This window comes from Eleginops maclovinus, chromosome 13 (genome assembly GCF_036324505.1).
Source record: "Eleginops maclovinus isolate JMC-PN-2008 ecotype Puerto Natales chromosome 13, JC_Emac_rtc_rv5, whole genome shotgun sequence".
NCBI classification, from domain to species: domain Eukaryota; kingdom Metazoa; phylum Chordata; class Actinopteri; order Perciformes; family Eleginopidae; genus Eleginops; species Eleginops maclovinus.
In genome coordinates this window covers 8,600,928-8,889,285 of record NC_086361.1, presented here as the reverse complement: position 1 = coordinate 8,889,285, position 288,358 = coordinate 8,600,928, and the positions used below count along the sequence as shown (strand labels likewise).

The 288,358-nt window shown below is 39.2% G+C and overlaps 17 protein-coding genes, 2 long non-coding RNA genes and 1 other non-coding gene across 42 annotated transcripts in view; 14 read left to right on the top strand and 6 right to left on the bottom strand.

Annotated features, from left to right (window-relative positions):
- The window catches only part of kiaa0319l (KIAA0319-like ortholog), a 23,105-nt gene extending 12,859 nt beyond the window's left edge, over positions 1–10,246 (top strand). For all 6 annotated transcript variants that reach the window (XM_063898563.1, XM_063898560.1, XM_063898561.1 and 3 more), the window contains 16 exons: positions 21–113; positions 252–384; positions 746–851; positions 1,005–1,127; positions 1,220–1,343; positions 2,493–2,625; positions 2,830–2,978; positions 4,173–4,324; positions 4,437–4,575; positions 4,930–5,089; positions 5,592–5,734; positions 6,371–6,493; positions 6,648–6,738; positions 6,879–6,970; positions 7,662–7,819; positions 7,970–10,246. In XM_063898563.1, coding sequence (XP_063754633.1) covers positions 21–113; positions 252–384; positions 746–851; positions 1,005–1,127; positions 1,220–1,343; positions 2,493–2,625; positions 2,830–2,978; positions 4,173–4,324; positions 4,437–4,575; positions 4,930–5,089; positions 5,592–5,734; positions 6,371–6,493; positions 6,648–6,738; positions 6,879–6,970; positions 7,662–7,819; positions 7,970–8,086 — 2,036 coding nt within the window. In that variant the 3' untranslated portion in view covers positions 8,087–10,246. The remainder of the gene's footprint in view (positions 1–20; positions 114–251; positions 385–745; positions 852–1,004; positions 1,128–1,219; positions 1,344–2,492; positions 2,626–2,829; positions 2,979–4,172; positions 4,325–4,436; positions 4,576–4,929; positions 5,090–5,591; positions 5,735–6,370; positions 6,494–6,647; positions 6,739–6,878; positions 6,971–7,661; positions 7,820–7,969) is intronic.
- A 535-nt stretch (positions 10,247–10,781) lies between these two features.
- Positions 10,782–22,955, top strand: cap1 (CAP, adenylate cyclase-associated protein 1 (yeast)). The gene is made up of 12 exons (XM_063898482.1): positions 10,782–10,943; positions 15,543–15,647; positions 16,199–16,299; positions 16,502–16,579; positions 17,245–17,388; positions 18,096–18,181; positions 18,780–18,885; positions 19,502–19,855; positions 20,271–20,394; positions 20,896–20,978; positions 21,144–21,287; positions 21,743–22,955. The coding sequence occupies exons 2-12, from the start codon at positions 15,545–15,547 to the stop codon at positions 21,824–21,826; spliced, it is 1,407 nt and encodes a 468-aa protein (XP_063754552.1). The 5' UTR covers positions 10,782–10,943; positions 15,543–15,544; the 3' UTR covers positions 21,827–22,955.
- LOC134875584 (small nucleolar RNA SNORA35) lies at positions 16,887–17,017 on the top strand. The gene has a single exon (XR_010167248.1). It is a non-coding gene; the product is annotated as a small nucleolar RNA SNORA35 (small nucleolar RNA).
- On the bottom strand, positions 22,953–28,757 carry ppt1 (palmitoyl-protein thioesterase 1 (ceroid-lipofuscinosis, neuronal 1, infantile)). 2 transcript variants are annotated; one of them, XM_063898487.1, is made up of 10 exons: positions 28,617–28,757; positions 27,825–27,946; positions 27,201–27,310; positions 26,249–26,376; positions 25,961–26,031; positions 25,067–25,169; positions 24,857–24,947; positions 24,349–24,447; positions 24,199–24,270; positions 22,953–23,416 (listed from the first exon to the last, which is right to left on the bottom strand). In XM_063898487.1, the coding sequence occupies exons 2-10, from the start codon at positions 27,937–27,939 to the stop codon at positions 23,294–23,296; spliced, it is 912 nt and encodes a 303-aa protein (XP_063754557.1). In that variant the 5' UTR covers positions 27,940–27,946; positions 28,617–28,757; the 3' UTR covers positions 22,953–23,293. The 2 variants fall into 2 exon arrangements, with proteins under 2 accessions (XP_063754557.1, XP_063754556.1); XM_063898486.1 differs by lacking the exon at positions 28,617–28,757 and adding an exon at positions 28,173–28,562.
- Positions 28,657–33,095, top strand: rragcb (Ras-related GTP binding Cb). Its single transcript, XM_063898483.1, has 7 exons — positions 28,657–29,204; positions 29,684–29,887; positions 29,973–30,172; positions 30,858–30,972; positions 31,050–31,192; positions 31,285–31,433; positions 32,180–33,095. Exons 1-7 carry the CDS (start codon positions 29,022–29,024, stop codon positions 32,317–32,319), a joined length of 1,134 nt encoding a protein of 377 aa, XP_063754553.1. The 5' UTR covers positions 28,657–29,021; the 3' UTR covers positions 32,320–33,095.
- A 2,145-nt stretch (positions 33,096–35,240) lies between these two features.
- fhl3b (four and a half LIM domains 3b) lies at positions 35,241–51,632 on the top strand. Of its 2 annotated transcripts, none has more exons than XM_063899893.1 (6): positions 35,241–35,415; positions 45,665–45,836; positions 47,892–48,066; positions 48,986–49,155; positions 49,676–49,862; positions 50,937–51,632. In XM_063899893.1, the coding sequence occupies exons 2-6, from the start codon at positions 45,681–45,683 to the stop codon at positions 51,086–51,088; spliced, it is 840 nt and encodes a 279-aa protein (XP_063755963.1). In that variant the 5' UTR covers positions 35,241–35,415; positions 45,665–45,680; the 3' UTR covers positions 51,089–51,632. The 2 variants fall into 2 exon arrangements, with proteins under 2 accessions (XP_063755963.1, XP_063755962.1); XM_063899892.1 differs by having other exon boundaries at positions 49,676–50,049.
- Positions 51,633–64,692: 13,060 nt separating this feature from the next.
- meaf6 (MYST/Esa1-associated factor 6) lies at positions 64,693–69,271 on the bottom strand. 2 transcript variants are annotated; one of them, XM_063899652.1, is made up of 8 exons: positions 69,095–69,271; positions 68,073–68,188; positions 67,694–67,781; positions 67,543–67,588; positions 67,247–67,439; positions 66,311–66,340; positions 65,785–65,818; positions 64,693–65,155 (listed from the first exon to the last, which is right to left on the bottom strand). In XM_063899652.1, exons 1-8 carry the CDS (start codon positions 69,182–69,184, stop codon positions 65,141–65,143), a joined length of 612 nt encoding a protein of 203 aa, XP_063755722.1. In that variant the 5' UTR covers positions 69,185–69,271; the 3' UTR covers positions 64,693–65,140. The 2 variants fall into 2 exon arrangements, with proteins under 2 accessions (XP_063755722.1, XP_063755723.1); XM_063899653.1 differs by lacking the exon at positions 66,311–66,340.
- stpg1 (sperm-tail PG-rich repeat containing 1) lies at positions 69,154–74,587 on the top strand. 2 transcript variants are annotated; one of them, XM_063899651.1, is made up of 8 exons: positions 69,154–69,396; positions 69,475–69,599; positions 69,677–69,778; positions 70,030–70,209; positions 70,289–70,397; positions 70,496–70,664; positions 70,762–70,952; positions 72,140–74,587. In XM_063899651.1, exons 1-8 carry the CDS (start codon positions 69,366–69,368, stop codon positions 72,211–72,213), a joined length of 981 nt encoding a protein of 326 aa, XP_063755721.1. In that variant the 5' UTR covers positions 69,154–69,365; the 3' UTR covers positions 72,214–74,587. The 2 variants fall into 2 exon arrangements, with proteins under 2 accessions (XP_063755721.1, XP_063755720.1); XM_063899650.1 differs by having other exon boundaries at positions 69,472–69,599.
- A 3,118-nt stretch (positions 74,588–77,705) lies between these two features.
- On the top strand, positions 77,706–114,498 carry LOC134875211 (MAP7 domain-containing protein 1-like). Of its 8 annotated transcripts, none has more exons than XM_063899681.1 (18): positions 77,706–78,080; positions 92,514–92,723; positions 95,415–95,483; positions 95,715–95,735; positions 98,022–98,185; positions 99,235–99,343; positions 100,565–100,669; positions 104,759–104,878; positions 105,485–105,606; positions 106,723–106,865; positions 107,684–107,922; positions 108,733–109,183; positions 109,582–109,741; positions 112,205–112,309; positions 112,419–112,469; positions 112,558–112,606; positions 112,699–113,007; positions 113,937–114,498. In XM_063899681.1, exons 1-17 carry the CDS (start codon positions 78,014–78,016, stop codon positions 112,992–112,994), a joined length of 2,481 nt encoding a protein of 826 aa, XP_063755751.1. In that variant the 5' UTR covers positions 77,706–78,013; the 3' UTR covers positions 112,995–113,007; positions 113,937–114,498. The 8 variants fall into 8 exon arrangements, with proteins under 8 accessions (XP_063755751.1, XP_063755750.1, XP_063755749.1 ...); XM_063899680.1 differs by having other exon boundaries at positions 112,696–113,007; XM_063899679.1 differs by having other exon boundaries at positions 112,558–112,612.
- A 5,853-nt stretch (positions 114,499–120,351) lies between these two features.
- Positions 120,352–137,122, top strand: thrap3b (thyroid hormone receptor associated protein 3b). The gene is made up of 11 exons (XM_063898736.1): positions 120,352–120,729; positions 123,708–123,862; positions 128,666–129,502; positions 130,105–130,725; positions 130,885–131,051; positions 131,196–131,307; positions 131,914–131,989; positions 132,580–132,755; positions 133,754–133,982; positions 134,409–134,558; positions 135,702–137,122. The coding sequence occupies exons 2-11, from the start codon at positions 123,741–123,743 to the stop codon at positions 135,927–135,929; spliced, it is 2,718 nt and encodes a 905-aa protein (XP_063754806.1). The 5' UTR covers positions 120,352–120,729; positions 123,708–123,740; the 3' UTR covers positions 135,930–137,122.
- A 1,570-nt stretch (positions 137,123–138,692) lies between these two features.
- eva1bb (eva-1 homolog Bb (C. elegans)) lies at positions 138,693–144,799 on the bottom strand. 6 transcript variants are annotated; one of them, XM_063898741.1, is made up of 4 exons: positions 144,314–144,799; positions 141,497–141,587; positions 140,459–140,599; positions 138,693–139,980 (listed from the first exon to the last, which is right to left on the bottom strand). In XM_063898741.1, the coding sequence occupies exons 3-4, from the start codon at positions 140,523–140,525 to the stop codon at positions 139,544–139,546; spliced, it is 504 nt and encodes a 167-aa protein (XP_063754811.1). In that variant the 5' UTR covers positions 140,526–140,599; positions 141,497–141,587; positions 144,314–144,799; the 3' UTR covers positions 138,693–139,543. The 6 variants fall into 6 exon arrangements, with proteins under 6 accessions (XP_063754811.1, XP_063754810.1, XP_063754809.1 ...); XM_063898740.1 differs by having other exon boundaries at positions 141,506–141,587; XM_063898739.1 differs by having other exon boundaries at positions 141,493–141,587; positions 144,318–144,799.
- A 2,076-nt stretch (positions 144,800–146,875) lies between these two features.
- Positions 146,876–149,286, bottom strand: lsm10 (LSM10, U7 small nuclear RNA associated). Its single transcript, XM_063900097.1, has 2 exons — positions 149,153–149,286; positions 146,876–148,203 (listed from the first exon to the last, which is right to left on the bottom strand). Exon 2 carries the CDS (start codon positions 148,163–148,165, stop codon positions 147,749–147,751), a length of 417 nt encoding a protein of 138 aa, XP_063756167.1. The 5' UTR covers positions 148,166–148,203; positions 149,153–149,286; the 3' UTR covers positions 146,876–147,748.
- On the top strand, positions 148,734–155,289 carry LOC134875488 (uncharacterized). Its single transcript, XR_010167205.1, has 3 exons — positions 148,734–148,782; positions 149,836–149,984; positions 154,730–155,289. It is a non-coding gene; the product is annotated as an uncharacterized LOC134875488 (long non-coding RNA).
- Positions 149,584–154,790, bottom strand: oscp1a (organic solute carrier partner 1a). Of its 2 annotated transcripts, none has more exons than XM_063900096.1 (11): positions 154,393–154,790; positions 154,203–154,232; positions 153,596–153,750; positions 152,995–153,162; positions 152,745–152,825; positions 152,544–152,647; positions 151,416–151,544; positions 151,268–151,322; positions 150,854–150,999; positions 150,713–150,773; positions 149,584–149,959 (listed from the first exon to the last, which is right to left on the bottom strand). In XM_063900096.1, exons 1-11 carry the CDS (start codon positions 154,397–154,399, stop codon positions 149,837–149,839), a joined length of 1,059 nt encoding a protein of 352 aa, XP_063756166.1. In that variant the 5' UTR covers positions 154,400–154,790; the 3' UTR covers positions 149,584–149,836. The 2 variants fall into 2 exon arrangements, with proteins under 2 accessions (XP_063756166.1, XP_063756165.1); XM_063900095.1 differs by having other exon boundaries at positions 154,427–154,790.
- Positions 155,290–155,781: 492 nt separating the features above from the next.
- LOC134875259 (mucin-2-like) lies at positions 155,782–160,332 on the top strand. Its single transcript, XM_063899745.1, has 2 exons — positions 155,782–155,816; positions 155,975–160,332. Exons 1-2 carry the CDS (start codon positions 155,782–155,784, stop codon positions 160,212–160,214), a joined length of 4,275 nt encoding a protein of 1,424 aa, XP_063755815.1. The 3' UTR covers positions 160,215–160,332.
- Positions 160,333–162,479: 2,147 nt separating this feature from the next.
- On the top strand, positions 162,480–172,925 carry zc3h12ab (zinc finger CCCH-type containing 12Ab). Its single transcript, XM_063900158.1, has 6 exons — positions 162,480–162,589; positions 164,489–165,030; positions 169,273–169,412; positions 170,365–170,599; positions 170,760–170,860; positions 170,995–172,925. Exons 2-6 carry the CDS (start codon positions 164,513–164,515, stop codon positions 171,897–171,899), a joined length of 1,899 nt encoding a protein of 632 aa, XP_063756228.1. The 5' UTR covers positions 162,480–162,589; positions 164,489–164,512; the 3' UTR covers positions 171,900–172,925.
- Positions 172,926–176,559: 3,634 nt separating this feature from the next.
- smim13 (small integral membrane protein 13) lies at positions 176,560–180,232 on the top strand. Its single transcript, XM_063900159.1, has 2 exons — positions 176,560–177,035; positions 179,066–180,232. The coding sequence occupies exons 1-2, from the start codon at positions 176,960–176,962 to the stop codon at positions 179,254–179,256; spliced, it is 267 nt and encodes an 88-aa protein (XP_063756229.1). The 5' UTR covers positions 176,560–176,959; the 3' UTR covers positions 179,257–180,232.
- An 831-nt stretch (positions 180,233–181,063) lies between these two features.
- On the top strand, positions 181,064–192,551 carry LOC134875436 (uncharacterized). Its single transcript, XR_010167192.1, has 3 exons — positions 181,064–181,416; positions 189,516–189,588; positions 192,382–192,551. It is a non-coding gene; the product is annotated as an uncharacterized LOC134875436 (long non-coding RNA).
- On the bottom strand, positions 187,589–217,329 carry nedd9 (neural precursor cell expressed, developmentally down-regulated 9). Its single transcript, XM_063900011.1, has 7 exons — positions 217,302–217,329; positions 202,793–203,206; positions 193,702–193,800; positions 192,371–192,496; positions 189,885–191,051; positions 189,459–189,548; positions 187,589–188,557 (listed from the first exon to the last, which is right to left on the bottom strand). The coding sequence occupies exons 2-7, from the start codon at positions 203,198–203,200 to the stop codon at positions 188,015–188,017; spliced, it is 2,433 nt and encodes an 810-aa protein (XP_063756081.1). The 5' UTR covers positions 203,201–203,206; positions 217,302–217,329; the 3' UTR covers positions 187,589–188,014.
- Positions 217,330–255,967: 38,638 nt separating this feature from the next.
- tmem170b (transmembrane protein 170B) lies at positions 255,968–270,337 on the top strand. The gene is made up of 3 exons (XM_063898424.1): positions 255,968–256,425; positions 263,338–263,508; positions 265,869–270,337. The coding sequence occupies exons 1-3, from the start codon at positions 256,257–256,259 to the stop codon at positions 265,997–265,999; spliced, it is 471 nt and encodes a 156-aa protein (XP_063754494.1). The 5' UTR covers positions 255,968–256,256; the 3' UTR covers positions 266,000–270,337.
- Positions 270,338–288,358: the final 18,021 nt, after the last annotated feature.

Here is a 288,358-nt window from a genome sequence, read left to right as displayed (position 1 = left end):
TCTTTCTTTCCACCTGACAGAGCCGCGGGTAAACAAGAGCCCTGTTGCCGTAGTTTCCCCAAAGTTCCAGGAGATCTCCTTGCCAACCAGCTCTACGGTTATAGACGGCAGCCGTGAGTGTCCCATGACGCACTGGGAGAGAGACCTTGTATTTAAAATACGTTACCTTTTCCTTTCATGATATAAAATGCATTAAACTGTCCCATTTCCCCTGTTCCATTCTTCCTCTATTTCCTCCCTGCTCCTCTCAGAGAGCACTGATGATGACAAGGTGGTGGCGTGGCACTGGGAAGAGGTTAAAGGGCCCCTGAGGGATGAGAAGGCCATTGCCAACACCCCCGTCCTCACCCTCACTGGCCTGGTGCCCGGGAACTACACATTCAAGTACAAATGCTCTTTATTTCAGTTGTATTTTTAGTTGAAGATGTTGCAAACTTCTTACTCAAACATTAACAATCAGTAATGATTCAGGGTTTTTAGAACTGGACCTATTGTCTCTCTTTATCTGTCATCATCAGTATAATATTAGAAATGCACTGATCAAAATTTCCTTGGCTGATTCTGTCATCCTTTGTAAATTTGATTTACTATGTGATATAAATGAGACTGATCTCTGAACCTGCTGTCAAATTGATTGGTGCATCTCTTATTTTATAGCTAGTTTTTAATTTAAGTCAGAGGTTTAATTGCTTTGATCGGTGCAGTACAGTTTGTATGTACTACCCTAATAAATGTCCTCTCTCAGTTTGACTGTGACAGACTCTGACGGAGCCAAGAACTGGACGCAGGCCACCCTTTTGGTCAACAAAGCCAAGGATTACCCGCCTGTGGCCAACGCCGGACCTAACCAGGTCTGAATTATTTTCTGTCATCTATTGTATGACTCTGTTTTTTAATGCTCCTAACCACCATCTTTGGAAATCATATGAATGTGTAATAGGTTACCTTGAGTTGCAAAATTCTCTCAGTAACTGAAAGCCTGTCTTTCCTCTTACTAAATTCAGGTCATCCAATTACCACGCAACGCCATAACCCTGTATGGCAACGAGAGCACGGACGACCATGACTCCCTGTCCTATGAGTGGTCCCTCAGCCCTGAGAGCAAAGACAAGGTGGTGGAGGTGCAGGTGAGATGCTCGAGGACTGTGTTTATCATAATTTCAAATGTTTCACTGGATAAGAGAATTATGACTAACGGTGGGCTGTCATGGTTCTGTAGGGTGTGCGGACGCCGATCTTGCAGCTGTCTGCTATGCAGGAGGGAGACTACACCTTCCAGCTGACTGTGACTGACTCCGCTGGACAGCAGGAAACTGCCCAGGTCACCGTCATCGTGCAGCCAGGTACACAGCGAAGTAAAATAGAAGTTCTGTTGGTGACACCTCAGCTCTTTTGAATAGTTCCTGCAATACTTGGTTAAGGAGCTGCTGAGGGCATTACATTCATCACCTAAAACTGTCACTCATTTCTTACATAATTTGATAGCCTTGGGTTTTTAAACCTCTCCTATCACTTATGCACCACTTGAACTACAAGGAAACGATTAGTTCAACATTTTAAATCCACTACATCTGTACTTTATATGCCCTGTGTTACCTTTGTTTGCCCTCACACTCTTCCACAGTTTATACTTAAACATACACCTGAAGTGTGAGGTGCATAACGAGCAACAGTATATAATATAGCTGTATTTTCCCTCGGCCTATAATGTGTGAAGCTCTTGTCAGTACCTAAGCTGCTGTTGAAACATTCTGTTTGCTTAACCTGCACGTGTACGTTCAACCTGATAAGCACCCGGTGTTAACTGTAGACTGCAAACATACACTGGCAAGACTCCCTGTAGAGTTCGAACTGGAGATATTATGTGAGCACACATCCATCTGCGAGGCCAGTCAAGGTCAACCATTTGAGGCATGCTATCTGAAAGAAACGGCAGTGTGTTAGTCAGAATTTGATATACGAGGTATTTCAGAGAAGCACTTCTTTGATAATGCACTTTTACACCTTACGCATCAGGTTGTCTTTTCTGTATCATAGTGGGCGGGGTTAATCGGCTGGTACTGTTTTTTATGTTTGGTTGGTGTTCTCTTCTCACTCATTCATTTTTTTATAAAGCACATTCACTTTATTAACAAAAAATGCTCTAGCTGTCAAACTATGATCAAACTATGAATTTGTCAGACCTTCCTGACACGTATCTTTATCTTTTCTTCTGGTCTTTCAACTGAACTATAATAAAGGCAACATAATCTTTAAAGAACAAAGAGAAAAAAATCCTAAGTGCAGAATTGCATAGTTTAAATGGATTTCAGTGCTACAGTACTGATAACATTTAATGATAGTTGGAAGAAAAGGTTCACATGGTTTTTCTTTTATGCTCAGACGACAGCCAGACACTTTTGACAGCCATCATCCCACTTACTGCTGTGTGTTTCTTGCTGTTTCTACAAAGGAGATGTATTTTTAGTTTCCTCTCCCTCTCAATCTTCCAGAAAACAATAAGCCTCCAGTAGCAGATGCCGGACCAGAGAAAGAGCTGACGCTCCCTGTGGATCGAACTACGCTGGATGGCGGTAAGAGCAGAGACGACCAGAAGATAGCCACCTTTCACTGGAAACAAACCAAGTGAGTCAAACACAGACATATCGTGACATATGACTGCAGGCTGTTTGTATTGGCTGCAGACAACTAGTTGACTTAATAACTTCAACATAAGTGGATAAAAGCGTCATTGCATAAACAGTTTAATTCAAATGTACAAGAGTTTGTGTATTGTTTAGTGTCAGGATATCCTCTTTGACCCTCTGTCTGGTTCTGTCCATCCTCCAGGGGTCCTGATGGTGTGAAGATCGAAAATGCAGACAGTGCTGTTGCCACGGTGACAGGTCTCGAGGTCGGCACATATGAGTTCACCCTGACCGTGACAGATGACAGGAATCTGCAGAGCAGCGACATCGTGACGGTGATCGTCAGAGAAGGTGTGTGTGTGTGTGTGTCATCCCTCTCTCATAAACTAATGTAGGAGTCAGACAGGTTAGGATTATAGATGAATTTTTAAGTATCATTCTGTTTTGAAGCAGAGTCCGTTCTGATCACGTAATTTGTTGTTTAGATTGTCATGGGAATTTATAACATAGTCATAATCAGTTATATTCTTGTCTATAGGCTTGTTGTTTTGACCATCTGTTGCTGACCCTGTGGTTTCTCCACGGTTGTTACGCACATATCTGATGTCACTGTGATTAGTTCCCATCTGCTAGTGTATTACCTGCTGTTCTGTCTTTCTGTATAAAGGACTTGTGTTTCCGTGTGTCAGACATTTGTGCAGACCATCTGTTGTGAAGCTGAAAGTGATGGATTCTGTTAAATCCTTTTGACTATATCAACAAAAAAAAAATAGCTCTGTTCTAACTTTTATATTTGTTCATTTCTTACCAGAAGGTGATTACTTTTGGAATTACCATGACTAAGATGAGTTAAAATACATGCCTGAGCATACTAACTCATTATTTTCTAATTGGTTTGTTAATTTTCAATCTCTTTTCGCTATATCCCTTTATAACATCCCCCAAAACATTTTCAGAAATACTGTATATCACATATATATAAACACATTACACATACAGTACAAAGTTATAAGCACACACACACACACACACACACACACACACACACACACACACACACACACACACACACACACACACGTGCACTATATACATTCTACAATAATCTATGTTGAATGTCTTAGTTTCCCTTGAGTCACAGTCTTAGGCCTTGTCATTATGTTGATCAGGTATTTTTCAAAACAGGGTTCTACCTTCTTAATTGTCAAAAATCAATATCAAGCACTGTTAACTGACCGTGTTGGACCACACTCACACTCTCTCACACACACATGTTCACACACACAGGTCTTGTCTCAAACCGTGGTGGCGTTGGCAGTGACTAATGTCGGTTGTGTTGGTTGTGCAACTCGCATCAAAACGAATTATCAAAGTATAAAACTTGAAACTGCAAAAATATGTACGCCATCTGCTGTTGTGCTGTGCCTGCATTTTTCTGCTTTGATAATTGTGGTGGCAGAGATATGTCTTTTGACTTTTAACAACTAACCCAACTCTCTGTGAATGCAGCCACCTCAGTGAATGAACATGTGTTTTTTCCACCAGAACTGGACCAGCCTCCAGTGGCTCATGTTGTGTCGAGTCCGACCATCACTCTGCCTGCCAGGACCGCCACTCTGGATGGATCCCACTCCACTGACGACAAAGGTGGAGTCAGCTACCTGTGGACCAGAGATGATAGCAGCCCTGCAGCCGGGGTAATGTAGTTCACAAAACTGAAGATAAATCCACCCTAAAAGAAAAAAAAGACATAATTAATCACAGTAAAAAGGAAACATTTGAACACTTCTTTGTTTTCTGTTCCAATAGGATGTACTGAACAGCTCTGACCTCCAGCCAGTGCTGTTTCTGGGGAACCTGGTGGAGGGGAAGTACAGCTTCACCCTGACTGTGACTGACAGTAAGGGACAGACCAGTACTGACAGCGGCACAGTGGTGGTTAAACCAGGTAAAGTGAACAGACCCAAAAACCTGTGGTTTTATTATAAATTATATATATATTTTTGTAGGCTCAAATGTGGGTTCATCTCCAAATTTTTCTCCATGAAACAATTGCGTGCAAATGTTACTGACACCGCAGGAAAATCAACAACTAACAGCAGCAGGTTGAGCAGGTCAGTGTGCAGGATACAGAGCACAGACACAGCCAGAAACTAATCCGTCTCTGTGCTCTGGCCTGTTTCCCAGGTGCAAAGTGTCACATGGGTCCTGCAATCAGTCTCCAGCATCATCCTCCCCCCTGTCTGTATTTCTACTGTGTTTTTAAGTTTGAATTCTCACCTTGTGTTTCTCTCTGTTTCAGACGTATGGGAGCGGGATCTGGTAGAGCTGGTGCTGGAGGTCTCTGTGTCGCAGGTCTCTCACCGTCAGCGCGACATGCTGCTGCGCCAGGTTGGAGTTTTACTGGGCGTGCTCGACAGTGACATCATTGTGCGACAGATCGGTGCGTTTAATGAGCACAGGTGAGTCCTACTGCACCATTAAGGCTTGCTTAAGGGAAATGGTATAACCTGGACCAGTTCCAGGCACTTATAACAACAATCTCAGCCTTTTAGCTGCAATCACTGTAAGCAGGATTCCTTTGGCCTAGAGAGTTTACTCTAAATTGCAACTGGTTAAACGACTGCTGGTTTCAGCTTTGTCCCTTTTTAGTGCTATGCCAATTTCTTAAATGTTTGTCTACATGAGTCACTTTTACTCAAGGGTAAATGGAAGCAAGCATTACCTGGAAGTAAAGAAAAAAGGACCCTTCAAGTTTTGTATCTGGTCTGAAATGCCTTCATTTTCTGACATGTTGTATGTCTGAATGTTTTTCATATATTCTGAAGATCACAATCTTTTCAAGCCTCTAAATAAAACACATAACCATAAAAAAGGCTGGAATGAGATGTTCTTGGTTTGGCTCGATTAGAGGTAATAACTTTATAACTGAGATTTAATTTTTTTCTCCTCCTGCCCCCTCAGTACTCGTTTGGTCTTCCTGGTGTCGGGCGGTCCAGGGCGCCCTCCTCTGTCAGGCCGCAGTGTTGCATTCAGCCTGCGCAACAAACTGCGCAAACAGAAGAATGACTTTCTCATCTACAAGGCCCGGCGGGTGGATACAGTTAGTGAGTACCCGAGAAATATAGATTCATAGATACAAACAACAAGGGCAATGGAGTCACAGATACTGTCCCTTTGAATCAGAATTAGGTGGTCATGTTGCTGGATATTAAAATAATAATAATAATAAATTTAAGGCTAAACAATGAAATAGTCAGTATATTCAAAGGTTTTAATGTCATGTACACAGCTACAGTGTAGTTGTAGCTCGGTCACACGTTCCTCAAACAACAGCAATATTAGTTAACAAGCAGTGTTACCCAGGATTTGCAGTTAGAATCATCTACAATGGGTCTTTGTTTTTTTTTAATGCATTTGAACACTTTATCACATGATTTTTACTTAATGGTCCTCCTCTTGAGGGATCACAGGCAGGTCATAGGACCAGGCTGCTTTGACCTTTGACCACTATTGACTCAGCTCCGATAATTTTCAGATAATGACGGTTATACATAGGACTCAAAGGTCAAAACTGTCAGATTTTTGAGCTGTTGGTTCATTTAGTTTCCATCTTGACTGAAATGTGTACGTTATCTTACTAAAAGCACCTAGTTATTGTTTATGTTCTTTGATATTTACATGCTATGTTGTTGCTCCTTTCATCTGCCGTACACTCTTTCTTTCTTTCACTCTGTCCTCAGTCTGCCAGCTGAACTGCTCGAGTCATGGCGAGTGTGACTCTTACACACGGAGCTGTGTCTGCCACCCTTTCTGGATGGAGAACTTCATCAGAGCTCAGCTTGGAGATGCAGAGAGTAATTGTGGTGAGAAGAGTTAAAAGTCATAGTTAGAAATCATATTTGATTATTTAAGTGCATAAGATGTAATATGACAGAAGCTCTTTTTGATATAATCTTCTTGAATGTTAATGTTCATCACATAGAAATACCCTACTTTACTAAATATTTTTGTTTTCAGAGTGGAGCGTACTCTATGTGACCATAGCGTCATTTATGATTGTGGTTGCTATAGCAACAATTATTTGGGGAATGGTGTGTTGCTGCAACAGGTGAGCACAATTTCGAAAATATCAAATATTATCACGATTACTACTACAGTAGATGCATCATTTCTGTTGGACTGTCGCGGTCGTATTCTCCCAATTTTCTGACTGCCAACTAATGATAATGTTCGTTTTTATCCTAAAAGGCGTAAAAGCAAAGTCCGTAGAAGCAAAAGCAAATATAAAATGCTAGAAGCTGATGAGCAAGACAGTCTGGAGCTACAACCACATAGAGCTGGTAAGACACAAACATTTTCCCCATCACCACCTATACTAAAGTTTACTGTCTTTTCCACTGATTCATGTTTTTACCTGAAAATCCCAGGTAAAGTCTCAAACAATTGTACACTCGCACAATTTAATGCTCACACTGCAAGTAATTGAACCTTTGATTTTAAGGATGTTAAGGCTGCATGTTTATTCTGAAATTAAATATTATACTTGCGATTTGAATAGGGTACTGCAAAGTTGAGCTTTGTTGAGCTGTAAACAAAATGATATGACTGTTTTCTTTGATGCAACCCATCAATGCTGATGTTAATAATGACATTCCTTTCTTTTCATGGGTTTTAAATGCCTCATCAGGCCATCTCCTGTTTTAGATCTTCCCTGAACTATGCGATAGCGAATGCTGACATACAGTTGACCGGATAGGACTTATCTATGTCATGACATCAAAATCAATTCTGATGCCTTCTAAACGGAGCCCTGACTGAGTAATTCCTGCTTCAAAGGCTGAGACCTAGGGTTGAGGTTATATTCATTAACCACTCTAATGTAAAAATATGAAATTGATTAGGTTTGTTCTGAATATCAGTTTTCTTTTCTTGGATTGTGTATAAGTTAAAATATTTTGCTCAGTTCATGTTTGACTACGCATTCATTTAACATCTTATCGTTTATTTCTGTCCACTCCTGCCTCCCACCAGCCCGCATGAAGCCGGTGACCGCTCCCACCTCCTCCGCCCTCATGCATTCAGACTCAGACCTGGACAGTGATGAAGGACAAGGCGGGCCGTGGACGGAGCAGGAGCGCGGGCATCTCCTGAGGCCCCAGAACGGCTCCCTGAGGAACGGGCAGGGGCCGGTAAGGGGCAAAAAGCAAAGGGATGAGCGGCTATAGCAAGAGAGGAGGGGGCTCGCTGCTGGCCTCACACACACAAACACACAAACACCTCCTCCAGCTGACACTCCCTCTGTTCCTCACTATTCCCGTTTCTCTTTTGTTGATCTTCAGCACAGAAACCTCGTACCTCTCATCCATGAAGAGAAACTGATTGATACGTGGATTAAGGAAGGGAACGAGATAACAGACGTGCTGGAAACATGTTATCCTACTGTCACAGAAACATAAACACCACTGTACTGACTCTTCCCTGATCCCACACTGAGCCACTATGGAGGAAAAACAAGCTGCCCTTGCTGAGAAAAAGGGTCGAGCACTGTGTTATGAATGGTGTAAAAATATAACACAGATTCCTATTATTGAACACAGAGACATGAAGAATGTACTGTAGCCCCTCTTACTAAAGGCACGCAAAGTTGCCTGAGTGACACTTGACTTCCTGGACAAAACAAAAGAAGCTTCAATGCCACGAAAACCAGCCACTTGACACGCTCACACCTTGCTTTGTGTAGACATGCATGTACGCACACAAAGAGGTCATTTTCACACTGTTCCAGGTCAACCTGATGCTACCAAACTGCCATGTTAAAAACCAACAATTAACTCTGCTCTGAAGATTTTTGTTAATGGCGACATGGTGAGCCCTTGGAAGGAAAAACACAACCAAAACAAGAGCTACCAACACAAATGGACCCTGTTCCATTTAAAAAACAAAACAAATGTGCATGAAGAGTGACTGCAGTTCTGGTACAATTTGATACTGGAATGATCGCCTGCACGTTTGTATGGGTGTATGTGTGGATTTTAGTCTGGCTGCTGTGTCAAACAATGTTTCTTTAGAGCCAATTGAATGTTTTTATTTCTGTTATCAACCCGTGGAAGGAAGAATTACAATGTTGCCAACATTGGTGACCAGATTCTGTAAAAATCAGCATCGTGCTTTTATTCTGAAGGTTTCTGTGTGGATGAAGTCGCTGGGACACACTGGATTAAACAATGTTAATGAGTTTGGTCTCGACGGAGATGATAACAAGGAGAAGTTCACAACACAACGAATGGGACTGCTTCCTTTCTCACCTCGACATTCATTAATGTAACGACTGCTTGAACCATGAAGACCACTGAGTTGTTTTTTCTCCTACAAACAATGTTCAGGCTGTGATTAGATGTCAATGCACTTTGATTTCATGTCTGTCACCTTTTTAATCTATTTTTTTCTCTTGGTTGAAAAGGGAGATTTGTGATGGTTAAAGTTGGAAAAGCTCAGGTTCAGAAGCACCTCAGTAAATGTGACACACCTGTAGGCTTGAAATGCAAAGGATGGTGTAAGTTAAATGTGTTGCAAAGTGAGACTTATGTTTTTATCCTTTAATGACATTTTGCAGATTCTGTGCCATCTTTTTGTGGCACCCATACGAGATGAGCACATTTTCTTTGGGCAAATATTAACTTAATTAAATTTGGGGATTATTGAAGTAACTCGGAACATACAGGAAAATCTGAATGGCAGAACATAGACCTTAAAACAAACAATCAATTTAATTTTATTTCGGATGAAAGTGAGTTATGTGTCCAGAATGACCTGAAACTGTTAAAAAAAGTCTTCCTACAAATAAAATGAGCAGGATGGTAATCTTTTTGTAAAAATACAACAGGAAGGCTGTTAGAACACAGAAGATCTATGCATCTATTTTTCTGTGGATCTATATTATCTGAAGACTTTTTGCACTAAGCAAAAACGTTAACCAAATGACTCTTCCCTTGCATGTGAAACTGGCCAGTAAGTCCACAAATGTTGTCACTTTTTTTGTTGAATGTTAAAAGAAGTACGCTTTTGCTTCATTTCAAATTCAGTACTCGATGTGAATTAAGCAATCGTTGAAACTTATTTATGAAAAAATGTCTATTTGGTACTCTTAAGAGATCATGTAGATATGCTGAATTTATCAGGGCTTCTTTTACTTATTTCTGTGAGGCAAATTAAAATCATAGTGTACTCAAGTGCCAACAATGTGAAAACGTGCAACACTTATTATTAATGTAAAGTATAAATCTTCCCAAGTTTTGCACATCATAAGAAATTGCTTTTGGATACATCCCCAAGATTTTATATTGATTCACTCTCATTTCTCTCACATACAACATTTGCTACTCACTTTTGGGATTTATAAAGTAAGTGAATTAACTTAACTCTGAGAGAGTCCACTGTGAAGACGGACAAAGAGAACGAGGATAAGCTGTTCAATGAAGGGAGTTTAATTCAAGATGTTTTAGTTTTGCTTTTAGTGAAGGATTTACCCCCTTCTTTACATTTATGTGACCACACCTGATGCAACTGGATAATCTGTAAATTAAAATAAAATGTTTCAGTTTGTTCTTGACTTTTAAGAGGCATATGTTCTTGTGTTTTTTTATTTGATTCTTTTATGAAAGCCTCTGGCACAAAGAGTTTTCCTAATTTCATCCTATTTGCTCTTTGAACTTAGTTTCCACTCCAAGCAACATGCAAATTATGACTTGTCACAAAACTCTGACTTCAGAATGAAGTTAATTTGTTTGCTATTGTGCACATCTGATTTTCATGGCAAATGCATCCTTCTTGTACTGTAACATTTTCAACATGGTATTGCATATAGGATGTTATTTACTGCAACTTAGCACCCCTACAGCCCAGCAAACATGTTGAAGCATGACAGGAGAATAGAAAGCATGCTCCATACAATATTAATGCAAACTACTTGGCTGCAGATGAATATACAGTATTTATGTGATTGCTTCTAAAGGCATTTTTAAGAAGAAGAAGAGCAATGATGTATTATCTCTGCTGTTAAGACTTCCGATATGTCATGAGAGGAAGGAAAGCAGTAGTTTTGTCTTTTTTTCGTGATATTGCTGCCCTCTGCCTCTCACACTCCTTATATGGGAAAGGAATTAGTTTCGCGAACAAGGGCGGAAACGCTGCGCGGTGACAGCTGGGTAAATTCAGCGACACACAGGAAGAAAAAGAAGAAGCACAGTCTGCTGCAAGCTGCAAGCTCCTAACGGTGACATAAAGGACCAAATCACTGCTTGACCCTTTTAGCAGGTAGGAAGGATGCAGTTGTTTTTTATGTGCGGTTCGCTGTAGTGTAAAACATAAAGATAAAGAGACACCAGCGACATGCCGCTCCCTTCTTACTGCTGCAGTGAATAATGGAGAAATTATTTATTGAAATCGGTGTGATGCTAACACACCCGGCTAGCCTAGGATGCTAATGCCTTTAGCCGGAAAATCTGACGCTTAGCCATTGCCTGACATACATACAGTTTCTGAATGTGCTAACATTGTTAACTTTTTAATTCTGTGATAAAACACGATGGCTCGGTAAAATGTGGAAACTTATTTTTTATGCAGACTGATTAGCTAACACAGGGAGGGGTGTGTGAGGGGGAAAAAATTCAGGAAATGCCGAAACAAGACAGCCTATAGTCCACAACAGGGAGGGAAAATAACGGACATCAATTGGGTTATAAAAGGGACACATCTAAACAATTAACTAAATGTATGTTATAGGTTTGTCAAACAAAGGGTTTGTTACTTTAGCTCTGTCATTGTGGCCGATGGTGTTTTGACACATTGAGTACGCCCTGCAGACCTGCTTCCTCATTGATGAAACTGCTCTCCAGAACAAGATAACGTTTATTTAGGAAAACATATGTTGACTGCTAAAACTCAAGTTGTCAAATGTTTGTTTTTCAACTCGTATTTAATTCAAGCTTGACTTGCAGGTGTAGGTAGACTACACTTGCCGGGGACACATTTCCACGCAACACCCACAGACTCTGCTAGCTAGCTTTAGCTTTAGCATCCCTGGCCGTCTGATAGACTGCAGAAATGTGGTCGCATTATGAATACAAATGACATGTTTATTTGTGTTATAAGTGACACAATCCATTGGTTTAGACTTTTTATCAGTTTCAAAAATCTCAGCAGTTTTAATGCAAATATTCAGCATTTGTTGTTTAATTAGGTATCCTTACAAAAACAAAAGAGGCCCAGAGTAGGCCTACAGGTGATCTGTGTGCATTCTTCAACATGAAGTGTGTTTCTTTCTTGTATTTGTATTTTTTCCTTATCAAAGGCCACATGGAGGACTTTGTTATTGTAACACAAGAGGAACACGTAATATCTATCATTCATTTCCAACCAAAATGAAAAGAGTTATGAGTCAATTACCTACAATCATCATTACATATTGAGAGGTAGAGTGGTAAAATATGGAATGCATGTTTTAACGCTAAACCCTCTCAATAAAGGGTAAAAAAAAAAGCCCCAAAACTCTATAAGCACAATAGAAATTGGGTAACTTTAAATGAAACAGGCAAACTAAGAGGAGTTATGAATACTGTATGTCAATCATATTCTTAATGACTGGATAGCATTGGTTATCTTGAAAGACATAATGTTTAGTGAACATTTTGGATGTCAACTAACAATGTAATTTGAATCTAATTGCATAGTTTTCACATATCTCTTCAAATTTTATTTTAAAGACTGATTTATGTTATCCTCATTACATTTAATCTGTTACTACCCAACCTTTGATTTTTTTGTGGGCCTTAAACAATTTAAAGATGATGTGTGTTTTTGCTGTATAGCAAAAGGACAGAAAAGGCTACACGCAGAAAATGTTCTTTGTCTGAACGTCTTTCCCCCAGGCCGAAGAACCCTCGCACAGGCCTAACCTACTTCACACGCCCTGAATGCTGATGGTGCTTTATGCACACACTTGTGCCATATGTCCTCATAAGTAGGTCTATGAAGACTGGATTTCTTATTGGAGGAACCTTTCCCTACAACATGAAACATGTATTACGAGATTTGTCTATAAAAAGGATAATTTCCCTTAGATTCTTAATATTCAGTTCCCTCCACCTCTGAAGTTGTGGTTAAGCTCCACGTTTGCCTTTTTATAGAACTTTAATCTAAGGAAAATGTTATGAAAGGCATGATTCCCTGACTTCACTCATTGCTATATCTCCCCCACGTCTCTGGAAAGTTCTTTCCTGACAGTTTAGATCCCTTGGTGGTCAGGACTTGGCTCACACATAGTATGTGGTCACTTTTCTTTAGTGCACTTCTGGATTCCAAACGTCTAAACTTGTGTAGCAGCAGCAGAACAAGTTTGTTATTGACTGTGATATAAAATTATTTTTTTCTATAGCAACTTATACATCCAGTTTCATGTTTGACTCCCACATACACCTTTTAGGGGCAACTCCCTTCCTGTATTGTCTGGTGAGTCATCTCTCAGCTGAGAGCAGGAAAGGTAACAGTTGGACTCTGGTATCTGCAGGTAAACTGTTGAAGCTGCTGTGACATTGAACTTTTAGGTCAAGGGTAGTATGAGTTTGTGTCCTACTATGATCTAATTTGATCGTCAGACCTTGTGAAGAAAATCATTTAAACTCTGAATGAGTGAGCTGAAGAAGGAAGTTTATGCATTCGAAATGTGGCTGTAAGAGTAGTGTTCTGTTGGCCATGAAGAGTAGTTTCTCTTTTCTAAAAATGTCTCCTACATTATCAGCTCATGTGTATTAGTAATGCTGCTGACATACTGCCATATTGCTATGACTTCACCCAAGAGCCTAAGGGCTGACACGTTTTACTAACTTTAGTAATATTTAACCTGCCTCAATATTACTGAAGGTGCTTTAAGGTACAGTTATACTGCTTCTAAAAATACGATTAATGACAGCAGTCGGAGCTTTGAGTCATGTAATAGATTATATATATTTTAACAACTTCACCAAAATGCCATGAATAAAAGCTTGATATTTGTTAAAGAGAAAGATAAATGTCCCAGTTTGGGATTAATAAAGTGGTCATCTTATTTTAAGTAAACAAACTAATGAATTTATCTGACCATTTTTGTACCCAAAACTGCATTGAATGTCTGGTATTGACACATTGAGCATTTTATTTAAAGGGATATAATAATCCATTTAGAGATAGATGTATGTCTTTCTACAAAAGCCTTGGTCAAATATTAAATATCTGAAAAGAGGAAGATGCACATGAACTCCCCTAAATAAAACCGTCTTACTAGCTATCAATGTAGAATACTTTTGTGCAGCCACTCTCTTACATATCCAAATTAAATTCTCCGGTACAACTTCATCCCCTCCTGTCTTAAGGGAAGTCTCTTCATGTGTGCCCATAGCATCACAGCCAAAATGTTAAGCGCTCTCTCAGTCATTACATATCTAAAAATTTAGTCTGGTCGCTGTGTAGTGAAAGTGACACTGCAGCAGCAGTTTTATCTCGGGTGGCCTTATTAATGAGAGTGGCTGTGGGCACCATTCACCGTCAGCCAGGTGTAAGTACCTGAGACTGGAGGCACTCTTGTCACACAGGCCGAGGCAGCGTCAGGTTACAGACATCTTATGTAATGTGAGTATTTCTCATTAGTTGTGTGTGTATAAGTATAGGATTATACTAGACTTGGATTGAAGTCGATTAATCATGTCCTTAAAGGGGTAAGATAGGATAATCGGTTTCAATGTTGGCACACATTCCCGCCTGTGTTGTTTATCTGAGTAAGTGCCAGGTTTTTCAGTGCTTCCTTAACTAGAACATTTTGCTACTGGCCTGACAGTGAAAAGGGTTTTTGAAACCGCTCTGCAGTTAACATATTTGGGATACAGGGCAAGCCTGCACTCTGCAGAAGTCCGCAGTGACTTGAAGTGATCCACATACCTTTACTCAGCAAGTCCTGACCTGCTTACGACACAACTGTTCTTCTTTTTCCTTATGCAACCACTTAAATGGTGGAATTCACTCTCCGTCTTAACGAGGTTAACACTTGTGGGTCTATTTATTCACTATAACCTGGTGTGCACAAAATAAGACTATTTTAGTTCCATGCAGTGTGTCAACCATGACTTTGCAGCATTATGACACACTGTGCAAGATGGTTTGGATGAATCATGATAAATCACAGTATTATTCTCAGGATGGAAAGCAGAGTGACTCTTATTTCTGCTACACAAACCAAATATTGCATCATGAATGTCTTTTTTTTGTCTTGCTTCCTGGTTCATTTTTGGCGGACACAGAAGTGGTCATTTTTTTAAACTGAAAGGGTTGGGCACAACACTAATAATATATATAACACGAAGAACATTTCTGGTTGCAACCCTAGAGTGAGCCATGAATGTTTCATTTACTATAATGCCGTGATTTGTAGAAGGAAAGAAGCACAAAACCTGTGCTATGTGCATGCGTTCAACTCGAAATATAAACTTTGATCTTGGACAGCATGATCTCAGTTTGCAGGCTTTCAAACAGCCTGTAGGCTTACCCCCATCAATACTCTTTGGATAAAATCAACCAAAGGATAAAGGTGCTCAGGATCCAGAGCACTGCTGTTTGTACTCCTACCAAAGCGCCAGACTTTAATTGCTGTAATAGCCTGCACCTTGTGTCCCAGGAGTAACTCAGTCCCCAATTAGAAGACTATTCGAACAGAAAGTACTCCTGTGACCCGAAGAATAAATAATACACATTGGGACAAACACAAAAAACAACATCATGTGGAGTCGGTGGTTACTATGCAAATGTTTCGTGGTGTAACCATGTACCAGTAAACAGTTTAGTTCCTGCTTCATTTCCTAAATTTGTTTTCCAACCCTTCCCTTGCAGGAATGGCTGAGTTGGCGAGTCTGGTGCAGCGGCTGGAGGTGGCGGTGGGTCGCCTGGAGTCCATGTCAGGCCCTGGAGGCAGCGGTGGAGCTTCTGCTGGTGGAGGTAAATGATCAAGGGCCATTATTAGGGAAAATTCAGCTCATACAAACTAAATCTGGAGCTTACTATTTGGTTTTAAGTTGTAATGAGTTTACATCTTTTATCAGCCATCAAGAGTTAAACAAATTTTGCCCACCATTATTCTTCAAGTAGATAAACAAGACTGCTGCTGCACGGAAGTAATTTGGTTTGGATGTCAACATTCATGCTGTGAGCTGTACACTCTTTCAGCAGGGAGTGATGCATCGTTTTAAACTGCAGGTCAAGTCATTGAAAAGTCTAATAACTCCCTCATAAAACGTGTATTAGGAGAAGGTTTTATGCTTCTAAATTACAAAATGTATTACAGATCTAATACCAAATTGTGTGTTGTAACCCCATATTAACGACTTATTCATTTTAGGGATATGTATCCCTGTATTGCAGCTGCAATAATGTATGCATTTTTTTGTCTATTCTTTTTGAAGAGTAGACAAAGTCTGTCTATTCTCATGCTGTTTTTATTTTTACAATATGTTTTAATGCCTTTGTATGCCTGTTTTCTCTCTCTGTAGCTGTATCAGCATATGTGGAGGCCTTTGATGTGATTGTCAGCGGCGCCTTGGCTCAATACCTCTCCCTCAGCCAGAAGATCGGAGGTGATGTCCAGAAACATGTAAGCTGCAGTTTACATGCAAAATAATATCAAAATGTGAAAATTCTGTTCTGTCACACCAAGTCATCTCCCTCTTGAGACACCCACCTAATCAATCAGTCTTTTTATTACATTTATATATTAAAGCAAAACTTGACGAGACTGGTGCAGAATATTAGTATGTGATGTTTAATAAAAATAAACGTCCTCTCTTCCCTTGCAGGCAGACATGATCAAGCAGGCGTTCTCCATTCAGAAACAACTGCTCCTAAAGGCCTCCTCCTCCCAGAAGCCCTCTGATGTGAGTTAAACACACTTCCTAATTGCTCGGTCACCTAATTGTCTCAGTTAACTAAACGGCATTGATTAATCCATTTCAACAAAATGAATAATTCATTACTTTTCGCCTTTTGTCTTTCATCCCTGGAGCCTCTTCACTCTTTTTGTCTTTCATGGCGTTATTCTCCTTATTTCCTGTCCCATTATATTTTATATACAAAATCGGTTAATATTGTTGGTGCAAACTGTTAACCAGAACCCGGCCATAGATATCCATAAGCTTAAGTTTTGATTTATAATTCAGAGTTGGATTTTCATGAAGTTAATGGCTGTGCTGCCAAGTGACTGGACTTCCTTTATCGTTGTCTTCCCAATCTCATTCCAGTGCCAGATCAACCTTGGTTTGCAGAAGGGTTTAGCTAGACCACTGGCTCCCCCCTTTCAAAGGCTGAGAACAAATATCTACTTTACAGCTACAGTTTCACTCTTATCACTGAGCATTGTTTGGCTGGTTTTAGCTCCATAATACACATGGTTTCTAGTGGAAAGATGTTCATCATGTAACTTACGGTAAAAAGAAAGTGTTTTTGTCGTTTGCAAAAAGTCTCCAAGTTCTGCTGAATCTAAAACTCCAGAAGTTTAAATTTGCTAAAAAGTTGTCCCTTCTTTTTTTTTTTTCCCGTTCAGGCACTTATGACCCCTCTCCTGCAGCCCATGTCCAAAATGATCCAGCAGGTGCAGGCGTTTCGCGAGCAGAACCGCACCTCGCCGCTCTTCAACCACCTCTCTGCCGTCAGCGAGAGCGTGCCTGCCCTCGGATGGGTCGCCATGGTGAGGCTGGGGAGGGGAGTGGTTAACTGTGTGTGTGTGGGTGTGTGGGTGTGGGGGCCGGAAACAAGCCACTCTTTCATTCTATCATCACTGTCTGCTGAGCCACAGTTTTTTGGCTGACAAAGCCACCAGCAACAGAGCTCCACTGTTGCAGCTCCGATGATGAACTCTTTGTTTGTGGTTTGCATGATTAATGCATCAGGATGTCAAAAACACATAATGGATGTATTTATTTATTTTTTAACTTGTAGTGTAAACTAAATGTAATACCTGCACTACTCGTTTTGAACTGCAGTAAGAAATTTAAAGTAAAATATTTTAATTTGGGGAAATGCATGTATTCGCTTTCTTGTTTAGAGTCTGCCACTTGGCAAGTGCCAGCAGTTGGTTAGCTTAGCATAAAGACTGCAAACTGAGGGAAACCGCTAGCCTGGCTCTGTCCAGAAACCTTCTCCAAACTTCCAGCAGAAAGCAAATAAGAGAATTCTCCAAAATCTCAAGTCACATGGTGCTTTGAGGTTTATTTTTGAATTTTGAAGAGAGGAGAGTACCATTTCTTTTTTTCCTGGTCAATAACTTAATTCTAAACTGCTATACTCGTCTAACTCTTGGCAAGAAAACAAATAAGCATATTACCATATACCATATTTCAAGCTCTTTTTGCACAGTGGCGCATTAGCTATACCTTCTTGCTCTTTGTGTCACAGGCTCCTAAGCCAGGCCCCTTTGTTAAAGAGATGCAGGATGCCGCCATGTTCTACACCAACCGTGTGCTCAAGGACTACAAGGAGAAGTAAGTGACTGCTGTCTACACACTCATTCAGGAAGTAATGTAAGAAAGTCAGGTGCTTCATTTTGGAATTGTTGTACCTTTCTTTAACAACGTCATACGTGTTTAAAACATCTGATCACCAAAAGGTTCATAAGAAGTTTCATAAGCAGCCGGGCCGTTTGCTCAACACATCTGTCGTCCGTCTTTTCCTTCCTCCAGGCTCTTTATTTTAAGTTCAATCTTACTGAGTCAGCGTTTCCACATAAAAAACGCTGACTCATGCTGCTACTAGACTTCCTGTATTCAGACCTTCAAAGCTTTTGTGTTTACGAGCAGAGTTACAGTCAAGTTAGACACAAGAAGTTAATGAGAGTCAAATCAGATGCACAGAAACGTGCCTCTGCAGAGTTGATGTATTCTAATTGTCAGTGTATATAGTATGCCATCTGTAACTGGCGGTTAATATTGGGCTGAATAGACTGCTGTATTTTGAGTTACTCTATCTCATTCAGATTTTCCTGTAAAAAGCAGAGAGCAGCAAAGAGTTTCAATAAATTGCTAGAGAGGGGATTAAAAGCAAACCTAAAATGCCCCGACTGTTTCCGTCTCTTCCTCACAGGGACAAGGTACATGTGGACTGGGTGAAGGCCTACCTCTCCATCTGGACTGAGCTGCAGAACTACATCAAACAGCACCACACCACCGGGCTGACCTGGAGCAAGAGCGTGAGTCTCTTCAGAGTAACACTTAAGAATCCTCTCCGGAATCAACGGACGAGTAAATAAAAATACCATTTCTATCAAGAGACTTACTCTCACTCACGGTAAAGTGCCAAAGTAACCATTTAAGAGCAGTTCTCAAGTGCACATGATCAAGCACATGTATGTTCTGAACAAGAAGAGACGAACGGAGACGGCAATTCAGCCTGCCAGATATATAATTCTCTTAAAAACATCCTAACGTTTTTTTTTTTGTGATATTGATGATCGTTTCTACCACTATACATTTAAAGGGGACCTATGTTGCTTATTTTCAGGTTCGAAATTGTATTTTGTGCCTCTACTGTGACATGCTTTAATGTTGATGACCAATCACAACAGAGCCGGCCAGCTAACCAATCAGAGCAGACTGGACTCTGGTTTCAGACAGAGGGTGAAAAGAGGCGCTGCAGCACAGGCAGTATGAGAAAAATAAAGAACGTTTTGAACATTAAAGCATGGAGACATGTCACAGTAGAGGCACAAAATACACAAGCACAATAGGGCCCCTGAATCATAAATCATCATGCTGTGACATTGCACGTCTTTATTTACAGTATTTCTGACTTCCTTTCCACCTCAGGGTCCTGTTGCCTCTGCAGCTGCCCCCAGTGCTCCTGCTGGAGGATGTGCTCCCCCGCCTCCCCCTGGACCTCCTCCTCCCCCCATGGACGTTAGCAGCTCCAGCGGCGGCGGCGATGGTGGTGCTGACACCCGCAACGCTCTGTTCGCCTCCCTCAACAAGGGAGCAGACATCACCAGTGGCCTGAAGCATGTGAGCGACAACGAGAAGACCCACAAGAACCCAAACCTGAGGGGGAACGCTCCAGTGCGTACCGGACCCAAACCTTTCACCTCAGCCAAACCTGCTGCGGCGCCCGCCCCAACCCGCACACAGCCCCCTGTGCTCGAGTTGGAGGGGAAGAAGTGGAAAGTGGTAAGTTGTTGGTTTGCTCTCCAGAAAATAATACCGAGAACATAAGAAATCACAGCCTCAGTAACTAATTGTAGCTTGAAATAAGTTACACCCCTATAAAGGGAGGACACAAAAAAGAAATTGGCCAGAGTAACCCTTTTTAAATACACCATCTGTATAAATTGAAATATAAATGTTATTTATTGCAGTACAATGTGTTTACTTTAACGTGTGTTTATATGTGCTTCTTTATTTGATTTGTGATTGATGAAGTAAAGACGTTTACGTAGCAGGCTATTACGCTACAAGAAGGAGCTTAATTCCTTTTTATAAAATACATACTTTTTTCATCTCTAGCCTTTAATATTGTTTGATCCACTCTTTAGCTCTATTTTCTTGTTCATTCTCTTTTTCTTTGTCTTGTTGCCCTCTGCAGGAGAACCAAGAGGGAGTGGAGGATCTGGTGATCAGCGACACGGAGCTCAAACAAGTCGTTTATGCTTACAAGTGTAACAAGAGCACCCTGCAGGTCAAGGGCAAAATTAACTCCATCACAGTAGGTAAGAACAAATCTGCGTTCTGACTGAAACTCACTCGTCAGAACCTTCCGAAATAAATCCGCTAGAGAAGAAATTGCCTAAGAATCTTGTTCTGCACACTTGTGGTTATTTACCAAAATGCTGACAAATGTAGGTGTCAACTTGTAGAATACAGCTTGTCCTCCAAAGACAACATCCATTATGGTTATACTCCACTTACACTAAAATAGTCCACCATCCTTTCATAAGAGATAAATGTCCTATATTAAGCTATATAAATAAACTTTGATTTATACAAGGTGTTAAGGGTTAGGAGGAAAAGCAACCCTTAAGTCTAATATTGTCCAGATGGTATTTTCTTTTAAATATAACAAACATGTCTTTAATGTCTGGAGGGAAGGCAGTAAAACATTGAAAAAGGCCACTGGGAAGATGGGTAGACGGGGTTGTACTTATTTACCACACATATAAATATATATTCTTGGATCTTCTCTTCTAAATATTTCTATTTGTCTCCATCAGACAACTGTAAGAAGCTGGGCCTGGTGTTCGATGATGTGGTGGGAATCGTAGAGATCATCAACTGCAGGGACGTCAAGGTCCAGGTGTGTTTAAAGTGTTATAACAAATTAGGGTTTAATTCTTGTTTCACACTGCTCAGTTAGTGACAGAAGTGCAGTGCAAACAACTGTGTTTCCCATCAGATACTGAGGACAACATGGCCTCATCAGCAGTTAATTTGTTTTGTTGCCTTTTTTTTACCCATCCAGGTCATGGGTAAGATCCCCACTATCTCCATCAACAAGACGGACGGTTGCCATGTCTACCTGAGCCAGGACTCTCTGGCCTGTGAGATTGTCAGCGCCAAGAGCTCAGAGATGAACATCCTGGTACCCAACAAAGATGGAGAATTTGTAAGTATCCTTCTTAGGATGAAAATTAAGAGGCATAGAGCTACATTTTTGACAAATAACTCATCAAAGAGCAACACTGCTGCACTGTCAGACATGATCCTTCATTAACATGAATAAGACAGTCGTTTACTTCAAATTATTCCCACATACACTACCTTCCTGCGGCCATAAATACTAACTAATGACGAATGTGTAATTATGTGTTCATCCGCAGCGGAAAATAGTCCCCCAAAAAATTATGCATTATTTCCTCCTGATTGAAAAACATTGTTTCCAAACTCAATGTCCAGATGTTATAGGAAATGAGCCTTAAACACTATTTAAAACTGTCACAAAGTGCCAAACAAAGGAAACAGACAAGTAAGAAATCTTGCCTGCCTCATTATTTCTGCATGGGTATAAAAAACAGCTTTTTAAAAATGTATACTTCATCATGACTTTTCTCTCTTCACTAGACGGAGCTCCCTGTTCCTGAGCAGTTCAAGACCGTCTGGGACGGCAAGAAGCTCGTTACCACATCAACAGAGATCGCCGGGTAGAGGGGGGCAGCATGCGATACGACCCCTTCACGGCACCATCCCCACCCCCTTTTTCTGCAAATGCCTTCCTGACTGATCGACCACCCCACCAGCTAACTCTCACACTGTAGACTGAGATTTGGACCTTGTTGTGTGTGTTATATCTCCCTCCCTTCTTTCCATTATCAGCCAATCACAGCTTAAGCTGTCCCTTCCAACAGCCAATGAGAGGAATGCTCACTTTTATCTGGAGCAAAATCCTCTTGCCAATCAGCAGGGAGCGGCTTGTTGTTTAAATTGGAGCACCTTTCAAAAACATTCATGAGTTTTGCCAATAGCTGCGACACTCTGTATGATATTTTGTATCTATCTGGATAATGCTAAGCTAAATTTAACATGTAGAATAGCCAACATGGGAACACAGATATGAATCACTCTGCAACAAAAGCAATCAGGCTCCACTAGCAGGATGCTTCAGGCTACTCTTCAGGGGGCTGCTGTTTCTTTTTAAACTTGATTCTGTTCCATTATATGCAATTCACCGGTGAAGCACTTGTCAAACTAAGAGGATAATGGCATCCATATCACCTCCGCTGATGTTGACTATAATACTAATAACATTCATAGTGGCTAATGTAAAAATAAAGTCGGCACTCTCAGAGCACAAATAGGAGTATTAACAAGGTGAGACTCGTCATCATGAAACTCATCTAGGTGATGTTGTAACAAGTAAAATAGCAGGAAAATTATCATTCCATGTGCTTTCCCTTAACCCACATAGGACATTCCTGTTATAAGAAAAAAAAAACATTCCATATAAAGGAGGCTTGTAAGAAAAAGTTTGTGATAAAGAGCAAAGAGATAAAAAGACATCGTAGTTGTTAAACGCTTCACCTCAGTTTCTAGATTTGAAATATCTGCTGAAATGTATTGATAATGATCAAAAAGTCTTATAATATAAGCCGAACATCGACGTCTCTCCACTCGCTCACGTCCGTGCTTTTTGGTTAAATGTTCAGCTCTTGAAGCTCTTTGCTGAATTTTCTTTTATATTGTCTCTTTGTTTTACCTCTTTCTTTTTTGGGTCCAAAAATCTAAATTCTGCTCATTAGTACTGGAGGTATCATTAAAAAAATGTTGCAATAAATAATGTGCTTTTGTTTTTATTGGATTAAACACATCGTCTGTACAGAGGCTGTTAGATGATGTACATTAGGCTCCTACAACTCATAAAAAACACAACATCTAGGAATCAAAACATGATCATCATAAAAGCTCACAGTGGAAATAATGCAATCACAAAACATTTCCTGAAGTTAACATAACAAATGCGACAAATAATCAGTGCAAAAGGAATGGATTATGGGAGTTCTGAATCCGTCAGAGTCAGTAAGCTGTTACTCTTAGCTTGCATTATATTGCTCTTATAACAGAATAGTTGTTGAAGTCTGATAATGTATTAACTCAGATAACTGACTGGAAGTGTTTTTACTGTAAATAAGGCAGCAGGTTTGCATTGAACCACTCTCTGGAGAACTGCAGGTGGTCTCCCTTGGTCGCAAGAAAATCCAGCTTTCCAGCTTTGTCCATGGCGGCCAGGCCCAGACGATCCTGCATGAGGACAAACATGATTCACCTTCAGGGACTCGACTAAAGGCAGTCCTCGTTGTAGGGCACCATGGCTGCAGTTTATTTTTTTCTCAAGAAAGATTCCTAGTTAAGGTAAATAACCTGGAAGTATCTTAGTGGAAGCTGTGATAGGAGCTATTTGAATCCTCTACATGCTAAGGAATCTTTTATTACATATCTAGTCGATAAAAAAGAAAGGAAATAATGCTTACTGCAAAGACATGCAAAACAAGAAAACATTATAACTGCCAAAATCCTAAATGCCCTAGGACTCTTTAAGTCTTTATGAACCTATCCTTCCCATCTTTCCTTGACCTTAGGACAATGTTCATCTTAATCGAGTAAAGGTAGTTCAGAAAAGAGAAGACTAAATGTTTTTTGACTTCTTTCGACCTCAGCCTATAGCTCTGTAACTTCAACACGTTTTTAACTGTGCAAGAAGAGTTGGGATGAAATGTACAACTGACTACGCAAAATCATTTTTAGTCAATAACCAGAAATATGAGAATAGTTTTGAAAAGGTTAAAAGACCAATTTATCTAAATCCAAGACTATTTCAAATGTCTGGCGGTTAAGTATTACATTTCTAAGTTTAGGGTTAACAACCGTTTTTACAAGCTGCTTTCCATGACACAAAAACTGTACTTAGTTTAATCTAGTTCAAATATCAATAATAAAAGACAGAAGAGAAGGGAACAAGTATCATGCTTCAGATTTATACGCTAAACAATAATGGAACCATCGACTGTATTTAATACACTCACCTCCGTGTAGAGAAGGCTCTCCTGAAGAGTTTCAGTCTCTTTGCTCTGTCCAGTTTTCAGGAAGCCGAACCACTACAGCATATCACAAGGTTTAGTGATGCTGCTGTTTTATATTTAGTGTGACAGACATATGGAGTGTGTGTTGGTTACCTCTGAATCGACGGGGTCCACCATGGTGTCTTGCAGGAACTTGACCATGACGAACTTCTCCAGCAGCTGGAGATTCTTCTTATACGTCTCATTGACAGCCTTCAGAGGAGAAGGAAGTGTGACATTACAAAACATACTGAGAAAGATGATTATGGACAGTTTAATCCAACAACATTACATTTGTTAATCAGCAACAGCAGCTTCAACTAAATAGTCTTCTTGCTTGTTCTGGTGCTTTTACAACATCTCAGTCTTAATACATCAATAAAGTCTGTCCGATTCTGCCAGTAACAGGACCTGTAGTTCCTCCTATTTTCTCAAACTAGTTATTTTAAACTATAACTAAACTTTTGTATTTTCCCACATTAGCTTCCATGCTGCTCTCACACTGTCTGAACTCATTGTGTTTTGCATGAATGTTGAATTTGCATTTGTTCCTCAGACTTCAGTCTGGCTGAAGTGCTACAGCTACAAATTGAAGTTATCTCTATAAATCTTTGATACTGACCCTCTCCTGATTGATGTCGGCCAGGAAGAGGCTGTGCTTCTTGTACAGGTCGTCATTCAGCGGGTCATGCCAGTACTGGGCCTGCACCAGGCTGATAACCACAAACACATCCGGTCAGTGATGGTGTTTACAGACAGCAGCACAATATCAAGGCTGCTAAACTCATCAGTGAGAGCTAGACAATCATTCAGAGAGGGATGGGGCACTCACTGTTTCTGAACCAAGTCAGTGTAAGCTCCGCTGTTCAGAGCTTTGCGTATCATGTCACAGATATAGGAGCTCTCTCCGGGACACCTAGGCAGCCCGTACACTCCTGAAGGGCGTAAACACGCAGCATTTTTGAACAGATGGTATTAACACTGGAGGATCTAAAAATAAAACATTGGTTTTCAACATGGATAAGTCCTTCCAGTGCTACTAAAAACTACTAAACTACATTAGGTAAAATCATGTGCTTTAATCAAAAGCTTAGTAAAGCAAATAAAGTGACCTTTGGGTTGAGAACTGCTGTTTTCAATATCAACAATGAACTTAAGCATTATTGGGTTAAAACAATCACTGCTAAACCACTTGACCACATTTTTTTATTTGAATGTTATTTGAAGATTTTCTTTTTTTTGCAAATGTAACTCACGTACAAGAAAATAGTTTCAATGTATACAGGTGGTGACTATTTACAGCAGCAGGACAATGTTTGCAGGATGAAAAATAAACAACAGTGACCACGATCATGGTAATGAAGGGACATGTAATCCAGTGTGACTCACTGGTGCCATTTTATAGTTTTGAAACAACAACGAAGCTCTTTGACAGGAGAAGAAAATGTATCTGACTTTGAAAACAGAGACGATACTACTAAGTCCACCTATGTATTGTTGATTTGCAAGTATAATAGAGATTTGGTAATATTACAAAGTACAAGAGCAATATTTTAGGGATTTTATAATCACGTCAAAGTGACTCTAAAATGTTATATAGATAACTATTCATTCACTGACTGTTTGATCAGTATACACAAAAATAAATACAAATGGTTTGTAGCGCCAGCTCTTCCAAGGGAAGTGAGCTAGTGTTTGTTTTTTTTTAATGACTGAATGATGTTACCTTGGTGCTGGCCACCGACAGAGATCAGGGTTTTCATTGGTGGAGAGGGACAGCGCTGAGCCACGGCTCTCCTACGAAAAGAGGAACCAGGAAGAATCAAAACCAAGCTACCTGATTCTCACATAAACAACAAAAACTATTCTCTATGATGTTGCTTTTAAAAATATATTTATTTTAATCATTCCGACTGCAGACAAGAAGGAAGCTACACACACAAACTGAGAATTAGCAACAATCCTACCACATTCACGTAAAAACCATCAAGAGTGCACAACAGCAGTTACGTACAGAAACTGCGCCCCCTGGGAGAAGCCCATGGCGTTGTATCCTCCCTTCAGCTGAGGGTCCTGGGCCAGCTGACTGCACGCCATGGACACCTGCTCATTCACATTCAGGAAAAATCCATTTTCTGTGTCCTGCAGGAGGAGGAATAGGAAAAGTTGAAAGCATGACAGGCAGATTAAGAAGAAGAGAACGAGCACCGTCCCAGAGGAGGAAAGCGGAGAGATTACTTCACGGTGTTTCAACAGATCAAAGCAGAGTCATGTGGGGTTTTCTATGAATATTAAAGCCAGAAAATGACACTGTGAAGTTGTAAAAGAGCTATTTTTCTGATGTAACCTGTGCCACTGGCAGTGCAAATATCTCAGGGTGGGAATCCTCACACATCATGTGGATGTATTCACACCATGAGTGTTCGATCCACACGTGATGGTTAATCACGTATTTATTGCATTCTTCTGTATGATTGTATTTGAAATGTTCTTTTATCATATATACTTGCACCTACAATGAAAAGCGTTGTAATTCTTAAAGCACCTTGTAATTATTATTATTATTAGCAGTAGTAGTAGTAGTAGTAGAAGAATTTCTTTTATTAGTATTCTATGTTCACATATATTTGTTTATACAAGAGAAATAAAGGACACTTTTTTATTTTATTAGAAAATGTATTTGTGGACCTTTACAGAAATGTAATATATTTCAGGGAGATATAAGACATTTTGAATTTACAAGTTTGGAGTTAGAAAACTATTAAGGAATCTATTGTTTAGCTAGAGAAACATAACAAAAATGCAATACTATATTATTTAACATGGAAAATTAGCTCCAACGAATTGACATAATGGAGAGAGATTCAACATGACATTTAATTTTATATTAAATGTTCCTTTATAAGAGGTTTGGTTCTGGACAAGGAATATGCTAATTTAAAAAAACTTTTCCTGTGTTCAAGTACCTCAACGACATTCTTCCCAATCATCAGTGAGAGCACGTAGATGCCAGAGATTTCCTCCTCGATCATCTTCTTTATGGAACCCATGCTGAGCGGGTTACAACAGCTGTCACCTGATGGGCACAGAAACGTTTCCTTTATTATCCTTTGAGCTATTTAGCTCACATTGACTCACTTTACAAAAATATCATCTGTTAGTTTGAATTTAAAAGTGTATGAGAAGTTGTGGTTTGGTTTTCTTTGCTTTCACTTGTCACAGTACTCCCCTGCAGTATTCATTTCCCTTTTGGTTGTGAAATACTGTAAGTCCGAGGCTCAATAAACTGATTGTCTACAAAGCAAGATAAAGGGGTTTTATTCCTTGAATAGCCTTAAGATTGTAACACAGAGGACACACTTAAATCAAAACTAAACATCTTGAAGCTTCAATAAAAAACTGGAACAAGCTGTTGACTTATATAAGAAGTTTAACTTAATTCTACATTAAAGGAAATAAAAGGGGGAAACTGGATGTTGAAGGGGTAAATAAAGAACTCAAATTATACCACAGGAAGGTTGATTAGACACCTCCTTAATGTAATTGTGTACTATTTCAGTGTAAGAATGGGCAGCAGCACCATCACTCACCCATTCCATGCCAAATCACCAGTGGTACGGTTCCATTGTCCGATTTATAAACTGGGATTCCGGCAACGAGCAGCACCGGAGCCACCAGGAGGAAACACAGGAGGGATGCTGTCATTCTGGAACTTTAAAAATAATCACATAATAAGTTTAAGTGTGCATTTGATGTTGTTCAATATGCCATAAATATGTCCCCTTTCCTAATGTTGTACTTCTTTATCAAAACATAACACCACAAGACAACAGACAATAATGGCTTATGATCAATGTTTCATTATTATTGAACACTTAGAAATACTTCCTTGTTTTTACATATTAAGGTAAACCTAAAATGATTCCTGCATTACTCACTTTTGAAGAGTTACTCCCAATTTAGGATGACTAATCATGGAGCTGGTGCTGCTGAAATGGTCTGTAGCAGTCAGGTGACAGTCCGAAACTAAGCTGACAGGAGCGTTTACTTTCACTTCATTATAACTGCACATGGACTGTTTCAGATCTATCAGCAAAACCCACACCGCTAAGACAGGGAATAAGACCTTGTAACGTACTTCTAAAACATAAAGACAGTTCAAATTACTTATGGGGCCAGTTAGCTTGGACAAGCTAACTTACTAATCAAAGACGTCAACATCAAATAAACCAATAAATGATTACAATTTTAAAAATTCAATAGCAGAATTTAAATATGCTGAATGATCAAAATTAACATAACGTTTAAAGCATGGAGCTGTAATGTTAAGAGCCTAATATAAGGTTTTAAAACACCCTAAATGTCTAAAAAACATTACTCACCGCTGGTGTGCTCTTCCTGCTTCTGTGTGTCACATGACTATGTTTAGGGAGAAGAGTCAATCAGATTCAAGGGGCGTCTAACATGTTTAACTTGTGACTAGCCTTTCTCTTTTTACTAATACTGCCTGTTTTGTAACCTTTCGTTACGCACATTTCTACCGATAATATGGTTATTTAACCTATTGGTAACTTTTATTTCAAACCCCGTGTGATTACGTGTCCGCCTGACTTGGCGTTTTTATAAAAACATCGCGCTGACAGCTGCTAGCTAATTAGCTGGCCATGCTAGTTCTTCTTGAAAATCAACAACATTCCTGTCCGGATTTATTAGCCGGTTAGCTAAAACTTAAACTAGGGACAGTACAACTATAGGAAGATAGAGTAGACACGGTTGTAGAGGACAGGATGTCTATTCAGTACGATGACCCCACGTTAGCGGGCAGTTATGATGTTGTGGGGTCGTTTCCCAAAAGTTTTGGGTACGGGGTGGAGGAGCAGGATCTGGAGGAGAGCTGCTCCACATCAGCTGACAAACCCAGGATTCTGCTGATGGGACTGAGACGCAGTGGAAAGTCATCTATTCAGAAGGTACTTTTATGGCACATTAAACACAAATGTCATTAATGTAGAAAGTGCAACAGTAAGTCAGTATGCCAACTGTCTTAAACTTCCAAAACAACTATTTGACAGCTATAGCAGGCAAATACTACAAATTAGGATTTCAAATACCAGACATAGGATACAAATGTATGATGCATTTTGGTAGGTTGAACAAGCTTCCAGTTTATTAGAGCCCCCTGGCCAGAAATAATGTACGTCATTCAATAAATCCCACAAGAAAGTAAAAAGTCAGAAACTTGGGGAACAGCAACTGTAGGACCCAGGATGGACAGACAAGGAAAGGGTGTTTGTGTACAGAGTAAACAGAAGTAGCATGTAGTTCAAAACCAATCATATTAACTTAATATCAAGGGCAATAAATTAAATCAGAAACATGTAGGCTTAAAAGAATTTAGGATGTTAATCAATAAACACATTAACCATGAATCCTCTTCTCCTCTGACCAGGTTGTTTTCCACAAGATGTCACCTAATGAGACGCTATTCCTCGAGAGCACCAACAAAATCTACAAGGACGACATCTCTAGTAGCTCTTTTGTCAACTTCCAGATCTGGGACTTTCCTGGCCAGGTGGACTTCTTGGACCCCACTTTTGACAGTGAGATGATCTTCAAGGGAACGGGCGCTTTGATATTTGTCATTGATGCTCAGGTGGGATGACAGAAGAGGACTTTGTAGGTTTCTAAAGGCTTCCTTTGTGACATGAATTAACACGTCTCTTTTTCGTTTTTGTCAGGATGACTACGTCGAGGCTCTCGAGCGGTTGCATCTTACCGTATCCAGAGCCTACAAGGTCAATCCAGACATCAACTTCGAGGTGTTCATCCATAAAGTTGACGGTCTGTCAGATGACCACAAGATAGAAACACAAAGGGACATTCATCAGAGGGCCAATGATGAGCTGGCAGATGCTAGCCTGGAGAAGCTCCACCTCAGGTGAGCTGCAAGATTTTGCTTCAGATCACTTCTAGAAAACAGCGATAACTTCTAGAAAATTATTATTTCTTGTTCATTCTTTACAATATTTGGCACTATCTGAATTTAAGTGCTTAAAGTTTCACTTTTTACTTACAATCATGTTTAAAAAATGTGTGTAATGTGAAAAATGTTGCTCATCTTGACGAACCCAAAGACAGTTATCAAGTGACTTCTCAGTTATGCATGTGTCTCCTTTTGCAAACTGTTCACTGTAAAGCATCATAAGTTTATGTTGAAAAAAAGATAGATAAGATCCTTTCTAAAATTCACAACATGTAAAATATCTTGCTACAATTCATAATTGACAGCATTCATTCTTCAGACAAAACAACATACTCACTGCAGTCAAAAACAGGTTGCTTCCTGCTTGCCACAGTCTAATTTCTTTAAACCTCATTTGAAACACCTCAGTAAAAGCTTAAAATTAGTCCAAATCACAGCTTTATATTGTAAATCTAATGCATTTATTTGACCCTTGTGGGACACTTGTTGGTAATGTCAGACAAGTGTTTCTTTTCTTTTCTATCTGTGGAGCCATTTGATTAGTTTGTTCTTAGGTCCTCACAGTGAGCAGAGATCTTTAGTGTTATAGTGTGAGAGCCGATCCTTGTTTGGTTAACCTCTCTCTTGTTTCCCTCCTCAGCCTATACTTAACCAGCATCTACGACCACTCCATATTCGAGGCCTTCAGTAAAGTCGTCCAGAAGCTCCTTCCTCAGTTACCAACACTGGAGAACCTTTTGAACATTTTCATATCCGTATGTTCACTTTTAATGCACTGAGTAACAGAACAAATGTTTCTACCGTCTCTTATTTACATCCTTCATGTTTACAGCATTCTGGGATCGAGAAAGCCTTCCTGTTTGACGTTGTAAGCAAGATTTACATCGCCACTGACAGCTCGCCCGTGGACATGCAGTCGTACGAACTCTGCTGCGATATGATCGATGTTGTCATTGATGTCTCCTGCATTTACGGGTGAGGAGATTTATATTGGTTTTAAGTGTTGGCACAGATTGTTTCCTTTCGACTTAAAGTTTAAAGGTGCCTTTCTTCCCCGTTGTTGGCAGGCTGATGCAGGATGGCAGCGGCTGCGCCTACGACAAGGAGTCTTTGGCTATCATCAGGCTGAACAACACCACCGTGCTTTATTTGAAAGAGGTCACAAAGTTCCTGGCTCTCGTCTGCATCCTCAGGGAGGAGAGCTTCGAAAGGAAAGGTGAGTGGTTTTAGCTGTTATAAACAGTTAGGTTGGCATCTGTCGACAGCGGTTTGCTTATACAGGATGTCCTGAGTGAGGGAATGAGGTGTGAAGCTGCCAGCTCACCGGTGTCTGAAGTTAAAACGAGGTTTTATTCGGCTGTTTTTAAATCAATTCTAAACTGACTCTGCACACATTAAAGCAGCGTTTTTCACACCCAAAATAGTCAACTTCTTTAAATTGGCCAGGTGTTTTTGAGTGAGTGATGAATATTTTGCTTTAAAAAGGAAGACTGACTGTAGGCTGTGAGATTTAGAACACAAATATTGTTGGCAGCACTGGTATATTCTTGTTTACCTGCAATTCAGTTTAACTTTTACTGGTGTGTAAATCGATTTACTCAAGTACGTGCTAAAGTTGAGATTTGAAGTACTTTCAAAAGACTATACTTATTACTACAATACAATTTTGTACAGCTAAAGATGATAAGTACTACATGTAGAAAATATAAGGCATTTTTGTAGGTTAAACTACAGTTTAAATATCTCAAATTTGCACCAATTACAACAGGAAAGCATATTAATTTCAATATCACAAACTCAAACCATTTTCCTATTATTATTGTTTTTCCTTTTTTAAGTGTGGGAGACAAAGCTTATATGTCTTTTTCAGAGAGTGTTTAACACAGTTTTTCAACGCTATGGTTGTAAAATGTCTTATAAAATTCAATTCAGCTTTATATGACGTATGTGTCCTCTTGGCAGGTCTGATCGAGTACAACTTTCACTGTTTCCGAAAAGCCATCCACGAGGTGTTTGAAGTCGGCAACGCGCCTCAAGACGCCCACTCGTCCGGTAACAACCTGACGAAGTACGCCGGCGCGCTCAACGGAAGTGCCGTTTAATACACAAAATGATAGATAAATTATGTGAAAGCACACATTACTCCTGAAAAACACGTGTTGCCTTATTGTGTGCAACAGACTGTGAGTCAGCTGAATAAGGAAAATAGACTAAATATGATCAAAGAAATATATGCTATTAGAAATATACGTGTTTTATGCCAAAAAAATACACACTTTTCTACTTTCTGCACATGTTTCGGTATCAAGATGTCAGCTATGTTTACCTAATGGCCAGTTACTTCTGTATACTCATAAAAAAACTCCTTAAGTGCTCATTGTCAATATGAGGGAAAAACTCCTTTGACAAGCTCTCAAACGCATTTCCTCCAACAAAACTTTACAGTCCAATCTTCTGTCATGTTCCTGCTTTATTTGGCTTTGAATTATAGGGTGCTGTGAAGGGATTTAATCCCTTGTATGAACAAAAGTCAGCACAGTGTTTGTGCTGCTGTGTTTTCTGTTGATAATGACTCATGTTCTCTGCTCAGGATCCCCTTAGCACTGTGCCAGTTTCACCATTAGAGCCTTGCTTTGATTCAACAGCGTGTTGGTCCTAATGGAGTCTGGAAATAAAGGATGATACTTTTCACTGGCACAAACCCTCCACCCCTGCTGGCCACTTGTTTTCTTAAGCTTGTGCTGAAGCTTTTGAACAAATTTACTCCACAGTTTTCTTTTCGATGCAAGCGTTGAATAATATTTTCAGAGATTGTTTTTTTATTACTGTACATAATTCTTTAATAAAATATGTTTCATATTTGATGAGTCAAACTTAACTGTGTCTTTGAGATTAACTTTTGTTATTATAATAACTTAAATGAATAAAGTTATTATAATCAAGAGATAATATATCATCATTTTGAGAAAACATAACAATGTATTACATACTTAGACATGAATATGACTGCTACTTTTTATTATTGTTTGACATATTTTCTATTCTTCACTATTCTACAATTATTTCTTAAGTATTTAACACAAAGACAGCATTATGGAAAACTATTTCACAATAAAGAAAAGTGTTAGGTGTTGTCTCGGGATTATACAGACTGTACAGATTTAACAAATAAAATAATTATAACATAAACAATCCAAATGAAAAGAATGATACCAAAAGATATACATATAAATCCATCACATGGGGTTTCTTCATCACTAAAATGTGAACTTATCTTAATAATAATAATAATAATACATTTTGTTTGTGTAGAACCATTTGGAACAGTGTTTATCAACAGGATATTCTAAATGACCCAATAACCGTACGATATAAAAGTTTATTGAAAGGTACATAAAGATTAAAAAAATACAATTAATTAAAAAGCTATTAAAACTTATGTAACAACACCATTGAAAATTAGACATACTGAGCAAGGTAGTAAAGCAAATAGTCATATCATGACATAATTATCATTTCTTTTAAATAACTTTCATCATTTTGAAGATTTCACAGATTGTGACTGTTGTAACTAGCAGATTTAAACAACAGGTGGCAGCATTTCCAAATGTAAATATTTGACCTTTCAGAAAGCTGTACAAGATTTCACTCCACTGCTCGAGCAAAAGTTCAAATACATAAATATTTGCTACAAATCCTCAACCATGAACTCTAACAGCCCAACATCAGCATCTGCAAATAGAAATGCCACACACATGTGTTTAAAGCCTCCATCATATACACATGCAGTGAATCCTGAGTTAATGGGTAGTGGCAGATTGGAGCCCCAGCTGAAGCCTCTAATCGTCCCCAGACCTCCTGCTCACCACTGTGGAAAATAAAGGTCAATGAGAGGGAAAATGATATCTTGATTTTTCTTTTTTCCAGGACCCTGCAGTTTGCTCCTGACCGCAACAGATTTCATAAGCCAGGAAAGAAACGTTAGACTTGAGGGTGAAAAACAATACAGAAAGTGTGCAGGGGTTAAAGCGACTGTTCAGTATCCTCCATGTGCAAAAAGGTTTTATAACTCCTCATGTTAAAGTTTCATAAGCCATTAAGACATTCTGTATAATTAATACACCTTAATATAGGCTAGTTGTAAACAGACACATTATATAGAGTATAGCCTACCTATAAAGTTAATGTTTATTTTTAGGATCACCACTCTCATAACAACTGAACCAACTTCATCTCACCCTGAAGAAAGCCAGAAAACTGCGAGAAGGTCAGTATGGGGACTTTGAGTTAAGATTTTTCTTCTCGAACTTCTATTTTTTAACTAAGAAAATGTGACCACCAAACATGACCATGTATAAACAGTAGATAAAACACTTAAAAATGTAAATAACTTTATAATAATTATTTTATCAATAAATTATAATGTGCATTGACATAAACGTATTATGTACTTTATAACACAGTTTATGATATATTATGAGTACAGCATCTGTGTTGTTTTTTTTATTCATTATTTATCTCTTAATACAAATACGGTTAAGCTATTTGATACAAAAAATCTCTAATAATCACATTCAATTAGACTACATTATCTATTAAGGGTAGGATACTGCTAACTTCCGAAATTCAAAGGGGTAAAGATAAGTAAGAAAAGTGAGAAAAGTGAAGGAAAGTATTTAAAACAATATTTTGCCAACTATATTTTCATATATTGATGATGGGCTAAATCATCAGATGACTTTTACTGTAGGAGTTTATGTGGGATTAAACTGCTGTAGAGCACATTAAATGGCTTATAGGTTACTATAAGGATTTTTCCTTTTAGAGAGATAATAAGGTGGTTTACGTCAGCAGCTGGGAGCCACATTTTTACTATGTATTTAAAATATTAAATGACATCCAAAGAAAACACAGTAAGTGTACCTTCTGTGAGGTTGAACTCCCCACAAGGTGAGCGAAAGGGAGGCAGACAGAGGGGGGAGGGCGGAGTTTGGGGAATGCTTTCCTTTTTACGCAGCAGATGCTTCAGTCAGTGGAAAGCCCGCAGTTTTCAACTCGCAGGAGTTTCTCGGAGGATTTAATTATCTGTCATTTTATCCAGCAGAGCAGCAGCAGCAGCAGCAGCAGCAGCAGCAGCAGCAGACACGATCCTGCAGAGACTCCTGAGAGAATCTCCAGAGGCACCGGTGCACACAGAGGTACGTTTACACTCGGGAGATTTAGAGGCAGGCTTTGCGAAGTGAAAGAGTAGATGATAAGTGAATTTAAAGAGTGTTTTGGTGATTTATGGTGCACTCATGAAGCCTTAAACTGCTCGCTGAGGAACAAACATGCTCACCTGTTTCTGTCGAGTTAAACACAGTGAGACTTTAATGAATGACTATAAACGGTAGCTCTCTCACTCTCTCTAAAGAGTAAAGTGTTTATAAATGAATGCTTTTGTCATAATTTAAATGAGACCACTTATTTTTTTAGAAAAGGGATGTTTATAAATGAATGCCTTTGTCATAATTTAAATGAGACCACTTATTTTTTTAGAAAAGTGATCCAGAGCATAACTTTACGCTTGATCAATTAATCAGCCAGATTTGTTTCTCGATTAATCAATTGATCAATTGGTCGGTAACATTTCTGTAATTGTGAAAAACGTCCATCCCAGTAGTAAAAGTTCTGAAGTGGCTGAAAATAGCATTTTCTAACATTATTGCATTAATAATTTATTTTTAATCGGTTTTCAAATGGTTATTTTTTCTGTAGATCGACTAATCACTGCAGATCTAGAAATACATTTTAAAAAAGCTATGTACTGAAAAGTGAAGAGCATGTATAACTGCAGGTTTGATTGCAAATTAAAAACTGAGAATCTCAACCATGTGTTTATATCACTATAATATTTAACACTTGCCAACACCAGTGGGATTCTTGAGAAATTGGCAGCCCCAAAAGTTGCTCTTATTAATGAAGAGAAATATGTATCATCGATAAAGTCATTATAAAGAATGAGTTAGTGAAAAATGCATCTTTCCAAGTCAAATATTTGACCCCCACTTCCAGGATGGACCAAAAAGGATGTTCTTTCTTTAGCGTGAGGAAACAGTGGATGTTATTGGGAGTTTGGGGCCTAAACAGGGTCCAAAGTGAGTATCTGATACTGTGAATAAGTGCAGTGGCCCCACCGTCCCATTTTTTCAAGTAGGATTTATGAGAAGAATAACAAGGAGACCTTTGAGGAAACGATCCCTTTTCATTTAATGTTCCTGGAATTGTCTTAGATGCAGAAGACAAGCTTAATATATGAGAACGCTTTTATCATTCAATGATTTTATTGAATTTATCTGAAGGCATGTTAACAACTCATTCAGCTTTAGTTAGTGATGTCATGTTTCCTTCAGATTACATATTTCTTCTGGAGACTCAGCAACCCCCCCTCCTCCTCTGGCCGCTCATAGTTTCCATCACCGCACACCATCCCCATACATACCGCCATCATGTTATAATCCATTTGGGTGAAATTAATACAATCATTGAAACAATGCAGCTCTCCAGGAACTCTTGTCTTTTTTTAGAAAACAGAGGGCGGAAGAAAAAATGCTTCTTTTTTTTAACTTCTTCTCAACCACAAGAGTTTGCCACGTTTTGGCCACAGTGGCATTCCTCTGAGATTCTTGCAATGGGCGAAGAAGGTTGTGCCTGTACACAATCACTGGAGACGAGCCAGACAGAAATAAAACAGAGAAGATTTCTGGATTGTAAAAGAGACTGACAGTCATAAAAACTCAGAAAGAGAGTCTCATCATGAGTCAGTCTCACTCACATATTCATGTCTTTTCCATTTCCCATTTCTGCTGTACAGCATGGGAAGAGTTTGAAATTAGCTCATCGCTTTAGGAAGATTGCAGTTTCAGGGGGTTTATTTGATAGAATATTTCTTTAAAATATTTCAAAGAAATAGAGCATAAAGTAGCCTATGAAGCTAAAGCTGAAGCTACAGAGGTGATTACCTTAGCTTAGCACAAAACAAGGCGAAAAGTCTAGGTATTGAAGAAATCTTAAGTCTAAATCTTACAAACAAATGTGTTTCATCGGTAGGCTATAGAAATATAAATAACAATTTGGGGTGTCATAGCTACCTCCTTAAACAATATTTTGGAAACAACTTTCAACTTTAGTTTGATGTAAATGTCTTTTTTTAAACACTAGCCTTTGTTGCTCCACCCTAAAATCATTCGCCTTTGCTGGAGAAAAAGTTTGATTTACCCAGCAGTCTTTGCTTTTTCTTGCTGATTTTGATAACAATTGCTCGTATAATGATATTCGATAATCAAAACCAACTCTCTGCCTGCCTTTACTCATGAGCAACAGACATGAAACAGAGACAGCCGGCAATTCTCTCAGAAAACAAACATCTGTTACCATTAACACCCAGCATTTTACCAATGCCAGCTGGCAGCTGATGGGAAATATGTTTACTTGTGTGTTTGTTTTGGAAGATAGTTGTCAGTATTTTAAGATCAGGCCGACTGTTTGCATAGGTCAATGTTCGCCTGCGAGTGTAATCCAAGGGCAACAACTACACTGCCAAAGTAACTTTAATGTACCTAATTTTAATAGACTCCATGGCTGCAATTGACTACAATCTTTTAATCTTTATTTCTACTTTTACTCTGGCGTCATTCATACAAAGATTCAGAGGTTTCACATGTATTTTTAGACACAATTATACTCGGTACTGGAAGGTAATGTTAGTTTAATCGGTCCTTACACATTCATGAGGATGAAACTTCTTGATCCTGGACATCCTTCTAGCACCAGCGTTGGGTGAAGTTTGTCCATTGATTCCCAAATTGTCTTTTCTCATATAATCATGTTAACTTCTCAACACTTGACTGTTATTAATAAGTAGTTCCCCTTCGAATATCCTGAATAAAGTAGTTTGGTACAAACAAATGGGGAAAATAGAACAGTGTTCAGTTCAGGAACACTTTCTTGACAGGCCAGCTGATCATACAAAGACATTAAAAGACAAATTGAGTCTCCTCTTTACTTTTGAAAATAAGTATTCTTCTACAGATAGGATTTGTATGGCACAAAGCTCAGTTGCTAGTAACCAATGAAACTGTTATACTTATAATGTTTTCCATTTGAAAAGAACAACAAAGAAAAATAATAAATGAATGTTTAGATGACCTTAGATGGTGATTTTCTGTAAAGGACATTCATATTTAGCTTAGGTTTGCCCGATTTCAAATATATCTTTCCAAAGAAACGTTTATAGAGCCATTGAAAAGACCTTTTAAAGGGTAAGACGAGCTTTAACTATGTAGTATTCAATAAGGAATCGGACAAAAGTTAAACAAGCCATGTTTTATTTCCCTTGTTTGTTTCTCAGTAGTCATCTTGCAGTCCCCATCCCGTAGGACTCAGCGTCAGGTCATGGTGTGATTTGCATGGTGGTGACTTGTTTACTTGTTGTCTGACTGAGATGTGTTTGTGAGTTTTGGGGACAGCAGCAGAGGTAAAGCTTCAGCTGCTGCCCACATTGTGTCACTTGATAAACAAACAGTCAGCAGGAGACTCATAAAACACCAGACACCTCTTAAAACCTGTTGAACCTTTCAACCTGTTTATGCATTAAATGGATATTGCCCTTACTCTTTTATAATGTGTGACAAATATATAAGGTGCTTCATCCTGTTATTTTGTAGGCTTATTGTACACGTTATCTGCCATTGGTATCTAATTAAAATGTATCAGATTATAGTTTATGTGTGAGAACATGTTCCTTTAAAAAGATGACATTAAGTTAAATTGAATCAAGCTAAAAGTTTGCTGACCTCACAATCTCAGTGTTTGAGAAGAATTCGTCCTGAGGGTATTTTTATCCAGAGATAACAATGGTGTTTTTGTTGGTATGTGTGCGTGTGAAGCTGAAAAAGGACATGTGGTTTACAGGACGTTTTATAAAACCCTATTTTTAAAAGCACTTTATTCCCTATGTTATTGTCTTAATATGACCGGCGTGTAATGGTTTTAGGAACAGATAGTTGGTGAAATGATCATGATAAAATGAAGCATTGGTAAACAGTTGCATCTTAACTTGCCCTTTTAAGGAGGCAACTTTTCATGTTGCAGAAACCAAAATAAGGTTTGCACATCTGCCGCTGCAGCATCTTAGAATACGTCATTGTTTACAACAAGCAATCCACCCTAATAGGATCTGTAATCAGAGACATCAAGATGTTCAATGTGTCCTCATGTTGATTTGTGTGCGTGCAGCTGAAATTAGCCTTGTGATCTGCAGGAACCGCACCACATTGAGCATCTTTGTACTGGTGATGAAAGGGAGCGCAGTCATCTGACAGCCACAAGAGACCAGCCTTGTGTTTCTTTTCTTTTTTTTCTGTATCAGTTTATAGCTGCAACTGTGAGGGTGTCACTTTCCCTCCAACGCTACGGGGGTCCACTTTTGTTGTCGTTTTCCACACAGTATTGTGCGGCTGTCAATATTCTCATTCACCTCCCCAAATCCAGGTTATGCAACCCAAGCAGTCACACAATGTGAGGACTGTTCTGAGGTCCAGAAGCCGTTAAAGTACCCTAATCCATTTCAGAAGGGAATAAACAGTGAAAGTGGGGTGGTAATTAAAAGGCAACTTTGTTACACGCTTTCCTGTTTTAAACTGAATGCTCACACATTGGGGTTATTTAATGGGTGTTACATTTAAAGAGAAAGCAGTGACTGTTTGTTAGAGCATTGAAAAAGCAAAACTAAATCTACAGTCACGCTAGAAGCCCCATAAGGCTATACTTATAGTTTATGGGCAACCAAATAGGAAATAGTTCAGCTTGTGAGTGGTATTTCCAACTCAGCGATATAAAGAATTTATGACAATGCGATGATGTCTCCGACTTTCTCAAAAGAACGGCAAAAATTTCAGCAAACCACTGTCAAAATGCCTAAAAATACTGCAAATCGTATTATTCTCTCTAATACAATCAATGTGAATCAAATAGGAGGTATGCAGTTTGTATCCGATTGCGCTTAATGCTACACAAATATTTTAAGTATAGCTAAAGCTCTGTAGGCAGTTCCTTTAAGGTCATGTGTTTATTTTCCTCTGAAATGCATTGTCATGTGTGAGCCTTTATATTATAATTACTTTGCTTGGTTTCTAAATGATGTCATGTCAGTGGAATTTTCCACATGGCTAGACACCCAAATTAGCAGATGTTTGCATGAACCAAATAGGAACCAATACGTGTTGACATATTTCACTCAAAGCCACGTTCTCTTTTTGATGGTGTCACTAGAAGAAAAGTATGAGAATCCCCAAACACATTAGGATACATTGTGCTGGGGCCATTAATGTCAATACAAAATGACATGATAATACATGAAACAGATGATGAGATATTTCAGAAGATCAAAGTTTCAATGGCATTTCCGTCCATAGAGCCACTAGCAACACACTTTTAAACTGATGCCTTCCTGTTGATACTGACCAAAACGTCTCTTTCTTGGTGCAATATTATATGTATATATATATATATATATATATATATACATATAATACTCACTTAAGAAAAGACAGAACGCTGTACAGGAAATGTTTCTTTTTCCAAAAAAGGCATTGAACCTGCTTTATAGTGCATGAATACGTATTTTGTGGCTTTGACAGGTTTACCGCTTACCTTCATTTTTTGTTCCACTGGATTTTATTACGTGTGACAGCGGTTTTCATCATGGAATAATCTGGTTTGTAAACCTCAGACATGAAATCCAAATTCCTCCAGGGGGAAAAATAAACACTCACACCCAGCACCAAGAACAGCAGCGTTTCTGGCTCCGGTCGTAAGAAAGTGTCCGGGTTGTAGGAGTGAAACAACAGCAGCGAGCCATGAAGGGACATGAGACAGGAGGCCTGGGAGACGGTTGCCATTTGGCTGCCACTACAAACGCTCAAAGCCAAAGACACTCTTATAAATCTCTCAGCGGGACAGACAGTGCATCAGGAGAAGAATTCAACTTGTCAACTCAACAAGGTGAATTGTGGGCTTAAATAGTTTCAGCTGCCGTGCAACTAAAGATTAAGTACTTAGGTAGGATGGATGAGTGTTTGGTTTAATGTCCCATGTTGAGAAGGAGAACAGGGGCGACAAGTATTCCTGGGTGTGATTCAAGAGGACACCTGTAGAGCAAAATGAAAACCTCCTTAACAAAGAGCTGACTGCATGTGAATCACTGTTTCAGACTGTTAATGTCACACAGTCTGGAGGACGTTATGATAAACAGACTCTTAGCAGATGTTCATTGGTTGTCAATTATGACCTTAAAGGGATAGTTTGGATCGTTTGAGGGGGGGTTATATGAGGTTCTTGTCCATAGTCTTCAACCTGCAGTAGATGATGGTTGGCAATCATCCATAAAAGCAAATAACCTAACTTCTGTGGACAGAGAACTCAACAAAACATATTTTAGTTACCCTGAAAAAGGCCTTATCAAAAAAGCAATCAATATCAGTTTGAGTGTTTGTAAAATGTTTTATATTTTCATTGCTTTACCTGTGCTTTCTTTAAAGCCACCAGACTTCATTGAAACAAGTTGTGATTTTCCTCGCAAAACACCTGAGCTTGATAGTCATTTGTTTGTGTTATTGTGTGACTTTGGTCAATCTAGACTAAACACCAGTCACACAATAACAACTTTAATCCCTTAATGGACCGAAATGTAGAAACAACATGTCTATTTGTGTACTTGACTAACAAACAGAATTATGTTAAAAAGTCAGTTTTTTGGTGCGTTTTGGGATTTGGAAAGAGTTCTCAGTCAGTTGCTCGCCCCAATGTTTTCTACAGTGTGATTCTTAGCATATTTGCTTATTTTATAGCTGACTATAAAGTTAGGCTGGACTTTACTATAGGAAGCATAAAATATTTGCTTCAACAGTAATGGATTGTAATGAGATGCTGTTATGTCTATTGGACGGCTAAAGGACAAGTTGATGACAGAAAAACAGCTGGAACCCACAAATGTGTTCGCAGATGTTGTGGCTCAGGAAGAGAAACATAAAGCTCAATACTGGGAAGACTATGTCCGGAAGGGAAGCCATTGTTCTATCAGTGCATTCAATGTAGACATGGACAGACGAGAATAGAAGCCCGAACCTCTTTAGACATTTTAGGAGGGAAGTGGGACTGATTTCCCCATCCAGACAGCAATTGGACAGAAAACAGACAGAGGATGTGGTGTTTTCTCTCCATTTGATTTGGTCCTCTTTGTTTTGTTGACCCAGCTTGATGCCCTGCAAGAGGAAGCAGCGCTGTTATCTGCAGGGAGAAGGGATGCAGGAGGGATGTCCTCTGTGTCGTGATAACATTGCAATGAGAGAAAAAGTCTCCCAACCGGCTGTGGTTCTGCCTCTGGCAATGACTGTAGGACATGAGCGAGAGCAGACCGTGTTTATCTTTTTATGTTTATCTGAAAATGCTGCATCATTGGTTATTAGAAACAAAATGTTTGATAGCCGACAGACATGAGGAATGTAAACTGCACTTTCACAGTGACTCCTTTAAGCAGACCAGATGCAAATACTCGGAGGTTATTGTCAATGTTGCAGGGAGAATTTAGATCCTTGAGGAAACGTGCCAATATGAAATTGCATTGAAAATGTAACCTCTGTGACTGATTAACCAATAAAGATTATACCTTTAGATTATTATTACTTTCATTCATTAAGGCATTGCAGTAACTGTCAATGTCTGGATCTGGAAACGTGTTTCTTTTCATTCTTACCAGCTTCATAACAGCACTATAAAATGTGTATTTCTGTGTAAAAAAAAGTGGTCGTCATTGGGTTTCACTGTGGTCTGGGTCCTCTCATCATTTTGCTGACGTCTTCCAGAGGGAGCTAGGACTAGGGGCGGGGGGGTATCGGCTCATTCCTCAATCCCTTCAGGGATTTTTCAAAGCCACACGGCTTCTCAACTGTACATTGTTGAACCCACCTCCTCATTTCTGACATTATAAAAAAATGTGAAAGCCATGCTGTGTCTAAAATAGGGGGAGAAATTATAAACAATTATCCTTTCCTAGTAAAATATTTAAGTGTCTGTCTTTGTGAATGTACCAGACATTGTGATCCAGAGCATGAACAAATACCCAAATTTAGAGACCTTATCCATAATCTAGATCCACACTGTATATACCTCTCAGAGCCATGCCTGGCCTGTCTGAACTGTTCCACAGGAGGGTACTTCTCCCATACTTAATTTCCTCGCTCATTTCCCTTCAATGCTGCAGAACATGGGGTCACATACCCTGCTAATGCCTCACTGTGTGCAGTCATCATGGTGAGATGATGTTATTGTCAGTGTTCCCAGACATATTTCCACCTGTCCTTCCTTTGCATAACAATCTCTGGATTCAATGATTTATTCAATAAGGGCTTCTTAAACTGAGGCTTAGAGACTCACTGTATTTAAACTGTACATCGAAACTTGTCCACACAGTTAAAACTGAAAAGTCCTAAAGGTTTTCTTTTATTTTTTATTATGATTATTTTCATTATCCTATCATATATTATAGACTTTATTTTCCATCTTACCCTCTTTCTCTCCGGCTTTTGATCTGCTTGGAGTTAAATTGAGGTACTTTTTTGAAGATCAATCATCTATAGTCATTGGGAATGTGTTTAGTGTCATAAACCCAGGCAAGCCTCAAGATCAATCATAAAAAGTTCCATAATGAGGCAATTGGGATTAAGGATGTAATTCACTCCTATTCAAAAGTTTTATGAGCAACTGAGGTCCAATTAAATATTTAAGTAGGACTTTTGGAGTAAATTAAAAGTACACTGCAAGATGTCGTATTTGTTTAAGAATATAACTGGTATTCTCTTAAGACAGTCGTTTTTTTTGTTCAATTAAGAAGTGAGATTTGTAGAGTACTATATGTGGTGTGAAAGTGTTGTGGTGAAAAACAAATGTAAAGTAGTCACCACCACCAAATGTTCACTGCTCTCATAGAATACACAGTATACTGTCCAGATCAGAATATTTAGTAACTCGCAGCAATAAAACATCCTAACAGCATTACAAGCGTGGTAATTTGTTACAGATCACAAGAGAAAGTTTTGCAGTTGTATAAACTAGAAAAGTATAAACTAGACAAACGAGCCCCTTAAACACTGGCCAAAAAAGATGAAAAAGCCCTCGAGAAACCTTTGTAATAGAGAAGGCTGTTTCAGTTCAGCTCTTAACAATTAATATTGTTTGGTTTCTCTTTCTCAATGCCAAACTGCCACAGGGGGTTTCGTACAAGAATGAGGAGGAAGGAGAAGCAGACATTATTAACTTTTAATCGTTAGCGGCTAGTGATCAAATAGGAGAAGCAGTTATATAATTAAATCCCTGTTTTACAATAAATGTTCTCTGTGTTACATGGTTCATTCAGCGTTTCTCTGCTTGCAAAAAAATGTTTTCTGGATGAGGAACATTTCTAAACGATGTTTAACTGTTAACTCCAGTATAATGTCACCAACAACCTCCTCCTCTTAGACTCTGGTCATTTGCAGTTACCAGGATCACGCCCCCCTGGCATTTACCTTTACTAGACTTTCAAGGACACAAAAGACAATCAAGAGACCAAACAACTACAAATACATGCAAAACATCTGCAAATAGACACAAAGAGACCACAAAGACAGTCATTGCAGCTATTAAACGGAGCAAAACAACAACAAAGTGACACAAAACAACAATACAGAGTCAAAATGTCTACAAACAAAGACCACTGACAAAAAAACAACATCATAAGGCCAAAACATTTTTTTTAAATTGACATTTAACAACCACAAAACAACACAACACCACAGAGAGATGTCTAAGGACTGCAAAGAGATACAAGCAATAGCAAAAAGACACTAAATTATTCTAAAATCTGTGTGCCCGTGTTTAGGAGGGGTAGTGGGGCCTTTGCATGTCTGTGCCCAGGGGCCCATTGTCTCATAGTCTTCCTAGGTCGAGGCATCCCACAGGGTTCAATACTTGGTCCCCTCCAGTTTATTGTCAAAGTAAATAGTGAATAGATTCTATCATGCCAAAAATCTGTGTTCAAGGACTCAAAAACTTCCCTTTTATAATCGCTTTTGACGTTTAATTATTTGATGTCCTGTAATATTCTGTGCCTTTATTGTGTTTTTAGTTTTCATGGATCTTTTCAAGTTGTGTAAAAAGTGTCTTTGAGCATTTTGTAACTCTTTTAAAGGTTTGTTCTTTTACTCCCATTTCTGTCTCTCCTGTTGGTCTTATTTCCCAGCTGTATATCCCAAAACTGTCTGCCTCCCTTCTTCCTGCTTTCTCTCTGTTTTACTAATCTCCCTTCTCCTCCTTCCTGCGCTGTCTTCTTGCTGATATCAAATACTAAACTGTGTCTGTGCATTCTCTCAGACAGGAGAAAGACATCATGAGCGACCGTTTCGACTGCAAAACATGCAACGAGTCCTTGTGCGGGCGAAAATACATCCAGGTGGAGGAGAAGCCCCACTGCATCCCCTGCTATGACCGCCTTTACGCCAAAACCTGCCAGGAGTGTAAAGAAGTTATCGGACATAATGCCAAGGTAAGCTCTACATGTACATTTACTCTATGGCTATATGTCACTTACTTTTTTACTTCTACTTCTACCTCTACTCAGCTTAATTCAATTGAAAACCACCTGTCATAAATCAAGACATAAATGCAATATATGAAATTATTTTATAAATTAGCAATTATTTTTTCTTTTTGATTAATTGTTAACTAATGGTCATTTTCTTAATCATCTGTTATTCTTCCGGTTTATTAAACATTTTCACTGTTTCCCCAGAGCCCTGGTGACGTGTTCAAATATATTATTTTGTTAGTTCAATGATCCAAAGACAATACATATTATATTTTTAATGATCTTAAACAGAAAAGGTGGCAAATGCTTATCCTTAACCAAAGAATATTTAGCATTTCTTTGGAAATGATGACGAATGAAACAAAATTAAAATGATGATTAAAACAACTTATATTTTTCATACTTTAGGAACAATAACACTTTTATGTAGGACTTTTTTTTACATTGCATTGTTGAAATTCTTACAGAGGATAATGATATGAGTACACTGATGTCTGCTTGCATTATGATAAATGTTCTAACTGATTTGACAAACAAGCTGGAGTTCCTGTAAAACATATCTCTACTTCCAGAACATCAAATTATCCATAATCTGTTTTGAAATTGTGAAAAGCCTTAGTTAGTGAAAATTAAAAACACTGAAGGTAAACCCACAGCTTGCATGAGGCCATCAGTGTGCTGTGAATTATGTGCTCCCTGTGAGGGACCAGCAGTAAATTACACTTCTGCTTTCTTTGGCTGTCCCTCCTATGCACGAGACACAACAACATCATCCTTCACCATTCGTCGTCCTTCTGCTTTAGTTGTTTCTCTAACTGTGAAACTCCACGCCTCAAAAATCAGTTTTTCACCCACTGTTCAGTGGAGCCATTCATCACAGAGCTTGCCTGAACTGTAGATGAACTGGAACACAAGCAGCTGTCGGAATTAAAAAAAAGACAAAGTGTGCTATTCTGAATATAACTAACAATGAAGAAAAGAGAATGCACAAAAAAACTTCTCTTATGCTCTTTCTCATACTCTACTGTTAACAGCAGGGTGTCATGGAAAGAAAGAAAGTTTAGGGTTGTACTCGTGTGGGAAAACATCCTAAAACACAAGTAACTTAGTCCTGTTGTTGATTGTGACCCCTGACCTCTATGCAGCAAACAATGGACTCACCGTATGAGGAACAATAACATATCAACTATTTTTTATTTACCTAGAGGTTAGGGTTAAATGTCAGATTCCCCATATTTTAACAGTTAAATAATGATCAGACATTCATTTATATTTGTCGTGTCTTATATACAGTATCAGACCGAAACCAACAACACAATAATCCTTCTCTCAATATCTGACTTTACTACAAGGTCATGCTACGAGATTAATGAAGAGACAAATCTATAGAAATGGGTCACAGACATAAATTGTAGTTTTTTAGCAAACAGGCTTAATTGTGCTTTTTTGTGTGTATAGCAAAGGAGTAGTTGATTGAGCAAGCACCGTTTTACTTCTTCAGATTACAACTTTTATTAAAAGAGCTGCTTTAATTGTACTTTAAAGCCATCAACTTCATCACAGATTACATTTTTAGCACATCCTAATGACACTCCAAACAAATTAATTGGACACACTTGTTTTGTTTTGTACACTCTTGTGATTCTTCTTTGTTTTATCCAGTCTGCCACATGTGTATGATTAATTTTGAGACTTCCATTCTGAATTCATAATGTAGTTTTATAATAGACTTTTTTCACCCTGTCCCCTACCAATTGGGCATTTTATATCCTGACTGGTTTTACTGGTTGCCCTGTTTGACTTTCATCTTATTTGGTTTTCTACGTATTCCTTTATTTTCATATTCCTGTGTTTTACTTAGCACAAATACTTTGTTGGTTTAGTTTTCTAATTTTATTTTTTGGCTGTTTATTATTTTATTTTTTATATATTTTTAAGTAAGATTTTCATTGTACGGTGTAACTGTCTGTTTTACTGTGCATATGACAATAAATATCTTGAATCTTCTTCCAGGAGCTCTTCTATGAGGACAGACATTACCACACTCACTGTTTCCGCTGTTTCCGCTGCGACCGCTCTCTGGCAGATGAGCCCTTCACGAGCCTGGAGGACGCGCTGGTGTGCAGCGACTGCTACTGCAACGAGTTTTCCTCCAAGTGTGTGTCCTGTGACAAGACAGTCATGCCAGGTAACAACAATAAAGACTTCTTATTCCCCCTATACCAAGTTCACAAACCTTCTCGGGGACACATCCTTAAGAAATTGCTCAAATAGTCAAAAAAGTTCACACCCTGTCTGTGCGGGGATAAAAAGGCTAATGACTTTTTGTTATCCAGGGTGTGACTGCTAAGATGTGACAGGATGATTGCTTCCTTGCTCGGCTGAAAATATCCCCAGCAGGGTTTTTTCAGCTCTGGCCTCTGTGACGACATCAGTACAGCACTGGTGTCGGATGACTGAAAATTACCCGGGGACTGTGGGTAGTGTGGGATATCATAAGTTACCAGTTCTTTTCTGAACTCAGCAGTGATTTCCTTCAGTTTCTGCTCAGCCTGGAATGCCTTTAAATTCTGCCCTGTTTTCCTAAAAGTGCAACCAAGTTCAAGTTTATATCACTGTCATTCCTTTGGGTTGCACTTCAGGTCCCAAAAGGTTGAAACAAGCCCCGTGATTAAATGAAACTCAGAGGCATGACTGGCTCCTGACTTCTATAAACCTCTGCAGTGAAGCATGTATTTCAAAGCAAAGAAAACAGCCACTTATGAAATGGTTAAACCTTGAAAATAAATAGCTTGAGAGCATTGCTTTGTTACAGCTTGTCAGATTGTTTTGATGCAAGATAAGCTGATGTAATTGTATGGTGCAGGAGGGCTGTGTAAAAACAGGTTGAGCCGTCACACTGAATCATCACTTTTTGTTCTCTCAGTGTGATGAATGCTATCAGATTTCATTCCAGTTTATAGTTACTTACAACAGTTGGTCAGAGATCAAAGGAATGTCCAAGTGACACACAATGGTTTGCAAATGTCAGGGAAGATGTCAGCACAGTTTTACAAACATCTCAATATTCATTCTCATCTGCTCCTTTGTTCTGTTTCCACTGACAGGGTCGAAGCTGTTGGAGTACGGCGGCTCCACGTGGCACGAGGACTGTTTTTTGTGTCACGGCTGCGAGAAGCCGATCGGTGCAGAGGCCTTCATCCCAGACAACAACAACTACTACTGTGTGCCGTGCTACGAGGGCAGGGTGGCTCCTCAGTGCAGCCACTGCAAAAAGGTGACACAGGATCTTTATTAATCTGTACATTACATCTCGTATAAATGATACAATCAAATCAACCAATGAGTGTTTCTCAGAGCTCAAGATGACAACTTCAAATGATTTGTTACTTAGACCATGTGACCAAAATTAAAGACACAAAACTTTGAGTTCATATTTCCACACATTACAATTAGGCATTGCTCAACTTTTGAAGAGTTTGCAAGTTTTTTTACAATATGAAACTAAACCATAATCTATCAGTGAATAGGCTGATGGCTACAACTATTTTATTTTGACTGATAAGATTTGTTTTACAAAAATGTAGTGTTTTTTTCACATTACAGGTGTCAGATTACAGGAGAAACATGAGTAAAAATCAGGGTCAAATGTACAAGAAGCATGAGCAGTGATAGGATTATATGATAGTGTTAGGACTTAATTAGTAGAAACCCAAAGGAAAACTCTATCATAGACACTAAAACACAATGTGTCACTGTAAAGAAGTTTCACATTTTACTCCTTCTGTGTACTTCAGGCTCTGACTAAAGGAGGGGTGACTTACAAGGACGAGGTGTGGCACAAAGAATGTTTTGTCTGCACGGGCTGCAAAGCTCCGCTGGCTGGCCAACCCTTCACCTCGCAGGGGGAGAGTCCATACTGTGTCAAGTGTTTCAGCAGCCTGTATGCCAAAAAGTGTGCTGGCTGCAACACGGCTATCACAGGTCAGTGGAGAATACAGAAACCCAGAGTTGTTCAAATAACAATTCAGGTGTATCCCTGGTTCAAGTCTGTCCTGGGTTGTTTGTCAACTCCTATATGTGTTCTACCTGTGATTCCTGTCCGCCCGACTATCTACTATCAACAACATGTCAGAAGAATTATCTTCAACAAGCAGGTGTAGGCGGTAAGGTGTGTTAAGTTTTAAACTTGGCAATAATACTGTACTTTCTCTGCGGTTTGCATATCTGCGTACACCTCCAGGTATTAGCAGTAAGTTACTAATGTTTTGATCCTTTGTTAGAAAGAGTGAACAGTATCATAAAAGCTTCGATCAGTTTTTCATATTTCCCATGAACCTTTCATATGTGTCCTATGGAATTCCACTTGAAATGGCAGACCCTTGTACTGACTACAAAATATAAATACATTGAGTAGATATTTCCAAACAAATTCTAATCATAAAGCAAAAACCTTGATTTAATTAAGTTTAAACATACAATGAGTGATTTTTCCTTCATGTTGAAGTCCAATATTGATTCTCTTTTAGCTCAGTTTTTGGTCTCCACCAGCTCCCACTGGAAATGTCCGTCTCTTTAGCTGCTAAATACTCCACCATGTTCACCATCTGGTTGCTAAATGCATTTGTTTGCTGTTCGGTGAGGAACAGGTAGCATACAGGGAATTTGAAGAGCTAATAAATTATAACCTCAAACTAGCTATAAAGCTAAAAAAAAAAAGAAAAGCTTTGTAGACTAGTATCCTTAAATGAAACCACTTAATGAACCAGTTCTGACAGGATTGTCTCATTTTCCCACTTCATTTTTTAAAATCACATATGAACTCTACACATGGCTTTAAGAGAAACAAGAACTTTGAATAGATATGTTGACCACAGCTATGAGGAGCAGCAGGTTGCCAGAACTGGCAGCGCTTTCTTATTGTTTTGGCCAACCTGTGATGTAATCTTGAATTAAGTTGTGTTATTTTCGTCATGCTGCAAGGCTGTTATTACATTTTCCACCCCCAGTCAAACATTCCTTCATTAGTTGTTCATGTGATGTATTTGTGTCTCTCAGGGTTTGGAGATGGGAAGTACGTTTCTTTTGAGGAACGGCAGTGGCACCAGCCGTGCTTCAAGTGTACGCGCTGCTCTGTATCGCTGGTGGGCTCCGGCTTCTTCCCGGACCGCGACCAGATCTTGTGTACAGACTGCAATAACGATGACTGACCGATACTAACCACACCCAGACACCAACCACGACTGAGAGGAGCAGCAAACCTTATAAACCTCGGCCGTGCACATGAACACAGCAATATTCCTAATTCACTCACATTGTAAAGCTGATACAAAGCTCAGTATTAACAACTCAATACTAACGACAGCCTTTAGCACATTGATATGTTTGTATAAATTCTGCAGAAATGTCCTGCGATGTATGTGTATGACTTTGTTTGTCATAATTTTATATTTCTCACACATGAAAGATAACGTAGAAACTATAAATGTATCATTTTAAATTAAACAGTTTTTATTTTAACAAATTTCTTCATCACTGCTAGACAAAAGCAAAATGTTAAACCTATGCTTGTATATCTACTTTTTACAGAATATTACAATTTATAAAACAGCCCTTGCTCTTCTCTATGTGCTGTAGTAAACGTATTTGTTGAAAATGATCTGTTTGAAGGAAACTTATATGTTTTGTATTCTTTCCAGCTTAAAACATTTTCTAATGGCGTACATGGAATAATAATAAATGTCAAAAAACAAAGTGTGTTGTACAAAAGCTAACTGTCTATATTACAATGCACAACATTTAGCCACTGCAAACTGCAGACAGTTGTACTTCCTGTTTCTCCAATTCACTCAGAAATGACATAACATTGGTTGAAGTAGCCTTCTGTTAAATTGACATTTATCTTGTGTAAGATTTGTACACTAGAGTGTTAAAAGTCAGTAGTCAGAAGTCTCTTTTGGGGTGTATCGAGGACCTCACACAACATACTTATTTAATGTGATGAGAACCCATCACATTATGTAAAACTGGTTGGAGCATTAGCCAATAGAAGAGCGAGTGTTACATAGGGATGCCATCATGTTATAGAAATAAACAAAGGAGTCCAATCGAGATGTTTCAGGTAGGGGGCAATGTGTGGGAAACTCCCTTTGTATGGAACTTTGGGATTTTAGCCTTTGGAGACTATTTACAGGCACAGAATCCAATTATACACTACAGGAAAGGCAAAACTCCAAAAAGCAAAAAAGGGCCCCGTTTACCAAAAATGGCTTTCTATGAGTAGTCCCATGCAGACTTTCCCTTACTATTACTTACATAATCTACATAAATATTTACAGTTCAGAACCTCTGTTCTGATCTGCTCTGATTGTGTTTATATGGAGTCTGTGCAAGGCTAGTGTCCATGTCAGGAGGAGAAGAGCACAAAACCAAGATGATGTAGTAAAGGCACACTGAAACGTTTCCATAAAAGTTATTTCAGCTTCTAGTTTATTAATGCTAACTGAAATACCTGGTTCCAGATCTTTTGAGCTTAAGGAAAATATTTTAATTAGATAGAACTAAAATAACTTTCTTATGGGAAGCAGCATTTTTTGTACAAATAATATTTTTGAACTTAACATTTTTATTTTGACAGAATAAAGAAAGTCCTGAAATGTCCACAACTCAAGTTAAATGTAACAGGTGTACTTGGAGTTCAGATGTTTCAAATAAAAGAAGGATATAACGTTAACAATAACAAAGTGACGGCTGCTAATGTGAATATATGGTCACCTCTCACTCCAGGAGCCCGGTACTCCCTCATTAACTGAGAAATGTAACCGTCCAGAAGTGATATACATTCCTGTTACTTCCTGCTTTTGATCATAATTTACGACTCATGTTAAAGTGTTGACTCGCTGCAACAAGCATGTTCTTTATGCCCCGTTAAGATCTTATCACAAGATCGACTCCAGATGAAAAATAAGAGCGCCATGTGGTGCTGATATTTGTTTGAACTTTTCCCATGACTCTTTCTGAGATATGTTTGACCTTGTTTGTGGGGATGTAGGCGAACAAGTCTTGTTTGGTCCCTGGAGGAGGAGGAGGAGGAGGAGGAGGAGGAGGAAGGATGGGGTTGAAGCTCCTCAGTGAATATTTAAGATTTCACGTCACCCCGCTCAGAGGCCGGGGACATAAACTCAGCTGGATCCTGCTGGTGGAGGCTGTTAAAGTAATTAGAAGACATTACTCTGACTCGGTGACCACAGAATAAGTAACCGGGGGGTGTTGTGCTGCATATTTCCTTAAGTCCTTAGATGACTGTGTGTACTATCGAGAAGAATTCAGTGTATGTGGGTTTCTGACATTTTTAAAAAGAGGGTCAGTTTAACTTAAACCAAAAATATGAAAAAAAGGCTTGGACCTCAGAGGTTCAGTTGACCAAAACACATTTGTCATTTAACCCACATGGTTTCTAGTCAGACAGATTATTTAGTTTTTACGCACACATCCATCTCTCATTCTGCCCTAATGGAAGTGGGTAGTTTATTAGGAGATAGTCCTGAGGAAAACTGATGACAGAGATTATAATGGTTTTTCATCTACATCTAAAGTATATCCTATATGTGTGCATGCTTCTATAGATTCAAAACAGTGTACCTTAAAAACAAAATAGTTTTAGCGACAAAATCCTTTACCAAGGTATATTTTATTTTATACTTCGCAATATCAATATTATTCCTGTTCAAAATGATTGAAAAATGTATGAAATTCTTGATGTTGAAAACTGCAGCTAGATTGCTTTTTCATAATATTGTAACAGTTCATCAGGTAACTGGATTAACCCAAATCACACATTTCTGTCTATTTATCTTACCACAGGGTCCAATTAGTATCTGTTTAAAACAAGTTTGTGATTTCCTTTAGCAAATGGCATCTGTCCATTTGATCTCTTAGCTGAACCAACATGGACTAGAGTCCTCGGAGAGCTCAGAGGAAGTCAAATTGGAACTTCTGTTACAACTGAGGATCACATGATAAGATTATCGGGAGATTGTTTTGCCAACTAACAGATATGATTACCAGAAAATAACGCCTGTTTTCTGTTAATGCGGTGAATAAAACCAAAAAATGGAGGACTACACCCAGCGGCTCAGTAAGAAATCCCACAGGATCATAATAGACGCCCATCACCTGAGCAACTAACTGTTTCCAACCACCAGACTCAGGGACAGTTTCATCCCACAGGCCATTACACTACTAAACACCTGACCCATTAAATGTGTTTTATGTCTTGTAGTTTCATTGTTGAGGAACCTGCAAGTTTTTCATTCATTACATACTACACCGTAGTTATAAATCAATATTGCCATATATTTACCCTGGTTATTGATTTATTTTGTATTTCTTATATATTTATTAGGTTTACATTTTGTTAACAAGAAACTCTTCAAAATGACAAATAATAAACATGTATTTTCAAACAAATATATCAAATTGGATAAATAAATGCCTACATTGCCTGTAATAGCACATTCCACATAATAATAATAATAAAGATAAAATATTTTTTAAAATCTATTGAAACATGGTATATATCCTATAGATCTCTTGAGTTTATATATAAAAAAAAAAAGTTTAAAGTCACTTTTTGAGAATCTTTGAGGCAAGTTTAACAGAAGAAATGAACAACCACAGTTTTTGGAACATACTCTGACTCAGTGGAGCAGCAACACCACAAGTAATGACAAATAACAACATAAGAAAAGCTTCATTTCCAGTAAAGGTCTGCAGGGTGGAAATTAAGTTGTATGCTTTACTCTTAGCTTTCTGCTGAAGGCATCATTATTTTAAGTTGTTTTTTCATAGCGCGGCTGACACTTGACTGAACTCACATGGTGGTTTTCAACAACACAACAACATCATTCATCACAATCGAGGAAGTTTCCCAGGAGACACTGACTCTGCTAAAATAACTTGTACGCTAAGAAGAGTGTGTGGCTGCAAATCTGATTCTTTTAAGCCTTAGACTTCAATTAACATCTTTCTTATTTGTTCAAAATGCCTAAGAAATTCAAACACCATGCAGCTGAGTCACTTTAAGTTTGACTGCAGGAATTCTATTTGGCTCCAAAAAACGTAATTAAAGTTTTGCCTTGGTCAATTATTTCCAGATAATTTCCAGGAGTGACAGGAAATGAAACAAAGATTTGCTGTTAACAGTTAAGTGGTGAAACACACATTGTACATCCATGCCTCATTACTCACACACCCCAAGGTTAAACGTGTGGAATGTATTATGGTGTGTGAGTTTCCAGCCAGATTGCATTACGTAATTGTCGATGCTGAATGTGACTTGTGAGTGAGTCATGGGCTGACATGTAACCTGGTCTCAATCACAGACTCTGCAGTATTTATGGGCTGGATGTCTGGGGGAGACATGGGAGGACACCAAGAAATAATACTGCTGGGAGAAGAATGTGCCGTATGTCTCAAGACCTGTGTGAATGCTCCATGTCATTAGTTATGAATCACAAACCCAGGTAAAGAGCAAAGGCCCCACTAAAACCTGTGGGAAAAAGCTGACATTCACCACTGTCTGTTGGTAATAAAGTAGTGAAAAGGGTATAGTACATATCCTACAGTGTAGTCACAACCACATTCATATATTTTTGCTGATTTTTTATTATTACAGTATTGGATTAACTTATTTTAATCTGTTTATTTGAATTATGCACACTTTTGAATGTCATAGCTTTGAGTTTTAGAGATGTTTTGATTTGATTTTCTATTGAAATAAATGGAATCATACTTTAATGTACTGCTTTTTCTATTCCTTTGCACAAGGAAGTATTGGGTTCAATGCATTCAGCATTCATTTCCATATCCATGACTTTAAAACATATTTTCTGTTTGTTTTGTCCCTGAAAAATCGGACTTTAGTGTTCATGTGCAGATAAATTAACTTTGACTCCGTTCTGCACAAGTAAAGCTTCGCCTGAACCTTAAACTAAAACATGTATGAATTAGTCTGCTCTCATGGAGGTCAAAGATCATCTCCAGGTTTGAATGTTCTTTACCTCATCAACTCACAAGTTAAATTCTCTCTCTGACATATTTTATTCTGCTGCACCCTCAGGTGGAGGATGAGTGCCACTACACACTGATGGAGGGCATCTCTAAACAGGGACCATTAGTTTGTGACCTTACTTAAATACTTTAAGAAGATGTTATAATTACAAGTCAGTGTCCACTTTGCTCCATTCTAAAATAGATAAACTTAATATATTTAATAAGATCTATGTTAAGTGCATGCAGTGAAGCTCATATGGTATCCAGAGATAAAAAGTATGTAGGTTGATAAAAGACATGATAAGATGTACCTTTATTAATCCCCATTGATATGCAGCCCCAAATCCCCTAAAATGTTTTTGTATATAAAAAATGAATTTCTCCCTCCTACATGAATGTATAGATTTGTTTGGGACTCACAGCCTACTGGCAACACGTACAATGTAGTTTAACTAGAGTGATAGTTGAACTGAAATATAAAAATGTATTACGTTACACCGAAAGTACTTTAAATCGACCATATTTGCAATATACACGTAATAAACTATGTTGTGGTAACCTGAGCCAATCTAAAATACCTATTAACAACAACAACAACACAATGTCTGTCAGTCAAAGTGTGTTATTTTTGGACGTAGGCTATATGTTTCACATTACTCCAACCTGCTGTCTGAGCGTAATGGCCTATCAGATTAACCACAACAACAACAGCAGGTAAAAGTGTCTCCATCCGTTTTAATAAAATAAGGGTTTTTTCATCTCAACGACGAGAGATATACCATTTATATATATACAGTGGGGCAAAAAAGTATTTAGTCAGCCACCAATTGTGCAAGTTCTCCCATTTAAAAAGATGAGAGAGGCCTGTAATTTTTATCATAGGTACACTTCAACTATGAGAGACAGAATGGGGGAAACAATCCAGGAAATCACATTGTAGGATTTTTAATGAATTAATTTTCTAATTATTGTGGAAAATAAGTATTTGGTCAATAACAAAAGTTCATCTCAATACTTTGTTATATACCCTTTGTTGGCAATGACAGAGGTCAAACGTTTTCTGTAAGTCTTCACAAGGTTTCCACACACTGTTGCTGGTATTTTGGCCCATTCCTCCATGCAGATCTCCTCTAAAGCAGTGATGTTTTGGGGCTGTCGCTGGGCAACACGGACTTTCAACTCCCTCCAAAGATTTTCTATGGGGTTGAGATCTGGAGACTGGCTAGGCCACTCCAGGACCTTGAAATGCTTCTTACGAAGCCACTCCTTCGTTGCCCTGGCGGTGTGTTTGGGATCATTGTCATGCTGAAAGACCCAGCCACGCTTCATCTTCAGTGCCCTTGCTGATGGAAGGAGGTTTTCACTCAAAATCTCACGATACATGGCCCCATTCATTCTTGCCTTTACACGGATCAGTCGTCCTGGTCCCTTTGCAGAAAAACAGCCCCAAAGCATGATGTTTCCACCCCCATGCTTCACAGTAGGTATGGTGTTCTTTGGATGCAACTCTGCATTCTTTCTCCTCCAAACACGACGAGTTGAGTTTTTACCAAAAAGTTCTATTTTGGTTTCATCTGACCATATGACATTCTCCCAATCCTCTTCTGGATCATCCAAATGCCCTCTAGCAAACTTCAGACGGGCCTGGACATGTACTGGCTTAAGCAGGGGGACACGTCTGGAACTGCAGGATTTAAGTCCCTGGCGGCGTAGTGTGTTACTGATGGTAGCCTCTGTTACTTTGGTCCCAGCTCTCTGCAGGTCATTCACTAGGTCCCCCCGTGTGGTTCTGGGATTTTTGCTCACCGTTCTTGTGATCATTTTGACCCCACGGGGTGAGATCTTGCGTGGAGCCCCAGATGGAGGGAGATTAGCAGTGGTCTTGTATGTCTTCCATTTTCTAATAATTGCTCCCACAGTTGATTTCTTCACACCAAGCTGCTTACCTATTGCAGATTCAGTTTTCCCAGCCTGGTGCAGGTCTACAATTTTGTCTCTGGTCTCCTTTGACAGCTCTTTGGTCTTGGCCATAGTGGAGTTTGGAGTATGAGTGTTTGAGGTTGTGGACAGGTGTCTTTTATACTGATAACGAGTTCAAAAAGGTGCCATTAATACAGGTAACGAGTGGAGGACAGAGGAGCCTCTTAAAGAAGAAGTTACAGGTCTGTGAGAGCCAGAAATCTTGCTTGTTTGTAGGTGACCAAATACTTATTTTACCGAAGAATTTACCAATTAATTCATTAAAAATCAGACAATGTGATTTCCTGGATTTTTTTTCTCATTCTGTCTCTCATAGTTGAGGTATACCTATGATAAAAATTACAGGCCTCTCTCATCTTTTTAAATGGGAGAACTTGCACAATTGGTGGCTGACTAAATACTTTTTTGCCCCACTGTATATGATAGGATGGATAATGTTGAATATGATATGCCTTCATGCGCTGAATTTCTTTCTGCTGCAAACATTGTGATTTATTTCTGAGCCACCACACTGAAATCTCCAGGCCTTTAATACCAGTTGGATATACAGATTTATTTGGACTTTTTTTTTGTCTGATTTTATTAGATGTTATGTTACAGAGGTTACATTTCACCGTGCGTAGGCTACGTAAGAAATTGTCGTAAAGGATTCCCTGGTTGCTATGGTTTCTGCGGTGCCTTATTAATGTAAGATCATCATTTAAACAAAAACAAAACCTGAAGACGGTCAAGAAAGGTGTTTTCTCAACTTTCACTCGGCGATTTGTCTCAGAGTATTGCTTCTGCTCCTAATTGTCAAGAGCTAAGGCCTCACAGAAACTTCTCGAAGCGAGAAAAGGGACTTTCAGCATGGAAAATGTGAGAATGGAAAAAATATATAGCTAAAATAGATTAAGATTGTGAATACTGTTAATTACTCCAAAGTACTAAACTTGGTACATAATTCCCAGAATATATGTGACATATTTTCTTATAGTATATCAAAAGATGCAATATTTAATATGTAATATACACCTGACATACAATACGAGTATCACAACATTCCCTGACATGAGGGAAAAAAGTTGGGTTTGTTACCTGACCTTTCTTAAAGAGGTTTTGAGACTTTTAGTCTTTCAATATTGTGTTTACGTGTTGGATATTCCTAAATAAATGTTGTCGAGCCAAAAAGTCTGCTTTGAAAAACTCTATCCTGCCTGTATTGTACTTGTATATCCTAACATAAGTGTGTGTTGTTGCAGTGTGATGTACCCCTCACAGGAAGGAGAGTCTCTTTACGCCAGACAGAGGGAGCCAGGAGGCCTACAGGCTGCAGACGGTGTCCAGGCTGCAGGGACAACCAGGTGACACAAATTGCACAGAACATAATCCTCAAGATCCTTTTATTATGACAAAGCAATTCCTCTGCAGAGTATCTGATGTAGATGTTCCTCTTTTGAAATTATAAAAGTATGTTTAAAATCTCAATTTTACTGGATCCTGACTTACTCTCGTGTTTTGCTGTCCTTTGCCAGGTGCCAGCTTCAACCCAAAAGCGCTGGCGCTCTCCTGCTGCTGCTGCTGCTGCAGACCTTCCCCAGAAAAGGGAGCAGACCTCTGGGGCCCTTCCTTCCAAACCTGCTAACTTGCCACCTGTTGCTATTGTGGTCCCCAGCCCCCAGACCTCCACTGCTCCACTGGACCACGACGCACCATGTGTATGTGTCAACATACACAACCGCTCAGTAGAAGAGTTCCAGCGCATCTACCATGGAGTTGTGGATGACATGCTGTGGTACGTTGTGTCAACACATATTAATTACATTTACCAAATCACTTAGAAATCCATCTCTTAGTTTTTGATTAATCAAAAAACTTATTTTATTTCCTCCCACTCCTCACAGGTTCTCAAGCGGCCGTCCTCGTCCATACGGACTAGATCTTGGGCGTCGTATTAAGCATGAGCTGTGGCAGCGACTGGACTGTCCCTTGTTCACAGAAACAGTCGGGGAAGACGGTCTGGTTCACGTTGATGTTTCCTACGGGGCCGGGGTCCATCCTCCGCTTTGCCAGGTGGACATTTTAGGGGAGCCAAAGCCCAGGGCGCTACCTGCAAAACGAGCTAAGAAATAAAAAATGCTCAAATACCATGACATGTGTATATCATACTGTTCTTAGAGGTTACGAGTTGTAGTGTTAAGATTTAAAGTTCAAGTTTGAAAGTTGAAGTATTGTTTTTAAGTATACAGTGAGTTTTTATGTTTTCATAATTATAAGGTTTGTAGTTTTAAGGTTTAAGTAAGGTTTAGTTTGTTTCTGTTTAAGTACTGGAATTTAAAGAGTCTTAGTTTAGGTTCTGTAGTTTTAGGATTAAGTATCCTAGTTCAAGCACCTCTGCCTCCACCTGCCGCCTCCACCCTGCAGCCTCCTCCTGCAGCCTCCGTCAGCAAATCTCTATCATGTTGCCATGTGGAGACCTCAGTGTAACAGCAAGGACCAGATACACACATGTAAATATAAGGCTTCAGTTTACATGCAGAAACATAGCAGTGTAATAATAACATGCCTGGACTGATTCAAACATGTCTCTGTTGCTTTATTGTTTTCTTCCTCTTCTCTCAGGTGTATACATACTTGTTGTGTAAGACAGAGCAAACACCCATCAACTGAAACCTGACTGATTGTGATGCTAAACTTCATCGACCAGAAGGAGCTCCTCTTTGTCACTCGCCTTTGAACGCAAGGTAGTTAATAAGGCTGATGTGTGTATATTTGTTAGTGCTATCTCAGTTAATCTTATCAAGCCTGTGGAAGTCTTTCAATAAAAACAGCGGTGAACATTTTATATGTAAGGTTGAATCTTTTTTCAGGAAAAGGAAACTCTTAGATGTTATAGGGATTGGTATCGGTAATTTAAAGTAGACTCTTGGTGTTAGGATTTTTGAAGGAGGTTTGGGCATGAATGCTATTTTAATGCAACACATTTTCTTAGTTTTTTTCTCCAAACTTAGTTGGACTTCCACATCTACCAGGACCTGATGCAGGGCCATGAAGAAGATTCCATCAACAGCTGTGAACCAGAGATGCTTCCTCCTCCTAACCCGGCTCCTCAACCAAACTGATTTATTAAATGTATATTGTATATTCATATATGTTTGTTTTTTATACAACCTGTTTCCTTATTCAGAATTATTTGATTGAGAATGTTTCGTGTTATGCTGTACGTATGTATCACATCTACACAAAATATAATCTTCTGATGCTGAAACTATAAAGAGAAGTAGTAAAACATTTTTAAAAATACAATACGTTGTGATATTTGTACCTTCTCTTTATCCATCCATCCATCCATCCATATTTTTTCTCTACCATTACATGTGTATTCATTAGCAGTGATTGCTCAACACTTGGAAACGGGAAGCACCGTCATGCAGCTGCAAGACCAACCAGGTAAAAGTGGTCACCTTAAATAATTATCTCACTAGCCCTCAGTTTCCTGTGAAACGGAGAATCACACGAATGGAAAGTGCCATCTGTGTTTCTATCTTTGTTGCCTCATTTCCAAAGAACACGCTCAAGACTTTTGGCCCAAACTGTTCAGTCGCTATAGCTTAACCTCATGGATCATCTAATGGATATCTATGTTAATGAAGAGGACCCATCAGCTTGTTCTGGCAAGAGGAAGAGTTTGTTAAAAAGTTCAGAAAGTATTTACGAAAACGTGTTGATTCACACTCTGGAGCCGCAAAGCACCGGACCTGCGCCCTCAGGTAATGAACATTGGCAAACAAGTTTTAGGATTATACCTGACCATAAAATGTGAAATGAAGCACAAAATAAGGGGAAAAAAAGTTACGGGACATTCTAAAATCCACTTTGACCTTCTTTTGTCACGCTTTATAGTCCTCAGCCAGGGGATAATCAGCTTAACGATATATTTAAAATAAAATGTTGACAGTTTCTGAGCTATAATGTTTGATGTTTTAGCAAAATAAGACTCATTAATTAACATTAATCACATAGTACATCTGGGGCTGGTGGTAATGTCCATTTGGGGGGCACCAGGAAATCAGGGAATGACCAAATATCGTTCAGTCAGTGTCCGGTGTCTCTCTTGTGGCAAAAACAATAAATTAGTTCATTTGGTTTAATTCCACACTGAGAAACAAACATTACAAACACTCACTTGTGCCTTCAGGCGCTGAAGAAAAGAAGGAGAGTTCCTGCAGAGTGTCAGGGTGTCTGGTTCTGCTGTGTCTTCTCCTGCTGACTGGACTCATAACTCTGGGTTGCCTGTGTGAGTACTTTGTTGGCACAATGATAAAAAACTGAGATGATAACAGTGGTGTACATCATATTTTTTATTTGTTTTTGTGTCAAACAGTCACCAAAAGCAACACTGAGTGGAAAATGGAGATGTTCATGTTACACAACATAACTGAACAGAGAGACCAGCTGAAGAGCAGCTACATCAACCTGACTGTGCAGCGAGACCAGCTGTATCAAACTGTTCTATACTTGTCCACCGTGGTAAATAATCCTCAGAGAAAGTCTGCAGCTTCACGTAACCATTATTCTTCGGACTAAGAAGCTTCAAATAGGACTGGCAAGTGAGGGATATTAATTAGCTTTATACACATGTTCACATATTGTTGTATTCAAAACATGTTAACAGACTTTAATGTCTAATAACCCTTTAAAGAAAGAAAGTCAAATGTAGATGCATTAAAGGTTCCCTATTAACCTCTTTTTCGACAATATTATATTTAAATATTATAGGTCTCAGATATTTACAAAACATGTCTCTGAAGGGTTTGGCTCTAAATACCAAACAGATCATTGTAGCATGCCATAAACCCCTCTGTTTCAGCCTCTTAAAGTCCTGATTCTGTGTCTGTAGCTTTAAATGCGTGCTGGCCACACCCCTCTGCGAGATGAGTGGTTTAAAAAACACAATGGCGCTGTGGTGTGTAACCTTGGTTGGTTATTGGCTAATGGTTGCACGAGCCAAAAACACATTGTGACATCACAAAGTGGCAAACGTCTGATCAGTTCATTTTTGGACAGTCTTTATATAGATGGATCAGGACAAGAAGAGAGGGAATCTTCTTTCCTGAGCTTTCCAAACCTCGTTATACATATTTATTTATGAATAAAAGGGATTAAAAAGAGGATTGCGCATAGTAAGTGACCTTTTAAGACCTTAAACATGTTTTGGGAAGTGAAACTACATACAGTATGTGAAAAAGAGAAAGGTTTCTGTGCCAGTCATGCAGAAAAAAATGACAATACAAACTCCAGCTAAATTGTTTAACTTTTTGAAGTCAACTCATTTCTAGTCAGCAAATGTAGGGCTGCTTTTGTTCTCAAATCCAACAACAAGTTGAGATCACATCAAAGCGAAAACTGTGCAGAAATAATCAACCATAGTTCATTCCAGTCGGTTGTTTGTGTATTGCGTTTAAGAATCCTGTAATGTGGATAAGTTTTGCACGTTTGTTTTGTTAGCCTTTAAGACAAACAGACTTAGGAGTGGGAGCTTGTTTTTGGTCACCAGAATTTTATTATTTATAACTTGGCTCTAGTTTGGGCTGGTAGTGGCTACTGTGGGTACTAATGTACAATAACATTGAAATGCAAGAGGTAGAATGAGGTAGAATGTCCGATGTTTAAAATGCATTACAAATCCTTTTTAATGTATCTGCAGGCAAAATGTTTGAAGTTATCTATGCTTTTACATGTATATTCATTCAGTGTTTTCAAAAATAAAAAAAAATCTTGAATATTTACATCAGTTTAAGCCTGGATCTTCTTTTAAGACACATTTGGTTGATGGTTCTAGTTCTAAGTCGATTAAATTAGAAGTTTTAGTAAACTGGTGAATATGTCATTATCATTCGAGATGACAGATAACGATGAGACACTAGTTTACATAATTTGAAAATACAAGTTCAATTGCTGCCTTAAAAACATGACTTATACAAACTGAAGATAAAATTGGTATAAATATCGGTAAAGTTAACTTTACTTGTGGTTGTGATTTAAGATGGTGTAGAATTTAAAGTTGATTTGACAAGATAATGAATGTTTTCTTGAATCGATAACATAACATTTTAAGTTTCTTCTCAACTCAAAAGTATGATGTTTTCATTATTTCAAAATCTTGTGTAGCTCAAGTTGGTGAGTGGAAACAAAGTGTATCTTGACATTGAGTTCACTCTTGTTTTTAAGGCAGCAATCGAAGTTATGTTTTGTTTTTAAGTTGAACCAACCAAGGCTTTTTTTTTTTTTTCCTCCAACATTTGTTGATCAAATTACTTAAAAAAACTTCTTCCCAGGTGTTTAAATCCATCCACTTGTTAAAACAGCCTTAGATATTTAGGGTTTCCACAGACAAATACTAGGCAACATCACGTAACACGATGCTGTCAATCAGCTTGTGCTCTGTTTAGTTAGGTTATTATTTACATACAACAAACTGGGAACTGTCAGAAGAGAATGTGCTTGCTATTTCCTAAATACGTAATGTAAACACTCATAATATTTTGACAATTCCCCAAAAATTATCCCATAGTTTTAACCTAACTCCAAAAATATATGTGGGAACTAATCCAGCTAGAGGTCAATGTTGAAGTTCCACAGGCCTGCGTCTGCCAGTGATTGACATAAAACAACAAAGACTAATGGTCCTTATTACAGCCAGCAAGCAATTGTGAGCCGATTCCCTACATCCAACAATAATCCTTTAACTGCTGTGATGGTTGACAGAAAGCACTGCCTTTTAATAAACATCCAAAACATATTCCCGTTACTGGTATTTTATTATTTTTTTGCAAAACAACCATGTAATAAAAGAATCTGGGGTATTCAAGGGCAATGTGATGATGTGATGCTTGAAAAAAAGCAAAAATAAAAATAAAAAAGCTTAACATTCCTACAATGGGAAATTAACTACATAATAAATACAATCTTTTTTCACACTATACAAAATGGTGCGTTACTGGAGGTGGGCCAAATACGGCCTCAAGTAACATGCAACACCATATTTCTACGTACTTGGGTTAAAACCAAAATGTAGATGACAGAAATGGGAGGGGGGGAATGTTTCAAGCAAAACACACAGACAGTACAGGCTGAAATATGACATCCGAGAAAAAAAAAAAGGCATACAAAGTTCATAAAGTCCAGAAATCTTGTGTTTCTCTACAGGTAACGTCCTCATGTGAGTCCACGTGTTCCAGTCATCTTTGCTAAGTTGAATAGTCCTACAAGGGGACAGAGGAGGAACAACAGAATTAAACGATAGAAATAAAGACAATTACAGCAGAAATAAGCCAATCACCAGAAAATTCATTACATTTTAAACCATTTTCATTTTTGAATTTCCATTCTAAGCAAAAATACTAAGTATTTGTGAAAAGAATTCATGCTTTTCTTTGTTGTACATTATAGTGAACTGAATATACTTTCACTTTGGACTCTTGGTTGGACAAAAATATAGACATTTATTTTTTGTCCGAAGACATCTTGGTCTGCATAATTATAATGAAATGTGTCAAATTATGATAACATTTTCTTTCTTTTTTAAAAATATTATGATATTGTGCAGACCAATCAATAAACCAAGAAAATGAGGAACGAGCAGCGTTGCACAGATGCTGTGAATGCAACTGCTATATATTTGTTAATCTTTTATAAAGATGATCCTGTTGTCTGTGTTGTTTAAAACATGTCACAATGGATACGTCCTCTTTTAACTGCAGACCAAATCCACCTTTGGATACAAATAAACAACTTGAACCTGAAGTGTAGCGCTTACAGAAACAAATGGATGGTTCCAACAAAAATAACACTATAATTACAAACATTAATTAAGCACAATAATGTAACTTACAGCTCTCGGTTTCTTGTTAACTTTCATGTCAAATCTGTAAAGAACACAAACAAAGGTAACATTAGATATTAACAGATCATAAACCTGCTCTTAAAAAGGGTATTATGGAGAAAAGCGGTATCTCTATAGTATCATGAAGAGCCCCGTAACAAGAACCCTAAATGATCATGTGTTTGTTCTAGTTTGTGTAGCATGCCCAGCATCTGACCACAGCAACCATGTTTTATTTAGTTGCTGGAATTTGGGAAGCACACTTGAAATTAATCTGGGGGTCAGGGAGATATGAAAGTATCCGGAAGACAAGCAAGAAGATCTAATGGAGATCAGAGTGCGGGATGTTGATATGCATTCAAATGATGAAGTGTTGGACATGCAGTATGGCTGAATAACTAGCAGGCTTAAACTCAAAGTCTAGGTCAACAGAAGCAGACTCAGAGCAGGGAAAACACAGGTAAAAGGTGAGGATGGGATTTGAAGCAGGCATGATTTAAACACCACAGGAGCAGGAAGTAAAATTCAGACTTACTCAAAGTCATAATCAAACATGGCAGAAGGACTGGGGGTTCAGCATTAGGGGAAGGAAGAGAGCAGCAATTGTTAGTTCACCAACCTGAGTCTAAAACCCTACGTCTATATAAAACTGCAGTCCAGACTTTACAGAGTGAGAGATACACTCCGTCACAGTGTGTTAGGGGGAGTACCTGCTGTGTTACTATGTGGTTATAACACGGAAGCCTTAAGTCAGGAAAAACATGTCAACATTAAACATGGACGTGAAAAAAAAAAAACGTTCATATGGTTCAGTTTGTTCACCCTGCAGTTCTCTTATAACATCAATTTAAGTCAGTGTTTGACTAATTGTTTGATCCTCAAATTATTTTTAAAGAATTAAAAGTTGTGAAGAAATAAAAACACCACATTTTCTAGTAAATTACAGTTAAGCAAGTATTTAATTTGAGGACTATAACTTTCTCTATTCCCAACATCAAACCTCCTTTTACTTTCTATGTGTCTAACGTTGTATCCAGGTTACTTTGCCAACAGCCCTAGTGTAAAAATACTTTTCCTTTAAAATAATAGTTTTCCAAAAGGCAAGTATCTTGTTATTAGAGTTTTATTCAGGCCACTATGCTTTGTTGATTTTTCACAAAATTCTATTTATTTATCTTCTAACATGTTGCATGTTGTAACACCAACAGATCTTTGAAGACTTTGTCCTTGTAGAAAAAAAGTAGGAGGAGAAATCCTACCTGACCTAATGCATGTAAACATGGATTTTACAGTACCACGTTTCCTTATTTCTGCCTGTAAACACATTTAAACTTCCTGTATTACAGGCTTCAAGTAACCAGCTTTCTTGTGTGCATATACGCAAACTGATGATACAGACTTCATGAAAGAAGTTGCATTTCAATAACCAGCACAATCGGAGAAAAAAAGAAGAGAGTCATATCTTTTGTACCTGTGTCTGTTTTTGTTCTTCCTTTTCTTGTGGCTCCCGTGATGGCTGCCTGAGGATGAGGAAGAGGCAGCTTTCTGAGGCTTTAGGTCTTGAAGCGTCGAGTCCACATCTTCTGTGTCCTCCTGGCTTGGCTCGTTCTCTTGATTCTGGAGATCTGGAGAGGCGTCGCTTTCCGTGCCGCTGCCTGCCTCACCTGGCGGGACCCAAACAATGACGAGAAATCGGTGTAACGGTGTATTGCAATGGAGCAACTATCCCAAAGATGCTTGGCTTGAACATTTTACAAAATAACTCACGTTTTTCATTCATGTGATCTGGTAGCCCACCAAGTGCACATACCGCCTGAAAATAAAAACAGGGAGTGCAGATGCGTTTTATTTTTTGTTGTGCGCAGCAAATGAGCAACTGATACATTTTGGGAAAAAGTAAAGGGAGAGAGGGACTTACTGCAACTGATGTGACAGATGACTTGCTGAATAAACGCTCTGCTTCCTTGAATTTCCTATTCCTTCTATCAGTCTTACTATTGGAGTTCCTGTTAAAATAACAGATATATGGTTAGAGGCTTATGATTAAATGTGATGACACATAGTTTCCACTATGCAACTGCTCAACAATTCCATGACTCTCCGATATATATTAAATCAAATACTTGTCTGGTTTCTTGTTATAGCAAAGTTTAAGAGTCTCGATTTTGTTTACATTTATAAGAAGTGGTTACACAAGCCCTGTATTTGTGTACAATGAAAAACTTGTGGTGCTTTTAACAGCAGTAATTACACACACTTGAAAATATCTATGCAGACAGTCCAAGAGTAAAACTTACTTTTGATTAGTGAGGTATCGGTCCCATCCTCTGATGATGTTGCCATACATCTGGGTGTCTTCTAGGTAGCTGCCTTCAAATGCATATATTTGTCTTTCCAAGTTCACTAGCGTCTCCTAAGGCATTGAAAAAAAAATAGATACAACCTTTAATACTATTCATTGGCCAAATATAATCGCTAGCCTTACTAACCATAGACGTTGTAACCTTAATACGACAATAAAGTTTACACCATTCAAACTGAGGTTACCTTCCTATGGGTTTAAGTGCATATTGATGTTTTGTAGACATCTAATAGTAAGAATGTATTCTACAGTATTGAGGTTAAGGTAAAGGAATACAGCGGCTGTTTCTCTTCTTAAAAAAAGACACTGGTTTAGATGAATGGCTGGTATGGATTTAATGATATCACTCCTGAAACATACCACATAGTAGTGCAGCCACGTCTAGTATTATTGCCCAGACAAATCTTACCTTAGGGTCAATAAAGCATATATTTTAATATCCTACGTTATATTTAATATAGATGAAGAAGACACAGTGGTGGACTATTTCATAGGGTGGCAGCAATTGAACATAACTGTTGCCGGCTGGCTACGGTAAATCACAAAGAAGAAGAAGAACTTAACGCGAGAACTGAGCCCACCGGGCGGCGGCTAAATTGTAGCTGTGCTAAGTAGTTAGCATACTGGCTGCAGCAATGCCTGTGAGCGGAAAAAATAGTATTTCTGAATAAAATGTAATCCAAACGCTAACAACACTTAGGTGGGTTTTTTTTATTAAACATTACAAGCATAGTCAACCTTAGATAGCAAAACGATAACTAGATAGCTAGTCAAAAAGGCAGGAGCTTCTAGCATAAGCCAACGTTAGCATCGGCTATAATTAGCTTAGCATTTAGCAGGGCCTCAGCTAGAACATACTGACATTTAAGTTACGATTAGCTGCAATTCTATATGGAAGAATAACAAACAAGTACGGCCACTTTAGTCTTTGACGAAATTTCTGCAACTTCAACTCACAGCGAGTTCTTGTTTCCTCTTCACCAGCTCGGCGAGCTCCCGGCGGGTGTCCGGGATCTGTGGTGGAGTCGCTTTCGCATGCATCGCCATGATGGATCGAGCTATCTGGAAACAAAACAGAGGCGGGCCGGTATAATGCGCCTGCTTGTCGACCTTGTTACCGACAGGTGGCGCTGAAGGACCGCGTCAGGACCATCCATCCACTTATGTTTACATCGCCATGACAACGCGATAAGATTTGCTGACTTTCTGCGTCTTGATAAACTGAACCATGGTCAAAATGGATCGAAGATTTGATAAAAGTGAGTCCAAGTGAGCAATTTATTTCATTTGAACTAACAAGCACAATATTCACAATTCATATTTTTATTTTAAAGCAGAAACGGTTCCAGCTTACACCGTTTCATCTCAATTACCAACAAAACACCCAAGAGTGGTGAAAGCAAATCAAGAAATTAAAGGATTTTCATCTCGAGCTAGGAGATTCCCTTCAAACAAATGTCTGGTAGGGACTCTCTCAACCATCACTTTAAATTATTGGATACTATATAAACAATATAAAAATTATGTCTGTGGTTTCAGAATGAAAGTCCAGGACCAGGCAGTTATGGACGTATTTCCAGCGCTGAAGTCCAAAGTCCCTCCTTCTCCAAGAAAGGCACCACAGGCTTTGTTGGATCCAAGGTCAGGTCCCCCAAAGTCATGTGCACTGGTATAGAAATACCAATTAAAAATAGCTAATATTTTATCCTTTCTGTTAATTATGTAAGTGTTATCTAATTAAACATACATTTCTGTAAATATTTCCCAACATCACAGTATTGTGATAAATAGATATTTTATGACCTTGAAAACCTAGTTTAAATTCTGCTGTTTGCCTGTGAATATACAATTTTCTAGTTGGACATTATTTGTTGTATCATGTTCTCCCATAGACTAACAGGGCTCCTGGTAACCAACCAAGATGCACCCCAGGTCCAAATGCCTACACCCTGCCCAGCTCCTTTGTAAACAAGAACAAATTCAATGTAGGAGTCTCCAGGGTGTTCAGGCTGCCCGTGGCAGTTCAGCTGGATAGTCCGAAGTACCCAACTCCTGCCCCGAATCAATATGACGTATGTGAATCATGCAAGGTGCTTTCAAAGAATGTGTTTTGCATCCTGTAGTTATCTTATATCTTTCATTTTGTGACAGGTCTGTTTTAGCAGCAGAGGGAGCTTCTCCTTAGGGATTGGCACATCAGCTTTCCTGTCCAAAACTAGACGTGACTCTTTTTACCTAAACAACGATTTGCCATCACCTTGTAATTACCCCTCAATTCTCTATGAAAGATCATGCATCATCTTTTTGTTCATGTTTCTATCTTAATATTATTTGTCTTACATCATACATTTGTTGAAGGCCACTATGAAGTAAGCAGCAATATAATCCAGCACAGCTCCAAAGCAGTCGTGTCCCCTTTCAAATCAAAAACTCAGAGAATCCCTCCTTCGGTTGACCACCATGTACCAGGCCCAGGAGCCTACAGCCCCCATCAGACCCCTGCACCGGTGAAGAAGACCACCTTGCCGTGAGTAAACAAACCATATTTATCTGACTGGTTATGTTGACTCTAGATATTTATTTTCAATAGTCTAACAACTGAATTCTGTGAACTATGTTTCAAGGAGAGGATATTATTTGGCAATATCAGCGCCTCCTCTGATTGTCCCGAAGGACCCACCCTTGCCAGGCCCGGGGCATTATGACATAAGGGATAAAAACAGCCTGTCTAAGCATCTCAAGCCAAGTGCAGTGTTTGCATCCAGAACTGAAAGGAAACTCCAAGACTCACAGGGCAGCGTGACACCAGGACCAGGTAATGTCTAAAAAGACAAACAAATCCACTAGATGAAACATAAACACATGCATGCATTTCACATGACATTTCAGTTGTTGGTAATGTGTACTTTTATTTCTTTAAATACCAACACACAAGCAGGTGATTTGAGGATATTTCCAGTGCATACAGATAATCTCTTGACTCACTAAAACCACCAGACCAAAAGACTCCAGCTTGTGGTATCTACCCAAATCATTTTATACATTTCATATACAATTGAAATATATGAAAATGTTGCTAATTTGTATGTCTTTAAATAAAAACACAGGTATAAGATTATAGGTTTGCTTTAAATGTGCATCCTCTCTCTTGGAGCAGTCGAAATTGAGTGTGGGAAATGTTGGATACTGCTGACTTAAGTATATGTAAATGAGGCAGGCTAAGGAAAGTAGGTGCACATACATATTTAATGACAACATTTCACCATAATGTTACTCTTAGAAGCTGCTGGATTTTTAACCATTTCTGTCTCACTTTTTAAGTCTCAATGTTTATCTAAATGAACTATAAGAACCTTGTTTTTCATAATTACTTGACTTAGTTGTTATATGGGTATTAAAGAAGCATTTGAATATGATGTTATAGTCGTGTATGTCATTATAATGGCATGGGAAAAATGTCTACATTATTTATTGGTCAAAATGTGTTGGTAAATAATTTACATTCCTGGGTTTTGACCCGCTGTCACCTATGATGTCAGAAGGTAATTGAGGGTTGACTGGAGTGAAGTTTTGTTGTTGTACTTTCATATGGGTAATTTATCTGCTATGATGGTACACGCATTGCTGCTGTTACACCACAAACCACACAGATTGGTTGCATTACTCTATCCCAACCAACGCCCTCCGAGTTATTTAAGTGTGATTTGTAACTGGGTTTTTGAAGGCAAACCCAAATTCTATATATGTTTTGTTCAACACTATTGTTAATGCAACTATTCCCATTAAATATTACCTATATTGTTTAAAGAAAATATTCAATGCATCCTTATTTAAAGCCAATAAGTGACCTGTGGGTACATTTTTCACTTTACATGCTGTCTATTTTTTAAAATAATTTTCTATAGAAAGACATGGATGTATTCTTAATTATATTATTGTAGTTGGTTGTGAGATTGCTAGTTTGAAAGCATTCATTTAAACTCTTTCTCTCCCTCTTTTCAGGTTTCTACAATCCCCAGATTTTGTCAAAGCAGTCCTTCTTTTACAACGACTCCAGAGTCTGGCTTCCTGTTTGAAACGTTCAAGGTCATCTATACTGCAGATATGTGCATTTCCCAGACACAAGAACTGTGATTATCTGTTTCAAAATGTTTCTAGGCAAGGTATGTGTCTCAAAGTATTTGTCGAGAAAAAAGCATGAAAATTAAATGTTTGCAACCATTTTAGTGTTTTTCCATGTTTAAGTATAACCAAGTAGGGGATATTTTTGAGGGTGAATCATATAATGTATCCATATCTGATGCTCCACTCTGGAGATGATATAGCAGTAAGTGCTGCTGCGGTCGCAGACAGCTGCTGGTCCAGCCAGTGGTACGCCTCAGTAACAGCTGAGAGCTTGAGATGACACCATTGTGCCAACTGCTCGTGGGCAGGCGAGGGGTGGAGAGTGACTGTATGTGAGCAATGTGGCTGAGCGGGCATGGGGAAGGGATGGTGTTCACCCAGAAAGACAAATGTACACATCCGTCATCAGCCTTCATCAGATGTTATATTGTCAGTTACTATACCACTTCTCTGACCCCACTTTGGGAATTGTTTTCTTGCAACAGCATACAAAACAAGTATTGCACATTATTAGAAATAAAAGAACATTATGAAATAAACAATTATACAATATAAACAAATCAAAATAGAAGATAAAACAGAACAAAAACAGTGAAAATATAAAAGTTGACCGTGAAGAAAAAATATGTAAACTATCTGACAAATCACTATTTGACGGGTTAAATTACAGCTAACACAATATAAAAGCAATATAATGAATATAAATAGAAAATGTACAGTGTGAAGTCCCGTTAACAAAAGACAAACTATGGAGCAGCGACTAATCAAGATTTCCATCAAAAAAATATTTCAATAGATGTGAAAGAGTTTGCTTGTTGTGATGAATCTGCAGGTAATATCATCTGAATCCGCAGTTCCTCTAGTTAAGAGTGAGGCTCTCGCATGGTTTCTGGCTGCATCTGACATTTGTTTAAGAAAAAAATAGCTACACACATTCACTGTACACTGCGTACTCAGGAAGTGGCGGAGACCAAAACCAGAGCAAAAAGAGAGTCAATATCTGATCGTTCATCAGGTGAAAACAAACACGATTCAAAATGAACGATAATGGTTCTCTCTTACTGCTGGATGAAAGAAACATTCACCATATCACTTCATACATCATGCCATGCTTATATACACATCACCTGCAATAACTGCTTTTTTATATATACACACACATTGTTTATATATATTAAAACGCAGTTAGTGCACCTTGTATGGCCGCCTTTGCCTTTGAATAAACGTGTGTGAATGCTGACTTTGAGTGGCATAGAAAAGTGTTCTATAAATGCAGTCCAATTTAAAAGAAAAAAAGAAATGGATTAGATAAAAACGGACAATTTTTGACTGTGATGATACTCCAGAGTGATTTTCTGTCCATACTGTATATATGTATAGTTGTTGAATCTAAGCCATACAGAAGTCCTTGCGTATCTGTATTTTTATCCGATATTAATATAGTACCTTTTTACAATGTAGGCCCTTTACTGTCATACAGTGCTCTCTGTTCTCTGGGAATGACAACCTAGTGCCAAAGAATTGTTATTTATACGTCAAGCTTTTTTCCATGTGCAAAGAATGGAAAACCCAGTGTCATCTGCTCAAAAGGAAATCAGTTGGGGATGTTTCCCCAGCTCTGCACTCGATAACCACACCAACTGCAGACATGTTTGACTCCCACACTGCAGCAGCTGTAGTTATATTCAGACTCTGACTTCAGCAGTGTGCTCTCCAAATATGTGTACTTGCCCTGTAAAACCAGCCATTGTGCACTTGGGTTTTTTTTACAATAAGAGGAGTATTTTATAACTCCCTTTTGTAGACAGAAATGTGCTCTCCCCCTCTGGTGCATAGCATAGGGAGGATCCAGATGAATGTTTAAAGTGTAACTGCAGGCTTTTTAGGTTAGTCGTTGCCTTTGTGGTTGTGTGTAGGAGGGGCAATTAACCGCATGCCTCTATGGGTTTATGGGAGGCTCTCTGAACCTCCCCATGTCTCACTCAGGTGCAGGCGAGTATGGACACGCACTCCGTCAAAGGAAGCCTCATTCAGAAAGTTCTTTGTTTCAGGAAACATTCACATATGCAGATGTATAACCTTTTCATCAGCCTCCACTGATTTAAAACCATATTCATAGAAGTGGTCTATACAGGTAAATTAGGTAAAATTACTCTCTAAATGATATCAATTAAGTCTGACAGATTAATAAAAGTAATTTGTATAGCTAAAGTGGCATTGCCTAGAGCCAAGAGCTACACTTGTCAATTTATGTCTGTTGCTTGGCAGTACTTCAGTGGTTTGCACGCACAATTGGTTCTATTGTGTTTTTACGAGTCTTCTATAAAACATTAAAGACATGGTGCATTTATTGAGTCATTTTTTTTAGCCATGCTAGTTGATTTTGGGATGACAATGATTGCCCAGCAACATTCACACTGCTGCAGTGTGGGGTAGATGTGACCTGAGGGGAACATAAAAGGTAGTCTGCTTATCATTTCACTGCAATCTGTGTCTGAATAACGTCACCAGTTCAACAAACAGTCCTTTCACTGATGAATGCTCTCTGATAACTTAGGTCATTTATTTATTTTGAGGTTATAGCCTTGAGAATTAAAACATCTGGCCCCCCTCTCTCTTCTGTAACACATGACTTACAGTAGTATGAAAACACCACAAGTTTACAGTGTGATCAGTCATGAAGTTCCCCTTAACTTTCTAGTAGTCGCAGACATTAAAGCATGTAAACAACATACACATATGAATCTGAAAATGAACATAATACGGCCCCTTTAAGAAGGAGACAAATGTCCTTATGTAGACAAACAAGATATGGAGGGTTTATTGAGCGCTTGCTGCCTTTTCTCAACCTCTGTATTACATTTCCCGCTCTTGCATTTCCAAATCCCGTAACAGCGTCAACAAATAATTTTAACCTCCAGGCTCCCTAACAGGCACCAACCATTCAGATTCACCTCCATTAGGCGAATGAAGCTGCTCTCTTCCCCTTTCATGTGTCGCAGGGAGGCCAGTGGGATTGATTGGCAGTATTTCAGCACATCACTGCTATTTGTTACCGCCATGTAGCAGGTGTGAATGTTGTACTTAAAAATAAAGGAAGGTGTTATTTGTTATATTTTAGAGTTTAAACTGGCAAAATTTCTATTTAGGCCAAACTATAAGGAAAACAAAAGAGGTCTCGTCTGCAATAACCGAAGAGTCCTGAGGTCTGTAAGTCTTTAGTGTCTTCACCAGCTAAGTGGGTCATGCATATTTTATCTCTCTGGTAAAGCTCACATACATTTGCCCTTTTAGCTTTAAGCATATTTCCAACTTCACGTTGTTTTCTGCGCTAAAGAGAAACATTACCGTTGGAGAATGTTTATTATGCTTTTAAACATAAATATTATAGTCAGTGTCCTGTCTGTCATGCAGATAAAAGAGGCGTGAGGAACACAGAAGACCTCATCTATAATTAATGTTTTCTTTTTATTTAAATGACCAAAAAAAATCTAACTGGGTGGCTAGACTATTTTTAAAATGCTTATTTAAATATGAATGAATGTCACTGCTCCTCCAACCTGCAAAGCCACTTTCATCTATGTCATATTAAAATTGACCCTCATTTTCAAATAAAAAGCATTGATGCAAACCTATAATATAATCCTATCTTCCCGGATTGAGCCAAAGTATTTCGATCACATACGTAACCCTGCAATAAAATAGTATTTTATACTGCTTTGGTGCCATATATATTTTTTACTGGGATAGGGGTTGTTTCTTTATTCACCCTCATACTGGCTTCTCTTTTAATCAGATAAGACATGGGCAGCAGACTTCCTCCAGGAAGACTGACCTCCTCTGTCTCCTGCAGTGGCAGTAAGGTCATGTCAACTGTTCATTAGTATGTCGTCCCCAATATGTCATGAGCAGCAAGGCAGATAATGCCTTAACACTTTTTATGCATGGGAAGATGATTCAAGCATGTAGAATGCAGCATTGTGTGCTTCTACAGTATACCCTTTGTATATCCCTATGTTTAGCAGGATTGTTCATATCTTCATTGGTACATTTATAAAGATACTTGAAGGTGATTGGGGACAATATAACATTTAATCATTCATTGCATTAAAAAAACATTGAAAAGTTGATCATGGTGAATTTTCATTTTTGACAATAGTAGATATCCTCAAAAAAGTGACTTGAAAAAGCTGTCAAGCCAGCTAACATAACAAATTATTCTGAACTAAAACATTTTGGAATTATTATGTAAGGAGGAATAGACTCACATAATGAAGCCAATACTTCGCTGAGATGTATTTTTCATATGTTAATAAGGCTTATTGCTTATTACTTACGCACACGTTTTTTCGCTGTTATGACAACTCACCTCTTTCCAGGCAGCGGTCTGCTTTCAGCTGCTGGAAATCATCTGATGGGTGAAACCATTAACGGGGTCGAAGAGGAGCCGTTTGTTCCATTGTTGGTGCTAAATCCCACGAAAAAAGCCTTCATAGCATAACATTTTTTTTGTGTGTTTGTGTTTCTTCGGTGGATTACTTGGTATTTTCATTTTACGCGTAAAAGGTTTGCTTCCATTGCAAAACAGTTGGTACAGTCCAGTTCTCCGGCATGCGGTTTTTTGCTTCGTTTGGTGGTGTCAAGCTGCAAAATGTGGCAAAAGACTTTAACCGGAAATGTTGCAATGTTCACTTCAAAGTAATGTACAGCCTATGACCGAAAAAAGTTGAGGTTTTCTTGTGCAAAAGATTGCTTAAAAAATACAACAACAGAAGAATAAAAACTGTAAAGCTTTTGAATTTGATAAGAACTAATACTAACATCAGTGCCTTACTAAAGATAAGATCATTTTATTAAATCAGTACACTAAAAATAGGAATGCAGACTATATTGAAACAGTAATATTGGAAATGAAATACAAAAAATATATATAATATTGTGAAATATGTTTTAAGTGAAGCCAATAAAACATTCTGTGATATTTCAACATTGCTTTTTTTGTTGTTTTATTTAATAATTTCTTTTGACTCATAATTTTAAGTAGTTGTCATGTATTTTAATAAAATTACATTGGGGCTGTTTCACTTCACTATGAAAAACATTCTCAGACGACACCTGCATTTTTGCATGAACAAGTATCAAATTATTGCTAATACTTTAATTAATCAGTTTATTTGTGTTATATATATAATATAATATAAATATAGTTTAGTTGTCACCTACATTGTAGCCTACAGTCCAAGTATTTAGAGAAGCCACAAAAAAGCTCAGGCTTCACCCTTTTAAATTATTAAGAGAATATCACATTTGAATTACTTTATTTAATAGAGTGATCTGGTATTTTTCAACCCATTTCATAACCATGTCCGAGTGGGATTTCTTATTCTGAAAAGAGCAACCAGAAGTGTCTGTCTCATCTTTTGTTACTTGACTGCGGCTCGAAGGACTCGCTGGAGCTTTTTTATTCCCTCACTGTAGATTTTCCACTAAAGATCCGCTGGACTGGACTGAGTGTCTTATTTAGATTTAATAGACACTGACAGCACTTTATTATAATTCAACATTTCAGGCTTTCCACACCATCTTGAGTCGGATCCTGTTTTTAATTCCACATTATTATTTTGGTGACTTTTTCTTCTAACTCGTTTGGATTTACAAAGGGCGTGTTTGGGGCGATTTGTACCGGGAGTTTCATCTCCTGTACTGGTGCGACTCTGAGGAATGACAGCAACTGGGAATCGCTCCGCTTGAATGGAAACAATGGATTATAAAGAGCTAGGACATCATTTCGAGGAGAAACTGACACTAACAGACAAATGTGAGTATATCCCAACACAAATAGGTCAAGAATGACGTTACTGTTAAGAGGGTGGTGGTGATGGTGATTACAAATGATTTATTTTCCTTAATCTTTTTATCCTACCAATTATATAAAAGTGTGTCGTATATTTTTTTGACCGGTCAGCCTTCCTGGGCAATGAACGTTTTCGATTCAACAGCTGAAACTTCCCATCAGATTCCTCCAACTACAATCTTTAGAGATTGGATGTTTTTTTTCCGTCCTGGCAACCCTTCTGCAATTCCCCTTTATTCACATGTGGGCTGTATTTGCCCAGCAAGAGCCCCTGGAAATGCTGCACCAAGCTGTGGTCTCCATTACCAAACACGTCAGTGGCGCACGGGGGGAAAAATGGCCCGCATGTACAATCAGGCAAGCTAGAGACACTGTGCCTAAAAACAATCACTGTTCCTCACACTGTCAGTGGGATACTAAACAGATCCCAGAATAACAGAAAAACTCTTCCTTTACCTTCTCAATCTCTTGCTCAAGAGCACTTCAGCAGCCTGATGCAGAGCTTTAACGTTTGCATGTCCACCTCATGGTTTCTCACACTGTCCATCGTTTTTGTAGGTGCTCCAGAAACCATAGAGAAAATGTAATTATAGTGAAACTTATATTATGAGCTGATAAGTATTAGTGAGTTTAATTTCCCCATTGTACGGTACATGCTTTATTCGTTTAATAATGTAAATATTACATGAATCAGACCAACAAACCCTGAAATGTGCATTCAAAACCATGAAAAACAAGGTGATAATGAATGCTTTTCAATCCAGCATCGTATATCTAGTGAATCACTTTTTTACATTTCTGGTTTATTTCCACTCTTGATCTGGCCCATGTGTTTGTCCTGTCTCATCTGTAAGGTTCATCATTATTATTGTGAACAATTTTCATCCCAGTTTCTCATAGTCATAGGGGAGGTCTTTGGAAAGCCTTGGATTTTGGACTGACACAACAACATTGTTTAGTTTTACATGATATAAACCGAGAAAAGCAGGAAATCTCCATATTTGAATGGAGGCTTAAACCCAATTGTGGATGACACAGTTATAAAAGCACCTCCATCACACATCTCCCCTTGACCTGTGAGCTGGTAGAAGGTGACTTTCGGTGCAGCCCTCCCCCCTTTACATGGAGGGAGGAGAGCGTCTGCTGCAGCTTTATATCTGCTAAGGGCGGCTGTCATGGTGCTGGCTCGCTGTAAGAGTGGGGGTCTGTATGTACATCAGCTGTAAATATTGCAAATATGTTCTGATGGATGGCGAAGCAAATTTATATTAATATCTAGCAGTGTAGGGAACAGTGCTTTGCTCAGGGACATCTCGTTAGCACTTGGTCTTTCGGGGACTTGAACCTGCGACCTTCCAGTAAACAAGCCAATATGACATACCCATTAGTAAGCGGGTCCTGTTCTGGACTAGGTTGCAGTCATGATCCTGGTATATTGCAAACATCCAGACTCATAATTAGTTCAAAGTGATTCTGAGCGATGGCACAAACATGGTGATTTGTGAATTTTCTTTCCATTTTTATGCCCTCATGATAACAAAGGAAAAAATAGTCATTGCTGCGTATTTGTATCTCATGGTAGAACAGGGATTCATTCAACATTCTGTCAACTAGATACTGCTTGTTTGGTGAGGATGTCGACATCCTGTGTTTTTGAGGCATGGTTTTCAAGTTTTGAAACTCTTTTTCGACCCTTATCATGAGACTATTTTGTTTATTGAAATACTCAACAAGCTCATATCGTTCTTGATCAAATCCTCCCATCAATAAGTGATCTGAGATGAAACACAAAGCATGTTTTGGTTGCAGGCCTTCAGGTGAGAGCTGCAGTGTGCAACAGGGTTTATCAACATGTGATGTTTTTAGGAATGCTAGATGCCGAAGAAAGCAGTGGCGTTACATAAACAGAAACAATCTTACTCTCTGACTCCTTCTGAGCTGTGAGTCTCATTGTTGAAAAAATAAAGAGGAAGATATTGACCCCAACAATGGTTTGCTTGTTTTTTCACAGCCTGCAGGCAGACTCATAATCCCGATATCAGAGTGATTTGTTAAGGTCTGAGCTTGAAGAGCTTGAAAATACCATACACAAATGCAAACACACACACTACCCTCCTAACCTCATATATCTCCTGTCATCCCTCACACCCCCTGAAACCAGTCAACCAGAGACTTTACACCACTTAATCAGAGTCTGTCTGCTGGTGTTTCAGAGTCAATGTTGTAGAATACAGTTTTATACAGAAACACAGCTAGCGGCTTCCTTTCTTACTAACTCTGCGAGTGCTAGAGTCAAACTCTCCAAGACATGACATGTTCAAAGAGCCTTTGTTTAGGTTTCACAGTAGGAGTGGTCCCGGCTTTTTGTGTGATGAAGACGGAAAACCTCTGTGCTTGTTTGTAAAAGGAGTTTAAATTGTACAGTTGTTATCTGCAGTGTCACTGTACTGGCTTTTCCAGCCCTGCAGTCAGAGTCAATGCTCCTCTGTGGAAGTAATCATGAGACGTGGACTCCCTTTGGCCCCGAGAGCTTCCGAGTCATGCTGACGTTATGTTCTTGGCAGTAATTCAACACTACAGCCAGGCTGGAAATGTAGATTTTGGCCCAGAAACCTTCCTTCCACTCGCTTTTGATTTGCCGTTATCATTAGCCCTCCTACTTAATTAAACTCAAAGAAGAAGTGACCTCTGCCTGGTTTTTAAGCCATTATATAGAGTTGTATTACTTACTTTTAGGGCTACAACTGACACATCTTTTCCTAATTGTCTTGCCTGTTTTATTTGGCCAAAACCAAATCAACAAATAATTAAAATCTTAGCAGATAAATCTTCTCTTGATATACTACTGGTTGTCTCATCATTATTTTCTACACTATGAGAGCGTTTTTAATATGTTTTTCCTGTTAGCATAGAAAGGCTAAAGCTAAAACATAAGACAAAACTCCTCTCAGCTCCTGCAGTCCGACAGGGCTTATGTTCCCACAGCTCTGACAACTGTCTCTTGTTTTTTGTGTCCTGGGGGCTCAAATGTCTGTACAAGAGGGTGGGTGGGTTGTGTGGATGAGATCAGCTAGAATGACTCTGAGAAACCAGACAGGGAGTCCAGGTTTAGGCAGGATTGTTTTGCTTTAAGTGGATCTTTGAAGAAGAAGAAGGGAGGAGGAGGAGGCCAGAGCTTTCTCCCTTCAACGCTCCACGTCAGCGGTCCTTGTGACCAGATGCTATAAATCACAGCCACTCGCACAGGAAAGGAGAGGAAATGCTCCATTCTGCTGCTTCTGAGTATAAAGAAGAAGGAGGATGTAGCTCGCTTGGCGCTTATGCACAGATTAGTCATGTTTCCCTGCATTTCCTGTGCTATAAAAAAGCTGAAATCATGAATGGGATGTTGATACATACTGAATAATAATCCTGTTTGCAACATAATCCTGTTAGCGAGAGCGGTGTGAGGCAGAGTTTAGTCATAAATGGAATTGTCATCACATCTTATTTAATAGATTAGAGTCATTGTAGTAACACCTACACACCTGTGACTCTTTTAGAGCAGTAATAAGAGATCAAACACACTCAGAATAAAAAAAACTAACATGTTAATGTTGAGTGTTATTTATGCCAAATTTTCCTATGATAGCAAGATGGTGTGAGCTTTCAGCTAAATTAATGTGTTTCCTGTCTTTAAAAAATATGCTCTAACTTAATATGACTCATTACAAGCTGCATGGTATACACTTCCTGTCCTCTAAAATGTTTTTTGTACTAATATGGCTAGTTTTAGCACAAGCAGAAAGACGAAAAAATGGCTTTGTTAGATGTAACTACAATGTGTTGCTGAGACGGTCCAATAAGACTCTTGAAGGTCTTGAACAAAGTGAATATTTTCCTGATTTGTCTCTCTGGGGCAAGATTATTTGTTCCTCTTCACTTTTCAGATTCAGACCTGCTGCTAGTGTCCTAAAGGGCCTGGTCAGGTGGTGAAACCTGATGTGACACGGATCAAGAAAACAGACTGTCGGTGTGACGTCTCCTTTCTGAACACCCTTTCTGCCTGTACATGTCCCCCATTACTCATGCTGCCTTGCAGTATGTACTATGTTTTTGTTTATGTGTTACTCCAACCTTAGGGGAATCACTAGCAGATGTACCCCACTTCCCCCCTTCTGCTTGTCTAGTGTATTTATGCTTGTATGTGTGTTTGTGTGTAGAGATACAAGCCAGGATGTAGTTACATTTGATGCTCGTGTCCACTTAAACTGACACACACTCACACACACATTTGACCCACCACACATCCTCTCAGTCACAGGACACAGGCTCTAATATTAGAGTGCAGTTGACGGCGGATGCATGCTGCTAACAGACATATTCATGCTGCAACCTCATTTTATCTGGAAGACAGAACAACAAAACTCAAAAAAATAATAAGTGTATGTTCATCCATCTCGACTTAAAACAAGTTTGACAATTGTGCATATTCCCATTTACCCGAGAAATTGTTCAGTTGTGTAAGGGTGCATTATGCTTCATGTGGTGTGTCAGATGTTTTCTTTCTTTGTTTTCAAACCCCTCCACGTGTTTGTCTGCTCTCCACAGAGATATTTTTCAACAATAGATAAGAAGGCAGTTCAAAATGCAGCGTCTCCTGCTGCACCAGTCAATTGATTACCTCTGCAATCTCTCCTTTTTCATTACCCAAACACGGGGTGCAGGTTGACCTAGCTAGCAGCTTGCTGTTGTTACCTTTAATGCCTTGATATGCAGAAAATATCAAGAAAAATGTCAGTACATTTTGGCTGCAGCTGGTCAGGTTTTACTTCTAGTCTTGCAGACTGTTACATACTGTCTATGTTGCCAAATGTTTCTCCTGTCTGACCTTGGGTAAATGTCATTACTATCCCTGATGATTGTTTCTCTCCAAAATGATTTAACTTCCAATGTTTATGAAGCAAAACACTACAGGGCAGATGCTGCAGCACCCTGTTCCTGATGCTTTAGTGAAGAGGTATTATCCTCATCTTCACGGCATTCATTTATTGAAAGACTTGATTATTGCAGGTCTATTATTTTATGACTGACATAAAAAGGAAAGGTCAAGCAGTCTATACTGGTTGCAAGAAGAGCAATTGATATACATCTCTTACACAAAAACACAAAAAAGAGGTTTATTTCTTATTTTTATACTTTTTTTATTCCTAACATTACACAATAATATTTAAAAGAAAAATGTATTTTGGAACTATATTTAAAACATTAGGCCTATATCATTCATCAGAATGATTTCCATTTTGTCAAAGAAAAGTATCTTTTGCATGTTGTCATTAATTAATTGAAACAATTCAGACATCTTACAAATCTTGCAAAAATAAAAAACTACCTCATTGAATTAATTTGATAAAGTGCCCGGTTCTAGCCTCAGCATACATGTGAGAATTCCTAGCCATTCATCATCCCCAAATCCTCATAAAGCTTTTAAACTTGCTAGTAGTATTATCTTCCCTTCCCAAGAAAAGTTATTCTGTGAAACTGCTTGTAAAAAATGTCAGGTAGAATAGATGTTGAGGATAATATTAAAAAATGTTGTAAACAAATTAATTTTTTCTAGCTGCCTTAAGTGTTTTTGTTGACTGGCTGTGATGCAGCACTAAAACCAGACCTCAGCTGAGATTAAATTTAGTTGCACATCACACCTCACCTCTCCGTGCTGCCAGGTCAACATTAGTCAGCCAGACTCAGTTATGCCCTACTTTCCAAAACAAGTGGGTAAGTATGGTGGGACAGCTTTAGTGCATTTACACTTCATCATTGATGTTTCTCTTTGAAGTTTCCTTTACAAAGACAATCAAGAGTTCTTTTTGGCAAGTTTGTTCTTGAAAAACTTCATAAATGATGTAGCACAAGGTAGACTTAGACCTGCATTACTATAATCTTTTTGGCCACTTGGGGCCACTGCAACAAACTGCGCACACAATATTGACAAATAACCGCCTGTACAGTTTTTTAAGTGAACATTTATTTTAAGAGTTGCATACTGTTGGTTTCCTTATGAATCTATGCCTAATATTCACTCACTTCTATCTTTTTGCTTAATGCTAACAAAGCTAGATGCTTACTTTGTCTGTATGTTAATCGTATATGGGTAGCGTAGTTGTTTTTCGCTGAAAATATCACCCAGGAACAGGCTTGTTGACAGCCAGAAGACTGAACCCAAACATTCAAGCTGCATGCCAGACACTCAAAACAGCAAAGTGAAAGACATTTCTTTAATCTTGCTAACAAACAGACGACCAAACCTAAAACACAACCTCCTTGCTGAAGGTAAAAAGAGTGAAATGTGAATGCCAGCCTTAGGTAGTAGATATTCTGTGTTCTATACATTTCATGATGTACCAAAGAGGTATTGCCCTAAAGCTAAACGTATATCTTTTTGTTTCTCGAATGCTTCCACTGTCACTCTTTAAGGTAGTAGCCGTTGTTCTGTTTGTTACCTTTGAATCTCGGAGAGTGATTGACTATGTAGGTCAGCTGTTATTCTTTCCTTTCCTGTGCGTTCAACATTAAGATGGTGTCTGTACTTATTTACATATACGCCTTGGTTATTGTTGCTAAGCTACAGAGATGATGACCGAATGGTGAGGTCATGGCTAGAGAAGTGACCTCCTTGACTACAGCTGCAGTCAAAACAAACCACGTCTGAGCTATTTCCTCTCTTCTGTCTCCAAGAAAAGATTTTCTCAGCACGCTGCAATATAAAAATGGTTCAGAGGTATTCCCTTTTCTCAGTCTGTCACCTTTGTCCTAATTTTTCAGTATCAACCCTGAGTCGGTGGATAGAGAAGCAGGAAACGGTTAATAATAGATGATACATATATGATTCATGCTTGGCTCTGTTGTACGTCTTTGTGACTGGGTAACCCACTTATCTGTGGTAAAAAGCATCTGGAGATCACTGCTTTCTGCAGTTCAGCTACTGCCACTCGCCATTCTGACTGAACCTATTTCAGCTTTCATGTTCATATGTAGTACTCATATTAACTTTTAATAGCATAGTCTTGTTTTCGCAGAGAGATTGAGATACAGAGTAAATGGTCCCTGATGTGGTGTCTGACTGTTTGCTGATATAAACCAGCATCTTGTGTCAGGATCAGTTCAAATGTTTGGTTGTTTGGAGGCAGGAAATAGGAGTTTATATCAAGAGACAGTTTGCCCAGGGTTTTGTCTAGAAAAATATAGTATGGCGACGACAACGTCACATCCTGCCAAAATTACGGTCACGCCCACATCCCGGCGGTTTCAGTGTAAGCCTGCTGCCTGCCAGAACAACTGGATATCCATCCCCTATTTATTTGGAGTTTCGTTAAAACAAAGCTGTGTCTCTTTTCTGGCATCACTTTAATATTTTACGGGGAACATCTGCATTTTAGTATGAAGGTGCACAGCGAATGTTAGATGGCGCAGTTACCCTGTTAACCGGTGTAGACAAAATCCTGATGAATATAGTTTGGGATTTATGTTGTGTGTGGGTTTCCTTAAATACAATAAGGGCGGTTAAAGTTTTGGATACAAAGGTAAATTATCATCTGAGTTGGCTGTTATTTTACCTTTAATATTTTCCCAACATTTGTGCAGTTGTTGGGAAGTCTCAGAGAATATTTTTCTGATCAACCTCTGTAGTTTTAAGCATTAGTTTGACATGTCTACTCATGCTTATTCATTTGTTTTTATGTCAGTACAATTGCTGGCTAGCTCACTACCTGTAAAACCACAGAGCCCCTCAAGGGTGTGAGAATGTTAATTTTATATTTTGTCAATTATAATATAGCCATAGTTGCATTAAATGATTCTTCAATTTTAATTCAGCTTTGGACCACAGGGAGGATGCATTATGTCATATTCAGCTGGGGAGTCAGCAGCCAAATATGTTATTTTGTTCAGCCAGACTCCAAAGAGAACATCCAACAGCTGACAGAGTGGTCTGTAATTGAACCCAAGCCTTAAAATTAAGGTTTCTCTTTTATTATCAGAAAAAAAGACACATTTCTTCTCCTGTGACAGTGATTAGTAGCTGTTTATTCTGGTAACCTCTCACGACATATGGGAAGAATCTGAGGGGTTCAAAGGTTTGTACAGCATTTGTTTTGTTAGGCCTGAAGTTTGTCTGTGCCTGCTCCGCGCGGCAGTTGTGTGCAGTTGACATTTTGTTTATTATACCATGCATGATTACATTTGGACAAGATGACCTTTTGTTTTATTGTTGCTTGTCATGAGATAGAGCTGGGGATTTTTCTTCTGGTACTTGATTTGTGTTTTCTTTTATATTCACACACACTCATTAGTTGAACCTATTCAGACATCCGAAATGAAGCCGTGCATTTGGGCTGTTTCTCTCAGCACCACCAGTGTCCCAGGAATGTTCTTCCTCTGCTTTTCCCTAAGGCGTGGATTCTTGTTGCCCAAGAGTGTTTCCTTTATTTTTGCAATGCACAGAGGAAGAGGTGGTGAAGTACTCCATGAAGTGTAGTGCACAGTTTGTAAGCAGTAACAATTCACTTCCAGCAGAAGTATTTGAAATGAGATGTTATGCCTCAAGATATCATTTTTTTTGTTTGGAATACTAAACATTCCTGGATTCACTTAATCTGATTTTTCTGCATTTTATGTAAGTGACATCTATCAGATAATGTCCTGTAGCTTTGACAACACATACAGTATGGAAATGCTTTGATTTGGAGGATGTTAATCCTTTGAGTCCACGGCACATGCACACAATGCAGACACATACAAAAGACACACATTTAGTGTTTAAACACGTGCAAGGGGAATGTGGATGCCAGGGATTCCTGAGGGTGTCCTGACCCAGATCCAACATGTCCCACTCATCACAAAGAATACACACACACACACACACACACACACACATACACACACACACACACACACACACACACACACACACACACACACACACACACACACACACACACACACACACACACACACACACACACACACACACACACACACATACACATAATCACTCTAACCCATGGCATTCCCATACTGGCTCCTTAATGAACATAACTCCAAACAATAGATCCCTGACCTGCTTCACACACATGAGGTTCTGGTCCCCTCCGCGTACTGATTCAAGAGATGGTTCCCTTCAAATATTTTTTGATCCACCCAACTCATGAATACATTTTTATAAATGATCTCTTAATATATTTTGTAGATGTCAAAAGTACTCTTCTTAAAACATACATGACACAAATGGTTCCAGTATACAAATGCACCCCCAGTTGCTCCAGGTTTTCCAGTTTGTTATGTTCACCGAGTTAATTATAATTCAGAGTTAATTCAGATTTTCTTCAGGACATTCTGTCTTTATTCCAATGTTGAAAAAAAGGTGTCACAAGGCAAAGAGGGTGACCAAGATGCTCAAATTGAACGGAAGGTTGATAAAGTATGTATGTGCCTTAATGACTAAATCATAAGGTTATTATCTGCTTTTTCCATATAAGCTGTTTTCTGAGCTAAATTAGACTTATTTTAACCACCCAAAATACTTTATAACTGTGTGTAAAAGCATTAAAAATGCATATGAGATTGTTCAACTGCATTGTGAGAAAAGGATAGAATGTCAAAGTTGAAGCGGTGCAGTGCAAAGAGAAAACTAGTGCTGGCCTACTGCCACCGTACAAGTCCAACGCCACCAAAATGTCCATCATGCGCTTTTTCGATCATGTATACCCATCTCACAAACTTACCCTGTTTATTGTGTACGTCTTCTTCATTCACAACCCATTTCCTCTTTGACAAATAACAAGGCAGGATCTACTGGAATTTCCTGGGACCATTCACATCAGAGGTTATGTTTTGTGTGCAATTTGTTTGTCTGTTTGTCAGGAGGATTATGGAAACACTGCTGGCCCGATTTCCATGCAACTTGGTTGACAGGTGTGGTCCAAGGTGTAACAGATAACCGACCAGTTAATCACATTAATGTTTGCTCTCCAATTGCTCTTCTAGTTCTATTTGTGATGCACTGCAATTACATTTTGAGAGGGTCCTGGAAACAGGTGCTACAGATGATGGATGTATATGAAGGTAGAAAACAGGGATCAGAAATAAAAAGCATGAAAACAAAGAATTAAACAAACACAAAGTAAACTCAAAGAACGCAGAGCGGTAGTCTTTCCATAATATTGCTGACAAACAAACAAACAAACCAACAAATAGTATTAAAAACATTACCTCAAAGTTAATCATAAGTATAAGCATCCGTAGCTTATTTCCTCAATTGTCTAAGAAAAAAACATATAATATCTAAGAGTTCACAGTTTTTTCCTGACCATCATTGTGTTGGCATCCAGTTTGGCAGGTTGTTAACTCTCCTTTGGACACCCTCCTCTATTTGATTCTGTTATTGATTAAAACAGTTTTTTCTATGCCAGATGGATTTGCAGTATAGCAGCCAAAATGTGGGCCAAGCACAAACAAAATTAAGTTTGCCTGCTCTGCGTGCTGTGAATCTGGTGTACCACATGCTGCAGTTTGTGGTCACTGCGCTGCCCCAAGGTGCCTCAACAGAAGCCAGCCCCTTTTATGGCCGACATTCTCAGTAGGTTGCTTATCGCTATTTATAAACCCAGAGTCTGTCACAGTGGCACAGAAACCTGAGATGGCTGTAGAGGGACCAGGAGCTCTGTAGGAGAGAGGGGGGCGAGTGGGGTGAACATCATGCTGAATTTGTGTTTCTGTGTCAAACGAAGCTTGTCACATGAATAGCTGATCATGTGCGATAAGATGACTTGAAGCTGACCATGTTGTTCTGCAAGGATGTATGTATTGTCATTGTTGTTGTAGGGACATCAATAAAACACGTGTTAGAATTAAGTGTCCATATATGAATTGAGATGTATTCACATACTATTGGAAGCAATTGTGAACATTTTACACAGATAATATGCATTGCCCTAGTCTTTGTTATCATTTTGTAAATACATTTCCTATAATGCTTTGGGGGATATAAACAGCAAGTATAATGTTGCCATGTATTCAGTGAGCTGCTGCTACCACTTGAGTCCTGTCTTTGCCAATAATTGGCTTCATCTAACAAATTGGCTCTACTGTATATAAAGTATCCCGAATTAGTGATTAGCATTCCCAGTTTGTCATGTACTCATAAAATTACAGACAATTATCACTGGATTATTTGAATACTGTAGAAAACTTTTTTAGCGGATTTATGGTTCCATATTCAAGATGGCTTTGGACACAGTTGTGTCCTCAGATGGTGTAAGGCACCCTTAATCTGGAGATATGACTGTAATTTCAGTGTGTTTTTTTAAGAGAACTTCAACATTACCTTAATTGCCTCCATGAGAACTGCAGAAACCATGGCAGAAACGGCAAGCCGGCTAACAGTAGCTAACATAATAACCTAACATTTGCCACCATAAGCTAACTGTCATACCAGACCAAGTCGCACTGCAAAGCCATTTAGTGTATTCATTTGAGCAAGGCTTGTTTTAACACAACTCTTATTATCAATCAAACTGCAACAAAACATAACAACCACACCCATGACGTGATTATGAAAATAACTAAATAGAGTAAACTCTGCAGCATAAACCTGTCTTATGAGACCTCTGTTCTGTAGTTTTCACTGTGCAAGTTGCCATCATAGTACCTGGTTTACAGAAGCCCTAGTAACCATGAGTATTTGGTGGTATTTCACTGCAGTCAAGATACAATACATCAACATGTATTTCCTTCATTTTTTACAAGCAATTACACCCCAAATAATTCAACATGTGAGTTAGACAACAGTCCTGCAACCATTTAATATTAATTTCTCTCTCCATATATGTAGGCCTATTGTGCATGGAGAGAGGAAAGGACATGATGATCTCGCAGTATACTGACTCACAAGTCTCGAAGTGTTGGTCACTTTGTATTTATTTCGCTGACAAAAATGTTTGAAATAAGAGTAAAGTAGTAAACAAATGGAGCTACATTCCCCCCATCACTACTAGGAACAATACGTTTATCGTCATTCAGTATATACAATATTAACGTTTAATTTATGAATCCATAAAAACATAATGCATCATGCTTCAGCGATGCATTGCTTAATCAACCAATACTGATTATCAAATAATTATAAAAGTATCTAAATATCACTATGGGTAGTATGGAGAACTAAAAAAAGTCTTAAACATTATACAAATCTGTAAAAAATAAATAAATATATATTTATATATATATATTTATTTATATTTATTTATATTTATTTATATATCTTTTTAAAGAAATTTGGCAGTGGCAGTAAAATCATAACCACTAAATAATATCATGTCCTGAACTGCCTGCAGACTATACACTATTTTTTCCCCCTAAAATATTTTGAATTCTAGGAATTAAAGTGTCTTTAGTCATGCTTATAATTCCTAATTCGGACTCGGTCTCTCTTACAGCCATGTAAGGAAGCTAAACTGAAAAAGAAATACAAAGGTCTACCACACTTTGAGAACGAGTAATCTTCTCAAGCGAGGAGGAGAACTGCAATCCTCTTTTTGCCAAATCCTAATCCTTTATTTAACATCAGGTAGAGACGGCGCCATCCTGCCAACATGATCCTGCCTATTTCTTTCTTAGTCTGTAATGTAAACACACAGGGGCTTCAATTCACTCCCTATCATTCCTCCATTAGTATTCTGTAGTGCAGGCTGTGCATTAGGCTCTGTGTTGAAGTACAGTGGGGGTGTCTGGAGAGGAGCCCAGTGTTAATCTGTGATTTATCTGGTTCGGTGAGCGTTTGGACGGGTCCGAGGAGAGCTTCACGCTCCATCTGCCCGTTGTTGGCTGCAGTGGAGATCTGGCCTGGAGCCTGCAGCCTCTCACCTTCCTACCTCACTGTCTCTGAACTCCTGTCTCATTATTTCTCCAGCTGTGGGCCTGACTGTTACTGTGTTTATCAGTCCTCCTTTTTTGTCTTTTCAAATCCTACGCTTTCCTTTTCCCCCTCCGTCATCTCTCATTGTGCCCCAGCTCCCCTTTCTCTATAAACCGCTCTTCTCACTCTCCACATGTCCTTTTAGAAGTGCACAAATTGTCCCTTCTTCTTCTTCTTCTTCTTCTTCTTCCTGCTCAGTAACCCTTCAATGCGTCACTGCTCTGTTTGTCACCAGCTTCTTCAGTGTGACAGCCACAGAGGGGTAAAGGAAGGGGGGGAGTGGAACAAGCAATAGCCTAGTACATGACAGTATGAGCTGGAGTGTGAAAACAGAGTCTGAGAAGGGATTAAAACAGGATGTGTTTTGTGGCTTTTTTTGCTGCCTCTTTGTCATGCTCTGTAAGGGTCAGAGGTCAAGAAGTCTGTCCTCGTGACCGGATTTGTGGGGAGGAAGTTTTCATAAGGAGGCCTTCATGTTATATAAAACATGACATTGAATGGAAAGCTGTGTACAGATTATTCTTATGATGGATTCATCTGTAGGTTCAATATTAACTTTAGATTTTAAATTACATTTTCGAGTCATGCAGTATACCAAACAAGGAAAAACCTCGAGAACAATCTTCAATTACATTTTGTGGTGAATCTCTCACTTTTCTTTTTTTACTTCATCTTTTAGTGTAAATATTCAAAATGCTTGCTGTGTCCCACCAACAGTCCAACACCTGAAAATGAACTGACAAAAATGTAAAAATAGGGAAAAGAAGCAAATAGTTATTTTAGAAGCAGAAATAAAAAGTTTTGAATAAATAATGACTTAAAACACTGTTTTATTGTGACCATTTTTGTTGATTTATTTTCAGCTTTACCAACCACGGACATGTTGTGCCCTACAGTGATGTCAGGGGATTTAGACTTCAGTTAAGGTGGCTCTGTGGGGATAATTATACCAATTGTCATTAATTATCCCTGTGATAACGACTGTGTAAGCATTAATCTTTTAGGGAAGCCGAAATAAACTTACACAACAACCTCTAGTGTTTTTCTTCTGCCCCCACAGGAAAAATCAATGTGTATACTAAAATATCCCGCCGTTTGGTTCAGGGAGTCTGTTGCTTTGGCTCCACTTAAAAAACAACTGAGATTTATTCACATGCTTCTGTCTCACCTACTGCTACCTAATTTGTAATGAGGTAAAGTGTTGCGTTAATAAAGTTGCAAACAGATTCTTATAGTGAAGGTGCGTCAGAAATGGATGTAGACAGACAGTCACTAGCATTCAATACACACTAGTGATGCTAAAAGATGTCCCAAAAAGCATCTGTGACAGCACAAAGGAAACCATGTACATGTGTTTTCATGGTGTTTTATGTTGTGTGTCAGATCATTTGTCAAAGCATCTTTGGTAACTCGTTTTAAGCAATCTGTGTTATTTTGTCCTCCAGCTCTTCCTCTGCAGACGGAGTCTCAGTCCATCCAGAATGGGGACAAGTCTCTGGAGAAGGACATCCTGACTTCTGATGACTCCGCCATCACAGACCTCTCTCCTAAATCAGACTCCAGCCCCAACACAGAGAGCCCCACCAACACAGATGCCTCCTGCAAGACAGATGTGGGGCCAACCACCCCGGGCAACAGCCCTCAGCCCAAGAAAGGTAGACATATGGAGGTTTTTGCTGATGAATACATTTCAAAAAACCCATAACAGTCAGTCCTGGGTAAGCTTGCAAAGTCAAAAACGGCAACATAGTAATAAGTTCAATCTAAAGCTTCTATTTAGGTTTTTGCTAATAGACTCCCTGTTAAAAAAAAGAGTCCCCCCTTTTTTGTGCATCAGGTAGAAGCAGTACAAATGTTGTTTTTTAAAGGCTTACAACATATTTTTAGGAAATTATCACCTCCTTATGATATTAATGTAACCTAAAATGTATTACTACACCTTTCATTTTAAGGTTTTTGAGCATTTATCCCATTTAGCCAGCAGAGCAAGATGATGTCAAGTGATGTCAGCTGCTGAGTTTATGGTAATAAAGTCTTTCTTAAATCCCACAGGTGTTGGATGGGTTTATGGTCAGGTCCCTGTAAGCTGGCCGGTCAAGTTCATCCACACCAAACTAGAAAAATAATTAGTTTTTGTATTGTAGCGGGAAATGACACAATAAACCCATCTGAATTGTGGACCAAGGAGAAGTATAGAGTATTATACAATGAAAAACACTCAGGTTATGTACAAGTACAAGACAAAAAGAAGAACAGAGAAGATTTGTGAATTTTTCACAAATATACAATGGACTGCTCTACTGTGCAGTGCTGGTACTTTTGTGTAGGCAGATGAGTGCAGTGATCAGATAGGATGCTGGGTTCCAGAGATAATTAGGTAATTAAGTCAGAGTGATGCAATAGGGGGACAATGGTGCACACTTGAATGGCTGTAAACCAGACACAATGCAAGGGTGGTCGCAAGTTGGTGTTATGGTTGCAATCACAAATGCTACAATTACAAGTGCTGAAACTGGAAAATAGCTGCAATTGCTTCTGTTACAAGCTAGTTATTTTTTTTACTGTATAAGTTGTTTGATTGCGGCTGAGGTGTAGAATGTGGAATCAGCATTTTCTCCTACAGCTGCTGGCCATCAGACTGCATCGGGCTGTTGGCTTCCTTGCTTTCTCATTTATTGAAAACCTGTTTTGTTGAAATCGCTCAACTGCTCCACATAAATATCACGAAAAAAAGTTGGAACAAACCCCCTAAAAAGATCCTGAATGTATGAAACTGTTGCTACTTTTCACTCTTTCTCGTCATAGAAGTTGCGTTGTACATTGAGTCGTCCTCACCAAACAGATGGTAGTGGCAGCGAGCCAAATCGGCCTTTGCTATGGGGGAGACTGGATGTAATGATGGTGAAGGTGGAGGGGAGACTCAAGCATTGATTGACATGTCAGTGGGTACGAGACCTCCAGACTGATGAGGTTTATTTATTCTCTGCACTTGATAGCGTCTGCATGTCAGTCAGACTGAAGTGCGCAGCCGAGAAAACTCTCTGAAAGGTGGAGAAGAAATTCAGGTTGCCATGGAGACACTGCTGAACTGCTGCAGGGCGCCGTGATTGGTTGAGAATACATACGCAGCATACATATTACATAGCGATGAGAACCACAAAAGAAGACGTGCACCCCGGCGGTCCTGGTTTCATCCGTGGCTTTTTCACAGCCAGTTTAAAGGCGGATAGAGATGCACAAATCCTCATGTTACACTGCTGCATCTTTTAAAGGCTATCAGATACATGCTGATTATCACTGCAGCAGAAAAACACATATATTCCCAGTTAGAGTGGACCTGATTTAGAGGATTAAAATCGTTCAACCTTGATACTGAATCAATGAAAGTAACAGTTTTTACTTCTATGATGACAAGTTTTAACGTTTTATTTCAAAAGGTTATATAGACATATCAAAAAGCAACATGTTAAAGACTTGTTTTAAACAGCAACATTCAATGGAAACCATCAAACCTTGGTGGGTGGTTCTCATGATGCTCACAGCTTTGAAAAATCTCACATATAACAGTCCAGAAAAAAGTGTTGTTGTTAATTGGATCTGCTTCGGCTGCTTTTTAACTAGGTTGTTTCTATTGTTTCATTAAAAACATTGTGTCGATTAATAGAAGGTAACAGTAAAGTCTCACAATTATGCCTTTCTGATGACATTTTTTAAATAGCAATGCTGTGGCAGCACATGTCTGTATCCCAGGTGTTCCTCTTTACTTACTCCAGAGGGATCCCAAGGCATTCTCGGGACAGATGGGATTTGTAATCCCCCTCAGCGTGTTCTGCGTTTGCCTTGGGTCGTCTCTGAGTTAGAGTAGTTCCATGGAAACCTTTTGAGGCAGGCATATCAAACGCATCCTAATTATATACTCCAAGCTCTTTCTAGACGTCTGAAGTAGTTCTCCTGAGCTCAACAGAGCACTTTATTGTCTCTGGGCGACCTGCTCAGCAGCAGACCGCAGACATACACAGTTAGCGACTAGCTAGTGCTAAAAGTGGAGCAATCAGCAGCTACAAAATCAGATATTTCAATCATGAGGTGGTGGAGACCAAACCCTGAGCTAAGAGACTCAGAAAATGAATATTGAACTCATACATTCATCTGAGGGAGAAACTTGAATTCAAACAAATAAAAAGGGTGCTCAGTAACTGCTTGATGTGCTGAAAAGCAACTGTTTCAGAGTTTGTAACTTAAATGTTCAGCTTTTTCTGCCCCTAAGTGACCAACATATAAATAGATTTTGAGGGTTTAAGATGTAAGATTTAAAAGAGAGGTTTATTTTTTCCTTTTCCCTGCAGATTCGATGAGCTCAGAGCAACGGCAGAAACTGGCCAAGGAGCGGAGAGAGGAAAGAGCCAGATATATTGGTAAGAAATACTTAAACTTTCCAATATTTAATATTTTTCTTTGAACAAATTAGATTACCTAAGAGACTCAGATTGCGATGCATGAAGCTGGAAATTGTAATTACCAACTTGATGCATGCACATCTTCTGTTCCCTATGTAGTATTAACATTTCTCTTTCCTCTGTCACTGTGCTCTGGTGTGATTGACAAGTATTGTCATCTCTTATTGTTTCTCCTTGAATGGCTTTCAGAACAGCAAACTCAGCTGCAAGGTAAGGGGCTTCACTAAAACCCGATGAAGCATTTTTGCTGTCATGCCATTTGGGAATAATCACAGTCATGACCGTTCTTCAGCCCTCCATGATTCAAATATGTTTTTGCATTTCTGTCATTGCGTGGACATTTTTGAACCCCCCAGCAGTTAGTAATGTTTCCGCTTATGTTTCATTTAAGTTTGAATTCATGTTCTTGTGCATTTCTGCCCAGCATGCGTGTCCCACACCTTCAATCATAGTTTTACTTTATGGCTGCAAAATTGAACTTTCCCTTCCTATGAAAATATAGGTCGAGCCCAAAAACCTTAAAGACTATATCTACTTTAAAACACAAGGCTTGTCCCTGTTGATGTAGGCAGCCAATCAGAGCAGAGCTTCTGGGGCGTTTCCCCTCAGAAACGTCCCACAGAGCCAAGGGCGTGATAAATGAGCAGTCATTACCATAAACTGAGAGCAGGCCTTTCAAAGGGATTAGATTTAATTACTACCTTCATTAGCATCAATAATGTGGTCTTGCTGCAGCACAGAAGAAAGGGAGTTCTGCCGCCTCTTTATCGATAATATCTGAGGTTTGCTCAGCGTCCGTTTAGTTTGCTGCAGTCTGCTTCTGTCTGTAATTATATGGTACAGCGTTGAGCCTTTTTGAAGTGGAGCATGCAATTTCTCTAGCCAAGGATGCACATAATTGCATGTAGTCTCAAAACATGTTGTTTAATATACATGTATCCCGTAAACAATAAAGTATTGGGCTTTTGTTATGTAACAGCAACTGTGTGCACTGAATAATTTTGCCTACTATTCAAAAGGGGAAAACGAAAAGCCATTCAATTATTATATCATCCTGCTGCACAGAACGCAGACATAATAGGATTTTTCAGAAATTGGATTCATGGAGGATGAAGAAAGCTTTCTCATTGCGGATGAGGCTTAGACTTGTGCGCCTCATTAGTGAAGATGAGCTACAGAATACTGAACTCAATACCAAAAACGTCTTTGCTTAACAACACTGCTACATCCTCGCAGTACTAAGTTCACTAAGACTTATATGTAATGCCTTCTAACTCCCAGCAATATAAGGTAATATTGAATCATGCCATGCTATTACTTTTGTTTTATCCAGCATGTAACCAACCTTCATCATCATCCAACCCTACACAGTGCCGACAATATGTTATATAAAGACAGTAGAGTATATGCAGGGAGTTTAATTCACAAGGATTGATTGCTGTTTAATTGTTCCTCCAATAAATGAACCAAGCAGCGTATGTGCAAAGATTAGCAGGCGTCTGCCGGAGGGAGCTGTAACACACAGCAGGACACTTCTGCTTATTTACTGTTATCAGGATTGTAGTGTAATGAACACAGTAGCTTCCATCTGCTTCAACCATTCAGTTCAAGATTCAAGAGATGGTTGAAACTCTTTTTTCCACTAGGTATAACTATACATACTGTATTCACATAGACTGTCATCAAATACATTCTTGTTGTTCCTTTAGCACATGGCTGTACTTAAGTCTCAGGTGAACCATGACTAAAAGAAACGTTTCAGTAGCTATTCAAGAGATTGCTGATGAATTTTGTTCTGATATTCAGGGTCTCCAGAAGCTGAATATCATGAGCCTAGCACTTCCCTGAATCTCCTGTAGCACCAACATTTTGATTCATCTAATTAAAATAACTCCACATTTACCAGACGGATTTTCACAAAAGTTGATAGAGACATTCATGGTTCTCAGAGAATGGATCTCCCAAATTTGTATCAGTTTTGTGGGTATAAATGACATTTCCAGACAAATACTGGATGGATTGCCATGAAATGTGTGTTAAACACCTATGTGTATGAACAAATATCTCCAAAACTAACATCATCCCATGAGCCACAGCTACAGCTACAGTTTGTGTTTTTTGCTCATTGGCAGCATGCTAAAAACACCAATGTAAAAATGATTAACAGTAAATTAACATCAGGATCATAACTTGCATCCTTCTGAGCATGCCTTAAAGAGCCACAAAGGCCATTCTAAACAGCAAATCAGAACCATACCATATAGAAAACATGTTTTATTATCAGCTTCTGTAGATTAAGAGATTGACATTACATAAAGAAATAGCAAAGGCTTTGCTTACAAATCACTTTTAGGATAACCTTCAAATTAAAAGAAAGAACTCAAATAGGATGTCCTCTTTATCAACCTTTTTTCCAACTTTCCCATATAGCTGTTTCTCTATCTCCTCTTAATTTCTGTCCAAATGTTAACCCCTCTCTATGTGGTCACCCTGCAGCTACAAAGAAGGCCCAGTGGCTGGAGAAAGAGGATAAGGCCCGACGTCTGAGGGAGAGCCAGCTGGAGGATCGCAGGAGAAAACTAGAGGAGCAGAGGCTGAAGACTGAGAAACGCAGAGCTCTGCTGGAGGAGAAACAGAGACAGAAACTAGAAAAGAACAAGGTGAGATAATGCAGCAGTTTGTGAGGCTCAAACCATTGGAACCATGATTTTACAATGGTACAATTATGAACAAATTCTTGGTTTTCCCCTTATTGCTATTTTTAAAGCTTGGTTAAAGCTTCTTTTAAAGTAATAACACTGAGTTACTATCGAACATATCTAACCATAAATATACCGTCAATTTCCCGGATGCTTGACCACTCATGTATTTCTCATTCTGATGACAGACCTGTGTATTTCATTGCAAGAGAGAGAGAAGGGAGCAGTGCTCTCCAAAGTATTTAGTGTTAATTGAAGTCGGGGTGGAAAATTCTAATCTAGGCCAGTATTTATTTAAGCTGAAAATTGGCTGTGTCCAGGATTTGGTCCAATCCTGAATGTCAGTTATAATGTCAAGTATTGGCAGCATACAGTTGTCTAGGGTTCATAACTGCAGATTTTGTTAGTGGTTGTAATTTGAATTAAAAATCTTTGTTATCATAAGTGGTTGCAAACTTTTTGGCCTCTTTTTGACCTCTTTAAAGAAACATCTTCCTGTGACTCCTCATCAAAACTTACATATGCTTATGATGAGTCGTGAGTATTTTCTTCCAAAAACGGTTATCTTCCCTTCTAATTGCAGATTTTAAGAAATTCTTAAAGGGGGTTATTTGTTACATGCGCTATATGAGAAAATCAATACCCCTCTTTTGTATGGAGTTACAGCTAGCATGCTATTAACCTAGCTTAGAATGAAGACTACTTGGAGTTGGAAACAGAGCATATTCTGTGCCAAACTTTGAACATCCACATACAAACGTTTCTAAAGCTTGTTATTGAACAAGGTATAGATATAGATTAGTTAAAATGTGTTTGTTCCAAAACCGAAATGTTAAGAAGTCAAATTATGAACTATATATTGGGCTACAACAGCAAAGCTAATCTAGCTAACTCCTTCGCTATTTTAAGATAGCTCTCAAACTTCGTCTTTTGTTATTGTTTTAAATTAGGTTTAGAGAATAAAATATTGTGCGTTAAAACTATTGTTTGTTACTTATTGTTCTCTCCAGGAGAGATATGAGTCTGCTATCAAGAGGTCGACTAAGAAGACGTGGGCCGAGATCCGTCAGCAGAGATGGTCCTGGGCGGGCGGACTCAACCAGACTTCCCGCAGAGAAAGTGAGTTTTAAATCAGCCATAATCACACAGACACTAAAACACAATTACAGGAATATATATAAAGGATGCATATCACATCCTCACTGTAACTCAAGCCTTCCTGTTGAGCACCGCTGCACAGACTGTGACTCACTCGTCCCACTGATGCAATGTAAGGAAATAACTTCTGAAGGGCTTGCTGTCATGAGGGCGGGACCAGAGGCAGATGACCCCACTGAGTAATTTAAACCTTTGTAATTCCTCAGTGAATGTGAATGGAACTAGGAAGCTGCCTTGAATTCATTAGAATAGCAGTGCGAAGAGTGTTTTCTCAGAGAGCTGTGAGTGTATTTCCCCTTTTCAAACATGTGACGAGATGGATCTGTGACACCGAGGCCAAGACAATTTTCTCTCATTAAAAGTGTGAAAGATAGTGAATGTGTGTGAGAAGTGTGTGTGTGAGATATTTAACGCAGATTATTTTTTTGTAGCTGAAAGAAAGGTGGATCTTTAATGGGGATTGGACTATAAAGGATTGGGATAAAAAGACACCCATAATAATTGATAATTGCTTGCGGTTAATTCTCTCTATGTAATCATCAATATCCTCACGAGTGACTTTTAAAACTTGGGTAGCTCAATAACATGGTAGAGAAATAAAAAAACAGCTTAATTTAAAGGAAAGAGGAATGGTCATGTAGGAATGAACCAAGTCCCAAAATGCTTGTTTGTTTTACCCTTAATTTATGCAGATGGAATGTTTGTTTTAGGATTATTTATGGTTCTTGATTTTCAGTGAAACGGTTGTTCTCTAAAAAAATATTACACAATTACACAAATATTTTTACACAAATATTATGTCAACAGAATTGGACGTATAGTGTTTTCACATTTACATTTTTTTATTTGAAGTATGACTAGTATAATGTTGTAAATCCCTTTTCTTTTGGCCAGGATAATCGTGACATGGAATATTCCTGTCGTCCCATGCCTTGTCTTAATGTGTTTTCTAACTATACCACACCCTTCCCACGCTTTCCTCAAATTTCCTCCCAATTTCCTCCCCAACGTTTGAATTCAGAATAATCTCCTCCTTAATGTTAATGAGAGCCTCACTAGGGAGAATTGTCCCTGATCTCCTGCTGATCCACTGCAAGGGGAGTCGGCAGCCCTCGGCTGGGTTCGCCTGCACTCCGCCCGCCTTGTGAACAGTTGTTGTCTGTTGCGTTCTCTCCGGTGCAGGCAGATGCTCGGCCTCCACGGTCAACTTGCCGAGACAGGTGGACCCTGTCATTAACAACAGGCTGTCCAAGTCCTCTGCCACGCTCTGGAACTCCCCCAACAGAAGTAAGGACGACCCGACGTCAATGTCCACCAGGCTTCCCTCCCTAATCATCCCCCCTTCACCTTCCCCACCTCCTCTCACCCTACTCTGGTTTTTGGTTTTCTTCTTTTATGATTATAACTGTCGTCTCTGGTGGCCTGCCTGCCTGCCTGTGCTTGGTGACTGGTCATTACTCCCTCCTGTTGTCACGCTCAAGGTCCCGTTTGCATCGTGATTTTTTGATTTCAGTTGGTGGTTGTTATTGATTTTGAGTCTCCTGCATTTTTGATCAACTTCCCTTTCACCTCGACATCACTGAGCCACATTTTTTGATTGTATTTTTTAAAAGTTTATAAGTTCACATCTTGTCTCGACACACTATTTATTGGTTGTCCCCTTCCAGTTTAATGTTGGTGGTTTGGTGTGTTGGTGGTATTGGTGGTGGATATTATCTTGGTGTGACTGTTGCAAATGCAAGTAGGGCAATCATGCACATGTATTGTATTATAATTTATGTGTTATTTCTTCTAAATGTATAGGGTCATTCCATTGAACATTTTATTAGTTACTGATACTGCTGGCTCCAAGACAAAAATAAATTGCTCATTTCTTTCCTATAACGTAAAAACATTTGTTGAACACAATCCTTCTTTATATAATTACAAGATTACTTTAATGTTGTTGTGACATTTTTCTTGTTATTACAAAAAAAATTAACATACATTTTCTTATCCAAGCATAGTAAGTTAGTGTTGATATAAGAAACATGTGTACAGCCATGCTAACAATGGCTCCTTAGCTTATTGCTAACATCAGCATGCTGACATACTAACAATAACAATGCAAACATGCTGATTGTCAGCAGCTATAATGTCTTAGTTTAGCATGTTAGCATGCTATTAGCATGTTAGCATGCTAATATTAGCCAAGAGTATATCACTTGTGCTGAACACCAGTCACTGTAAAGAAAAACATTTTTTTTCTTACCTTTGTCAAGTAGGTTATGTTTTGAGATTTGGTTTGTTTGTCTGTTTGTTGGGTTGATTAGTTTGTCAGCATTAGGAAAACCCCTTTAATATTTGAGCAGATAGAATCAGTATTTTTCACATGCAAATTGCCGTAATGGAGGTCTGCGCTCTCAAAGAGGAAATTGTTGTTACTTCTTTCAAAATGTACATGGTTTTTGCTCTTCGTTATAAGGTAATAATATTACATATCCGTCAAATGATTCAATTAAAAGTGAAAATACATTTTACACTTAACCATGAATGTAAACCTCATGCTTGATATAAGCTTGTGTTCACTTGATAAAAAGTGAATACAAGTAAAAAATGTCAAAACAGCATAAAAAATATCATGTTATGAGTTGATTTTATTTTGTTGTGGTGTCAGCAACATGATGCTCTAATATGACAAACATTTAAGATTAACTTGTTGTATCAAACTAATTTCATCAGACTCCTCTGAGTTGCCACATGAACATAAGCAGCAATGTCTTCATTTCAGATTGGTCTCGCCTCATAACATTGTGTCATTACTGATCGTATCACCCACAGTGCAATCAGCAGCTCTGCTCCCGGCTACCATTGCCATAATACAGATTCCGATTTCCTCCTCTGTAATCACTAATAATACAGATACTCGGATACTGCGGAAACAATTCCGGAGTAGAATCACATTTGAGTCAATGTCAGAGCTTGTGTCCCTGGCCTTAGGAGATGCTCAATGTGGTGCTTGTGCTGGTGGGGGGGTTATGTTTATAGATCTAGGCATCAATCTACCTCGCCGATCACCAGGCAGCAGCTCAGCCTCCTCTTGCCGCATTGGAGAAAAGGAAAAGATGCGGAGGAGGGGAAGACACTGTTGCCTAGCAACGGGAAGTAGTTAGGTTATCAGTTAGTCATAAAGCATGTGGGGAGAATGATCTATCCATCGTACAGCAGGGGTGACTGTTGCATAAGATAGAGCAGTATATGATATGAGGATTGCTTTTTGAATAGGCAATCCTTAAGATCCCACCTTAATCACTCATCGAGTGCCATAATACCGGGGTTGGTAGAAGAAACTTTTGTGGTTTTAATGAATAAGTCAGGCAATAATTTCATCATTCTGTGAGCAGTCGTGAACTGATTTTGTGCTGCACTGTGAAAGAAAGAAACAGCTTATTGGCAAACATGTGGCATCTCCTTTGATTACTTTATTATAGAACAGTTAACTGCTTTTATTGTGAAGCTGCAGCAGTATGAATATCATTATCATTATGTGATAGACAGTGGAAAACACATTTACTTTATACATTTAAAATCTAGAATATTAATGTCATACAAACCGCGCAAAAAAAAAAAAAACAGTCCTGGCAGCATTGCTTTTGTGATTGCACTATTACCATGTGTATGTGTTTACAGCTGTCAGGCAGGGTGGTAAACTACAATAACAGAGAAGAATCTGAAGTGCTAGACATAGTGGAGTTGTCATAAAAATACATCTTTGTAAAGCACGTTGTCAGTTTTTGTTATGAGAGACAGGAAAACCGGACTGTTTTCATAATACATTATGTCTCGTGTTCAGATGGAGCAATCTTTGTTCATCTGTATTTTGTCGTCTTCTGTGTGCTCACAGTGTTTCTTTGTTGTTGTCTGTATTAACGGAGCAGTACGGAACAGTAAATAAACAAAACCTATATGAAGTCACTTCATAGAGTCTTTGCCAAGTGATAGTGCTAAGCTAAGCTACATTTTTAAAATAAAGTAGAGATGAGGTAAAATAAATGGCATAAAATGGAAATGACACATTCAAATTTCTAAAGGTCTAAAATTGAAATTATTTTAAGAACAATGATTCCAACGTTTCTTCCTTAGTTTCAGTTGCTGTTTCAGAGATTTGAATGTCATCTATGTGCTATTTGGTTTAAAGAGTCTCTAAACCTGAACTATCACTCTCACTTTGCAAGTGTCTTGTGCTTAAACCAAATCATACAAAGGCAGTTTGTCTCACAAGACTCATTTGATTCTGCTGGAATCAACTTTATCCTTGGACATAAAGTTTGCTTCACTCATGAGTGAGTGACTTATTGGAGTGTGTGTTTTCACTCGTCATTACAACATGTGATTGTATCCTACTGCTGTGCGACGTCCTACATGCTGGGTGTACATCACATGACACTCGAAAACAGATAGATTCAGATGGTAAAATAACATAATGGGGCTAATGCTGAACTGACAGGAAGTTTGCACTGCATTGGGAGTGATTATGGTCAAATAAACAGGCCTGCTGGCTTTTGACATGACTTTTGAGTGTTAAGTTATGAAAATTAACTCTGGTTTTGATCTTTTGTGTGTCCTAATGTCTTGTACTGTGTGGCTAAATTTCAGTCATTCATCTTGTATGATTTCTCTGTTTGTGAGAGTCGATGATTGGCAGACTGGAGTTTCAGTTATAGGTTATTTCAGACTTTCTGATAACAGCACTCACCAAAATAATTGTTGAGATCTGGAAAAAACCTCCAAGTGGGAATAGATAATAAGAAATCATTTCAAAAGGGTTTGTTATTTCCTGTGTTATAAGTGAAAGACAATTAGCAATCGTACATTTTTCTTTGTGTTAAGTCTGATTAAGTGGTAGCTTGTATGTCTGTATTATTGTTCCCTTGGTAGCTCATTGGACAAATGTTTAGCTAGGCAACCCAGATCTTAATAGATCATTTTGTTAGTATAATTTTATCAATCTTTTTTAATGTGATTTCCTCAGACTTACCAATTTCATCTTCCTACTTTGGATAATTTCAGGTGATGAGGAATTCATGTTTCCAGCACCTCATGATTGTAGCGTAAACTCCACTCTGCACCAAACTGTGATGAGTGTGTGTGTGTGTGTGTGTGTGTGTGTGTGTGTGTGTGTGTGTGTGTGTGCGTGTGCGTGCGTGCGTGCGTGCGTGCGTGCGTTGTGTGAAGGAAGAAAGACAGGATGTGCTGCTGTGTCATAAGTCAGGAGCGGTACACCTACTGCAGAGTAAGTTTGGTCACCTGTGCAGCAGATAGGAGGGTGTATTGGTGGTGAGTACCTGTGTGTAGCTCCGTCAGTAACCCGACACTGACGGCGCCCTCTTGTGTCAGCCCGCAGCCTGCGTCTGAGCCCGTGGGAGAGCCGGATCGTGGAGCGGCTCATGACGCCGACGCTGTCCTTCCTGGCCCGCAGCCGCAGCGCCGCCACCCTCCTCAACAGCAGCGACTCTCGTGAGTGTGAAACCCCTTCTAAATGTTTGTAACCATTCTCCCTTCTCTCACTGTAGTGTGCAGGGAGGGAAGAATGATAAAACTGTAATGTTCACTAACATAAAACAAATAAAACATAATTGGCATATTTCAATGTTTTCAATTCCCTTTTACTCTTTATCTCTACGTATTCATCTTTGTATTTGTAAATATGTGGTAATATTTGATTTGATTGAAAATCAGTTAATCTGTCAATTATTGGTAAATAGATGGTAAATCCATTGAGTTGGTGCCTGAGGGCCCATGGTGTCTTTGCTTTGTTAAAGAATAAACTAAAATAGGCACAATTGGATAATAATAAAGTAATAGATGATTGAACCTTAAGTAAAATCAATAAAACAGCATTAAAAAACTATAAAATAAGTCATAGCCTGTTAAGATATACTTACCTTGTCCATCAGCTAAATTGAGTTAGTGTCTCTCAGCATGTTGTGAGGCTTTGTGTCATCACTCTGCATGGTGTATGTGTTTTTTGTCTGTGTCCGTGGGGCTGCTGATAATTGGCCCTGCTGCTGCTCTCTGCATGTTCACAAGTTACTTAGACTCTCATCACCATCTCCCATTCAGCCTCCGCCAGCCCGCTCAACGCCTCCCATCACCACCCGCACCAGAACGCCGAGCGCTGGAGGCTCTCCTCCGCCAGCACTCCGGACATCACCCAGCGCCAACGCCGGCGAAACTCCACACCGGTAAGCACACATAATGATTCTCATATAACCAAACCTTCTGTACATATATTTCCAGTTTTTGCAGTGGCTTAAATAAACATTGGATAAACATTTAACAGTTTGGTTTCGTGCTGTTATTCATCATCTTTCATGCTACACAAGCAGACATTGAACATCATCACTGAAAATAATAGAAATACAATGTCACATGTTTGATTAATTAAATATAATATAGAAACTTAGAAACAGTCACTCCTTTATCAACCATTTTTCCAATGAATGTAATGTGAAATGTGTCGTTTATGGTGACAAATTCTCAGAGAATTATGGCATTTGTGGACCTTTGGGCTCAGTGTTTTTGTTTTATTCACAAGGCTGCTGTTTTTATTACAAAAGTTCTAAAAACCCTGCAGACAGACTCAGTTGAACATAATAGAGGATTTAGCAGCTTAGGAGGCAAATATTTCTCTCAGGAGTTATTCAGGGCAAAAACAGAGCTAGAGTCAATACTGGACTTAAATCATGTTGAAAGACTCCAAATAATGATTATGCTGCTCTGTGTTTGCTGCAGTGACATGTTTGCAAATTCAGACAATATTATGTGTGAAAACCTGATTGTTGAAGTGCTTCTCCCATGGCATTCCAGTCAAAGTATGAGGACCAGAGATGACAGCCTTTTAACCATTTATTTCAAAGACTGCATCAAACAGTCACTTGGTGAGGAGAGCACATGTGAATCAGCATGCTGCTTCAGACACAGGAAAGAGACCAAGCAGGGCTGGTTCAGGCCTTAAATGGGTTCAGGTTTGTCCTCATAGGTGGAAGCTAAGCCCCGCTTCCCACAAAGCCATATAGGCAGTATGGTTTCAGCATTATGTAATAAATATAGTGTTTTACAGCTCTGTTAGAACAATCATTTTAATGAACCCTAAATTCCAAAAATGGGCAAAATATATACATTTTCAAGCCTAGTTTGAGGTCTGTTGTTTTTGCTTGTTTTTTATAATCCGATTTGTTTGATTTAGAATGTTAGAGCTTCCAAAACATTTTCATTTAGTGATACTGACATTTTACTAATCCTCTTTATCTGAAATATATTTTAAACAGTAACTTATTTGTGTTACGTCTGTCTTCAAGTTGGACAAAAAGAAGAAAGAGAAGAAAGACAAGGAGAGGGAAAATGAAAAGGAAAAGAGCTCTCTCACAAAAGACAAAGTGCCGAAGAAGAGACAGACGCCATCGCCCACCACAACCTCCCAGAGATCCAGGCCAGCGAGCAGGTATCACACAAACCGCTTTGTGCCAAACCCTTTGTTGTTGAATTAATATACGGTATATTGAGCAATGATCAGAAGCTTACTGTTTGTGTTGAGTTTGGCGTCAACATTTCTGTCTATTTTGATCATGCTAGCCCGTTCATTACGCTCAGATGCATACAGTGTAAGAAAGATGCAACCAATTTGTATGCCATTTATCTTTTATAAACACTACTATTTGCAGGATGGATAGCGATGACAGAGATTCAATTATTTTTTAATTTGACCCTCGGTGGAAAAAATGGTTGATGCAATAAAAATACAACGTAAATCAAATAATCTGCCTTTTGCATCACCACAACTACAGCTCTTACATCTTCCCTTTAGCATGAACATATCCCAGAAAGCTGCCTTTTGTTTTAAAATGAACATTGATTGGCTTTGTATATTATACAGGTTCTGGTTGTTGCATAATGCGACCCTAGAACATTTGCTTTTTAGCCTTATGACATAATGCTAGCCCTTGTGAAGCATTTATATTGCTTCCTGCCATGTCAGTTAAAGTCCAAGTTGCTATGACGTAACTCCTAAAAGCAGACAGAAATTGGTTTTCCTGACGGATGCACAGAGGGGGAAAAAGGATGGCTCCCTGCCTCCCCTCCTCTCAGGTTACTCTCCTCTGCAGCCGCAGAATCATGTTTCAGATGGAGACACTCATATCTTCCACATGACCTAGTTATGAGCTTTATGCAGTGCACTGGAACTTAGTTACCTTTTCCTTCACTGCGATGAACTGTCTTTCCTAGCTGATGTTTTACTTCCATCTCCTCTCTCCTCATCAGCACCCCGAAGCCCAAAACCAGACCTCCATCACCCGCCGCCCCCAAAAGTCGGCCCCTGTCCCCCATGGTGCCGGCAGCACCCTCTAAGTCCCCGACGGGCAAGAAGACCCCGCCACCTGGCACCAAGACCCGACCTAAACGGGCCCAGACGCCTGCCAGGGTGTCCCAGACGGTCACGGCAGTCACAGTGGAAACAAGCCAGGAACCCCAGAAGCCTGACACTCCAGAGGAGAAAAAGAGTGAGTGTGGTTACCATAGAGACCAAAGTTAGATTCAAGGTGACCTAGAGTTTTTGGCCGACATCCAAAATTTAACAAAACCTGTGATTACTGCAGAGTGTGTGCCAGGTTCTTACTGTACCTGTGGTCTGAGGGCATATTCTCAATTTTATTGAGACTTTTATTTGATCTTTTATAGCTGAAAATTTCAGCTCTGCAATGAGCACTGTGCAAAGAGATCATTTAGCCTCAAAGATGCAAAGTTGATTTATGAAAAAATTCTCTTTTGCTTTCCTCATGAAAATTAATTATTTTAGTGCATGAAATGGATTAACCAAAGTCCTAGGCTCACAAAATAGTGAAGTTTATGAATAAAACTGTAACTAAATGCATAATTTTCTTAAATTAAATTTAAATTTTTCAGTAGAGGAGGTTAGTCACTCTACTTTTGAGACAGAGGGAATGAGATAACATGGGAGAAATCACTTTGAGCTAGGTATATCCATCTTCATAGGATATCTTAAAATTAGATATCATTACAAAACCAAAACAAATATTGAGTGTACATAAGAAATACAACTTACACTCACCGTTACTGAGGTTGAACACTGTCAAACCACCAGCAGACTGCTTAAGCCACAGATCGAACATTTTCTCATTTTAAATGAAATACTCCACAGTTTGTACTCGGAAACATTGAAAACTGTTCACACCTCTCTCTGAAAACTCTTATATGAATTACAACTTAAAACTCTCTTGGTAAACCCGATGTTTTTTTCCTTGCTATTGTGTATTTAGAAACATAATCAGCTCCTCTCTCCTCTCTGACAGACACCAGTACTGTTCCTGCCATCGTGGTGTCCTCTGAACCAGTCACACCTCCTTCCTTCAGCCCTGCCGTGGCTTCAGAAGCTTCTCTACCTAATCCCAACGTAGAGGCTGCCCCAGCTGCTCCTCCTGCTGCAGCCCCTACCAGTAATCCTGCTCCTTCTGCAGCACCATCCACTACCCCAGCAGCCTCCACCAGTAATCCTGCCACTTCTGCAGCACCATCCCCTGCCCCTGCAGCCTCCACCATTAATCCTGCTCCTGCTGCAGCCCCTACCACAGCACCTGCTGCCCCTGTGGCCTCCACCACCCCGACTGCACCCACCAGCAGGCCGTCAGCCGGCACCAACAACCCGCAGGAGGCTGCTCGTGTCCTGGCAGAGAAACGCAGGCAAGCCCGAGAGCAACGGGAGAGGGACGAGCTGGAACGTGTGGAGCAGGAGAACAGGAACAGGTCGGCGTCAATGTCAATACAAAACACCGTGTTATTCATCAAATAATAAGGTTTATAGAGAGTATGATAGTGTGGTTAAGAATGTATGACTTTTCAGGGTATTATTTTGACAAAATAACAGGAACACCTTACAGCATGATGTAACCAAACACAAGGTCCTGCAATTGTATTTCATCACATTGTAAGGTTATTCTCCCTTCTTACCTTGGTGCAAAACTATATTTTGGCAGCGATTACATGGATGATTTGTATAATAACTGCTCCATCTTAAACCAAATAATGAAAATACAAACAAAACTAATGAGGATAATTCATGCATTTATTTATACATTCTCAAAAATGTGAAGGTTTATAACCCCACAAACCACTGATCTCTATTTAACACTTTCACTTTTTAGGATCCTGCGGGAGGAGGAAAGGAAGCACAGAGACGAGGAGGCTCGATTCATGGCAGAGCAGCAGCGCCTGAGGGACAACGCCCAGCGCGCCGAGGAGGAGAAGGAGGCGCAGGAGAAAGCCAAAGCTGAGCAGGAGGAGAATGAGAAGCAGCAAAGACAGGTCAGAGACTCAACGCTTGTTCTTGCCTTTTTTATTTACTTTAAAAAGGTGGTTGTCTTGGGCAACCACTTCCTTTGATTAAGTGACCATGTTGAAAGGAGGAGAGGGGATGACACTCGTCATGTGACCAGGTCCTCGGCATGGGGACCGGGTTACAGTACATGGGCCGCCAGTTCTAGCATCTGAGCTGTACGTTCTAAACTTTTTAAACAATTGTTGTCGGAAAACTACTTCAGTGGCTGCTCCAATTTGTTTCTCACAAGTCCAGGAGAAAGGGGAACAGGAGAGTGAAAGTTTAATCAAAGGTTTTATATCGCACCATTATAGATTTGATGCATGTCATCCAATCAAAAACTTCTTATAGTCTAAAATTGGGCTATTAGAAAACAAAGATTTATTTACGTAGCATTTTATTACTAAACTTTTGTATCCATGGGCACTTAAATCTGCCCACGGCAAGTTTATTTTAATAGCACATTTCAATAACAAGGTACTTCCGTGCTTTATAAAAAAACCTTACAAGTTTAGAAAAAGTGCAAACAAACATACACAAACACTCTTTAAAGAGCCAAGAAAAGGAAAAAAAAGACAGTTATAAAATACATTAATTCCGTGCTGTGAAAGATTTTTATAGGTATTTATTTTATTTAATAAAAGGCTTTAAACAGGAAAGTCTTCTGAGTGGGAGTTGCAGCAGACCTCTACTCTTCTGGGAGTTTGTTCCAAAAAATTAAGCATTAAAACAAAACACTTCTTTTCACTTAGTAATCAGACACACTGAACCCAACACTTCAGCATTGAGGCCCAGTATCACTTCCTGTTAACTCTAAATACTGTATGCATAGAAAAGCCTCTAATTTTCCATTAACCATTATGAATCCCTGCGATCCCCCACATCCAGTAAGCCCATTTTACCATCTGGGCAGATTAAAGCACTCGAGGATGCCTCAGCTGTCGAGGGGGTTAGATACTGTACGCCAGCCCAAACATCACTCGCCCCCTGACCGCTGACGGTCTGGCATCTGGGCAGATTAAAGCAGGAGAGAGAGTGCTGCTGTCACGGACTGTTCGTGAGCCGGTCCGAGGGCCCTTGTGTGCCCGGGCAGATGCCAGCTGGTGACCTCCATAATGGTGATGAGCAGAGGCTGAGGGGGGCATTGTGATCGAGGAGAATGTGACAGGCCTGTGTCTCTGTTGATAGTCGGATAAGCAGCGTCAGTGTGCCTCAAACACTCAGCCACGCTCCACTCCCCTTCTCCTCTTCAATCGGACCATTGTTCCACTCTGACAGCTCCACACTACAACGGCCTCATAATTTTGAGAGCTTGAGTATGGCACTCACTGTAAAGGAAACTGAAAATGAGCATGCATGGTTTAGATTTGTGTCGTTAAAAACGAAATTGCTGCAGTTTAAAGTCAGGGTGCAGCAGATTTAGGAAAAAACTGCCGTATGCAACAGCTGACAGATGTGAGTTATGCACACATCATTATTTCTGTTTTCGTTGCGCACTTCTGTTGGCTTGCTGTTGAATCTAAATACCCAGTGTGGCATGTAATGGAGGTACTTAGATAATATCAACTCAGGCCTGAGGGCTGCAGGACAGACTGAGTGTGTGCTGCCTCCTGCTGGTTAAAAGGGTTTTTCATTACACAACTCGAACAAAATAGAAACCACAGTGGTAGAGAAAGTACACATATCTTTAAATTATATAAGTGCACATTTTACGCTGTGAAAATAGTACAGTCAAAGTCTTGAATTCAAAAGCATATTTAATTAAAACAAGCAAGTATAATTAGCATTATGCACTTGTAGTGGAGCAAGAGGTCCAATATTTGCCTCTGATAACTTAAAATGGATATACTCAAGTAAAATACAGGTACTCGAACTTGTTCTTAAGTAATGTAGTTGACTTAGTATTATGTAACATTTCAGCACTGACTATGGCAGAAGGGATAAAACTCATTGTGAAGAAGTTAGAAGCTTCTAATCACTTCGGGAATGTCATTGGTCTGGCAAATAACAATAGAGTAAAACTGGTCTGTGGCCACCCTATAGTTAAAAAGAAAAGTATTACAGATACAACTTTAATTGATACTCAATATATATCTCAATCCACATAAATAATTAATGATATATCAGTCAAGCACACAAAGGATTTAAAACTATTAGCGAAAAATATTTCTTGCTGCAGGAAATGTAAAGGGGGAAATAGGACTACCTGCACATTTGCACTAAGCACGGTTTTTCAATTTAACTATCGTTAGACAATTGGGCGAGTGTCAATTGCTTTGTTTTTTTTCTCTGTATTCTCAGTTTACGCAAGGGTATCTGCGGTGTGTAACAGAACATGTTCATGAAATTCAATTGCTCCCAACTCTCTGGTGAAGCAGGTTTCAATAAAAAATGACAGACATCAGTTCATTTAAAGTCTTACGTGCAACATTTCTGTTTCCTTTCTCCAGAGAGAGGAGGCTGAAGCCAAGACCCGCGAGGAGGCCGAGCGTCAGCGCCTGGAGAGGGAGAAACACTTCCAGAAAGAAGAGCAGGAGCGACTGGAGAGGAAGAAGGTGAGGAGGAAAGGAGAAAAAATTACTTTTCAGAAAGTTAACACTAGCTTTTATGCCATTACTTCCTCCCTCTTAAAAAACAACTGACCTCTTTGTCTGATCTGCACAGCGCCTTGACGAGATCATGAAGAGGACTCGGAAAAGTGATGCAGGAGAGAAGGTCAGTGTGATGTCTCTTTTACAAAGAAGACACTAACATTCTTCTTGGCTTTTTAAAACAGATGTCTTTTTGTTCTTTATCTTCACAGAAGGAGGTCAAAGCTTCTCCACAGGTCAACGGACAGGTCACAGATCCCAGTAAGGGTAATTAAGTGTCACATCATCAAATTACAGAAATACAGTCTAAAAATCAAATTTATTTACTCATTATTCATATCTTTCTGCAGCAGCTGGGAACCTGCAGAGTCCCGGTGCAGCTGTCCTCAGCCCGGCTCAAAGTGCTCCCACTGCTGTTGTCAACGGCGTCCAGCCCGCCGCCCATCAGAACGGCCTCTCAGCTAATGGACAGGCGGCCGACTTTGAGCAGATCATCCAGCTGAACAACGGAGCTAACCCGACGCAGAGCGGGCTAGTGGGTGAGCCCATGCTGGCGTTTGAGGGCGGAGAGCCCTTCCTGATGAAAACAGGCCCCATGAAGCCTCAGCATGTCGCAGGTACAGTGAAGACTCAGCAGCTGAGACTGTGAGGATACAGCCAAGGTTTGTGTCCTGGTGCTGAATTCATCCCTACAAAGTATACAGTTAACTGTGTAGAAGGACATAATGACACGTTGAATCCTACATCAGTATGTCTTATATAGTAATAACATGAATCCTAATCACAGTTTATAGTAGTTAGAAAGTAAAAAAGTATATTACAGCCATCCTCAGGGGGAATTATTTCCTGGTGTTTGTTCAAGAGGATATTAAAGATGATTTCAAAATCGTGTTTGTTCACCTAATCTAATTTTGTGTAAGAAATAAGACTCAAGCCTGGGTGAAATTGACATTAGATAATATAGAACTTTTTCGACGTCAAATGAAATGCTCATGGAAGAGATAACACCAAGACAATAAATTCAATTAAATTCAATGTTAATTTAATTTAATGTTACAGTTATAAGAAATAATACTAACTCCAGTGTCTAATAGAATAACAATAAAAATAAAGGTAGTCTAATCAAATATCCCCCTTGGTAGAAAATAGAATATGCTTTTCAATACCAAATTGTATGATATGAGTATATAATAAATGGAAATCAGATAAGGAATTTTTGTTTTGATAATAATTTTTATTCATTTGCATGAAGTGGTAAATAATCAAGGTGGCATATAAATTCTTGAGGGATTCAAGATGTGGGGGTTTAGGGAACACTTTTTGATCATTAAAGCATGTAAATATGTCACAGTAGAGGCACAACATACAAATATGAAGCCGAAAGTGAGCATAATAGGCCCTCTTAAATGTATTCATGTTTATAGGTGTGTTCAAAAGTGTTTAGCTTAATGTGTGTGACCCCCAGGAAGAATAACCTATGCTAAAGCTAATGGAATGCTAATTGTGTAATATAGAAACAGTGCTTTTAAAGCCGACTGGAATAGGAATGTGAACTTTTCCCCTGTTTCCACTTGTGTCGTTCTCTCTGCAGAGGTCCTGTGAGTCCCCACACATCTCCATGGAGACGCGCCTTATGTCTCTGCTTGAGCTATGAGATTCATGCCATACCACAGCAGCTGATAGAAAAAAAAAAGTTGTGTGCCAAACAAACAATGAACTGCGCTGAATTCACATTTTACAGTATCTGCAGCAAGAGGACAAGAGGAGCTTCTCATCTGAAAATATAAAAACATGCAAGTATTCTCTGTCTTCACCGCGTTTTAATGTCAAATGTCACATGCAGAGTTTATGGTGCACCTTAAAGATGACAGACTGTGTAACAAATTTTAGAAAATACAGTATAAGACTCTGGAAATACATAATATTTGACAATGGTTGTTATTATTACCGTCGTTACGATACTGTTATTGTTATCTTAAGTTGAACAGTGTGTGCGTGTGTGTGTGTTTGTTGTTTTGTCTTGAATTACTGAGTTATTTAACATGGAGCATTGTAAGGACTGTCCACAGACAGTGTATGTAAATGTATAATGAGCCTGGCTGCCTAGGCCTCCTGTTACAGGGGATCTGTGAAATAAAGCTTTATGAAAGGGAGCGGGCTCCGTGTTTGTCTATCTGCATTTATATTGATTATTATTAAGAGAAGACATTAGATAACAAAATGTTCCAACGTCCTAATGGGGTATTGCAGATTTTGTACTAAAAAACAGTTTTTAGAGCTGCGAAAAGGGTGAAAATGGCTAAGGAGAATTTTGATTTTGTGAGGAAACAAGACATAATACAGATAAAAAACATGTTATTATACATCATTCATTAAACAAATTTAGAAGAAAATACAGGTACTTATGCTGAGTAGTTCTCTACTCTGCCACTGTCAACAGCATGTCAGTGAAATGCTGTCTTATATCAGTATTAGGTGCTGGTTGTTCATCTGCATTACTGACTAAGATGTTCAGAGGAACCAGAGGGTGGCAGCACTGAGGATTTCAGGGAAAGGTAAATGTTATTGCACCTATGAACCCTGCTACCAGACATTTTTAAAACCACTGTAGATAATCTGTTGCATCATGAGGGGTTGTACTGCTGGAATATATAAATATTTCAAAGGGTTCATACAGTTAGAAGATTTGACATGAATGAAAGAAAAGAACAATGCTTTGAGCAGCAGAGATCGATTCCTGACTTTTTAACTTGTAAACATAAAGCTTGAGAAACAGTGCATCCTACATCTCGCAATAAGATCTATCCATTAGATCGCCCTGACGCCTAATATTACAGCAAGATTTTTTTTTTCAGACTTGATAAGACAACGCCACGATATCAGAGGAAAATAACTTCTCATTATCCAATTGATGACTAAATATAACATTTAGTTTGTGAAATAAATTACGTTTTCTTGATTAAGACCATTAAACTCACTCAAAATGGCTTGTTTTAAATAGAAATCTGAATACAGTTCACAAGTTAATATTTATTAGTTTTATAATGGTATTGTTGTTATTATTCTTAAATGTTTTTCAAAACATACTGGGAAAATAAATTGAGAAATTAACAGACAACTTAGAGCCACTGCACTCAAAATTAATTATCTGAAAAGTCTGCACTTTTGGAAGTTTTTGTTGAATTATTATGAAGGACTTTCAATTTGATAAATCATACTTCCTGTAGTTATAAGAGATAGCTGGGTGCCCTAATTAAAATAACTAATATAATAAGAGATTTACTTTGAGCCACAAGGGACTGAAAATATCTGTGTTTCATTTATGAGACCTTCAACAGTGCAGGGTGACAAAATGTACTCTCTTGAAATTGGATTTTATGTATGAGAATCAAAATGGACTTTATTTCAACAGAGTGACTGTGTTCTGTGTTTGTTTGACTGTGGCTTTATGTGGCACAGAGCAGAGAACTGACCCCAGACAGCCAAGAGGTAAAGTCCAGCCCAGAGATCAAAAGACTGAGCATGAGATGTGCTCTCCATTTGCTATGATGTTCTCTAGCAATCAAATATTAGAAGCCTTGTGGCCGCTCTGGTTTTCTCTTCAGCTCTAGGTCGTCAAACAGTTTCTGTGCTGTAGCAGCCGGTCAGCTTGGGTCACAGGAGCGCTGACATATCGAATGTCTAACAAAATACACTGGAGCCTGTTTCAATGAAACCAAGCACAGATGTGATTCTGGACAGAAACCCGGAGGGGAGAACATGGTTACTATATCTGTTTGCTTCGGTTTGGATGGTGACTTTGCATTTAGAAAGCCTACTCACCAAACAATGCTGCAAATAAAAGAGTCCATGCTCTGAATAATGAGACCCCATTGACTTCTATTCCTCTGCAACTCATGGTTCTTTTCAGGTTGTGATTGCTTTGTGATTAGTGGGTACTTACATTCTAACACTGCATGTAAAACCAATTAATAGCTCAATGTTTACACAGTCTGGAGGAGAGGGTAATAGTTTGCGAAAAAAACGAAACAAATTAAATTTCTGAATTTAAGAGCTATAAACTTGGATACATTTGAAGTTTTAAGTGATAAACTTGCAAGTAAAAAAAATCAAAAGTTTTACTGTGATTGAAATAAAAAAGTCTAAAATATTGGTTATTGTTTGTTTTTGGGAAACCACATTGCAATACTTTTCAAAGTCAGATCAACCTCTTTCTTGTACATTTGTGGATTTCTTTGGGATACATTTATGAATATAATCTTGTAATACATTTTTTCTCTAAATAACCATCATCTAGTTTCCTGGCAAAACAGATTCAATTCTGCTTTCTCCAATTTCTAATCAGTTCATGTGGTTTATAGCCAATACAACATATAATCCAAATAATAAATGCATGCAAATTGGGATAATGCATCTAAGGCTACACTGAAAAAACTGAAACGTTGACTTTAATTAAATTTATAATGTCAACAGATTCCACATAACTTTATTAGGTTAGTTGAAAGCAAAAATATTAAGTTGAACCTATTTTTTTTTTGCTTTCAATTGACCTAATTACAGATTAAGTTTTTTTAAGTGTGGTTGTGTTGAAATTAAAAGCACACAAGTTATTTTTGTAAACAGTAATATTAATAGGAACACATTCATACAAAATAGGCTATATATCATAATGTATTGAGGCAAAGGTATGGCATCAATAATCCTTGGTTTCTATACCGGTTAGCCAGGTTTCAGTCTTCTGTATCTAATCTGTGATGAGTACTGTAACCTATTGTGAACCACACACTGTCTGGGTGGGACTAAAGTAAACAGAGAAGGCTAACTGACAGCTGCTAAGAATAAACACGGTTAGAAGTTCTGTATAGCTGCCGTAAATATATTCAGTTAGAAGCATGTTGTATTGTTTGTAACCCTGTAGGAGAGTAGGCTGGAGTTTACATTGTTTGAGGCTGTTATCTCATTTCCCACATTGACCCTGTTGGTGTAGAGATATCAACCTGTCAAAACAGCCTTTGTGTCTCTGTGAATGCCTGAGCCTGAAGTGTGGAACATAGCACAGGACTATTTATGTGCAATATATAAACATAAATATGCCATTATCAGTGCAATATTACCTGGCTGCTATATCTCCTTCAGGATGTGTATTTTGTAAATTGTGTGTTTTTCTATATCTTCTTTCTTTTGTAAAGCTGTCTTTGGCTCTGTTGCTGCTGTAGCAAATTTAAATTTCCCCTCTGTGGGACGAATAAAGGGATTCTGATTCTGACTACAGCAAAAAGCAACGGGGTACACATTTCAACCTGCCCATCCTTTACATGACAAAATGAATGAGAGCATTAAATGATGTTAAACCTTTAATCTATAGTCATCAAATATAACTTCTTTACTTTCTCTTAAATCAACTGTGGGCATGTTAATGGGAGCATACACACTGTAAGTCAGAAATGATCCCTTCAAACAACGCTTCCAGAGAGTCAACTATTTATATTCGAGATGTGATTTCACCAAGTGGTTGTCAGACAGTTGGGTTCTTAACCGCCATCCCTGAGGTTGCTTCTTCACTTGTTTCTACAAATGAGGAAGCAAGGAGACGTCTCACTCTTCTCTCCTCACTCTCACTCTCCCTAGCAAGGTGAGCCTCTCCTTTTCTCCCTTTTATATGTTTTGTGCAGCGATGTTTTTAGCATTGCTGAGCTCTACTTGCTCTATGAAAGTATTCTTTGTAATTTGAGATGTAGGCGTCAATGTATTTTGTTCTGTAAAGGATATGCAAACTTCAAACAAAGTAACAGAGGGTAGTAGACAAGAAGTACTGAAACGAGTGAGAATTAAAATAAGGGATTAAACTAATAAAATATGAATAAAACATAAAACAAGCCATAGTTGATTGTAACTAAGTAAATAAACTACAGTAGTGCTGGATTTAAATACAGTTTTCAGGTACATTTACTTGACTAATTATTTCCAAATAATAGAAAGGTAATATATTTCTTATAATGAAGTAAAAAGATGAAGAAACATTTACATCATGTTATAAAAACTGAATCATATACAATAACATTGTATTATAATACGATGAGAACTTTGATTTTTTAGTATTTTAATAAGATTTTGTTGATAATACTTCTCAAAATGTACTTAAATTACACTTAAAAATATATTTCTTGTCATTAAATCAAAATAATATTTTAGATTTCGGTTTCTTTTGATAATTTTTGATTCTCTTTGCTCTATTTTGAATGATGACACATCCTCCACAAGCTTCACTGTGTGGCCACAATCCCTTAATCTGAATGACTTTGATTTTCCTTTCATCCGTGACCTCACTGGGCAGAGTTGTCCTCTGCCCCTTGGAATTCAAAACTCCAGCGAGACCATTTACAGCTCGTAAAGTGAGTGACAGACAAGGAGCCATGTCTGCTCTCACATTGTGGCCAAAGGAGAGATTTGCAAGGTTAATTTTAACTTTGGAACAGCAAAGTGCCCAACACCTGTGCCGCAAAGGGAAAATGACAGTGAATAGGAACTGTTTGCATATCTTTGTCGAAGGTCAACGAGGAGTGACTTGATCACTGCGTGCCGTGAGGAGTTGTAAAAATTCAAACCAGGTCTATTACTCAGGCTATGGACTAGATGACAGGTTATTATCGTGCAGAACGAAGGACAGATAGTTGCTTTAAGGCTTAGCTGCTACTTCTGTCAGTGCTTGAACGGTGATGACAGCCTTCAGGGTTGTTATGCACCAATAACACAACTCAGTTGTTTTTGAATGGATGATTTGTAAAGATGATCTTTTTTCTGCAATTTTTGCAGTAAAAACATTAACTGAACTGTAGTTTAACTGAACTAAAAGAAACAACAACAAGGGAAATTAAAGACTGATCACATAAACACACAAACTAATAACATATTAGTAGCTAGTATAACCGAAGTCAGTGTTGCGTTCTGGAAAGGAAGATTGTTTGGAAACTGCAATCTTGTTGCTGAGGATTGATTTCCTCGTCACCATGTGGGATTAACAAGTTCCCAGGAGGTGAACAGATGGTGTGCAGACACACAACTACGATACAGTATGCAGGCAGGGAAGCCAGTGATTCAGTTTTGATCTGTATTTGAAATGCCTTACTTTCTTTATTTGAAGGAAAATATGACATACATTCACTGGCTTTGAGTAGACACTGAGATGTTGTTCAGAACACATAAAGACTTGACTAATTTCATCCAGGGGAAGGCCAGATTCTTACAATATGAAAGAAGTCTTTGTGTAGATCTATTATTTTATTTTCAACAAACTCTCACATCTTCAACAGAAAACAGGTCAGTGAGAAGAGACAGAATACAACTTCAGTAACCACTAAAGTGTGTTTGTGTTTGGCCCTAGGACGGATGGACCCTGAATGGGGTTTAGGATGGTATCTGTGTCTGTGATAGGAGGTGTTATGTGGCTTTTAGTCTGATAAAAATAGTGCACAGCATTAGAAACAACACAGACCCAAAGGACATAAATGTCAAGCTAAGGAGCAGCTGTTGGTTTGAGGATGGAAACCTGCAATGCAGCTTATATTTACTTTAAGCAGAGCTATGGGTTTAAATTTGCTTTTTAATTATACTTTAGGTTTAGTGTATATTGTTTCTAGTATAAAATATAAATCAGAAATGGGACTTACTTAATTACAAAAAACATGAGAAATGCATTTAGTAGAGCTCTTAAGGCATAGCAGAGGACCATAGTCAAATAGCTTTTTGGTTTAGTGTTTCAATAGTTTAAATTCATTCTTAGGATTCCTTTCAGCCCATATGCATAATTGATACAAAAATGTTGGCGACCATTACTATGGAGATTTACTCCTGTCCAAAATAAAATGTCACCTAATGTGAGTCCAACATAACATGTCAATCACATGTTTAACATCAATAAAAGAATAATTTCATTTTAAATTTAGGGTAATTTACGCCATATCCCCACGAGCATCACTTCACGTGACAGAAAGTCTCGCGTGATGTGAGAGTAGCGAAGATAGCATCGTGAGCTAACTGTGTCTGTTGATCGATAGCTTTCGTTAAATGTAAATGCTTTCAAAAATATAAATTTGGCAAAATTGATAGACACATAGAATCCTCCACATACATGTCTAATGTCGACTGACATGGAAGTACGAGCGCCTGGCCTCTTCTGAAGGCGCAATGCGTCTGTTTTGGTTGGCCTAGCAGTTTGTTACGGAACCTCTGCTAACAAGCTAGCCAGGTTGCTAACATCCGTTAAGTTGGTTCAGTAAAACCAGGAAGGACGGACCAGACGAGCAGCTCGGCCTCAAAGGTTACTCAACTTCTGCAGCATTTATTCATCAAAACGAGTTCGTACAGACTTGTTTGCACAGGAAAAGGTAAACGCAATTTAATTGTGTAGCTCAAATGATAGGTGAAGTCCGTATCTGCTTTTCTTACTGTAACGCTGGAGCTCTCAGTATCGATAGCTACACTCAGTTTTATCTGACTCTAGTATTGATTACACTGTTGTACGTTACGTTCAGTAAAGCTAACTTCATAATTTGTTTTGTGTCATTACATTATTAATGTCTGTTGTATCAGTGTATTTGTTGTTGGTGTGGTGGCACCTGTTCTCTGTGGTGCACAGGTATTATAGTATATGCACGCAGTAAACTAGCTAAATGTACAAACACAATTACCACACGAGCATTAAACCCAGTGGTGTATGTTGGTGACACACAGGCCCAGTGGGGGGAGAAGTTATCAGATCTAAAAGTATCATTACTACACTGTGAACCAATTACACGTTACAAGTAAAAGCATTGTGTCTTGACGTTACTGAAGTGAAAGTACAAATACTTTCATTTATATTGAAATTATAGGCTACTCAAAGTACCGAAAATAAAAGTGCCCATTAAACCTATAGGCCCATTTCAGAATACAGAAGCTTATTTTTTTTATCTCATTATTATTATTATTATTATTACTATACACCATTACTGATTTCTTGGTCAAATAGATGTTTTATTACTGGTGCTGTTTCGCTTATTGGTGCCTTATTTGTTATTGTTATTATTATTATTATTATTATTATTATTATTATTATTATTCGTTATTTTTTGAGGTAGTATTATATTACTGGATTTGATACAGTTGCAACTACTAAAGCTGGAGCTATTTTTTTTTAGCTTACTGCTGTCTAGTTGTAATCCATAATATCACACATCATTCATTATTGGTTTATACGTTTTGATGTTTTGAAATAAATGTAGCAAAATTCCTGAATGTAGTTGAATAGAAATGTAAATCAGCATGAACGTGTATTATTTAAGTGAAATTACGTCAAACTTTACTAAAGTGCAATACAAGTAAAGATCCTTGCACTATTGGTATTACAGTGTCTCATGCCTTTCTGGTTTTGCGAGTTTGAAAGCTATTGCCCTACCCGATTATAATGTGTTTGTCTTTGAATGGGCTTTGCATCACCTTGTCTTTAACTAGCAACCCACAACACCAGTCAGGTTACTTTTCGGGGTAAACCTTAAACAGCATTATTAACTGCATCCAAGCACCTATTACGTCTTTCATAATATGAGATAAGGCTACAGAAACAATTAGCAATCTAAACAACTGTTTTTTATTAGATGTTTATAGGGCGTACAACTGTGAAGATGGTGAAATACTCTCAGGGATGAAATGGAAAAGCCTGAAATTAGTTATGCTCACTTTCACTTCTGTTTTTCTTTGGATGTCAAGGGTAGAGCTAAGATTTGGTAGCATGCAGTAGATGGTGTGGAGAAAATCAACTCACTGATGCGCCTCTTTTGTAATTATCATTCAGGGCATGTCTGAAGAACAGAAGCATAGGTGATGCTAAGAATACAAACTCTGTCTGATACCAATAATGCTCATTATACAGTCTTTAGATTTTTTTAGGCTATTATTTACTTACACAGGTCTGCATAGGAAACCTGCCAGTTTCGAATGTCTGCCCTTCAATCCTAATGTTGACCTTACAATTAGAATAATACGGGTACAAGAAATCGGGTCTAAGAAAGGCAGGAAGCTTCCATTGGCCGTCCCACTTTACTCCCCTGGCCTGACAGAGCGCTGCTTCTGTTATGATCCCATTGTGAAATGGTCTCTAGTTTAAAAGAACAAACTAGTACATTTAAATTATATTTCAGCTGGAAAGCACTATGCAGATATCAAGTCTAATCAAAGATATTTATTCACGTAAAAAGGTCCAGTGTTGCCTCATTGGTAACACACGTGGCATCTTCAGTTGAGAATAATAACAAACAGGGGAACTAAAGAAGGCAGCGAGGATGCTTAGTAATTGTATTGAACGTTTGAGGTTCAGAACATGCGAGGAAACCCTACAACTTCATGTTTGGCATAGAGCAAATGTTGTCCGTTCAAACCTTAAAGAAACCGGCATCATACAACATTTGGTGAAAAGAAAATCTTGAATAAAATGCAAATGTTTCCGACTTAAATTAATCCCTTGGATTCTCACCCAGGTTGATGTTTCAAATCCAAGCGCCTCCTCTGATGCAGACGCATGACAAACACAAAGATGCACTGTAGACGTGTGGGCCTTCGTAATGTGAAATAAAAAGCTTAATGATGAAGGCTTGTGAAGCTGCTGCTGTCCATAGTACTGAAAACACTGCAGACAGACAATCACAACAATCCCAGACACAGGCCGAGTAATGTAAAAGCCATTCCCTAAAAAGCAAAAAACGTTATTTAATTTTTTTCAACAACCGTCTGGCCTTATCAGCATGAAGAAGTAACTGTCGTGGTCAAGCTGTTCCTTGACCCACTGCACTGAAGCAGCACTCCCTGCTCTGCAGGCCCTGCTGCTTTGTGAGACATTCTGATCTCCATTTTGTAGAAATATGCCAAAATAAAATGTTTAGGCCTGAAGCTAGACAGATGCTGCTCAAGTTCATTCTTTAATTTGACTTTGCAGAAACTAGGAAATGTATAAAGAAAACAAACATGCTCTGAAGCATCGGGTTGAAATAAGCAATGCCATGTTGCTCATTTTCAGTTACTGTTGGTTCATAAGTTAGCTTCAGGCGTAAGGTCACTGCACTGAAGTTTGGTTTGTTCCTCAGTGTTACATTTTAGATAAATGACTCACAGAATGAAGATAATCAGTTGTGAAATATTAAAAGAAAAACCTCAGTTGAAGAGTCTGGACACGTTTTGCTGCTTACAAAAATAGCAGTTTTTTATTGCATAGCTGTCCAATCGTGATGCATATGGAGGATGGGTTTTTTGAAGAGCATATTTGCCCAACATAACCTTTGATATGTGTTTTTTTCCTCTTGTACAACAGTAAAATTCACTTGTTTGTTTTTAGGAAAAGCTTATCTAAACGGTCCTAAGTGCAAAGATGTCAAAGGCTCCCGATTCTCCAGCTCGGTCCCGCTCCAGATCCAGGTCAAGATCCAGATCCTACTCAAGATCTCACTCCAGAAGCCGTTCCCGCTCCAGATCCAGAAAACGTCGCTATAGGTAAATCAAGATTCCTGTTTCTGATTCAAACGTACTTCACTTTTTTTGCTGTGCAACGCAGGTTTGCCTCATGGATTCTGAAATCTGTCAAGCATCTTTTGTACAGTTCCTAGAAAATAATGTAACAAGGATTGGTTGACACTAGATCTCAGAGGGTGTAAAACTCACTAAAATGCTTACAAAATATATTGTTTTCTGTGGGTTTAAAATACTTAGTGAAATTAATTCATTCCCCTATATGGTGCAAACATTTAGATGGGGTAATATCGCTGGAAGGATCTGGAAATTGTGGGTTTAGGTATCTTGAAAGTGCTTGAATTTATAGTCTTTACAGTTATACAAACCCTCAATGACTGTTAGTACTCATATGCCCCTTTTCCACCAAACCCGATCCGGTTCAAGATCCGATCTTTTGCTTTTCTCGCGCTTTTCTGGTTCTAGCCTGTAGCACCCCTTGTGTTTCCACTGCTCAGAGGCCGAGTGGAGCTCAAGTGGCTGCATCATTGCGTCATTGTTTGCGTCACACTAAGCCTGGTTAGTGTTGCCTGACTTTATAAAGTGTGTTTTTTACAAGTGTGTGCTCGCGTTGTAGTCACTTTGCTCAGCGCTGCTGCTTGTTACAACTTGTACTCGCTGTACTCGCCATGAACTGTTATTGCTCAGGTTAATCTCCCCCTCCAGAGTAAGCGTGACGTATTGGTTCGTCTTGGATCTTGCCATGCAGCCGAGTGGGGCCAGAAAGATCCGGTTTTTCGGCGCTTAAAGCCGGCGTCGCTGCAGTGGAAACACGAAAAAACTGATATTTATCGGCTCCAGCTCGGGCTCGGGCTCGGGCTCGGGCTCGGGGTTGGTGGAAAAACCGCAATAGACTTTCACTTGCTGCTTTGATGGCTATTTAATTCCCCCTAAACAGTGACACATTTATAGTTTCCTTCGTAGATTTGATGATATTATGTGTTTTTTGCTCTGTGATACCAGTCAGTGCTGTCAGGAAACACACACACAACCACTAGCTTAATACACTGCCGTTCTCATATCTGTTAGGCTTTGTTTGTAGTGCAGCACAAAGCAACTATGAAATGGATAGCTCATGTTTCAGTTGTGTGTTTACTCACCATTTGCTTCATGACAGCCATTTTACTTCAGTGATACAGCACTCCTGTGCCATTGCAGCTTAAGATCAAAGTGTTATTTTAAAATGTAGAAAAAACAAAATACAAATAATGTATCCCAAGTTTTCACAAGTAGAAATAAAGATGATGGGGAATACTATGTGAAAAAGTTTGTATGAAGCCTTGAGTGGCCTCTTGTACATATCAAATGTAACTAGAAGTTAGTTCCTTATTGCCCTCCTTTCACTAGGCCCCAAGTGTTCAAGGTTAGCTCTGAATTTGCATAAATGTTTTTCCTGTGTGGGTGACAGGCTGCAAAGACTCAAACTATTTGCATCAGCTTAAGTTCTTTCTTGTTAGGAGCCTCCAGTCATCTGGTGTATATTTGTGACCTGTTTAAATGTTGTTTCCTTATTTAAGTGAGGGAGTGCTTCCCACGCTTGTTCTTGTCAATTCATGTTGGTGTTTAGAGCTTGACGGTTAAAGCACTTTCACAGACAAAGAGTTGTTGAGTGGATGTTTTCCATTGAAGAGCAATGCTACACTGCATGTCAATGATTGTCAAAAGGAAAAAGTAGTAGAGAGCGAGTATTCTCGGTCTCAATGTATCTCCCTCCCCCTTCACTGCCACCTCCCTCTGTTGATTGAGCAGGTTGTGCCCTGTGGGTACTCTTTGTCCAACTCACACACACACTGTCCCGCCTGTGGGAATACGTTGTCTGTTGTTCAGGAGTGCTCTGCTCCAATGAAAAGGTGCAAAGGGTGAGTAGTTGTAGTTGGCTTGTAAACGTAATGCTTTTGCTACAGGACAGGTACCGTTTTAAAGGGATAGTTCAGATAGTTTGGAGTGGGGTGGTTTAAGGCCCTTGTTCATATTTACAGTAGATGACTGCGACACAGTCGTGTTTGGAGAAAAGCACGTAAGCAAAGCAATGTAAAACAATATTATTTTTGTATATACCTTAAGTATTCCTCACTGCAGACCTTTTTGAAGCTACCCGACTCCAGTGGTAATTTGTACTTCACAGAACACGCTAGTTGCAGGTCTACTGCTCATTTAGTATTTTTGGAATTGTTTGACTGTTGTGAAACCATTTTTGATTTTAAGTGGATCTATTTTCAGATGCATTGGTCAGGTGACTAAAATACATTAGATTTTGTGTGGCTTTTATTTGTAGTCTTTCACAAGTGAAGCTAAGTTTCAATGCTTTGAATGTATTCATTTTACACTTTAAAAAAAAATCTGGATGTGTACTTTGCTGCTGTTAAACTCCCATCTTCAGAGTATTTTGTCCATAGTGTTGCACCATGCTGTTTTTTATTAACTATTAATGGTGGAAAATGTAGACCTTTGTGTGGCTTGTATGAATATAATTGAAGTGTTTGTTGATCTACGCCTCTCTGAGTGACACATCGCTGTGCCTAGTGGAGTTATAGCTCGGTTATCTCTGAGAATACATCGCCCCCTGTTGACATCTAGGCAGAAGTAGATTTCAGTCTCTACTCAGGCTAACCATAAAAGAAAAGTTTGTCTGATATTTGTTCAATCTTTAAGCTTTCTACAATAAGATTTTTTTAGGAAACTGTCATAACTCTGGTCATATCTGCTTGATATCTGAATTATGAGTCTTGTGTTGTAAAACATTCAGTTGTTAGTAAATAAAATAAAATAGGGCTGCAACCAACCATTTTTTTCTATTAATTTCAGGATTAATTAATTATTTGATCACAGACGGCTGATGTGACTGATGTAGTGTTAATTACAGGAGAGGCAGGGACACAATATAACTGCATATTTACACATAACGCACATTAAATCAAGTCCTGTACTCTAATACAATGTGAGTCACAATTGCATGACATCTTAAGACACAGGGAGCATTTAGCTGCACAAATAATACTTTTACTATGTGAATGATAATTCTTCCATCCTTTTATTTCAGTGAGATTCTGAATTCAGACTTGTAGCTTGTAGCTGAGCATGTGCTGCTGACTTGCAAGATGTAAAATGGTGTTAGATTACAACACACACTTTGCCCTCAATTACAGTGGGGCAAAAAAGTATTTAGTCAGCCACCCATTGTGCAAGTTCTCCCATTTAAAAAGATGAGAGAGGCCTGTAATTTTTATCATAGGTATACCTCAACTATGAGAGACAAAATGAGAAAAAAAAATCCAGGAAATCACATTGTAGGATTTTTAAAGAATTAATTTTCAAATGATTGTGGAAAATAAGTATTTGGTCAATAACAAAAGTTCATCTCAATACTTTGTTATATACCCTTTGTTGGCAATGACAGAGGTCAAACGTTTTCTGTAAGTCTTCACAAGGTTTTCACACACTGTTGCTGGTATTTTGGCCCATTCCTCCATGCAGATCTCCTCTAAAGCAGTGATGTTTTGGGGCTGTCGCTGGGCAACACGGACTTTCAACTCCCTCCAAAGATTTTCTATGGGGTTGAGATCTGGAGACTGGCTAGGCCACTCCAGGACCTTGAAATGCTTCTTACGAAGCCACTCCTTCGTTGCCCTGGCGGTGTGTTTGGGATCATTGTCATGCTGAAAGACCCAGCCACGCTTCATCTTCAGTGCCCTTGCTGATGGAAGGAGGTTTTCACTCAAAATCTCACGATACATGGCCCCATTCATTCTTTCCTTTACACGGATCAGTCGTCCTGGTCCCTTTGCAGAAAAACAGCCCCAAAGCATGATGTTTCCACCCCCATGCTTCACAGTAGGTATGGTGTTCTTTGGATGCAACTCTGCATTCTTTTTCCTCCAAACACGACGAGTTGAGTTTTTACCGAAAAGTTCTATTTTGGTTTCATCTGACCATATGACATTCTCCCAATCCTCTTCTGGATCATCCAAATGCCCTCTAGCAAACTTCAGACAGGCCTGGACATGTACTGGCTTAAGCAGGGGGACACGTCTGGAACTGCAGGATTTAAGTCCCTGGCGGCGTAGTGTGTTACCGATGGTAGCCTCTGTTACTTTGGTCCCAGCTCTCTGCAGGTCATTCACTAGGTCCCCCCGTGTGGTTCTGGGATTTTTGCTCACCGTTCTTGTGATCATTTTGACCCCACGGGGTGAGATCTTGTGTGGAGCCCCAGATCGAGGGAGATTAGCAGTGGTCTTGTATGTCTTCTATTTTCTAATAATTGCTCCCACAGTTGATTTCTTCACACCAAGCTGCTTACCTATTGCTGATTCAGTTTTCCCAGCCTGGTGCAGGTCTAGAATTTTGTCTCTGGTCTCCTTTGACAGCTCTTTGGTCTTGGCCATAGTGGAGTTTGGAGTATGACTGTTTGAGGTTGTGGACAGGTGTCTTTTATACTGATAACGAGTTCAAAAAGGTGCCATTAATACAGGTAACGAGTGGAGGACAGAGGAGCCTCTTAAAGAAGAAGTTACAGGTCTGTGAGAGCCAGAAGTCTTGCTTGTTTGTAGGTGACCAAATACTTATTTTACCGAGGAGTTTACCAATTAATTCATTAAAAATCCTACAATGTGATTTCTGGATTTCTTTTTCTCATTCTGTCTCTCATAGTTGAGGTATACCTATGATAAAAATTACAGGCCTCTCTCATCTTTTTAAATGGGAGAACTTGCACAATTGGTGGCTGACTAAATACTTTTTTGCCCCACTGTATATATTTTTTTCTTCTTCTGTCTGCCCTCCTTCTTCCAGCTCCAGGTCTCGGTCCCGCTCCCGCTCTCACTCTCCGTCCTACAGAAACTACCCCAGCAGGGACTACCAGAACAACAGAGGGGGCTTCAGAGGCTACAACCGAGGCTACCGGAGGCCCTTCCACTACCGCGGCAGAAACCGAGGCTACTACCAACGCGGCGGCCATTACCAGAACAGGGGAGGTGGCGGCGGCGGCTATGGCTACAAGGCCAACTGGCAGGGTGGAGGTGGAGGAGGCGGCGGAGGCGGAGGCGGCGGGGGAGGTGGCGGAGGCGGCGGGGGAGGTGGAGGCTGGCACGATCGCCACCATGACCAGGACCACCACTCCCACAGTCCCAGGAGGGGGCGTTCACGCTCCCGCACACCCAAAAAGCGCTCAGGCAGCCGGAGTCGCTCCCACTACTCTGACCGCTCGTCTTCCAAAGGATCCCGGCACTCCAGGCGCTCCAGTTACTCCTCTCACTCACGGTCCTCGTCACCACGTCATCGCAGCAACAAGAGCAAGCACGGCTCCAAGGAAACCAAGGACAAGACAGAAAGTCACGCAGAGAAATCCGGCCAGGCAGCAGATGGCAGCGCCATCGAAAAGGTTTCTGGAGGGAAATGGATCGACTACGACCCCAGCCCTAAACGAAGCAGCCCAGAGACTAAAAAAGAAGATGCTCCCAGCAGCTCCGAGGGCAAAGGGCCTCTGTGGAAAACCGTCGGTAGTGTGACACCTCCAGCAAAGAGCCCCACAAAGTCGGGACAAACGGCCTCCTTCAGCGGCTTTGGGTTCTTCTCAAAGGAAGCAGACAAATCTGAAGATAAGACGGTGATCTCTGCTGCCTTCAAAAAGTATGTCTGTTACTTTCTTTCTAATTTGAATGTAATAAAATGTCCTTTTTCTCATTCTTCTAACAAATTATTTTCTTTCAAACATGTGTAGCCTTTATTAAAGGGCCCTGGAGGAATACATGTTAAAAAGGAAAACATAGGACTCAAGATATTAAGTTTTCTGTGCACTGACAGGAAGTTGTATGTATCACACTTACTTAGGCAGTGGTGGTGACGTGAGTATGATTGTTAATGTGAGTCCTGGTTTTTTACAGTTTCCTTAAGGCGTTGGCTTTTTTGTTTTTTGCTTTTCATTTCATATTGATCAAGGCAGAGCATTGGACAACCAGCTTGTAGTTTAAAAAAGGGCTACAGCCCTGGGATTAAACTGTTGAGACAGCACTTAATACTAAGAATAATGTCCAACATTTTTCCCAAAGAGGAGTTAACAATCCAATAATGTAGTCATAAATGTAGTTTGACCATGTTCTTATAAGCTTTCCCATCCCACAGTTTAGTTTTTCAGCTTGTGAGAATGTATTTCCCTCTGAATTTGTTTACCGCAATTTATTCGTGTACCTGGGGGTGACGGTAATAAAGCTGAGATTGGTTCTCTGTTTCAGGTTTTTGGCCGACAATAAAAACAAAAAGCTGGCTGCAGAAAAGGAGAACGGTCGTGATAAAGAGCAGAGCAACACAGACCGAGAACTAGAGAAAGGAAGTAAGTCCGGAGATCTTTTCAACATCTCGTCCGGTTCCTTAAGCGACTCCAAGGAAGACAAGACCCTACCTTTCTTCGACGCCGGAGAAGAGGAGTTCCTCAAGTCCCACGGGCTGAAAGACAGGGACATTGAGGATGACGGTGACGTCAAACCCACCCTCACAGCTCGGGACATTTTCGGCAAATGGGGGGGGGACGAGCCAAGCTACTCAACGTCCTACCCATCAGCCAAAGAGAAAAGCCGGAGAGATGCTGAAGACCCCGCAGATCACATGGAGGAGGAGATGTACAGAGGCCGCAAACACAGCTCCAAAAAAGAGGAGAAGGCCAAGAAGAAGGAGAAGAAAGAGAAAGAGAAGGAGAAGTCCAGAAGGAGTCCGTCCCCTCCTGCAGCGCCCAGAGAGAAGGAGCGGCCGCTGTTCCCCGGAGCTTTCCCTCTTCGGGGGGACTCACCTGTGCGTCGCATGTCTGCATCAAGGGACGACTTTGAACTCAAAATCGGTTCCATTGATGAAATGCCGAGGTATGTATAGTAGTACCGACGTATCTGATTTACACTGCAGTACAACTTTAAAATCTGACCGGGTCTTTTCCAACAAGGACTCAGCGAAAGATCGTCCTTGTAGCTTTTTCTCTCGTAAGGTAACACGATGTTCAATGTCGCTCACTTCTCTTTTCTCAGCTCTTCTATGTCTAAAGAGCGCGTCATGCCCAGAGAGATGTTGAAACCCACCAAGAAAGACACAGAGTTTCGTTCCATTTTCCAGCACGTTCAGTCAACACAGCTCCGCCGGAGCCCTTCTGAGCTGTTCGCTCAGCACATAGTCTCAATCGTGCATTACATCAAAGGTAAAGTATGACCTTTGCTGGCTTTGTCCCGCCTCCACAGAGTCAGGACAACAGGTGTGAGATCCACGGTACATTTCATTATGTCAGTTACTTTATGTTTTGCTGCTGTATCTGGAATAATAGTTTGTTGTTGTTTATTTGCAGCTCAACACTTCCAATCCTCAGATATGTCTTTAAGTGAGCGCTTTGCCATGTACCAAAGAAAAGCTGCAGAGGTAGAAATGATGAAGCCAAGGAAGAGCCCAGAAATCCACAGGTATACATAACATCTCACAATCTGAAGTATTGTACCTTTCTGTTAAAGCTCCATAAATGACCCACTGTGTGCAGGAATTCATACATAACAACCACAAATCCATTTATTTTGCTTCTAGAGAGCTATATGATTTGTTATCAGAGCTGATTATCATAAACCAGCCAACGTATTGTCTACAAACTATTAACTCTAAGTCATATGGATCGAATGGAGTTAAGTAAGCACATTTAATGTAAGAAAGAAGGTACCATCTTCTAAAAGATAATAATAAATTCCCCCCCCAAAAAAGATATATAGAATTTCCAAAATGTAATTACATTTTTTTTTCAAATGGGACATTTTGGGTATATTCAATATAAATATATATTTATGTATTTGTTTCTCTCATTTTCAGTGTTTACATTATTTGAGAATTGTACAAAATATTTTATATAAAATGGGTAAGTGAATTAATTCAGCCTTTTTCGGTCAGCATACATGTTGCTTTTGGTCCCTAAAGTAATAATACGTTTTGTGTTTTTGAGTTTACAGACTGAACATGAACTGTACATCTGCTGTGTTTATATCTTCACCCTCTGACATCGGGGCTCTTTCCTCCTCTCTCAGGAGAATCGATGTCTCCCCCAGTGTCTTTAAGAGGCACTCTCACGTGTTTGAGGATATGGAGGAGACGAGCTACAAGGTGACCCGCCATTTTGAAATTTGACGTATTTGGAACAAATTTGAGACGATCCTAAGCAGCAGTGTTCAGCTTTGTGCTTTTCTTTCAAAGGATGCATATTTCTAAATCAAAAGAGCCCAATTGTGTTTTGTAAGTGCCAAGCAAGCCCCCCCAGCCTATGAGATATGGTTATTGATTGGATATGTACGAACCCAAGCAAAGGCTAAAAGGAAGTGAATTAAGATCCTGAGTCCAAGCTTCTCAAGGGACGCTTATCAGTGCCTTTACCTTGTAAGTATTTTTCTCAAAAAGAAAAAAATCAAGCTACGAAAAATCTGTTCAATGTAATTTATTTTGATATGCTACATGCATGTTGCTGGCTTCCACAAATATGTTATATTTAATTGTAAAAAAACATTTTGTTTTGTCAGTATTCATATTTTGTCTTATCCACTAGAGGGAACACATCATAATATATGTTGAGCATCTTTATTGTATTATTTGTATTTATTTTTGTGTCACCTTTTACCAAACAGTTTTAAAGCACTTTGAATATCTCCATCATTATACAAACAGCCGGTTGAGTGGCTAATAAACCCATATTTCTGCAGGATCCAAGTAAAAAGTTCAAAGGCGACGTGATGGACCTCCGTCTGGATATTGAAAGACGTAAGAGGTTTGCGGGAAAGGAGTACAAGCGTGAAGGAGGCAGGAGCTCAGGAGGCTCCCGGGGGCCGAGCAGAGAGAGGTCCTCTGAGAAATCTGGGAAACACCACAAGAAATCCAAGTACGTGCACGCTGTGGTCTCAAATGTTCCAGCACCATGTTTGGAGGGGTGGTTCCCTTTGCTACAATGAATATGTTGCCATGTTGGAAGATTTAGAAGCAGACAAAAGTTAACAATTACACAATCATAGTTCCATTTTACCAACCAAGTGCATACGTCAGCACACTGTTTTGTGGTGCTTTCTACAGTCAGTTTCTTTATTCAATTAGATTTATTGAGATCACGAAAAGCAGGTAGGCCCTATGGATGACTTAACACATTGCTCTTCCTGTAACAATTCTGAAATGAAAAGGTTCTCCATGTTAAGCTTTGAGAATCCCAAACTGATATCGGTTTGTTGCCAAAAAGGTTTTCACCTACTTATTTCATTTAGTAGAATAACACATTTAGTAGGAACAAGTTCAAAATAAACACTTTAAAAATCCAGTTATTAATCATTAATAGAACATAAAACGTGCAAAATATTCCGTTATAAAACCGCTTTGTTTTTTTCAAATAAAAGGAGCTGTGTAGGGGTTACAGAATTGTGAAAAAATAATGACTAAAGGTTGTGTAAGTTTTTACAGTTTGAAGAATGCAAAGGCTTAATCTGAAGTAGCCGCAGGAAATTTTGAATTGGCATTAGCTGTCATCTCGGATAGAGAGTAAAGCTATGACCAAAAGGCTTTTCTTTCTTTAATATTGAAGTTCTATTATTTATTTGGCAGTGAAACAAATCTGTAAAACCTCCAAACTTAACGACACCATGACATGAATAAAACCTTCAATTCTCTGCCTGTGTGCTAAGGCATGGGAACTTTGTTTTTAGAAGTTATCATTTTTAATTTGTCGCTGGTCACCTTTCAGAAAGTGCTGAATCTGATTCTGATAGGCTAGTCATCTGTAGCTGTAACCTTAGTAACCACTCTCCAATCCAATCTGCTTTTTAAACTTTCGAACAGTTTCGATACATTTTGTGTCTGTAAACCCACTGTGACACATCAATCTTTTCTTCGCAGGAAGGGTAAGAAGAAGCGGGACCGCTCTCCATCCTCCTCTTCCTCCTCCTCCTCCGCCTCCCCTTATCCCCCAGCTTTCAGGGGTAAAGAGTTTGTGGGAGGGGAGGGGATGGAGCACTCAGAGGAGGGCTACGCTCACTCCCGGTATCCTCCGCGGGACTACGGCGTGGCCGGAGACCGGGGCCAGTACGAGGGCCACAACGCAGAGCGAGGCCGAGGCCGAGGATTCGTAAGTTCCTGTCTGAGCTTTGTTCCTCTCTTTGCTGTTGGTTGTTTTTCCACTGAGGGAAACTGACATCTCATCTTCTTGCAATTCTTTGTCCGAACGGCATCTCGGTAGACCTCACTCCTCTGCTCTGTTCCTTCCTCCTAATGCTAAGGAACGTAATGTGGATGATGATAATGATGATGACACTATCATACATATTCCATGCACTGCCTGATTTTTGTTAAGGTAATGTAGCGTAAAAATGTGGAACTTCACCCCATCACTAAACAAATGCCTGACAACCATTAATATCTCAGCGCTCCAGGGTCCATTACTTAACCCTAACTTTAATATCAGACATAACAATAAATATTCTTCCATCTTGTTGTAGAAAATGTGTTTGTCCCTTGACTGGGAGTTAAATCCACCTCGTTGTTTTGATTTCAGTTCCCCAGAGTGAGAGGGAGAGGGTGGAACAGGGGAAATTATCCAGGCAACAACAGCAATGGAAACCCCGCCCCTCAGAACCCTGCAGTGCGCCCTCCAGAGGAGGAGTGGGACCCTGAATACACTCCCAAGAGCAGGAAGTATTACCTGGTGAGCTGATAAATGATTTAGTGATGCACCTAAAAACATAGGGGCTTTTAACACCAAAGGCATCACAGTAGAATTAAATTAAATAATACCTTGATTTAAGACATGCAGCGGCTTCATGTTTCACCTCTGTTGTATTGGACTCGCCGGCTTACAGGGACAGAGCCCTTTTCAGTGTCTTTAGTAACTACTACCATCAAAGTCAACATGTTACCTGTGAAACGAGCCTATCATCCTCATTTTTTAGGGCCATATTCTGACAAATAAAAAACATCCATTTTTTTTTACCCCCCAAATATTAACATTTGATTTGACTCGGTCCATGGTTATAACCAAGCACACTCGTAAAAGTTCTTACACTTTGTTGGGGGAAAGTTTGTGCGGTCACAGAGCCTAGGCGTACAGGTGGTGTGGTTTACATCATGCAGACTCTTGCGTACTTGTGGTAGAGCACCTTACTTTACAAAAGGATGGAATGTTTTGTTTTCATGTATCATGGCATATTTTCAAAGAAAACATCACTGTGTTGCACCAAATACATTTGTATTCATTACGTTTTTATTTTGAATTGTAATTGTATTCATCTTACCATGATTGATTAGACGCTCTTTGACCAAATATGGATTATTTGAACAGCATATTATTGGAAGTTATCTGAAGAAGCAGCAAAAAACTGCTTGCTACCCTCTAAGCGACCAATGTGGACATCAATTTTACAAATGATTCCAGTATGAGACAAAGCACTGCAGTGTCTAGTCAGGTTGGGATATACTCCTTGTATATCTCGTGAGAGGGTGACATTTACATTCATGCAGTTGGCTAAATATTCAGCCATGCAGATCAAAATATATTTGTGATGCTTACACTAAGCTACCACACACAGCAAACTCTGACAACTATCCTCTAGCTCTCGATCACGTTTACAGTGCGGTCAATCAAGTCACCTCTCGCGAGATTTCAGAACCGTCAGTGAGACTTGGAGAGACATTAACAAACAGAAGGAAAAACATTTGAAATCATTGAAGGATAACTTTGTCAGACAGTCCAAGCCTGACATTCAAACATGGGAGAATAGTTTCTCTTTACTAACCCTGCTGTGTGACGGAGTTCTGATTGAGCTTTGACCATTCCTGTGTCCCCTTCCAGCATGACGACCGTGATGGCGAGAAAACCTGGGTGGAAACCCGTGGGAGAGGCCGGGGGGCCTTCCCGACACGCCGGGGACGCTTCGTCTACCGGAAGGGGGGCAGCAGCCCGAAGTGGACCCACGACATGTTCCAGGGCGGAGGGGAAAGGGCGGATCTAGCAGACGACGGCATGGAAGTCAGCCGTAAAGAAACCAAGACCGGAGACGCCTCGGCCCCGAAGCAGTAGAACCACTCGATCACCATCTGCTTATAAGTGTGAGGACGGTTACAGTGATGGTGAAGGGGATATTCCCCCCGAGCATCACCACATTTAATGATTAAAATATGTTAAGAGAGTTGAGCCTTCTAACAGTTAAAGTGAAGAATCGTTGTTATGAAGAGCAGCTTCATTTCAGAGCGTTATGTTTTTTAATGTAAAATGGGTTTGTTTCCGCAGCTGGTTTAGTTGTCTTTTTAAGGGAGAAAATACTGAGGCAAAAAAATATTCTCTGAAAACACGATAAAATAAAAAATGTGTGCCTTAGAAAATAAATATTATTTCTTGTGTAATCCAGCTATAAGAGGTAGCTGTCCATCAGTGTAGGAAGTTTATAGATGATTTCCATTTCATGTTGTTGGGGCTGTGATCAATCTTCGATGTTACTGCATGATTCATACCTCGCTCCTCGGGACCAACCAGAAGTGGGCTCAGGGCTCACCGTCAGCAAGTTTTCAGACAGGAAAAGTAAAATATCTTTAATGAACCCCTGAACGGTTGATGTTTGTCACTTATACTCTTTGAGCGTTTTCATATAGTGCCACTTTACCTGTATTTCTCATTAGGAAGCAAAGACATTTTTATGTGTGTGGTTCAGTATATTCTCATTTATTGTGGGTGTTTTCAGTCTAAAAAAAATATACAAATTGTAAAGAACATGTTCTGATTTTGGCTTTAGGCAGAAAAATATAAAGGTTTCGGGCTGTCAAGTTAATTTTAGTAAGTGGCTACATTTTTGTTTAGATTATTAATTAAAAAGAAATGTAATGACTTTAAAAAATGCTGTGTAGAATTATTAGACCTAAATTATTGTTATCCTAACATCTAAGGCAGATCAAATAAAACAGGAAATGTTCATTTTAAAAACAAAGACATCATTAAATTGTCTCTCAAAAAGAAAAAGAGCAGTTGAAGCTGATAAGGAAAGCGAAACCCCCAAAAGGCGTTGATGGAAGTGTATATTTTAAGAAGAGTTGCCGCAAACTAGCAGAACCCGTCCTCTGAATCTCACTGTGCTGCTTTCCACTGTACATGCTGCATGTACCAAACACAGCTGTAGGACTTTGTTTTTGTTCAATCTGAAGCCGAACACTTTTGTACTGTTCTCAAGAGCTTTGGAGTACTTTGTCTTTTCCTTTTCAATAAATCTTTCTTTGATTCAGGGCAACGCTGCGAGTGTGATACTTGGTGAGATCAACGGAGAGAAACATTTGAGTGTCACAGCCCACTCTGGTGTTTGGTTTGGGGTACCATACTCTCCTCAGCAGTATGCGTGAAACATTTAAAGTTTATTGCAGTATTAACACATTTTATTTATTAAAAATGTCTCACTATAAGATACAAGTAAGGGTTGTACATTTGTGACAAAATAACCATAGAGCATCTCAGGGCTAGAACTATAGATTATCTTCTTTAAAGATAAATGTCCCTTTTTTATTTTAGTCTTTGTGAACACAAAAAAAAGTGTAAAAGATAAAGCTACTGTACACTCTCATTATTAATGTTTTACCTTTTTATCCAGACAATCCTATCCCATCTTTCTTCTAACATGCATTGCCAGAGGGGGGAGACAAAAGCTCCACAGCCCTGCTCAAATGTATTATCCATGGCTTTAAGCATTGATTAAATTACATTTGTTTTAAACTTATATCCTAGAAATGTCAATGTCCTAGTTTCTGATTTTTGTTCTCCTGGAATGCCACCACAGACACGAGCCCTGCAAATGCAAAGGCTTTCATCAGTGGAGCAAAGGCTCAATCGCCAGTGTTACGTCACTCAGCTATAGTGACTTCCCAGGCATGTATTTAAATACAAATCTTCAAAATTAGTAGTTACACTTAAAAAAATGTATACCGCCTCTGTTTTCAGACACATCAGCTAATGAGCAAACCTATTCAAGGTGGAAAAACAAAGCTGTTAAGGAGTTGCGATAAACAAGTGTGAAAAAGCAATGTGTCCCAGATTGATCACACCATGAGTTGTGTCTCATTTAGTCTAATTTGAGAATTTCCCCCTCTGGAAATCCTTCAACAATCCCATTCAGTGAACCTTAACGCACACTGGTCACAAGCTGCTGTAGTCGTAGCATACTGAGCCTTTTCAGAGGCTGTGGAGGAAAATTCAGCCAACAGAAAATAGACTCGTCTCCAAGGGGGGGGCATCGCTGTGCATTGGTAATATCTAAAGTAAAGCTGAAGTGAATGGCTCTTTCATAGACGTGTTCGGCAGAGAGAGTTGCAGTGTTGGAGCTGACGCTGGGAGGAGGGGGTGGGAATTGTGGAAAAGGGGAACAGGAAGTGATGGGGTCAGAGACACAAGTCAATTTAAAGGCTGGGAAAAAGACTGCAGGGTCTCTTTCTGTGGGAAGCTCCTCTGCTAACATTTCCCCAGCATGAAGCCGTTTACTCCAGGGCTGCATTAATAATAACTTCCTTCTAATCTAGATTAAACACTTCTTCAATTAGAAATTGGGGTCATCACAATCTTACATATCCCTAAATAACGTGTTCAAATTGCTAAAATATGTGTCATTGACAAATACTGGATAAGTGATTGATTATTTAAGTCATTATTTTTTTACTTTCTTCAATATTTTTTATTGTAAATCGGGCTCATCGAACAATTTAAGAATAACAAAGGCGAGATGTTTACATCTCATTGTTGCCCAGAAAGCAAATGAATGTAATTGACGTACAAATAATCACACACAGAAATTGCTACTATAGATATATGTGCTGTTGTTGATTGAAAAAGTGGTGCAACTTTTAATTTTTCACATTGCAAAGATATGGTCAAATACAGATGAAGCCAAGTATGCTGCTAACAAAATCTGTTGATGTCACAGGAAATATTAAACTAAATATATGGAGAACAAACATTTTGAAAATGCAATTACAGAATGAGACTTAACGTGAATAAAAAGAGACACAATATACAAAATAATAAAGTAATTCACCTCATGCAATGAAACCCAGCTCAACATTATATCACATTATTATATCAATCAATTGTTATTTTATTCCAGCGTTCTTTTGTTGCCATACAAATATACAGGTATTTCTTAATTAATACAGATGAAATAACATTTCATAACAGAGAGCTGCATTTTAAAATAATATATAGGATTTTTAATGACATGAGTGCATATTTTACTTTATGATTTTCTAATCTTGTACTAGGGATTGTACGAATCTTATGGGGGGGGGGCGGAAAGGGTAAGTGCATTTCCTTTCTTTTCCTTTTTAGTTGTCTTAATTTTGTATTTTAATTAACTTGACATTGTTACACTTATTCAGAGCGCAACAGTTCTGTCTCAGTGAGTTTTGTTAATATTTACATTTGTGTTTCACATTAGAAGTTCAGTTAAGATTGAAAAGTTTGAATCTGTGGACAAGATATCCATTTTCTGTCAGTTTAGTGGATTGTTCCACCATTAATGACCCTGGGGAGGGCAAATATCATGTGCGCCATCCCATTCATTTGACAAAGTCTCTTATTTTAATTTTGAACATGGCCCGCCACAGAGATCTAAAAGTGTCCTCTGCCTTCTGCAGTCAGAGAGGATATCACAGTCAAAGTGTGTGTTAGTGGTAATGCACTCGTCCAATGGTCCCCGTCCCCGTGACCAGGATGTCCGGTTGTCCGTTCCTCCAGATCTCCCTGACTATTCGCTCCCTCTCCTCCAGGCGGCGCGCCTTCTCCAGCTCCTCTGCGGATGCAAACACGTTCACACTCCTCAGAGTCCCGTTAGACTGACTGCTGCCGTCACTCAGGGGCCCCAGTGTCACTTTAGGGATCTGCGTTGCCTCCTCATCTTCCTCATCAACGCCCCCCTCCTCATCCTCCTCATCCTCGTCTTCCTCTGCGCTGGACTCCTTCAGTTGCCTCCTCTCTGGGGAAGGGGGAGGCCTGCTGTGGCGGCGGGTCCTGCAGGCGATGGCGGTCACCAGGAGGCACAGCGCCATGAGGAGGCCGAAACACACGCCCATCATGAAGTAGAGGGCGAAGCTCTCCGGATTGGCTGAGAGAGAAGAGAAAAACAAGGAGCAACATGAGAGCATTTATTAAAGTGATGAAATCCAACTTATAATCACAAAGATCTCCATTTCGATCTCTTTGCTACCAACTACGGCAATACTTTAACATGCACTAAATGATCTTGTTGCCCTTTTCCCAAAAATAATAACCTAAGCTGTTAACATTGGTAATGACAGTATATATTCCATCAATATGCCCGATTACATGCATCCACTTCCACTTCCATCAAAGCAAAATGCTCCTGTTTGGGCATACAGGTGCTACTGTATGCCCAAACAGGAGCATCTTATTCCAACGTGGTAAAAAGGTTAGAAAAATATTGGAACCTATATTCTAAAATACTGGCACAATAACATTATTTTTTCCTTTATATTTCAAACGACCCCATAGATTCATGCCATGTGACATTGATGGAGCCCCGAGCCCTGGTTTGAAAACCACAGTATGATGACACTTCTTACCTTTGATGTGAGCGTAGGTGGCCATGCTGTTACTGAGCAGCTCCATGTCTTTCTGAATGGGCTCCATCCTGCTTCACTGAGGCTTCAAATCTTCATCAGGACTTTCTGTTTCACACTAAACTCCAGCACCAACCACAGACCCTGGCACAGAAAAAGGAGACAGTGAGTACTTATCACACGTATAAAATGATGTCACTTTTAAACCCCTTAAGGAAGCCTGTGCTCATTTAATGGCTTTCCCCTCTCATTACCTCTGTGATCTACAGCAGAGGTCAGAGGTCAGAAGAAAGGACATTGTGTTCCTTGTAAGTGTTTTACACTCAGCCTGCGGTGAGCACAGAAACATGAGGCCCTCTGTGTCTGATGGGGATGTTTATATTTATGACATCAGTGCCTGAGGAGGCTCTTTTCCGGAGTCTAGCACATGTTTTTTTTGTCATATTTTCCCACAGAAAAACAAGTCACATGACTTAGATACTCCCAGCTATTGACAATGTGTTATCGCAACAGAGGCATGTGATTCTTCTTGTTTATTTTGCATTTATTCTGAGATGTCTTGTCTCTTGTTCTAATGACAGGGAGGCACTTTTATGAAAGGTTTTTCTCCAGCAAATACAGTCTCTAAAGTCTCAATGTTTCATACTTTCAAGAAGGGTTTTTGTATGTTCATACCGACAGCACATAAAAAGCAACTTGCATACTAACATGCTAATGTTTTTGTGTTGTCAACACTTATTTTCAAAGGAAGCAGAGGAGCTGCCCACAGCTGCAAAAAATTAAAACTAATTGTAGATGCTGGTGAAACAGCCCAAAGGACATCTAAGAAAACAAAACGTTTTAAACAGTAGGGCATTTTAAACTCACAGTTATATTCGTATTGTCTGTTGTCTGTATTATTTATGTAGGCTTTCACCACCAGCAAGAAACATCATGATGACAATGCGTTCAGTTGATGTTATGGAGGTGTAATGATTACTATGTTAAACATCTGAGTCCAACTTGTCTGAGGTCAACGACATGTTTCGTAGCTATACCTACTGGACCAACCGTAAGTCTGGTGTCTTCACAGGGACTCAGGGAGGGTATGACACCATGGCCTTCAGACCTGCAAGATGCTCCACCAGCTCTCCTACCAAAGAGACACAAAGTCGGTATAGTTGGTAAGGCACTTTTGCTATTATGTCTTTTTTTGTTCATTCTATGTTGTTGAGGTGGTTTGTAGTCGTTCTCATTGTCTTTGTAGTAATTTAGTGTCTCCTTGTGTCGCTTTGTGTTTGTTTGAAATTGTCTTTGCAGTAATTTTAAGTGACTTTGGAAGAATGTTTTGTTTCTTTGTAGTGCAGTTGTTTTTGTATTGTTGTGGTTATTTTCATTGTCTAAGTTTGAATTTGTTGTATCTTTGTAGTCAGTTGAGTCTCTTCCTGGTTGTTGCATGTCTTTTTGAGTGACATTTTGACGGTGAAGGCCCAATCCCTCCATGGCTACATGAAAATGTAGGGTACTTGTTTCAGTCTTGGCCAATGCCATTCCTGGACCCAAACTGCTGGCTAGAATCAGTAACATGTCTTTGATACTTCAGATTAGTAGTGCCATTTTCCATTGGAAGGGCAAAACTGAAACTAAGTAATGGGCTACGAGTGACAGCCAACACCTGTTGCAAATGTCATTGTTCTGTTAAAATGCAATATCTTACTAGGATCCAAAGTTTCCTGACTTGAAATGCCCTAATAATAAGGTATCTTACTTGTAAAAAAACCCCAAATTTAACAGAAAATAAGTGCAATTACAATTATAGTAAAAAGAAGTTATACATTTAAAATACAAACATGTTTTTTTTTCTTATTTTCTCTTCAATAATCAATCCTTTGAGAGAAAGAGAGACACTGAGATTTATTTCAGGTTAAAATCAGACCGTAAAGATTGACGTAAACATGATGACTGATATTCCCACCCCCTCACATTCCCTTTCATTAAAACAACAATGTGCGTGGGAGCCAAATGTTTTTCTTTCTGGTGCTTTCTCTCCGGGGAGAAAACAAAATCATGCCCTGCTCCTATCGCTGCCACTCGGGGGGCTTGGGTAGCTCTCCCACCCTGATCTTTATCCCAGTGACTATTGGCAGTCCCTGTTCACTCTCAAAGGCTTTCTTTTTAATGTTTTAAGGAGTGCAATTACATCCGTAGTCTCTATGTTGGCCGCTGACTCATGGGAACCGGTGGGTCTCAACCAGCGCTGCCCTCTGTTTGCCATTTAACTCCCAGACAGAAGAAGGATGACTCCATCTGCACCCTCAATTTGCGGCCCCCAGACCTTAACAACTTAAGTGGGCAATTAAGTTTCCGCTTGCGCTAAGTCAAACATTGTTTTCTGGCCTTTACACCCAGCACTTCTACATGCCCACCGACCAGACTGTTGATCAAACATTTGTCACACTACAGATTTAATCTTTTTATCAAGTCAGGCTTTCTGTAATTTGAGTCTTTACAGGAGTAGTGTGGGGAGTTAGCAGCCTGTTAACTTAGCTTAAGCATAACTTCTGGGAAACAGCACTCTTAACAAAAGAAACTAAATCCACCTACAAGGCAATGGACCAACAAATATTTCAGCACTTACAGCGAAACGGCAAAATGTTGTCTCTACGCTTTGGTTTTGTACTGATTAAGCAAACAAGATATAGGATGTTAATCAGGGATCTTTAGAAGGTTTTTGTTGCCTTTGGAAGGACCCAGGCTATCTGCATCGCCCTTTTCCAAGTCTTTATGCTAAGCTAGGCTAACTAGTAGATTTATTAGAAATGATATTGATTTTCCCATCTTAATTTTGCTAAGGAAATTGCAACAATGTCATAGTGGAGAAATAATATTCATATTCAAATCAGAATCACCAGATTTTTTAGATTTTTTATATTTCCTTGATTTCAGTTCATTGACTTGTATTCTGTTTCAAGCCCCAGACTCTCTTTTCTGGAAACAACAAGTTGATTTATTTTGGAAAGAGGTTGAAAGGATCTGACTGATAAAGCAGATTATTACTTTTGGAAAGAGTAGTTCTGAAGTCAGCGATTTTTACAAAAACATCATTATGCCCTCTTAGCACTATCAAACTCTTCCCTGTTGTCCCACTTGCAGATTCACTCTAAACTAAATGTGTCCTTATGTGGAGCTCCACAGGATTTCCCCAAATGCCTGAAGCGGGCAGGTTGTGGTGTAGTCTGCCCAAGTTTAAAACACAAATACCACAGGGAGACAAATGTCCATTTTACACAGCCGCGGCAGTCTCGGGCAGACAGATTTAACACCTAAGATTTCCAGACAAGTCCAACAACTTCACATGCAAAGCCCGGCAGCTGAAGCTGTTTATGTAACCCTATAAAATGTACTTCCATTCAACCCTCCCACACTTCCTGCTTAGATAATCCTATTTAAGTCAAAAGATGAAATCTGAAACCATTGGATATGAGACTTGTTGTTTTACAGAAGTCCATAAAGTCCCTACAGTCTCTAAGACAGTCAAATTACTTTTATAAGCACAGTAGAAAGGGAATGAAAGTGTGCTTAAAACAGTGTTTGAATGCATAAAAAAGATGGGTTTTTTTCTTTTTTGTAGCTACTGGACCTATAAATGATTTTATGTTTATGGTCCGTGGTATTGTAAAGAACTTGGTGCAGGCCCTACTAATAAACAAGTTTGTTGCCTTGTTTATTGCCTGACAGCAAAGTCACTGCAGTATATTTGGGACAATCTTTTTTTAAAGATAAAAACGTTTAATATGAGATAGAATGAACAAAAATAATTGGATGAGTATGAACACTTTCGAAGAAAAAGAGTAAAAGATAAACATCTGAAGTTATCACTCACCTTGGTCCTGGATGGGAGCTGTCTGTGTGATTTACACAAAGTTTCCAACGGAAAAAGAATGAGTTTAGATCCAATTTTGACCTGGTGTGTCAGCCAACATGTAGATACAATCCCATCATTTGGATGGAGGAGCAGTGAGAGGATGTTGGTCACTCAGTGTGTGTGACAGAGGAGCTGATGTAGCTGCTTCAGAGGGAGCAGCCTTCCTCTATGATCCACTCCCTGCCATCCTTTGGAGGAGGACCAGCCAGAAACACTCCTCACATGTGTTGAGAAGGTGTTTCCTCTGAGGGATAAGTGAAACACATGCATGTACAAATGGCATCTGTCTGTAAAATTAAATCCACAAAAACCATATAAACCACTCTATAAAGTCCTCACTTTTATAGAAAAAAACCCTCTTTCTACTGGAGTTTTTCTGCCTCTGTGCAGATTTGAACCACACTACTGACCAGAGGGAGGTGATCTCTCCTCTGCTGGCCACGAACGCACCACAGTGAGGTCTGTTCACTGTTAAGCCAGGAGGGTGGGACAGGAAATAGCTGCAGGAATCGGCTGACACGGGCACAGGGCCGCGGTGCCTTTGGGGGTTTGTGGATTAATTGAGCTCTTTGTATTTACTCTTTGTCTTTAACTGAGTTTATTAACAGAACGGTGGAGCCAGCAGGTGCAGCTGGAAAGTAATAAAGGGGGAAAGTTGCACCTTTCTTATGTAGATGTCAAGTCAGTGTTAATGGTTAGTTTAGGAAATATATGCAATACATTCCTTCGTGTGTGGTTTACTGAATTAGAAGCTGAGCTCTTCTGCTTGAGAAACCGTGCTGGCAGTGCCTATGGACCAGGATGCATTGCACATGAGCTTTTTACATAAACTCTGGCTTGAATGACTGTTGCTGAATATCACTATAAAAACAATTCCCAAAACACTGTAAAGGATATCCATGTCTATTTAGTTATGCCATTTTTGCTTTTAGAAATGTGACTAGTTTGCAATATAAGCAAGAAGAATAAGTGTGGATGTGGAGAATAGAAATCCAGGAGGAGGCAGTTGGTTCTTCCTATTTGAATCCATGTATCTGTCATGTTGAATGACAGCTCTGGATCCAGCGAGTACAACAGATTTTGCAGCAGGAGAACTCAGTATAGCACCCATTGGAATGTTTTGCTTCAATTGACAACATTTACCATAAACAATGATTGGGTACACAATTTTGAATGGACTATTTCCATTTCATGCTAATGTTAGAAGAAGGACAGGAAGTAGTGGAAGAAATACTCATCTTTCTTGAGTAAAAGTAGCAGTGAAGAAATACTGTACTACTTATGCATCAACGTGTAAGTGTCACTTAAATGTTGCAGCTGGGTAATGTGATTTAAATTTTAATGTATGTATAGTATATCTCATTTTTCTTTATTTGTCACATCCCCTGACTGTCCTCTGGCCTCTTTGTTTCAGTAGTTCTTTGACCACCGTTGCAGTCTGTGACACTGGACTGGGCCTTGTTAAAGAATTGTTTGTGCGGTTGCGCCTCAGTAAAGTGCTATTCTGAGTTTAGTGAGTGTTGATGTGGCACTCGGTCATGTTTTTAGCCAAACAGTAAGCAGTCATTATGTGGGTTGCTGTCATTCACATGCTCTCAATGTCAGTCCTTAAAGCATTTAGGGGAAATATGTCCCTAAAAACTCACCGAGGCCACAGCTAAAACAATGATCCAACCGCTCGGGGACATTCCTGTGTGTAGATTTCTTAATATAGTGTTTGCTTGCCAATCCTATCTATCTACAAGTGCAGGGTTTATCGGCACCAGCTGCCTCCGCCTGTGTTATGTCAGGCCTGTCCTCTTCCTGACACTGTGTAGGAATAACATACCCCTTTGCAAATTCCTCAAATTCCCAATCGTATTTGTGCATCGGGAGAACACTGGGAGAGCAGTTTCCAAGGCGAAACACTCTCTTGCTTTCACTGCACTCTGCACGTTTTCATTGGCTAAACACAGAGTGGCATCCTGCCCAGTGCGGCTCCCAGTGACAGCTCCCTGATGCAGGCAGCAGAGATGTTTGTGAGGCGGAGGCTCTGGAAACATGCCTGCTTGTTTTTCCCTCCACCAGACTGGCATTGAATGGTGACTAATGTTTTCCTGCATGTGGGCAGTTATTAACGCTCTTCACAGACACACAGATGGGCTTTCTGGGGCTCGACAGAAAAAAGCTACCAAGTGTTTAAAGTTAGGTTTTCATTAACATCTAACAAAGCAACACAACATCCCACAATTAGCCAAATAGTTCAAAACCACATTTTGTTCATGAAATAACTCTTAATTTGAACACTAATCAAAACACAGCAAAACTGCCTCGATATAGAGATGTGAAGCCTGGTTTTTAAGTCTTTTATGGGACTGTTTATTGAATGTGTTTTTCTAAATGTTTTGTTCGTTTGATGTTTTTCTTAATTTGAAGGGAAGTCCGTTGTAAACTTTCCTGTCATATTTCTTAAGTTTCCATCATCTGGATTATATACAGTCTTACGTGTTTGCATAATAATTATGAAAACATTGTCATTTAATTTAAATAAACTATTTATGTGCTGAAACAGAAAAAACATGGTCATGGGCGAATGTGTTAATCACAAGCATCTTAAATCATTATTCCCGTCTGTACAACGAAAAAGTTATTTTTAAAAATACTGTAAATAAGACAGTTACAACCCCAAGTCCCAAAACACAGTGATAATATTCAACTTATTAGCCAATCCAGTAGTTCATAAAAAAGTACATGTTGTGTTAAGAGGCACATTCATCATCTTATTCCATTGATTAATCAATTGAAAGAAAATTTATCCACAAATATACACGTTTCAGTCATGTTTTAGAGCAAAAATACCCAAAGCATTTTCTTGTCAAAGCTTTCGTATCAGTCCAATCTCAATATATTTGTGTGTTGTTTGGATATAACAGGATATTAGTAGACGTCACTGAGCTCAAGATAATTATAACGTTATCACAGCTTTTGACATTTTGTGGAAAGAAACACAAATCAATTATCTAAAAAAATACCCTAGATATTAAATAATGAACCTAATTGTTGGTTGCAGTCTTAGAAAAACAGAGCCAGTATCATTCATGACTTATTGACTGATTTTTCAGCTTGTAACAAATCATCATTACAGGTGGGAGACCTTGAGTGTGCTCATTAAGTGTGAGTAGAGAGAGGTTTTTATCCCCAGTCAAGATTTTAGAAAGAAAAAGTGAAAGAATCCAAAACTGAAACAGATTCTTTTCCTTGCTCTTGTCGCTGCAATCACTTTATAAGCCTTCAGATGGAAAACTGCAGGATTGTGATGCTTGTCCTAAAATGGTTGTTGTCTCCCAGTGTTTTTGAAATAGTCTTGCACAACTCAAAAGTTTAGGTCCCTCTTTGAAAAAGAAAATGAGTTATTTTGCTTTCTTGGCGTACTCTTTTCTGCCTCTTCCCTGACTGCCAAAGTTGCGCACGCGGTGAATCTTGGCCAGATGGCTCTCGATGGTCTTCATTATGTCCACGTGGTCCGGGATGTGGACGTAGCGGACATTTCTGCCTGTGATAAACATGTCCTGCAGCTGGGTGGATTTACCCTGCCTGTCTTTATACGTCACATCGTCTAGACGTACGTTCATAAAGGCGTCCACGTTTACCACTCGGCCCCGTGCCGAACTCTCGTTCCTCAGCTCCACCGTGGTCACCTCGCCCTGCAGGCCCTGCAGCAGGACCACCATGCTGTTCTCTGCGATGGAGCGCTCCCGGATGGAGTTGAAGACTTCAGCTACAGGCGCCGAGCCCGACGGAGGGGAGTCACTCCTCTCTGACTCCATCAACTCTGATAAAGAGGATCTGCAAAGGGCAGGGACACCTACAGACAAGCAGAACATTAGCCAATAAAATTAGCTCTAAAACTGTGAATTGCATATTATTGTGTAACATGTTCTATTGCCGTTTGCCTGCAGTATGTGATGATTTGTAAGGTGTCATTGTGCTCACACTGTAAACTAAACCACTTTACCATGCTGTACAGAAAACTAACTGATTCTGAAAACTGATTTAATAAAGAAATACTGGGAAATAAGGAAATGGTCTGATCAAAATAATATATTTATTTTGATAACTGAAAAACTGAAGATGCAGATGTATTTTTCCTAATCAGTAAAAAGCTCGGAAACAGCCTCCATTTGTAGACTTTCTGTTAAGTATTAATACATATACATTTAAATTAAGGCCAGGAATTGGAAATGTTTACGTTAAAATGAATATTTATTCTCCTTCATTAACCACTTTGATAGCATTGATGCTAGATCTGTCTTTGTCCCATGTAGCCACAAACTCATCAAAAACACCTGCATTTAATGAAGCACTGATTAAGAGTCAATCACTCAATAACTGGAACACAAATACACGTATTAAGACTTATTGTGGAGCTTCAGGACAGAAGAAAGTAAGATATTATAACTCTTGAATATGAAATGTATACATGTGTTAAATAAGGTTTAAATAAGTGGCACGAATTGATATCGCTTTAACCACAAGCGCTGTCGTAATTGATACTCTATTTACTGGCTAATAACAGCCTTTTTTGGGAAATATTATTCTTAAAAAACGATCTTAATACCATTTTCAGTCTACAACGTATAACTTAATTTAATGGCCTCCACTCAATATAGGATTACACATTTGCTGGCAGAAAAACGACTGGAATGTGAGCATTTACTAGTGTTAGCTTTAGCAGCGATCTGAACAAGTACTACAGAGCTTCTTCAGGGCACATATTATATGTTATACTCCTAGATGATATTTGTTAGATTTACCTGGATTAGTCAAATCCTTATTTCACGTGAAAAACCCCCGTCAACAAACATGAAAACAAGTTGAGTTTTCCCGCAACATGTCCAAAGCAGGAAGCGCAGCGTGATGACGTTTCACATTACGTCGCAGATGTGCGTCAACATAAAACCACATCGCCCCCTGTAGGCTCTTTTAAATCAAACTTTTGCTCCATGAAACCAAATTATGAGTATTTTAATCTGTAAAAACGTTATTTCAATGTACATTGGTAATAACTCCACATATTTAAATACATGCTTTTTTTTATTATTCAAAAGGCAAAAAAAAAATCACCTAAATCTTCAGATCCCAAGGCAGTTTTATTAAAACACTTAAAATATGTAATCATCTCATTAATGACACATTTATTCTGACATTGTGTTAAATAACAGAAAACAAACACACAAACAACAATATTCAATAAATGCTTGATGGAAAACTCAATTATTATAAAGAAAAATATGTTTTACAATAGAACATGTATTTTTGCAATGGTGGTAGTGCTTGATAATTAAGTACAGTTAAATATAACTTAAGATGCTAGTCATTATAAAGGATTTCTGATTCATTTGATATATTCTTACTCTCTAATCTTGTTAAACAAACATGTCGAGATAAAGAGTGGGCAGTAGAGTTAAATTAAATCTTGTTGAAACTCCACATCAAGGTCAGAGGTCATCCATCATGGCCAGCAGGTCGTCTCCTTTACTGCTGCTCAGATTTAAAGGCGGATCTTCTTCTTCCGCAAACTGTCCGGCGATCCGAGCCAGTTCAGTCGTTACCTGTTCATCCTGATTCAAACAAATACACAAACAGGTAAATCTTTTACATATTTATATTCAATAAATGATGTCATCATCAGTAAGAAGATGTCAATTAATTGGTTAGCTACAGTTAAATCAGGAAACATGGACATAAATATCATAAAATGAATTTGTTAGTGATAAAAATTATATATATATATATATATATATAAATAAATAAAGGATTCTGTAAAAACATGACACTTCTTCATAATGGGTACGTTATTTTATTTTATTATATTGTATAATATGATTATACTTAATGCTATATTTATTTATTTTAAAATATCAAACATCTTACATCCATACGACCATTATGCTGTACTAAATAATTCTCTAGTATGTTAGTGTGATATACAGTCTTATCATTAATTCAAATGCAAACAATAACACTGAGTATCAGAACTCAATCATATGGTATACCACTGGCGTATACTGTTTACATTTATTACACCTTGCTGAATTTGCCTTATCATTTTATTATTAATTTCTCTTGACATTTTACATTTTTGAATTTTAATTTTAGTTAAATGTACCTAACCTCACATATAGTATTTATTGTATTACTTTTGCTATTCATCTGTAGTTGTTCCTGTCTTTTCTCACATTCATTACAATAAGCATCGTCCTAATAAGGTGAATGTAACTCATAACCTCTCTCAGGTTCAGCAGATGATTTACAGTAACACGTTATAAATAAAAGCTGGTTTGTTAACATTGTTGACTATAACATCTCCTTACCTGCATCGCTTGAATATTTATCACTTCAAACAAGGACTCCTCGGCTACGCCTGAAGTTCCTCTGTTAAACGACATTAGAGTCATATTTGAAACAGTTAATGTTAATTTAATAGCTGGGTATAAGTTCAGAAAAGCACTCACGCCTCTTCCTCCTCTTGGTCCGTGGGGAACATGTTTATCCAAAAGCCAGTTTCAGTTTTGGGAACCTTTTCGGCCTTCATGCTGCCCATCAGGCGAGCAAGCAGGTTCAACTCCTCTTTGGCCAGCAGGTTGGGAGTGTCGTCCATCTGCAGCCGATGGAGGGGTTTAGAGGAAGGTTATACATGAACAGAAAGAGAGTCTCAAGCCGGCTGGATACAATATTTGAAACCAAATCAAGAGCATACTGAGAGAATTATGCAGCGGTAAAATGACAACCTTTGACTGCTTGCTGCAGTGTTTATTAATGTTTGCAGAGAAAAAACACTATCCGGAGTTTTCTACTCTTCATTAAACATTGTGACCTCCCAAAAAGAAATGATTGTCGCTTCAAACCTTTAACACTGCTATTATTACCTTGACAGAGGTATCCTTAGATGTGTGCGTCTCCTCTGGATTGTTCACGGTGTACCTATTTTTATGTAACACAAGGACGAGTCATGTTCAAACCACTTGTATGTTATTTGCCATGTCATCTTAAGTACATGTGATGTACAGTTCATACATGTTCATGCCCAGTCTGATGACTCTGTCTCCATGCAGTTCAAAGCATCCCTCTTTCACAGAGCTGCTGTAACTTCCTTCTGAGGGGAACTCACTTCGTCTTATTTCTCTGCCCTTTCCATCAAACATCCTGTAACAGGAAGCAGATGATGACACCGTGGAATATTGAGATATTTGTCTTAAGCTGTCAGAGGAAATTTTCAAGTTAAGACATTTCAGCTTGTCAAAGGAGCCTTGAGACTTGCATCATATCGGCTACATGTGGTGCCACCATTGTAGGTGATTGGCTGAGTGGAAATGATATCTAACAACTATCCAAGAAAAATAATGTTGGGTAAAGGTATTTTACATTCCTTTGTAAAACAGTAAAATAATTCATCTTTACCGTCCAGTTATCCTGGCCTGTGTGAACACATATTAGCATGCACTCATTTATTTGCCACGTTACCTCCACACATAATTTTACACGTTTGTCAGATAAAACAAAGAATCTATCCATTAGAATGATTAAATAAAGTAAAATTACCATTCTAAGTAATTCAACTTTTTAACTTCTTTTAAAAGAACAATTTTAACTTTAGGGATCATTCTGTTGCTTTTTCTGAGAACAATTCTCTGCATTCTATAAGCTTACGGGTTTGAAATGTAATATGTAAGTAGTGAAGCTAAGTTCTGAAAGTTTTGCAACTTGTTACCATGTAGTACATGAGCAAAAGTCAGAGGATTACCATAGTCACTGGGAATCATCCTCTGGAGATGATGAATGCATGCCCCAAATTTCCTTGCAAATATTTTTTTTTATTCCCACCTTCATAAGACTACATAAAATCCTGATAGAAAAAATAAGATAAAAAAGGTGACATCATTTATAATATTCATGAGTTGTACTATTTGAATGCTAATAGATGCAAGGTAAAAAAGGGGTACAGGACTTTGGATCTTTTTACGTTATATGACAGCGCTGTGTCACCATTTTCCTATTATCGTTAATATCTTCATTAAACAAGGACCATGCATAAAATACATACATTTTAAAAAGAGAAGGCATGATGTATGTCACATTTGTTGTATAAAAGATAGTTCAACAGATTTCTAAAATCAGAAAACACACTGTTTGTCAGTGGCCTACCTAATGAGCCCTGGGACTTCTATCCCATGAGGCACTGGGCCTGATGTTGACAGTGCAAAACGTCCGTTGGGATTTTGGACTTGAATTTTGAGGAAAAGTGACACCTAAGAAGAGAAAATATAAAAACAACAACAATCAAAAAAAGGTTATATTTTAATTTGACACGTAAGGTGAAATGAAAAAGAGAAGGAGAACACTTACTCGAATATGCATGTCTTGAAAAAATATGAGCAGTGTTTGTCTAAGAAGCTGGAATTCACCTTCGGGTAGAGAAGAGTATACCTACAGTAAAGAAAAACAGGTCACACAGGATACAGCTGTTAAAAACCGACAGCTGGAATCCAGACAGTAAGCACATTCGTGTACAGACACTTACAAATACTGTACCCTGCAGCATAAAACTGTCAATATGATCATTAAAAGTTGATTTACATAACAGCTCCGAACATACCTCGATGATCTTCCTATGTGTCTCGTCCACTTGGTTCACTACCACAGGAGTGTCTTTTACAATTTCCCTGATGGTATCTATGTGATTGTAAGTGATGAGCAGCAGGTCTTTAGGCCTTGGACAAAGGAAGATTTGATATTTGAACGCCATGACCATCAGCTCGTAAAGCTACAGGAGGGAAAAAGGAAGAAGGTATAAACTTGAAAGACATGCCACCACTGCAATCAAACCAAATTCAAATCTAAAACTGACCATTTTTGACAACTTATTTTGAGGTTTGACTCTCTTGAAACCTTCATGTTACTTAAACCATTAAAACCCAGAGTATTTGACCTGATAAAACCGTGAAAATATAACGTTTATTTATACAAAACTTAGTTTGTTCATTGTTTTTGCCTTTTTTCAAAAAATTGCCTAACCTGGTTACCACTGAATAACAGTATGCTGTTGTGATGGAACTTTTTTCCAATGATGACAAAACTAAACTGCCTAGTATAGCATATTTTTTAATGACAATGTTTGAAATGTAATCTTATGTAATTAAATATCTTTCATTGGATAACTGACATAATGTCATAAACTCCTATTGTCTTGTACATACCCTGTCCATGCTGACCGGGTTCAGCCTCATGATGGAGGCGTGTGCTATACGAGTTAGTACTGTTTTCAGGGTTCGGTGAGAATACAGTTGCTGAGGTTTGAGAAGTTCATCCATGAAGTCTTTACTAAACATGGACCCCACAATGTCATTCATAACTGTGAGAGGGCAAGACACAGAAACATAAAGGTGGTTAATTCTGCCTTAACTTGTTATTTTTCTGAGACTTATCAGACAGTAGACCACTAGGCTGAAATATGGCCCCCTAACCAACTCTCCTACATAGGGGCAAGATACACATACTTAACATTTGTTTAGCCTCTTTTCATTGTTGTGTTTATCCATATAATATTACAATGACTGTTAAATTAGTAAGCAAAATAAGGTAAAGCTTGACATGTGACTCGCTATAGGCTATATCATTCTTAAATGGTCAACACTGCTAAAGGAGTTCTTTTCCTCTAGTAAGTTAATTCTACTTATAACACAATGTATCTACACCTTGGTATTGCTAGTTTTTCTTAGCCCAAGTCTCAATACGTTTTCACCAACACTGCAACAGGGGCACAAGGAGCTGACTAAACAATCATGTTAAATCTAGCATGAATACCTCTTTTTCTGTCATTTTCTGACCACACTCCTGCATCCAAGTTAGGTTTCCAGGTAAAAAAGAGAAAGAAAACAGACCTGTCATTTGAGATTGTGAGTCCATGTAAAGTAAATGCTGCACATGGTAAGTTTCCAAGCATCAGTTATACAGCTTGTCAAGAGGAGGGATGACTGGGAGATAAACACCTTACCTCCCATGCCTGTAATTTCTCAAGCTACCTCTACCTTTGTCTGAATTGTCCTCAGACGTGTTGAGAGCATTTAAGCGTTGGTCCAGTATGTAAAGCATCTCCCCACCAAGATTAATGAAAACCAGGGGAAGAGTTCTCATAGACATCCTGCAAAGACAAACAAGGGATTAACTCGTAGTCAAAAGCTGGTGCACAAGTACGTGTTGGAAGCAGGTGAGCCCTTCTCAGATCTAAAGCACTCCTGTCATTTAAAAGGCATTATCTGAGCCTTCCTGTTGTGAATCGCCACAACTAACAAATTGTCCAAGTTAAGTCTTTTCTGATCGTGCTTCTGCAGATAAACTGTCGCATTAAGATGCAACAGGTGGTGAGGAAGAGGATCAGCAGAGGCCGGACACAAGCTTATTGGCCAGGAAAAGGGTGACGTGGCAGCACAGCAAAACCAACTAAAGAAGGCAAATGACTGGGTATATGTTACACTTTTGTATAGGACGACATTGTGCTGTAGGAGTGTTGATGGTATAATGCAAACATAAAAGTAAAATTGTATGTTATTACACTTCATGGCCAAATGAATGCAGTAAAATGAACAGTACAAGTACACAGTATGTGGTTAGCATTTAAAGGAATAGTTTGACATTTTTGACAGCTTAGCTTGGCATAGACTCAAGTATTTTGTGCTGCATGGCAACCTCAAGGGATGACAAGGTTTCAGGAATTAACTGCGCCCAGTCAGAGGAAAGTCCCTTTTCTTACCTTTGTAAAAGTCCAGGCTACAGTTTTCCCTATTCTCATTAAGAAAGTGAATATGTGCTTTTCTGATACAATTGCGTAAAGATTTGTTCAAACTAACTGTAAATAAACAGCCCCTTACAAAAACTATCCAAATGTATGTCAACAAGGCTGGTATTGTATACTGATATTTGTTCCGATACAAGTCCATTTCTAAAATCCTTAGACAATTGTGTAGGTCATTAATGAATTGTACATGCAGTGTATAAAGGATATACTGTAGCTAAATTGACTTCACATTGAACCACAGTTTACTAACTGAACTGTTATGATATAATCTGTTCACCATTTTTATGTTGGCCTTTGTCTTTGTGTCTTTCTTTTTCTCTCCCTCCTATTCAAACTAAACGATTAGGGAGTAGAAAAATGCAAATAAAGGTTTATCTTTATGCTCACTGTTACAGCAGCTCCCTCACACTCAAACAGTTGAGTTTGTCACAGTCATCTCCACGGGTGGAAGCTTTTCTTGCGAAACATTTTGCATATTGACAATTTGGGAAAAATGTCTTGGAAAGAAAGCCAAATAACATCTGGGAAAGAAAACTAAACAAGCCCTGATCAAGCTCACCGGAATATCGATTAGCCAACAAACCAATAATGGAGATCCATCTTTACATCTGGTTACTCTCTATGTAAGTAGGATCTATATTTGATAATTTTGTCTAAATATTTTTGTCAAAAAATGTAGACTGTTTTTCAATTTTTATTTGCCTGTTGTTAAACAACTATATAAACTTTCTTCTGCTATTGAGATATTCCCACTAATGTAATAATGTCTTCTCCCCATCAGAATAACCGCCTCCTCAGGGACAGGTTTCAATGATAAAGGAAACCTAAATTCACAATTTTATAATCTGGACTGGATGAAGTCTATTCCTAACGAGACTCCAGTCTCTGCTATTTCAATTCCTGGAACACACAAAAGCATGCACCAATATGGACTACGTTCATGTCAAGTTTGGACCTTAAAAGACCAACTAAATGTGGGCATAAGATATTTTGATGTTCATGTTGATGTTTGGCCGCCTGATCGAAACATCCTTTATATTAAGGATGGAAACTGGAGGTTATGGAATACATTTGAAAAAGTTCTGACGGAGATGATAAAGTTCTTATCAGAGCATAGTGGTGAGACTGTGCTGTTGGAAGTGAAACTCCATCATTCTCACTTCTACAAATCAAAAGTTGAAGAACTGATGAAGAAAATGATTGAAAAGTTCCCAAATAAAATATTGACTACATGGAAGGTACCAAATATGCAACAGGCAAGAGGCAGGATTATTTTTCTCCAGAGTAACACATTTAATGATGGAACTGTAAACCATCAATCAAAGTTCTTTGAACATGAAAAGCTAAAGGAGGTTGATAATCTAATAAAGCACCACAAGGAAAACCTGTGTGGCAATTACATTCTACGGACACAACGTTCGGCAAACTGGTTAAAAATTAAAAAATTGGCTAAAGATATAAACAAGCAGCTTTATGACTTTGTGGTGGAACATAGTAAAAACTCCCCGAACCGAGGTTGCTTAGGTGTCATCAGCATGGACTTCCCGAGTGCCGATCTGGTTAAACTCATCACTCAGCTGAAACCTTGCAATTGTGGTAAAGGTGCAATAAAAGGACATGAGGGAAAGGGACCTCAAACGACCATCGAGCCACAAGAAGTAACGGACATAAAGACTTCATCTGAAGATCCAGACTTTGATACAGAACCTACAAGCCAATCTTTAACATCGAAGCATGCTACAGAAGCCGCTAAAACAACAACTCCACCAGAGCCCACAACACCTCCACCTGAGCCCACCACACCTCCACCAGAGCCAACAACACCTCCACCAGAGCCCACCACACCTCCACCAGAGCCCACAACCCCTCCACCAGAGCCCACAACACCTCCACCTGAGCCCACAACACCTCCACCAGAACCTACAACACCTCCACCAGAGCCCACAACACCTCCACCAGACCCCAATACCATTCCACCAGAGTCCACAACATCTCCACCAGAACCTAAAACACCTCCACCAGAGCCCACCACACCTCCACCAGAGCCAACAACACCTCCACTGGAGCCCACCACAACTCCATCAGAGCCCACCACACCTCCACCAGAGCCCACAACACCTCCACCAGAGCCCACCACACCTCCACCAGAGCCCACAACCCCTCCACCAGAGCCCACAACACCTCCACCTGAGCCCACAACACCTCCACCAGAACCTACAACACCCCCACCAGAGCCCACAACACCTCCACCAGAGCCCAATACCATTCCACCAGAGTCCATAACATCTCCACCAGAACCTACAACACCTCCACCAGAGCCCACCACACCTCCACCTGAGCCCACCACACCTCCACCAGAGCCAACAACACCTCCACTGGAGCTCACCACACCTCCATCAGAGCCCACCACACCTCCACCTAAGCCCACCACACCTCCACCAGAGCCCACCACACCTCGGCCAGAGCCGACAACACCTCCACCAGACCCCAATACCATTCCACCAGAGCCCACAACACCTCGACCTGAGCCCACAACCCCTCCACCAGAGCCCACCACACCTCCACTGGAGCCCACAACACCTCCACCTGAGCCCACAACACCTCCACCAGAACCTACAACACCTCCACCAGAGCCCACAACACCTCCACCTGAGCCCACAACACCTCCACCAGAGCCCACCACACCTCCACCAGAGCCAACAACACCTCCACTGGAGCCCACCACAACTCCATCAGAGCCCACCACACCTCCACCAGAGCCCACAACACCTCCACCAGAGCCCACCACACCTCCACCAGAGCCCACAACCCCTCCACCAGAGCCCACAACACCTCCACCTGAGCCCACAACACCTCCACCAGAACCTACAACACCTCCACCAGAGCCCACAACACCTCCACCAGAGCCCAATACCATTCCACCAGAGTCCATAACATCTCCACCAGAACCTACAACACCTCCACCAGAGCCCACCACACCTCCACCTGAGCCCACCACACCTCCACCAGAGCCAACAACACCTCCACTTGAGCTCACCACACCTCCATCAGAGCCCACCACACCTCCACCAGAGCTCACAACACCTCCATCAGAGCCCACAACACCTCCACCTGAGCCCACAACCCCTCCACCAGAGCCCACCACACCTCCACCAGAGCCCACCACACCTCCACTGGAGCCCACCACACCTCCATCAGAGCCCACCACACCTCCACCAGAGCCGACCACACCTCCTCCAGAGCCAACAACACCTCCACTGGAGCCCACCACACCTCCACTGGAGCCCACTACACCTCCACCAGAGCCCACCACACCTCCACTGGAGCCCACTACACCTCCATCAGAGCCCACCACACCTCCATCAGAGCCCACAACACCTCCACCAGAGCCCACCACACCTCCACCAGAGCCCACAACACCTCCACCTGAGCCAACAACACCTCCACCAGAACCTACAACACCTCCACCAGAGCTCACAACACCTCCACCAGAGCCCACAACACCTCGACCTGAGCCCACAACCCCTCCACCAGAGCCCACCACACCTCCACCAGAGCCCACCACACCTCCACTGGAGCCCACCACACCTCCATCAGAGCCCACCACACCTCCACCAGAGCCGACCACACCTCCACCAGAGCCAACAACACCTCCACTGGAGCCCACCACACCTCCACTGGAGCCCACCACACCTCCACCAGAGCCCACCACACCTCCATCAGAGCCCACCACACCTCCACCAGAGCCCACCACACCTCCACCAGAGCCCACAACACCTCCACCTGAGCCAACAACACCTCCACCAGAACCTACAACACCTCCACCAGAGCCCACAACACCTCCACCTGAGCCAACCACACCTCCACCAGAGCCCACCACACCTCCACCAGAACCAACAACAACTCCACCAGAGCCCACAACACCTCCACCAGAGCCCACAACACCTCCACCAGAGCCCACAACACCTCCAGCTGAGCCCACCACACCTCCACCAGAACCAACAACAACTCCACCAGAGCCCACAACACCTCCACCAGAGCCCACAACACCTCCACCAGAGCCCACCACACCTCCACCAGAGCCCACCACACCTCCACCTGAGCCCACAACACCTCCACCAGAGCCCACAGCACCTCCACCAGAGCCCACAACACCTCCAGCTGAGCACACAACACCTCCACCAGAGCCTACAACACTTCCACCAGAGCCCACCACACCTCCACCAGAACCAACAACACCTCCACCAGAGCCCACCACACCTCCACTAGAGCCAACAACACCTCCACCTGAGCCCACAACACCTCCAACAGAGCCCACAACACCTCCACCAGAGCCCACCACACCTCCACCAGAGCCAACAACACCTCCACTGGAGCCCACCACACCTCCACCAGAGCCAACAACACCTCCACTGGAGCCCACCACACCTCCATCAGAGCCCACCGCACCTCCACCAGAGCCCACAACAGCTCCACCAGAGCCTACCACACCTCCACCAGAGCCAACAACAACTCCACCAGAGCCCACCACACCTCCACCAGAGCCAACAACACCTCCACTGGAGCCCACCACACCTCCACCGGAGCCCACCACACCTCCACCAGAGCCCACCACACCTCCACCAGAGCCCACAACACCTCCACCGGAGCCAACAACACCTCCACTGGAGCCCACCACACCTCCATCAGAGCCCACCGCACCTCCACCAGAGCCCACAACAACTCCACCAGAGCCCACCACACCGCCACCAGAGCCCACCGCACCTCCACCAGAGCCCACCACACCTCCACCTGAGCCCACAACCACTCCACTAGAGCCCACAAAACATCCAAATGAGCCCACAACCACTCCACCAGGGCCCACAAAACCTCCACCAGAGCCCACAACACGTACACCAGAGCACAGATTACATCCTCTGCCTAATGTATTACCGGGGTCATATCCAGCTGTGGTCCCTAAAATCCCCCTTAAAATAGAACCCAAGACACAGTGGAGAAGGCGTAATTGTCATAGAGGGTAAATCGAGTGAAAACAATCACTACAGTAAATTATATTTTCTTCTAGAACTCTGTCCAGGAAGAGTGTGAAATTGGAGGGGTATTGAGGCTATGAGAATAAAACATTGAGTAAAAAGATTATTCTGACCATTTTGATTTATTTCTCAGATATTTAGTCATTTCATTGCTCAAATCATTTAAAATATTCATTGAAATCTTTGACAAAGTTCTCACCATTTTACTGTTCCACCTTAATGATATTACAGTAACATACAAAAATATATTTTTGAACAAAATGATGATCTAAATCCAAGCAACATGTCTTTCCTTGGAATCTTAATGTTTCTTCAGAATACTCATTGTTTAACGTATATATTTTTTTCCTCCATGCTGCATAAACATGTGTTGAACAGGGTGATTTAGAAAAAAACTCAAGCCGGCACTTGACATATATGTTTGGAAAATTCCTTTCAGGAAATATGTGAAACCCTTTTGTAGCATGAAGTATATCTTTCAAAAAAAATTGCTTTGTCCCGCTTTGGTGAAAACCATCAATCAAATGTGGTTTGTGAAGTTTCCTTCAGTAAAAAAATCTATTTAAAGGCCATATTTGTAAATGTATCTAACAAACAAATACATTGTAAAGTTTGGTCGAGGATTAAGCTACCCATCAGTGACAGAAACCACAATTATTATGGATCAAAGAAGTATTTAGATTTACAAGAGATCCTCATAAGTGAAAAGAGAAATCTAACAAATAGCACTGAACGCGTACTGAATTGAGTAACTGTTATAATTTTGAACATTTACTAGCCCTTTGGTTGGTGGTGTTGCACCCTGATTGAAATCTAAATTTAAGTTTTGTATCAAAATAAAATGCACTCCTAATTTGTAATGGCTCCTCAGTGTTATATTATCACATAATTATTTAATATACTGTTCTTATCCATAAGGAATCAATATGGAGCCAATGTAAGATACTTTTCAAGGAACTGGGTAGATTAATATTTTGATAATGCATCCTATACTGTAATATAAGCACATCATGTTTTTATGAAAAAAGTTAGTAAGAAATGCAGTAAGAAAAACACCTATTCGTCTCTAAGATGAAGTGAAGTGTAAAGTAGCATACAATGGAGACACTCAAGTAAAATACAAGTATGCCATACTTAGTTATTTGGGTTGATTTACTTAGTCACTTTCATAAAAATGTTCCAATATAATATAGATTATTCCAAAGTGAGACTCTGCGATGAGTCGGTTTGATGCTAATACTACTTTCCATTTTATGCTACACATGATTACCTCTACATTTAGTCAACTGTATTTATTTGATAACAGTCAATTACTTTAGCAGATTTAGATTAAAATAATCATCTATTGATTAAGGTTAATATTAATGATCAATTTATACTTTAAAAAAATATTATTATAGACCTGGCATAGTAGGCCTAGTTGTAATTAGCTTGATTTTTGTAGTACTTTAAATTTATATTTTAATACACCGTTTTGTAGGTACTTGCGGACGAGTTTAGGCTAATTCTACATCGTGGTATTGTCCATTTTACTTGCTATAGCTCATTTTATTTTCCCAATGTTCATAATGCATGTGTGTGTATTTGATAGTGAACTGCCCTCAGAAGCGGAGGTGGAAAGTTAAGTACATTTACTGAAATACTGTACTAAAGATTTTTTTTTAGATAGCTTGTGCTTTACTTAAGTATTTCAATCTAATGCTTCTTTGTAATTCTACTCCAGTACTTTTCAGAGGTAAATCTTGTACTTTAACCCCTTTACATTTATTTAATACCTTTAGTTACTTTACAGATTTGGATTCATTATGTGAAATATAATCAATTTAAATAAGACTTTAGTTTCACCTGGAGTAAATTCAAAAGCTACCCTGTTGTATACAATGTTATTAAAACTAGCTGCACATTTACCAGCTTTGATAACACTTTAATGCATTCATAATTATAATAAAAACATAGGCCTATCATATATTCTGAAAGGCATCAATCTGCACAATGATTACTTTTTCTTTTGGTACTTTAAGTATTTGATGCTAACTGCTAAATGCTTGATGCTTTTTCTTGAAACAGAGTAGTCCTACACTCTGGTACTTTTAATTTTATTCAAGCACAAATTCTGAGTACTTCTCCCACCTCTGCTCAGAGGCAGCAGGGTTATCTGTTTTTCTGGTGCTCATGTGACTCGCCCCAACCTGCGCTGTTGGCTCATGTGGAGAGAAGGGAAAACCCGACTTCCTTGTTACTGTCCCTCACCTCACAGAGAGAGAGGCGACTCGTCGACACGTTTGCCCAGCAGCCGCACACTCTTCACTAGGAAACTCAAGAGTCGGAGATACAAATTGAACTGCTCCTTTGTGGTGTTCAAGGTACGTTTAAGTCTCTCGTTTTTGCAAGGTTTGAACTTCAGGCAGGAACAGAAGCAGTGATTTTTTTTTACTAAGTTGTTGCCACAGTTTGACATTCTGTTGCCCTGTGTTTACAAGTACACACCACTCAAACAGAAGATTCATCAATGGTGGAAATATGTTTAGAACTAATTAGATGAACGATAATGACTCTGTTAAAAGTACTTTTCAACAAAATAACTATAGACATCAGGGAAGCCTTCTCGATGGAAGTCTTTAAAAAAAAGCTTAAAACATATTTGTACAATTTAGCCTTTAAGGAAGCTAACTCCTGCTCTCTTCTCAGTGCACATTTTGCGTTGTATTTGCACTATCCTTGTTTTAATGCACACTTTTATTGACTCGTACCTTCAATCTAAAAGTGTTGTCTATTATATGCTATTTTAAGTTTTTCATTTATGTCTTTTACTGGTAGCTGTATTCTATGTGAGTGTTTAAGAAAAGCTCAACTGTCTCCTGTGAAGCACTTTGAAATGCAATTCGTGTATGAAAGGTGCTATACAAATAAAGTGTATTATTCTTCTTCTTATTATTCTTATTATTATTCCTGCATTCAAAATCTTATTGAGGTAAAAGTAAAAACATGATAGCATCAATATACTTAAAGTAGGCCTGCCAAAAGTAGCCTACTCACTATACGGAAGGTCTCTTCGGAAATACAGTATGTATATCATATGATTGCATTATAAAGTAAGGCTAATTTTAACTGAGCCTACTTAACAAGACTGGTGTGAATTATGAAGTCTTATGTTGTGTTACCTTAATAATAAAAAAACATTACGTTTTATATGTTTTACACTGAATCAGTAAAGTTGAATACATGTTCCGGAGCAAAAAGTGCACATTTGAGTGCACTCAGTTGAAATGACATAGAATTAGAAAAAATTGCTTGATTACTTATACTGTATGATGTAAAGTGCAATAACCCCAAACATAAATATAAATATGTAGAGTACTTAAGTAAATCTATCTACTTAGTAACTTTTCGCCAATGAGTTTTACTGTAGTTTCAGATAGTTAGGGACTGACATCATAATCTGTGTTTATTTCCTCTATCAGTTCTTCATTTAACTTCTGTCAGTTGGGAGGATGATAATTAGTTTACACTCAAGCAAAGATATATTTCTCAGGATTGAAAGTTGATTATTTGTAGCTAGTTTGATAATCTTTTATTCATTTCAGACATTTATCAAACGCATAACCTGGTTTCAGCCTAGGAAATGTGAGAATGTAGTGCATTGTGAATCATTTTTGTATTTCTGATTCTGATTGGACAAAGTAGACATTTGAAGAGTGGAAAACTGTGATAAGGTTGTTTTATTTAGCCATTCAAAGTACCTAACAACGACTTGATTAATAAAAAAAGAAATATTCTAAATATAAACAACAGAACTTACATTTGAGAGGTTGAAGCTGTTCTTTAGTTTGCTTAAACAAAAAGAAATACTAACATAACTTATCGGCTATTTAACAATACCAGTACAGAAAAACTCTGGTGCAAGTAAAAGTCATACAATCAGAACCTTATTTATGTAAAAGCATCAAATCATACCCAAAGGACCAAAAATAAAAGTTACCTAAATTCAGAATATATTTTTTCATATACTGTAACTAGATTATACTTATTGATGCGTCAATGTGTTTAATACTTGTTAAAGCTGGTCCAGGGTGGGCTAGTTTTTATTTTCTACATTTCATCTGGTATTTGTTTTTTATATTTTGCATTAGTAATCTGAACATGCAAATTAACTAAAGTTGGGAAATAAAGGTAATGGAGTAAAAAGTTCACTTTAGCTTTACACATTGTATTGTAGTAGAAGTATCAGCACAGTATCTTATGATTTTTTTTTCTCCAAACAGGTGGAATGTGTGCAAGTTGAAGACATGAATGCTTATGTTGCTGTCTTCACATCTGGACCTCCATGGAGTAAAATCCCGAACATTACAAACCTCTCAGACTCTGGCACTTCTTCATGGACTTTACCTTCGCTCCTACCGGACCCAATATCCTCCCGTCCCTCCAGTGAGAGAATGCAGCCCAGCGAACCCTCTCACTCCCCAGGCCCCCAGCACCCGGACACCCAGCTGGACTTCTTCCACAAACTGGGGTACTCGACAGCTCAGGTTCAGGCCGTTCAGCAGAATTTTGGCCCCAACATGGACACAGACAAACTCCTGGGGGAGCTGGTGAAGATCAGTGCGAGTCAGGAGGCCAGTGGGGGGCGCAAGCAGGGGCCGGTGACCACAATGTCTGTACTGGTGCCCAGAGGGGAGCCTCAGCCTGCGGGGCCCGCTATGCTGCTTCCTCTCGCAGTGTCATCACCGCAGAATAGAGAGGAGAGCCCCGAAGAGGAAGACACTCTGAGACCCATTGTTATAGACGGGAGCAACGTTGCCATGAGGTGAGAACCCGGAAATTATGGATTATTCCAGTGACAAAATAATAAGACACTGTTTTTTTAATCCATGAAAGAATCCAAAAGTTCCCTGGTTATAGCTTCTTAAATGTGACAGAGTACATTTTTTAAACTACGTTTTCTAAATAGGTCTTACTCCTTTAATTCAGTCAACCTTATCCTGTCTTTTTTAAAAACATTTTAATATAATTTAAGTCTAGTACTGCATCCCTTAGTCAACTAATTCATTACTTGATCAACAGAATAATAATATCTTTTAAATGTAAAATTGGATAATTGCAGAAATGCTGATTTTTGCTCCTCAAATATTGAGATTTCCTGCTTTTATTTAATTTATATAATATTATGCTGATCTTTTTTAATTGAAAAAAGAGACATTTAAAGAAATCACAGTAGACTTGCTTTGCTTATTTTTGTATATATTTTATTACATAAACTTTTTTTTTTTAATCACAAAATGATTATATTTAACGCATCAACAGATACATAGATTAATATAAAGGTTATTAGTTGCAGCCTATAATTGTAAACTGAATTTCTTTGATAATATCACCTCAAGATTTTATTCTTAGGCTTTATAAACCATGCAAGCCATCGATCAAGAAAACCATTAAATTAAATGTAAAGTTAGTTTAATAAAAAACAGGTACAGGGGCGGTAAAGCACTTTTTTGTCTCAATTGAAGGAAAGCTTTTATGTAAGTGCTATACAATTCCTCCATAAAGCTATAGTTATTATCACATCTGTCCCCCAGCAGCTACATATATATAATATTTATGTCAACTTTAGTGTTCCTTTGGGGTCACACTGAGCAAATTCTTTCTTCTAGGCATCAATAGGAACCAGTCATTTAGATTTACCTCAAGTCACGCAATGATTCATTCATTTCTTTTTTTTTTGGATTACTCCCTCGTTATTGAAGTGATGAGTCTGATAGAAAACAAGGGGAGCTTCCAAACAGTGACTCACATCCATCGTTTTTATTTTGGTTATAAATAGTGCATTAACATAAACCGTAGTGGGAGGTTCATGTGATAAAGATTTGATAAACTGAGATATGCAGCTTCATGTGATCTTCCAGGAGTCCGTAGCAAAAAACTGCTAAATGAAAGCAGAATTTACTCAATTTGTTGAATAAGTTGTTCATGTTATTAGCAAAAATATTTACTATAAAATCTTCTAATGTTATTGAAATAAGAGAAGTAATACAAAATCTACAGCCATCCACACTTTGTGCTTGGTGCTAACGTCAGGGCTAAGAAAGGAGTTAACATGTATCTCTATTCAATTTCTTATAAAAATTGTTGTCAGGAACCTTATCCAAGTTTAACAATATTAAATTAACGAAACTTAAATACCTTCTTTTCTTTTGGATTATCTCAATACCAGGTAATGGGAACAAGTAAAAACTTTTGTTACACCAACCACTATTATTTTATGATAATTACTAATATTTCTTAGCATATCTGTAATCAAATTAGTTTTTTTTTTCTGTAGCTATAAAGGAACACATCTTTTTACCCTTTTTTGTATCCTAAGTATGTAACCCTCTTCTATTTTGTGGCCCAGGTCTGACTATTGAAAGCTTGCTAACATGTGATCAGTATAGCCTACTTGTTTAGCACGTTAGCATGCTCACATAAGATAAGATAAGAATTGCTTTATAAATCCCAGACTGGGACATTTTTGAAAACTGATTTTTTGTTTGGTGGCTATTTGCTAATAGCAAAACACAAGGTACACAAGGTACAGCTGAGGCTGACGTTGTTTTTTAGATATTTAGTCATAAACCAAAGTAAACCTTGGCGTGAGGGTGGCGGTAGATGAAAAGTCAGAAGATCACAAAAGTTGTTATATTTCATCCTGAGGGGTAAAGGAATGTTTGTACCAAATTCCATGGCAATCCATCCAACAGTTGTTTAACTCAAAACCAAAAAGTGAACCTCGTGTTGCTACTGGCAAAGATAACATAAACACAAATGATACCTTAGGAGTTCCTCATGAGTTATAGTACATGCTGACTGTTGTCTCTGTATTGCATTACGCATGGCCAAAGGGAATGTTAAAGGACTGTTTTTTACATATACCGTACAATACAAGCATCTAAATTACCGCGTCACGCTACAGTTGTCTTTCTATTTGTTTGGCATGTGTGCGCACAAGGGGCCTCACACATATTCTGAAAAACATTGGGTCATAAGAATTCCTTTGAAAATCTGTTACTCTTGTTATTTGCTTGGTGTTTCGGCACCACTTAGATTCATATTGCCAGTCATTCTGCGAACTGCCTCAGGGGTGTATACACAACCTTTTCCTTCATTCACCTCCTCATACCTCAACCTGCACATACAGTTTAAGGAACTACAGGTTATACACACTATATTTCTTCTTGTCCTCTCAGGGTATACACACCCTTCTTTTATTTTGCACTTTCAAACCAGGCACGCTTGTTCAGGTAAGTTGCCGGGAGGCTGCTCAATATGCAAATCACCGCAATATGACTGTGTTCTTGTTTCCTTAAAGACCAGCTCTGCTTATTGAGAAATACATAATTTCCACATGAACAGGCTCAACAGCATTTCACACCAGACTCTCCTGTCAGCTTTGTTTCCCCTCTTATTTGTCTTGGTTTTTATTATTTGACACATCAAACTCCCTTAAGTGCTCCCAACACTGACGCCTGTTGTGTTTTCACATCAGACTGGAAGTAAACGTGTGTACATACATTATATAGGATTTTAACTATTCTATAGGTAACAGTCTTATTTTATTTAGAACTGTTAGGGTGGCAAAGTCCATAAGGACTTGGCTTGGAAACTGGAATGTCACCAGTTCAAGTCCCCAAACCGAGGTGTGCCTCAACAAGGCACCGTTCCCTACACTGCTACCCGAGCGCCATACATAATGGCAGCCCACTGCTCCTAACACTAGAATAGGTCAAATGGAGAATGTAAATTTCCACTCTTTGGGACGAATAAGGGTTCCTTCTTCTTCTGGTATAGAGTTCAAAATACTACAGCTGCCGAAATAATTAAGAGACCACTCCAAATGTTTCTTAAATCTTTATGTCTACATGTATGGCAGCCATTCCACTGTCTGTTGAATTCCAACACAGAGAAACAGTCAGTAGTTTGTAGAAAAAAGAAAAGAAATTCAAATCAAAGACATACCTATAAATAATAAAACAAGAGAAAATGCTTAAGTGGTCTCTTAATTTCTTCTGCGGCTGTATATAAGCTTAATAACAAAACTGATTTTTTTTGTTAATTCTGCACTTTTATCACGAAATACCGGTCAACTTAAACTATTTGTTCTTGAAAAACAAGAAAGACTATATGAGAGTTGACTATATAACTCTTTCTAAACTACTCTGTATACTGTGTTTCAACATTTTGAAAAAATACACTCATTCACTTTCGTTCTTTGCTGGCCAGACGGACCCAAAAAGTACTGATTCATATAATCCCTGTTGAGCACCAGGTTTCTATTTTGTGTACACATTTAAAAATAGTGAGCCTCTGGGGATAGATTGAGTTATCTCTGAAGTAAGCCATGCTAGCTGTTTCACTCTTTTGTGGTCTTTGTGCTAAGCTAACCATTTAATGGCTCAAGCTTAATTTACAGATATGAGGCGAAATGAGTGGTAATGATATTCACCTTAAACTTTCTTCAGTAAAGCAAACTTAAATCTCAAACTACTTTTTTTAATCTAGCCAAAAGATTCAAAGTTGGGATCCAGTGTGTTACTTGGAAGATAAGAAGTCACTGCATTTATGCCAATGACAATCAAGTGATTGGTAAATTGACCATAAATCAATCTTTTAAAACAAAAATCAAGAAATGTGCTATCAAACAATACAAAGACATTACAATGGGCTTTGAGTACCTAGGTTGAATATTTATTAAACATTTTAAGACATATTATAGGACAAACTGTTAGTAGATCAAGAAAATATTTGGGAAATTGATACATTCAAAAATAAATTCTTTGCAGTCTTTTGAAGGTTTAATATCTAAAGTCAACCTGTTATGAAAAAGTCAGCTTGTTCTCTTGCAACTCTTTAATTTACACAACAAATAGAGGGGTTTTGATAAGAGCTGTGCTGTAGTTTGAACATCAAAGAGTGGTATCATCATATAAGACACTTCAGCCTTTGTTCTGAACAGGCTGGAAATCTGTTTAATTGTTAACGTGTGAATGCTTCCCATCCCTGTTCATTCCTTCAGCCACGGGAACAAGGAAGTGTTCTCCTGTCTGGGAATCCAGCTGGCTGTGGACTTTTTCATGGACAGAGGCCACACTGAAATCACAGTGTTTGTTCCCTCGTGGAGGAAGGAGCAGCCTCGGCCAGATGTTCCAATCACAGGTCAGACGACTGGAATTTATACCTGCTTTAAAGTTCCTACTTCCTCAAGGTTAATTGGTTATGCACTCGTATCATAAATAAAAGCAAAAATGTGCAACATTTACATTGTGCAGCTTTTCAAATTTGTAAATTTGCAGTTTTAATGTTTTATATCTATAAAAACGATTTATTAAAACTGCTAGTAAAATAAATCAAACATTTTAAATATTTCAACTTGTATCCTGGGAAGTTTTAAAGGCACTTCTTGTTTGGAGGAGCTAATTAGAATCATACATCCAAATAATTATTAGTTGTAGTCTCATTTGATGACTTTAATTGACTTTAAAGCAGAATTTAAAACTCATTTGAGTGAGCTACTGTATGTTGCTTACAATGGGGAAATACCCTTTGTAGGTTTGGTTTCTACCCGTTTGCCAGTAAATGATCATTATGTGTAATCAATGTAGATACAAACTCTAAAGATAAAAGTGCAGGGTTTTTCCGCTGGTTTGAGATACCAAAAGATAATCATTTGAACTGTCAGTCAATCGCACAGCTTTTGGTTACCCTACATCTGAAAGCCAGTACTGACACCGTTCTGTTTATATACTGATTGCTCATGCTGATAAAACATTTTTTGTTGCAGGATGTACTTTTGGGGCCCTTTGTTAATATTTAATCAGGTCAAATCTCTCTGCTGGGAAATAATTCAAATGAATATGCATCTGTTATGGAGATTGACCCTAGCATTTAGTAACCATTTTATGAACGGCAGTTTTAGGCACTCGCGTTCATTTTAGCGGCATTTAGAGTCATATTTTCTTCAAGGGTCGGTGATGACCAACAACAGAGCTAAAACACTAATACTAAAATAAAGTATTTGACAGCAATAGGACTCCAAATGAGTGAAACTGTTGTCTTTTAACTGGTGGATGTTTTCAGGTTTAACTGTGACTTTATGTTTTGTTTTCAGATCAGCACATTCTCCGAGACCTAGAGAAAAGGAAGATTGTGGTGTTCACGCCGTCGAGACGTGTTGCGGGCAAACGAGTGGTCTGTAATGACGACTGTTTTATCGTCAAGCTGGGCTACGAGTCTGATGGTGTCATTGTGTCCAACGACATGTACCGAGACCTTCAGGGAGAGAAGCCTGAGTGGAAACGCTTCATTGAGGAGAGGCTGCTCATGTATTCCTTTGTTAATAACAAGTAAGTTCTGCCTTTTATACACACTAAGTCCCCTCTCTGCTTTCATATTGAAGGTCAAAGGTACACATTTTGGCTGTAACTTTGATGTAAATGCAACTTAACTGGTTGGCGGAGGCAGTAGTGCTAGGTTTACTAATGTTTTAATTTCCCCCTCTCAAAGGTTTATGCCTCCTGATGATCCTCTGGGCCGCTACGGACCGACCCTTGAAAACTTTTTGCGGAGGTTTCCTAAGACTCAGAAAAAACAACCATGTCCTTATGGTGAGAGACATTCTACTGGCCTTGTTTGCCCGATGTCACAAATGCTTTTCTTTTCATAACTCATACAGCTGTCACAGTCAGTATTGTTTTAAAATAATCCGCAATACAAAATATTCTGTTTCATTTTTCCTCAGGAAAGAAGTGCACTTATGGGATTAAATGTAAGTTCCACCATCCAGAGCGATCAAAACAGTCCAACCGTTCTGTTGCCGATGAACTTCGGGTGAACGCTAAGCACCCCTCCACCGATCAGAAACAATCCTCCACTCGCTCCAGTCCTGTGCCGGGGCAGAGCCTCTCGCTGGTGGAGGATATGGCAAAGAAACTGACTTTGGGACCCGAGAGTGGTTCCCTAAAGAAAGATCATAAAAACGACCGGCTGAAGGCGAGTCACCGCTCCAGCAAGAGGGCCACATCTAAAAAGGAGAAGCGCTTGACTCCTGACCTCATATCAGTGCTGCAGAGTGGCTCTCGGGAGCAGCTGGACTCTGGTTTAGGTTCAATAGACAGTCAGCCAGTAGAGGCTCCTCAGAGTGTGTGTGATCACCAGTATGGGACGGCGTATGAGAGCCTTCAGCACACCCACAGTTTGAGACAACAGTACAGTGCTCCGTGCAGCTACTGCTCACATGGCCCTTCCTCTGGCGGCACAACGCCTGCTTTCCCGCACCAAAACCAGCATTACAGCATTCCTTACACGCATCAGTACCCAAGCTACAATGAATACCCAGTCAGCACGCCTGCGTACAGTAAACCGACAGATTTTCAGAATAGCAGAGCCCACAGCCGCCAGCAGCAGTTCTGGTCTGATCCAATAGGGGCTCATCGTCAGGTGGTCCAGCGCCTGCACAGGGAGAGCTCTCAGTGGGAGTCTCCTCCGGTGTCCAGAGCCAGCGGGCAGCAGAGGGAGGTTGTGCGAAAGAAGCTTCTTGCTATCTTCAGCGTGCACTTGGTAGATGCAGCCATGGATATGTTTCCTCAGCTGATGGATCCACAGATGCTGGTAGTTGAGATCCTGAAGCTGCAGAGTGAGAAATAGTTGCTGAGACGAGATCTAGGGATGGTGTGAACACATGTCTTTAAAGGCTGAAAAGTTAAACATAAGTTTGTGTATTTATGTATTGTGGTATCCACATTGCTGTATCCTTGAATGCCTTTTTTAACAAGGGTTTAGTCCAGGCATTAGTCCGAAGGTATTTCCTTCACTCTCTTGTGAACGTAAGAACCTTTTTAATGGTTTGAGGTCAGTATGAAACAGGCCAAAACGCAGACAAAAAAACTGTGTTTAAAAAAATACCTCTGTACAAGTGGACAAGTCCTGTATTTGAGTTGCTTTTTAAAGCTGTTGAATTGTAAGTAAAATAAGAGGCAGTATACTGTTGATACAAATTGTATCTTTATTTAAGAATCTTAAAGGGAAAAGTGGATTTTAATGCCGTTATATGGGATTTAAATCCACACCCTGTTGTGAATTCAGAATGTACTGTAATTGTGTGAACCTGTCATTCTTTCCGATATTACTGTCAAATTTTATTATGCTTATTTCTTTATTGTGTCATATTGGCAATATGCCTGTTATGTTTTTACGAGAGTTGGGCAATAATTCACATGGATCCCCATTCGGTAAAAGCTTCTTGTCGAATAAACCACGTGTTAGAGCAATTCTTAATATATTAACAATTATTCCCACTGAAAAATTAGATTTAAAACAGAAACTGGCTTTATAATGCTAAGTCTTTTTATTTTTTTCGCTTTGCTTTTTTTGTTTTTTTACTTTTTTCAAAATGTTCTACTCAAGTGCTACATCGCTGTCAGAATATTCATTTTGATAAAAATGTATTTTTTCTCTGACATAAATTATGTTCTTTTGTAACAATTGAGCTTTTTGGGATCAGAACGAAGATGAAAAGTAAGAAAGTAAGTAAAAATGAAGGGAACAGTCAAACAGAAAAGTCATCAATAGCATGACAAACTTGAATTGTTTTCGTTTTTATTAGGCGCAAAAGTAATGGATGACAGATATGAATAAACGTCAACATAATTAAATATCATGGTGAATTATGAATCGGATATAACCCCCAGGGTTTTCTACCGTGTGTGTGTGTTTACGTGCTGTGCAGTCCTTGACTCATTTCTTGTCAGCACGAGAAAACCTGTTCATCACACCCTCCACTTTCACTCAAACTTTGACAAGACTACTTGGATATGTTTCTTTTTCATACCAGACCCGTGTTATGTGCAACAATTAACAATTATTTCCTTATTAAAAGATTCCCTTTTATATAATTGTGACAAATAACATAAAGCCCAGGGTAACGTCTCTATTCCTATTACAAACATTTATTTTGGTTAAATGGTAAGGAATTGTTAGAAATGTATTGGTGTCATTATAGCAGACAATGACCAAATGTGTTCAGAACACTAGGTAAATTAAATCTTGAGTATTTGGGGTTTTTTGCACAGGTTTATCAGTAATTGTATAAACCTTATGAAGATAAGCTTATATATTTTTTACAATGTTGGAGACAATGTTCAGATTATTTAGAAGTGGAAAAAAAATCTGTTAATTGCTTTTGCTAACATTACACACAATGCAACTTGACACAGACAGTTTTGCTGGAGATTCAGTTGTGTTATGTTACCTCAGTTAATATTATTCTAATTAATGAGTGGTTTCAATTGTTATTATTAAGTGAGCTTTAATACACCTTGATATATTAATTGTGCAAGCCATAACCCCATTAAGTAAGTAAAAACAAACGATAAAGCAGGGTACATTTTAGGACGTGGCTACCCTTAGATTGACAGGTCACCACCATGGCGTCGTCCGGTTGCTCTCCCTCTGGAGCCACAAAAGGCTTTACCCAACCTTTCCAAAGTTTGTTTGCATAGGTGTATCAATCATTTTAAATCCTGCATGCCCTTAAATGTATTTACCTATTTACACAGAATTATGTACAAATACCTCTTACATTGAAGCACAGCAGGTAAATGTGCTCTGACAGGAAATATGTATAGGCAAATCATGTTTGTTGTCTTTGCACAGTGTTGAGGTGTGTGTGTGTGTGTGTGTGTTCTTTAAAACATTCTTCTATGCAGCTTAAACGCATAAATTTAAAAGGTCATCAGCGGTTTGAGTTTAAACAAATGTTTTGGGGAACGCTGACACGTCAAACGTTCTGTGACATTAAATAACCTTATGTTTTTAAAAAACCAAAGCAGCACAAGTTCTTCCAATTAAGGTCAAATGTAATTTCAAGAGTATGACACAATGATCAATCATTGTCAGGATCAGATAACATAAAAAAAACAGTTACATTTCCATTAACTCACTGTGTGCTTCATTTATTGTTACACAGTGAGCAGGTTTAGCCAAAGGCCGTTAACCAACACAACAAGCTGCTGGAGGAAAGGGAAAGAGAAAAACTGTACAATGTGATTTATGACTGAATCACAGAAACAGTTTTAAATATAATAAATTAAACACACTCACATTTAGGCATATGCATAAGTGAAAGTGTGGAATGAGAACATATAATAATTGAATCTGTGTGTGAATAAGGTCACAAAGCAAAAAGTAGCAAAATAATAATTAGCAATGTGTAATTAGTGAAAGAAAAATATAAGATTGCAAAGGCCTGTGAAAGGATGCAAGAAAAACCAGTATTGAGGTAATTAAACTTTTACAGCGTTACATTTCAGAGGAAAGTGTTATACTTTTTACAATACATTCATTTTACAGTTGAAAAGACAAAAATGAACTTCTCTCACAGGAACAGGGTAAACCGTGTATTTATGATCTATCTGACTGATGTTCCAGCTGAACTGTGTGGTACATTTTGTTGCATCAGATATGATCTGTAGCATCTTCTTTGAAACCAGGCCAGCGCTTTCTGTTCTTATATAGGCCATAACCATAGACTGCATGGGAAATAACACACTTTTTAGTCCCACATTGTCAGCAGAATAAGAATAATATTCAGATTCAGGATTCCTTTATTTGTCCCACAGAGGGGACATTTACATTGTTACAGCAAGTAGTAGCAAAAGTAAAACGGCATTTAGTTAAGTGGCAAGCACACATGAATTAAATAAGAATCCAATACATATTCAAAGGAAAGATAAGAATAATTTGCTGCAAATATTGCTGATTTTAAATCTATACTAAAAATCGTATTATTCTCAAATAAGGCCTTGTTATTATTGTTATTATCATTATTATTATTATTATTGTTATTATTATTATTATTATTATTATTATTATCATCATTATTGTTATTATGATGGTAAACATTTTCAGTTATTCATTTCCTTTTTTTGAATCTTTCAAACTGTATTATTTAACTTTGCATTGTGTTGTTTTATTCTCTATGCACAGCTTTAACCTCCCTCTAATGTGCATTAAACATAATACTGAAAGCTGTTGGCTTAACAATGAGCTGAAGCTAATTTAATCTAAATTCTCAAACTAAAAATATACTAGTTAAATTCAGAGAGAAGGCTCCTAAAGACTTTCAGATTCCTGGACTTGATCCACCTACTTTGGTTACCCAGTGTTCTTCTTACACGTGTTTGAAATGCAGAATGACTCATGTACTCACAGTGCCTCAGCATAATATGCAAATACTCATGCTGGCGTAGGTGCAGGGATGTGCTCCACTGCCAGTTTAGACATGAAGTGTTGTTCCTCGAATTCAGAATGAGGGTGAGTGACAGGCTGAAATGGACCTGAACACTTCATTTGCATATACAATGTGGTACTGTATTTAGGACCAGTTTCAAGATACTTCAGGAACATTTCTAAATCAAGACCCTGCTTGTTATTTAGTATGTTTAGTCTTTGGTATTTTGAACTTTTACATAGGTAAATTGTTTAAGCACTTGGCACTACTTGATAGTGACACATATACATAGTGACACATACATTTGATCACAGATTTTTGAATCATATAGATTATTTTATCTTTTCATAAGATACTTTTGGACTTTTATATTCACTTCAAAGCTTCATTTAAATATGGTTTAAATTTAGTGAGATAAACAACTCAAAGGTGGGAGCTTCACATAGTCCAATTGAAGATGCTGAATTGATGACAATATTTGTGGGAAATATGATATGACCTACAAAACATACTGACACTTGAAAACAAATCTTCTGTAACTCTCTGTTACAGACGTTTGATAATGACTCCTCCTGCTGGATATGCGAATACAATGCAGTGGTACTTTCAAATTTCACAAGAGTTTTCTTCTTTATGCACACTTTTAAAGTTTGAGATAGAATAATGTATTTGATTTTAACTGATGATTTTGATCCAACCCTGCTTTGTAATTTTCTTTTATGAAGTCATTTTCTTTTTCTGACCATACAGGTTTTCTTTTATCTTTTTGACACCAGAAATTGGATAACTGTCATACAGTGTTTAAATAGTTATTAACATGTATTGTGGTTCATTTGTAAGTTTATAGGCCTACTGCTGAAGTGTACTTTTCTTATAGTATAACATTATCATTTTAAGTAGCTTAGCCATGTTTTTTTCTTGTGAAGTGTTTTTGTTGTTTCAGAAATATCTGACCTCTCATTTTATGATAAATAATACATTTGATAAATGTTCTTAATAAATGGAAGAAAAATACGAATAATACGAAGAACTTCACTACCCAGAAGTCAAATGGATGTTGCACATGCGCAGTGTAAATCAGTTTCATGACGCTTATTTTGTTGTCTTCTTAGCCAAGTTACTGTAGCTGCTGCACTGTCTCTGTCTGTGATAATAACAACACATGTTGCAGTGATGTAGCACACAGAACAAGGACTAAACCCAGCTGTAACCAGCTAACTTTAGCTAATGCTAAAATCTGTTTTTTAAACTTAAGTGGCTCCGTTTGACAACCAGCTAGCTAACTAGCTAGCCAGACAGACGCTACAAGCTGCTGTGCGATGTCCTGCTGTTTGTTTTTCATAAAGGCTAACTAACTCAGCTGCCAGGTGGCTAACAGAGCTACCTAGCTACGTCTTTAGTGTGCGGTGTGAGGCAGAAAACACACCGCAGGCAGACACCTCCTTATGCTGTTGTTGGTACCCAGTGTCCAGCTAAGATGTGGCAGAGTGTCGGGCTCACACTGCTGGTCATTGTGGCCACACTGGTCTGTGCGCTGCTCTTCATGCTGTTTGGTGAGTTTAAAGGAAATAACCTTGATAAGTTACTTGCATAACAAGCTAACTTTCTAAGCCATCTGGTAACTTATTTATTTGTAACAATACAGCTTTGTTTGATAGATAGTGAGGGCACAACACGGCTCACTCGTAAGGATGTCATCACGATATTCCCAGGGTCTTTCATGTTCACGATATAAACATGATAAGGTATTGGTGGGGCTTCTTAGTTAAAAGTACACACGCATGGAGAAGGTCGTTTAAGATGGAGTTTGAATGGTCCTGATACTCTGGAGATATTACTGTCTGGACTGTATCGTTAATGTGTCATAATAAGACGAGGAACACAGATATGCTGCCCTAATAAGAGGCTGCAGGAGTGGATTACATATTGGCTGATCTCCTTAAGGAATATTGTAACATTTTCTGCCCTGATGTCTAACTATTCCTGTTCAGTTGTGTTGTATGACAGGTCAGGGTGTATTACATGTCTGGCACGTTTCGATTTCAGTAAGGAGTTTCTATTTTTATCACGGGCAGAGCAGGAGTGTTAAGTCACAAACCCTGGCTGCTCCTCTATGGCCTTTAGCTAAGTTTGTTTTTCTATCTTTTCCTCTGCCTGCACCTGATCCAGACACTAAGGTGCAGGCACATCAGAGATTGATGGGTAGTATGAAATCTTGGGGCTAACCAGTTAATGCCTCTTAATATATAACTACAGTTCCGGAGCTAAGCAGCAGTCTTCCTGAAAGATAAATACCCTGCCTTATTTAAAATGTTACTTAAGTGAATCTACAGAAGTATTATCACTCAAGTATCAAAATAAAAATATGTTTTATGCAGAATGGCCCTTTCAGTGTTGTGTTAAATATAATTAGATTATTATTATTGATGTTTTAATGTGTATGTTGGTATGACACGTTTTTTTCTCCTAAATTATCACGGTATATCGCTATTTATTTATTTTTCAATGATTGGAAATGTATTTACATTTATACCTTTTGGCCCCCACCTGATCACGTGGTGAAGCTATCAGAATGCATGAAATGACTCCAACATGTTAAACCATTTAAAAAAACTTTGAGTTCCAAATAACAACTAACAACAAAAGCTCTGTTTGAAAATGTGAACAAATCCCCCTTTCCCTGAAAGTGCAGAGTGCACATTTAAATACTTATTTTATTATTGACCTTCAAATTTATGTTCAGAACAAAAAAATAAAGTGCAACTGAACAACTTACAAACCTTGCTTCAAGCCAAGTACACACAGACAATATTCAAGTAAACAAATAAAAGTAGTGCAACTTGGCTGGCACTGCACTATTATCCCTCAGTAAAGAGACTTTAACACATTCAAAATAGCTACAATATGAACATCATAAAGGCACTCTAAACGCTGAACATTATGTACAGGCTAGTGAGGCTACATTAAGACTTTGGTAAAGCTTGTCGAGACTCCTGACATCTCAGACACCTCAATACTTTTGCATACAAACAAAAAATGTGTATCTTATGTTATAAAGTTCTTATAGTATCCAGTTTGAAACGGTATACCGCCCAGCACTAGTTGGAGCGAATTTCAACCACTTCTTTGCTCTGTTAAATCTATAATGTTATTTTAACTGATATTGATCTGAATCTGAGAAGAACTTGAAAGAAAGCACCACAAAACTATTCTTTTATTGCAGTACTTCAATACATTTGGTTATTTTACACAGCTGCCCTTCTGTCCATCCTGATGAAAAGTTATTACGAAATTGGAATTTCATTTAGCAAAATAACCAGTTTTCTAGCTCTATCCAGTCTGTTGCCAATAAGCTTTTGAATTTTGGTTCATTTTGTACACATGTTGGATGAGATGTTATTTCTGGGCGCCATCTTTTCTTTGAATTGGGTTAAAAATCTTCTCATCAGAATTGGCTTTATTGGCGAAGTTATTTTCCTCTTTGACTCAAATGTGATGTTACTACACGAGGTGCCCCTGTTGTTTTAAGACTTCCTTTATGTACCAGTAAACATCCTTTCCCCCCTGTTGGTTTTCCCCTCAGGTTGGTATGTAGTCTGGCAGCTCTTCCTGTCCAAGTTCAAGTTCCTGCGAGAGCTTCTCGGTGACGCCAGCACCCCGCCGGCGGAAATGCAGCCGTCTGAAACCAAGAGCGAACGGACAGCCAACGTCCCGACTCGGAGTCGGCCCCGGACCGCACGCCAAAGAGTCGCCTTTCCAGAAAGCACTTCATAGATGCCCCACACTGCCACTGTTTCCCTCACTCACAACCCCTCTCTCTCAAACGCCATGTGTTATCATCAGAGGCGTGGACATTTGGTCGTCAGCCCTCCTCTTCACCAAGACACTTTAAACTGACCAGGCAGATCTCCTGGCTTCAAAGGGAAAAGCCATTACTGTCCATTTCTGTTCATTATGTGTAGTTATGTTCTGGGGCCCACCTCACGCCCCCCTAATCCTGCAATAGTGACGGCCACGCTGCTTCCTGCCATGTGAAGTATCAGAGGACACAAAGAGATGTGCTAATTTTAATGTACATGTTTTAATCTTGTCTTAGAAAAAAGTCGTACTTTGAAAAAAGAAGGCGGTTAAAAATGACCTCGTCTGCAACATTTAACCAACTGCAGATAAACAGAGAGTGATTTGTACAACTGACAATTTAATTTTCTTTGACTAAGTGCAATGAAAGGAATGTGTGTGCTGTTTTGTTGTTTCTTGCACAGTGTACTCTGCGTATGATGGACGAACATGGTAGATAAGGCCCAACGCCTCCAAGATGAAGATAACAAATAACTTTATTCCTGTTGTGTAAAAATGTGACCTTGCAACTTTTCCTTCTTTAAAAAATAAATAGATTTTTACTTGAAGTGTCAGGAGAAGGTTTAAAGGCAATCTTAGTGTTTGAAAGCAGTTGTTAACGTTATTACTTTATCTGTAGGGGCAACAAGGCTTCCTCTCCTGTTCCCTGTTCCTCAGTCTGCACATGTGCCTGTTTAGATGGCATCCATTGTTCGTCACATGGCCTCCTTCTTTTTGTATAGCTGACAGCAGCTTTGAATCCATTAGAAATCAGAGCTGACCTAACCAATATCTATGTTATATTCTCCCTCCAGGTTAAACTCATGTAACTCTTGCACCTTTTTAATCAGCAGTGATTTATTTTCTTCTTCAGTGGAGCAGTAGCTTCAAATAAATAATGCCATAACATAAAGAGCACTGAGCTGTTTCTTTGTTTGTAAATTGGATTTATGGTTAAAGTTCTGTTTTTATATAGTATATAAACATACAAATTAATTCCAACTGTAGAAAGATGACGATTAAAGTTGAACAAAAGCAAAAATGTATGAAAAAAGAAGAAGGGTTGTCTATCTTTCTCTGTTTTATATTATATTAAATCAAACATCTATTTGTTTTGTACTGACAGCACAAGAAAGCCCTTTTGACTTGATGAACTGGGTTGGGTATGATTCACTATTTTCTCACATTTAGAGACCAAATGATCATTCGATAAATCTAGCAGATTAATAAAAGTAAAAAAATAGTTGTTGAGATTGAAAAAAGGCACATTATTATATAGCAGCATAATGATAGCATTATATCATATTTTTTTCCTCATGAATCTGCATTCGGTACCCCTAAATAAAAAGAGAAAAAACATTGAGTTGAGGTCGAATAATTGAAAATAAAATAATAATTTGTCCTTGACCTTGATGGAGAACGACAGTTGCTTAGAGAATCTGACAGCACTAAGGCTAATAGTATTTGTTTTAATATGTTTTCTATGCACCTTACAAGGAATGTGATTGTACATTAGCTAATTTCCTTTGGTAAAGGAGGGTCCTGTGTACCCTATTAGATAAGAAAGGACGCATTAGGGCACCTTTCCATAGCAATGAAATAAAAAGGAAGTTTGACTGCAGCCAGCCACCCTTATTTGAGTCCAGCTGTGGTTAATTCCACTGATTGGACCTGATTGGTAAAGGCACATGCCTGTGTATATGAAGTACTCAAACAAACTGCCTGTAAAGCTCAGAGGCTTGATTTTGTGGAGGCAAAGCTCTGTGGAAGGTCCCAAAAAGCACAGCAGCTTTTGTAACAACAAAATGGAAGATGTTAGGACAACCAGGAATCTTCCTGGAGATGACTGCTTGTCTAGACTAGGGGAAACTTGCAGAAGGCCAACCGTCACTGACAAATCCTCAGAGACTAATGAAATGTATGCTTGGAGTTTGAAATAATCCACTAAAGGACTCTCTCAATTTGATGATTTGGTTAAGAGGCAAGATTGGATGGTTTGGCCTCATTTCTAAGTAAATTGTCTGAAAGAAATTAGGCATCATGACATCCAACCTGACAGAGCTACAGAGGTCCGCACAGAAAAATCTCCAAATCCAGGTGCGCAGAACTTTTATTTCATCATACCCTAAGAAAAGGGAATCTGTAAATATGTTCTTTAAAAAGAAAAGAAGAAACAACAGAATTAAAATCATGTTTGTTTGAGAAAAATAAACAAAATGATTAAAAATATTTACTGGTAACTCATTCCAATCAGAAAGAGTATGAAACATAAGGTTTTATTTTTATTTATTTCAAGGTATCAGATAAAAGTATCTTTGGTTAATTACTGTAAGAAAATAAGGCTTTTTTGTTTTGTTTTTTAGACATTGGCCTCTAGGCAGACATGAACGTCTTGGATTTTGTAAAATCAATATCTGATTTGTTCATCCTGAAGGACTTTCTTTTTGAGCTAGAGCGCTCCCAAAAACTAGCAGTTTCCGCAGTATTCAGTTTCCCTGCCACCAGATGGCAGTGTGGCACAAATAGAAAACAGCAACCAGACAACGTGTCACAGTTTAAAGGGGAACACTTAAATGAGCAACATGCTACAGAATACAGTCTATTCGCTATTGGCAGTGTTGGGAAGGTTTTTTACTAAATGTTGGGCAAAAATGCATCAGGTGCTCTTAAGGGGAGGGGGCACAACTCTCAACACTTATATGAAAAATACATCAATCAAAGTATTAAACATACCATAACCAATGACAGTTAAGTGAAATATTTTCATTTTGAAAACTTTATTCTTCAAAAAGGAGCATGAGACGTTAATGTCCTTTTTTTTTTTATTTAAAAATGTTCATTTGAGAGGGCTTTTTCGGTGGATCACAAAAAATAGGCATAGCCACGCCACTGGAGAATACAATCCATCACTTTGATTTTAACCACTTTGACAATTGGTTAAGGATGTTTTTAAACAAACTTAAAACAAGTTTGAAAAAACATCCAATTTTACCTTTCTTAGTTTTGAAGACAGAAATGGATGATACAACAGAACACCTCCTTTTCTAAGTTGACTCTGCACCCTTTAAACTGCACCAGGATTACTGCCATTAATTACTGCCCCGAGTCAATGCCATGAATTAATCTACTATATGCATAATGTAATTTGAGTCGGTCTAGCTTTAAAAGACCATTTTAGTCTTCGACTAATCTTATTTCAATCCATTTCAGCCCCGGGGGTCATTAGTATTCCTAAAGTGCTTGTGCATAATGCGATGCAAGGCTGCAATTATTGTGGCTGCACCAAATGCAGCAAAGTGAGGCCCAAAGGATTCAATTCACTCACATTATCAAAACTTATACTTTTTAAAAGTTCAGATGTAGGTAAATTTCCCCAGAGCTCCTTCAAAACTGAAATCATTATTAATATAATAAAAAACGTATCCTCTAACTGTAGTCTTAACTGTATATTTAGGTTGAGGAACTAAAAAAGGTGATGGGAAGTAGATAAATACATTCACTGAATTAAGTATGTACTATACTTTACTTTAGGGTTTGCCATTTCTGCTACTTTTCAGAGGAAATAATTGTACTTAACTATATTAATTTAATCTTACATCTGTAGATATATTATTAAAACAAAATGTAATTAACACATTAGGTAAGATGTATTAATAAACAACGGCATCATATATATATATATATATATATATATATATTAATTAATAAATATGTATAATTATAATCCATAATACTTCATTCACATACAGGCAAATCTTGATGAGTTCCTTTTTCATTATGGTACAAAGTGTTTTTTTGCTCAGTGGTGGAATAAGTTCTAAGCTCTTTAAAGGGGCCCTATTATGCTCATTGTTGGGTTTCATATTTGTATTTTGTGCCTCTTCTGTAGCATGTTTACATGCTTTAATGTTCAAAAAGCTCTTTATTTTTCTCATACTGTCTGAAACCAGAGCCCAGTGGTTTGGCTTCAGACGGACCTGACTGGTCAAATGCTTAAAGATGTCCCACCCCTTAGCGTATCACAACAATGTGTTGGAGCGCTAGCCTATAGAAGAGTGAGTGTTGTGTAGTGATGTCACTATATTACGGAGTAAACAAGGAGTCCAATGAAGGTGTTTCAAGCAGGGGGGTGGGGGGACTGTGTGAAACTCCTCTTGGAGGGAACTTTTGCATTTTAACTTTGAAGAACATTTACAAAAACCTATATAATACTCTACAGGAAAGGGGAAACCCCACAAACCAACATTGGGCCTCTTTAAGTAAAAGTTGAAATGCCAGTGTACATAGAAATACTGTTACAAATACAAGCTAAGCCTTTAAAATGTGCATATGGTACTAAAGTATGAGCATCCAAAAATTATTTAGAGTGCCAAAACCCTCCCTAGGAATATAAAGCAGTTTTTTTAATAGAACATCATGATTCTTATCAGATTATTCATCATTTGTATTGTATTATTGAATTGTAGTGAATTAGAAATATAATAATCAGGATCTTGAATATTTAAACTCAAAGTACCTACAATTCATACATAAGTGCAGTAATTGAGTTAATGTACATAACACCACTGATTTGGATCGTGATATTTAAATTAGTTTGAGTAAATTCTGAATGCATGGCTTTTACTTGTAACAGTATTTATGCACTGTAGTGCTACTGTTGTACTTCATCCGCAACTGCAAACTCTGAGGCGTTTAGCTGTGGTATGACTCAAGAGTTGAGCATCCCCTGCATCCATCATCTCCTGGAAACACATGCAGGACATTAAGAAGCCGCCCTTACAGTAAATTGACTTTGAGGCGAACCTTCACTGGTAGTTTATTTCATCCTAATGATGCCCCTCTCCCTCCCAGTACTTTTCTGCCTGCAGCTGGGGCAGCTTTTTCAGAAAAAAGGAGGCTGAGCTAAGAAGCTGTAATTTCAGAGCCTGCAAATACTTTACAGGAAATGATTGTGGTGAACCAAGGAAATGACATCCACTCTCCTCCAACTCTCCCCTCTGTATAAACAGTCCAAATCTGCTCCTGCTGTTGGCTGCAGATATTACACATTATCTCCTCCATGACCTTTCCTTGTTTGTTCACTCAGCAGACAGGTGAGCAGCTGACTGTTTCCCTGCTGTATGTCACTGCTAAATTTCCATCTCAGCAGTCCCAACATCTTTGCTGTTTCTCGATCCGACTAGACAGTATCTCATCGGGGAGCACGGTGGAGACAGCTGCTCCAGGGGATTCAGCAAAATGCAGCTTTAGCTCTGTCTCTGCAGCACCTTACGTAGTTATGCAATTGTGGTAAAGCAAAGACAATAATTTATGAGGTGTTGGGCATGCTGCCCCTGGTGACAGAAGACACACAGGAGTAGAGGGACTGTGTGTTCTTCTGGTCTGCATCTATTAGAGCTGCCAGCACTAAAATAACTCATTGATTCACCAATCCATTCACAGGTCGAAGCATTAATCAGCCAAAAGCTGTCTTTCTCACTTGTTCAGAGCCACAGTGTGACCTGATGCACTGGTGGAAAAATCTTATACTTGGTCAAGTAAAAGTACTAACTTTTGAAAGTAAATGTCCTGCTGATACTAATCTGTTGGAGTCAAAAAATAAGGGGTACCCATTTATGCAGAATGATCCATTTGAGGAAAAAAAAGGATTATTTCTGGATTAACATTATTGACCAAGTGCTGTTGCACCTGGTAAAGGTTGGTTAATTGTCTAGCTAAACCTAATATATGATACTTTAATAGTTTTGCCCATATTTGCGAAGACATTTGTAAAGTTAAATAAATGTACTCAAAAAAGTGCATTTGTCTCAGATATAGTGCCTTTTACTGTTGACTCTAGTCTTAAGTATTGCTGTATACATGCTCTTTTGATCAAATATCAGCCTCAACAGCATACAATTAAGGCATTACAAGTTTCTTTTCATTTCGTTCATTTGATACGTATTTATTTTACTGCAAAAAGGGGAGGTATCCTCAACTACAAAACTACTGCTAATAAGCTAAGCAATCAGAGCAGACTGCTTTCAGACAGAGGGAGAAGATAGCTATATTAAATATAGACATAGACAAGTGGGTCAGAGTTTACTTTAAAGCATTTCAAATCAATTAAATGAAGCTTTTGATCAATGGCCTCAGAGTCCATGTTTAAGGCCTTTTGCAGATTATACATGTATAAGGAGTGAATTGCATTTTTGCCATATAAGCCATCTGTAAAACTTTTCCAAACTTCACTGCTTCTGCAGACTTGTAAAAATGGGCCTGACATCTCCTGATTTACCATGTCTTTGTGCAGTTTGTTAAATGGGAACCCTTTTTAAAAATCATTGCGAATTCCTTTCTTCCTCATCTCCCCGGAGAGCTCAGAGTGGGATGCAGTGAATAATAAAACCAGTTGGGTTGCTTGTAAGTGCCAGCCTTTTGTGAGCCCGAAGGATTTTTAATGAGATTTTGTGATTGGGAGCTGACGTCTCACTGCGGTCATCTCTTTAATCGCCAATCTACCTAAAGCAGCTTCTCCTCCACAGGCAGAGAATATATTTCACTCTGCTAATAATAAAAAAGGGACAGGTGAACACAAAGGCGGTATGTAGTTGTATCCTATAGCCAGTTACTGTAGTTACTCCTCAGGCCTCAAACTGTATGTTCCCAGGAGGCACTGTCTGTACATACTTTGAACCAGAGAAAATGTGTTGCAGCTGATCTGGTTGAACCATGTTTCCCACCATCCGGGGAACATACATCATTATTCTCCATGTGTCATATCTAATGTTTTTAAGCAATGTGAAGAATTATGTCAGAGGCACTATATCCAGCAGTCATCTTTTTCGGACCCCTTTCTTAAGATTATTGGGTACAATTTACCCTGATCAGATTTGACTTGAAATGAAAAACATCCCGCAGGCCTCCACCATGATGTGATTGAGTTTGACAAGACGTTGGGTTGCTACAGTTGCATAAAACCCTTAAAACCGACAACATTTTATTTGCCTTGGATACATTTACTGTTCTTGTAAATTCAGTTTATGAAATCTTGCCATCATCCAAACCTAAAAAGCTAACTCGAGGTCCAAGTTTCACTTTTTTTTTTGCCAGAGCCTAAAACAAAAACCGAAGCGTTAATGTTCAAATAGAAATGAATTATATTTGAATCTTTATAGCTGAATCTCATGGTCTTCATCACTACAGGTAGTTTCATGTCAAGCTCCAGAGAAAATAAATACATATTATTAATATTGAATCTTTTTTTTTTCACAACAAAGACTTTTACGCTCTCATATAGCATAGAAATACAGCCAGTAAGTATATTTTTTCCCCCTGCCTTTCACCCACAATTTATGGTCATCTCCAGCCAATGGCAGCAAGCTGATAAAGACCACAATCATTAAAGTTCATTCTTTACCTTGGGAATGGAAATCTCAAGGTCCACTTACTAGATTTTTTTCCAAAAGGGCTTTATATGAAACTGAGAAAAAGTCGTCTGCTGATGGAAGCCATAAAATATGATCAATAGCTCCAGAAAGACTTGTGTATATTTTTATTTCTGTATCAGATGTAATTCATGGCAAGTAAACAACCTCTATCCAATGATGAAGACATGATTTATGGTTGAAAGCAGTGGTGTAAAGTAGATTTACTCAAGTACTGTACTGAAGTACTATCTGAGAAACTTGTTTCACCCTTTTGCTACGTTTACTCCACTGCATATATTTAATATCTTTAGTTACGGATTTGGATTAATGCTATGAAATATAATCAACACTTAAATCAGACTGTAGTTGCACCTGGAGTAAATTCACAAGCTACCCTGCAGTATACCGATACTTTAGTACTTTTACTTGATAACATTTTGAATGCAGGACTTTTACTTGTAACAGAGTATTCCCACCCTTTAGTAATTTTACTTTTACTGAAGTACAAGATCTGAGTACTTTTACCACCTCTGTTTAAAAGGTCTTGGAATAAAAAAATAGTGAGAAAACATTTTGTTGTTTTAGTTTTCCAGTGATTGCCTTCAACACAAAGCTTTTCTAATTAGAATCAGAAATATTTCGTTAGTGTTGCGTTGTGGCTTTATCTGAAAAAATGTCGGTCTTGACCTTCAAAACTTAATTTTCCTTAAATTACGAAAGGCCAAAGGACTTTGACCTTTCCTGACATCCAAGCTGAGTAAAGCATACATAATCACTTCCTCTGAAATATTCTTCTCTTGCAAAAATTCTCTTCTACTGTAAAAAATCTGTTCTGTCAGAGACATTAAAAGACACAGTCACATGGTTAAGAACAGTCTTTACTTTGTGGAGACACACACACACACACACACACACACACACACACATCGACATTAACATGGTTTACAAGCAGATTTACTGTCACACCCAGCAGGAAGACGCATCAACAACACTCTACAGGCAGAAAATGAAAAACACAGAACATCTCATAAGGTGCTTCATAATATGCGACAGAAATGTTATGAAAAACGTCTACATAGTCCTACGGAGACACCAATACTGCATCTACATATATATATATATATTCATACCATTATATAAAACAAATCTACACAAAAATAGAGCAAATATTTACAGAACACAGACTTATTTACAACATCCCAAACTTAAAGATGAGGAGCAATATATATAATGTAAATATATTTATGAGAATATTAATGTACACAGAGTCCGTCTACTGGTTGAAATCACAAGTTGGCCAGTTGCAGCAGCTGTTCTTTGAACTTCTGCGCGTCATGCGATAGGTTGGTGACTCTGTCCACCATCTCCTGGATGGCGGCTGTGTTCGGGTAGTTCAGAGCAGCTGTTTTAGTCGCAGACACCACCGTCTTTAGCAAGTCGCAAAGCACGTTACTGGAGTTCATCACCCTATTGGCCACTTCGGGCTGCGACGCCTGCCTTGACAGAGTGTCTCCGATGAAGACGAGTTTGTGCGCGCTGAGGATGACGAACTTGCTGTGCGCCACAAAGATGCGAGGAGGCTGCCCGGCGCTCACGCAGCCGAAGAAAGCGTCTACGGCGCTGAGGAGCGTCACAAAGTGCTGTTCGCACTGCTCCGAGTAGAAGGCCAGCAGCTGGTGGTCCCGAGCGCACACGTGGGTGGAGGGGGGCAGGGAGGAGGAAGAGTTCAAGGGGGAGGCCGAGGTCATGCCCGATTGTGAGATCCACTGTGTGACATCGTTCTCCACGGGTTTGTTCACATCCTGCTCCAGCTTCTTGAACTGATTAATCTGTGGAGGACACAGGATCCAGATTATTGACTGATTGTGAACATGTATTGAGGAAGAACAAGTACTCCAAGAGCCAAGATTTTAATTCCTCCAAAGCATCCATTCCTTTTTTACATTTGAGTATTATTTTTATTATGTTTTAGTGTTAGCTTGCCAGCACTATTGAATATTTTGTTCTTCTGTATATTAATCTTATGTTCTCTATACAATTGTGAATTTTAACATTATTTATGTGGAATAAACTACTAACTAAACTAATAAATAAATAAAACCAATGAATTTTTTGAAATAAAAAGTATCTTTCCTTCAAAAAGTGGAGTAGATTGAACTACTTCAAATAAAGTCCAGCACTGAACGTGTAAACTGTCTGTTTTTGGAGATCGTCATATGAGGTCATGCTCTTCAAAAATGCAACCAAGACTAAAATTCCACCACTCGCTATTGGACAGACAAACAAAGAAACTCGAGTCTAGTTATTATTTGATTAATTGTAATTTTCAAGCAAAAAAGCCACATCTAATGAGGATTTGATACACATTTCTTTACACATTTTTTGATTGATCCTTGGTGAAATAAAACAACCAATTGAAAGACACCACTTTAGATACTGTGTGGGTGTACGTTTTCAAATAAACACTTAACAGAGAAATTGCATATAATTCATAATAAAAATAACCATTAGTTGCAATGATAAATTAAAATGATTTTAAATATTTGGAATTAACTTAATTTAGCAGAAATCCGAGTCTGTTTAGTTTTCTCTGTGTAAAGCTATCCGGGCCATCTGGCTGCAGATGCACGAAAGGTCAACAGCTGTGTTTCTGCTGTTATGAATATATATATATGCAAAGCTGATCATCGACAATCCAGTGCATGAATGTCTTGTGAAAAGGAGCCTCACCTGCTCCTGGCCAAGCTGGACCTGACTCTGCTTGATGATGTTTTCTTTGTCCAACAGTTCCTTCTGCTGACGTTCAAAGTCTTCTTTGCCCTGTGGAGGAAGACGAGCAGATGAGGAGAGGCACTCAAAGGTACTCACACAGCCGGGCTTTCCCTTTCCACTGATATTTTCTACATGAGTTAGGCTCTGCATTCAGTCAATGGAATTGCTGCTTTAACAGGAATGAAACTCCTTTATTTGAGGTGTAAATATATGCATGAATATCACAGAAACCAACAAAATATTAAAGCCCCTTTGTACAGGTTGCAAACATTTCTGACTTTTGGTGACCTCTCGTCACAATAACCCTAAATGGACCAAAACCATGGACTGTGAAAATGAATGACACTTGGACTTAAGTGGCTAGACTTGTTCTTGAAGATTTACCTGGAGATGTACATAGTCGTAGTCCTCCATCCAGCTTTTGACACACTTCTCGCTGTTGTTCATGTTGTCTTTGTCTTGGCTGGAGGGCACGGGGAAGGGCTTGGTCCTTCCTCCATAGTTGTCGTTATCTGAGGAGGGGGAGGTGAGCGGGTGGGTCATGTTCTCGTCAGGTGAGCTCCCAATGGAGAAAGACCCGTCCATGTGCGTCCGTCTGAACAGCAGCTCAGCACTGCTGCCTATCGTGGAAGCCAGCTGCTTAGCATCGTCGGGAACTGTCCTGGAGACCATGACGAAGCGATCCAGGTCGTCGGTCTTGTTGTGATGCTTTGCTGAGGAGGCCAGGGCATTTATAGCCCAGCTGCAGTTCTCCAGGACCTGGAAGATCTGCAGGAGGATCTGCTGCGAGTCCTCAAGGCGTCCCAGCTGCCGTTTCAGCTTACAGTGCAGGCTGGAGTCTGACAGGGCCGTGGAATTCACTGCAGCGCCTCTGCCAAAGACAACAAAGTCCCCCAGAGCCGCCCGGACCCTGTCCAGCACAGTGCGGACATCATTAGCGTGGCGCTCTATGAAGGGAATAGTCCTCCAGTGAGGGGAAGCTGTCATTGAATGCAAAGCCCCGACCGAAGCCTCCACGGCCTGCTGCAGGCGGCACAACTTCTGCACAGCCGCGTCCACATCCAGAGCCAGGCGGCCCTCAGTGTTGGAGCCGGTGGAGGACGAGGAGGTGGACATGCTGCTGCGCGTGCTGCCGGTGCTGGAGAACGACAGACGGTTCACGCCGTCCGTCACGTCCCCAACTGCACGAGCGTCCTGAGCGGGGATGTCGTAGATGCCTTTGCTGTCGGAGGGCGAGGTTCTTTGCTGGGGGGGCTGCATACCCCGGGGAATGTCGTATATGTCCCTGTGAGACCCCGCCACCGTATGAGGGGCGGGCGGAGGCACGTCGTAAATACCCTCATTGCTGTTGGTACATGGGTGCTGGGGATGGGCAGGAGGCTCCACAGTGGGGGGGAAATCGTAATGTGACTGGTGGCTCTGTGTGGGCTTGGTGAGGGTAGGAGGCGGTATGTCATAGATGCCCTCCTGTTTGTGTTTGAGAGGCTGTGGGAAGTCGTAGTTTCCCTCCTCGACGGTGGGGTTAGTCCTGCAGGGAGGCACCGAGTAGACCTGCGGGGGAGGACAGTAATTAGTGCAAATTCATAAGTAGGTAGCTCAACTGCTGCGTTTGACACACATTTTATTTGCCAAACATTTGTATTGCAATAATATTATGTTTCAGTCTTTGTGTTGTTGCGTTCTTCATCTGCAGTCCTTTTTTTAATTGTATAAAGCCAGTAAAAACGCACACACAAAATGTAACATTTTCCAGGAGAAGGCTCGTTTGTGAAATCAGTTTTCTCTTCTCCCTTACCATAATCAGGAAAACCAGTTCACATGACATTTAAGAAATCAGCTCACTGAAAGAAGTGGACCATAAACTAAACGGCACTAAATGTCAGTGGGTTTTCCTCGGATAGAGTTTGCACTGCAGTTAGAGGTTGAGGGAATGAAATACCTCCTGGCTATCTGTAGATGCAGTGTTTCAAACCTCAAACTTTCTGCCTGTATTCCTTTATCTGATGCTGAGTACAGCAAGGCTTTAACAAGAAATGGTATTTAAGCACCCTTACTCAAGTATGGTACTTAAGTGTATTTTAAGGATCTTTGAGTGTTTTCATTTTACATAACTCTCTACATTTTCATATGGAATGTTAAGTTACTTTGCAGCCAGATTAATAACAATTTATTATAAACTACCAGTATATAAAGTAATTAGATGCTCCACCATTACCACATATACCGTTAAAGTACACAAAAATGAGATGTATATAACATATAATTGTAAAATGGGCGCTTTCTGCAAAATATTTTACCATTCCTAGTATTTCCTAACTGTGGTATTGCTGGCTACTTTACCTTACGTAAAATATCTGAGTATTTCTTCAACGTCTGGCTTTAAGCTCCCACTAAGTTGCCAGAGCAGAGTCTATGAGGTACATGGCATGATGGGAGCACAGTGGGGGTGAATGAAAACAGTGGCCTGTGAGTGATTTCCATCAGCTTCTAAATGCACTATTTACAGCCAGACGACGCAGCCCAAAACTATAATTAAGAACGATGCAAATAACCGGTCCCAGCATATTTCAGGTTATTACAAACAAACTGATGGCTGTCCGCCTGCACGGGTCTGGAAAGAGAGGAGGTATGTCCTTGACACATGGCTACTTGTGGAGCTTTTGGTTTAAGTCTCCTGGCAGGCAAAGCTTTCATTTAGTCCCGCCGCAAGCGTGACATAAATACGACATTCAAGGTTTTTTCACTGACAATTAAGAGAACTTGTAGGAGCTGTATCAATAAATAACTTAAGCAGCCATCACTACCTTAATTCAGAGCTGGTTTCACAGATTGTCTGTCTGATCACTGTGGTAATAGAAAGGTTTTCTCACCCCTTGTGAAGAGGGAGGGATGTCGTAAACGCCTTGTGATCTGGGGTCCATTTGAGACGGAGGAACGTCGTACACTCCTTGGTTTCTGGCTCCTGGAAACATCTGACCAGGTGGAATATCATAGACCTGAAACATAAAATGTATTAAGGTTTACATTTATAATTAAATCACCAGAGACACATAGCACATAATAGATAGAGAAAATGGATTAAATGTATAAAGTAGTGAACATGGAGTATTTATTTTGTTATGCAAGTGGTATGATAAATGTTTTGGGATTTATTTTTGATGAAATTTCCTATATTTTGCAATCAGCGTTCATATACCTTTTGAATAAATCCATCCCTCTATTTTTTGTTATTTCATTTTTACAACTTTGTATCACAGAGAACAAAGTACATGCATGGATTATATGTGTGTGTGTGAACAGTACATAAAAAAGCCACATAAAAACGGGTTACTTCAATTAAAATATAATTAATATAATATTGTTTAAGAAGACATTTTTGATGTTTGGTTAAGGTGAATTGCAGCCTTAAATATTTATGAACCTACTCTTGATTTTTTTAAATAATGCAACATGCTTTAAAAAAAAGGAGTCATCAGCTGACCCGATGATAGGACAAAATCTATTACTGTCAGAGATCCTGTATGAGGAAATGAGGTCACTGCAGAGAACAGTACATGTGCTCCATCAAGAAACAGAACAGACTGAACTTCAAAGAAACTGCCTTGTAGTTCAGACCAATCCAAACCACCTACTTTCTTTGAAATGTGTTTGTTTTTAATGATATATTTCTTATTGACTTTTATGACACTTCCTTTTCTATTTTTTTTTATCACCATAACAATGACTTGTTTGATTACAAACTACAAATTAAAGAGCCATACCAGTGTGGAAATAAGTTGAAATCTATGGAAGCCCTAAAAGGTTAAAAAAACATGCATTTAAAAACACAGCACAATGGCTGGCAGTAATATAAATATGAGGTTTGCACTAAAACTTGCAGAAACACTGGTATGATTTATCAAATTGAAAATCAAACTGATATTGCAGAACATTTCATTTCTGGGCAATTTCAGAATCGGAATCGGTTTTATTACCGAGTAGGTTTACAGATACGAGGAATTAGCTGTGGGCATATTTGCAAAATCTTGACTTTAAAAGTTATTTGATTATATGTAATGGTACTTTTCAAGATTTCAAAATACCTTTGTGATCAATACCAATGTACACTTGTGGTTATTCACATGATCATACTTTTTAATTATAAGATTCAGTCCTCAGAATATTTAGCACTATACATGCTGAGGGAACACGAGACACCTACCCCCTGGGATCTACTGGGGGGGACATCATAGAGGTCCTGCTGGTTGTGCTGGCCGGGGCTGAAGGTGTAGGACTGTCCCACTCTGGTCGGGGTCACCACCTGTTGATCATAGCGGGGGGAGAGACAAACAGTCAGAGCTGCTCAACACAAATACAGCAAACATGCTAATTACAAGGACAGTCGACTTCTGTTCCTAGGAACATTTTGTGTCAATTCTAAGCTGCATAATTTCAAGTAAAGGCAAAAAAATACAAGAAAATGTAATGCTTAAACAGCCTTGTAACTATCAATTACATTCCCAATATACTCAATCAATAAATTACAAAAAATAAATAATTTATCCGAGCCCCGTGAAGTCTTTAAAATATCTTGTTGTTTGACAGCAACAGAACATAGCCAAAAATATTTAATCTAAAATGACATGGAGCCGAAAGAGTTCCCTGCGAATTATAAACTGGTTGGTCATATTTCAGCTAAGTAATAAAATCACAATCCTGCAGTTCAACAAATAAAACACTAGTGTGATAAAAATGCAGCATTACTCCGAAAAAAAATAAATGGAAGGCCTTTATCTGAACAGTTGAAGGATTTATGATTAAAATGGTTTATGAGAGTGAGTTTTATCGTAGTCCTGGCTGGATTGTGAGTTTTTAAACTTGGTGAAATAATCATAGGGTCACTGGTATTGATTCACAACCCTGGCAGTGTGTGTTGTAGGATTTAACGCACCTTTTAAAATGTTTAACAATGAGGTGCAGACAGGCTGCGCAATAATAGTGTGATTACTCTGTGGAAAAAAACAGAGACCAACCATGACATTTTAGCTCCCGTTAATTTGTTTTACCACATTTCCCCTACTCTTTTTCCCCTCGGTGCTAATCATTCCCTCCACACCTCCTAATCCCAATGTTTCCATCCCCCTCCCCCAGCGCCGTCGTCCCCCTAAAAGCAGACCTCCTTGCTGCGTCAGACAGACACAAGAATGCTGGGAATTTCCTTCCCTGAGCCCCTTTGCTCCTCATCTGCCCCCATGCACCACTATCGCCACACTCATTAACGGGGGTTTGAAAATAGGAACCATACGCATGGCTTCCTGGCAGAGGGGATCGTCTCCAGGGAGGTTTAAAAGTTAACTCCCAGAATCCACTCATGATTCCCCATGCAGCCGAGTAAATATCCTAATACAATCTCTCGTACACTTTTCTGAGCAGTAGGAGCCGCAGCCCCAGCCAACTGAGAACAGGATTAATGTTTTTGAGGAAGCAGAAGCAGAGGGTTGGGGGTTTGTCAAAGAGATTTATGAAAAAAGGTAACAGAGGTGGAAAGTGAGAATAACGGAAAATGAGAGCACGTCGCCTAGTATGGGAAGGAATGCCATTCATCTGACTAACGGTAGTCCATATGGTTCTCATAAGCACAACCTGAATGAGCCCGTGGTGATTTAACGCGTTCATTGTTGGCATTCCTGTCCATGTATACATCATCCTCGCAGGGCCTGTGGGGTCAGGGCTGAAACATACACCATTGGCTTTAAAACACGTTGTCTGAAATAAACCAGCGGAGGAATAAATAGCCTGCTTTTGCATCTTCTCGTGCACTGTCGCTCGCACACTTCAGGCTGTTTGAACTGGGGGGGAAAAGATACTGTGCAGTGCAGAGGTGGAAACAACGTTAATATCCTGGATCTGGCTGTATAGCTCTATGAAAACATTAATTATTGGAGATTAATTAAACTGCCACCCCTCCCATGACACTTATTACCGACAAACAAGAGTGCAGTGTGAAGTTAGTATTAATGGTTTTGTAAAATCTATGTTTATTGTCTCATTCAATTAGACAGTTAATCAAGTTCCCATATTCTGGGTGCTTTAGGGAAAGGATCAGGTAGTCCTTTACAGGAGCATAGGCCCTGTTTTTCAGAGCCTATATTCTTCACTTTTTAACAAATGTTTTAACATTGAAAGTATGCAGAAATCGCCATTAGCGGCTCTTGTTTGTACAGTGTACAGATGGATGTACAAATGCCTTTCACTGGATTACTTTGACACTGAGGAAAACCTTAAAACGTGATTCTTCTCAAGCAAGTTCAGGACCTATAGGACCTACGTGATAGGCGATAATGATATTCTAAGGGAGTGTATGTCATACAGAATACAACAATGTATATGATGCTTTTCTGTTAAGGTTTGACTCTGTAATTACTAGGAAAAGAGTGCAAATAATTGACGCAAATTATGTTATTTAACCAAATGATAGTAATTTAAAGATACCGTAGTTGTTTTTTCATTTGCAAGCCTTGAGAGCTTTGCTACTGACTATAAAGCAACATAAAAATATGTTTTTTTTGTTGTATTTATTTAAAGTCGTTTCGAGCGAACTTCCAGAGCATGTGAGCATGTGAGCCTTTCACGAAGTTACAAAGTGCTGCCTGGTAAAAGGTCACTTTAGCCCGACTGCTGTCCCCGCGGGTTACGCCTTTGTGCTGATGATAGGGGGAGGGTCTAGCCTCAGCTGTCACTTGCAGATGGCAGCGAGGTGTCTGTCAAAGACCTCAGTGACCTTTACCACAGGTACATGTCATTGCTTAGAGCAGCACTCATCCCATCAGTGGCTCCTCTCAGTCGCTGCCAGATGCACACCGCTCATTTATTTCTCATCTCCACCCTCTGTTTACCCAGCAGGCTGTTGCTCCGAGGGCACACAGCGCTGCTATAATTGCCGGTGGGTAAATATTTACCGCGTCGAATGAGGTTGGCGCTTGCGTGGCGGCGGTGGCAGAGCTTTTACGGGGAGCAATGACATCATGAAGAGCCGCGGCGACTGAGTAAACATTTGTTCCCACTCAGGTGATAGGTTCTTAGCATTCCTTAACAGAGGAGGCAGAGCAAACGGAGTGACTAAAGAGGGATCAAGTTTAAACTAGTGCCCCGAGGAGCCAAATAGATGCCTTGTTAGCACTCCTATGCTGTTATGAGTGACTCATGCTTCTCTCAGCGATATTGTGTTTACTTAGCATCCTGGCAGGCTCAGGTTTTGGCAAGAAGGACATTAAAGCTTAGTTTCAGTCATTTGTGAGGTGTCGTCATTACGTCAACATGAGTTTGTTTGGTTTTACACATTCTATGAATTGATGGGCAGTGTGTCACATTATAGATGTTTAGTCTAGACTCATTTTTGCCCTTTATCTTGTCTTAATGCCCTTTTATGTCAAGTAAATGAACCCATGTCCTGAGTTAATGATTCTTTGCAAGCAGTATTTAATATCTAAGATGAATTTAGTTTCATGTAATGCAGAGCAGTGGATACTATTAAGAATTCTGAACATCAGTTGATAAGTTCATAGGTAATTTTTTTCCTGCATTTGCCTTTATAAAATAAATAAGATCTATAAAGTATGAGAACCGATGACCAGGTAAAACAGTGCCTTCACACAGGCCTTAAGTTGTAGATTAATGTTAAAGATTGAAAATGTGTTGTTGTTTTCATGCACTTTGTGTATGTGATAAGGTTTAACCGGAAATCTTCATTTCACACCTTTTCATTGCTTGCAAACACACAGCACTTCCCCCTTGCTCTAAGCCTGGTGACCAATCAACAACCCTAACAAGACTTTTCTCTAAAGGCTGCCCCTTAAAAGACGGTGACAACAAAGACATTGCGGTCAAAGTGGCACTTTATTGAATTCCAACCATCCATCCCCTTATTCACGCCTCCTCATCCCCTCTCTTGTTCTCGTATCCATCCATCTGGACGTTGACAATGTTGACCTTCATCCGTTTTTCTACCCTTAGCTCTGTCAGCACCGGTTCACCTTTTAATGAGTGCCACCCAAGGGTACCTATTGAACCATGCTATCACTTATATATTATCTAAGAATGTTGTTTTCTATATGAATGAAACTCCTAAATGTAGGATGCGTTTCTGCTCTGTGGTAATCTACTTGTTTCCGCTTTGCTGATTCACAGCACAAAGATGTCTCTCACAGGGTTGTGGGCCAGAACCGCTCGATAACGTTCCCCTCAGCCACTCGGAGCTGCACCAGCCTATTAAAGTGCCAAACTAATTAATGCAGGCAATTAACTGCTGAATCCTGTGAGGCTTTCAGCCGTCCCCTTCGTAACACGTCCAAGTGGCTAAACCCAAACAGACAGCAGGCTTAATGAGGAGCATTAAAAAGAGAACACACTGATTTTTATCGCTAATATCCATCGTCGTTCATCCTCTCTGATCAAAGCGGATTCTTAATCCGGTGGCATGAGTATCTGAAGAGAAGAAATGTTAAAAGATTTGTCTGACATTTGGGTCTCTAAGAAACTGTATCATGAGACAGTTCTTAAAAAAGAGGAGAAAGATTTCAAATGAGACTGTACCGAAATGAACTTGACGCAATAATTTGAGTAGGGAGTAAAAAGATGCGCTAGCAGCTCTGTTGGCTGTACATCGACATGGAAGAAGCTTATAGCATGCGAATATAATCCTTATCCTGTTCTGTCTTAGTTTAAGCAACATGCACATTGTTGCTGTTAAACACTGAAGCTGAGGCTAGATTTAGTGGTATAGAAAAGTAAAAATATGAACAAATAAAGGCACTAAAGAAAAAGTCACGGGGTCCTCAAATGTACTATGATTTATCATCAGCGGGTCATGAATGTACAAACCTAATTTCATGGCAACACATCCAATAGTTGTCACTGTATTTCATGTCTGTATTAAAATGGTGGAGACAACAGTGCCATTTAGTGTGCTGCTAAAATACCCCAAGAGATTCCCTTGCTTGTGCTTTTAAATTAGAATATGTCCTGATTTTCCTTTGTCTACTATGAGGTGAAACTCATTCTCTTTCAGTTTTTAAACTGAACAGTTGTTTTTAAAGGGTTGCAACGATTAGTTGTCTTGTGGATTTGTTGACCGACTGGAATTAAATCGACAACTATTTTAAGTATGCACACATGGCAGAGCACATTGCTTTTGGTACAACTGATTTATGACCTCGCCCCCTTCGTTTAAACCTCATGGGCCAGCAATTCATCACATATGCGACAATGAAGAGGAGACGGGCGGCTGAAGGAAATGGCCTACTGCAGGAAGAAATAACTCACTTATCTGGTGCTGAGATTGTCCTGCGCATGATTAGGCCGAGTAAATACGTCCCAGGCAAACAAACAAGCCATTCGTTGTATATAACCTGGTTACTTCCAAAAGGGGACTTTTATCAAGGTACATGGCACACCCTTACAGTCCATAAACAGCCATTGGAGCACTTCCTTGAGTTGTGTGGGAGTTTATGAATCCTATTGTTGCACCTCAACCTCTTTATGGCACCAATGAGCAGATTGGATCTATGGGTATGACACAGTGAATGGTGGAAATGCCCTTACAAGGAGCAGACCTCATGAAGTCAGGAAGTGAAGAATGAAAAGGCCGTCTGGTGGGAGTAGATAAGGAGCTAGGCGGAGATCTTTGAACTCTGAACCCAACCCATCTTTGAACAACGTGACCTCAGCGCCTGAGTCAGAGGAAACTGGGGAGAAACTGACGGTGTGAAACAGACAGACTGTGTGTGTGTGTGTGTGTGTGTGTGTGTGTGTGTGTGTGTGTGTGTGTGTGTGTGTGTGTGTGTGTGTGTGTGTGTGTGTGTGTGTGTGTGTGTGTGTGTGTGTGTGTGTGTGTGTGTGTGTGTGTGTGTGTGTGTGTGTGTGTGTGTGTGTGTGTGTGTGTGTGTGTGTGTGTGTGGCATGAGGGTCAATGAAGGACAAAGCTACAGCATCAAACAGAAAAAGAGCAAGAGAATGCCAAAACCTCAGTGTGCCTTTATATACCAGAGAACCGCACCACATGAAGGGAAAACAGCCATTGGCCAATCTGGATTTGCACTGCTCTGTTTGCACGCAAATTGAGAGGAGCCCATGCATAGCAGACTCTACACACACATGTTTAAGGGCAGGCAGGAGCTGTGCTCTGCAGGAGGCCTTACAGTGACATGCTATGGGATTATTGAGTGTAGGATCCTGGTATTAGTCTCCAGAATCATTTGGGAAGGAAGTGAGTGTCAATTGAAGACAAGAAAAAGCCTGTTTCCCCTTCAGCTGCATCGCCTCTTAGCACATTTACACTGCACGAGTCAACGCTCCGCTGCCTGTCATCAATACTGCTGCTGCAGTAAACAAGACAGATTTGGTGTTTGGAAGAGCAAAAGGTCAAGGTTTGGATTGCATGTTGACAAATCTGATTTCCACTAACACTATGAGGCAGTAGGACTGTGCTTGTAAAGTTTCAGATTGAAAGGAGCCTCTTTAAAGTCTCTTGGATAATTCTATTTATTTTTAATATTGTGACCTTTTAAAAGTTTGGTGAACTTAATAGCTCAATATACTAAACTTTGGCAACTGTTGCAATAAAGAATAAGATACAATGAATTGCAAGAATCATTAAAAAACGAAACCTCTTTGTAAACTTTACCAAAATCAAATAGCACAACTTTTCTCCAACATGCCATGCTTTATGTCCCAGATGTTTTCAACAATCATTAAGACTTCAGAGGGTTACATTTGTTCCCAAAAGCAAGATTTGTTTTAATAAACTTTAATTAAAAGGGGGATTTGTTGAGGTTGACTTGACTTGCAAGAGAAAATTGGAGATTTTCTGATTAAGACTTAAGTTCAATGTGTTGGTTTCCATGTATCCAATTAAAGATTTTTTAAATAAAATTAAACTGCCTCAAATGCTTTTCTGCCGTGGACCAAAGACTAGATGAACGATTTCTATTTTTTTCTTATTTGCCACTTTAATGAATTTAGAGATGAAATATTGTAATTCAAAAGAAAGGAAACAATAGGAGATCAAAGCCCAGTATGTTTTTACATCATGTTTAATATCAACAAAATAGTCTTGAGGCTTAAACAAAATGTTGTTATGCAGATGATTCATCCAGCCTAATATCCATCCAAGCAGCTAAAATGGGACTTTTTGAACCCTGAAAGTCCAAAATAATTCCTTCAACTTCCACTCTATAAATCTTTCGTTGTAGTTTTTGCAGTTTGGCTTTAACAGGACGACTGTGGCCACAGATACTAATGGGGATTCTGTCAAACGTCAATGGAAAACAACGGAGCCTTGTCTGAACTCCGGCAATACACTGAGTAAAAAATTGTTCTCTTCATTAGACAGGAACAACCGCTTGAAATTGCACCACTTTGACAACCACAGATTGGAGGGAAAGTTAAATGTCCAAGAGTAAATTTGATCTCTCCAATAACATGATTACAGCACAATATACACTCTCATTAGAAGCGCATTTCATTTTCCATGTTATCACCAAAGCTTTTTTTAATACCATTCATCGCGTAAGCCTTGAGGCCTGTTAGTGGAAGGGTTGGTTGGCAGTTTGCAGGTTGATTGACAGCTCTCTCCTCTCAGGCTGACTTTATCACACAGTCAATCACACAAAGTCCTCTAAGCCTTGGGCGCCTGCTGCCTATTTACCTACTGAAAATGCACACCTTAGCTTATTTATATGATGGCTAGGATTGATTAGGAAAAAAAGAAAAGAAATCACCCTAGGGATTTCAAAAGCTCATCCAGCACATAATTACTATCCGTCTCCTGAAGGGATGATCTGGTCTGAGGTGCTAAAACTAGTTAAGCGGTTGAATGAACAGGAAGATTTTTCCCTCCTGTTTAAGCACCCCTGGATAACCATCATTTTAAATGGAGAATCACTGGGCTCACTTATGTTCATTTGGAGACATTTCTTAATACTGAGACAAAGCTAAATTTGGGGGGAAAAAAAAGATTGGTTAAGCACAGTGACTCAGTAATACGGAATAAAGAAATATGTAGGTTTACTTTTTTTTTGGCTTACATCACCTTTACCAACATTATTCAATCTGGTTCTGTGTGCATCACTAACATGATGTATTTTCCAGGACCGCTTAAGATATAAGCTTTAAATAATATACTAAACGGCCAGTATAACAACAAGTATGCATAGTGGACTCACTGCTTTTTGTGTACATATAACTAAACTGTTAAAGAACCATGCCAGGTGAAATGGGTTTGCCAGCCTCCCGTGAACACCATTTAAATGCAGCTGGGCTCCACCGAAATCCAAAAAACAGCTCTGTTCTGTTTGCTTTTCCACGAGTTATTCCCATATTCACTGCCCTTCTGTGGCTTCGACTGGCTCGGCTACACACAGTGTGCCAATATACATATAAAGCCAAATGGGAGCTCTGCACAAAAACACTACCCTGCTCTGTGGTGAGCAGCAGGCCCGGCACACCCTGTGCACATTTCACATCACAGACCCACAATCTCTCCGGCCTCTCTGCTCTCTGTGTGTAATCACATTGATGGGAGTCGTGGCAGGCTGGCAGGATAACAGGTCACGGTGCAATGCCATGTCCTTTCACATCTAATACCAGTGAAGGCCACGCCCACCAGAGTGGATGTTTTAAATCCGCTCTGATCCCCAAGCACTGTCTCCAGAAATCAGCAAGCATAGCAATCTCCTCTTTCTCTAAACCCACTTCATAATTTTCCATTCATCAACGCTTTCATCCCCCACTTTACTGTTATAAATAATGAGTATTGGATTTTTTAAAATGTGTATGTCCCTACTTTGTGACTCTGTTAAAACCCAATGAAAATCTAATAAATTAACATGGGAAGTCAAATCCCTTTTGGAAAAATGTTATCGAGAAAAATACCTCAAAAATCTCTTTCAGATTTTCAAATGTGTTTTTTTGCTTCTTTATTTCTTTTATAAAAGAGTTAAGTGAATATTTAAATGTTTTTGACTGCTAACACAAGCTATTGGAAGCTATGACAAAGTGTGATGAATTGTTGAATTGAACACCACTTTATTGATTTAGTAAAGAGCCAAAAGTCCACAGCACCAACCCATCACTTCAGCAGGTGTCTTCACTGATGAGTTCCTCTGCTACACTTAAAGGAACTTTAATCAGCTGGTCCATGGTGCGTGATTGGATTAAATGATTAATCAAAACTGTAATTGACAGACGCACTGATGGTTAAGATGGTCATTAGTTGCAGCCCTAGGGAAACGTAGTCAACTATCATAAAGTCTTACCTTGCTGGGGGGGTTATCAGCGGCTAGAGTACTCCTGGGTGGGACTTGGTAGACATCTTGTGATGGAGGAACTTGGTAGATGCTCTGCTGACTCTGTTGCTGTGGACTCTGGAGGGACGGTGGCACCTGGTAGATCCCCTGAGCCCCGCCTAAACCAGCCTTCTGCTGATAGGCCGAGCTCTGAGGGGGGGACTGGGCAGCGGCGGCTGGTGACTGGGCCTCGAACATTGGTCCGATCAGCAGCTTCAGACGGTTCCCAGGGGCGATGCCTTGGCGGCCGTGCAGGGAACAGAGCCACCAGCCCTCCAGCCCCCCCGTGTTCTGCTCAATGACGGTCAGGATGTCCCCTTTACGGAAGGCCAGCTCCTCGGGGGACTCCGGCATGTTGTCGTACAACGCTTTGGCCATCAGGTTCTGTGGAAAGAGCGAGCAGACATTGTTCTTTAGACAAAGTTCTCGGCTTCTTTTTCAATTGTAAAAAAACGTCAGGGTATAAATTCATATTTTAGGAAACCAACTCGCTAGCTTTCTTGCTTAGACTCGGATTAGATTAAGTCCATTGTCATTCCTCCATCCATTAAACAGGGGGAAATAGTTGTAATTGTGTAGTTGTAGTAATCACCTATCAAGCTAACTAATAATCATGCTTTTTTTGTTTAATATACAAAACAAATGTGTTAAAGCATCAAGTGAGGTTTTGTTGTCTCACAGTGACGATGAAACTTCATTGCAACTTTTGTCCGCGATCAGCAAACTACAGCTCGTTTTTTAACTCATTTTACAGAATAAACCAACCAATTATAATGTGTTTAGATATGGGTCTTTAGAGGTGCCAGAAAGTCACTTTTGTTACTTGTGGACAGGGCCAAGATGGCTTTTGCCTCCATTTTGCAGATTTTATGCTGAACTAAACCAAATTCAAGTGGTACCAAACCCCACACTTAATGCCAAACTATTCTTTTAAAACACTGCAGTTTACTGTCTTTCACAGTAACTCTTTGCCAGTTTTCAACCATTTTGGTGAATGACATGCCGGTGAACTTTTCATCAAATTACCATGAAGGATCCCATTAGCCCCTAGCTCCACGCCAGATGTCTTTCAAACCAATCTGAACTTGATGGGATTTTATCAGCCGGCTCTCTGCTCGAGGGCACAGTTATCTAAAGGGCCAGTGCAGGGCGGAGGGATAATGACTCTTAACCACAGATTTTGGAGATAGGAAAACCCCTAGAGTGTGCCACTTATTGCCTCAGTAAATGCATCAATCCTTTTCCTTTAGCTTTTATTCATCCATGGAAAGGAGTTAACTGAGTATGAACACTCCTTTTTAGCTGCTTCATAATCGCCTGATAACAAACTTTAACTCTTGGGAGATGCCCAGCACAACAACAGTTCTGAGCTTAAGCTATGTAAACTCCATAAATACAATTAGGGATTAAGTGCCTTGCTCAAGGGCAACTCAACTGAAGGAAAGGAGAGTGTTTGTTTGGTTTTACCAGCTTGACTGTATTTTAACACAACTTCATTTTATTTTTGCAACTCACCACATAAGTGAAACATGATTTGTTGTTTTATGTATGGCCTTTTCTTTGGTAATCAGATGTCAACCTTAAACCTTCATACCCTCATCCTGCAGTTTATACAAAACCAACTTTTATCAGAATAAATGAGTTGGTAGGGGATATAATCTGATTCCTAATCTAATTTCAAACTACATGCACATTTGGATCATAAATAAATATTTCTACAGTAAGGATTATCAGAAATATGTAACATAAGAAACAGGGACTCTAACCGCAACCAAATAAAGCTTCTGAAAGGAATTCTAGTTTCACTTATCTTTCTAGTACCTCTCTTTTAACACCTTACCACTTCAGTGGCAGAGTGTGGGAATCAGGAAGCCCAATTTGAGGCTTTCTTGAACTCTCTTAGACCTTCCTCTTTCCTACCCGGCCTGATTCAGGCAGTTCCCATGTGAAACTCTTTCTGCTGCCGACATCGTTATCTCTCGCTGTGGGCCTGGCCACTCTGGCTATTGTCTAAGTGCACTGTCAGGGCTATTAGCCAGCAACACATGTCGCACAATTACACCCTCACAATCAACCCCCTGCCACCAGCTAGCAGCAACAAGTTTCGATTATGACCTCCGGAGGTCAAATAAGCCAAATGGGAGTGGATCTGGATGTTCATGCTCGTGCAATAATTTCATCAACGCGGCATCCATGAGGAAACAAAATGCTGATTACTGTGACTACAACTGCAGCTCCAGTCTGAGTTTAACTAATATTAAAGAAAGAACATTTTCCTATTATCATAAACTTCCATCTCTCTCTGAGGTTTGTTTGTATCAGGTTCACCCAACCCTTTGTCTTCAAACTGAACACATTAGTTGTTAAGTGTTAGTTTAAGCCTCACATATGCCCGATTTTGAGATTGAGTCATTAGCATATCCAAGGCCTTTTAAATGTGCCATATCATTTGACTCTGTTTGTGGCCAAGTTTCCTCTACAGAATAAATTCACACCAAAAGGTCATGTGACCAAGAAGATAACAAGATTGGCAGCATTACTATTGTTGTAAAGGGAACCAAAATAATCCAGAATAATCCAATTCAAGCACTAAAGAACAGGTCATGTGAGGATAGCAGAATAACAGATATACAGGAAGTCTATGCTGTCATGCTGAAATATGCCCCCCCCCTAAAAATCCAAACTAAAATATTAAAAAAACATGATTCTTACATTTGAATCACCTTTTTTTCCCCTGCGGAGAATAGTAGACTACTGGTATTACAAGTCTGAACCAAGTACAAGATAATTGGTGAATTCCATAATTTCGTCAAGTCGTTCCTGCATTAGGTCCATGCTCTGGTAAACTGGTACTTGTTCAGAAGAAATTAAATTACCTCACAGAGAACAGAACTGCACGTAGCACACTCCTGTTGTCTCTGCTTTGTGAGAATGCCACATGCACACAATCACAAACCAATATGTACACATACAAACATGGCTAAAAGTTTCCTATACTTTGAGACTTTATATTTGTATTTCATAAAAACAGAAGAAACCTATCTCAAGCTTTAAATGTGTTTAATTTTGCAGTGTCATTTGTTTTTTCACTTGACACATTGAGTACATAGAGCTAATGTCAACAAAATATAAATGTATACCATTATTTATTTCATACAATGAAAATTTTTACATCGATAGAACACTAAAACATTCATCTTTTGCTGGCAGTACATCACATTGAAGTCACACTTCAGTCTGTGTTTGTGTTAAAAAAAACACGAACACAAGCCGTATGGTGTGTTGAGGTGAGTGTGGCAAATTTGAAACATGTTCACACTCACCCTCACACTCTCTGTGGTTTCGCTTTATTGGGGCTGAGCTATTGGGTAGGATAACATACAGACAACATGAGCCAGAGATCACCCCTTATCATTTTGAACAAACATGCTGTTAGCTGTAATGGCTAACAGCTACATGCAGATCCCTTTTTGAAATGATGCTCCTGTTTTTGTTTGTGTTTGCTTCACTGCCTCACTGTAATCGCAGCAGGTGAAACTGAGTATTACAGCGAGCGTCAGATCTCTGGTATAAACATTGGTTAGTCACAACACGGTGACTGAACCGCTCACCATTGATCTTCCTATAAACACATGTGTTTGCCATTTGTCAGTGGGCAGGAAGGGAGGCCACTTCTGCTTCACCCACTGAAGACCAGCTTCCAGGAAGTCATGTGTAATAAGTCAGCGAGGCGTTCTGCTGCTTCCTAATGTAAATATAAAGCTTTTCTGGTCCTGACATTTAAGTATTGATGTAATAACAGATGTCAGAGGATGTGTTTAGAGGGGGTTGGATAACAAGAGCTTATCTCAAAATAAGCTGAAAGGTGTTTTAATGGCTTTGCTCATTGCTATTTTTTAAAGCTTATTAGGCCCACTGTCTTGAACACGTCAAAGGAAACAAGGCTGTCTAACCTGGTATCCTTTTACACCCTTTTATGAAAAAGTTAACTTTGTTTTTTTACTGGATTTTGTTATACCATGTTTTTATGTAACCAAAAGTTATGTTATCATTATCATTAAGTTATCATTTATTTGCATAATCAAAGGTTTCTTCCATTTGTTAAAATGTTTAGCTGCATGAATTAGTTTGACCAAATGTAATCTTGGTCTTGCAACTAATTCTAAGCATCAATTTATCATTTAAAAAATGTCTTAATATTCTTTGATTTTAGCGTGTGTGATAATATGCTACTACCCTTTGTCACATCTCCAGATAAAAGAAGGTACACAACTTGTGTACACATGTATTTTATTTATTATTGGGGGTTTCCCATGTCTAATGCCGCCCTCTACAACATCTGGTTTCAGGGCCGTTCTCACAGCCTTGTATGTTTTCGTCATTAGAAAACTAGGAATCGTGCAAAGCTGAGCAGCTCATATTCCCACCTGGAGCTCCACATACAGTCTGAAGACCAGGCAGTCTGAGCCCCTTCACTCTGACTCACACATCTTTACACCAACAAGGCTTTTATTTCTGCCAGTGTCTCGCCTGAGCACAAACAGTGTAAACGTCCTGTCTGAGTAAAAGCCTTCGCTGCATCTGAAAATAAAACCTTACGTAACTCGACTGCTTACTTAAAGGGCCCCACCTTTTGCTTTCAGTCAGTACTTTCTGGGTGGTTTTGGCTCTGCCTTTCTGGGGTACACATCAATCTATTAATAATCAAGGTGGCTTTGGCTAAACAACCTCACAAATACTTAAATTCCCCAGCTTCTGCAGCCAAAAACCCAACCACAGCAAGTAGCAGTAACCTAGCATCCCCACAGCAACGAGAACTGTTCTTCTTTCGAAGAGAAAAGGATGTTTTCAACCCAAAAAAACAACAACCTGCTCCAAAAAAAGTAGTATGCTCCGACTGTGAGAACCTATTGGTGTGAAAATTAGGACCGTACCAACTGCAACACGACCGGGGTGGGTTTTGCGGAACAGGGCCAACCAGCACACTCATTTGGCCTCATTTCACATGTTTAAATATAGAAAATAATTATAGTAATGACGGTAATGAGGACCTGATGACTTTTACGAGCCGCTCCTCAGAGTGCGGGTGAGCGCCAGTTCAAATAAATGGGCCGTGTGAAGGGTTCTGGGTAGAAAAGGCTCATGGGAAGCGGTTCAGAGCTCAGACCACATGGTAATTTCTTCATTTGGACATTTTCAGGAAGGTTGACCCTCTGATTACAGCCTAAGCCAGTGGGCCGGGCATTAACATAATTACACAGCAGCCTCGGTGAAACTTCACCTCTGCTATTTCGGAAAAAGTCTTGTGGAAAATGACACAACTTTTGTAGCTTTCATTTTAAGCCAGGGTAACGTGATCCAATACATGAACTGTTGCCACAGAGGGATTGATTATATGTTATGCAAGCAGTTGTGAATCAATATGACACAGTTACAGTGGCATGGATAGAGCTAACAATCAATTGTTTATTCCAGCGTTGTGGCCTCCATCATGAACATCAGCAATTGAATGGTTTCGGCGATTTTTGGTACCCCAAGAGCCATGACGGATATGGTTTAGCATCAATTCTGAATGTAGGTTCCAAATAAACACTACTATTCATTAAATAAAAGTGGATACTTATACATTTTCTCTACAATTGAACCATCAATATTTCGTCTGGTTTATTCAGCAATAGTACCATAACTACTTTGACATGTCTATTTGGACTGAAGTAGCTGTTTTACCAATTTATCAATATCTTTTAGCTAACTATTTCAACAGTATTGTGTCACTTCAGTGGGACTCCCAGCTGCATTAGTGCAAGCAACCGCATTATTTCCTTAACCATAACCACGTTAAGAGTTGTGTTGCTAAAACCCAACTTCCTGTGAAGACGATGAACATCCCCAATTACAACCCTTAAAAAAAGATCTGGTTATTTCTACCATTTTTGTCACAACTTTTAGTTACCTGTTTTACTTCTGTGCTGTCAAGTTTACTCTTATATTTACTCAACAATCATTTCACATACTACCTGGCAATTGCAGAAGTTCCCCCTGGGGTAATTCTTCACTATGAAATCACTGTGTTATCACGTCATTGGCTTATTCATTATTTTTTTTTCCAACATCTGAATAGCATGATTTTGTGACTGTGTTGATTGTCATTGAACCACAGACATCAAGACACAGCACACCAAGCTCCTCCAGGCTGATAGAACAGGCTCTATTCATCCTGTATGAAAGACAATTGTATCCCCAGTGTAAATATGACACCCGCCACCTTCCATCTTCTCTCATTTGTGATACACAAGCTGTTGCAGCACTGCGAGGAATCTCCACACCCCAAAACTTCTAAAAAGCAACAGTGTGGTGACTGTCTCTCTTAGACAGGATGTGATGTGCAGTTTTTTGTCTAACCACACTGCAAGCTGTGACCACTGAAGCTCAAAACATCTCGATTTGAGAGCTGACATATTTGTTTAGTCAGTGGGTATGCATTGCTAAAACTGTGTCAAAGACATGGCATTTACCCAGAAACAAGAATAAGCTAAATCTTAGTCCTGTACGTTAGTCCCAATTTTCTGGCGTTTGACAGATAAAAGCAGTTATCGATTGATCAAAAACATAATGGTTGGACATAGTTATAATAAAAATGATCATGAGTTGCCTAATTTCTACCATTCTGACTGGGAAACTGGGGGAACCTTTTTGCAAGTTACAGCAGTAAAACTTGTGATGCAACACAAAGTAGGCCATCATTTTCGCTTTAGTCACAGGAAGTGATTTGAGTAACTTCTTGGTTAAATTACTGTTCTCTTCTGAACTCTATCCATTCATCATAGGTGTTTTATTTTTTTACTGTCACATAAACTACAAGGTTAGTCTTGACATGACGCCCTCCTTTTTAGCCTGCAGCACTTTAAGGCATCCTTCCGCTGACCTCGACTTATCACTTCACATCTTGGAGTCCTCCTCGCTAGTCTTGAACGCTAACCTATGATTAGATGGAAAGCTACACTGGAGATGTTCTCTCTAAAAAGTGTATTGAATTCTGTGAACTGTAATGTCTGCTTGGCAAATATTGTGCAACGTTGCTTCTCATGTTCTGCCAACTCGTTCCAGGACTGTGTGAATGGTGCAGCAGGAAGAGAACGTTGGCATGTTGTTGTCTTTGAGCAAAGCTATGAATCTTTTCATGCTCTAAAGCCTTTGTTCGGTTGGCGACACTGACCTCTGACCTACAATAGACAATTTTCCACACATCTAGGGGTCAAAAACGTAAAGACAACTAGAAGAAAAAAAACAACAGTATGGATGGTATTTTTGGGGCCCATGCCAAGAGGCACTGAGTGTTGGCAGATCAGAGAGATGGATTGTTTCCAAGCTCGACATTGAAGCCAAAAGAGGGTACATGAATGCATCGTGGTAACCCCTGGAGACGAGAGCTAATCCCTCCAGGGGGCATTAGCCGAGTTGTGAAATATGTTTCATGGTATCTCCGCAGGGCCACATTGAATGTTTTTTTACATAGGAATAGCCAATGAGATGGAGATTCACTTTAGTGTCCTCCCGATTTCACGCCATGCAAAGATCTCACAGACACAAAAAGACAAACAACTGAAGCTGCCATCTTCCCCCTTTCAAACATGAAGGACATCTGAGATAAAAGGAGCATCTTTTGTTCATTATTTAACCATTTTAAAAAATGTAGAGCTTTTGAACACATCTAATGATGATTTCTTTCTCTGTCAGAGGTTGACACGCTTTCTTTTATTATATATTTGTCAAGAATTTTTTATGTTTTCTAAAAGTAAACGTTTGAAAAATGCCCATGTGAAGCCAAGTTGATATGTTAAAACTCTTTTGTCTTACTAACAGTCCTAAGCCAAAAGATATTCAAATCTTTTGTCTAACACCATTTAAGATAGGATAGCTATTTGCAAATTCATATCTTAAGAAAAATATTATTTTATACCATTTCTTAACAATCCTACAGAGATATTTTGGAGAAAAACGGCCCACATATACATTTGCTTACCCAACAGTAAGCAGAACAAATCACAACAATGTTGCTTTTTTTTTATTAATCTACAATTGTGTTTTGTTTCTAAAGACAACATATACAATAATGCATATTTTAATTTCTCAGAGCTTAGGGTGGCCTCTTTAAATGGTTTCATCCAACCAACAAAGAGCCAAATATATTCAGTTGTCATATAAATGACAAAGAAAAACATCAAATTGTCACATTTGAGCTGGGACTGGAGAACGTTTGCTGTTTTGGCTTGAAAATGACCTAACCTAACTTTTCTCGTCCGTCACGCTGACTCTTATCTGCCAAGAGGACAGACTCTCAACAGGGTTGAACCTGGCCAACAGTGGCTCGCTACATCTTGAGAGATGACCCTGCAAAATAGTTGGCATTCCTCTGGGGGAAGGAAGGGGGTGGCGGGAATGATTTCCGCCAAAGGTCACACATGGAAATGATTATCTGCATTGTTGCTGATATTGGGTAGTTTCTCTCTCTCGTTGGCTGGAAGGAGCACACAATGCAGTCTATCTGCTTCTGACCTTTTTTGAATGCTTAATGGCTTGCTCATGGTGCGAGGGGGCGCAGCATGGAGGGGGTTTGGGGGGTGGGGGGAAAGCTTTTAAGTCTTATTGGGGGAGAAGCTCTTCACGCTTGCTTAAAGAATCTTTGACTAAAAAGTAATTCTGCATTAAAATGTTCAGAATACTCAATGTCACAGGATGAAAATACCCTGACTTTTTAACAGCGGGATAGTACATGGTGATAGAGAGCCTGTGCAAAAGCTATTTCACTTAAATGTGAGCATAGAACTTGGAGGATTCCTCAAAACAAATTGTTTGCCTGGTTTCCTTTCAGGAGAATACAAATGTCTCTAGACAAAGAGTAGACTGTGTATCCCAGAGCTGCCAGACTCATTTACAATGTAAAGGGGCACCTTGAAACAAATCATGTGCATCTTCCGAAACAACCTTCCCACGCACGATCGCCTGGAATGCTCTCATTCTCACAGGGTACTTCTCGACCTCCAGGCTCCCATCCCCCCCCACCCAACAACCACCGAATACATCCAACTGTTTGCCCTCTTATTCCCCCCACAACTTCCTCTTTCTTTTATTTTCTCCAGCCCCTTTCAGCATCGCAGATCCTCCTCCTCCTCCCTCTGCGAACAATGTCTGCTCCGCTCTCCTCAAAACCTCTTTGCTTTTGGACCAGTGCCTGGAGCCTGAACCCTTAAAAAGAGAAACACCAAAGACACAAGCACAAACACATATTGGCTATGGGTATGGGTCCACTTAATCATTCCTCACTGTGGTTGTGAAGCTATTTCTGCAACAGTTACGTCAGCTACCAAGGAATGAGTTTAAAGGTTGTGGAAGTATTTGGGTGAGGTTTTGTAAAAAACAAACTTTGCTCCAGAAAAAAGTTAAGTGAAGCATTAAAGCAATAGTTTACCATTTTGGAAAATACAATTATTCTGGTGGAGAGTTACACAATTAAAGTTGTATCACTGTTGTATCTGAAAAGTCAACAAAGCTAAAGACAGGGGAAAGCAGACTGCCTGGTTGTGACCAAAGTTTAGGCTACAACCTATAGCTGCATCACACATTCTCAATAGTTACCACTTCAAATTGTGTTTAATCTGTATAAAACACAAATAGTAAAAAGAAAATAGTTGTTGCTTTTCAATGAAGGTTAAAGTTACAATGCTAGGTAAGCTGTAGCCTTATATTATTGGACAGTAGTAATTACCAATAAGAAACAAAATATATAGTAGATGAATTTCACTGACATTGGAATAAATATTCTCACTTTCATTTTAATACATGCTTTTTGCGAGGATCTTTACCAAACAAAAGACAGTTTTCTTAAGTTTGTAGAACACGACTTGCAGGCTGGGACATATGAGCACCCCAATGATTTTATCCTGAATTATATTTTGACAAATATTTAACAAATATAATGCATCCTGATTAAAAGGAGTAGTCTATATTGCAATTACGATGAAATCTAAATTGTAGTTCAGGCCTACGGGAAAGTCCAAACCTTTCATTTTGTTTTTTAGTACACAAGGGAACAGACTTTATGATAAGCTAACTGGCTCCAGCGTTATACTTAGCTACTATACAGACATGGGAGTGGTATTGACCATCTCATCTAACTCTCCAACCAGAAAGTGAAAGTGTAATTCCCAAAGTGTTGGTACTCCTGAATTTGAAACCTGTGGGCCTCACTGACGCTGTTAGAAATCGCTCTGTTTGCGGACCCATCAGGGGGACTATACGCATTAGATTACCTATGGAAGACAAGCCTTCTTTCACACCTGAACACAAATTGGAAACCAGGAGGAGGAGGGCAGGGGGGTTGTGGCACCTCACCTCAGGCCATGAGACGGGGCGCCAGACGCTCGTTAGGCTGGTGTTGAATAGCGCTCTGCGAGGAAAATAGCGCTTAATATAGCTAGTGAATAATTCATTGTGGCTAAGATCAAGAGCAGAGATTTGATGGGGACATAGTTAACTTTGGCACTATTTATTACAGATGTAAAGATGAACACAGTGACGCTAAAAGTGTAATCTGATTTTCCAACCTTTCTTCTCTCTGCCTGCCTGCCACACTAATTTTCCTCTAGCAGTGTTGCACAATCCAGACATTCTTCATAAGCAAAGAGCACTCTGCTTGATTTCTGTACACTCCTTAGCCCGCCTCAGTCAAACAAAGAAGCACCATTTTACGTCAGAGATCCCCTTTTGCTTGGAAACACTGTTGTTGATCACAATAACATTATCTTCCACTGATCTCCAGGAGGAGTTTTCTCCGCCTGAAGTCCTTGTGTTACAGTCACTGGCCTCGCACTGATCACCCATCATCAACACCCTCGGTTGCTCGGGCTCTCTCTTGGTATGTGAGCTGTGTAGCTAACTCACTGGACAATGACTCAGTCTGGACCATGACGCAGACACTCAGCCTGCACCACCCTCCAATCCCAACCCCACCCTGCTAAACATTGACACACGGCCCAGTAGACGCTGGGGAAAATAGATCCAAAACTGTGTCGAGTAAATAGTCTGAGCCAAAACAGCTACTTCACACTTCACAAAACAGCCACTGCCCTCAAAAACCTCTGAATCATCCAAACACTTTGCACAGTTGTTGCTTCCCTAATATGGTGAGGCAGAATTCTCACTGAAAGAGGGGATGACATTTAAATGCAACTGTTCAGAAACCAAGGTTCTTGCTAAATACCCTTTCATTTAAAATAGTGCTAAAAGCTCAAAGGCATTCACACAGCAAAGCTCCAGCAAGATCAATACATGTTAACATCCAGCATCAGTTCATAATGTAATTTAGATGGGCCTATAGTTGATCTGTCCATCAAAAAGTTAAACCCTAAAAGAATAATAGTGACAGACATAACAAAGCCTCTGACAAAGGTTGACTAAAGTGAAGAGTAATATGAGAGCTTTGAGGACATTTCATGCAGACACTATTCACTTAAAGTGAAAGTGTCAAACAATCGGAACTAGAAGTGGAACATTTAACAATACAGTTAATGATATTAATAAGTCAACTGAAGATATGTGTTGTGTCGGTGTGGCAGCTTTCCCTGTTACACCTCCACTATCAGGTTGCTTCAATGTGATGAAAAAACCAAGAAATACAAAGATTTTCTCAAAGGAATTATTTGGTGAGTTAACAGTTTGGGCAATTTAAACACAAAGGTCTACTGACAAAAAAAGTTATCTCGTAATGAAAATCCATTCATACTTCAATACATTTCCAATCAACCAGTTGTTTGTTCCAGCAGTTTTGATGATCTTGTATATCTCTGATATGTTTGAGTTGGTTTTGAGTATGGTTATAAATGATGAAATACTTTTTTAGTTGAAACTCAATTGAGTTACAAAGAAATTACAGAGCTATTTTTTTGAGGATGATGTCCATTGCCCAGCTAAATAAAACAATAAACAAAGTCCAATAGCAACAACAATATTATGACATTTGAATGTAAAGTGGAATAATGTGATTTTCATTTAAGACACTGGTAGCAAAATATTAGCTGAAATTGTAAAAAGAACATGACAACATATCTCACACCCCGTTTCCACTTTTTTGAATGGGCGAGGAGGGTACGCTTTTACTCTATTTACGCCCCTGTGATCGCAATAAATGTAGCCTGGAGGCATAGATTACCATACAAAACAACTGAATCCTGTAGCCTCAAATGAGTCATCCAAACACACACACACTTAAACATAGACCAGGCAAATCTACCAAAAGTGACAGCATCCTCTCAGCCGTTTCCTTTTTATAACCTGATGATTTTTTTTCAAACAAACCCGGATGCACTCATTTAAATAACTTATAATTACCGCGTTAATGCCAACAGTAGAAAAGTTTCACAATCATAGCATCCACGTCGACTCTTCTGACATAACCAGGGTTGTAGATAATTGTTTTAGCATGTATAATGACAAACGAGAGAGAAAGTACCGATCCAATCTTAGTCGCTTCACTTACCTTTGTATTTCATCTTGCAGCTCTTCTATGACTCCAGTAAAAAGTGAGTAAAATATCCGCTTTATTGCATTCAACGAGTGCACATCTGAGTGAGTGCACGGCCTGAAGTGTTTTTTCTGTGTGGTTAACCAGCCATCCAGAGCTTCAGAGACGGAAAACAACGCACTGGCAATCTCTGTGTATCTCGCACCGCTTCTTTCTGCTCCTCCAGAGCCAGACTACTCTTCACCACATTGACGCTGCGAAAGGCTCATTTGAGTAGAACGCCGCTGATTGGTCGGAGGAAACATTCTAGTCCCGCCTCCCCCACCCCCGCGCGAACTGTAGGAACTGCTCTGTTACAAGCCTGACCTCGTTATCAATAGACAAGTTACATGTCAGGGATTACAAAAATGCATTAAAAAAAATGAAAATGTTAGTGGACTTTATTTTTCCTAGTTCTTCTTAGTTTTTTTTTCTTAACCTTCTGTTTGACCCCAAAATGTATGCCGAATTAGCTTTGAGAACTTCATGTTTGTATTGTACCTATGGAAGTGCAGAAAACGCTCTGTCAAATTGATATTGTTTAAATCTAAATTGGGATGATTCTTATGGAAGTTCTGCAGTAATGTCGTCATGATTTTTTCTATCCCCAGAAAGTATCTGTCAATTTAAATTGCAAAAATCATGTTTGGATTTGAGCCGAGAAATTACTCTGAGAACTCATTTTGACGCAAAATGAGACAATCTAACAATAGGTTTTAGTATCATTGATGTCATTTTTTATTCTGCCCCTCGGGTATTGTTGTGATTTTAAAAGGTTTCAAATTTAAATTAAACTGTAAAAAAAACAACAAGAAAGACACAACATTTTGTTACTGAAATAAACTTAACTTCAATAACTTCAATATGACTTTGTTTGTCCCCCCTCTCGAATGTTGTATTTTTAGTTACTGGAGTTATACTTGCTATCTTATCAAAATGAATATTAAAATAAATGTAGGCTTTACTGTTTAAATTACAAAAATAAAGCCTGATTTACTCATTCGTCAACAGAACACAATTCAATGAGAAGTTGTTGCTCTGTTGTAGTGTTGGCTGTTTTTCTGAGAAAGAGTTGAGAGGAAGTGTGATCATGTAGCATTTTCTTCTGCACAGTAATGTATCCGTTGGTTGAGAAGAAAATGACAACTCCCAGATACAAGACGTTGCCAGCACCATCATCCTCCTTTTCAATGAATAAATAAATAAATACATAAACAAATATGTTTTTTCTCCGAGCAGTAGCCTTTCACGAACACTTCAACATCAGTAACAGCAGCTTCAATTTATATGATTGAAAACACTGTCTGCATATAAGGAATAGTTTCTGTATGTTCTCTTGGGTAGCTCACATTCTTTGGAATACAAGATTAACAGATTTCATTTTTTAGAAATATTATCATTGACGCACCTTGCTGCTGCACCTAGGACTTTATGCAAAACTGAGTTCATTTACTTTTGGTATATGTTTGTGCTTATATTTATTGTATGTAGGACTACTTTTATTCTGGATGCAGGACTGATAAGCAGTAGAACACTTAGTTGACACTTAGTGTTAGTATTTTAACAGAGTATTAATGCTACTTAAATAGCTGATTACTTTTTCTAATACTGGTTGAAACTGACCAAAAGAAGTGATCCAACAATTTAAAAAGGACAATCACTGTTAACAAATTGGCTGAATTTTTTAACGACCACGTACTACCTGGAACTGTCACCGTTTTGATTAAATTAATTTAAAGAAATGAATAACAACACACAATGAACATCAAAAATAAGAGGAATCTCCTTCTTTTTATACAAAATACAAAGAAATTCCTGACATTATACTTAACTTATTCTTTCTTGGAGAAATGTACAGGTTGTTTGACATACATTTACAGATTATTTTACGATACTTTAAAGGTTAACTTTAGTGCTCACCCTGACTTGAGTGAAGATAGACGACAGCGTAGATATCACCTCTGCATACTCAGCTCAGTATCTGATGGAGGTGACAAAGAAACACCCAAGCTGATGTCTGAACAAGCAGGAAATCCTTATTTTCTCTGCATCACTCTACTAACACCTCCTCACAGCTAATCCATGCAAAGTATTAATTATTGTTCTCAAGTTCTGAATGTCATGAAACACGGAAAAAATATGCAACAAAAGTCATTCCTAACATCTCGCAGTCCTGATGTGGGTCTGCAAGATGTTTGTTCGTTATAGACTGTTTTCTCTAAATGGGTAAATCTCCGGTAATTATCTTTGCCTCTCATGTGTTTCCGAATGCTCTAATTTGTGGTAACTCATTTATCACAATCACAGGGACCCTATCAGCTCTCATTGTCCCCATCTGTACAGTCATATCCTCAAATGAATGCCTCTTGTAAAGGCACTCAAAACACTTGTGCGTTACGTACACCGTGCCCAGCTGGTGCCCATTCTCTGAGCCACAAGTGGGTACTGGGGGGCTATTAATTTCCGTGTATGCCATGTGATTATGTGCACGTGAACACCTGTTTCCTATGACAAACACAACTCAATTATCCATCTGTTTGTATCAGCGCTGTAGATGAAAACAGCCTGAAATAATAAACCCAAAAAAAGGTTGTTTATCCCCTTTTTCACCACTTTTGGCTGAGGTTGAATGAGCCCATTAGTTTTCCATCTCTAGTGGCTCGTCATTTCCGCTTGTTTTAACTCAAGCTTTATCAGCTTGTCGCTGGTAGAAATGAGAGATTTACTGTAGAGTGCCTCTTGAGTTACAGCCCCAAAATCCTTCTTTTCATTCTCAGTTGCCCGGAGGGAGATTTGCATTGGCATCCGAGCAGTGAGCCCAGTCACCATGACGACTGCAGTATTTGTGGTCTCACACCTACTGTATTACACGAGCAGAAAAGGCCTCCAGAGATCTTTCAGTGCTATTATGGCGCATTTCAGCACTGAAATGACCGGTAATAGGGCGAGAGAAAAATGAGCCTCCTGCCTTTCATCTCCGCCAGGTGCCTGTGATGTTTGGGTTGCATAAGCGCCCCTGCAGATCTGACCCCAGGTTTAACAGAAGGCCCTGCAGCCATACATCTTCCATAAGTAGAGATCACAGGGCTCTGTTGCCTCAAGCAGGGAACCTCAATGCTGTTTGGTGGATGGACAGAAACAGGAGGCGTCAGAAAGACAACAGCTCCTCTGTTGCAGGCCAGGCGGAGGTGGCCCCTCACTGCTGCCTGTGAAAAACCGTCCCTCAAACTCTCGCAAACCAACTCAGGCAGATTTATGGGACCACCACCCTAAGTCCACAGACAGCGCTCTGACGGGAGAGGCCCCCCACTCTTCCTCTGTGTCTCCCTCTTTGTGCCCCGTGACCTTGTGCAGCCTTGTGGCCTGTCAGCAACGGAGAGGAATGCACAAAACTCACAAGAGTGAGAACATTTGAGTGTGACACACAGTTGAGGTCATGAAGTTTTTCTTCCATTTGTACCGTAAACTTTGAGAATGGTGTGCTATGGTTTTAAGGAAAACTATTAAGGTCCCCAGGGAAGAAAAACATTGGTGATCCTATGATTTTACCACTAGTCCCAACCTGCCATGTTTTCTTATTTTTTCAAACTTAACTGTATTTAACGTCAGGAAAAGTTGTGGTTTAAATTAGTACTATGTAAGAATAATTTTAAAAAGTTCATAAAGTCCACACCTCACACACACACACACACACACACACACACACACACACACACACACACACACACACACACACACACACACACACACACACACACACACACACACACACACACACACACACACACACACACACACACTACTTCTTGTGTAAGCTCTGCATGTTTGCATAGACATACATTGTCATTCACAATGCTGAAAGAATCATAAACATCTGCTTGGCCAGATACCATTAAGGGTAGAGGGTAACATCAGCTCTTTTTTAAATGCATTTGGGGTGATTAACCCTTGGGAAAACAAGACAACAGTTAACCTTAACCTTCAATGTCGACATTTTGCACATTCTTATGCATGTACCTGAGACAGGACAGACAACACAACATGAGCTTTGTAGTTACTCAACTGGGAGTAGTCTGATCCTTCCTCATGTTTCTACTTTTCCTTCTCTAGTACTTCTGACAAAACTACAGACTGACAATCAAGATGGCGTCAAATATGACAAAAAGGGATTTAATAATCTTATACTGCAACTCACTTTTTGGGATCAAAATACTCAGTATACGCCCGGTAAAGATATAAATTAGTCAAAAAGACCTTCCTCGACTCTAAAGCTTACTGATTAAAACATTTGATCTTATTTGTTTAGTCGCTAAAATGTTAAAACTACAATTTTGTTAGAAATGTTTTTTTGGTTCCAGTCTTGCAAACGGTGTTGATGAAATAAAACAAGTAAACCGGAAACAAAACAAGTCAATTTGTCACAAAAACTGACAGAGATCCTTAGAATTTCAGTCATATGCAAGTTAATGACCAGCAGTAAAAAACACACATTTTATTGAACCATGCCATTTTAATGCAGTTTTTCTAACATGATACTTTTAAGGAAACATGACTTAGAAATACTTGTACTAAATCTGCTAAGTCAAACTGACAATCGACTGAAACATTTAAATGATTTAATCATTTTGAAGCTGCTTGCTCTACTCACAATATGTGCACTGCTTAATGCCTTCAGTCACTTTGCTCAAACATTACAGTAGATTGATTTCCTTCTGCGTCATTAGCTGAATCCACCACAGATCAGAAAAAAACAGTTGCAGCACTATGAGCTCTGTAGCCTTTAGCAACCCACTCCAAGGCTCCAGTTTGGCCAACCTCACTAACATAAAGGGATTCATTTACCTCTGATTGTCACAGTTGTATTTCAATGACCTGAATAGCTCCTTGTGCGAGGCTAAAGGCTTTGCTTTATTTGGCCTTCACCTTGGCAGTAATATAAGTTATCCACGGTCTCTGAAAAACAAGGCCATAAAAGACTGAATCAGACTTAGATTGTGCTGCACACGTACACGCTCGCTGTGAACGTGAATTACTCTTAACTGGGCGCCAAGACAATCTTTTAAAATACAGAGTTCAATGTACACTGTTTTTCTATCCCTCTGACTTGTTCATTCTCCGTACATTGCCCGGGCACACCTTCCCCCTGTGAGTAATTTGCTTCTGGATTGCTCTTGTATTCTGCTGCAGAGCCAACTGTTCATCATCCTGTCACCAGTTACTGCAGGATAATGCTTCAGTGTCAAGAACACTTTTAAAATTCAGACGACATACAGCTCCCCGCACACAGCAGAGCTGTATTAGTGGAAACAAGAGAGGAGAAAAATACCCATTTTCCAGTTTGAAATGCGAGGACACAAAGGTCGTATATATGAGCTCGACAAAGTGTAGGACTAGGTCTTGCTCCCAATCATCCACTCCACTGAACAATAAGCCTGTATATATGTCACTCAATCCGCAGCAGGAGAATACTTCTCGTCTCTAACAGCAAGGGTAATCTTTAGTTAGACATTGGGGGAGTTTTGAAAGACACAACTTCCCTGCAGTACCTTGCAAAATCTATCAAATGTTATCTAGGGTCATAACAACAGAAGATTCAAAATACACATATGGAACATCAGATTCACTGGAATTAGATGTACAATAACTATAGATCTGCTACCAGTTTTCTTTATACATTTAAAAAAATATACTGATAAATTGTGAGGGATATGTCTTATAAATAGATTCAGAATTTCTGAGGGTTTATTTTCTCATAAAAGTATGTTTTGTTCTCATAGAGTCACTGTTTCACCTCCACTTGAAACTTGAGGTTTTTTTTATGAGAATATTACACGTTTCATAACCTACGACGTATTAAACAACATCCAGTTAAAAATCAATCCAAATCGACCCACTTTGAACATGATGGCAGCTGTGGATGAAGGTACCTGAGTTTTTTCTGTAAGGGGCTGTGGTGATGTCAGGGTGAAGAAGCTCTGGTGTAGGATTTAGTGTCTGTGCTGTGATTTGAGGGTGATGATGCCTGATAATGTGTTGACACTCACATTTCTGCTGCGAGATATTCCGCCGCCTGGTTGGAAGCCTGATAAGAGCTCCTGTTGGCAAGGTGACAGACAGAGCGTATTGACCCCCTCTGCTCTGTCTGATTGGAGCAGTGTATGTGTGTGTGTGTGTGTGTGTGTGTGTGTGTGTGTGTGTGTGTGTGTGTGTGTGTGTGTGTGTGTGTGTGTGTGTGTGTGTGTGTGTGTGTGTGTGTGTGTGTGTGTGTGTGTGTGTGTGTGTGTGTGTGTGTGTGTGTGTGTGTGTGTGTGTGTGTGTGTGTGTGTGTGTGTGTGTGTGTGTGTGTGTGTGTGTGTGTACAGTATTTGGTGTATTACATAGATGTGTGAGCACAGGCAGCTTTAATCAGGCCAGTAATCCCAAGGCGCTTTAAAGCTGCAGCGTTGTGGGAATGAAATGAGATACTTTAAGCTGAGCATGAGACGATGTTTTTTGTGTGTCCCAACCTTTTAAAGGGGCTGCAACTAACTGTTATTTGCTGTATTTTTATAAATATTCAATAAAATCTTTTTTTTTTTACTCCAGGTTAATATAGGAGAAAGGGTAGTAACCTTAACCCCATGAAAAACCAGAGGAATTGGATTTCTTAGTAAATTCATATTTCTTTTAACGAAATACAGAAGCTAAAAAGAAAACATTGTTGTTTAATCTTATCATGGCCCTCTTTCAAATTTCCAAATCTGCAAACCAGTTTTATTATTGACTCTTGGTTAGGTCTATTTTGTGTGCATTTATTCATTGAATACTCATTTCCTCTTGTGTTAACAAAAGATCCAAAAGCCCAAAGCGACCTATTTCAATTCTTGTTTTTGTTTCAGCCAGCAAAGTAAAACTACTTCACGTTGAATACACTTAAACAAAGAATCCATTGTTATAATTTCGTCCCTAATTTTGTGTTGATGGATCATTTCATCACTGATTCAAAGATCTTTTGGATGATTAGACTCCTCTCCCACTCATAACAAACCAATCACGACACATCACATCAACACGTATTCTTTATTTACAATCTCATGTGCGTACAAGTCGGTCTAATCTGATCCTATTTCTGCCCTTCTACTCCTCTATTTTACAATATCCTGCATTCTTATTTTCCCTTTATTTAAATGTGTGCCAAAGATTTATCTGCCCATGTGATGGATCCAGCACATTTGGATAGCTCCTTTCTGCCTTTCTGGAGTGAGCTGTCCCCGGGCTTTGAAACAAAGCATGGAGAGAAAAACATAGTGGTTTTTGGCTTTGCTCTGGTGGTTATTTATGGAGAGGATCCATCCATCCTTTTTGTGCTCTGCGGGCAGGAGCGATGCGGGTGGGAATTCTGGGAATTGAAGCATCTCAACGAGGTTACAACCCCCCCAACAAAACATGCCGGTGGACGAGGAGGACCTCCAATGCCTCTGGCTTTCGAAATACGGTGCTCCAGAGTGCACTCACGGTTAAATATGCACAAACAACAATATTCTAAGAGGGATTCCTGACCTTTAACTCCCCGATCTTGTTACTCACCTTTTTGTTGCCAGACAATCGTCTCTCCACCACCTGACCTACTTTTAGCCCCTTCTTCCTGCTCTGTAAACATTAACCTTCTTTCTACTTCTTAGGTTTCTATGGCTTTTTCATACCTGCATGTTAATGTTTTCCTAACTTAATCCAACCAACACACTAAGCTCAATCATACCAGATGGGGTTGAAAAAACATGTGAATGTGCAGGAAGCACGGTGATACAATGCAAGCCATCCATGCTGGGGTCTTTGTGTGAGTGTGTGCCTCTGGTATGGCTGGCGGTGTATTGTAAATGCAGTTCTGGTTTCCTGCATACCCTGCTGACTGAGATGAATGGGTGTAGTGTGGGTAGTTTCTTAATGAACTCATAGCAGGGTGTAGTCTGGGCTGGCGGATTGCTCAACAGTAAGTCTGGAGCGCAACAAATCTAATTGTGGCTGTTGAGAACAGAGCTGATTCCTCTGATTGCTTTCTGGTTGCTGTTGTCAGGACAAGGAGCTCTGCCCGGGATCTGCAGCTAAAAAGTAGAGCGAGCGCTTGGCTTACCTCTGGATTTGGTGTTGGCGCGTGGGTGGATGAGACATGATGGGGCATCTCTGGTGTTGACGATGCTGTGTTTGTTCAATATGAAATGGAAATAAACAGATTACATCAACAGGCTGTAGGCTCTTAAAGCATGTCTGGCAACACCCTGGAGGTCACACAACAACAGTTATCTGTTGAAAAAAGAGTTTTCTGTTATCTGCTACTTTATAGTTTTATTCCAGGACTATTCAGAGGCAAATACTGTATTTCTTACAATACATGTATATGATAACTTAAGTTAGATTCCATTATCTATTTATACACTGTAGTATTTCTACTTTCAGTCAAGCAAATGATCAGAATACTCCTCTTACCACTGATAATTGATCTCTGCCAAAGACTAAGCTAATCAATAGCATGCTAAAAATGGTCACAGTGACAGTCAAATATTTACAATCTTAGTTTAGCGTGTCAGCGTACTAAAATGTTGGGATTCAACAGTAAATTACCTCTTCTGTTGTTTAGGTACGAGGATGTGTTGCTCTTTTCATGTAGCTTATGAAGCTAGCAAGAAATGTAGAACACAAACTGAAGATTGTCTGTTTTTTCTCTAATCGGGGAAACTTTTCTTTTGTTGACCTTTCCAGGGTCCTTGATGCATTTCACCCCGCACACCCCATCAGTTTTTTGTTGCATTAGCATTTAAACTCAGCAAAACAGCAATTTTAATCATTTTTGTTGGGGAACAAACCCTGACTAACTTGATAATGTTAAAGACAGACAACAAAGGAATGAATACCCTGTATCTTAATTTTATTCAAGTATGATATTTCATGCATGTTCTATTTCTGACCCACTTTCTGATTATTTTGCGAGTGACTGCCATAAAAAGAATCATCTTCAAGCCACTTTCACATTAGCTAGCATACAAAACAGATGTTTACAACAAGGCAGCCACTGTTAGCCCACAATAGTCTATCTGATGTTCCAGTGAGGGAAACTTCAGCGTCTGTGCAGATACAAAACATGTCTTTTCAAGATGGCTGGGTTTTATATTTAGAAAATGTAATCAACTGAAGGCCTACAATACGTCTAACATCACATAAAAGTCTTCTGTTTTCTGTCTCTCTCTGTCTGAGGCACGATCACAGCACAACTTCTGGTCAGCAGTCTGATTAAGTTTCTGCTCTTGGCCATCCGGAGCGGTTTCATCTCAAAATCATTTTCCCCATTCAGTCAGAGTCTATCTGAATACAGGCAGCCACACATGGAGTAGTTATACACAATGTTTCAGACTGAATATAAGCCATCTATTTTTACAGAGAGCCTGACGACCACTGCCTATATCTTCCTGTTTTGCCGTGTTCGGGACATTTCTGGGCAGAATAACGGAATAACCAAGTGCCAAATTGAAAAGAATTGATCATACAGGAATCTACGGATATGGTGAATACAGTGCAGGAAAATGGCTAGCAAGCAAAACACAAAGCAGACAAAGCTTGATGCAAAATAAAAGGTTGGCTTTCACCCGCTGGCAAACATTGTAAGTTGAGTATTAGCATCAATAGGATGAGGTCAAATAACTTTGGTTCTTGAGATGCCATAGAGATCAATGTATTTCCTTTTGTGTAAAATCAACTCTTAGAAGCAGTTGTATAAATTAGAAATGCATGACTATGTTTTTGGTCCATATTGTTTCGTCACTCCTCCTTTATTTTTACTTCTTTTGTGTGTTTAATATGTCAATTTTCTGTCCAGTTTAACCTATTTCCAGTACATTCTGTTTTTCACAAGTCACTATATGGATGCCTTCTTATGCATTACAGATGTGTGGTGTTTGTGGCCGGAGAATCAAGATGTTTAATTTTGTGAGTTAAAAGCCTGATGAAGGTTTGTGACTGATATGTTTGCTTTCAAACTAAATCCTGAAACGTTCTAGTTCTATAGTCTATTTGCGAGTGTACTTTAAATCATTACCAAAATAAAACAAAAAAGGTATGTATAGCCTAATAAGTCACCATAATCATTTTCCCGTATGAAATGAAATTCCAAACTCTCCACTTAGAGAATGAATGCTCTGCTCCCTGACATGAAAGAAACATTTCCCAGGAACTGTTATCACCTCAGATTAATGCCGTATTCAAATTTCCAAGCAACAGATGCAGAAAAAGAGACAAAGCAACAGATGAAAAACCCATTTAGTGAAAGAATGTGCAGAGAGGCTCAGTGCCTGACTTAACCAGCCATTTGTTTTTGCTATTGAGTTCATCTGGGCGCAGGAACTCTAAGTGATGTTTATATCTGTATTCTTCTGGCGCGCTGGAGTTTTAATGTGGCTGAAAAATGTGCCTCAACTGTAAATCATTTCATATTCCAAAGTCACGGATGAAACAACTGGAGCTTGAGTCAGAGATGTGATGTGTTGTGATCCTGGGAAGATTCAAGATTCAAGATTCAAGAAGCTTTAATTATCCTGAGGGAAATTGAGGTGCAACAGTTCAATACAGAGAAGGAAGGAGAAATATACACTCAATATAACTAAACTACTAAATATACATCAATGCTGTCTTGTGTGTGGAAATATAAATCCTCTGCCATTCGGTCTGCAATTCTAACCCACAATAATTTCTGTGTAAGTACTATAAAATATACTAAAAAATACTGTTTATTTGTAATAAAAAAAGCTGTTTTAAAGACACAGAAGGAATAAAAAGACAACCATTTTTCTGAGACATGTTTATTTTTCACCACTGATGCTGAAGTTATTTCCATATTTAACTGAAAACATGGATCCCTCATGCACGGCTACCTGGGGCTCAACCAACTCTACCAGTCCCTGAGCAGTCTTCTGAATTAAAACATTGCAGGATACCGTCCGCTGCAGGGGATCCAGTTCCAATCCTGACCTGATACAACCCGACTGCATGAAGCCCCCCCCTGAGGCTTAACTGTTGCTAAACTGAGCCTGGCATCCCGGCTTCACCAACCTACCTCAACCACATTTCATCTTGTTTCACACACCAACTGTGAGGAGGCAGCCTCACGCTTAAAGCGAGGATGTTTGTTTGAAGAGTCACAAGGGCACACTAATGAAATCCCTAGAGGACTGTAAGATGTTTAGATTTCAAAGACTAAAATCTATATTTACTGTATATGTTTTTTTTATTTGATCGTACGAGATAATTCAGCTTGTTAATCTAAACTCCTTTTAAGAATTTGAAGCCTGCTTTCTTCATCTTGTCTCACTTAAAAAATATAGCATACTGTTAGATCAGGCATTAGCTGAGTGTTGCTACATTCATGCCTCACAATCACAGTCTTATTTTTCTGCGGCTTGGCCTCCAGCTGATTTTTACCATCCAATCATATTCAATCAGATTCCTAGAAAGCAGCCTACAATAACCAAATGGCATATTAATAACATGGTCATTTATAGTCATTTGCTTGGCATTACTATGGATTTTTTGTCATAATTTTATGCCGCAGCAATGTTGGATGGTCATAACCAGTGCTGTCAGTTGAAGTTGCATACAAAGCAGGATAGTCTGCAAAGTGAGGACCACTGATTTGCTGGCGTCTAACGCGAGTTGTTTCTGTGATAACTTCAGACCCAGATGTCTGATGACTAAAATCCTTCATCCAGTTAATATATATGTCCAAGATCTAATAAGTTTACAGGAAAAATGTGTATTAAACTTGGATAAAAATCAATGTATGACAGCTTCTGGAAGACAATCAAAATGCTGACATTTGCGCAAAGACAATAAGATCCAATCTCAGGCAACCAATGAAAATGAACATTATCTTGTTTAAAAAACCCCGATTTGGCTAAGTTTGAAATAGTCGGAAACCTTTGGTATAACGATGCTATCAACAAAATATGAATCATAGGTCCATTCAAAATTAAGTAATGTACATAACCTAATTTACTTAACAAACCTATTATTTCATGCACATCTTAAACTGTTCTTAAACCTAAACAAGAAGTTTTTTCTGAATTCATTTTGGTTTAAAACAGCGACCATGCATCCATCTGTGATGTTGAAATGAGAATGAGGACTTCAATGACACTCAAAAAGATTGACAATCTTGATGTCGTGCCATTCATACCATTTCCTGAGATTACGTTGCTAGAAGATGAGAGCCTTCACAATCAAATTTAACTGACAACTAACAAACGTGTTTCTGAAGTATATCAATGTAGATTTCTCATGTTATAATGTGCAGACAAATACACTTTTTCCTCATACACAATTTGCAATTACCATCTCATGAAGCCAGTGTTGTTGTTTGGACTTGCTGGTGGACAAACCCATGTTGTGTTTTCTTTGTTGGTCTGCTGGGAACAATGAACCAGCAGAATTTCCTATTCTCAAATAAGGCAATTCTGCAGCTGGTTGTGTGACCGCGTCCTGTTAAAACAACAAGTCTGGTTGAAGGCGTTCTCTCACTTATCACTGCCATCCTTCTCCTGTTTCCAGCCTGCAGGGGCGTTTTTCTGTAAATCACTGTCACACTGAGGCTGGCTTCCTCTGTCATTTGGGATACAACATTCCCTTTATGAAATGACCTGATTCTGTTCAGAGCTATGAATATGATTTAAGTTTGTCGACCGCAGGCCTTTTTGTTGTCTGAACTATAATCCATGTGGGGTTTGAGGACAAAAAACAACAAAGCCTTTATTTTAGGTTCTGTTTTGTCTTTTCTCTCAGATTGGTTCTTGTCTGCCTCCTCGGTGCTGCCATCTCTCCTTTCTCTTGTTTTTTTTTTGTGGGTTGTATTTCATGCTGACAGCTATGTGGAGTACAGTTATACCACCACGCCCTGCAGTTAGCTCGGCCCTTCCCAACAAAACACCTCCGTTTAGGGATTATACTGTACAGGATGTATTTGACTCCAAACAACAGGGTTAGCCTTTCAATCACCTTGTTTGTTTGCCATACTACGTCTCTGGTGAATGAACACAAGGGCAACCTGAGCCCTTTTATTACATGGCTCCACGGGAATGTTTAAGTGGATCTATAAGAAATTCTGTCCTGGGAGGGGAGGACATTTTACAGGATACACAAGTGCTATTTGGATACTTGCAGAAATATAAGACAAAAAATAAAGACATTACAAATCAAAGTTTTATTCACTATAATCTGGTATGAGACGACGGGGAAGAAATACATGAGAACTTCTGCTGGTGTCAGTTTTTATTATTCCCACACTGGGTAATTGCCTGTGATTGGTTTAAATGTAACATGACTGGTTGTGTTTCTCATTTACCCCACAAAAAGAGCAGGAATGTTGAGGTTAACTGGATCTGTAGGAGACATTTTTTACAAGAATTTCTGTTTAATGATGTATTCAGACACCAGGAGCTTAAGGCTCAGGTGTGTGTGAGGAAAAGCTGTTGAGAAAAGAAAATGTTTTTTCTGTTTCATTACGGCTTCTAATAAGTTAGGCCGTATAGGATACATTGGAGCAGACTTTTAATTTTAGTTTTACTGATTCCCCCTTTTTTGTTAAGGAAAAATATATATTCTTTATATTACAGAAGAGAAGAGCAAGAAAAATGGAATCATAATTAAGTTGCTAGGAAGTTTAACTTGTACATAAATATTTGTGTGTAGATTTTTCCATTTCTTAAATTGCGTGAATCTGCAATGTAACTAAAGCTATCGAATTAAATGTAATAATCTAAAGTAGAAGAACAGAATGCCGCAGGATTGTGTGCAAAAACCCGAAAAAGAGTCAGCATTTTTGCACTTACGTTGTTTAAGTCAATCAGTTTTTTGATCAATATCTAAGATGGGAAATGAATTGAAGGCGTAAAGATGTTTAAAATAAATATAAACATACTATATATATACTGTATATGTAAGTAAATCACCCAATTTAGATTTCAAATATGCAGTTAGCTAACAAGAGGGTAACCGAGCCTTTATGTTAGCTTGAACAGTTCACCTATATTTAGCGGTGGATAAGTTGAAATCACAAAACAGTGGTGTAGTTTGTTTATGGCCTTAAAATATTCAAAGTAAAATATCCTGCTGAGCAAAACAAATCTAGTCTCGTATTCTTTAATGATCCAAAATCTAATAGAACAATCCCATTGGCTTTTTAACAAGCGCCAAGAACCATGCTAACGTACGGGTCAACTTTAAAACATGACGTCACCTCTAACAATCTATTCTGTAAAGCAAAATGTAATATCAAGTCACAATTGAAATGAAATACTGAACTTCAGTATGTATGTACATACTACTAGTGCTTTTCGATCAGCTTCAATTGTCCTTTATGTGCAACCACTTTTTCATCCAAAAGGTAAGAGATCGTAAAGATAAACATACATTGAACATCATCTTATACTCAGAGCTCCACACGCAGCAGAGAAGTGGGTCATGGCCGCTGCTTCCTAAACCAGACTGCAAAGCACAGACAGACTGAATCCCTCCGGCACGACAACCTCAAGTCTTTTACCTCCGCTGCTACATTTAGGTTAGAGCTCTGAGGAAGTGATGTCTTTGAAACCCATTCTCTGCCTTGTCACAGATATCAATGAAATATTGGTCAGAGATTTAACAGGCGAGAGCAGAGCGAGTGCTCTGGGGCCTGCGGGGATTCATACCTGGTCCCCTGTGGCTTCACATCTGTCTCTGCAGAAGAACAGATGCAGCTTTGTTTTTACTGAGCTGTCTCAGCATCAGACGCACGATTTCAAGCATTGTTCTTCACTTATCGACTATTCAAGTCCGTCTATCATGGGTTACAGTCGTCTGAATCTGTTGCTGTAGCAGTTTTTTCTCAAATTAATATATTTCTTATCTATTTTTGCGTCAAACCGAGCCTGAAATTAAGTTCTTGTTCAAGCAAAACAAAGACCCCCAAATTTTCATCACATATTCTGGCAGGGGCTTTGTGTGGGCAGCAGTTGATTGACAGCAACAGAGTGAAACATAATGAAGAGATATAGCAATGTAACTTGGGTACAATGACAACCAGATGATAAAGGAACAAAGAATCATCATGTTTATTGTAAAGAATGAAGGAATTTGTTTTTTCAATGGTACAAAAATAACTGGCTGTCTGCAGCTCTTATTTTCAATATCAATTGATCGATGATAATCTCTTTTGTCTGACCAACCGAACACTCCTCATTATTAAGCAGCTAATCAGGAAATGGTTAACACTTTGTGATAGAAATAATTAAGGGATTGTCTCAATAGCTGTTGTATAATAAAAATAACAAAATTGACACAATAATGTTACAAGGTTGAATTTACAATGATATAAAACAAGTTCTCCGTAGATCTGCTTTCAAAAAATGTATCAATAGTGTCTCTTAAGGAAATATCATCACCACTGTAAAGCATAGAGGCTTTTAGCTCAAACTGAAATAAAACTAAGCCTGATTATTGGAAAAATTCAGCTGAAAATATCAGACTTTTACCCAATTTGAGATGCTGAAACTCTTGTTGGAGTTGGATTCCTACTTGGTCATTTTTGTGCTTGGACCCACGTGTCCTGACAACATAATACATGTGTGTTGTAAACTCAGAGGGATCACACCATTGTTTATACAGTGTACACTGAGTGAGAAATCCCTGCAGCCTCGGGGCTGATGGCTGAAGTCAGTGGCTCAGCTTTCCTGGTGCTCAGTCTTTATCCCAGACAGCATGAAGAGCACCGGGGGAAAACTGAGGTCAACAAACACGTTTTCACTGTCAACAAACTGGCGGTGATGGCTTCGTTCTTCTGCTCGCAACATACAGCTGATATAGATATTTAACTTTTTTTCCGGATTAGACTCATAAATCCCCTGTCTGTTTAGCCCCATTTTGAGATTATATTAGAGCCACTACCCTCCCTGTTACCTTTGGACCGTCTCTGACCGGTGCATGCTATTTAGGAAACATCCCAAAGCCTGTTTCAGTGTAAACTCCACAGCCAGACTTTTTTTTTTTTTTTTTGTCATGGTCACAGATTTACCATCCAGACCCCAAACTCACCTAGACCTTTTAGATAAAGTTACAAAAACAGATTTGTAGTCTGTTCTGTCACGTATAACGTCACATATAAATCAGTTTGTAGGAGGAAATTTGCAAAACAGACGCCTTTCTCTATAACTTCAATGCACTTTGTCGTCAACAAATTGTGTTTTGACATGCCAACACTCGTTTTGCAATGTTTTCCTCCTCGTATCTCAAGACCATCTCCCAGTGGCCTCCTGTTTCCATGGTCCTCAAACTTAATCATCATACACAGATCTGGATTTTTCTGGAGTCAGCCAATTTGTCAGACCAGCTTTGAAACATAATCTACACACTACAGAACTTTTAAATCGATCTGGGATTCCTACTTGGCAATCCGGCCCAACAGGATGGGTCAGCTAACTTAACATAGTCGTTAGCTTAGCTGCGGTCTAAATGGCAGGGCAGGATGATGTTCCTCAGAAGAAATTTAAAAATCAAATCATGTGAGAGTTGGACAAAACAGTAGACTATTGCTTTGTGTTTTGTACCACAGTGATGAACTTCAGTGGTTCTGTAATAAAGTGAACTGAACACACATGAAATTCATGGACCAAAGGCCACAGTAAAGTACTGTTCACACTGAGAAAGGTGATTCATTGAGTGGTTGGTTTTACTGCACAACAAAACCAAAGAAGCAGTTTTTTGTTTTTGCCACCTTTTGTTTGTATAAGAAAAGCCCATACAAACTGCTGTAAGTTGAATTAACAAGCATGTTTCCCATGTTCTCCTCTGCCCTCCCAGCAGCAGGAACAATAACTACTTAAAGAGGGAAACCAGAAATCCTTATGTGAATGAGTTCATGCTGGAAACCAGTTTGTAGCTTTTGATGTACTAAGTAATCCATGGCAGGGCTTTGTGCCTGGCGGTTGGAGTGTGTGGTATCATTGTTTTCATAGGAGGACAGAATAATGCAGTAGAGCCCCTCCGTGCAATTTAAGCCCTTTAGTTTTTGAAATGTTTAGGATTTGGTTAAAATCGTATTAAATTAATGCTTATTTTCAATTTGTCCCCAAGATGAACTAATTGTCAAATCTTGATCTGACGATGGAGGCAGTGGAAAACTCAGGGGGTATTTTTGTAGAGCAACTCGGAAGTTAACATCCCACCGGTTCCCTCAACAAAAAGCTTATAGGATTTTTACATTGGATTTTTTGTTTTGTTGCAGAAAAAAAGCTCTGTGGCAAACAGAAATATATAATACTTGGACATTTGGTCAAGAAGGATAATCCTCACAATTGAACTCCGCTTCTCTGATTTTTAAAGCTTAAATGCAATTGCCAAAAAATAAAAAACCATGTTAGACTATGAACAAACTAAACTACAGTTGCATGACTTTAGTTAAGCTAAAGGCAGACTATTTATATGCATGATGACACCTAATGTCCCAAACATCCTCTGTTAAGATATTTTAAAAAAGAACATTTGTTCAACAACAAGGAAACAATAAGTTGTAAAAATGCTGACTTATTTTGTAGTTTTAGGACTAATTCCAGCAACACTATAGAGTTAACCAACATACTGACATTACTCAAAGTAAAGCCTTGTTTAACCTTTCTCTGGAAACACACTCTGATCTGTGACAGTAACACAAAGATCACTGGGTCATAGACTTGCATGTAGGTGTTAAACATTCACTTCCAGAAATCCCTTTACTTAACACTGACTTGTTTCTGTTCTAGCATCTGGTGTTAGTGTTGCTAACACCTGTGAATGTATGCATAAGCGCACACAACAACGAAACCCACACACGAAACTCACACACACCCTGCGTCTGCATCTCCACCGGAAAAATAAAACATCCCCATTGTGCTGAAGCACAAGATTCCTGCTTTCTTTCAGGAACCAGACTTTTGGTGTGATGCCAGAGGGGCGTTACATCTGAAAAAAGTTGCAGAGTGGAGGTTGTAAATCCAGTACATGCAATGTCAGCAGAGATGTAATGTGAAACAAAAAGGTGGCTGATTTATTAGCAGCGCATTTCTGATGATCTTGAGCTAAAGCATACAAATAAAAACCAGATACTGTAAAAATACTTCGTACAAGACAAAATCCTACATTCAACAACAGAAAAGTACCTGCAAGATCTACTTTCAAGCAATAGTGAAAATAACTATTATGCAAAATGTCCCCCTGTAGAATGTAAAATTATTGAGCCTTCAAGGTCCTGGAAGATTTTTCTTGTAACTTCAGGGTCCCTTTTTTTAAAATGTCAAACAAATTTGTAAGAGTATGTGGGGTCTTTAATTTACAACAACAATGCATCATTTGAAAAGTGTAAATATCTTTTGAATGTAAAATCAATCAACCAGTCATATATAGGAGTTAAGAACACAATATTAACCTCTGAAATGAAGTAGATAACAAAAAGCAACATACATTGGATATGGTTTTGTTAATATCCAGCGCTGATGTAAGGAGAAATAAGCATCTCTGAAGTGAACCAACAACTTTAGTTGAGCTTTTTATTCCGTTAGTTAGTTTAGAGTTGTCCCTGCAGAAGAAGGCTGAAGCTGAGTTTAAAGACACTGAAACACAGCAGTGTGTTGCTGTTGAGACTTGGATGTCTGATGGTAAAAACACCTGTTGAACCATGACAAGCTAAACTGAGCTGAAGACCAGATGTGTGTAAGACACATTTTTTTTTATTTTGACTGGTTTTGTTTGTATGTATTTGTTGCTAAACACATACAAATTGTACAACAATAACATGCATATATATATATATATATATATATACACATTTGAGATATTTTAGATAATTACCTTTTTGATGCTTGAAAGTTGTGGATGACAACACATTAGAAGTGTCACTAGCTTTGACACTTGAGAGCAAGTGTCAAACGGCAAACAGATGACTACATGAAAATATGCTATAGTCAATGGTTTGCCGTTGGTTACAAATGACTACAAGCCATTTTGCAACAACTTTGTCTCTACTAAAGAAATAATGTCGATTGACAGATATTTTTCATACAGTTTAAATCAATAGTAAAGACACTGGCAACAATGCGATGCAATAACCTAGTGCTAAAGCTGAATCTACAGTAGAGCGTTGACAAGACTAAACCTGGCTTGCCCTCTCAGGTAAACCTCAAGTGAGATGTGGGAGCTGAAAGATGATCCATCTGCGTGCTTCCATCTTTTCAGTCTGGATTGAGGAGTGTCTGGTTTCCACTGAGGACAGAACGTTTCTGTGGGAAATTGCCTCACCACTAGCAGAGAGTGAAACTTGAGAGTTAACCACTTACAGCACCATAGAGCTCAGGTATTCCCCAGCCTTGTTAAAAGCAGTCCTAAGGGACAGTGGAGGGGACACACAATGAATGAATGAGCATGACATATGTCACCATGCAGCTCAATGAGATGTTGACTCACGAGGCCTTGAGACGGAGGGAGGAGTGTTTAGGTGACATCTCTTCATGACTCATTTACAATGAACGACACACAGATATAGCTATAAAGCATGGTGATCATAGGTGGGTATTGAATGGGATTACTGGTCACAGGCACAGCGATGTCATTGAGCTGCAGGAGTACAACAAACAGACAACAAAATGACCATACAGAGACATAAAAAGACCAATGAAAGATGCAGAATAACGCCAAATGTAAGCAAAACCACTACAAAGAGACCCAAAATGGAACCAAAGAGATGCAAAACAACCACACAGATATGTAAAGCAATCACAAAAAGATTTGAAACTAATAAAATCATGCTAAATTACAACATAACAGTATGCAAAAGGACCAAAGAGAGCGGAAAGTAACCAAAAGAAAAAAGAAGCACAAAACGACTACACAGTCTGTTTGTCGAAGGGGTGTGGGCTTTCTACCTGTTTGTACTTAGGGGTCAGTTTCATAATCCATTCCTGATCATGATACACACAACAAACATTCTTCCAGGTCAGCATGACCTGGACCCTGTTAACATGTTACTGGTAAGCCGTCTGTAGGTTTGCATGACTGAATGTGTGGCGTCTGTGAGGCAGCCCTAGTGGATATAGTTTACATTTAAACACCCAAACTTTGCAGGCCCCTGCGACCTCTGACCTTTGCTCTCATCACGTATCTCACGCTCATCTCGTCTTCCGGACAATCCCCGGGGATTCATCCACAGACGGGCTGACAGCTCAACGTGTTCTCAGAGCGGCTGTGGGACACTGAGCTGACAGCGAGTGTTTTGTTAAAGGAACGTCTCCAGTTAAAAAAAAGCCAACCAAATTTGTTCTTTCTGTGCCTCAGGAGGGTTCAGCCGATACTTGTGAACAGGCACCAGACTGAAAGCTAGACACTAGACCACTAACCTTTTGCTCAAACGTCACTCAGATGTAAAATCTGGCACTGCTGTGTTGATGATGAATGGATTGCAATGTTTGTTTACTCATGAGGTTTTTTTTTTTCGAGCACCAAAAATGAGGTTCAAACCTTTTTTTAAAAAATATTTTTCCCATGGCGAAGTTCAGCAGAAGCACAAGAAAGAGATTGATGGGACAGATTACTTATGCTTTTCGCTTCTCTTTTTCTAATCAAAGGTCAACATGTCAATAGGTGGGTTTATGTTTCTCTCAATATTTTAAAGGCTACGCTTTGCACGCGATCAGTTTAATGGCAATGAAAGATAACTGCTTGAGAAATCTAAGTTATACTAACAGATTCCGTAAAACTGCTAACTTCACGTTCACCTAATCAGCCATGTTGCAACGCTTAAAGCTCGGGATATATTTCTAAAGGGAGAGTTGTGTTGAAATAATTGCTTTCTTAAGCTAGATAAGACAGTAGGCAATTAGCCTAGCTTAGCATAAAGACCGGAAGCAGTAATCCTAAAAGTAAAAAAAACTACAACAACTCCTGAAAAACTGATTAACAAGTTGTTTGTTATTTGTGTTATCAACTCACAAACAGTTGTGACCACAAGCGCCCAGAAAGAAACACCAAATTGTGACAAGGAGAAACAAAGCAATAATAAGATGCCAAAAAACCAAAGAGAAATGCAACAGTACCAAACAGACACAAAGTAATCCAAAGAGAGACAAAACAACCACAATGAGACAAAAAGCTAAATTTTAGGGTCAGAAAAAAACAGAGAGTTGCAAAACAACCAGGAAGAAACAAAAAAGAGGGACACAAATTGAAGCCTTACATTTTTTTTACGTGTTTGTGGTTAGAACACAAGCTGAAGAAATGTACACGTGTTGTTCTATGACATAAAATAATGGCAGTGATTACCGGACTGGTCAATGTCTAGAGTCCAGAACGGCAGTTGCTAACAAGTGACTTAAAAAAATTGGAGTGTCATGAATGTATGTTTACCACAGAGCTTATTTTCTGCAATATTTCGAAATCCAATAGGGAAATCCCATTGCTTTTTTTTTTGCTTTTTTTTTTAATGGATCAGCTTACAAAAAACGTCATCAATGCACCACTCTATTGCGGTGAAGAGTAAGGATGGGATTGTCACAGAAAAAAATGGCGATGGGATCAGTTTTATGTTTATTGATGTGACTTATCTTGATTCACAGTTTTAATTCATTCACAAATAAACCAGTACTAGTTAAACTGTGTTACTTAAGTTAAGCACAGGAGAAACCTGAAATAACTTTTCCTGTTGCTGTCGTTAATAACAGTCTCATCATTGTGAAAGCTTCAGCAGGACATAGCAGTCTCAGCTGTCTGATAGGTTTTTTGATTCCTTTCAAACAATAACTGTGCAGACAAGCATTACTTCATCATGAAGCCTTTGTCCATTGCTCACAGACTGCCACTTACTCCAGGAGACATTACATGTGAGCAGTTCATCATTTGACAAGAGGCTAGCCAACCCGTCAGTTAAAGATTTACTGAGTCTAGGTTTTTGTCATCAGGGATTCTACATGGAGCGGGATGAGCGTGGAAACAGCAGCGAGCCCTGTCGGGTAACAGATGGAAATATTTTCTGTTGGAGGACGGTCAGGGGATGGAAAATGATTATTGAAAGACTTGTGTCTTTTTTCCTTATTTGTTGTGGTCCAAACAAAAAGCATTTGAAATACTGACATGAACTACACTGGCTGGGTTGCATTAGCTTCTTAAATCCATTTCTAAGTTTGTGTGAAAGTGATTCCTTAGGGCTACTTTCAGGATGAATCAGGTTGCACCATTAAAACTTTGAGACTTTAAAAAGAGTCTTTAAGACAGTTTAATCTAAATCAAAGGTGATAGCGTTCTTTTGCCCACAAGTTAGACTTTTTTTTTTTAGTAAAGGAGACTTCTTGTAAGACATTTAGAAGACCAACTCTGCATTACAACCAAAGAATGACAAATAAAATGTACAACAAAAACAAAACACCTAAGAATAATATAAAATATAACAATACACAGAATTTGAGAAGACGCCTTAAGCGAAAAAGCGGGCTTTATTGCAAGGCAGATATTAAAATGACTTTTAAAGCTGGGTCTGAGGAGATGTATTGATAGTGTGCAGCAGCAGCACAGGAAGCAGCAGTGTGTGCAGGACCCTCCGTCTCCGTCTGGCCTCAGAGACTGTCTGTGGCTCCACCTGAAAAAGCAAAAAGCAGCCATTAGCTTTACAGCTACACTGTGAAGAGCCTGTCTAAACACAGAGGTTCATCTCCGTCATCAGCTGACACATGTCGGCTCCAGTAGTAGATGCAGAGTAAGTGGAGACGTAGCATCTGTGATATTCAACTGTAAGCACTTCATTTATATTACTAAACTATTTTTTTCAGCTTATTTGTGTTTATTAAGTGCAAAATAAAATGATCAAACGGTTCAAGACTCTTAGAATGACCTTAAATTGTACTCTAGTAAAGTATATAAGTAAATGTACATTTGGTGGGAGGATTTTCCTTTTTTATAATTAGTCCTTTTTTACCTAGGTTGTAATCCTTTTACAGTAATGTATAACATTACCTCATTTAGAATTTAAAATATTTCTATACCATTCCTGGTACATAAAATACCTCCATTTAGGGCAAAATAAAATGTATATAATTTATCTAAGTAACATATTCATCACTTTGGTGAAAAGAGTCCTAACTAAAGGTGCATCTATTACATTTCCAGAGATGTTATTGTCGTGGACTTTTATTTTACAATTGAACTTTAGTAAAGTAAATTAGTCACATATTATCAACATCACACCTTGCCACTGAAAAATTATCATTATTCAAATCAGTAAACTTTCCTTATATATAATTAACGTTGTTTGCAATTTTTAATTACTCCACGACATTCCTTCATGTGATTTTTAGATTTATCTGTGATTACAGCTAATGAGATGCTAGCATCTGTTGAGAGCAGTCAGTCTGCAATCTTTCATTTTCACACCAATCTGTTAAGAAACCCTCCTGTGACTCACAAGGTTTACTCTGACAAAGCCAGGATAATGACTAGTTAATGAGCTTTCCTCGTTGAGTAAACAAATTTATCTCTGAGCAAGAAGCACAAAAACTAGAATAAAAAAAGACAAAGAAAGAAACAGAGAAATGTGATGGATAAAAAATTAATTCTCCATCCAATTTCTTCTGGATGATGCCATTAGGCAAAATGGCATCATGAATTGTCGCTGTGCCGCCAAGTGATAATTGTTTCCACGATTTGCATTGGAGATTCAATTCCCTTCCATGGAAGACGACGGGATAATAACATGCAAATGAGCTCATCAGAGTGAGAGAAGAAGAAAAAACCCATGATGAGAAACAGATAGCAGACATTTTCTTTTCAGCACTGCAGATCATTTGGAAGACTGATGAGTTTATTTTACTGCTGCGGATGGAGACAAAAGATAGTTCCCATCCAAATTCTTCTATAAAAACATTTTGGGAATAAGTAATTAAATAGTTTTTATTACTTTTCTTCACTTTTTTATTTATTGCATCCCCAAATGTATGCCTGCTTTATGAGATAAGGGCAATTCATTTTGACAGACATGTTCTTACCCTCCCATAACTTTGTCGTATAGACTAAAATTGTATTTAATGGTGGATTTAAGAACTTACTCTTTAACCAACATTAAAAAAAAACAATCTTCTTGTTCGAGCTTGAACATTTCGACTGCTTATTTTAGTTTTTATGTTTCAGTCACACACCAGTGTTTTGTTTACAAGTTATCAAGTACAATGTGTTTTAGTGCTAGCCAATACATGTACATGCAAGTGTTACGTAGTGATGTCACTATGGCCGTTGCAGACCATTCACATGCACAAAAACCTATATAACACTACAGGAAAGAACAAACCCAAAAAGCATAATAGAGCCTCTTTTTTAAAAAAAACACATTTAATTTTTGACTGTTGTATTAGCCTGTACTACCTTTAACTATGTGTACTTAAAATGAACACGTGTATATTTCCTTGCCATATTCATTTAGATTGAGGGTTTCAAAAAAGAGTAAATGTTCTTTCTGTAGCTTTCTGTGCTGCACTGTCACTGCAGGCCGTCTCATAGATGATGTCAGCTGGTTGCAGATTCAAACAGGAACAAATGCACCAATGATTGGCCTTTAATTGAAAATCAAGCGGGGGCAGGCTCAGGTTAGAGTGTGGATGACGTGCGAGCACACGACCCAGTTTGCTGTAACACAAGTCACCTGCTCTCTGCAGACTGAAATAGCTCGGGCAGGCAGACGGGGCTGGATAATTAGGCCTGTTTTTAATAAACAGTGACTGAGGATGGCACTGCTGCCTGGCCTGCTCTACATGGATAAATGTATTTTTTCCATCCTCTCTTAGACTCTGTGCAGACCCTGCAGAGCTTCCAGGAACACAATGTGCCCTGCAGATCAGACCCAGCCACCACACTGCTGGGTAAAACCTCACTGCCTGCCTCTCATCACATCACCACCGGGCACTGAGCGAACCTGGTTTGAGGCTTTGCTGTGTGTTTATCCAATCATATTCCCCCACCATTACCACAAAGCTGGACTTCCTCACTGTGTCCAGTTTAATATTTCCATGGGGCCTCACTGGTGGAAGCTCTGTGGTTTGGGGTTCAGGAGTGTCATGAAGTAAAGATGTGCTGCTTGGATGGTGAGCCACGAGGCGGGATCCTTCTCTGAATCTAAAGAAAAGAGGGCCATTTGTGATGGGAACCCTGTTATTATGGGCATCTGGGCACATAGTTACTGAGGTGGTGCTGTGTTGAACATGGCACTGTTGCCATGTGAAACAACAGTTCAAAGATTTTGTTGGCATTTGCTTTTGTTTTGATTAATTAACTGAGTTTGGAGGTTGTTTCACTTGTGTCTTTTCTTTTTTTCCGAGGGTTCTGATTATGATCATAACTTTTTGGAACTACTTTCATTTTTTGATTTTGGGTTTCGATGTAGTCAGGCATATACAGTATAAATATAAATGTCTCTTAAAGAAGATATTTAAGAAAAAGGCTGACTTTATTCTACATTTGTCTTGTAGGTACCACATCCCATGAAAGACCAAAAACCAACCATGCCTCTAAATAATTTCTATAAAAGTCAACCAAACCTGTTGGTTTGCTCAATATTTTAAACACAAAAATGTAGTTCTTCTATAAAAGAATAAATAAAGGCTACATAATTTCCTATGTAGCCACTGTAGTTTTTGCCAACATGTAACATAACAGGAGTAAAAAATACTATTTTAGCTGCGGATTATTACACATTCAGTGAGTATTTAGAGCAAAAGAAGGCTCGATGTGTATATGAATGCTTTTTTGTGGTTTATGACGTTTGCAGGAAACAGATATTTCATCAGCAGGCAATACTGTTCTATGCTCTGTTTATGGATAGACTTTTCCTCATTTGGCCAAGAGGACACTTCTGTAACTGTGCAAAAAGTAGCTTAAAGACCTCCAGGGGGGCTTGTTGATTGTGTCCCACCAGCTGATGTCTCGCTTTGTGAGGATGAATAAAACCAAATACCTCAGATCCTGAGTCACTCTTGCTGTGGTCCGTCTGACTCAGAAGCGGCAGGCATGCAGAGCGAAGACAAACCAGAAGACACATAAACATCAATGCAGCCACGCACTCACGGTGTCTTCTTCTCTTGTCTGGGCTGCCGTCCACATCAGCTTTTAAGTGTGGCGACCCTGGGATCAGGCCTGCAAGCCTCTGCTAAACATGTCAGATGGTGAAGCATGAAGCCCAGGAATTTCTCTATTCTCAAACATATACACCCACATAAAAAAATATTTTCCAACCCTGTTTTAGCCCCTGGTATGCTGACTCCTGTCCAAACCCGATCAAAAAGCCTGTGGGTTTATAATACTCTCTAAGGGAGACTGTAAAAGCCCAGTATGGCTTGTCCTTTGTGTGTACACCCATTATGTCTTCAAGTTAAGGCTGAGGTATCCATGTGGGTACTTTGTGCTCTTTGCTGATGAAAGACGCCGAGGGGTCTGTGAGTTTTGGATCAGCCACAAGAGACACAGGTAATGCAGATGGAAGAAGCAGCCAACCTTGCCAGACCTCCCCTTCCTCTTCATTTGAAGCTCCACTGCTGAACTGTGACCCATGAAGTATTGAAGACAACATGCATAATGAGACCAAAACCCATGCTATACTGCCACTTGATTTAAAAGAAGGGAAACGTGACAAGGTGCGTCTCCTGTATCTGAACAAATTCACAAAGAAGATTTTTCCTCTGATGAAAGTTGACTGACATTTATCGTGTGTAAACTGTTGTGCAGCTTAGGACAGCAGATAGCAAATGTTTTCTAAACACAGGATTAAAAAAGAAGCCTCAGGGGGAAAACAATTCTAATCCTCTTGTCATCTACAACAAAACTAGTAGGAGATTGGACACATCACACATATTTGTCTATCCTTTCAACCTTTATAGAACCAGGTAAATATTGTGGTTGGAAACCTCTTTTTCAAGGGAGACTTGGCCAAAACAGCAGCATATAAAGTGGCAGACAAAAAATAAAAGAGATAGAGACAGGGAAAACAATTCTACAAACAACTAATGATGATTAAATGTGGTTATATGAGTAGAGCAGGACCAAATGAGAGCATAGTCCTAAACTACATCCAGATGTTTGAATGTGAAAAATACCTAAGCCATGTTGTAGCTCAGGAAACTGACACATATCTCTGTCACTCTATGAACACGCAACAACAACAATAGTTTATCACTGAAAGTGTGTTATGAAATACTCAGACTGCTATTCATAGCACTTGGGAGACATTACAACTATAAATAGCACTTTAACTACTGTTAATGTTTCTTTTTTTGGCAAAACACATTGTTTTCATGCACTGGTCAATTTTAAGAGTGTGCTACTTTCTTTCAGTGGAAAGAAAGTAGCACACAAGAAACATTAAGGTGATTATCGCTTAATGTGTCTATTGTCTGTAGAGTTCTCCTAACTTCACAAAATGAGCATTAGATATCGTTCATTTGTATGTCTATAAATAATATTTTCAGAGAACAAAAGTAATTGTCCTGATGGAAGTAACACCTGGACAGTAACATTATATTTGCCCTAAATTGTTCGTTTATCATAGCCTGATTGATAGAACATTTTGTTCCTTAAAACATTGATAAATTGTAGCATCTTTTGCTGTTGACAGTATTTTCTGATTCATAATGTGATACAAATAAATATCCAAAACATCCTTTCTAAAAACATTTAACTCCAATGTAAAATTAATGAAACAAATATTTGAATTTTGGGTTTATCTAAAATGTTTAATTCAGATGAATTAGAAAAGTGTACGTCTCATTGCATCTTTAAAGAAACGTATTGTGAATTTAGAGGAAGAAACTCCACCCTCAACAGGAAGAGAAGCATCCATCGTCAACATTGTTTATTGTTTGTCCCTGCAGTGTATCCATGTTAGCAAGTGTTGTTGGTGATGCCCTGTAATTTTCACTGCTCAGTGCCCAATGACATCAGCTTCCTGGGCACGAACTCCCAAAGAAGAACAGTGTTTAACTAGAGCAGTCGCTCATTCATCACCACAAAGACAAATACGACAGAAACATGTTCTTACTCAGTCCTTACTGTTTGTGCAGGTATTAGGCAATACTGGGTTGAGCTGTGTTGTGCAATGAAGTTTGTATAGCAGCCTTTTATGGAGGTACTGGTGGTGGTTGTTTGTCCAGTTAGTACATGCCTTTCAGGGCTTGAAAACACTGGTGGATTGAGATTGAGCCTATTGTAGTAAGATCTTTAAGTTTTGTCCTCTCTATAAATGCCCTCAAGTCTCATAAAATCCAGGTAAAGATGTCATTTAATCTCAGAACTAGACATCTTACTTAGAAACAAAAATCAACAGCCTTTCTTTTGCTCCGAATCAATGAAGCGTTTGTGTGACTCAACTGTTTGTACCTAGTGTGATTTTCAGATTAAAGTCAGCATGGATTTATTTTCAATTCTTTATTCTGATGTTTTGACACATTTCACCATCAATTAATCACATCTACAGTAAATCTTTACCTACATCCAAACCTTGCTGCTTTTTTCTGACTTCTTAAATTGTATTTAATGATTAATAGGAGGACTTTCCTGGTTCATGCTTGAACAAATCCTCTTTTCACCTGGAATTATACACTGCACCTGCCCCCCACACTCCCCTTTTGAGTAAACTGCCCAGGCATGGCCCTGGCCGTGGCGCAACTGGCTGGGGCACCTGCACGTACGCCGGCGACCCGGGTTCGATTCCCGACCCGTGGTCCTTTACGGATCCCACTCTGACTCTCTCTCCCACTTTCCTGTCACTCTCCACTGTCCTATCCGATTAAAGGCAAAAAGCCCCCAAAAAATAACATAAAAATAAAAAAATAACTTGCCCAGGCATGAAACAGAGACTGATCAGAGGTCTGTAAAGGAAATGACAGTCAGAGGAATATTTCCTTGCCAGCACATCTGTTTGATACGAAAGTAAAACTAGTCTGTTTCTGTGAAATAGATGTTTTGTTTATCCTGATGCAAGCTTATGTTATGATCTCAGCACAGACCTGTGGCCATTATTCTTTGGAACTCTGCATTACACCATCAGTGTCTCATTTTTATCCAATTTGTTACGATTTGTTACAGCTTTAGCTAGCTAACGTATGCTAATGCTAACAGCAGAACCCTGTCACTTGTTTGAAAGCTCCATTTCTATCTTTTTTTTCAATGTTTTCAACTAATTGTTTTAAAAGTAAAGACCAGTATGGGTCTTAAATAAACACAGTTTAATGCTGAAAGAATGAAGCCAATGGTAAAATCTCCTTCACTAGCTGATGACCTATTCAGAAGCCTTAACAAGCTTTATATATTTTTTAATAGACACAAATAGTAGTTGTTTTAAGATTCAAAAGCTTATCTGAGAAATATGTGTTTTTAAATGCAAAACATAGGTGTTCTATAATCTAGCTGATGTTCACATTTTGAAACACTATGCTTTACATTTGCAAGAGAAAATGGTTTGAGAATGAGGTTGGCTAACGTAAACCACTATGCTATTGTTAAGGGGGGTATTCACATAGAACACATTTTCTTATTATTCTGACACCTTGTGAATGTGGTAGAAATAACGTGCATTTTGCTCTTAGGAAGAAATAAACTAGGTTACCCAACCAGGTAACTTTACTCCTTTACCTTTTAGCAAGTTAGCCTGGGATGCTAATGTTTTACGACACGTTAAAACACACGTCATTTAATATTATTACAATTGTACTCATTTTGGCTTTGCAAATATTATCAAAATGTACCACAATCCCTATTCCAGTTAGTGACAGGTACTGAACTAGAAGTCGTAAATCGCTGTGAGGGGGTCAGGGCTAGCATGTTTTTAAACGGGTGATGTTTCATCTGGGATTTTTACAGCTGGGTTTTACAAAGAAAATAAGTTACTGTTCATGTAAGGTTGTTGATTGCATCCATGTATTTTAGGAATGAATGTAGCAGATTAACGGAATAGTGACACACAGATACCTCAGGAGGATCAAGGTCTCCACTCAGAGTGCTGAGGAATAACATAAATGTTGTTTAGTCTAACTGCTGCTGGCTTTAAGGATGACTCATTTAAGGCAGCTAAGTATAAATATTTGCATGGAGTCATACATTATACTCTACTACACAAAAGCTACACACCCACAGCAAAAAAAAGAAGAAGAAAAAAGTCACTCTTAAAGGGACACACTCTTCCTCTTGTTCGAAAAGGCAGACAGGATGTGATGGTGTTTTATCTCTGTGAGGATAGGCTTATCAGTGAAAATGGCATTTCAGAGATGAGGGACTCCGTCTGTCACATTAGCAAGTTACAAATATAAAAGAGGGACATGCAGAAGTCTAGCCAAAACATACACACAAGTATAAAGCAATTTGAAATAACTTAAATCCAGGGGAGAACTGATGTATGTATCAGTGCATTGAATACACAGGTTTAAGTAGAAACAATGAATGTACTGTGTGAATCAAATAGACTCATTTAGCTTTATTTAACTGTTTAACTCTTCATCATCAGATCTAAGGAAGATTAAGTCTAGACAGGAGCTTGTGTTAGTGATAAAGATATTTCAGTCTTGTTCAGCATCCAAATTTGGAACACAACAGCATCAAACTGATCACAGCGTCTCAAAGTACCTTAGTTTGTCTAGAGTCCAGTGAGTATATCCAGTTGATAAGACTCTGAAACATACTAACCTGATGATACAGATGCTGCTGCGGTATTTGTAGTCAAAATCATTCTCATCTTGTCTCCTTCATCAAAAACACAAGGGCTCTTATTTCAGTAGAGTTCTTTGCTGGTAACTGAAGAGCTTTTGTCCCAATTTGTATAGATGTCTTATCGGCGGAAATCATAAATGCCTTTTTGTTGAGCATTGCGGACTGCTGGTGTTAAGGTGACACAGTTGGTTGCATTTTAAAATGTACCTGGACTGTGATGGAAACAGCCCAGTGTCTTAATGTAGCCTGAGTTCAATGTAGACAGCAGTTTTATATGGGTCATTAAGTTCCCCCTCTTACAGAGGGATCTGTAAGGCCAGATCCCAGACGGTGATATGTTTGTTGGGAGTGGATGGTGTTGGCTGCTTGACTGACTCAAAACGTGCCGGGAACATTTATGCTTCTGGAAAGTTCAGTGTTAAGCTTGTCTGCATCACCCACATACTGCTGGCATCCGTCCGTTTTCCCTTCCCCCACCAGTCTCCAGACGAGTTATAGTGACCCTGGGATGGATATGGGCCTCTAGGGGAGAGTAAAGCTAGAATAAGTGAATTTTCAGATTTTGGCTGCTTTTCTGGCTACACTGCAGTTATTGGACAGAAACAGACCACGCAGTAGTAGTTTTTTGGAACACCTCTTTTTATTAAACCTTTGCCCTGCATTGAGGCATTGTTTTTACAGACCTGCCATCTTGTTTCAAATTAAAATTTAGTTTTTCGGTCACTTTACCGCTTTGGACAACATCTATTATTTGGATGACCGATATATTTTGTATACATTCATGGTTCAAAAGATGCCGATCAACACTGACCTGTGCTACCATGAGGTTGACAATCTTATTTGTTAGTGTTATTTCTCAAGAAGTAGCTCAAAAATGTTAGCAAACTCAAAGTACCATTGTACCTGTAAGATCACCCTATCAAAGAAACTTGTGTTGTTGGTTTTGTTCAAGTGTTTGCAAAACATTTTTTACATACATTCATTGTTCCAAGAGGGTGATCCTAATGATCCTAATCACGGATCTCCTGTGGCGCCATGTCAAGGTTGACACTTCGTTTTTTTTATCTTGACAACTATTCGATGGATTGTCACATCCAATAGTTGGATGTGACAATCTAACTATTGGATGTGACACAACATTCATGAGTCACCCACCATACCAAAATATGACCAAATATCTGAAAAAAGAACATTCCCTTCAGCCTCAGCTTTGCATTACATGTGTAGGCCTAAGACATCTGTGAATATGTACTTTAATAAACTTTCCTACTCACAAGTTTTGTTATATTATATGTTCTGCCGTCGCCTCTTTTAAAAGATATTTACGTTTGAACTCACTAAACACTTTTCCTTTTTACCTTCACAACAATGCGGTGTTGTTGTTCCACATTAATTACTTAAAGTTAAACATTATTAATGCAGACAGGTAAATAACACCTTTTCAGAAATGATTAACTCCTTGTTCTGACATTGACCTAAACAAAAAAATGTGTGCCCTGAGGTAAAGTTTCCCTCAGAAAGACTTGATCCACCCACGTGCAGCAACATGAAGCAGCATGTCCTCTCCGTATTGACTCATCCACACCGCTCCAGTCTTGAGCCTTAACTAAACACTTCTAGGCAGTAAGTTGTCTTTCATCAGTATGACATTGCCTGAAGCAGTATGGATCTCGCTCCAGGTTTCCCACTGCGGCATCAGTGGTCACTCAACACTTGTTTTGATGTAACCCTTCAAAGGGACAAGATCCCTATAATCACATAAACCCTTAATTTTACCACTCGGGGCAATACATTACCAATACTGTTAATCATTAGTGTCATTTTGTTGTAATTTCCCAGGATACTAAAAGGATCTGAAAACATAAATATGTCAAAGGGGTATTTTGTTTAATGAAATGAGTGCTAAAAGTAGCACTGAACTATATCAGAGGTTAGGAATTTGTATAGGATAGATAAAGGCGGATAAGAAAAGATCAGGATATTCTAGGCTAGTTTTTGTCAGAAGCAGGTGTAGCCGTTGGTTGTGGTCAACTGGGTTTTTCAGGTGCAGCTATTTTCATAGAGCCAAAGAAGATCAAACCGGTGTTTGCTCGCTCGGTATAACTTGTGCCACTTCAAACACAATCCGTTTAAATTGTGATTGTGAACACCTGCCTTTAGGGAGCCATCAAAGGGGAGCTACAATAACCCGGCTTGTGATTCCATCTCTGGGAACTCCTTGTTCTCATTACAAAAGGGAATCAGAGTGCCTGCCCCTGTGAACCCTGTTTGACTTTAGATTTATGTACCTGTGCTGAACAATAGAGTTATTATGTTTTTCCTAAAGCATACAGTTGGTAATTCTAGTGAAGACATCATGTATTTTCTCAGTCAGATCAATCAAATGAACCCATAATGGAAACATTTGTGGGAAAGTCATCATTCAGATGCTCAAATAATTGGTCGTTTTGTTAAATGACAGACTTAGATTTGAAAAACCAGATATCACAGTGATAAAAAAAAGCCTAGCATCGTCTCTACTTTCCAAGCAAATGTAACTCTTTCGAGAAGAAAAGTTACTGATAACATTAAATGTATCTTTTATACAAAAATATTCTGATTCATACCGTTATTTTGTGGTTTACGTCCTTTTGTAAAATAGACATAAATTGCAAGGTGTTGTGAACCACAGCTCTTAAGTGGTTTGCTTAAAGGTCCTGCAAATATTATTGGCCTCTAGTGGTGAGGAAGCAGATTGCAACTTAGTTCCTACCGTTTTTGCAGAGCCTTCACTTTCCAGAACCTATAGTGGAATCAAGTGGAGACATTGTTATTTATAGACTTTCTTGCTGAGGGGATCAAAACCACTGTGATAGTGGTATCTTTATCTTCTTCAAAAAAAGGGAGAGTCATTTTACATTTCGTAAAGATTGATGAATACAGTTTTTGTGTGTTTACAAATGTGCTTTCCTCATACTGACCCTTGAGAGATTTAATCTTTTTGAAATGGTCAAAAAAGATGGTCATCCAATCAAAGACTAAAAGAGTGTAGGATGATTGCATGTCTTTGTGTAACAGTAAGGCAGCAGTACCTTGAGTCATCACACAGCCAGTTGGCTCCAGTGAATGTCCTCACTGTGACAGGGATGTTAGCCAGATGAGGGGACTTTGTGGGTGACTAACCTGAGTCAAGGCCATCTGCCTGAGGGAGGCAGAGACAAGAAAGATGGTGAGAGACTCAATTACAGAAGACCACATCACCCACAGATGAATAGATGAATATCTCACCTTGTAGATTAGATTACACCTAGGTAAAAATCAACACAATAGGCTCAATATATACACGAACAAATGTCTTATAATTGGTCCAAAATGCAGCAGGTCCATACAAAACCTCAGGCGGACTCCGTGGGCGAACACAATGCCTGCATGAGTCGGCCTGGGATACTGTGACGTCTCATGTTGCCCACGAAAGAAATCCCCATCCGAGACAAAAACATTTGTCAAGGCCCCCTTCATGGGAAAAGGGGATTCACATGGACTTTGCACATTTTCAAAAGCAGAGACTGACAGTTCAAAAGTATGCAATGACAGATGTGGTGAAGCCTTTGCTTGGTGACATACACATGGACATAATGAGTCAAGAGTCAAACATTTTGTCATGAAGTCAAGCTGGAAGAATTCACAAACTATCCTTTTAATCAGGTTCTAACCCACTAACGTTTTCTTTGTTTTTTGTTATCTAAAAATGGACATGATTGTTGGGAAAAACAAAACAGCAGTGTTATGGAAAACTACAGGGTAGGAGACGTTAGAAAATGGGAGAATGAATCCATCTACTGGCCAACTGTGGGAATATTCTTATTCTTCAAAGCAAGTTTTTCAATTGGGATAATATTTCAAAGACATTCATGACATGTTAATCAGCAAGGACTGTTAATTATGTTTTGACCTAGTTCTTATTTGAATTTTATTTTAGCATTCAGTCAGTGGTTCATTAGCCTGCACCACACATATTGAATTTGATATGTTAATAACTTTGGTAGTTGGTTTTCCATGTGCCAAAAATCTCTTTTTAAATAAACAAAGCTAGGTTCTCTTGGGGTTAAGGGAAAAAAAATTCTCTCAGCAAACTGAAAGTAAATACATATTTTGTTCTTGGATCCATGCACAATTGAGATGAATTCAAAGATGCAGTAAAGCTGTGGGAGAATCAAAAGACTCTTTCATCCCACCGCCACGATCATTGATGTGTTTGCTCCTTCATCTCTTCTGCCCACGTAGCTCTGTGTCCCTCGACACAGCTCATTTTAACATGCCAACACTACACATCACAACTTCCCTAATAAGAGTGACAATGAATTGAACCTCCTTTGGTATAGATGCAAAATTAAATTAAAAACAGACATGTAAGCGGCAAATGTTAGCTTTTGATGCAGATCCATTTTTTAAAATACAGAACCATAATAAAGAAACTGTAAGGTTACTCACAAAAATGTTAATATAAATAAATTAATACATTATCAACCTCCTGTGACCAAGTCAGTGTCACAACGTAAATACAGTTAAAGAGATCCAATGCAACCACTGTATGCCAGACTACCTTTTTTTAAACTCAGGGTTAGTTAGTTAGTTAATTGTCTTTGGCTTTACCACAACTAACTGAAATTACTGATGAGACTATAGAAGAGTTCAATGAAAATTTGGCAAACAATTACAAAAAATACCTACAATTCAGAGAGGGGTAAGGGGACGGTCCTGTAGGATTGATTATGTGTTTGATCATTTTAATGAGCAAGGGGAAAATGATTTATTGTAGTCATTGGTGTAAGACTCAAGTCCATTTGTCAGGAAACCATTGAAATTGTGGATTTGACAATGGGGTTACACAATGAGATGTAAGTTGAAGCCCCTTCATGCAATGAAGATTTATAGAAATATTTAAACTGAAATAAAATAAGAATTATTGTTTGCATCAAAACAAACCACTTCATGACAAAACATTCACTAACAATTTAAATTTCACATACAATCCAGCATTCATGGTTAGTTAATATAATGCCCCAAAAATGTATGTTTTATATTTGTAGTGATCATCAGATTACTTCCAACAATGTCTATTTTTTTAGTTGACATCTTGATATAGACTTATTGAGCCAGGAACATATTTTAGTTTGATAACGCCCTCTCATTACTAATTGCTGTACTTTACAATACCAGGAGTTTGCGTTTTATTGTATAATCCATTGGCTGTCTTTTAAAATCAGTTAATAAATTACGTTTTTTGAGACAGACAGTCTGACACCCCTCAAAAACTTTTGATTATAGCATGGATTGTTTATTCCCTAACACAAATACATGTATATTTTTTAGATTTGAAGTTGACATGCTTTAATAAAAATGTTTAACCTGTTCTAAAACAAAATGCTCTCTTTGTGGACCCATGGAAACATGCTGGCAGATTTGCTGTAAAGTGCTAAGTGAAAACAAAGGCTTTCTAAGGAATTGGTGTTGGACTCTGTTTGAGAAGTCAAGCTTCTACATGAAAACAAAGGTTGACATTTGCTTTGCAAATCAAACATTACCTTCAATGACTCTTTGCTGTCTCGTCTGTTTGTTCCTGCAAAGACTAGCTGTCAGAGAGTTAGCACATATTTTTCTTTTGTTGTTTTTCATTGAGAATAGTGAATGTAAATTCAAGAAATAAATACAACGGAATTATTACATCACAATAGTCCATTACTTCTTTATGCTGTGTGATATGTTTAACATGTTGGTTAATAGCAGTGGTGTAAAGTAACCAAGTACATTTAATCAAGTACTGTACAATTTTGAAAGATTTGTACTTTACTTGAGTATTTCAATGATATGCTACTTTATATTTCTACCTCACTACAATTCAAAGGGTGAAAAGTGTACTTTTACTCCATTGCATTTATTTTATACCTTTACTTACTTTGCAGATTTGGACTCATAATGTGAAATATAGAAAACACTTAAAATAAGATTAGATAAGATAAGATGGACCTTTATTGATCATAACATATAACATATTATACTGAAACAGACCAATTTTCATTATGGATACTTCTGCTTTTGGTGATTTAAGTATATTTTGATGCCAATACTTTTGTACTATTATTTGAGTAACCATTTTGAATGCAGAACTTTAAATTGTAAGAGATTATTCCCACACTCTGGTACTTCTACTTACAGTGCCTTAAAGTATGCACCCCCCCTTGGCTTTTTATCTATTTTGTTACATTACAACCTGTAATTTAAATGTTTTTTAATTTGAATTGTATGTGATGGATCTGCACAAAATAGTCTAAGTTGGTGAAGTGAAATGAGAAATATATATATAAAAAAATATTTTTTAAAAATAAAAACTGAACATTGGCATGTGCTATTCATCCCCTTTGCTATGAAGCCCCTAAAAAGTTCTGGTGCAACCAATTACCTTCAGAAGCCACATAATAGGTGAAATGAAGTGTGCAATCTAAGTGTCACTGTCATGATCCGTGTTTCGTGTCTGTCATGTGCTTGTGTTGTGTTTTATCTTGAAATGTTTTCCCTTCTTGTGTCATGTTAAGCTTCACTTCTTGTCTGCGTTTCCCTCCTGTGCCTGATTGTGTCATTGTGTTCACCTGTTGCCCCTGTGTTTCTCCTCCCTCTTCCAGCTGTCTCTTGTCTTGTGATTACCCAGGTGTATTTAGTCCCTGTTGCCCTTTTGTCTCTCGTTCGGTCGTCATCATTTCTTCCCGGATCGTGTCCATGATACCTGCCTGTTCCTATCGTTCTTCATGTGTTCAAGTCCTGTCTTTTTCATGTCCTGGATTTATCCCAACCTTTGTAATTCTTAAAACAGCTTTTTGGATTAAAGCTTGCCTTTTGTTTGTACATATACCTGCCTCCCTTTTTGCTGCACTTGGGTCCTATTTCCCCCACCCTTGACAGGCACATGATCTGTCAGTATAAACACACCTTTTCTGAAAGGCCACATAGGCTGCAACACCACTAAGTGAGAGGAATCCCACCATGAAGACCAAGGAGCTCTCCAAACAAGTCAGGGACAAAGTTATTGAGAAATACAAGTCAGGGTTGGGTTATAAAAAAATATCCACATCTTTGATGATCCCCCGGAGCATCATCAAATCCATAATCTTCAACTGGAAAGAACATGGGACCACAACAAACCTGCCAAGACAGGGCCGCCCACCAAAACTCACAGACCGGGCAAGGAGGGAATTAATCAGAGCGGCAACAGAGAGAACAAAGTTAACCCTGAGGGAGCTGCAGAGTTCCACAGCAGAGACTGTAGTGTCTGTGCATAGGACCACAATAAGCCATAGAGCTAGGCTTTATGGAAGAGTGGCCAGAAAACCATTACTTAGTGTTAAAAATAAGAAGGCACGTTTTGAGTTTGCCAAAAGGCATGTGGCCGACTCCCTAAATGTATGGCGGAAGGTGCTCTGGTCAGATGAGACTAAAATTGAACTTTTCGGCCACCAAGGGAAATGCTATGTCTGGCGAAAACGCAACACATCCCATCACCCCAAGAACACCAACCCACAGCTAAACATGGTGGTGGCAGCATCATGCTGTGGGGATGTTTTCAGCAGCAGGGACTGGGAAACTCGTCTGAGTCGAGGGAAAGATGGACGGTGCTATACAGGGATATTCTAGAGCAAAACCTGTCTGCCTGTGATTTGAGACTGGGACGAAGGTTCACCTTCCAGCAGGACAATGACCCGAAGCATACTGCTAAAGCAACACTCGAATGGCTTAACCAGAATAATTTAAATATGTTGGAATGGACTAGTGGTCAAAGCCCAGACCTCAATCCAATTGAGAATCTCTGGTTTGACTTGAAGACTGCTGTTCACAAGTGGTAACCATCCAACATCAAGGAGCTGGAGAAGTTTTGCCGTGAGGAATGCGCAAAAATCCCAGTAGCAAGATGTGGCAAGCTCATAGAGACTTATCAAAAGCGACTTGCAGCTGTAATTGCCGCAAATGGTGGCTCTACAAAGTACTGACATTAGGGGGGTGAATAGTTATGCATGCTGAAGTTTTCTGTTTTGTTCTTTTTGTTGTTTGCTTTACAATTAAAAAACAAAACAAAACACATCTTCAAAGTTGTAGGCATGTTCTGTAAATGAAATGATGCAAACCCTCAAGCAATTTTTGTCCTCTTGTTTTATTGAACAGGGATTTGTTCGCTATGAAAGGGACTTTGAGTCAGAGCTTTCTGGTATCTAACATTACATTTATATAACTAACTAACATTAAAATATCCCAGTGTGTCAACTTGCACATACAGAGTTCACACATCAATGATATATTGCCTATTTTACATATTCCTGAAGAAAATAACTTTATGAAGATATGTCATTAGCAAAAACAAATCATGTTTTTTGTGCACCCAAGACAGTATCAACATCCCTGGTGTGATTTATTCATTTTAAGTATGGCTTTTGTGTTTTTGAATGAAATCTTCATATATTCTAAATTAATTATTGCTTTATTTGAGATATTTGACATATTCATTAATCATTGCAAAATCATAGAAACAGTTAAGGAATATATTACCTAATACAATCTAGATGACACATAATTATGTATTTCATTAACACATTCCAAGATATGGCAAGCAGGACAGATATATAAAGTTAAGAATCTTTAATAAGAAGCTGAAACTTTTATTTAACAATACCTTCCCTTATACTGCTACACTGTGAAACTGAATGTTTCTGTATTTTAATTCCTCTTATAACAATGTCTTAACTTATAGAGAGATGTGAGTGTGCATGAATTCCCTTATGGACCAGCAGCTATTAAAATCCACTCTGTTAACTTTTGAATTAAGAAAAAAGCCCTTCAAACTCAAAAGATGTCAAATGTCAGACGTTACCTCGCCCTCATACTTCTGAACTGGGACATTTCTTAAATTACTTCATACCTCTGAGAAATGTTCCAGAACATTCAGTATCTACATAACACTCAGGTCCCTCTCCCGACTTCCAACATCGAACCTTTCTTTCACATTCTATGATGCTCAACCACGTGAGAAAACAATATCTGACAAGTGTAAAACCTCACACAGTTTAAAAAAGCTTTATTTGTGCTGAGAGTCTGTCTAAATCCTAGTGGAACTGAAAGACAAATATTGCTACTGTTTGTATTAAAGTGGGTATCTCTCATTAAGGCGTATAATACTTCACTTAAACATTCTGTAAATGATGTTTACTGATATAGCCTGCCACTAAGACTGGCATCCCTTTGTGCCTTGTTCTCATTCTCATCCATCTCATCCATCCTATCATATTATTTATTATTATATCAGGCGTTTTGGGCTCAGCCAATCAGCACCATGGAAAGCTCCCCGCATCAATCTGTCGTCACGGACAACGCCCCGGTAGTAGCTTGCAATATTATTATTTATGATTTTCGAGAAACCAATTACATTAAACATAACATTGCATTTATAAAAGGCGTATGTTCAATTTTATATAAATATATCTATATATAAATATCTGAATTATATTTGAGTAGCAGACAGTCCTCAGTAAGGGTTCCTTCCGTCGCTTAGCAACCACATTGTTAGGTTGCTAAACAGCTAGCTAGCAGTTAAAAGCAGTAAAACAGTTTAGCCATTTTTAACGGTTCACAACTAGGTGTATACAGAAAATGGTGTCGTGAGGTCGTGATTATTATTGTTTTATGTATAGCCTAATATCGACAATGCTGTAGTCACCATACTACGCACATTTTCTGTGCAAACGCGGATATCTTTTGTTCTTCATCACAGATCATGGATCCCCACTCAAATAGCTTCCCATTCATGAAGCGACGTCAAGCCGGCAGTATGTCAACGTAACTAGCAACCCCCCCTCAAAGCAGCTACTGGCCCTTTAAGGGTTATGTAGCTGGGCTAGCCGATGTAGGACGAGTCGACCGTGCGTCTGCCTGCCTGCGCTGCCATCCACATCATGGCCTCCAAACCGACACCACCGAGGATGAAGCGACCAGCCAGCGGCCCTTCCCTTCCCGGAGTGGAGACGGACGTCAAGCCGAAGCAGAGGCACCGGTAGAGGCGAGCTGCGCCGGGGAGAGCCGCCTCACACATCCCATGCCCCCCCGGTCTCCTCCATGCCTTCGTCTAAAGCCAAGTACAGCTATTCGATAAAGAGGGGTGCGAACCCGGGCGGCGGCAGCAGCGGCAGAAACATGACAACGAACCGGGATTATTCCGTTAATCTGTCGGTGCAGCAAGTGCTGAGCCTTTGGGTGCAAGGCACGACGCTGCAGCACTTCACAGGTATGCAGAATGGAAGGTGCCGTTATTGTGTTTTCAGCTGTTCTCACACATACCCTCACCCTCAGCATGTACTTTAGGCTATAGTTGTGTAGGCGCGTCCATTTTAAAGCAGAATAGCCAACATGTGTAATATTTCACCTCACATGTTTACTGAGCAGAATAGGCAGAGCTGTGGCCATGAAAAAGAGGAGGGGGGGGGGCACTGTAACACCTCAGCCCCACCAGAGCTAATGAATGCCGGTCGGACCACAATGAAAAATGCCACTCCTCTTTCCAGGCGTGCAGAGGCAGTGGGTGACATGAAAGTGATCACAACATGCGGCTAATTAATCTTTGTGCTGCGTGAATGCGCCTTGACTGTGTAGTAAATTAAGTGTCGCCCCCTCCCTCCCATCTCCTCCCCCCTCCTCCCTTTGTCTTGCAGTCCAGTAATCAAGGGGCAATTAGAGGCAGCATCCTCAACTCTCTGGGCATCTGTCTGGGATGGTCCAGAAATAATGAAGCTGAAGTGAAAATCCATGCTTTTACCAATGCGCTTTTGAATGGTGTAGGGCCAGGTATTAGAAGCTTTTTTACACACGTTACGAATATGCTTCAAATATGAGCTTGTGGCATTGTGATGGGCTGATAGATGTAAGGAAGATGACAGCTACTAATTGACAAGGCATTCACTCTAAACATTCTGTGGCAAAGGTGATGATTCACACCTTAACGTGTGTTAAGGAGCTTCCATAGAAACGATCATGGGTCGAATCACAGTCATGTACAACTGAAAAAAGGCTGAAAAAGCAGTGTGTGGGCATTTTATCTTTTCCTGTACAGGCAGGCCCAACTTCCTCAGCAAGCACAATATTGCCGTCCACCATCTGTTCCAAACATTCCTATTATTTTCTCACTGCCAAATGTATAAAGGAACGACAGGATTGCTCAGACACATGAACATAACATTATAGACATTCTTGAATGGCTCCCTGCAGAGTGCGAGTGTAGTCGGGGCGGACATGTGTTCATGCAGAGTTGGCACAGACCCATCTTATGAAATGCAGCTGACATCCTGTGTTGAGAGGCACATGAAGCTAGAACATGAAGAAAAAAAGAAAGAAGTTAATGATGCTGAGTCAGCAGGAAGCTGCAGAGCATGCATAAGTTTGCGGAAGCAGAGCTGCAGCAGCGAGTGGAAAGCTGTGAGGAGAGGGACTCAGGGTGCACAAAACTACCCCGCCTGTACACCAGCAGTTCACCAGCCAGGTGAAAAACGACCTCCTGCAACATGAGATGAGGTCGGGGGTAGAGAGTGTATGAGCCCTGAACAACAAGAGCAGCACACTCCAGAAGCACATTTAAACTTTTCATATACGTCAACCCCTTTGCCCTTTCTTTCAGGCCCCGGGGAGTTGTCTTTAAACAAATTAATTTCCTGTTTATGATTTGTGTGCTTGCAGTAGTTTCACTTCAGCAAACCGTAAAAGGAACATCATTTGGTTTATGGCTTGCAAACATGACGTATTCTGACTTTTATGTACAAGGTCAACTGAAGAGGGTTGGTTCACACGAACTATAAACATATGCAAAGTTAGCTAACACACAAACATACTGTGGTTTTTGTGTCATGTTCCCATGATTCCAAAATAGGACCTTTTAACTTTACTTAAACAGATGAATGAAACTGTTAAGAAAAGTTGGTGGCAACAGTTTCAATTTCACGTATCATTATGAAGTACATGTTGGTTGACCCAAAGGTTGTAGAAGCTTGACAACATTGGTGTATATGTTGCTATAAGCATCACTTTCCACCGTGAACAATCTGCTTTAAAAATGATGGCTCAATTTATGGCACAAGGGAAGCGCGGCAAACAGAGAGAGTATAGCACATTTGTGTTCCCACTTTATCTTAAAGCAGCTTTACACAATTACACATTAGTTATCGTATTCCTAGTTTTAAGGTCTTTGCAGTTGCTATTCCGAGGAAGAGGAAACCAACAATGATCCAGTTGTCATTGTGATAGCGCCCCCAACACTAATTATTCCTGGAAACGCTACGAGGCGAAACGAGTTGTAAAGTTGTCTGGTTTTACTTTTATTTTTTAACGATCAAACTGTGAAAATATTTTTTATTGTCAAGAAGATAATGCATCCCAAAACAAATGTTTGTTGTAATGTAGGCCAACCGTGTTGACAGCTTGTACCACTGCCCCCAATTTATTTTCAAAACTATGATAGTAAAGAAAAGTCAGCAATCAACTCACAATCAATGAATTTGGTTTATTGCCCTGAAAGCCCTAATTGGAAACAACCTCAAAATAATAATGAAATAGTGGGCTAAGATTATTAAATGCATATAAAGCAGGGAGATCCAAAACCGAGTGACACTGACTGCAATCCTTTTTTATTGAGCAGGGACTGCTGGAGACTTGGGGACAAAAAGATAAATTCAGTTCCAGCTTTATCACGACCAGCCGGCCACACTTCACCTCCCTTCCTCAGTCCCTCTGGACAGGGACAAATCCATCATTCTTCATCCCCACGGATGAAGTCAAAAATCCTGCAGAGCTCCTGCAGTCTTGCCTCTCTGACTGCTTCATGTTCTGCAGCAGCCTGCATGGTCGTGCAGAAACTCCAACCTCTTATCAAGTGACCAAAAAACACGATACCCTGCTCTTTTTAATGCTTCGCTTTTGACCCGCAAGTTCTAAAGCTACCGTGCGGGCAAAGACCTCATTCTGTTGTTGCGGATTAGCAGAAGTTAATGCCGTGATGTGACTGTGTTTTTGTATCTCTGAACATGACACAGCACCTGAGTGTAGCACCCCAAAGGTGCTGTTTCTGAGCTGTGACCACCTGCGCTAATGTCCCCTTCCAGCATCTGCTAAACTGGAAAAAAATAAATGCCAAGAGTCATTTGTATCAGCTAGAGTTAAGAGCCAAGTATTTTCACCAAAACATTTTGACCTACAGATTTTCTCCTTCTAGTGTTTATTTAAACCTCACGTTACATTAAGGGTGTATTTCTTTAAATAGTGCTACAGAAATCCTGTTAAACATTTGTATGTTGGTTTGAATTATCATTGGCTTCCGGCTGGGAAGGTGACTGTTACCCGATCATCCACCAACAAAAGATTTTTACTGACATTTTATTCTCATCATTGAATTGAATTGCAGATCCAACATAGAGTTAATTAAAGTAATTACAACTAGCTACACCTTTACCAGTTTTGATAACCTTTTAATGCATCAATACTTATAATCAAACATAAATGGAATGATCTGCATAAAGAGTACTTTTACTTTTGGTTTCTTGAGTATATTTTGATGCGAATACTTTTGTACTTTTACTTGAGTAACATTTTTATTGCAGGACTTTTACTTGTAACAGATCTGAGTACTTCTTCCACCTCTGTCTCCCCAAACACAAACTTAAAATTGCTGCATGAACTATATCTGAATTAAGTTAAAGTAATACTATTATTTAGTTAGCTATTATAGTAATTACAATTTATGCATTTCACATTTTCGGAAAAGACAATATTCCTACTAAACTGGTTTACATGGCAAATTCAAATAATTATTCAACCAATATGTTTTCTTACATGCAGCTGTGCACACTCCGATAAATTCCACTTTCAGTCTTGAGCCTCCAGCGCCTGTTTAATACACAGTTATGGTAACAGGCTCCCTTAAAGTCTGATACGGAGTGGACTGATCATTATTCTTTCTTCACATTTTTGACAGTTGGCCAACTTCAGTGTTCTTTATTCGATGTGCTCTGTTTATGCAGCGATTTTAGTAAACCCTGTGCATGTTTCGTCAAGCTAGGGGATGTTTTCTGAATGCTGCGCTAGTGTTGTCAAGTTGCTCAACATGTTTCTTCATTGTTTTGGGTCATTGCAGCGCATTTTTACCTTTGAGCCACCATACGAATCTCAGTTTGAAAAGTACCTACATACTGTAGTTGTCAGATAAAGGAAGTTGGGTATTAAGTACAATATTTTCCATTTGAATTATGTCAGAGTAGATGTTTTAAACCAGCATAAAATGAAAAAAGTTTAAAAGTAGGTGGTGCAGGACTCCAGTGGTGCTGGGACCGGAACAGGACAGAGGTCTGTGGAACACGTTCTCCTGTGGCCCCACATGCTCCTGTGTTGAGCATTGTGATAATCCATTCAGGCTTAAGTTGGACGACAGATGCTCGGCCTGTGTAACCGGGACCTGATGAGGGATCTAATGGAGCAGTACATGGTGTCTCTTGGTACTTTCCATTGAGCTAAAGTGACTCTGTGTGACATTTTCGTAGCAGTTTTTATATATATAACATTTTTATGCAAGCATATATAGCTCTTCTTTAGATATCACTAAATGTTTTTTGGCTTTGGTGCCAACAACAACCATACCAGGAAATAACCTTAAGGAAATGCCTCCATCTTTAATGGTTTTAAATACATCTCTGATTCTCCTACAAGTTAAAATGTCTATGTGTCGTCTTTGGGTTTTGGAATGACAAAACAAGACATTTTCAATATTTTTTGACATTTTTGTTTTAAACTAGAAAATAATTGCTAACTGATAATAAAAACAATCATGAGTTCCTGTATTCGTCTTAACTTAGGCCCCTGTAGCCTCCGCTGTATCTCCTCTGAGACACATTCAAACGATTGGATGGACATCATTAATGATGTCGGACCTCGATGGATTTCTGGGTCATGGGTTTGAGGAAGGAGAAGGAACAACGGGCAAAAGCATAATTAGCAGAATGGAAAGAATCCATCTCTCTGACGATTATATCCTTCGTCCCGTCACAGACGTCTCGAGCGACAGCGCCTATGTGACTGACGGGCCCAGTTGTGCGGGACAAAGAGCCGTTGTGTTGCCGAGCTGTCACGTCTCTCTCCACCCAGCTCGACAACTGATTGCCGGATCAATAATTAGATGTAGGCGTTCAGTCAACTGTGGAACAACTTGGTTAAAGACCTCCCTTCAGGCTTGGGAAATAGTTTGTAATAGAATCGAGTCTTCCAGCGTTTACCCCACCCGACAATGTGAGATTTCCTGTTTGTATCTCAACAACCAAACAAAACAGGCCTGGATTGGTAATTTTTTCTTTTTCCGTCAATCGCTATACTTCTAGCCAGCTGGCTTCTTCTTACTCCCACGGTGCCAGTGGTTCAAAGCAAGGCCCCTCGCTGGCAAAGTGCGACAAGGCCAGGGCCCGGAAAGAAAGAAAGAAAGAAAGAAAGAAAGAAAGAAATGGAGCCCTTTTATGCCTTTTGGGGTTCTCATATTCTAAAATGTGTTATGTAGGTTTGTGTGCATGTAAATGGTCTACAAAGGCTAAATTCCTAAATTTGAAGCCAGAGGGAGTTTCTCACTCACACACTCCCCAGTGTCTTAAACTCCTTGATTGGATTCCTTTGTTTACTTCTGTCTCTATTTGCTAGCACTCCAACATAATGTACATGAAAGGCGAAAAGGCAGGACATCTGTAAGCATTTGACCAATCACAACAGAGCCGGCCAGCTTACCAATCAGAGAACAAAATACAAATATGAACCTGAAAATTTGAATAATAGGACTCCTGGGGCTGACATCTGACACATAATATTTTTGTTTGTAACATGAGTTGTAAAGACAGCACAGTGATACATTTTTTCTCTGAATAATTTGACAATTGTTTGCATTTTGTGAATTCAACAGATTCAGAATGTATAGTTTTGTCACTTGACGAGCAATGCAAATTTTGAATTTGACTCCGCAAGGCGGCTGTAAGATATTGTTTCAGACAAGACTTTTCATTTACTGCCCAATGTCCTCCTCGCTGCAGCTCTTGTAAAATCTCACTCAGAGCGTTCTGAGGCATCACAACCTCAGTCCCATTACCACGGTCGACTGCCTCCTCGATGAGCCCTGACTTATGTTGTAGTAGCTGTAGATTGAAATCCTCCCTCTCAGACGTGTGATGCTCCGATAGCATTTTTGCATCCTGATCTGTAGTTGCAATATGCTCTCAGACTATTTCTATATGTGTAAATATGTAAAGTGTAGTGTCCCAGGTAGCAGGAAAACATTCTTCCTGAGAAATGACATCCTGAATTTGCATGACAAGAACATTTTATCTGTGCCTATCCAGGGGAGAATATGTATTGTATTCTTTAAAGTGATGAAAATCACTTTCTTCTTTGCTCACAGGGGCTCTGCAGTTATTTAGTCTTGTATTTGCCATGAGGTTGGGGGACTTGAGAGTGACAGATTAAATGAAGGTGAAAATCTATATTAAAATGAAGCTAAAATTATCCTGAATTTTGGCCAATTGTTTGGCTAAGCTGTGCAAAAACTCCTATATTGCTAATGATGCAACAGGAATTTATGATTGATACGCCTCTGATTACCAAAATAGTTGCTTATTTATTTTTTGTTCCATCGCTGCATTGATTAATCTAATCACTTTAACCATGCAAGCTGACTGAATTGTAAAATGAATCAAATATTTTTTCTGGTCTTCTTTTCCCCATAATGACCGCCTCGCTGCACATTATCCCTTACTAATACACTTGGATAATTTTAGCTGTGGATGTTTGTTTTTTACCAAAACCGACCATCAGGTGCATTATCAATGCTGTTCCGCGGGAAAGTTCCTACCATCAACTTTAATTTAAGTTTTGAAAAAAAACATTACTTAAAAAAAAATTGCTAATTATTAGCTGCCACTAGGACCACAGGTTGGGAACCGCTGCTCTATAGTATAACCAACATAACATTGAATAAAGTCTACATATAAATTGCTCCGTCATGTAGGCCCGGGTATCGTGTTAAGATTAAACATTTTGATGTTAATGTGTAGAGTTAACAGACTCTTGCTAAAATGTTGAATAGGTTTTGATTCTATATTGATTGAGTCTGTTTTGTCCCTCCCCCCGTCAGAAATGTGGTACTGGGTGTTCCTGTGGTGTCTCTTCTCCTCGCTCTTCGTCCACGGGGCGGCGGGGCTGCTCATGTTGGTCATGCTGCAGCGCCACAAGAGAGGCCGCCTCATCACCCTGGTGCTGGTCAGCGTGGGTTTCCTGGCCTCCCTCTCCGGAGGCGTCATCACCAGTAAGTCTATTCATCTCCGTCATGCTCTTTTTTTATTTTTTGGGTTTTAGGATGACCTCAATAGAACTCAGCATCTAGTCAGACGGAAGAAGATTGGAGGTGACAGAGAGGGAACGAGAGCGGGATGTGTGTTAACTCCTGTCAAACAGAGGAATACAGGAGCTGGCAGAGGGATTTCAGATTCTTGTGTTTTCCTGTAGAGCTTCCTTTTGGCTTTATTCAACACAGGAAGCTTCAAGCACCTCTGGGATATGTTGAAAAAATATAAATCTGATTGTTTGGCACAATTAAATACCTCAATGTGGGGATCTATGTTGGCTTTTGGTGCCTTTACATGGTGTGTACACACAAGAAAAGTAATTACTTTTAAGTGAAGTAATTTAGAGAGGTTGTAACTATGTCACACATTAGTAACATATGCCAACATGATACCTGCAAGCCTGTGCCTTTTTCTGCCTATTTCCTGGTCAAAAATAACTGCTCCTTTAATGTTATAGATATAAGTGTTTTGAAAACTTTTGGGGGCAAGTTTTGGACGCATATCTCAGTACATGAGCCTGGATAATGTAACATTTATAATATTAACATGGTCCGCTTTGATGACACTTTTCATTTCAGCTTTTAGTTGGTACCAATAAAGTGTTGTGATTCAGCACAGAGCCTCACATTACAATACAGTATATGGAGTTGCATGAATACATAGGTCGGGCAAATGGGAAGAAATTATGATGATAATGATAAAAAAGAATATTTTTATTGTATTTTTCTGCTGTTGAAAAAATGACATGTGGAACAAATGGAAAGAGCAAAGCATCCAACAAACAATATAATACCACCATAGAATAATATAAAAATATTTCCCGAAAACTTAAAGGGTCAATAATGAATTCCAGTTTGAGCCAAACTTTGGCTTTTTTGGCTTTCTCTTCTCACCTACTCTTTTCTTTGTATTTGTTTATCTGAATGCACTTCACAGATTGTTTGTCTGTCTCTTACTAAATGCACTATATATATTTGTGTCAATCACTGTAACACCGTGTGATGATCCCAATGTGTGTAAATAGTCCTAAATCTATCTGAGTGTAGGGCAGGAGCTCTTCTGGGCTCAACTCAATGAATCACTCTTCATCATAGATACAAGCTGGCCCCAAAAATAGAAAGACACTTCATTATTAATGTGCAGCGATCGGGGAGAGCAGACTATTGACTGTCAGCGCACGCACGCACGCACGCACGCACGCACGCACGCACGCACGCACGCACGCACGCACGCACGCACGCACGCACGCACGCACGCACGCACGCACGCACACACACACACACACACACACACACACACACTCTCACCCTCTGTGTGTACACCAGCCTGGCTTCAAGTCAAAGCAAACGCACAAGGACAGGAAAGGTCATGTAGTGTTGGAGCAGGGCTGCGGTAATATGTCCGGAATCATGATTATTCATTGATTTTAGGGAGAAAATATATTTATTATAAAATGTATCTTGATACTTGCTTTCAAATTGTTCAAATGACTTTTTTATAACAAGTATGCACAACAAAATGGTAAGCAATCAAATCATAAAATTCATTAACTTCACCTTAACTGTGTAGGGGTGTGTGGGTGTGATTTGATCAGAATTTATTGACAGTAAGAACATCAGCAAAGAAACCCTTAAATGCCGACACAATTTAATCAAGATCAAGTCATAGCATTAGACTATTTTTTGCTCCTGTTATGTGACGAATTTCTGAGTAAAATGGATTATGTGGGTGGAGTTAAGTAACAAAAAGGCTTTATAGGTTTTTTCTAGGGCTTTATTTGCATTCATTTTGACAAATTAGCAACATTAAACGTTTTCATGATTAGCCGCTAGCTGTTACTGTTAACAATGTACCCACAATTTACAGACAAGTACAGGACCACTGGATTACTTTGATACCGGATAAAACATTTTAACAGGATAATTCTCAGACAAGATCTGTACTCAAAAGGTATTTTTCCTGCTAATTTTAAGCAGATCTGTGGATGTTTTATGAACAAACTGAATCTGAAAAAATGTCTAACATCTCTGTGTTCACTGACTTCTGTGCAAACTCCTGCATGCAAACTCTTCTTTTTCCATCTGAACTAATAGAAGAACACCACTAACTGTTACTGTTTTTATTACTGCTTTTATATGTTTTTTTTTTACGGAACTGTTTACCGTTACTTCACTACACAGCACTATATCATTGTTCCTGAATTTAATAACAAAGATTATTCATTTCTATTGCTCTAATGGCAGTTTTATTCCTCCATAGTGTTTGTGAATCTACCCATCCGTTTTAACACCGGTGAATGTGTTTGTTTATCCACCCACAGGCGCAGCGGTGGCGGGGGTGTACCGCGTGGCAGGGAAGGACATGGCACCGCTGGAGGCTCTGGTGTTCGGCGTGGGCCAGACCGCCCTCTCCGTCATCATCTCCTTCTCACGCATCCTTGCCACTCTGTGAAGCAAAAACCCCTGGACAAGATGAAGCACAGACTCTGAGATGAGAGCGAATTAATCGAGCCAGTCGGAGACTTTATGGTGGCTGAGCGTGGGGAAGGAGAGGAGGCAGAAATGCTCTGGACATTTGGGGCTGGAAGCAGGAAAAGCCGCCCCCCAGTGCCCCTGCTCCTTAACTGCCACAGCCACACTGCTCTTCAGAGGGTGGGTGTCTTCCTGTCAGAGAGCAGCACCAGGCGAAGACGGCGCCATCCTCAGCTTCTGGACTTGAAAGCCATGTTTCGGGTGTTTCCAGAGTTACATCCCTTGTTGTGCCAAAAGCCTTCTCTGGGACATCCAGATGCCTTTTATGGCCACTGACTCATAAAGGCTTTCTGTTGCAAATGAAGGGGGGAAAAAAACATTTTTTAACAAAACTGCAATGTCAAGACCTGTTAAGATGATCTGATGATCCTTCGGTGATCAGCATGAGAACAAGAGTCAAGCAACGACACCATATTTCTTCAGTATTGAACATCAGCCTCACCTCTTGGTCTTCACAACGTTCAGAATATCAATGATCATTCCTTTCCCTCAAATGGTTTTAAAGCTGAATCATTCAATATAGAGCGAGCTGCAGCTTTGAATTTTGCACTTTGTAAATGTTTGAGACACTCTTTGCCTGAGAACGTGTGAAATCACTACACATGGAGAAGAAAACCAGCATAGGCGCTAGATTTGGTTTGAAATTTTAATTCATTTTGTGCAAACAATAACTCTGATTAGAGGAACATTGCGACACATTGGGAAATACATGTATTCACTTCGTTTCTGAGAGTTAGATGGTTAGCATGGAGCTACAGAGAGCAGGTGGTTAGCTTAGCATAGCATAAAGACTGTAAAACTGGGAAATGGCTTTTAACTACTAGCAAATCGAAAGCTCAAATACCAACAACTTATATCTTTTGGTTGTTTAGTCGAAAAACAAAAATCTACTGATTGAAAGGGGTTAGGGTTAGTTGTTACTGAATATTGGCTAAACACAACAAGTGAGTGAATGAGTGAAAAGCTAGCTAAGAAATATTCCGCCATATTACCCCTTGTAAAGATACAACGTATTGTTTTTTACTCTTTAACCAAAAGAGATATAGAACATTTTAAAAGATGCATTTTGAGAGACGGTTGGCAGATTTAGTTTTAATATAGTAAGGCTAGCCGTTTCCCTCCAGTTTCGAGTCTTTGTGCTAAGCTAAGTTTAGCTAACGTTCTACTGCTTCCAGCTCGATATTTAGTATATAGACATAAAAGTAGTGTCACATCTCACATCTTACTTTCAGTAAGAAATAAAATAGTTGTTGAAATGTTCCTTTTAAAGCATACAGAAAGGCCTGGACTAGCCCTCAGAAGTGTTTGCAGGTTTATACAGGTCTCATTGACGTAAGATCAGGTTGATCTTATTCAGGCTTTAAGATCTGTCGGTATTAAAAAGGGTTGTTTTGCTGCTCGAAATTCACATTTTCAGTCAAAATTCTCTCTCAGTGAAAGATTTCCTGTAATAACGTTGGAATGGAGCCGTAGTATTACTAACATTATCTGCAGTGCTACAGCATAAATTCCCCCGTGGAGACCCTTCCCTGTCAGGAGAAGGTCAGACGGATTCTGCTGCTCAGACGGCCATTCTTCTATGGCTTCCTCTTTTCTTTGTTTTCTTTATTAACCCATGTTCCTTAAGTTTAACTTTGTATATTGCACTGAAAATAACTGCCTTGTTTTAGCACAGTGTGTGATGATGCGACTCTAGTGTGACCCAATTCGGTAATCACAGTAATTATACACAGATATCAGTGATGATAGACACTGATAGTCTTGTTTTGGGAAAGCAAAGAATGTGCTTGAAGCTACTGTACTTACTTAAACTGGATTATCCTGATGATGCATTGGTCTGAGTTTTCTCACTGAAAATAGATACACTGATTTATTTAAGTTTACAGCTCATAACTTGGCCTATTAGCACTTCCAAAGTAAAACAGTTTATCTAGTTCGGGAGCAGGGTGGGAGGAGAAAAGGTTGTAATGCCAAAGTGTCGCTCACATTCTAGCTTAATTTATTATCTTTGTGTCCTTTCATTGATTTTATAGCCAAATATTACTTTTATTCAGTTTTAGAAACATTTGCACATTGGCTCGTCCCCCAGACAAACCACAATTTAAATATATTGGACAGAAATGCGTTGTTAACTGTGTGTGCTGTGTAGCTCTAAAGGTAAATGCTGTGTATTTATGTGTTATGTAATTGACACAGCTCACCTTCAGTACCAGTTTAGCACACACGAGGGCGCTATTGCACAGAAAGGAAGTGGCAGCCTGAATGCCTGAAAGATGATTGTGGATTTAAAAAGATGATGAAAGTGCTACAGAGTGTTTTGATACAAACATTGGACAAAAAGTCCTAATCTTGCCCCAGGAATTAAAATGTTAGTTTAAGAGGACCCATGTGAACCCCCCACCCCTTTGTGTCCACTGAACGCTCTGCACATTACCCATGCTACCTGCTTGAATGTTTTTAGCTCAATTTCAGGGACCAAATCTGAGTTGCTGCTGGTGACTCACCTGCTTTCACAGCAATGAAATCTCTGCGAAGCTGTTTTTGGGGCAGTTTCTGCATGATTGCGTGTACGTGTGGTTCAGAGAAGAAATGTGAGTGTTGTTGTATTTGGTGTTGGACCGTGTGGTTGTGCATGTGAGTAGTGTAACAAAATGTTCTTTCTTTTCATTAGAGGGGTTTTTACGGAACCCCCGAGAGGCCAACATTTTTGGTGATCCATTTTCTAAGTCTGATCTAAACTGTTCAGTGTATATTATTTAAGAACAGGTGGAAAAAGAGTTTAAATGTTCATAGGTATTTTTGTAAAAAGTGTTATTCGGAGACATAGATAAACCTACATTTACAAAGACACATGTGGAACATGACACATTGTTGAACTTTTTTTTCATCTGAAAATGTGGAGGGAAAAACTGTTATGCAGGTGTATTATTATTTATTTATTAGGACTTTTGGCCACCATATACCTGTTCTGAATGAGGACCAAAAGCATTCATGTTTTTCTAAATTAGTTCCTTTAATATATTGTGTTAGAAATAACATTCTGATTACTAATCGGCCACTTTTAGTCTATGTTGTAAGTGGGGGAGTGGTGCTGTATGACAACAAAACTTTTTTTTTACCCCACCTGTGTCACAGATGACTTAATCTTTGCTTGAGCCATCTTGCCATCAGGACAGAAGACAATTGACATCAAAGCTAAGAAAATGAATCACCATCAATTTGTGTTGTGTTTCGGCCTCTCAGGGCCTCCATAGCTTGTTCACATTGTTCTGAGCACCCCTAAAGTGTCCGGAAGGGTTAGGATCTTATTGTGAGTGACGCTGTGTTAGGAAGATCAGCTCATCTTACAAAATGTGTTGGAAAACATTTTATTTGATGACTTTTTCTGCCAATGAAACTGCAAGAATTGATGTACTGAAGTTGTTAAATGAGTGCACTTACTGTACAACCTGAGCTGTATATAGCCATAGTGTACAAAGTACTCTGATATGAACAAAATAACCACTGGATATTATTTAGGTTCACACCCAGCACCGTGAACACTGATGAGTACTGTGTTTTTCCGCTCCAGGTTATGTGATTCAGCCACCATTAAAGTGGCTGTGTGACTAACTGTGTACTGCAATATCCAAGGAGATACCCAGCACCTAAAACCCCCTCTAGACTTTTAAAAATGCCATCGCACTGCAGCGAGACGCCCACCTCAATAATCCTGTCTCTTTCATAGGCTTATAACTAAAATGCCACATATTCCCCCCCCCCCCCCCCAGACGCTTACTGTGGACCCGCTGTGATGCATGTGCTCAGATAACGTATGAATGGGATTATACGGACAATCCAACAAGAGACAATGTTGTACAAAAACCCAAGTGGCACTTGTAGATAATGTACAATATGTTCCTTTTTTAATTTTGTACCAGCACAAACCGCTGATATTTATAACTATTGCCTATTTATGTACAAATTGTTCCTTCTGTAAATACTCAACAGTCAGTTGGAGTAAAAATCTTTTGCAGTATATTCACTTGGGAGTTTTTATTTCTTTATCATCATCCTGTGTCCTTTATTATTCCTCCCCCTCCAGTTTCTGACTGCTTATTCACTTTCTCTATACAGGTTTTCCCCTTCCTCTCTTTTTTCCAATCATTACTCGGAGGTGAGAGAACATGGAAATACTTAATTAGCTAAGCACTGAAAATGTTCTGCTGATTTATTTAAACTCAGCAAAAGTTGTAAATGTCAAGGCCAGCGTTTTTAAATAAAGTCCACACCCAGCAGAGTAATTGAGTTCTTTCAGCAGCTTTATTATGTATGAAGAACAGAAAATCTGCTGCGTGGTGTGACTTCAATCAGCCATGATGGCGACCTCAATCAGTCTTAGAATTAGGAATTCTGCATATTTTCCGTTTGTTAGAGATCATTTTTAGAGATGACAGGTGTTGATATGGGGGTGATTTGTCTACCCTTAGAGCTGATAACATGATTAACATAATTTAACATTGTGTTTATTATTACATACTCAAAGTTACACTGAATATGCTGCAGCTGCATGCTGCTGATAATTCTACTAAATTATTACCCATTATTTACCACAATGGATTTTTTTGGCTTTTAATTGTTATCCATTACTTTGACTGTGTTATCGTGAAAATTACGACTGGGAGATTTTATTCTTTGCTTTAAAAGTTCAACCTCGGCTTTAATAATAAGACATAAATCGAGAGCCAAAATACACTGACATTCATAAGGACAAAAAACCCTTTTTGATCCCACATCCATTACAGCATGCATTAATATATTATATCAGGCTTCCCTTCTAGTGCCATCGCCTTACATTTAAGATTTGACTGTTTTTTACCAGATAAAGCAATTTCCTCAAGTCTGCCATATGGGGCATGTTAATACTTAAAAGCCAAAAAAAAAAAATCAAGTATATATTTATGGGATTTTAAGACATGAATATTTTATGGTTTAGGGCATCCACTTTTGTATTTTAAAGGGATGCGTAAAGTAATAAAAAAAGAAACACAACTTATAAGAACCTTGACTTTCAAAAGACTTCATTTCCACATCAGAAAATATCCATTTGGCATTACTCATCCAAATGATTTAATTCTAAACGCATCAGAATTGGCTGCTTGTGTGTGAATTGAAACAATCACACTCATTAGTGTTTCTCACTTTTATGTTTGCACCCTTTGTGAATGCAATCAGAGGCAGCATCAAGCTGGCACACAGAGCCCAGTTAGTGAATGCATTATTATTCACTGCCTCTCTGTTTCTATTGTCCTCGGGGTCAGAAGCAGCGTCGTCTCCATCCGTGGCTCGTGTCCTGGTGGCACCGGGGCCGATGGGGATCATCATCAGCCACATCAGAGAGAAGCAAACATTGTTCTTTGTTGTGAGGAAGTTGGCTGGCTTTTATTGGTATTGGTAGTATCATTCCCAAAAAAGCTTCAGTACGTCGTTCGTCATGTTTGTAAGGACAGGGGCAGGACCTCATAAAACGTTTTCAATGTAAGACCACACAAAACGTTTTTTTCGGATATTATTCTCATATCTGATTTGACATTTCACTGATATTCCAGGTTTCAAGGTTTTATTGGTCATATGCACAGCAGATACAACGTATATGTTGGCAATGAAAATCTTATGTCGCGTGCTCCTCCAACAACTCCACATACATGGTGCAAATAAGATAAATAAAATAGTGCAAAAAGAGAGAAGAATATTTACAATATCAACAATAAAGATTTGAGGATGTGAAATATATACATATGTGGAATACATTGAAAGTATTTAAACACTTTACACTGTGGAATGAGGAGGTATGGACAGATGCATATATTATGTATAGCAGATGTATATGGCAGATATGTATAATATATAGATATGTGTACTATAAACAGATATGTATGGCAGATGTGTATAATATATATATATATATATATATATATATATATATATATGTATGTGTGTGTGTACTATAAACAGATGTGAGTAGACATTCACACAGCTCAGGAGTTCAGCAGTCTTATAGCCTGTGGTATAAAACTGTCTCTGAGTCAGGTAGTCTTGGTCCGGATGCTGCGGTACCGTCTGTCAGACGGCAGCAGACAGAACAGACTGTTGCTGGGGTGATGGGGGTCCTTTAATATCCTACCGGCCTCCATGGATGGCAGCTCCGTCCTGGTGATGTGCTGAGCAGTTTTCACCACCCTCTGTAGAGTCTTACGGTTGAGGGCGGTGCAACTGCCATACCAGGCGGTGATGCAGCCAGTCAGGATACTCTCGATGGTGCACCTGTAGAAGTTGCAGAGTATCCTGGAGTCCATGTTGAACTTCCGCAGCCTGCGGAGGAAGAAGAGCCGCTGTCGAGCCGTCTTGGATATGACCCTGGTGTGATGTGTCCATGTCAGGTCCTCACTGATGTTTACCCCGAGGAACCTGAAGCTGCTGACTCTCTCCACAGGAGTCCCGTCGATGGTGATGGGTGTGTGTGCCTCTCACTGCCTCTTCCTGTAGTCCACAATCAGCTCCTTTGTTTTGCTGACGTTGAGATGGAGGTTGTTTTCCTGGCACCAAGATGTCAGGGCTCTGACCTCCTCTCTGTACGCCGTCTCGTCGCCGTCTGTGATCAGGCCGATGACGGTCGTGTCGTCAGCAAACTTGATGATGGTGTTGGAGCTGTGTGTGGCCACGCAGTCGTGCGTGAACAGGGATGTGTTTTCCTCCCTGGCTTATTTTCCAAGGCCTTTCAAAACCAACACTAACAAATCTCAATAGAACCAGTTGTCTAGTCGGATGTCTTTAGAAGAAGAAGAAGAAGACATACTTTTATTAATCCCTTACAGGGAAATTGCTTTACAGTGCTGAGCAGAGGAAGGCTCTGAATAACTGTGAAATAATTGATTTACCATGCTTGTGGATTTGAAAGGATACAAGTCTTAGATTTTTATCACCTTTTTTTTTTTTGTTAGTGTTATTCTTTAATGTTGAAGAGCTGGGGATTGTGCTCCTGGTTTTCTCTCAGCAGCGGCTATTGGGACGGTAGCACTATAACAAAATGAGACAGAGAATGAAGAGCAGAGCTGATTCATAATAGGCCATGGGTTGTGGCTTTGGTATTTATGGCTGTTTGATGAGTGTTTCGTAAACTTTGGAAAATGTACTTTAGACGAGACAATATTGTTTATTCTCTTAACCAACTTTAAAGAGGGCTGGCAGTTTATTTTCAAATGTCATTGGTGAAAAAATGCTCTGCAGCTCTGTCAGGGACTGTTGTTAAATGTATGTGTTATATCGGTTAAAATGCCGAAATCGCCTTTATCTGAAAGCCTACTGATGTCATACTCCTTGAAACAAACACCCACAAATGTGCTGGCTTGACTGACGACATTGATATACTGTATCAGAAACTGAACATATCGCTACCATTCAAACTGCATTTGAAACATCTGTCTCCCTTTGTTCTTTTGCAATTTCTTCTGCAAAGCCCTTAGCATTGATTACAATGTGGTCTCTGGGAACAAATGAATAACCCTGATTATTTCAGGAAAACTTCAATTCTATATAATCCATCAGCAAAGTAATCAAATATTTCTTCATTCATAAATATCCCTTGTTATTCTGGAAAAGAAAATGTGCATGCCTTCCTTATTTAAAACCAATAACTGATCTTGTGCCCCAAATATTTGTCCCTACCATCAGCACAATTTTCATCTAATCAACCTCTCTGCACCCTACAAACCAAAAACAATATACAGTATGTCTATGCACCGCCATTCTCCATCAGTCCACTAAATGCCCTCATAGTCTCCAGCCTGTCTCAGTCACCTGACTCTCCCATTCCCCAGCTCACCTGTTTCCACTTCCCTAATTAGCTCTGCAATATATAACCAGCCATTTTCTTTCTCTCATTACCATACTTAATGCCTCGATTTCAAGCCATCTGAAGCCCAGCGCCTTCCTTCCTGGGAGATAATCTGCCAAATCTTCAATCCCTACCCTGCCTCGCACGCAGCTGCATGACTCTTTGAGAAACAGACACATGTAAGTAGTACCACAATGCAATGCTTTGGCAGGGATTCTAAAGTCTTGAAAATATTACTTAATGTTATGAGTTTACCAATTTCAGTCCCAGACACACATTCATTCATAGGAGTGGTATCACAGGAAAGGCCAGTTTTAGCTACATTCAGTGTTAAGCTAGCTAAGTTTGACAATTTTTTCAAAATGTACAAGAAACATGCATATCTGAACAGGATGTAACAGGGTAACATATATTATGGTAATCTTAACACCATACTATGCTGTGTCAGTCCCACAACGATTTTGGTGCTCAGCAAACTCCTTGTCTGATTAATACTTGAATGGCTAATTTTTTTTAAATTTACGTTTCATCAAACAGAAAGACATTACACCAGATTCTGAAAACATTGTAGAAGAGTTCCGCGCCATCTTAAAGCACACAGGTCCATTGGTCAACCTAGCACTAACACCACGCACCTAATGCTTAATGTTGATGGAGAAAGATTAGATTTGCTTTCATTTTTTATTATTTGAAAAATGAATTGTATGTTAACCCTGTTAAACTAAATGTTAATCGTAGCAGAGTATTTTCCATTCACTATGAAGTAATTTTTTTTATCACAAGGGTGGTCTTTGATGCTTGATTTTAAGGTCACAGGTGTCAAACTCGATTGTGACATTGTCTTTCCAATTGCAGGACAGACATGGAAAAAGTGACCTGAAAAGCTTTGATGCTCTGGACATTATATTGTTTCCAGCGATGGTTTACAGTAATATCGATACCGTCCCTATACATACATCCAGACATTAATTCCTGCTGTAAAGAGCCCCAATATTTTACTCCGCTGAGCCTCTAGCTTTTCTTGTTTTGTTAAGTTTAGCGCGAGTGCAGACAAGGGGATTGCATGCTTGCTTTGAAAATAACACCCAGACACAACGCTCTCAACAATGGCTGGAACTTGGCCAAAGCTTATGACCCGGTAGATCGTTCACATTATTGCCTTGCCTTCGGTTCTGCTCACTCAAGTTTTAATAATGTGCAGTACAGAAAGCAAAGACAAGAAATGGCGCCCCTCGTCTGGATAAAGCTGTGCTCTGTCTGGGTTTTCTTTGTCTCCTGTAATATCCTAAACATGGAACATATTCTACAGTGTGTACACAATGACATCTATCCAAGTAAGGATTGTGTGTGTTTACGGTTGAAAGGATGCCAGTAATGTATTTTATTCTCTAATAGTTTTCCAGTCATGTAGGTTTGTGTGGTCAAATAGACCACTCACAGATCAAACAGCTGGTGGATGAAAACGTTTTGTTTGTCTGGTTGTCTTTCTGGTGTGGAACTATTTTCTCAATCAAAAGTGGCTGTAAGCGAGCGACAGTGTAAAACTGTCGACAAACCCCCCGGATTAGTGGATTTTGTGGTACCAGTCAGGAAGGAGAATCCAGGAAACCTTGAAAATCCCAAGTATAGGCCCTGAACAACTTTTAAAAATTAGGGCAGGACCATAACATTCTCAAATGATTTAGTGCACATCTGATATTTGGGCTTTTATTAATCTGTAATTAATTAAACAAATTTGCAAATATTAAACTTGCTAAACTGATAAATAAATTGTTAATTAGAGCTTTAGAAACGTTTATATTTTCAGGTAAGGAAATAGAAAATAAGGTTTCTCTATTTACATCAGGACTGTATAATTTGTGTGTGATGCCAATTTTTACATCTAAGCTAATGGCACAAGATCAAAACATACAGTGTTTTGGACATCAACCTTCATCTATTTGACTGTTTGTTCTACTTTAGTGTTTAGCGTGGCTTTAGTTCTCTCAAACAAGACCATGACCTCAGTATTAAAATAACTCTATAGATCAGTAATGATGAGTTAACCAGCTGTGGGATCTCACAGTACTGTAAAGCAGATTTGAACAACAAATGGAGTTGGACAGCTGCAGTATTTCAAAGCTGCATACTAATTGTTGTTCTCCCTGAAAGCCACAAGAGAGCAGCATCACATCCCTCACTCTGTGGCTGCCGGCTGTCCAGATATCATCACCCACTGGGATCCCCACAGTGATTCGTCCTCCGAGCCGCTGGGACTGACGACTGAGTCACAGAGCCCATCGCTCATTTAGCCACTCCATATCCGATCCACGCAGTGATGATCCCTTGTAAATCGAGGCATTAGCTTTATATTCACCTGTGGCACAGCGGGACTGATGGCCTGCTCTGAAGCCTCTCACAGAGCTGTGGCACGAACTGGACGAATGACAGGAAGATTAAACAGGGAGAATGTACTGTAGTTGATGTAGTGATTTTACTGTTTTAATTGTATTATTTATCAAAGTAAGTGAGGTACCAACGACCAAATGGAGCCATGGGAAGTATTAAAAAGTAGTAAGTGACATCCAGGTAAAGTGGATGTTACAGTTGACTGACAGGTAATTATCCCTTTATCCGTCCATCTATCATCTACAGATTTACTCTTTTCTCCTGCCCAGGGTCCTGGGGGGGCTGGAGTCCATCAATGTTCATGTTGGGTGAGAGGCAAGGTCCACCCTGACAGATTACCAGTCAATCACAGGGCTGATGCAGACAGAAACTTGCATTCACACCTATGTGCAAATGTAGGGTCACCAAATGTCAGAGGTGGCAAGATTATGTATTGTAGGAGAACGTAAAGGAAACTCACACTGCAATGATAGGATATACAAGCTCCACACACAGGGTAACAGCCACTTAATGGTGTACATTAATTGCCACTCATTGTAAATGATAGGCTTGAATGTTTCACATATGCCCATCATTTACAGCGGTGGAATGTAGTCAAGTACTACTTCAGTACAGTTTTTAGGTTAATGTACTATACTTGAACATTTCCATTTGATGCCACTTTCTATCTGGATTGTGCATCAGTTCAATGATCAAATGGCATCCATGCATAATGATAACATCAATACATATCATCATATTGAACATAAAGATTTATTTAGAAAATTCGATGCCATTTTAGCTGCTTTTTGGAGCTTTGATTTTAAGGGTAAATGATTGTGGTAAAAGAGCATTTGATTGCAGGATCCTGAATTGAATGGACTTAAATTTTATTCCTGGCAGGCTTTGTTATTAAACATTTTATTTGAAATATAAAAACATAATGGCAGCCAAAACTATTTGCTTCAAAAGATCAATAAAAAAATAAGTAGAAAAACAAACGGATGAAAACAATGTACAGTAAAATATTGTCAAAGACGCACCCTTTAATAATACGTCAAGGCAGCATAGATTCGCTTAAAGAACACATTTAAGGATATTTACTTGCTATTGGTCTTGTGGCAAGCATTGTGATATCAGCAAACATCTTTGTCCAAACTTCTGATACAATACAGTTTTGTGATCTATGGAGAAGCAAGGGTATTGACAGTAGCAGGGTGTAGTGGATGGGTTGGGGCATGAAGGTGGTTTATACAGTAGGTACATTTCAGTATTATGAGACAGGTTGATAAAACATAAACCAGTGCATGAAATGGATACCTTTAACAATCAACCACAACACACTTTCAAAAATGGTGGGAGGAGTTGGCCATTTATCACAGAAAATCTTTATTATAACAAGTTTTGACAGATCCTTTCACTTCTGATGTTGGCGACCCTGTTAACTCTCATACAGCGCCACGATCAGACCTCACATGTTGAAGTGTTACCTGCATTGTTGACGTATTAGCTTTTCTCCTGGAAACATACACCAATAAAATATATATTTCAGGAGTATCATTCAGGGGCAACTGAATGTGAGGTATAACATGTAAGCTTGTATTCTCTTTGTGGGGACTTGAACCAGTTGCTCTTGCAACTCTTCTTTTACAAACATGTTCACAGCTGCAAACACGTCATCCATCTTTTGAGTAAAATGTTTCTTTTCCATCTGATGGGATTTTAATTTCACTCTCCTTTCAGATGGACATAAGCGATTTGACGTTGTGATAAGAGCAGCTTATCAAATGCGATGTGTCTGTTTGAGGGTGACACGTTTTTACACACCGCCAAGATAAAACGCAGCATGTCTCAGCTCAGATAGCATCAGGTTGCACAGCGAGCATGTCGGATGGTTTTCAGACACAAGACGAAAGGATTTCCTCTCATCCTTTCCACCGCTCTGTTATGTAATGTGTTGGGCTAGATTAAAGTGTCTGTTGGTTTCTTGATCCAAATGAGTCTTGCTATAAACAAGCTCCATCCTCATCAATAATGGATTGCCATTGTAAAAACCTTTGTCATCCCTGCTCTTCAGGACCGCCTCGCCTAACTCCACATCCGAACAGAACACTTATATAAGACCAGGGGCGGGTTCAGGAACTTGTGAATCACGGGGCGGCAGACAAGATGGGCACGGTTAGTATAGAAGTAAAAAAATATGTGACGATGTACATCATTAATGGGAACATTATAAATTTAGCATAACATATCAATAAATAGCTGCCATTACAAGAAATCTACATAGGAGACATGCTGTACATCTTTGTAGTTGGGTTGTGTTTCTATGGAGTTGTTTTAGTGGTATTTTTGTCTTTGTTTTTTGTGTATTTTTAGCTTTTATTTTATCCGTTTGTGACCATGACCCTTCACTTTGTGGTAATTTTGCATCTCTTTCTTGTCATTATGCATCTGTTTTCTGCCGTTTTGTAAGTCATTGGGAGTTCAGTATTCCATCTGTGATACTAACAAGCCAACTCCCTACTACTGTTTGACTCTAGTAAGGGGGGGCCACCATCAGATTGGGGGCCCATCCCACCCCCTTGCCACTCCTCTCTTTGGCACACCTCTGTTTAGCACCCAGCTGAGAATTAAAATGCCAACTGGGAGGATGGCATTCCTAAGGATGGAGGGGACAATGGTGAAACCCATCAGCCCCCCTCCAGACCAACCTGCCAGACCCCAGCTTTCCTGCCGGAACGGTCCTGACATTATGATTGAGGGCACAGGGTCTGTGGCGGTCACAGGCCAATGCTGATATGGTGCTGCTGATTTTAACTTTGTTTGCAATCCTGTGACTTGTACCGAGTGAAAAGAAGGGATAGGAACACTTTTATAAAGATGTTTTCACTTAGGGAAACTGGTCGGGACGCTGACCTTTCCACTTTTGGTTTGTAGGTAAATACTGATTACCACATTTGTACTGAGCAGAATGGGTTAGTGATGTGCTGGTAGGTGTTAACTGCACAAGTGTTGGATGAGCTTGCACGATTTCTGTTCTATGTAGTTATACCCTTAATGAATACAATTATCTTGGGTATAGAAATAATTTCACTAAATCTAAAATGTTTAGGAGCGACTTTAATTTGAAATTTTGAAGGTATTATGGGTCTGACCTTTTTATCAGATGTTCACTGCATGATTATCGGACCAAAACAATAACAATATTATAGCAACATCTATTATACATTTACAAAAAAGCCATCAGTAAAAGTTCAACTTTGATTTAAGATAATATCATTACAAATTAGTTACACTTATTTGTGTGCTGTAAGTGGTTTGGAGTGGAAGATAATGCAATAATGTAAACAATGGAAATGATTTAATAGATCCTGGGTTACTTTGAACATATCTCTATCTCAAGTCAGAGAAAATTATCCCGGTTTTCTTCTAAATTGCATCATTGGAAATGAAGAATCCAGTGGTTTTGGTGGCAGGAGTTTTTTTTTTTTTTTTATCTGTATAGTGCAAGTCAATTTACTGTGAACATACTTGCCTTAACCCAAAGAACATTCAACAATGTAAGTAAATATGTACTGTAACCTCACCCTGTGCCTGTCTTGGCCTTGTGTTGACAATGGATGATGCTCAGCTTTTTAAGATCACCTTGGGCTAAAAGCTAGCCATTTGCTTTGGGTTGAACTACTACAAACTGTATCAACTACTGAAATTATTTTGAGTCAGAAAATAACCAGCAACTTAAAATCCCTTTCAAAAATACAAAAACTTGCTTTACATTCCTGGGCCTGCTTTATTTCCAAACATTTTTTGTGATGTTTTTTTATACCGTAACACCTTTGATTTAAGAAAACATGACTTGGGAGATTGAATTATTAATCAATATTGTTATGTTTCCTGATAGGAACAAAGTCTGTAGAGGAAATCATGTGTATTGATCACTATTACACCCTACAGAATGTTTAAAAAGGATAAAACAACCCTACAGGAGGCTGATTATTATATTTATTTTCAATATCATTCTGGGAAAAATGTCCTTGGTTTGGAACGAAGAAGATCTAATCAACATTGTACAGTTGGGAAATGTCTAAACTAATACTCTTTCTCTTCTTTTTTTTCTTAGAAATGGGTGAGTGGGTGGGCATATTGTGGGGTAAAAATAAAGAGCAAAGAGAATGAGTCACCGATCCCTCAATCCCAGTCTGGATATAAATACATCCACATAGACACACGTATACTCATACGCTTCTCCACGCGTGGCTGACATTACATAAGCTGGAGCGTGGGAGGCGTGATGCGAGGCATGTATAATTCATCAAAGTGGGACTCAACTGAGGGTATAGCTCTTATACCAAAGTGAGGCCCTGAAAACATCACCAATGTTTTATTTGGTTGAATTTGATGCACGATTCTGCGTGAACAAACCCGAGAAGCAGACTTGAGTGTTAAATCAGTCAGTTGATGCGGCGAGTGCGAAGTGACAGACGGCCCAGAGGCTGCTGCACAGAGCAGTTATCAAATATGACAGAAAGTGAAAAGGAATATCAGATTGTCACAGTGGTGGAGCAGAAGTGGAGACATGAGGATGTATTAAAAAATCTCTCAGGACTTACGGGAGGATAGCATCGCATAGTCGATTGAAGTTGAATTCATTTTAAACCTGCAATAACAGTTGTTTTTTTGTACTCTAGTAGCGCTTATGCAATTCAGAAAGGATTTCAAATCTTTCAGAACATTTTAAGCCTATCTCATATGCTTATGTTCTCTTAGGGGTTGTAATATGTTGACTTCTAAATTTAAAGATATCCCCAAATCCTTGACAACCTATCATCATTAAAGGAAACTTACCTATGATAATAATTCTTTAGGTGCAGAACACTATCTAAGTGTGGGAAGTGCTCGTTTAATTTGTTTTTGTTTCGTAAAAAAAAGGCAGTTAATTAATCAAATTAATTACAGTTGACCCCTTAACAGACTTCATCTTTTACATTATCCATGTTGTACTACATGCTGCATCAAAAAAATGAACGTGGCTTGCAGTAGCATCAAGAGCGCAGTGAAGATTAGAGAGGGCAGCCCTTGGGAAAGCCTGCGTTTGATTTTGATTACAGCTAATATACTTAAACTACTTCAAATCCCATGTTTCCGCTCCACAGTGATAAGATTTGAGTGATATTCCCAGAGAAGATTGTGAAGAAATGGGAGGATGTGTTTCTTCATTCAGGAAAGCCTGAAAAAGATATTTGATGAACAAACTGCCCACAATTTAAGATAAAATACATGTTTTGTAAACCTTTGCAGTTTGGTGAGAAGGCAATATAGTTTGATATCTACAGTGTTATGGGTGTTCCTAAAATATTCTGTGACCCTGGCCATAAAAGGTACCTTCACACAATCGGGTATCTTTTGGGAAACTTTGTTTTATATACACGGTATAATGGTTTCATTTCCTCTTCGTTGATGTCAGATGGCAGTATGGTTGAAGAAAAAAAACAAAGCAAACCATAAATGAAAAACATACTAAATATGTTAAAGATAAACAAGAGAACTACAGCAACATACTGTGCTAGCATCACTTGAATATTTTTTCATTTCATAATTCAGTGTGACTTGTATGAGGAACTTCCTCTACATTTGAGGAAATATGCTAACTTGCTTTATTATATTTCCAAATATGTGGATCTACAACTTTTTTAGTGTAGTGTAGACTGGTTCTAAACAAACCATCCTATTTGGAAATAAAACAAATGCATGTGATAAGAATTAGTATCAAATTATAAACATCTCAATTGGCCAGGTTTTATCTTTGACATTCAACTTACTGTAGTTCTTTATCCACCAAATAAAGATTGGACTTGTTTATATACTGAAAATATATTTTGCCCAATTTGACATCTTTCTTTTGCAGTGTTATTGTTTCCAGATCTCAGCCATTGTTTGGTGATAACAATTTCAAACCTTCTTAATAAGACTGATACCAAAGCCTACAAAACTACATAATTATTCGTCATCATATAATTGTAATTCGAAAGGCAATCCGAAAGCGCAGGCTGACACCAAGGCTGTCACCAAGGCTGTCACCAAGGCTGTCACCAAGGCTGTCAATTACAAGGAGTAAAATTACATGTATCTGAGGCGTGATTGGGATCTGCTCAAATGCAATGGGTTCCTTGACCCTTACTACGCCCACTAATTTTCCCAAAAGTCACACTATAATCCTGCTGACTTACAGACAAACAAACCACCAAAAAGACAAACAGACCTTAAACATGACTTTGCCAGGGTAACCATAATTTAACTATAAGACAAACCAAACGATCAATGTGGATCTGAGGTGAAAACCATCACACAAGAAAAGATAACAAATAATTGACCTTCAAGCACTCAGAGAACAATTAATAGATCAATACATTGGATACTGGAGGATCCCCCAACACGCTAACCTATGGGTCTCTTTGCTCTCTGCTCCAGGCGTTGGACCACTTTGACGCTCCCCAGGGCCCACGCTCACAGGGACAGTGGAGGGTTATAAAGTGCTGTGTGTAGCCCATAAATCAGCTGATGTATAAAGTATCAGGGGAGCTGCCTCCGGTTTCTCCTCCCCTCTTCGGCTAATGCAGCATTTTTCCAAGCAAACTCAGTCAGTTTCTTTGTTTCCTGCCCTCTTTTCTTTTCCAGTGAAGGATCTAAAAGTAGCAACAATACAGCTGACATGATTCTTTCCGCTCTGCTTTTTTTCTCCTCTTTTTCTCAAAATGTTTTCCAGGCATTCAGAGTACAAACCATGAACATCAAAATTTCATAGGTGAAATAAATATGTTGTCAAAAATGTTACATAATGAATGAACTCAGAAGCATACACAAACTCATTGTAAGGATAACTTTGAGTTGCTGTGTATCATACTCGAGACATAAAGTAGGATAAACATTTGTTTATTTTCATGCAATCTTTTTAAAAAAGAAGTAGAACACATGGCAGTTTTTAAAAAGCCTTTCCAGTTTTACTTCAGTTTTCCCAGAAGAATCCCCACTCTTTTTTTACGGCTCATACTGAAGATCCTGGTTGTTTTTGTTCATAATAAATAAATCCACAAAGTGAACCATCATAAACAAATTTATGCGGAGTTTTGCTCATTACTAGAACACAATGTGTTGAACCACATAAGGTAGTTCTTGTTTAAAGATGAATTATCTGTGAATATTTTAACTTACAAACTGTTGGGCATAAATTGTGTAGCTAATGGGAGCAACTGACCAAGCCTTAGTATTAGCTTGCTAGCATATGACTTATTTAGGAAGAATTACAGAGGACTGGTGTCTTCACAGCCCACCCGACATTTGATTAAGCTACTTGTCGCTGAAAAGATTTAAAAAGATTTAAAAATATTTCACGATAAATAACATACAACTCAAATGAAAAACATTGTGCTAATAATCTCAGACTACCTAGCATTGGACTGTAGTTAGCATACTTTCCTTCTCTTTATCATTCGGTCTCCTAAAGAGGAAATTATTTACAGTTTCTGCCAGCTGTCACATTTGCCAACTGAAACCAACTGAAAAGCTATGGATAAAGCAACTTGAACTTAATATTAAACTTCTGATTTTAGCCCAATGGACCCATTGTAGATTTAGCTAGTTATGTTCGAGCACGAAATCTGTGACTCTTATGACCCGATTTTAATATTTTTAACCATGCCTTGGAAATCTTCTTGGGGTTCGTGTGCAGGTTTGGGTCTGAAAAGTTTATTTAGTGCCTTAAACTCGCATTTTTTCTGCAGCCGGGGGAAATCTATTAGTTGAAACCAATTATTAGGTAACTTTACAAAAAAATCCTTATAAAAACATGTCCAAATAAAACCTCCCAACTCGTCCAAATGGTTACTACATTATGGTCTAGTTTTTTCAGAACTGATTTAGCAACAATAATACAGCAGACTGTCTTCACTGTTCGACTACAACCTGGAATGGAATTATTGAATTTTTCCTCTCATCATTTATATTTACTGTCATATAAGCAGAGACTCAAAGCATTTTTCTTTATTAGCACAGCCTGCCTTCCCAACAGCAGGGATTTTTCCCTATGTGGTAATGTCACTGGAAATGTTGACTCAACACCGGGCTTCTTCCTTAAAACACTCCTCTCCTTCAGGATCCAGGACATTAAGTCGGGCCTCCCTCAAACCATGCCCTGGAGATGTCGTCACAGCTCAGAGTCGGTGTTGTAGCCTGGTCTGCAGGTTTGTGTCTGCAGCTGAATGGAAACTCAGCTGCACTGTAGTAAAATTAACTGGAAGTCTGTGGCAGTGAATCAACGCAGGGCAAGGAGGTTGGCCATGCTTTATAGAGTGGTTTTAAATGACATTTGATTTTTTCCCCCTCTGGACAATATGTGGGTCACATGGGAATAGTAAAACAGGGATTTTTTTCCAGAGGGCTAATGTTGCAGGGCACTGAAAGCTAGATGGAGCCTCTGGGGTGGATCGGGGCACAGAAACAATGTTTACCTCAGCTATACTTTCCGAGAAGAAGTGTTGCGTTCGAAGCTGGCAAAGTCATTTCCTCACCAGGGATTAAAATCTTTCCACTTCTGTTCACTGATTAAGCATTAAACAGCATGTAGATTTAGTGTTTGAAGTTGTGCCTTAAAAGTGGCTTAAGTTTGAGTGGATTACAGCTTTAACCAATAACATTAACAGAAACGAAATCTGCATATAAAATAAATGTCAACAAAAGCAAATTACTTGCCATCATGTATTGACTGCAAAGCTCTGCACGGCCATGATGGATAACATGGGAATTCCAAAAAAGGTTCTCCTTTCATATGCCAGCAACCACGGCTACACACACACACACACACACACACACACACACACACACACACACACACACACACACACACACACACACACACACACACACACACACACACACACACACACACACACAGCTTTAAAAAAATGATAAGCATCTCTGGATAGGTGCCCAGCTGCATGCTTTGGGAATATAATTTTTTTTTACAATCCCTACACACCAGAAGACTTCTACATGACCTTGAGAGTTCATGGTTTGATTTCTTTAAGGAAATTTTCTCTAGCACTGACAAATGCAACTCATATCTGAATGGATTATAGACACATGCCTTTTCCACATCTGATTCAATTTGCTGGGAAAAAATAATCAGTTAGACCTTGCTGAAATCCATTTTAAACTGCATCAGCTGCACTTAGATGTTGATGCTTTGAGCTAGCATCATCTTAATGCTCAAAATGACAATGCTACCCTGCTAAAGTTTGGCAGGTTTAATGTTTACTATCTTACTTTTGCATGTAAGCATGCTGGGGTTGGATGATTCACTCTGAAAAAGTTGGTCAACTTGCAACTTGTAGAAATACAAGGTTCCTCCTTGACAAGATCTTCATTACATCATAAACTGGCAATGGAGGACACTACAGGAAATCATTCATGTCCTTTTTGTTTGCCCTCTAGAAACTATTCCTGTATGTACAAAACTGAAAGGTCAATGGGATTCATCATCTGGGGACCATGAATGTCTGTACGATATTTCATGGCAATCCATTTAAAAATTGTTATGTTTAAGTCTGGATTAAAGTGACGAGATAAGCTCCAGATTTGAATTTCTATCTCCAAGTGTGTTTTTCTAAATTGCATTTTGTGACTGGTATGCAAGCGAAAGAGTGTCTCTTTTTTTTTTAAACTGGAGATGGGTAAAATAATTGTCCTGGCTTTTAATTGATCAATTTGCAGACAAACAGCTACGGGGAAGGCCAAGAGCTTCTATTTCTGCCACCTAGATCAGGAATTGGTTTGATGCACTGTCAGATGATGTGTGAATGGAGCTGTAAGACGGTGTCGGGATCTGACAGAGTACTCAGGGCTGTACCCTTCAACACAAAGAGACAGGTCTTGTGCGGGGATGCCTGGGGTTGTTATTGTGCGGCTCAGGATGGCAGGAGTGCCTCCCTGACCTTGAATTCAACTGGTGGCGCTGATTGCTCACTCAAAGTAATGAAAACTGACTCACACTGTTGCCATTCAGCCACTTGTACATGTACATTATACTGCGTAACCTGGACGAGAGCTTGCATCACATTCTTTTTCTTGGCCTCTTGTTTTGATGTACGGGCAAAAATGTACTTGTAAAGTATTACAAGAAAACATTTCCAGGATGCCAGAGAGGGGCTATCTCGTTAATAGAAAATATCAGCACGCTTTAAATCAACCAGTCAAGGTGTGTGTGTGTGTGTGTGTGTGTGTGTGTGTGTGTGTGTGTGTGTGTGTGTGTGTGTGTGTGTGTGTGTGTGTGTGTGTGTGTGTGTGTGTGTGTGTGTGTGTGTGTGTGTGTGTGTGTGTGTGGTGGAGTCTTTGTGTTGCCACGGCAACAGCCTTGGTTATGTAACATCATATGGTGCCTGGTAAACAAAGCACCCAGCAATTTCTTCCATCAGCACTGTGGAGAATTTACAGAAACAGATATTTTTTAATAACATTCTTGCATTAAAAAGTCCATTTCTATAAACGTTGTTGCATCAATGATATTATTATGGATACAAATTACTGGCAGTAGTGGACATTATAGCCTCATGATTTACATTTTACACCCATGCATGTACATCTAATTGAAACAAATTGAAATATAGTTTGTGGCGGTTTACACTCTGTTCCTGGATTCTTTAATGTGGTTTGAAGGGAAAGCTGTACGGTGTGATATGTGCATAAGATAGAGCTTATCTCCACAGGACAGCTTTGGTGTCAAAACCATTGTATCTTATTTATATGGGGTGTTTATGGCCAGTTCCTTGCAAATATGCATCAATAGGAAGAGTACAGAGGAAAGAAAATAAAGGGATGAAAGGATGCCACCCTATAAATACTTCGGCAACATCAATCTTTATCCAAAAACGCCTCACTGTGTGCCAAGAGAAATAGGACACTAAGGCATTCCCTTGTGAATACTGTCTTTCTTTGCAAGGTTGCGTTCAATAAATGTCTATTTTTGATACAAAGATAGACAAACAGCACCAGAACCCCCGTGAACATCAGTTACAGGACGACACAAACAGCAGTGCCTTCACATAAGAGGCTATTGTTCAGAGGACAGTTCTGCTGGCAGCTGTGCTTATTTTCTGTAACCACTCCAGGATATTAATAGCCCACTGCCATTCACTATATTGCTGTGGGGGCAGTTGAGGAAGTCCCCTTCTTTAATATAACTGTGATTATGTTGCTGCACTGACAAAGTCTAACAGATATGGAGGAGTTTGGGGAGTCTGTGAGCTGACGTTTTATCTGTAATATCTAGTAAATGTTTTTTTTTAACCAATTATCATCAATTACCAATTTGCTTTAAGAAGGTCAACAATCATACAAACCATCTTACAATGCGTGTTACTAACTTGACACTGCCCAGAGATTTTTTGATGTAATTGTTGTTTATTCTGTCAACATGACATTGCATGTCCGTCAGTTCTTAAAGGGGGGTCCCTTCGCGGTTTCTTTTCTGTGAGAGGTCTTCCACTTTTTTGGAGTGGGTGGGGGGTGGATTTTACATGTCCACTGCAAGGGTTTGATGACAAAGGTTACTGTAAGCTGCAGAATGTAAAGCCCCATGTGGCACATTTTTAACCTGTGATATTGGGCTGTAGACATGTGATTTGGTACTACGACACCCAGTTTGGATGAGGAAAACACTTCTGAAATATCTTTTAAACAGGGGAAACAAAAAGAAGAACCCCAGGAAAAGCACAATACTATTCAGTTATCCAACTTCATGTTACATCTGTAGATCGAAAAAAACAAGCATGCAAGTGTCTTTGGTACTGCAAGTAACAAAAACTTTGGGGAAACAGCATGACTATATTAGATTCATGACGTACCATCCGCTGGAAACCGACGCTAGCTAGCTGCACTTTATAAAATCAGTTAAACTGGTAAGTGTCTTTTCAGCTGACAAAAGCAATGAATGCTAACAAAAAGTTGCCTGCTTCTTTTTACAGCTGTATGAAAGGGAAGACCTTTCTC

Bases quoted from the DNA above. Each gene is read 5' to 3' on its own strand.
- cap1 (XM_063898482.1), top strand. From the start codon at position 15,545: ATGGCTGAGTTGGCGAGTCTGGTGCAGCGGCTGGAGGTGGCGGTGGGT. The intron at 15,648-16,198 runs GTAAATGATCAA...CTCTCTCTGTAG, and splicing joins TGGAGCTTCTGCTGGTGGAG to CTGTATCAGCATATGTGGAG. The intron at 19,856-20,270 runs GTAAGTTGTTGG...TGCCCTCTGCAG, and splicing joins AGGGGAAGAAGTGGAAAGTG to GAGAACCAAGAGGGAGTGGA.
- ppt1 (XM_063898486.1), bottom strand. From the start codon at position 28,306: ATGTGCAGTTATAATGAAGTGAAAGTAAACGCTCCTGTCAGCTTAGTT. The intron at 24,948-25,066 runs GTGAGTGCCCCA...TGTGGTTATCAG, and splicing joins ACTGACTTGGTTCAGAAACA to CCTGGTGCAGGCCCAGTACT. The intron at 24,448-24,856 runs GTCAGTATCAAA...TCTCCTCTGAAG, and splicing joins CCGACATCAATCAGGAGAGG to GCTGTCAATGAGACGTATAA.
- rragcb (XM_063898483.1), top strand. From the start codon at position 29,022: ATGTCTATTCAGTACGATGACCCCACGTTAGCGGGCAGTTATGATGTT. The intron at 29,205-29,683 runs GTACTTTTATGG...TCCTCTGACCAG, and splicing joins GAAAGTCATCTATTCAGAAG to GTTGTTTTCCACAAGATGTC. The intron at 30,173-30,857 runs GTGAGCTGCAAG...TTCCCTCCTCAG, and splicing joins CTGGAGAAGCTCCACCTCAG to CCTATACTTAACCAGCATCT.
- fhl3b (XM_063899892.1), top strand. From the start codon at position 45,681: ATGAGCGACCGTTTCGACTGCAAAACATGCAACGAGTCCTTGTGCGGG. The intron at 45,837-47,891 runs GTAAGCTCTACA...ATCTTCTTCCAG, and splicing joins TTATCGGACATAATGCCAAG to GAGCTCTTCTATGAGGACAG. The intron at 49,156-49,675 runs GTGACACAGGAT...TGTGTACTTCAG, and splicing joins AGTGCAGCCACTGCAAAAAG to GCTCTGACTAAAGGAGGGGT.
- meaf6 (XM_063899652.1), bottom strand. From the start codon at position 69,184: ATGGCGATGCATGCGAAAGCGACTCCACCACAGATCCCGGACACCCGC. The intron at 67,440-67,542 runs GTGAGTTATTTT...GGGTCCCGCCAG, and splicing joins AGATCACATGAATGAAAAAC to GTGAGGCAGGCAGCGGCACG. The intron at 65,819-66,310 runs GTAAGTCTGAAT...TGTTCTTTACAG, and splicing joins ATGTTTGATTATGACTTTGA to ATTTGACATGAAAGTTAACA.
- stpg1 (XM_063899650.1), top strand. From the start codon at position 69,366: ATGGTCAAAATGGATCGAAGATTTGATAAAA. The intron at 70,398-70,495 runs GTAATTACCCCT...CATTTGTTGAAG, and splicing joins CAACGATTTGCCATCACCTT to GCCACTATGAAGTAAGCAGC. The intron at 70,953-72,139 runs GTAATGTCTAAA...CCCTCTTTTCAG, and splicing joins CAGCGTGACACCAGGACCAG to GTTTCTACAATCCCCAGATT.
- LOC134875211 (XM_063899678.1), top strand. From the start codon at position 78,014: ATGGAAACAATGGATTATAAAGAGCTAGGACATCATTTCGAGGAGAAA. The intron at 92,724-95,414 runs GTAGACATATGG...TTTTCCCTGCAG, and splicing joins CAGCCCTCAGCCCAAGAAAG to ATTCGATGAGCTCAGAGCAA. The intron at 109,184-109,581 runs GTCGGCGTCAAT...TTCACTTTTTAG, and splicing joins GAGCAGGAGAACAGGAACAG to GATCCTGCGGGAGGAGGAAA.
- thrap3b (XM_063898736.1), top strand. From the start codon at position 123,741: ATGTCAAAGGCTCCCGATTCTCCAGCTCGGTCCCGCTCCAGATCCAGG. The intron at 131,990-132,579 runs GTGACCCGCCAT...ATATTTCTGCAG, and splicing joins TGGAGGAGACGAGCTACAAG to GATCCAAGTAAAAAGTTCAA. The intron at 134,559-135,701 runs GTGAGCTGATAA...GTCCCCTTCCAG, and splicing joins AGAGCAGGAAGTATTACCTG to CATGACGACCGTGATGGCGA.
- eva1bb (XM_063898741.1), bottom strand. From the start codon at position 140,525: ATGGAGCCCATTCAGAAAGACATGGAGCTGCTCAGTAACAGCATGGCC. The intron at 139,981-140,458 runs GTAAGAAGTGTC...CTTCTCTCTCAG, and splicing joins CACCTACGCTCACATCAAAG to CCAATCCGGAGAGCTTCGCC.
- lsm10 (XM_063900097.1), bottom strand. From the start codon at position 148,165: ATGGAGTCAGAGAGGAGTGACTCCCCTCCGTCGGGCTCGGCGCCTGTA.
- oscp1a (XM_063900095.1), bottom strand. From the start codon at position 154,538: ATGTCTATGAGAACTCTTCCCCTGGTTTTCATTAATCTTGGTGGGGAG. The intron at 154,233-154,426 runs GTAGAGGTAGCT...ACTTGGATGCAG, and splicing joins TGAGGACAATTCAGACAAAG to GAGTGTGGTCAGAAAATGAC. The intron at 151,323-151,415 runs GTATGAACTGTA...ACATAAAAATAG, and splicing joins ATCAGACTGGGCATGAACAT to GTACACCGTGAACAATCCAG.
- LOC134875259 (XM_063899745.1), top strand. From the start codon at position 155,782: ATGGAGATCCATCTTTACATCTGGTTACTCTCTAT. The intron at 155,817-155,974 runs GTAAGTAGGATC...TCTCCCCATCAG, and splicing joins TACATCTGGTTACTCTCTAT to AATAACCGCCTCCTCAGGGA.
- zc3h12ab (XM_063900158.1), top strand. From the start codon at position 164,513: ATGAATGCTTATGTTGCTGTCTTCACATCTGGACCTCCATGGAGTAAA. The intron at 169,413-170,364 runs GTCAGACGACTG...TTTTGTTTTCAG, and splicing joins GCCAGATGTTCCAATCACAG to ATCAGCACATTCTCCGAGAC. The intron at 170,861-170,994 runs GTGAGAGACATT...ATTTTTCCTCAG, and splicing joins AAAACAACCATGTCCTTATG to GAAAGAAGTGCACTTATGGG.
- smim13 (XM_063900159.1), top strand. From the start codon at position 176,960: ATGTGGCAGAGTGTCGGGCTCACACTGCTGGTCATTGTGGCCACACTG. The intron at 177,036-179,065 runs GTGAGTTTAAAG...TTTTCCCCTCAG, and splicing joins GCTGCTCTTCATGCTGTTTG to GTTGGTATGTAGTCTGGCAG.
- nedd9 (XM_063900011.1), bottom strand. From the start codon at position 203,200: ATGGCCAAAGCGTTGTACGACAACATGCCGGAGTCCCCCGAGGAGCTG. The intron at 192,497-193,701 runs GTAGGTGTCTCG...TTTATGTTTCAG, and splicing joins CCCCCAGTAGATCCCAGGGG to GTCTATGATATTCCACCTGG. The intron at 189,549-189,884 runs GTAAATCTTCAA...CTTCCTCCACAG, and splicing joins ACGACTATGTACATCTCCAG to GGCAAAGAAGACTTTGAACG.
- tmem170b (XM_063898424.1), top strand. From the start codon at position 256,257: ATGCCTTCGTCTAAAGCCAAGTACAGCTATTCGATAAAGAGGGGTGCG. The intron at 256,426-263,337 runs GTATGCAGAATG...TCCCCCCGTCAG, and splicing joins GACGCTGCAGCACTTCACAG to AAATGTGGTACTGGGTGTTC. The intron at 263,509-265,868 runs GTAAGTCTATTC...ATCCACCCACAG, and splicing joins CTCCGGAGGCGTCATCACCA to GCGCAGCGGTGGCGGGGGTG.